General features: G+C 32.5%; 14 protein-coding genes and 1 long non-coding RNA gene across 33 annotated transcripts; 7 read left to right on the top strand and 8 right to left on the bottom strand.

The window, feature by feature from the left end:
• Window positions 1–1,817: 1,817 nt before the first annotated feature.
• On the bottom strand, window positions 1,818–12,045 carry LOC132744529 (exportin-2-like; the record flags this gene model as incomplete). The annotated part of the gene is made up of 4 exons (XM_060733277.1): window positions 11,893–12,045; window positions 7,981–8,073; window positions 6,978–7,123; window positions 1,818–1,919 (listed from the first exon to the last, which is right to left on the bottom strand). Coding segments are annotated over exons 2-4 (333 nt in total), but the record flags the coding sequence as incomplete, so codon positions are not given.
• Window positions 9,200–10,857, bottom strand: LOC132744511 (uncharacterized). Its single transcript, XM_060733241.1, has 3 exons — window positions 10,760–10,857; window positions 9,789–10,060; window positions 9,200–9,557 (listed from the first exon to the last, which is right to left on the bottom strand). Exons 2-3 carry the CDS (start codon window positions 9,952–9,954, stop codon window positions 9,373–9,375), a joined length of 351 nt encoding a protein of 116 aa, XP_060589224.1. The 5' UTR covers window positions 9,955–10,060; window positions 10,760–10,857; the 3' UTR covers window positions 9,200–9,372.
• A 6,508-nt stretch (window positions 12,046–18,553) lies between the features above and the next one.
• On the top strand, window positions 18,554–21,883 carry LOC132744516 (tartrate-resistant acid phosphatase type 5-like). The gene is made up of 5 exons (XM_060733245.1): window positions 18,554–18,711; window positions 19,173–19,241; window positions 19,940–20,178; window positions 20,444–20,568; window positions 21,652–21,883. Exons 2-5 carry the CDS (start codon window positions 19,193–19,195, stop codon window positions 21,851–21,853), a joined length of 615 nt encoding a protein of 204 aa, XP_060589228.1. The 5' UTR covers window positions 18,554–18,711; window positions 19,173–19,192; the 3' UTR covers window positions 21,854–21,883.
• Window positions 21,884–22,748: 865 nt separating this feature from the next.
• Window positions 22,749–24,147, top strand: LOC132744517 (uncharacterized). Its single transcript, XR_009627708.1, has 2 exons — window positions 22,749–22,854; window positions 23,586–24,147. It is a non-coding gene; the product is annotated as an uncharacterized LOC132744517 (long non-coding RNA).
• A 4,247-nt stretch (window positions 24,148–28,394) lies between these two features.
• On the top strand, window positions 28,395–35,828 carry LOC132744512 (tartrate-resistant acid phosphatase type 5-like). The gene is made up of 6 exons (XM_060733242.1): window positions 28,395–28,534; window positions 29,872–30,089; window positions 30,446–30,570; window positions 32,888–33,085; window positions 34,660–34,807; window positions 35,056–35,828. The coding sequence occupies exons 1-6, from the start codon at window positions 28,486–28,488 to the stop codon at window positions 35,290–35,292; spliced, it is 975 nt and encodes a 324-aa protein (XP_060589225.1). The 5' UTR covers window positions 28,395–28,485; the 3' UTR covers window positions 35,293–35,828.
• Window positions 35,829–39,137: 3,309 nt separating this feature from the next.
• Window positions 39,138–43,886, top strand: LOC132744513 (uncharacterized). The gene is made up of 4 exons (XM_060733243.1): window positions 39,138–39,281; window positions 40,114–40,365; window positions 42,714–42,838; window positions 43,110–43,886. Exons 2-4 carry the CDS (start codon window positions 40,124–40,126, stop codon window positions 43,769–43,771), a joined length of 1,029 nt encoding a protein of 342 aa, XP_060589226.1. The 5' UTR covers window positions 39,138–39,281; window positions 40,114–40,123; the 3' UTR covers window positions 43,772–43,886.
• Window positions 43,887–44,994: 1,108 nt separating this feature from the next.
• LOC132744518 (EF-hand calcium-binding domain-containing protein 7-like) lies at window positions 44,995–89,727 on the bottom strand. Of its 15 annotated transcripts, XM_060733247.1 has the most exons (24): window positions 89,570–89,727; window positions 87,593–87,744; window positions 85,809–85,874; window positions 85,096–85,241; window positions 84,384–84,470; window positions 83,879–83,932; window positions 80,657–80,765; window positions 79,510–80,043; window positions 78,305–78,370; window positions 74,860–75,117; window positions 72,094–72,135; window positions 69,938–70,153; window positions 68,387–68,425; window positions 67,085–67,147; window positions 63,447–63,544; window positions 61,592–61,727; window positions 61,041–61,138; window positions 59,454–59,617; window positions 58,421–58,554; window positions 57,729–57,877; window positions 52,793–52,927; window positions 52,401–52,490; window positions 51,925–52,032; window positions 44,995–47,701 (listed from the first exon to the last, which is right to left on the bottom strand). In XM_060733247.1, the coding sequence occupies exons 2-24, from the start codon at window positions 87,723–87,725 to the stop codon at window positions 47,627–47,629; spliced, it is 3,000 nt and encodes a 999-aa protein (XP_060589230.1). In that variant the 5' UTR covers window positions 87,726–87,744; window positions 89,570–89,727; the 3' UTR covers window positions 44,995–47,626. The 15 variants fall into 15 exon arrangements, with proteins under 15 accessions (XP_060589230.1, XP_060589232.1, XP_060589239.1 ...); XM_060733249.1 differs by lacking the exon at window positions 83,879–83,932; XM_060733256.1 differs by lacking the exon at window positions 79,510–80,043.
• A 4,353-nt stretch (window positions 89,728–94,080) lies between these two features.
• On the bottom strand, window positions 94,081–96,293 carry LOC132744519 (cholesterol 25-hydroxylase-like). Its single transcript, XM_060733263.1, has 3 exons — window positions 96,108–96,293; window positions 95,777–95,874; window positions 94,081–95,156 (listed from the first exon to the last, which is right to left on the bottom strand). Exons 2-3 carry the CDS (start codon window positions 95,799–95,801, stop codon window positions 94,249–94,251), a joined length of 933 nt encoding a protein of 310 aa, XP_060589246.1. The 5' UTR covers window positions 95,802–95,874; window positions 96,108–96,293; the 3' UTR covers window positions 94,081–94,248.
• Window positions 96,294–98,631: 2,338 nt separating this feature from the next.
• Window positions 98,632–119,236, bottom strand: LOC132744520 (ribonucleases P/MRP protein subunit POP1-like). Its single transcript, XM_060733264.1, has 8 exons — window positions 119,133–119,236; window positions 107,718–107,836; window positions 104,899–105,083; window positions 104,145–104,372; window positions 103,467–103,554; window positions 102,014–102,715; window positions 101,506–101,658; window positions 98,632–100,514 (listed from the first exon to the last, which is right to left on the bottom strand). Exons 1-8 carry the CDS (start codon window positions 119,189–119,191, stop codon window positions 99,334–99,336), a joined length of 2,715 nt encoding a protein of 904 aa, XP_060589247.1. The 5' UTR covers window positions 119,192–119,236; the 3' UTR covers window positions 98,632–99,333.
• LOC132744521 (2-iminobutanoate/2-iminopropanoate deaminase-like) lies at window positions 119,145–128,812 on the top strand. Its single transcript, XM_060733265.1, has 6 exons — window positions 119,145–119,285; window positions 120,915–121,020; window positions 122,737–122,791; window positions 125,894–125,962; window positions 127,770–127,825; window positions 128,417–128,812. The coding sequence occupies exons 1-6, from the start codon at window positions 119,212–119,214 to the stop codon at window positions 128,471–128,473; spliced, it is 417 nt and encodes a 138-aa protein (XP_060589248.1). The 5' UTR covers window positions 119,145–119,211; the 3' UTR covers window positions 128,474–128,812.
• Window positions 128,813–165,821: 37,009 nt separating this feature from the next.
• LOC132744522 (DNA-binding protein inhibitor ID-2-like) lies at window positions 165,822–167,782 on the bottom strand. The gene is made up of 3 exons (XM_060733267.1): window positions 167,372–167,782; window positions 167,030–167,125; window positions 165,822–166,512 (listed from the first exon to the last, which is right to left on the bottom strand). Exons 1-2 carry the CDS (start codon window positions 167,663–167,665, stop codon window positions 167,069–167,071), a joined length of 351 nt encoding a protein of 116 aa, XP_060589250.1. The 5' UTR covers window positions 167,666–167,782; the 3' UTR covers window positions 165,822–166,512; window positions 167,030–167,068.
• A 35,173-nt stretch (window positions 167,783–202,955) lies between these two features.
• On the bottom strand, window positions 202,956–247,527 carry LOC132744515 (TBC1 domain family member 2B-like). The gene is made up of 20 exons (XM_060733244.1): window positions 247,111–247,527; window positions 243,651–243,752; window positions 241,547–241,691; window positions 237,949–238,183; window positions 236,924–236,968; window positions 232,658–233,163; window positions 225,023–225,035; window positions 224,234–224,307; window positions 222,389–222,495; window positions 221,473–221,564; window positions 220,939–221,029; window positions 220,089–220,227; window positions 219,022–219,164; window positions 218,544–218,655; window positions 211,761–211,892; window positions 209,880–210,017; window positions 208,888–209,064; window positions 208,136–208,270; window positions 207,364–207,441; window positions 202,956–205,884 (listed from the first exon to the last, which is right to left on the bottom strand). The coding sequence occupies exons 1-20, from the start codon at window positions 247,416–247,418 to the stop codon at window positions 205,783–205,785; spliced, it is 2,874 nt and encodes a 957-aa protein (XP_060589227.1). The 5' UTR covers window positions 247,419–247,527; the 3' UTR covers window positions 202,956–205,782.
• On the top strand, window positions 247,479–257,793 carry LOC132744523 (translation initiation factor eIF-2B subunit beta-like). Of its 2 annotated transcripts, none has more exons than XM_060733268.1 (12): window positions 247,479–247,618; window positions 250,048–250,134; window positions 251,216–251,335; window positions 251,724–251,772; window positions 252,327–252,436; window positions 253,082–253,178; window positions 253,856–253,915; window positions 255,552–255,685; window positions 256,076–256,136; window positions 256,411–256,470; window positions 256,790–256,926; window positions 257,349–257,789. In XM_060733268.1, exons 1-12 carry the CDS (start codon window positions 247,542–247,544, stop codon window positions 257,419–257,421), a joined length of 1,065 nt encoding a protein of 354 aa, XP_060589251.1. In that variant the 5' UTR covers window positions 247,479–247,541; the 3' UTR covers window positions 257,422–257,789. The 2 variants fall into 2 exon arrangements, with proteins under 2 accessions (XP_060589251.1, XP_060589252.1); XM_060733269.1 differs by lacking the exon at window positions 247,479–247,618 and adding an exon at window positions 247,646–247,669 and having other exon boundaries at window positions 257,349–257,793.
• A 14,406-nt stretch (window positions 257,794–272,199) lies between these two features.
• On the bottom strand, window positions 272,200–275,996 carry LOC132744525 (zinc finger protein 367-like). Its single transcript, XM_060733274.1, has 4 exons — window positions 275,426–275,996; window positions 273,550–273,669; window positions 273,102–273,252; window positions 272,200–272,870 (listed from the first exon to the last, which is right to left on the bottom strand). Exons 1-4 carry the CDS (start codon window positions 275,712–275,714, stop codon window positions 272,318–272,320), a joined length of 1,113 nt encoding a protein of 370 aa, XP_060589257.1. The 5' UTR covers window positions 275,715–275,996; the 3' UTR covers window positions 272,200–272,317.
• Window positions 275,997–276,141: 145 nt separating this feature from the next.
• On the top strand, window positions 276,142–285,912 carry LOC132744524 (SERPINE1 mRNA-binding protein 1-like). 4 transcript variants are annotated; one of them, XM_060733270.1, is made up of 8 exons: window positions 276,142–276,476; window positions 276,853–276,973; window positions 278,443–278,649; window positions 279,645–279,719; window positions 281,280–281,315; window positions 283,675–283,752; window positions 284,418–284,649; window positions 285,041–285,912. In XM_060733270.1, exons 1-8 carry the CDS (start codon window positions 276,254–276,256, stop codon window positions 285,245–285,247), a joined length of 1,179 nt encoding a protein of 392 aa, XP_060589253.1. In that variant the 5' UTR covers window positions 276,142–276,253; the 3' UTR covers window positions 285,248–285,912. The 4 variants fall into 4 exon arrangements, with proteins under 4 accessions (XP_060589253.1, XP_060589254.1, XP_060589255.1 ...); XM_060733271.1 differs by having other exon boundaries at window positions 279,648–279,719; XM_060733272.1 differs by lacking the exon at window positions 281,280–281,315 and having other exon boundaries at window positions 276,144–276,476.
• The last annotated feature ends 2,446 nt before the right edge of the window (window positions 285,913–288,358 follow it).

Consider the following 288,358-nt stretch of genomic DNA (forward strand, 5'->3'; position numbering starts at 1 on the left):
ATTTTGCGCAACGTACTCTCAAAATGTTCTTTTATTTTTTGAATAATCCTGTTTACATCAAACTGTAGGCATAATGATACTTTGCAAAACAGGTCCCAGGGTTCTCGTTTAAATTAATAAAATGTATAACTATGACAAAAATCACTCACATTATAATTTTAAATTAATTTTTTTATATATTTTATTTTAGAATTGTTTCAAAGACAGAAATTGTGTGTGTACCGTATCTTTTGAAATAACAGTGTGTTCCGTATCATTTCAACATAACTTTATGAAAATATGCTAAAACATCATTGCATTCACTCGATACATTGGACATAGTAAATATATCAGATTTAACAAGTATTTTTCTATGAAATAGTGTCAAACTAGAAATGTGTCCATAGGACACGGATGCCCCCACACGCCACTGTTCTGTCAATCTTATGACTCTAGGTCAAATATTGTTTGGACTACATGTGCCACAAGTTGAAAACTCAAAATCAACAAAGGGCCATAATTCTGTTAAATTTGGTCGCAACAAAAATTCCTTCCTTTACTACCATCTACACATTAAGGTTGTTAATCCCTGGAAGTTTAAGCAAAATCTGCCATCTGGTTTAAGAGGAGTTGCGTTCACAAAATTTCTACATAGTATATAATGAAAAAATCAACAAAGGGCCATAATTCTGTTAAATTTGGTTGCAGCAAAAAATTCCTTCCTTTACTGCCATCTACACATTAAGGTTGTTCATCCCTGGAAGTTTAAGCAAAATCTGCCATCCGGTTTAAGAGGAGTTGCATTCACAAAATTTCTACATAGTATATAGTGAAAAAATCAACAAAGGGCCATAATTCCGTAAAATTTGGTCCCAGCAAAAATTCCTTCCTTTACTATCATCTACACCTTAAGGTTGTTCATCCCTGTAAGTTTAAGCAAAATCTACCATCCGGTTTAAGCGGAGTTGCGTTTCACAAAATTTCTACATAGTATATAGTGAAAAAATCAACAAAGGGCCATAATTCTGTTAAATTTGGTCGCAGCAAAAATTCCTTCCTTTACTACCATCTACACATTAAGGTTGTTCATCCCTGTAAGTTTAAGCAAAATCTGCCATCCGGTTTAAGAGGAGTTGCGTTCACAAAATTTCTACATAGTATATAGTGAAAAAATCAACAAAGGGCCATAATTCTCTTAAATTTGGTCGCAGCGAAAATTCCTTCCTTTACTACCATCTACACATTAAGGTTGTTCATCCCTGTAAGTTTAAGCAAAATCTGCCATCCGGTTTAAGAGGAGTTGCGTTCACAAGATTTCGGGACGTACGGACGGACGGACTGACGGACAAGTGCAACGCTATATGCTCCCACATTGTGGGGGCATAAAAACATATGACTTGCTAGAAATCGCCTGTTATGCCAAATGAGTGTGTACCGTTCCCCTCGGCCCAGGCTATGAAAAGAAAACTGTACTCGAATGTTCTCAAAAACTATTCAGGGGTTTTCAGAATTTTGATATACCGTGGATAACTGATATAATTACAGGTACTCTACGCCTTATCTGATCAAAATCGGTTGAGTAATAAATAAGTTATGAATAAAAAACATACCTGAATCGGGTGAAAAATCGGCGTGTTCCGTACCCGAAAGGTCACGTGGTATGGCCACATTGGTCATATAAAGCAAAAGTTTACGGACGGACGCCGGACGAAAAGCGATCACAAAAGCTCACCCTGTCACTTTGTGACAGGTGAGCTAAAAACAATTTATCTGGTTATATCTGGTTACTTTAAGAATTGTTATTTTTCTATTTTCCTGTTATAAACTAAATTCTTTACCTGTTTTTGAATTTGCTCTGGACTTTTCAACATCAGACCAACAATAAGTTGCTTCACAGTTTGTCTATCCTGGTCATGTATTTTATTTGGAACGTCATCAATCTAAAATATTCATAATTTCATACATAAAAATGTTATCAATATATAAATCAGTCTTCATATAATAGTTACCATGACAACAAAACAATGTTTCTCAGAAATGTGTTTTCATCAACCCTGGCAATACAGGTCAGACAGGACACACTTTTATCATCATAGAAACATTTTTTCTCACTAACCAGATAGAAAAATCTGTAAATGTTACTAAAAATAGCGGTGTTGGAAAATCTTATCTACAGCATGGGCTTATCTCACACTCAACGTGCAGCACTTCTAAAAACGTATTCCTACACATACGCGATTCACTCCTATTTTAACAAAAATGAAACGTCAAAAGGACAAAATGTATTAAAAATATGTGAGCTTATCTATTAAATTGTCCACGGAATCAAAATAGATTGATATTAACTTTCACACTGCAATGAGTCCTACTCTACCTAGGTCCGCCCTTTTCAACATCGATGTGTTACTAAAAGTAGCTTACTTTAAAATATCGCAAAATTCTTCAAAAAAATCGGATATTATGACACTTTGCCTGAAGAACATCCATGTTTTCTGTTATGATAACGATGCTTCTTGATGACGAATTTCATTTTGATATATTTTAATTGAATATCCGGCCAAAATAACCGAATAAGTAGAAAAATCTTTGCAAACGGTAAACGCTCTTAGGCAACCATTTAAGTATGGACTGAATTCCTTATAAACACTTATATAATGACACTTTCCGACTTTAATATTGATGTGTTTTATCATGATAACCTTGCTTTTTGATGAGGGTCTCATATGAATTTATTTTCATTGAATTGTTCACAAATAAACTTGGTTAGTAGAATTTTTTGCGGACGTACGTCAGGCGCCTAAGCCCCGCCCCGCTTTTCAAAACTAGGGCGTAGCAAGTAGATCTAGTTTCACTGATATTTATTGTGTCCAGGTGAGTGAGAAAAATAATCAATCATTGGGTATATAGAGGATAGGGAAATCCCAACCCTCGGGCAATTGGTTGCATCAGGAACTCGCCAAGACTCGTTCCCGATGGAACCGATCACCCTCGGGTTGGGATTTCCCTATCCTCTATCTAACCCAATGATAGATTCTATTAATCTTAATTTTCATCTATAATTCCCAAAAATTTGTTCATATATATGATATATTATACCTACAATTAAATATGAAGCCTAAAGATGTAGTCCAAGATAGGGGTACTCTGCAATAGTGTCTGAAACAAGTAGGACAGGACATACTTTTGTCATCAAAGAAACATAATGAAATCATTAAAACAAGGAAAAGGTTATGTTAAGGAGAACAACTTGTTTTGAAGACATATTTATTTCTCAGAAGTGTTTTATCTTCAAACTTGTATGAACAAGTAAGACAGGACACACTTTTGTCATCAAAGAAACATAATGAAACCATTAAAACAAGAAAAAGGTTATGTAAAGTGTAAACTTGTTTTGAAGACATATTTATTTCTCAGAAGTGTTTTATCTTCAAACTTGTATGAACAAGTAAGACAGGACACACTTTTGTCATCAAAGAATATAATGGAAATCATTAAACAAGAAAAAGGTTATATTAAGGGAAACAACTTGTTTTGAAGACATGTTATTTCTTCAGAAGTGTTTTATTTTCAAAACTTGTATAAACAAGTAAGACAGGACACACTTTTGTCATCAAAAAGAAACATAATGAAATCATTAAAACAAGAAAAAAAAGGTTATATTAAGGAGAACAACTTGTTTTGAAAACATGTTATTTCTCAGAAGTGTTTTTATCTTTCAAAACTTGTATGAACAAGTTAAGACAGGACACACTTTTGTCATCAAAGAAACATAATGAAATCATTAAAAACAAGAAAAAGGTTATGTAAAGTGTAAACTTGTTTTGAAGACATATTTATTTCTCAGAAGGGTTTTATCTTCAAACTTGTATGAACAAGTAAGACAGGACACACTTTTGTCATCAAAGAAACATAATGAAACCATTAAAACAAGAAAAAGGTTATGTAAAGTGTTAACTTGTTTTGAAGACATACTTATTTCTCAGAAGTGTTTTATCTTCAAACTTGTATAAACAAGTAGGACAGGACACACTTTTGTCATCAAATAAACATAAAAATCATTTTAAAAACAAGAAAAAGGGTTATATTAAGGAGAAAACAACTTGTTTTGAAAACATGTTATTTCTCAGAAGTGTTTTTTATTCTTCAAACTTGTATGAACAAGTTAAGACAGGACACACTTTTGTCATCAAAGAAACATAATGAAATCCATTAAAACAAGAAAAAAAGGTTATGTAAAGTGTAAACTTGTTTTTGAAGACATATTTATTTCTCAGAAGGGTTTTTATCTTCAAACTTGTATGAACAAGTAAGACAGGACACACTTTTGTCATCAAAGAAACATAATGAAACCATTTAAAAACAAGAAAAAGGTTATGTTAAAGTGTTAACTTGTTTTTGAAGACATACTTATTTCTCAGAAGGGTTTTATCTTTCAAAACTTGTATAAACAAGTTAGGACAGGACACACTTTTGTCATCAAAGAAACATTAATGAAATCATTAAAACAAGAAAAAAAATTGTGGAAAACAACTTGCTTTGAAGACATGTTATTTCTCAGAAGTGTTTTATCTTCAAACTTTGTATAAACAAGTAGGACAGGACACACTTTTGTCATCAAAGAAACATAATGAAATCATTAAAACAAGAAAAAAAAGGTTATATTAGGGAGAAACAACTTGTTTTGAAAACATGTTATTTCTCAGAAGTGTTTTATCTTCAAACTGTGTATGAACAAGTAAGACAGGACACACTTTTGTCATCAAAGAAACATAATGAAATCATTTTAAAACAAGAAAAAAGGTTATGTAAAGTGGAAACTTGTTTTTGAAGACATACTTATTTCTCAGAAGGGTTTTTATCTTTCAAACTTGTATAAACAAGTAGGACAGGACACACTTTTGTCATCAAAGAACATAATGAAATCATTAAAACAAGAAAAAAATTGTGGAATCAACTTGCTTTGAAGACATGTTATTTCTCAGAAGTGTTTTATCTTCAAACTTGTATGAACAAGTAAGACAGGACACACTTTTGTCATCAAAGAAACATTAATGAAAACATTAAAACAAGGAAAAGGTTATGTTAAGTGGAAACAACTTGTTTTGAAGACATATTTATTTCTCAGAAGGGTTTTATCTTCAAACTTGTATAAACAAGTAGGACAGGACACACTTTTGTCATCAAAGAAACATAATGAAATCATTAAAACAAGAAAAAGGTTATATTAAGGAGAACAACTTGTTTTGAAAACATGTTATTTCTCAGAAATGTTTTATCTTCAAACTTGTATGAACAAGTAAGACAGGACACACTTTTGTCATCAAAGAAACATAATGAAATCATTAAAACAAGAAAAAGGTTATATTAAGGGGAACAACTTGTTTTGAAAACATGTTATTTCTCAGAAGTGTTTTATCTTCAAACTTGTATAAACAAGTAAGACAGGACACACTTTTGTCATCAAAGAAACATTAATGAAATCATTAAAACAAGAAAAAGGTTATGTAAAGTGTAAACTTGTTTTGAAGACATATTTATTTCTCAGAAGGGTTTTATCTTCAAACTTGTATAAACAAGTAGGACAGGACACACTTTTGTCATCAAAGAAACATAATGAAATCATTAAAACAAGAAAAAAATTGTGGAAACAACTTGCTTTGAAGACATGTTATTTCTCAGAAGTGTTTTATCTTCAAACTTGTATGAACAAGTAAGACAGGACACACTTTTGTCATCAAAGAAACATTAATGAAACCATTAAAACAAGGAAAGGGTTATGTAAAGTGTTAACTTGTTTTGAAGACATACTTATTTCTCAGAAGTGTTTTATCTTCAAACTTGTATGAACAAGTAGGACAGGACACACTTTTGTCATCAAAGAAACATAATGAAATCATTAAAACAAGAAAAAGGTTATGTAAAGTGTAAACTTGTTTTGAAGACATATTTATTTCTCAGAAGGGTTTTATCTTCAAACTTGTATAAACAAGTAAGACAGGACACACTTTTGTCATCAAAGAAAAATAATGAAAACATTAAAACAAGAAAAAAATTGTGGAAACAACTTGCTTTGAAGACATGTTATTTCTCAGAAGTGTTTTATCTTCAAACTTGTATAAACAAGTAGGACAGGACACACTTTTGTCATCAAAGAAACATAATGAAATCATTAAAACAAGAAAAAGGTTATATTAAGGAGAACAACTTGTTTTGAAAACATGTTATTTCTCAGAAGTGTTTTATCTTCAAACTTGTATGAACAAGTAAGACAGGACACACTTTTGTCATCAAAGAAACATAATGAAACCATTAAAACAAGAAAAAGGTTATGTAAAGTGTAAACTTGTTTTGAAGACATACTTATTTCTCAGAAGGGTTTTATCTTCAAACTTATATAAACAAGTAGGACAGGACACACTTTTGTCATCAAAGAAACATAATGAAATCATTAAAACAAGGAAAGGGTTATGTAAAGTGTTAACTTGTTTTGAAGACATACTTATTTCTCAGAAGGGTTTTATCTTCAAACTTGTATAAACAAGTAAGACAGGACACACTTTTATCATCAAAGAAACATAATGAAATCATTAAAACAAGGAAAAGGTTATGTTAAGTGGAAACAACTTGTTTTGAAGACATATTTATTTCTCAGAAGTGTTTTATCTTCAAACTTGTATAAACAAGTAAGACAGGACACACTTTTGTCATCAAAGAAACATAATGAAATCATTAAAACAAGGAAAAGGTTATGTTGAGGGGAACAACTTGCTTTGAAAACATGTCATTTCTCTGATTTCCCATCCGCTCGCCAGGGGAGTTCCTATAATGCAACCTGTTTTTGAAACGAGCCTAGAAAATGATCACTTGAAACTGTGAATAAAGGGCAATGATAAAGAAAACTTTAAACTGCCAAATATACATATGACTGAATTTAAATATAAAATTGTGATCAAATCTTAATGACCATGATATTAATGGATGTTAAACAATGTACAAACCACTCTCCAATTACGCTTCACGTAATTTTTGAATGTTATAGCTGAGGAGACACGTATTGACTGTTCGGCATCGGCTTTATCTACCAAGTTCAGTAACAATAATGGATAATTCTGATTGCCTTCCACTGACTCAAGGAACTTCTCCGCTGTAAAACAGATAAAAATGATTTACATTTCAATAAACTCTCCAAATAAAGGAATTATGAATAATTCTGGCATGTAAATTTGTTTTGTATAGTTGGGTTTCGAGACAAACTGACAGTGTAAATTTTAAACAACTTCCTAGCTTTACTGATTGAAGTAGACTAAAGGTGCTCCTTCATGCATTATTTCATTTCTCATAAATTATTTATAAAGGAATCCACGGATGTGAGGGGGAAATCAAGTTAAAGTCAGCCAGCAACCTTAACCGCTCTGCCACCGAGGCCTAAAAATAAATGATGGTTTTCTTGAAATACTCAAGTTTGTTTGTGCTTGCATGTCTACATCTTGGTCTCGAAACTTAGACAATCTTCATGTGATTAAAAGCTAATAAAACTGTCAAACTTTTTTTCAGGTTTTAAGTCACACACACATTTCTAAATAAAGTACCATGAATGTCCCTCTTCACATTATTTCAGGCAGAAAATGGACATTTCAGGTGTATAAATTTCTCACATGAATATAAATCCATAGTTAATAGCAACAAGTCAGCCAAAGAACCCACCATGTGAAGCTTGAATTAGTCATCTTACTATTTCAAGGAACAGTAAACAAAAGTTTGAAAATTAAGAATTCTTTGTCACCTTAGTGCAATAATTGATTGATTCTTATTAAATTTATAAGAACTTATTCCTTTACAGTAGTGAGGTGACAAACTGTCATGTGATCAATCAGTAATTGCATAAAAAGATATGGTCACAACAAAAATGATTCTAAAAAGACTACCAAAAGACTAGTAACTGATAATATTCTGAAATAATATCATTGTATTTCTTACACAAACAGAAATATTGTATAATACCTGGTTTTCTGACAGCTGGATCAGGTGACAGGGTTTGCTGTAAGAAGTTGGACAGTGTTTGCAGATTTTCATCTGTGATCTCCATCTCTTTTCCTATGGACAAAAAAAAGTTATTTTATACATTTTGTCCAATTTCAGCATCTCACTCTGGTACTCCATTAAGATGTAAGTGCTGAAGTATACATGTTTGTTTGTGGAATAATATATGTTTAATTGCTGAGCTATATATAAGTATCCAGAAATTTTAACAGCCCTAACAAGAGCTGTTGGTAGGACAGCATGCTTGATTGATAGTAAAAGAGCTTTGATAATGTAAAATTTTCTAAGTTCAAAAAGGGCAAATTTTTGTTTCAAATCCATGTCATAGTTATAGGTCTTGGAGAGTGTCCTATTATGCTCTCAAAGAAGTGTATACAATTTCAACTTGTTTCAAAGCCAAATATCAGTGGACTTTGAAAATATTTGAGGTGGTACACAAACTATAACATAAAAGATTGGCCATTGTTCGTGTGACTAGGATAGCTCTACATATTCTTATCCAATAGTTGAGGTAAACACCAACAGCAACTAACAGTTTATTCATGTTTGTAATATAATTCTTGTTGTAGCGATTGCAAAGTTCTTGTGTAGTCACTTTTTTATTTGTGTTGTTTTTTTCTCTGTAATCTAATTATAGCTCAAATTATAATATAGAACAAAGGTTGCCATTAAGAATTTATGGAGTAGGCTGAAATATAATTTGAGGAGGCCAAAGCAGGAGACACTGAATTTTTTAGTGGGGTCTAGGGGCATGCCACCAAGAAAATTATCAAAGGTCAATAACTCAAAAATTAGGAAGTGCAGAGTATCAGTTCTTGTGCACTGCACTTCTTCTTAACGAGATCTATCATCCTATGAAGTTTCAATTCCATAGCTTTCATAGTTGAAGAGAAATGGCCCGGACAAAATTAAAGTATGAAAATTTACAAAGGGCAATAACTCAAAAATTAAGAAGTGCAGAGTACTGGTCCTTGTGCACTGCACTTTGGGTTATTGAAAGAAGCATGCATACCCAGGGAATTCCCGAGGATTTTTTTTAAGCGCTACATTTTTTTAATTAGATGGGGGTGGGTGCGGGAGGGGGCCTTGACCCCCATACCGCATGTCGAAACTTTTTGCCATTTTAGATGTCAATATACTGCTGTGGGCTGTTTTTAAACAAATATTGAAAGCTTTTCACTTGATAAACATTTTCTTAATTTTTATTTTTTACTTTTTCCATTTCCAACAATTCAAATAAATAAACAATTATATATTTAAACACAAGTTCACAACATGTGATCAACATTTATATGTATGTGTGTGTCCCATTTAAATGAGTATATTTCAGTTGTTTTTTCTTCATTAACATCATTAAAAGTGGGCCTGTCTTCTAGGTTTGTTGTCCTTCCATGCATTGACTGCCTTCTCAAAGTTGAAAGATTCTAATGGGGGTCCTTGAAGGGAGACGGCAAGAAGATAGTTTAGAACTTTAACAGAGAGACAATTCCTGTTTTCAGTCTTAACTCTCTTCAGGCAGCTGAATCCTTGCTCACAATCTGAAATTAATAAATGAAAGTAATCATTTATGTTAACCTCATGTCTTTTATTTATATTGTTTGTTTGCTGTGAATTTTTGAAAATTTAAAACTTCCAGCCTGTTTAAACTTAACTAAGTAAAAAAAATTATATTTGAAATGTTGAAAAACTTCTAGCAAAGTGTTACACATCTGCAACTGTCATTGGAATTTCATTAATGTTCAAGAATGAATGAATTTAATAATAATTACCTGCAGTAGAGGTTGGGAGGAGGAGACCCACAGCAGTAATTCTGTAAAGAGCTGAATGACTGGTAGAAAGGTTGCCAGTAATCCAGGTCATGGTCTGGTCGGCTGACTGATCAGTCCCCTCTAGACTGGCACGTACCTGGTGCCAGTGGCTGCGGCACTGCTCCATATCTACACCAAAGTGCCTGGCCAGCTCATGTATGTCCTGACAGACCAGTGCTAAGGGGTAGGACACTTCACAAAGCTGTCCATGAACAGGTTTGATTAAAGAGGGCCTGCAAAATTAATATATTTTTCATTTTGGGGATTCAGTGAACAGAAACATATTACAAGATATTTCTAATTAAAAAAGAAAATGACCAATTGGCTGTCACTAAGTGGGATTGTTGATGTAAAGTTTTTGTTGTTGTTTTCACTCAGTTGCAAGTTAATAATGAACAGTCGTAAATGTTTTCAATGTTAAAGTAACCATCAACCAAATTTATTTCTGAATATCTATGCAGTTTAATTCAAGTAAAATACGATTATCATTGATTTATATATTAAAAAGCAAAATGATCCTGAGACAGTTTAAACGACATTGCTCACAAAAAAAAACTCTTAAAATTGATAGTGAACTAGGCTTCCCTTATTCATGTTAGACATATTATTTTTTGAAATCTTAATACTACAGTATAGTACAACTAATTAGACTTGTCAAAGAGACACCGAGATAATTTTGGACGGGCGCTGTCGTAACGGTTTGACAGTAAGAAAAAAAGTCTGTAAAATGGGTCAAACCGTTCACGCCAAATTAATTAGGCTGTACTACAGTACTGCTTAGACGGAACGATCATAAGAAAGTGAAAAATGAAATTGAACATTACACTTATATCAAGACAATTAACCTATTCATCCCTAAATATCAAATTGTTATATCGCATGTCAATTAATGCCAATTATATTATCAAAACAATAAAAGTTATTACACCTACCTGAAACATGTAAATATCACACATGCCGCGGTTAAATTGCACCCATCTCAATACAAATAATTGACAACACCTGAAAGTGCACCAACAGTCGTCTGCAGACATCGTTGACAGGTGTCTGTGACGTCACACAGTCTAAAGGCAATCAGTGTATCGGGTAATTAACTACACAGGACATGTATATTGGCTTGTTTATTTGGCCAATTGGGGTTAACTTATAGACACAATAGAAAGGAATATCGGTCATTTTTTAAAGCGCTATGATAATTTTAAGCGCATCGGGATTTCTTGTTTTGAAATTTTAGCGCATCGGTGCCGATGCGCTAAAAGCGCCTGGGGAATTCCCTGATACCAAGTTAGAAGTCAATCCGACTTATAGTGACTGAGTTATGCTCTGGACAAGCTTTAGGGGACACCCACGCGGACAACGATGCCAACGCCGCAGACATCGCTGACGCTGCCAACAAAAGTAACCCCTTTTCAAGGCGACACAAAAAATTTTAATTGGCGAAAAAAATTTTGGGGGGGAGCCAAGGCAAATGAGCATTCTAATGAGATTGGCGCTATATCGAAGAGCGCTATATCGAGGCTCCAGTGTATGTATATTTGACTTTCATTATAATTTTGAAAAGTGACGTATGGCCAGCCAATACAGGGTGTCCTGGCTAGTCGTATGTGACTCACGTACGACTAGAACTTCTGGCTAGCGGTACGGGCCCGTATGGCATGCCTCTTCCTATTTTTTACGAAGTCCAGGACTGATCTGGTTTACATATTGACAGTTTATGCTTGGTATTAAAGCATAAGTGTTTTCCACATCATAGGCATCATTTCATTTCATATTAAAAATTAGAGCAGACTGAGAGTGAAGGAGTGGTGCATTTCATTTTGTAAACCTGTAGAATAGCTAAGCAACTGAAACATCTTGTCAAAAGAATTTACTAAAATATCGATAACGTGGCTTTTTACAGAATATTATCGTATGTTGTCCTCGTACTTAATTCATTCATGGGATCTAAATAACATTTCAAAATTTTGTTTCTACCCCACCCGGCCGTTAACATTTGGCTTTTTTTGCGCAGGAACAATTTAGTTACATTTTTTATAAAAGAAATGAATAGGAGTAATGATTTTACCAGTTTTCGTACTGCTACTAAACGTAAACTGTTGTCAAGTCAATCTATAACTTATTCAGTTCATAGAAATAAAAGAAAAAGCATGGACAAAATTTTAAATTTCACTGGTGGCGCACTATCAAACGGTGTTGTGTAAAGAAAACGTATCATGAGAAATACATCTACTATCGGACACCAATCAAAGTAACGGAAATATTTGTTTGCATTTACGTTGTAGAAATGCAATTATTTTCATTTACTTTTTTTAATTTATAATATGCCATAATAAAGATGTTCTAGCTAATTTGTTATTGTAACGCAAAACAAAATTAGAATATGAACATCCTTTAATTCAGGGACAGTAATACCATTACCAGGAACGTTTGTTATATTATATACAGATACATGTACACGAACATGTAATGACGAACATATATACAAAAGCAGCCGGATGTATATCGATATTTACACTGTAATATATATTCGGTCATTCATATATTCATATTTACACCCATAATTACACAGGGTCATAAAGACTTGCACAGCTATCAAAATTTTTATGTCTTGTTGGAATATTATAGCCATAATTTCATGAAATTTAACTGTATGCTCCTGGTTGACTTGTGTTGAATTCTCAATTTCGATTTCGATGCTCTGCTTTAATTAAGATGATGTTTTTGGTAAGTGAATTAATATACATGCAGACCTGGGGTAATCACTAATCGTAATCATTGATTTTTTAATTGATTACATGATTACACTGTAATCATCATGTAATTGATTACCTTGCTCAAAATTGATTACATTAATTGTAATTAATCAATTACAGCTTAAATTCAGTCTGTAATTATGATTACAATTTGATTGATGTTGATTACTTTCAGATTTTATATGAAACTATTGAAATTCAAATGATTTATTTCACATGTTACAGTTTAACTAAGGTAGTAAAATATCAAGTGAGACATTTTAAGACATCACTCACAATGAAGAAATAAGTTTTAATCCATACAGTTAACCAAATTCTAACTGAAAGATAGACATCATTGTTTGGCTGGTATTCTAACCAAACTGTCAAATCATTGGATTGAATTTCCTAAAGAAACATCTGGAAATGTGACAGCACAGTGCAAATTGTGCCCTAGGAAGATAAATGGATACACTATGTCACATTCAAATTTCATTACCCACATAAAGGTATGTTAAATTTTGTTTCACATATTTTGGTTTAACCATGTTTTAAAAAGTTTCAAACAATGTAGATAACTTCTTTACTTTGCATATTCTAGAGTTTATGTCGGATGCATATTACCATATTTTAATTATATGCAACAGTTATTTTGTAAGGTGATAGACAATGTGTCTATATTATAATGGATACTGTTGTACCATTGAAGTGTTTGTAAAGAAATTGATAATTTCTTTGTAAAGTCTATTGTCTCTTTGAATTCCCATACAAAAATTTATTGTTTTCACACCTGTTTTAACACCTGTATACAGCATACTGTACAACTGACACTTTTCAAAATTTCTGTTGCAGAGAGTTCATTATGAAACCTACACCAAGAAGACTGAGGACCATTCTTGCATCATCGGCCCCTGTAGAGCGTTTGTTTAGTGTTGCGGGTAAAATTTTCCGTCCTGATAGATGCAGTCTGACTGACAGATGGTTTCATGAACTTATGATGCTAAAGTGCAATGCTAAAATATGATAAAGTGATGTGACAGTAACTAAAAGTGTGTTAAAATGATGACTGTTGATGAGCTGGAAATCCTTTGTGTATATAATGTATATAATGTATATATTAAATAGCAAGAAGAAACTTTTGTTTATAGTTGTACATTGAATGTAATCAATTATCAATCAATTACTTTCTTAAAGTAATTGTAATTCAATTGATTACAGAGGCAAGTCTGAGTAATCAATTGTAATCAATTACAATAAAATCTGAAAGTAATTGTAATTAAATCAATTACTGATCAATGTAATCATCCCCAGGTCTGTATACATGTACACATTGTATATTAATTATTTCTTCGTTTTCATATTGTAATTAAGTAATGTAAATAATCTATATTCCTCTAAACAGCTATAAAATGTTATGAATGGTATATATAAAAATATTACAATTAAGGCAATTGTTTCAAGTTTATATTAACATTTGCGCAAAAGGAAAATATGTTTTATATATCAGATTTTCTCAAACCATTCCCATTAGCTTACACTACCTATTTTACGCTTATAATTGTATGGGTCAATATCTATAATAATAAATATATAGAGGATATTCAAGTTTTTTCTATAAATACATGATTTATTTTCATCGGGTGGTATGAAAATAAATATTTCATGAGTGGCGGTAGCCACGAGTGAAATATGGTAATTTTCATGCCACAAGATGCTTGAGTATTAAATTCAAAGCGTATTTTTATCCTGTAAGTAACTGCTCTACATCAAGTATGTTTACAGTCATTCCATTAAATATAAAAACACACACACACACACACAAAAAGACCAAAACAAACACAAAAAACACAAGAAACGGAGGTAAGAAAAATATCTCTTGAACTGAAAAACACGACCAAAACCAACGTTATATAACCAAATTTTTGTGCAAATGATAAGCGTACTACGCTTCATAATGATTTACACACTTATTGACTTATAAAATACGCTTAAACGTGCCGCGATTAAGCACAAAAACACACTGGCAGTAACAAAAGTTATCATAAGAACTCCAGGACATATTTTGAGTTATCGCAAGAACTCCGTAACATTTGAAAAATCGGGTATAAATTTATTAGCCTGGGCTTTATGTTTGCAACTCTCCATAATAATTAGGTAATTAAGTATAGCATCGAAGAAGATCACAAATGAAAAGGTCAATATGTACGAATTAGCAAGTAATTTGGTAATTTTTCTAAAAACTACCAGATTTTTTTTAAAAAAAGGCGACAAAATATGGACTAAAAGATTTTTTCTGAAACAAAATACAATATGTAGGGCAAGCTTAATTATCAAAGTTAAATTTAGCACCTCAAATTCCCCATTTAAAGTTAAAATTAACCATTTTTTAAGCGAGTTCTCCAAGTATATAGAAAAGTTTTCCACAGAAATCCGTAACGTTTTCCAGGAACTCCGTGACAGTTATCATAAGATCTCCAAACAAGTTATCATAAGAACTCCATCCTTCGTGTAACACTTCCTCCCCCATGAGAAAGTCCCTGCTGGAGTGGAAGATACAAAATCAACTGAAATGAATGTTTTTTATTGCAAAAGATGAAAATCGCGTGCATAAAGGTCAAACATACACTAAATAGGCAGACTACAAGAAAAAGAAAAAGTCGCATTGAAGGTTAATTTCATGGCCACTGCTGTACGAACACATCTGCATAATATTAATACTACCATTTTCATACTGATGTAAATGTCTCCATACATAACCTCCAATTCCTTCTCAACATTTCATTTTTTTAATTTACTTCCAAATAGAAAATTTCGTTTAGGGTCCCAAAACATTATTTTACTTGGGGACCATAAGCCTTTTCATGGAAAGTTTCATATTATAGTTTCCATGATAACACATCATATTGGCCCGCCCGCTTAGATCAATAGGTAGGAGCGTCGGTGTCTAAGTTCGATCCTTGGGCGGGCAATGTTTTCCATGCCGATTTGATAAGACATTTAGTCTAACATCATTTGTCCTCCACCTCTGATTCATGTAGGTAAGTTGGCAGCTACAAATCTTTTTCCGTTCCGTTCCGCTAAATATCATTATCTTAGGGGATATTTATACTTTGCGGAACGAAACGGAATCACAATAAATAGAGTTGAAGACATGGTTTGTACACAATGCTGACTGTAATAGTAATATTTCAGCTTTATTAGTGCATGTAATATCAATTTATATATGGCAAGCATGTTTTCAAATTTAATTTGTTTACGATGATTATTTATATTTTTTAGAATTTTATATAATACAAAATGAGTGTACTGGAAATGACGGCCATTCGATACATATCAAAGAGGTCCTGATATCGCTAAAAATATTTAGATTGTCAACTCATTTTTTTTTTTCATTCGTCAGTTTATATGAATAATAAATATTAAATTACTGCAACAAGTGCAAAAAATTTAAATATATAAATTTTATGGCGATAGGATTTCCTATTTTGACTAAGTCAAGAACATAGTTTTTAAAACAGGTTGCATGTAATAAATTCGTGTGTACCTGTAATATACCAGGATGAAAAAATCCATTGACAAGAAAAAATAAATCCTGTTCCGTTCCGTTCCGTAGAATATCATTATTCTATGGGATATTTATACTTTGCGGAACGAAACGGAACAACTGTTTGCAGTCCCGAAGATTTTATATAAATAATGTCCATTTAGAAGTGGGTTTTCAGATGGTTCAGTTCGAAAAAGCCCTTGATCGACTGTTCGCTAGGCAGTTTCAATATTTCATTATTTTTATTTGATATATTTACATATTAGTAAAAAAATTGCTGTGCCCCGTGTGGTGCCTCAATGTTTGTTCCGTTCCGATTCGTTCCGTTCCGCAAAGTATAAATAGCCCTCGGACCGTATATATTGCAGTTACCATTGCCGTGTATGACCATACTCAATAAAAACGAATCTGCAACAATTTCAATTAATTTTGCTGTTTTGGGCGCTTTTTGATAATTAAGGGTTCAATTTTACCTTCCTTTCTAGTCACACTGCAGATAACTTTTACTTCTTGTTAAATCTGCAATAGTTGAATCTTTAAAACAGACTAGAAAACTATAGAATTAAAAGCTGCAAGCTTCCAGATGGCAAAAGTATTTCGAAAAAATAAAACTTGAGCAATAAGATTTTCAGAAAAGTAAAAAGATCAAGTGTTAAAAAATTACAAAACATGCCAACTTTTAACAAGAGAAATTTGCTAATTTTCAATGTAAAACCCAGTAACTGGTTTATTTTTTCATGATGATGTTTTTCAGGTTATATACATGTATTGAACTGATATTTTGGCCATTTTATAAATTTGAACGCATATAATGCTTCAAACTTGATACAAGTAAGACCAGTGTATGATTTGAAACTTACAAATTTATGCCTTTATAATCATCGTGTTACTTAACCTTTTATAAATTTGAACGCATATAATGCTTCAAACTTATGATTTGAAACTTAAAAATTTATAGCCTTTATAATCATCATGTTACTTAACCTTTTATACATATAATACACAAAGAATTGCAATGTATAAATAATGCATCTATGTACAATTTCATGACAACTAATATGAATTCGTACATTACACATACAGAAATACAATACAATGTATCAGTTAACTTCTATGTACGTTTGCATGGGGCTAGATATTCGCATAAAACATATATACATGTATTACATATGTAGAACTTTAAATTAAACATTTATGTACCTTTACACGAGAATTGATTGTAACTGTTGACCAATATGGAAGGCATGGCTAAATTTCTAATATCATGTACATTATCGCTTGTAATCAACTTAGCAAATTTAAACATGCAAGTAAACCTCCAGTAATATTTCTTCAAAAATGTTGTTCGGAGTTCCTGATAAATAGGACATATTATTATAACAAAATGGAACTCGTCCTCTAATTGATTACATGCTACACAGGCTCTATAAATTGAAGGTACACTGTGGGGTTTTCTCCATCTACCCACCTCTATTTCTAGACGATGAGAAAACATTCTTAAACGTGACATAGCTATTCTATACTTTTTAATATCAACAATATCTAAATATCTACTAAAAACTGAAATCATTGAAAGTGTGGTAAGATAGTGCTTTTGAAGAATTTGTGATTCGGGCATTTAAATCCTGTTTCCATGTGTCTCTAACCCTCTGGTTAAATACATAATAAGTATATATAATTTTTATAGACATGCAAACTTTAAAAAAAAAATCGAAATTTGAACTGGGAGTCTCCAGAATAATTCAGTTCCGCGGTCAATAATAATTGATTTTAAGATAGTTTGTGTTGTCATTTATTTTTCTTTGTCGCTCAAGTTCTTGTTTTTTTGTAAATCATTTTCGCTCGAGGCTTTATCAACAGAAAAAGAATGTTTTTGTTTTGAACATATGCTTACATTGTATTTTATAAAGATAATCAGGCGAAAAGCTGTTTTAAATGTAAACATATGACTCAGAAATTTAAGTAGGTTATTAATATCGAGCTTTACAAATGACCTTTTAGTTTGTAAACAAAAACCCTTTATGTTCCAAAACAAAAAATGTATATATGGAAGGGAATCAAGTGTATGTTATGTGCAATTTTAATTTTCAGTTAAATTGATTCATGCTTACCAGGTTACAGACATATACTTTTATTTACAGCTTGTGAGAAGCTGTAAGGACTCAATAAATTTGATAAATCCATTTTAATATCATCCATTGACCTCGAGATCTATAAATATCATTTATAGTCACAATACATGTACATGTATAACTTTTGCTCATCCATTGTCATAAACAGATGCCTTTTATGTCGTCTGCTTAAATCTGACAATACAATTGTTCGGATATACATATGTTGATGATGTCGTTGAAAAATGATTGTTGTTTTCTATAGAAGTTGTGTAATCGATGTGACAGATTGTGTGTTTGTGTATATGTAAATTGTTGGACAAATTTAAATGAGATTTAACTTATAAGACATACATACTGTATTTCTCTACTGTTTCGTTGGTTTTTTTTTTAATGCTAACGCACAATGTAGAGTTTGCTATACATATTAGTATTGTCTTTTATATGGATGTAATCAATACACAATAATGCCAAATGGATAAAAATCAATCTTATATGTGAGTTTATATGGGCACGGACGCTATAACATTGACCGCCGATCTTAGACTAAAGAGTGTTTGCGTTTATCTTTTCGGAACTCACTTGTCTCCGAAAACTCTAATGTCACTTTTCAAATTTCCTTAATTTGTCAAATTTTGATGTAACAAAGTGCTGGAAATATTAAGAATAAAAAATGATGTTATTAATCAATAAAGAAGCATCTAAAATATCAGATTTCATTGCAATGAACAACATAAAAGGAGTATGTCACAGACGTTGAAATTCTTCGGAGTTCGTCGCTTAAATATTGTTTGTCATATAAATGACAAATGTTGGCATCGATTAAATTGTTGTGATGAGATTTAAAGATGATTATATATCTGTTTATACTTTGAAAACCAGCTGTTTATTCTGACAGAATTTTAGTTTTGGAACTACTTTCTGACAGTATTTTAGTTTAGGAACTATTCTCTTTCAGGAGCAGTCAGTATGTAAATCATGAATGGCGCCTTAGCAATATTATTCAGTTCGATTTTTATTTGGAAAGGCAAGTTGTTTATAATGATAAATGATGAAACGTTTTCATTTATTTGAAAGATCTTTACGGTATTCTTTATTTGTTATTAGTATTATAATAATTATATTTGTTTCCAAATCTGTTAGTATAATAATAATTATTGTCGATGATATAATTTTCTTTATATTTATTATTATTATTATTATTATTAATAATAATTTATTATTATTACTATTATTATTATAGAAAAGGCTAAAGCCGTCCATATGGCAAATACGCCGAAAATAACAGGGACGGCTTAAGCCGTCCCTATGGCAGTGAAAGGGTTAACATGGCAGTGAAAGGGTTAACACATTGTTATTTCTAATTTCGCTCAACATTTGTATGAAAAAAATACTGAAACCTTTTTTTATTAAACAATTTAATACTTTCATTTGATTCAAATGCTATATTAAAAAATACAGTTTAAAAGTACAAAATTTAAATCTGTTCATTTAAAATTATCATGCTGTAAAAGCTAAGTACAAAGTCAAAATCTGAGCCTAAGTTGTAATCTGCCAATTTAATGACAGCCTTTCTAATTTCACATTTCACATTTCTTTCAATAATTTCAGTCATAGATGAAATATTTATTTAAAGGTATTTGGATGAAATTTCCTATGTATACGAATGTGTTTTGTTTTTTATTGTTAGTTTTGTTGATGATCTCCTTTCATTATTTTCTGCAGCAACAAAAGGGTTGCCTTTTACAAATGACAAACAAGCACTTTCTTCCGACTCTGTCAGATTTCTGGTTCTAGCAGACTGGGGTGGATCTCCCTACCCTCCCTTTACAACCGGAGTTCAAGTTAGAGTGGCACACCAAATGGCACTTAAAGCGGAGAAAGAAAAAGTCAGTTTTGTGCTTGCTCTTGGTGATAACTTTTACATGAATGGTGTCGTTGGTTTTTACGACGAACGTTTTAAGGTTGTTGTTTCTTTTCCCTTTTTATTCATGTATAAAACAATATCTATTGTATATATGGTCTTACATGTAACTCTTTTCAAAGCAAAATATTGATATTTACTTTAGAGACACAGTTATGTAATTATTCTACATACAAGCAAAATTTTGGATTTTTTATTTTGATTTTTTTACTCAAATATTTTCTTAAACACAAAATCATATTTTGACAAATGCGTATACAGAATTTCGTGTACACGTGTTTAGTGTTTATAATCGGTGTTTACAGACGACATTTGAAGAGGTTTATCACCAGGAATCACTGAATATACCTTGGTACATAATTGCTGGAAATCATGATCATTATGGCACGGTTGAATCACAAATCCTATATTCCACAATATCAAACCGATGGTGAGACATTCATTTACATATACATGTATATTGTAATATATACAATCAGTCCAATAAAAACAAACGTTTTTCTTTAGCTTTCAACTTTTGTCTTTTTTTTTCTTTATTCCTTTTTTTATATGTATTGTAATGTCCCTTGCGGGGGTATGACATATGATATATGCATTCATTTGGAACATTATTACTCTGATAATTACACAGCAATGTTGGGTACATGTATGCTGCACTAAACTTACACTTTTGTATGAACATATTTGGCCTCACTCACATAACAAGTAAATTGCAGTAGTATTGTCACAAATATTCTGAGCATTATTTTTTGAAGTATATTGTTTTTTCATGAAGGAATAAGCAAAAATGTCTGTTATATAATTATACATGTAACTTGGTTATAAAGTAAATTGGTTTTTAGCTATAAAATATATTTTACCAGTATTATCATGTTTTTAAATGTCTCTTATAAATCTATCGATATTGGTCCAACATGTTTTTTAATATGATTGAACATTGTGATGTATTGTATATATGACATGCTTGGAATGAGACAATAAACTATTAAACTATATAAAAAAAATTTATTGTAAGGTGACTTTATATGAAAGTATGTAATTCTAACCTTCGTCACAGGTCTACTACATTTAACATTGTCACATTTCTATTTGTTTTACAATGGAAAAGTTGACTGGCTTAACTTGTGACGTCCATTTAACTTTTCTATTGATTGCCATTCTTATTAATTGGGACAAAACTGCTTTTTGATTACGTTGTACATGCAAAATTAACAATAAAGTTAGAAGTTGTTCTTGTCAATAGACGTTATCCGGAATTCGGCAAATTTGGTGTTTTCCCGTACCGTTATTGCTTCACGGTGCACTACCCGTAGCAATTAGATAAGTCAACCTGTTGCGCTTATTTTCGAATCTGTGACTGTAAAAGTTTGTTTGTACTGATAAGTTGGGAAAAAAACAAAATATTCTTAATATTCCGAAGTAAGTCTATTATTGTTTGGGGATGTAAATGATTTATGTTTTAGTTTATATGCTATTAAGTACTCATATACAACATATTTTACATGCTGCAAAGGAATTTTCCTGACTTTTACTACAAGGAATCTAAGACTTTACCGGGTGGAAAAGTTTTGGACATTTTATTTCTGGACACTTATATTCTCTGTGGACCTACATATAACACACCCTTTGGTCATCGTATACGTGCTCCTCTGTATTACTCGTGGGCAGAAAGTCAATGGGAGTGGATACAATCTAATCTAAAGGAGTCCAAGTGAGTTCTCGTCTTGTTTGTTTTATCAGGATAATATTTTAAAGACATTTTTCTTTGTTTTTCTATTCTTTTATCTGAGTTCCCGGCACACCGTGCCAGGGTGTACTGAAATAATCTACACAATACATGTCATATTTTTTTTAACTTATAAATTGAATTTACTTGACTAATGATTCATATAACTATTATTTTTTATAATCGTGTATAATTGTGCAATGTTGTTTATTACTTCTTGTCATGTCATTGTATATGTCGAACGCAAAGAGGATGTAAAGACGATAAGAACAAGTTATTTTCATAATAATAATAATAATAATAATAATAATAATAATAATAATAATAATTACACTATTTATAAAACAAAATTGCAAAAATGCAAATTTTGCAAATGGACGCTTCAAAACGGTATATTAACCTAGAAAATGTATGCATCAATACAAATTGTTACAAACGTTGGTAAAAAGGTACAGTAAAATTAAGAATAGTGCCTATAGCTGTGGTTAGTAACATTGTGTAAAATAAATGTAAATAATATGGTATGTTTTAAGCAATATAAATGAAATTTGGGCTCATATTTGTCGAGGTATTAATTCTTTTTAACGAGAAATTTGATTTACAATAATATTTTTCATGTAATTTTCCTGTTTTATGCTTCCGAGGGATCATTATTTAAGATTTTTTATTAGTCGAGTAAACGCAACTTTTATAAGAACGAAATACTAATTGGACCTAGAGTGGTGGTTTAGGAGATAGATTTTCCTTTTGACAATACTATATCCACTGACAATTATATACAACACGTGAACAATTATAATCAATATTCAATACTTTTCGAGATCTCGTAATTTTAGAGACCGATTACCTCCTGGTTGTTAGGAACACATATCATGATATTCTCTGGCTGGCAGCAACGGTCCTACAAAACTTCTCTATGAAAGACTCGAACCTCTTCTATATGAATACCGTGTAACGGCTTACCTGTCGGGACATGATCATAATTTACAGGTTTGTTATTGTTTTATAAACTGTAAATTTAGTGATTAATCTCCCAACAGCCAAACTTTCTAAGATTTCCAACGACACGTACAAATTTTTCATTTAAAGTGCATTATATGGTATAAACTACCAAGAGTTGCAGAACTTTCCCCTTTTTCAGTGGCATATAGGTAAAAGACTAAGAACATTTATTCTTATGAGTGAAATTGCCTACTCGAACATCGTAAGACGGATGTCATGGTCGCTATACTAGTGGTAGTTGAGTTGAAATGTTTATTAAATTTGTTTTAAATACACAAGAATAAATGATATGGATTAAATACATTGTAGCTTTTTTGGCATGAAAAAACTGAGTGTGTTGACATGCAAACTGCAGAATTTTCACACGCTGATAAAGGGTTTATCAAAATTTTAGATTCCACCCATAATTGTATGAAATGAAGGTGTATGTTTTTTTTTTAAAATGTCCTTTAGACCAGTCTTGTTTTATTTATACCAACATTAACCAATGTAATTCATGAAATGTATAATTTTTTTCTTTTTAGAATAATGATACATTGTACTAGCTCCCGAACAAAGGCCACTGTTACACATTCCTTGTGGTGGCCGTTGTTGGAAAGTGTGACTGTTTAACTGTTTTTTTTCTCTTTCTTTTCATTTTTTTCATTGGACACATTTTATAGATATTATATATTGACATAATATTTTTGAAAAATGTCTTAAAAAAACTTTAATTTCAGCATATACAGATGAAAAGTAATGGAGCAAAAATGGACTACTTTATAATAGGGAGTGGCAGTAATGTTGATTGGTATCTGGACAGCAAGATAGTACCGGATAATTCTCTTAAATTCTCTTTCGCTTATAGGAAAGACGTTGGAGGATTTGCGTTCCTAGAGGCATCTGATTTAAGTTTAAGAATTGTTTTTATCGATAGTGAAGGAAATGAAAAATACGAGTATAATATGCTACCGCGAACATTGCAAAATGATGATCAAGAAACATAATAATTATAATGTATAATATATCTGGCCAGGTTTGAAAACTAATTATTGTTCTGTGATTTTAATCGTATCTAAAAAAATCTATTTTCATACTTTATTGTTTTGTTATCAGATCTATCTATTATATAAGGAATCAGTCGCAATTTAACTTATTGGTACAACTAACAAACTTTCTACACATGATTTCTTCAATATAGAATCAAACACTATTTTTATAGTCAAATATCGGTTTCACTGCTTTTGACAAACTGGGTACAAATATGTTACTTTATATGTTATTAAAATTTGTTAAATCCAATATGTTTTCTTCTTATTACTATATGTTTGAGATATTTTGATATTGTTCAATGTCGTTATTGTTTTGCATACACCGTTGAACATGGAATAAAAATAGAACCTCATTGACTTTACAACGGAAGTTGAGTCTTATGAATTCCGGAATATCGAAAAGGATAAAAGCATTTTACTGTTAGTGCTGTTTTTATTTTTTAGTCGCTCAGTTGTTGTGTTTTTTTTTAAACTTGAAAGAAGGAGATTAACTTTTGCTTTCCTGGTCTGAAAAGAACCACTCACTTTCTATATGTCTTGGTGTATGGGCTACTGGATGATACTAATACATGTAAATTACATGCTGATTGCTTTATCCCAGTTATCTAAAACTTATCGTGCTATATATATTTGAATATAGAAAAAGAAAGTATATATTTTGCACGAAAATAGATCTTTAAGAGAGACAAGTGGATATTTAGACAATCGGAAGAATTTTGATGCATTTGGCACAGCAGTATGATATATATTAATACAAACTGTTCTTAGGAATCAATGATATGTATACACCCATGGAAACTCAGACGGTTTAATCTCTTGGGATTATGGCAATGGTAAACTGTTTTGAATCTTCTACACATTCACAGCCTTTTTAAAAATGCAATGTCCAGAATCGAGTTGTTGTGAGTTATTTGTATTTTTACTTAATGGCTGTGAGATCTGGGGATTTGGAATTAAGTAAATAATCGAAAAATTACAATTAAAGTTTCTAAACCATACCTTAAGTCTCAAAAGCTGTACACGGCGTAGCAACTCGTGTACAGCCATGAGAGCCGATATGTATAGCTATTAAAACACAAATTATATCACGTCTGTCAAAAATAATACAGCCAGTTCTATCAAGTTATGTTCCAAAATGTACAAATGTACTCACTTTTATTCAAGACCGCGTACCTAAAAAAGGTTATGGTCTTGCATGAAACACCTGATTATCAATATTATAATCAATTAAAAGCAGATCTCAGATACGACCGAGTAAATAAAGGAGGTAATTAGAAATATATCTTTCATAAAGACTTCGACAAATTCTAAATAAAAATCTATATTTATTATTCTTAAAACTTATTAATAATATAATAAAAATTTGTTGTATAAATATGCTACTCAACTTTTGCTTAGCACCATATGTTTGAGTGTAAATATTTTTTGGGATGGACGAATTTAAGCCTATAAATGAGTTTTTCAACGATTTTATGCTAGAGAAGAGGATGAACCCCCTCTGAAAATTTCAGAACATGCAGCGTGTTTTGCAAATTTGTTCAATTTTTTTTTTTTTTTTTTACAGTTTTAGACTTAATACCGTGTGTGTGACCCGACAGCTAGACAGCGCCTTCTCATACTCCCTATTTGGTTTCTGATCGTTCTAACGGGTATGACTACCCATTCTTGGACCAACATGGCTTCAAGCTCCTGGATGGTTCTTGGTTGCAGCTGACGAGCTGAAATTCTAACCTGCAGCTCATTCCACATGTGCTCTACTGTATTTAAGTCAGGTGAGCGAGCAGGCCAGTCCATGTGCTTAATATACTCCCTATCTAGGTAATCCTGGACCACCCTTGCCCTATGGGGGCGAGCATTATCGACCATTAGAATGAACGGATCGCCGTTTACTCCAGCATACAACCTAACCTGGTTAACTAAAATGTCGTCTTTGTCAATGTGCCTCTGTTTAGCACAACCAGGTCCGTTCGTACATCCCAGCTGATGCCACCACACACCATAACTAACCCACCTCCGTAGTGGTCATGCTCAGCAATATTTGCAGCCTGAAACCGTGCACCTCGTCTTCTCCAGACTCTAGCACACACATCTGTGAAGTCTAGGCAGAACCTGGACTCATCAGTGAACAGAACGTGTCTCTAGTGTTGCAAGGTCCACCGTGTATGTTCCATGGTTCATTCCAAACGGGCCTGGTGATGTCGATGCATCAAGGAGATACGTATGCAAGGTCTTGCCTTCATGCAGCCTTCTACGTACCGTCTGCGTTGAAACACCGACCTCCACAGCATTAGTAAGACCATTTCGAAGAGAAGTACAATGTATTAAGGTAACGAATGCCGTTATGTTTATCACTCGAAATTGAAACTCAAACTACAGTAACATGAATATTAATTAAAATACAACACAATAAGGTACAACAATATTACGTTTATTTATTAAAAGTATTAGCCACTATTTTAAAAACAAAACCTTCTATGCGACTGGCCATTGTACATTTGTTTGCTTAAATCTGCCCATTTACATGCTGATATGAAGATAATCCTGCGATTCAATGTGAAGAACACATGACTGGGCGCCAGGTTTTCTTCCTTTCAAGCAAGGTACATTAAACTATTCCTTTGTAATTATAGTACCTCGCTAGCCAGAATCGTCCGCGGTCTTGAAAATACTATGTTATGGTTTAATTGGTAAAAAATACTGAGCGCGTTCCTTAGAGCAATAAAATAACATTTTCTAGTGTTTATATTTGTTTACCAATGGGCAATAATTCCTATACTTAATGAAGTATCTCATGTGATAAGAATCGATTATTCTCCCTTTGTTGATGTATCAGTAAAAGTCCTCAGAATCTTGATACACATGAAAACTTAGCTTTTGAAAAAAGAGATCATGAAATGAAGGGATTTGTTGATAATATTGTTGAGTTTGAGCGAGACGTTTTAAAGCGTAATTCATGAGAAGTCATATCCATCCATCCAACCGTCCGTCCGTCTGTCTGTCTGTATGTATGGACCACCATCTAATGGTTTATTAGCTTTATCTTTCCATAATCTTAGAAAAAAAGAAGTGAAAATGGTTACTGGTTTATAAGGAAAATAACACAAAATGATCAAAGGAAAGAGCCATCATCCCAATGTTAGTCTGTACGTCAGCCCTGAGAAACTTAAATCTTCTCTGTCTTTTCCGTCAAACTTCGGATAAGGACGTCGAATATATATACGGAACAAAAACGGTATTTCTGTACAATTAAAACATGTAAACAAAAAGTAAACAAATGCTGTGAGTTTTTGACTTTAACATTTCTTTAATTTGTAGAAAAAACGACACAAATTTAATAATGTTATACTAGTAGATAGTTTAAACTTTCAAGTTTATTGTAATTTAATTGTAGGCCATTGGCCCAAATACACAATATAATAACAGAAAGATACATGTACGTCTGATTGTGTCACAAGTTATAAATTACAAAATCGTAGCATTTTATTGTATAACAAGGTAGAGAATAATATACGTTAATGTAAAACACATAATATCAAGTTCAGAAAATGAAAAACTATATAAAAACCCTGTTAATGCATAAAAAAACTTTTAAAAAACTAATTATCTTTATATTGAGTTAACCTTCTGACAATATTTAGGATTTTACGGAAGCGTATCTGGGCCTACAGTTGGTGAGATGTTTTGCGCTAAGTCGACTTATTTTTATTCGCATTGATAAAATGTTTTTGCATTTCTCAATAAAATTTACTGACAAAGATGAGAAGCTTTTAGGCATTGCAACTGAATTTTTCTCGATATGCTTGAAGCTTTTGTCTCTTAGACAAAAATCCTGTCGAAACTTTTTGATTTCACGACTTTGCTTAAATATTTAGTAAGACGCAAAGACGTTACTCGCATTGACAAATATCTCATGTAATTCAACAAAGTTTTTTTGCGATTATTAAAAACTTCTACATATTACGTATTAATCATAATGTCTTAATGGAATGTTTTATGTATTACGTATTAATCATAACGTTTTCATGAAATGTTTTTGGTCAAAACGAGAAGAGACAAGTTGACAAGACGGAAAACGTTTAGATAAGTGGAGGCCCTGATAAGCTTCCGTAGGATTTGGTTCTATATCATTGTATGTCAGTGAATATTTCAAAACTGATTCATTGCAATTTAAAACAGTTACTTAATTTTTCGGAAAATGTAAATAAAAAAAGCGTTCGTTATACTCATTATACAAAGATTACACCTTTTACACTATTTTCAATCCATATTAACTTCGCGATAATTATCGACGAGGTGTTCTGAATGCCATCAAAGCATAAATTCCGTTCAGACTAGTGAACATGTATACATATATACATATTGATTAGTTTTTTTTATACATTTGTATACCTTTTTGGACCACAGTGAAACAAGCTGCTTGTTTTTTTAGCAGCTGCTTTCATTGTTAGTGATATATTTGTTGAACATTCAGTGGACCAAATCTACAATACGGACAATGTATATATAAAGTGACATGATTGTTATGACAACCCTCTGTACAGATATGTTTTTTTGTAAGTAGGAATCTTTACAATTAGGCATATCGTTCATGGATGTTGTTACCCTCTTATACTTGATGTCGGCTTTGCTCGTGCAAGGTAAAGATTATAATATATAAAATTAGTTTAAAAGCACATTATCTCTCAGAAATCCTTTTTCTTTTTAATTCATAAGAAATATCAAACATGTGTTTAATAATTTTCAAATAATGAATTTTGAGCATAGAAGATAGCATTTCTGATACATAATGAAAATATCATAAAAAAATATTATTGATTTGTTGACTGACCAAATAATAAAGAAAATTTTAAATAATAATAAATTTATAAATTAACAATAGTATGTGCATTTTTAAGTTAGATTTTGTTTTATAAATACATTTAAATACTAAAATAATAACAGAAATGTGATATCATCTGTTATTAAAGACAAGACAAATATTTGGTAAAAAATCAGACGCACAAAGAAAGCCTGTCATGATTTACTCTATTTTAATAAAATAAAAGTTATTTCATAATAAACAAAACTTCATGAAATATGTCACGACCATAATTTTTAAATTATCAAACGATTGTGGTCTTTTAAACTAATATACAGATATTACAAATTCTATGAAAGCGTACATGTATATCAAAAAAATAACCGTAATTTCGACCAAACTGACATAGACTGGTTGAACAGAAATTTCTGCAATAAGGTTTTACAATTTCCATTACGCAATTTTTAAACAATTTAACGTTACCATTGTATAAATGATAGCGTATTGCTTAGAAAAAGTTAAATAAACATAACAAGTCATAAAACATTAAAAAATATATAAGAAAACGCTTAAGATATGTTTTAACATAATTATTTAACTTAATTGACTTTGTTTTAACATGATAGCGTATTTCTTTTTCTTAAAATTACAATAACTTATGAGAAAACTTATGTTTTTAATAACTTAACAATTATTTCTATAAGATGGCTATTTCTAAATAAATTGCAAAAATTTCTACAATATCTCATCCTTTAAACTGATTGACGATCATTTTTGGAGATTGTTTTGGTTTTTTTGTTGTTGTTTTTTTCAGAAAAGTAAGCAATGATTTCTTCAATAACACAGTTTTGCTCAAAATGATTTACCATTATCTCTTTCTAAGAAAGAAAAGAAATTAGAATTTAGAAATAAATTCCTTTAAAAAAACGTATACATGTACCAAAATCAGTCCATGCATTTAAAGTTTTATGAAATTTTAATTCATTAAAAATATTCATTTTGTTTTATTTTTAAGAAAGAAAGAAATAACCAAACCCATATGTACAAAACAGCAGCCAACAAAAAAAATAGCGAAGGCTAAGTTACTTTTATTAACAATCATGTCCGCATAATATCTTCAAATGTTGTCTATTGCCCATGTCATTAAAACCATCTAATTTATATATCAAACTATAGGTAAGAGTGTTCCTCTCGTGCGACCCAACTCCTTACAGTTTCTGGTTCTAGCAGACTGGGGCGGACAAAGCCACGCCCCATACACATCTCGGGTTCAAATGTATGTTGCAGAACAAATGGCTGCGACGGCAGATAAAAGAAATATAAGTTTTGTTATTTCCCTGGGAGACAACATTTACAGAGAGGGAGTGCATGGTTGGTTAAGCGACAGATTTGAGGTAAATTATTCATACTTATAGGGAACTTAAATGAAAACAACTCGTTACTATGTAGCTAATATAATATGACATATTTTATGTTTCCCGACAAAAGTCAAATATCGCGTTTGATTCTTCCAAAGTCACGTCGCGCTTCCTCCACTGAAATCTTTCATATTTGGTAGGTAGATACTTGGGACAGGTTTCTACCTTTGGATTTAGTTTTGGATTACTGGAACCAAGATTGGTAAGTCACATTTGAATGAAAATAAAAATAAAAAAAATTTGAAAAGATCGTGTTTTTTTCTATAGATTAATTGACTGTCTGCATAGACTAGAAAACACACAGACAAATAATTATTTCGAATATTTTGCAGACGACATTTGAGCAAGTTTATTACCAGGAATCGTTACAAGTACCATGGTATATAATTGCTGGGAATCACGATCATTGGGGTTCTATTAGGGCTCAAATAAATCGATCAAAACTGTCCTTCAAATGGTAAAAATTTAGAACATTGTATTATTTTCCAGTTAAATAAATCTTATATTTTGCCAAAAAGCAAATATTCAATTTACGCCATGTATAAAATGATACACATTAATTAAAATGTCATCTCATAAACAGTTTTATCCATGACAAAATTCTTTAGTCAGCAAAATATATTTTATTTGACCCTTACCCGTTTTTAGCCGGGTTGCGCATGCGCAAACCCTAGAGATAGTATGGTGATTAAAGGGCGGGGAAAATTTTTCGTAACAGTTTTCTCAGCAACTACTTATCACAGCCTCTTGATATTTAGCATACACCATTTACACATGGTCCCATACTGAGAGATTTGATTTCAGGTCTGTCGCTCACCCACTTCCTGTTTACCGACTTAGTTAAATTTTCAACATTAATGTTGAATGGTAGGAAATTTTCGTTAACATTTTTCTCGGCAACTACTTAATGTAGCCTCTTGATATTTGGTATACTGTATTAACACGTGGTCCCATACCGTAGGTCTGTCGCTCTTCCATCTCCTATTTACCGACTTAGTAAAATTCTCGACATTAATGGTCAATGATAGGAAATTTTCGTAACAGTTTCTCAGCAACTACATATCACAGCCTCTTGATATTTGGCATACAGCATTAACATGTGGTCCCATACCATGGGGTTTGATTTCAGGTCTGTTGCTTATCCGCTTCCTGTTTACCGACTTAGTTAAATTTTCAACATTTATGGTCAATGGTAAACATTTTTTGTAACATCACAGCCTCATGATATTTGGTATACAAATGCAACCCGGCCTTTTCTGTGTTGGTCCCATCTTTTATTCTTTTGTAGTATTGAAAATAACAACGAATATAAAATACTTTTCCGACAGGCAGATATGGCTATACTTTGTGACAAAGTACATGCTTTTTTATATTCTTTAAAATATTCTTTAAAATACAGATAAAATGTAGATCTTCAGTTTTACGCAAAGTATGTTTGCAATAAACTTTCTTGACTTTTTAGCTCACCTGTCACAAAGTGACAGGGTGAGCTTTTGTGATCGCTTTTCGTCCGGCGTCCGTCCGTCCGTCGTCCGTCGTCCGTTAACTTTTACTTTAAATGACATCTCCTCATAAACCGCTGAGCCAATTTCATCCAAACTTTACAGGAATGTTCCTTTGGTGGTCACCTTTAAAAATTGTTCAAAAAATTTAATTCCATGCAGAACTCTGGTTGCCATGGCAACCGATAGAAAAAACTTAAAATATCTTCTTAAAAAAAACCCAAAGAGGTAAAGCTTAGATATTTGGCATGAAACATCTTCTAGTGAGGTTCTAATTTGAAGTTTGTTCAAATAAAAGCCCTGGGGTCAAAACTGGCCCCGCCCCAGGGGTCATTGTTTTCCCTATATGCATATAGTAAAAACTTAAAAAATCTTCTTTTAAAGAACCCAGAGAGCTAGAGCTATGATATTTTGCATGAAACATCTTCTAATGGGTGTCTACCTAGTTTGTTCGAATAAAAGCCCTTGGGTCAAAATTGGCCCGGCCCCAGGGGGTCATTGATTTTCCCTATATGCATATAGTAAAAACGTATAAAATCTTCTTATAAAAAACCCAAAGAGCTAGAGCTAAGATATTTAGCATGAAACATGTTCTAATGGGTGTCTACCAAATTTGTTCAAATAAGAGCCCTTTGGTCAAAATTGGCCCTGCCCCGGGGGTCATTGATTTTATTTATGTGTATAGCAAAAACTTAAAAAATCTTCTTTGAAAAAACCCAAATAGCTAGAGTTAAGATATTAAGCATGAAACATCTTCCAGTTAGTGTCTTCAAAGTTTGTTCAAATAAAAGCCCTATAGTCAAAATTGGCCTTGCGCCGGGGGACATTGATTTTCCTAATATGTGTATAGCAAAAACTTAAAAATCTTCTTTGAAAAAAACCCAAATAGCTTGAGTTTAGATATTAAGCATGAAACATCTTCTAGTGAGTGTCTTCAAAGTTTGTTTAAAAAAAGCCCTGGGGGCAAAACTGGCCCCGCCCTATGGGTGTCATTGCTTTGAACTATAAGTGTATAGTTAAAACTTAAAAAATCTTCTTTTTTTTTTAAAAAAAAACTCAACGAGCTAGACCTTAGATGTTTAGCATGAAACATCTTGTAATGGGTGTCTATATACTCTGGGGGCCTATATACAGGTGAGCGACTTCAGGGCCATCATGGCCCTCTTGTTATTCATTGTTAATTATTTCTTAGTTTTCCATTTTGTTTTCACTTTTACAAACAAGATCAACACAAAAATTACTTTAATTACATGTACATTTCATTTTATCAAGGACATTCCCTCACGTTTACTATAAGAAGTCATGGATGTTGCCCGGCGGTAAAGTTTTGGATTTATTACTCCTCGATACCACAATCCTTTGCGGCAATACCATTGAAACCCCATACGGCAATCGTGTGCTCGGACCAGACAATGTGAATGCTGCCAACCTGCAATGGTCTTGGATAAAACATAGTCTAAAGAAATCCACGTAACCAATTTGCTTATTTTATAACATTACCGGTCGAGGATCTTTCCCGAACGGGAAGGTAGAGGATTTCTATTTTTTCACTTTCGAGAAAGAAAACGTCCCTTTTTCATATATCCCGGGGAATGGGTTACGGGATTGTCATAGTATATCCATTTTTTATGCAGATCGTTTGAACAAGATCTTAAAACAATACTACGTATACTCAACATCACTAATTCCGCGTCATCACTTATCTCACGGTAATGGCATATTTTCATGTGACCAGTGTTAAAATTGGTCAGAATTGACATATTTTATTCAAACACCTTAACAACAAAGTTTTTGTGCAAAATTATTTAAATCTATAGATTTTTATGTAAAACTGAACAACATTTTACAAACTTCTGCAAAAAACAACAATAGTCCATTAAATTTGTGCATACGTCTGAAACAATCATCATTTCTAAATGTTCTTGTTTGTTGAAAGAATAAATTTTGAGTTACAATGTAAAGATACTTTTAATATTTAAAATTATGCAAAATAACATAAATAAATTTTAACTGAAACATGAAAAAACTGAAATAAAACACCATTACCGCGAGTTAAATGATGACATACTGTTTTCAAAATGGCCGACACACGGTCTACATCTCACAAATTAAAACTTATTTTGATTGAATATATTGTTGCTTCCTTGTGTCATATAGCAGAAAAATGACTAAATGATACAGTTTATGACAGTTTTTGTAGTGTAAGTTTATTGTTTGTGTTCTTTACTGTTTTAAAGTGTTAAGTACCGTGAACTAAGAGGAGCACAGTATAATCTAAAATTTTAACGAGCGCAAATTTTAAAACACCATAAGTTTATGAAATACTGGACCTAAATTTGAAAGATATTGCGTAAGAGTTAAATTTTTCAGCACATTTGTAGCCCATACCTCAAGATATTCGAGAAAGATCCAGGACATAGGGAATCTTTTATTTGCTACGTGCGCACGCAATATCTACTACGTGGACACAGTCATGGTAGATTTTATATGTGCACGCGATAGCTATACATGCGCACGCAATAGAATAGGTGGTGGTGTTGGTAGTTTACACTTCAGATCATGACAGTAAGCCTCTTTGAATTTACCTCATCGTTTCTGTCAAACAGTTTAAAACAACTAGTTACTTTCCCTTTCGCAAAGAACTTATTACTTTTTTACAGCCAAAAAGCAGAGGTACAGTGCGAATGATTAATTACAACGAAAATGACCTGCGCCGTCCGGGAATCGAACTCAGGTCGCCTGGTTCACAATCCAACAGAATAACGTAATCCAACACCGACAGAATAACGTAACCACTCGATATATAGTGCGTGTGCACGCGATAAATAGTGCGTGCGCACGCAATATTCATCACGCGGCCAGACGATATGTTTTACGAGGTCATTTAATACTACATTGTATAATACTATAGCGTGCACACGGAATGCACATGTGTCAGTTCCTCACAGTGATATGATCGGCTTTGCATGATTAGGAGTTTTCCCTCTCCTTCCCCTGTTACGAAAGAGCTTCTAATTATATATTTGTATAAAATGTTATTTCAGAGCTGACTTTCTTCTGGTAGGGGGACACTACCCAGTCTATTCGGTCGGCGACAATGGGCCTACAAAATGCCTCTACTCGAGACTGGAGCATCTTCTTTACAAATACCACGTGACAGCTTATTTATCTGGACACGACCACAACTTACAGGTAGAATAAAAATCACCTTTACTTTAATTTTAACTTATGATTGCCAACAATAGTTCATAAAGAGATGATATTAATAAATTCAATTACAGTAAATAAAATGGCTTCTAATCTAAACATTAATTTATGCAAAACAATAAAAGGTCAATATGGTTTTCTGAGGATTAGATAGATATTAAATGGAGCACATACTAAAGTATATAAAGTTGAAGTTTTATTAAAAAGTTAAATCTAATAACTTTTCCTTGCAGCATATTCAAACGAAAAAAGGCGATCGGAAAATGGACTATTTCGTTATTGGAGGCGGGGCCTGGCCTGATGACTTACAGACTAATCTACAAACAGTTCCAGAAGAATCCTTGAAATTTTTTCTTGGCAAAGATGGTGGATTTGCATTAATAGATGTGACTGCTGAAAGAATGGAATTATCTTTTATAGACAGTAATGGAAATATTAGATACAACTATAATTTATATCCACGAAAATAATTCGTTTTGCTGTTTGCGGCACGTGCAAAATTCGGTAAACTCTGTCAGGTTCCGTGCAACAGGCAACTAGAAGTTCAAATTCTCTGTTACAAATATCACGGTGACGTACACATGATGTTTCGCAGATAAAACGGTATTTAGGGCGTCTTTATGTTTGTTGTTCGTTAAAAAATCCATTCTTTCGCAAGATGGAAGAATCATTCAGCGTTTTTCTCCATTTTTACTCTATCTGTTAGATCCACTGTGATTTAGGTAGGAAGGTCATGTGCAATACCACGTTTGGTTCAAATGCCACAGAACTTAAAAATATGAATTTTAAAGACTTTACATGCATGTGTGGTAATGTGCACGGATCCGTACCCGCTATACCTTAAAGCTGCATGTCCCAGATTGATTCATGCTAATTTTCATGATTTTTTTTTAAAATGTTTATAAAGAAAAATTTTGTGAAGTGAATTTACACATTGAAAATGCTAACAATTCACGTCAATTACCAAAAATAGGTTAAAATATAGCCCTAATGCGTTACCCACGTGACCCATAGAAATATGGTGATATTACTGTCATAAGTCAGGTCATGAAATTGCAGTTCCAGATACAGAAGGATTAGTTACGTAAAATCGTTTAATCTCTTTAGTTTTCTTTAAGACATGTGAGTAGTATTTTTCAAGTTGATTTTTGGCTCAACATCTGGAGGCATGGCGCGTTGTAAAGTGTGGGAGTGGATCCCTCATAACGAAGAGAAACAATTGCAAGGCATTGCCATGGATAGACAATGTTGCAACTAAGTGGTTGCTGGCATAACACATGCTTTTTTAATGTATAAACGATTAATGTGTTGGCCCAGGTTTTAGCGACCACTTATACTATTATCTGCTGACACTGGTAATAAACGCTTATTCTATCTATATCATTATCCTTGTAATAGCGACGCTTATTAAATCTATATTGTTGTCCTTGTTATAGCGACGCCCATAAAAGTCAGTATTATCTTGGTTATAATGGCGTTTATTTTATCTAAAGTATTGCCCTGGTAACAGCGATACTTTTTCAGTCTTTTTCAATCTTTATTGTTGCTCTTGTTATATAGTGACACCCTTTCTATTTATAAAATTACCCTGGTCATAGCGACGCTTATTCTATCTATATATAAAACTGTCCTGTTTTCTGACGTTTTTTCTGTCCTTGCTGACCAGGGTATAGCATCTATATTGCTGCCTTGGTTAAAGATAGTGTCGATGAAGAGTAACTTCCCTTAATAACGGATCGTTCTATACAGTTTGTTGGATCGAATTCAATCTAAGATCGATCTTCAGGTATGATATTAAGCCAGCAATAAGCTGAATAACCAAATGTTTCACATTAATTCTTGTTATTTTGGACGTTGTAAGTAATATAAGTCAGTGAATTTGTAACTACCTCTTATTATCAATGAATTCTTTACCATTTTCTAACATGATTACATTAAATTGTTATTCTTTATATACATGTGATAACAACTGATATTAACTGGATTGTCATGTTTTCTCTGTGTGTGTGTGTTTTTTTTTAAAGAAAAGTGTATTTCCAGTTCTTCTGTGACACAGAATAAAATCTATCTTTATGCCGAACGTAAATGACACGTTTAGTTAGTTATTTGCATGTTGCGATTGGTTCAGAAGCGGTCAAGCGAGTCAGCAGTCACTAAAAATCTTTTGCAGATTACATGTGATGTTTATTTAAAAAAAATGAATAAATAAATAAATAGCATTGTGACCAGTTTGAAGTATTCCCAAGAAAGCTTTGTAAAAAGTGTACACTGTCGGGGGATTTACAGCGTTGGCATAGAAACACTTCTCAATGCATATGATTTGAGTCCAAAATGCTTTCTTCCTGAAGCTTTGTACAATCAACTTGCAAGAGGTGGTCACATTTGTAGCCTTCATAGGGAAACAGGAATGGTGCAGCGCTTTTTAAGGTTTTTGTTTCATAAATAGACCTATACCTCCTGTTCTGATATGTGCCTTTTCTTTACCATTGTTTCAATAATGATACTGATTTAAGTAACGTTGTCTTCCGTCATAGAGTACCTGGAATGTTTTAATTTTACAAAGAAATTGCAGAGAATAATTATGGAAGTCACGTTATTTAATACCAGGATATAGAAGTAAATATACAATATTTTGACGGCATCCATTTGGTGCAATATTTTGTTACAGACAATATCAAGTCAACATTTGATATCTTTATTCTTTTTTTGATTTCTTGATGGAATCTTATCTTGAACCTGTTTAATCTCGGCAGGCTAATGTAAAGTTGTTTTTCTACCACCTTTGATTAATTTGGAATATGTTTACACTTGTTAATATTTCTCGTCTGCTGACATTTTGATTGGCGGTTCATTCGTCGTGTGCTCTCGTGCGCGCGTGAGTGTATCAGAAGTAGCAGACGAATCAACTTATCTGCTGCTGTTGGAATGGTTCTCGTGCATTTTCGGCGTCTTATATCACTATTAGTCTACACGGTGTATCGTTTTACCGAAAATAAAACTACTAAGAGATAAAAGTCCAATTTGTCAGAAGATATTAAGATCAAAATCTGTACGCGCAAACTGAACCTTTATTTCTTATCATCTGATAAAATGGACATTATCAAAAGTAATCTTTACCAATAGAACTTTACGGAATCCATTTGTCAAGCTTGAAAGAGGTTGAACAGACAATAACAAATAAAAGTATCTGTTACTTTACGTTCATCTATCACCAGCTATGTTTATTTATAATCTGTAAAATATTCTAGTTCTTAGACAGTATGATCACGGCTTAAAGTGCTTGCAGTTTTAATTGGGAATTATGGTACTTCATGTACTGATATGTTAGATATCTAAGTTGATCGACAATATCTTTTTGATAAATTGAAAACTTTATTGATCTTACATCTTACATGACAATTTTAATTGTTTTTGTTTCGCGCGTATTCAGTAATCCTTTCAGTTGCTCATTCTTAGTAAAATTCCCCATTCTTAGTAAAAAAGATAGATTTTGTGCATTGATAAAAACGATTGACCGTTTGAACAAGACAAAGAAATTTTGAAACATTGAAAAGTGTCTGTACATTTTGATGATGTTTTTTTTCAATACCCGGATTAAGGAAGAAAATATATATGGTGAAAAATCAGTATTAAATGACCAAATACTTTGAGTTAATCTTATTCTTCATCCACTTTACATTCCTAAACTAAATATTGAATTTTTTCAAAAGTCATAAACTTATTAGATATTGACCGTGTGCTTGAAATACCCTTCCCCTGCTTAACCTTCACCTTGCTATCTACAACAGTAGTTATCCATACCACCAGTGCCGCACTACCGTGTCGCCTGCTCATGATCTGTACTGGTCGCTATTCAGACAGTGCATATTTTGAATTTTTCACTAAATGTGGTGAATAGTTTTGTCCCGATTGAAGTCCATTTCAGCCTACACAATCATTAAAAACTTATACTTGGGTTGTTATCATGCATAAATGTGTCCTCACATATACATATATACTATAAGCTGATAGCTGTGTTTTTTCATGGGCTGTATATAACAATTATTATTATCCTCTTGTTGTTGTTCAGGGCTCCATGGAAGATCGATATTCAAATGTAAAATGAAGTATTTTGAATTATTAATAATAATAATAATAATAATAATAATAATAATAATAAATAATAGTAATGATAATAATAATTATTATAATAATAATAGTAATTATTATTATCATTATTATTATTATTATCATCATCATTTTTATTATTATTATTATTACTACTACCTTCATAGATTAACCTGTAAAGAAAAGATTTCGTCTTTTTTTTCACTGGATGATGATTAACATCAGTAATGGTGCTAGCTAATATAAAACACGCCCCCAAGACGCTCAAAACGTCTTCTTACCTGTTCTATAACATACATAGCAGTATTTCCAGGCTTGTTTGAACAACGTGCTTGTTTGATGTGATTTTAAGGTAAGTTTTGTATTTCTTTTTACAATCAGTTTAGTACAAAAATGTTTTAGAAGTTAAAGAAAGCTAGGCATTCTTTTATTTTGAATGAAGATCTTAAAAATGGATTTTGAGGATTCCACAATAAGATAAACACAACAATAAATCTTTCGTGATTTATTTTAAAACAAAATTTGTTTTCTGTAGTATATCTAAATTTTCAATATAGATTTAAATAATTTTTTAGAGTTTTATATTAACAAAATTTTATGCAATTTGTTTAACCGGAAGAATTTTGATCTTAAATCAAGTTTTATGCATAATTATACTGTACAACACAATTAATAGAATATTTGGTGCTGGCGAGGTAATAAGATGGACATTTTAATCTCTAAAATCTTAAATGAGGTTTCTATTTAACCAGATAGCGATTCACACTGATTTCAGTTACATCCAATTTTTTTATTAAAATAATAATTTACGTTTAAAAAAAACATTGAAGTATCTTTTATTAACACATTATACGTATATAGCCAACATGGATGTTTTTTCATGCATTAGGTATACAAATGGCACGAGCACAGTTAGATCAGGTGTTATACTAGAATAAAAAAGTTTGCAGCAAATACCATGTTTAATCTGTCTGTTTCATATTTATATTCCAATACTAACAAAAGGATGCCGTTATTTTATGGTATCTAATTATTATAATTATTCAAGTTTAAAAAGAAAAAGAAATTGTGATTGTTTTTGTGTTGTTACATATCTTTTCGATGTTTTAGGTTTACGTCATTTAACAATAAGTTAAAAAAAAAGTAAATACGTACATCGCAGTTTTTGCTTTCTTCATAAATAGATTTACGGATATGGAAAAAGAGAAAATACCGGATAATGAAGTGATTGACGAAGACAAAACAATAAAGCAGGAAAAAACAAATTCACGCCGTCTTCTTAGAACACCTAAATGTGCTCGATGTAGGAATCATGGGGTTGTCTCTTGTTTGAAAGGTCACAAGAGGTCATGTAGATGGCGAGACTGCACGTGCCCAAATTGTCTTTTGGTCGTAGAACGACAGAGAGTTATGGCGGCCCAGGTTGCACTGAGAAGGTGAGCTTTTTTTTTTTTATCTAAGATTGATCACAAAGAATAAGTTATATCATATGAAGACCTAATGGAGAAAAAACGTTGTAATGGTAACACATGTCTTGGCTTTCTATAAGATATTTAATGCATGAAAGAATTCATTTTAGCTTCCGCTGAAAGCGCTGACTGGTCAAAAAATGTTACCACTTTCTTCTATAAAAATATTCCTGAACCTCTTTAATATAAATTATATAACACAATTTGTCTGCCTACATTTCATTTCGCAAGACTGATATTTTAATGGCTACATATGCTTAGTGCTTTTAGGCTAATAGACATGTTTCGAGGTAGATTTCACCCATTACTATTAACAGTTAACAATTTCTCTTTTTAGGACATGGGAAACATGTTTAAATATATTTTTTAAATAATTGCTTTAGATGCTTGTTTTATGTAGGAAGTAACACTGAATGTGAAATTATTTGTCATAAAAGTGACAAAATGTAAACAAAATGATTCCCATTCAAAATACTTAATCAACGTAACTGAACTGATTGCTTAAAAACAACAGAATTAAAAGATGGTTCAGGACATTGTACAATATTCATATCTATTTGGAAACTATGCCAGGATACCAGAAATAAATAGAAATAAAACCATACCATAGTAACATGCACGTTAAGCACTCTACATTTCGGGCAAATTCTCGGAATTTAATAGTTTAAAGTTTACAAATGAATAAACCATAAAAAATGAACAAATATATTAAAAAAGCCATTACGATAAATAAGAAGGAAAACAAATTTGTTATTTCATTATCTTGAATAGAATAATCAAGTGATATGCTACCCCTATAAACCAAAAAAATGAAAATTGAATGTCTTATGGTCTTATGTGTCTTCAATATAATAATTTGTAAGTAAAATCCTAAAGCTTATACATGTAGTCTAATAAAGATTTTTTTTAATTTCATCTCAGTATGTCACTAAATTCACATTTCGTTATACCGAACAAACATTTGACTGGTTTAGTCTTGACGCATTGATGAATTTAGGAAAATAAATTTAGAAGTCTGATTTTTACACATTTGAATGAGTTATTTTTTTGTTTTTTTATATCCATAATTGAGCCGCGTCACGACTAAACCAACATAGTGGGTTTGCGACCAGCATGGATCCAGCCCAGCCTGCGCCTCCGCGCAGTCTGATCAGGATTCATGCTGTTCGCTATCAGTATCTCTATTTGTTATAGGGTTGGTAAGCGAACAGCAAGGATCCTGATCAGACTGCGCGGAGGCGCAGGCTGGTCTGGATCCATGCTGATCGCAAACCCATTATGTTGGTTTTGTCGTGACACGGCTCAATTATATAAAACTATACTGCCACAACTATATTGATTATTCTACAAATTGAGTATACAATGAAACATTCAGCGCTTTAAGTTTTTTTTTCTCTATACATGTATTCATTCACAAAACAAAGTTCCGAAATATTTAAAATCAACAGATTCTTCATCTATAACAGTACAAGTCATTTTTTCTCTCCTTTTAGTGCTAAATAAAAAAAAATAACAAAACACCAAGCAATTCCAATTACGATGTCATAAATGTTTCTAATGGTTCTAAGAACTTGCATTCAAGGCATCGTGTTCACTTTAAATAATCCGAATCAGGATGAAATGATCCTGATTTTATTTTCATTACTTTATGGAACTAGCATTGATCATATTTTCTCCTTAAACAAAAGGACAAAACAAAATGTCAAAAAGTGCTGATTTGCAAAGAAACAAACATTTTTTATTACATTGATAATATAAGAATAATCGGATCAAAATATAGATGAATTTTAAGATGAAGATCAATTGTTGGATCAACTGCTAAACGTTTATATCTTGTAAAGTAATATTTTTGCACCAAAATTTAAATTTTCAATTTACGTTTATGGATTAATATTGAAATAAAAATCTACGACAATAAAAAATGGAGAATTTTTTAGTTTTGGTCTTTAGTTAACTCGGGGCCGAGCTATAAAGTTTGAAGCATAATGCATTCTTGCAAATGGAATCATAGTATTCGATCGCAGTCGTTTGTTATAAGCAAAAATAGCATCAACTGTTAAACCCTTTAAAGCAAATCTTCACAAAAATGCAATTCTTTTAAACCTGGCATGGAAATCTAAGAAATTCTGATTTAAATCAAATTTTGCCCAGTTGGAAATGTGTGTCCGTGGTATATACTCCAAGCCGAACATAGTAAATTAAAATTTGATTAGCAAAGGTTCAAAACGCCTTTGTTGTTTGTGTGTTTTAAGCCAAATTATGTATCACATAATGAATAAATTTGTATTCGTTTTACGTTTAATTTTTCATTCCAGGCACCAAGCGTCTGAGAACGCCGAGTTAATGAAGGAGAAAGTGGAATTGGCGGCAAACATACTCAGTAACCGGAAGTCTATCCAACGTAGCGTTCGACAATTAAAGCACGGCACGGGACAGCACGGTTAGTATACATGTAACGTGATATTTTATTTCAAATAAGTTGTTTAATTAGCATTTAGATCAAGCATAACACACACAATCTTTTAGAATGCACTCGTTTCAACAGGATTACCTCACATAGACTCAAGGCCACGAGATAAAAAAACAATGGGTCTGATAGGAGCTAATGCTTATATTTTCAGAGAAGAAAACTAATATAATTCCACCATTACAAAAAAGTTTTTAGATACAACATCATGAATTATAAAATATTTTCTTTCTAAAAATTATAGCTGCTGGGGTCTCAAGCAAGCATATACAGAGGGCAAATTTGAAAAACGACATGTTGAGTGACAGATTGCGTAAACGGCGTTGTTTTGCAGACGAAGAACTAGATCGCACTATTCCGATTGCTTCCAGAGGATTTGAACGAGCGTCCTCTACTGGTAAATCTTTGCTAGACTTCCATACTGCTTCAGCCTGCATGAGCCGTGCTGTCCCTGTAACCGAACGTGTCCTCAATACAGCTCTACATCATACTATAAATCTCAGCCAAATTATACCTCGTGTTACATCAAGCTTGTGTGCTCCGGTTCAGTTACAAAGACAAAGACAGTGTACCCCTTCAACAGGAGATGACATGCGGGATATATATTTTAACAATAAATTCCACGCGCTTCAACATACCGGAACAAATGAGAATATGTTTCAAACACCACTTTTACTGATTCCGGGTCAAACAACGTGGACGGCGTTAAGTAAGAGTTCACAAAGTTTAAAACCAGTTAAGACTTATGCTACCTATACTCAAAGCAAGGACTCAGGTTCTTCATCAGAGAAAAAAATCTGTATATCGAAACAACATGAGATCAAACAGAAAAGTAAAATAAATGTGGACACTACTACCTCAAACCTTAAGTTTTCAATTTCATCAATCTTAGGTCTAAAAGAATGATGTAACAGAATAACCTATTCATATATTTTTACTGAAATCGTTTAATATAAGTATCAGAAAACAACATGATTTTATTCTGGTAGTTTGTGTATTAGATAACTTGTTAATACAATTAGTTTTTCAATTTCCCTTCTTGTTGTTTATTAGAACCCGTTTCTAAGGTACGTCGGCACAAATTTCCTGTAGGCTGTAGTGGAGTATATTATTAGTTTCTATGTCACATTGCTTGCGCTTTATCATTTTAATTTAAAAATAAGCAAGAGGTTTGGATTAAATTGATTATGAAGAAAGCAAGCAACAGGTCTGAAGACCTGTTGCTGGAACTAACCAATACCGGTTACATGGTCCTGGCCCCAGTAGAGTTCCAAGATTGAGAGTAAGACATCTTGATCACTAGACTAGAATGTATTTTGGTAGTATTGATGACTTGTAGTATTCTAGATGGAAAATTGTATCACAGATCTTCTACACACAAAACACAATTCTAATGCTGGTAGTCACACCATACTCAAAATCACTACAATTAACTACTTCTCTAACAAACCAGCTGTTGTGTAAATGGCTACTGTAGAACACTGAACTTCAACATTAAATCAACAAATATTCTAGAAAGATTACTAGTATATTAAAGTTGGATTAGCAAAGGATAAATTAATGTAACCATGGTTATACAATACAAACAACCTAGAAACAATGTGTGATCTGCAATCATTTTACACATTTACCTGTAATCTTCTGTGAGTTGTGTCTCTCATTACTCCACACAGTTTTGTTTATATTTGGAAGCTAATAAGAACCAACTGTAATAAGCTTTATTGTTTTATTGTATTTACTCTTACAAAATACATTAACTAATTCTACATGTCATATTCTAAACAATGAAAATGATCTGTTTATAATGTAGACATATTCCTCCAGTGATAATTATAACAACTTTAATGAGTTTCAGGCAGCTAAGCTTATACCAACATAAAGGTAAAAGGCACATAAATGCTGCCTTGTCAGTGAAAAAAGAAAGATTTTGAAATTTCAGAGATCTTGATATTCTGACTTTTTTTGATTAAATGATTATTTTTTGAAAAAAAGAAGAAGATTTTTTAAGTTCACTATACAAACAAACAAACACACACACACACAAACAAACAAACAAACGCACACACACACACACACACACACAGGTGAATCGCTATATGCCACCGCATCGCAGATGCTGCGGTGGCATAAAAAGAAAAAAGAGCATTTCTAAAAGAATATATTTGAGTAGTCAAATCCAAAAAGAATAAAAAGAACAAAGAAATTGAAAAAAAATGAAATACTACATGTATATGAAATGTTAAGTACATAAAGATTTTCTTCTTAATATAAATGCAAAGAAACAACAACCTATAATAAACTACTTACACTTATTATATTCTTTAAGTATAAATCGAAATCTTATTTAATTAATTACATAATTTTATTTTATTCAATTCTAGACAACATTTTGTTGAGCAGTGACAATAGTTTTTTTTTAAATCCTATCTTTTTACATTTTAACATATCAATGCATTCTGAAAGAAATATCGGCATAAATGAGCAAAAAAAATGTGAAGAAGAAATTGAGCAAAATGATTATTTTAATACATTGTAACTAAATTTTGAATCAACTGACTGTTTATATATTTTCAGACTAATTATAGTGTCAGATCTATACAACTTTACATTAACTTGTTGTGGAGTCTACAATTTTTTAGTATAAAGATTGAAATGAATGAGTGTAGGTTCAATACTGAATTCATTATTTATTAAATGAGTTGAATAAAATTAAACTATGAGAGTCACTGGCAAACATATTTTTTTCTCAACTAGCTCAATTAATTTTGTAATGAGACTACACAAAATATAACATTCTATTTATCACATATCAAACTACACAAAATATAATCACATATCCAAAATGAGAACAATTCATAATCATTTTTTCATTAATATGCTCATTGTTTAAGGCAAATATTTAAGATGTCTTACACTAAAGTTTGCACAACACAAATGATGTCACATCAAAATATTATGCATGGCCTTGCAATACCATTTTTTTAGAGTCACAAAAGTTGCATGAGTCATAAAAGTGGCACAGGTATGTGATAAATATGAAATATGCAATAAATTAGAAACATGATCAATGTACAAGACAAAACAAAATATCACAGACTCATAGAATAGATACACAACAAGATTAATAACCATCTTTATTAAATGATAAAACAATTTTATACATCTACATGAATCCTCCTCAATATAATTTCTTATCTTGCCATCACCTCATCCAATTATATAATGTATTTTATGCATGTAAAAGCCACATCAAAAGATTTAGTGCAATATAAGGCTATCTAAATTCTGTTCATTGAAAGGCCAATATAAAGGCATTATTTAAAAAAAACATGGCTTAACATTTATCTGAAAGTCAACACTAAAACACTCAAGTATTATTACAATACAAAAGTATAAAGTATTTTTCAATTACTTTAGTTTAAACACATTTATCAAAGCTTGATTGTAATGAAAGCTTTCAGCTAATATGAACTTAAATGAATTTTCATACAAATAATTATTTTTAACTTAGTATGAGAGTAATTCCATCTTATTTCAATATCACAATATGTACCTAGTTGTCAAACAGGATTTTTCATTTGTTTGGTTGGATTTTACGTCAGACACCAATGGACACCCCGAGTAGAACCACCGTCATTCCGTAAGCTAACTGATTAGCTTCCTTACATCAAAGAACCCAAAGTCCCTGTCGGGATTCAAACCCAAAACGGTGAAGGACAAGTGGTTTGAAGTCAACAACCTTAAGCACTTGGCCACATATGACCCAAAAGGGAATTGAGGTACATACCAGAACACATTTACAAATATCAATTGTCCAAAAACTAGAACAATTTATATATTGTATATATATGCTCTCCCACATGAATCATTCTTGCAAGAGTGAAACAACCGAACATTCATAGAATAACACAATTATCTGAAAAGGTATAAGAAACCCACACACAGTTCAATTGGGTAAAAAAAATTTCAGCACATATTGTCATAGTAACAGCTTGTTGATAATGAGAAAATCTAGTACATGTACAGATATCTATTTATATTCTATATAGGTCTATATTGATTGCTACCACTCTAAATTCTGTGCTATATGTATATTTTTTACAGTCAAAATTGTGCAGTCCTAGTCAAAAATAGAGATACAAGCTAGAAATGCAGAAAGGTTTATGGAAATACTGCCACATAGTATCATTATAAAACCTTAAAATCTTTATCATTTAAAACCAGTCTATGAGATGTTGGCAAGTTAAATTTGTAATATTTTGTAGCAGACAGGGTGTTTTGGTATAGGCCTACATCAAATGGTGTATTATAAAAATTCTGAAATATTATTTCCAGATTTGTTATGTCAAAGAAACCTCAGTGAAGTCTCTTCACTACAGGTGAAACATATTTAAATAAACTCAAGAATTACAATAATATCTGAATCTTATTTAACAACAACCTTATACAGGAATATTTTGTCATATATTAATGACACCTTTGTATTTACATGTTGTGGAATATCATAGTAATTTCAATATTTTCACTTTTTAAATTACAGTACAGATGTTGGTAAATAAAATAAATGGTAAAAAAAGGTTACAGATACACACAATGAAAATCTCTTGTGCCACTATACATATATTCTATTCTGTCATGGCTTTTATCAGAATTCCTGACTGTCATTTTCTGTTTCCTGTGACTTTTTTTTTTGTTTTCCCTGTGTTTTTATGTATATATCTACACTGGTTTATGTTATGGAAGTATGCAAGGTTAGTTAAATCATTTTAGGATATTTTCTGTACAAGCAACAGACCAATCACTGAGTTCGTTCTTTGGCAACAGATGGTGGGCAATCTGAAAAGACACAAAGAAAAACAAACTAGAATTATAATCTTATTAAGGCCATCATCCATAAAAACAGATAAATAGTTTTTAATCAAATAGGCCAGTCACAAGTTCATTGCTCTACTGTAAATTCATTCCTTAGAGAGAAAACATTTTTTCTTATTTTTTCTGAATTTCAACAGTTTTTTAGAGTATCAATTTAAATTATAACTTTTAAAACATTTATTAGAATACAGAAAATGATTTTCTTCTTTAATTCACACAGTAATTCATTTTGCAAACTCTTTGGCATATGAAATGTATAGGTGCCGGTAAACAACCTTCATATTCTATATATAACTTAAGGAACATAAAAACCAAACTACCAATACAATATAATAATTTTGACAATACATGACAAAATGCCAGTAAAACATAGCACATAACTTTTCTAAGTATTTGCTTGGAAAATAAGCTGACCAAAGGAGAATAATTCAGTGAAAAACAATTCTAGTAATGGGTCTTAGTCAGTGACCTACAAGTATGAAGTTTCATTGGTTGTTAAGACAACATTAGGCGTATAAACATTAATTTTAAAAATTCACAGCTATGGGTCTTGGAAAGTAACCTACAGCCATCATCCTGAATATATGATTTAAGCTTTAAATGGATAACTTCAGTTGTGAATAAGACATCCCGATACATGATAAAAGTGTTTATTAAATGCAAACACAAGTCAAAAACTAGTTCAGCAAAAAATTTAAATACTGCTAAATCTTTCTTTGGCTGTCATATACAGTATTTTGTTAAAATTAAGTTTACCAAATATTTATCTTCGCATTCTAAGTTTGGTGACAGCTTGTGTCATAAACATGTTTTTTGTTGTTTTTTTTTCAAATCAAAACAACATTGTACCAAGATGTTCACATGACTGCTTCATTTTCCAGTACACAGAGTTCATATAGGCATAAATTTTTTAATAACATGAATACAAAACTAGAAATGTGTCCATAGGACACGGATGCCCCCACACGCCACTGTTCTGTCAATCTTATGACTCTAGGTCAAATATTTTTTGGACTACATGTGCCACAAGTTGAAAACTAAAAATCGACAAAGGGCCATAATTCTGTTAAATTTGGTCGCAGCAAAAATTCCTTCCTTTACTACCATCTACACATTAAGGTTGTTAATCCCTGTAAGATTAAGCAAAATCTGCCATCCGGTTAAAGAGGAGTTGCGTTCACAAAATTTCTACATAGTATATAATGAAAAAATCAACAAAGGGCCATAATTCTGTTAAATTTGGTTGCAGCAAAAATTCCTTTCTTTACTACCATCTACACATTAAGGTTGTTCATCCCTAGAAGTTTAAGCAAAATCTGCCATCCGGTTTAAGAGAGTTGCATTCACAAAATTTCTACATAGTATATAGTGAAAAAATCAACAAAGGGCCATAATTCTGTAAAATTTGATCGCAGCGAAAATTCCTTCCTTTACTACCATCTACACCTGAAGGTTGTTCATCCCTGTAAGTTTAAGCAAAATCTGCCATCCGGTTTAAGAGGAGTTGTGTTCACAAAATTTCTACATAGTATATAGTGAAAAAATCAACAAAGGGCCATAATTCTGTTAAATTTGGTCGCAGCAAAAATTCCTTCCTTTACTACCATCTACACATTAAGGTTGTTCATCTCTGTAAGTTTAAGCAAAATCTGTCATCCGGTTTTAGAGGAGTTGCGTTCACAAAATTTCTACATAGTATCTAGTGAAAAAATCAACAAAGGGCCATAATTCTGTTAAATTTGGTCGCAGGAAAAATTCCTTCCTTTACTACCATCTACACATTAAGGTTGTTCATCCCTGTAAGTTTAAGCAAAATCTGCCATCCGGTTTAAGAGGAGTTGCGTTCACAAGATTTCGGGACGTACGGACGGACGGACGGACTGACGGACGGACAAGTGCAACGCTATATGCTCCCACATTGTGGGGGCATAAAAACTAACGTGGTGTAAAAACTAAATACAGTCAGTGAGGTTAACCTTAAGAAATGTACACCTCATAGAAACAAACAAAACTTGAAAACATTTCTATAGCCAGTTCAAGTATAAACATTACAAACATTTGCAAATGACCCATTATAAAATATAAGTATCCCTGCCCTTGATTGACACTGGCCCTGTTTAAGACATCTGTCAAGTATTTTGATAATATATCACAGATTTATAGAGAATAACATGCTACTGTCTTTTGATATCAATTTTATCAGGCGAGGCTGATATGGGCTAGAAAGGGCGAGGCTTGCCGAGCCCTTTCTGCCCATATCAGCCGAGCCTGATAAAATTGATATCAATAGACAGTAGCATGTTTTTCTATTTATCATGTAACACATAATAACTGTCAAAATAACAAAATAACCCACTTGTAAATAGCGAATTTCGTTAAAAAGGGGGTTTTTTGTTCAAAGAAATAATTCTTGAAAACAAATTCCTCCGCCCCTGAAATTTAGAATTTGAAATTGGCGGCCATTTTTTCTTTCGACTCTGATAAAAGATATGTTTCAGAATGTAGGCCTAATACGATAACATTCTTACCTGTAATTTAAACATCGATCCAAAATCCGCTTAGAATCACATAAACTAAACTTTACTGCAATTTTTGTCTTGAATTGTCAAATTCAAAAGTTCACGATAATTTCAATCAAAGAATAGTCAAATCGGCAATCAAACACAAGCTACACAAACATGCGTCTTATTTTTTAAACGAAACAATTTGTTCACTTATTAAATAATAATCCTGCGAAATAAAGTAAACATTTACAATTTCTCAAAGAAAATCGTCTAGCCTGTTTGTTATGATTACATGTATAGTATGACGTGAACATCGATGATGTCATTTGCAATATAAATTATGACGTCACTTCATTTAGTTGGTGCTAAAACTATTCGCTATCTAATTCATTCGTAATTGAAATCGAAATAATAAATAAATAGATTTCGCATATTGATTCAAGACTTGTAAGGGTATGAGATTACATTGTAAAATTCACATGCTGATGAAAATGAGAATATAAGCAATTGAAAAAAGTCCGTTAAAATGGGCGGGGCTAATTTTTGATATCAGGTTACTGACGTGATATCAAAAATAATTATCAGGCAAGTGTTATCGGGCAGTTACCATAGCAGTTGCATGATAAAAAAAGTTATCAAGCTAAGAGGTTAGTTCACAAACACAACTTGACCTTTGACCTCAAAGTCCAACATTGACTTTGAAGTTGCAGACATAGGTCTTGCACCTGGCACATCGTCTTAGATGAAGATATATGCCTTATAATTTAACAATCCATTAAGTAATAACAGTTACAAGACAAACAGGATTTAACCTTTGACCTCTAAAGTATGACCTTGGGTGGACATGAGTTTTGCAGAACACAATACACTGACAGTGGCTAAGACATATGTCCAACATTTCGAAAATACATTAAGTAATGACAGTAATTAGCTGGACAGGATTTGACATTTGACCTCCAAGTATGACCTTGACTTTGAAGGTGTGGACATGCATATTGCACACAACACATTGTTTACTTATGGTGATTGTGTGCACCAATTTCCTTTGAAATGCCATCATGCATGCAGGCATAATAAGCCATTATAGACAGGATACAAACTCCAGCTGCACAAGTTAATTTCCTTGTTGTGACCTTGACCTTTGAGCTAGAAATCTGGATCAACCTTGTGACACATTGTCCCTTCCTGGTGATCAAGTGTATCAGTTTAAAGTGAAATCCCTTTATGCATACAACCTTATGGACCAGATACAAGCTCTTACAGCACTTGAAACTATAATCACAAATTTATACAAAAAGTTCAGTATCTTGCTGTGACCTTGACTTTGAGCAAAATACCTGTTATTTTTGCATGTGACACATTGTTTACTTATAGTGGTCTTATCTGCCAATTCATTATGAAATTCCATGATGCATGGAGAAGTTTTTGCCCAGAAACAAACCCTAACAGCACTTCAGCATGTACGAAAAACACACTTAGTTCCATACCATGCTGTGACCTTGACCTCTGAGCATAAGACCCGTATTTGCACAATACACATCCTCTACTTATGATAATTATGTTTATTAAACCCTCCAATTTTATGATATGGTCATAAAAAGGGAACTTTTATTTTTTACATTTTCAGCTTTATTTACATTTAGCATTTTTTAAAATGATACTAGAAATATATGGTTAACTTACCGCCATACTTTGTGGCTCGAGTTCTACAGTATGATCTAGACTGGGTCTATTACTGACAACATTTTTACTTCTACTGCAGTTCACTTGTAAACTTACATTACTTCTAGACTGTAGAAACAAAAACATTAGGTAAGAAATAGACTGGTCATGTAGTGTAAAAATAAAATGAAAATGGAAAATAAATGCAGTAAATCATTATGCATCAATTTAAGGACATTTTACAGTAGGAAAACTAAATTCTATTTTTGGTGTTCTACAACAAGACATTATTCCAACATGAATAATGATTTTTATCATAATCAGTTGATGTTGTTTAATGCTGTGTACAACAAAAGCTATAGCCTTGAAAAAAATGTCATTTATTTTTCATCTTATTTTTATTTTTACAATGCTAATCAAGTAAGTATAGGACAAGTGCAAGTACATAAAAACATTATGGCGTAAAAACTGTGTATATAATAAAGATAAAGCCTTACTTTGTTATCTATAACAATGGTGGCCTTCAGATCAGTCTTATCTGTGTACATGTACAGATCTTTCATATTGCGTATCTTTGTTGGCTCCTCCTGTAACAGTATATTCAAGTTAATATATTATACACTGTACTGATAGCTAAGAGATTTAAATGAATTACAAAATGTTTGTTTTAAAATGAAGTTATCTAGCATTTAGACTTTTCTATTATATGGGACTGCCAGTGATAAATTAAAGATTTAAGAAAACAACTGTTGCTATTCTTCAAATATAAGGAACTTTATACTTCAAGTATGCTTTTTTTTTTTTGGAAATATAAGAAATATTGAAAAAAGTAAGTCATTGTCAACAGTTTACCCTTATATCTATTTATAATAAATCATTGTAAACTTACAGCTCTTTCAATAATATACTGGCAAATTTCTGAGACAAATTCCCTCTTGTCCAGTGACTCAATTCCTGTCACTTTAAAACTAGGTTTCTTTCTCCCTGACTCCTCTACATATACATCAATTCTATATGGACATGCCTGAAATACATCAAACAACATTCTTCTGTTATCATCATTATTGTAGAATTTATACACTTAATTAAAGTGATTCAATGTTTTAACATGCCCATGAATCAATTCAATAGCTTCCATACAAAATCATTTAGAAAATAAATCTTTCACTCAAAAAAAGAAAACAAAGAAATTAAACCAATATTTTTCTTATTAAAACTGATAAAGATATTAAGTTTTGTATGGAAAGCAATAACTATAAACGAGAGCTGTCAGTAGGACCACACAATTAACTCATCTCAACAACAACACAACAACACATCTTTTATTCACTCAAACATGCATACAACATGTAATATGAGGATAATGTCAAAATATTTAACGAGGCATTTATACAAATTGAGATCAGAATATAATTACTAAACAATATCAACATATCTATTACATATTATTAAATTATATGCATATTTTGCTTAGGAAACAATTTTTTTTTTTTAACTTATTAAGAAAATGCAAACCTGAATTTTACAACATTCAAATACTGCTTGAACAGAATGTAAGATATTTATTACTAGGAGAATGTAGCTATAAATGTGATATAATTTGTCATAAAAGTTGTAAAATTAATAAAAGTAATATTTTAACTTCCATACAAAATGCTTATTTACTATACTTGTATTTATTTCTAAAAAAGCAAATTTTGAAATGGAAGATGATTCATGAAATAAACCAGTGATTATTCGTTTAATACTATAAAAGTACAGCAAAAACTTATTCTTATGAGAAATAAAAAAAAAGTATATGTGAGGTATAAAGGACCTTTGCTGTATATAGTAAGAAAGTGGTAAGTGAATATCATTAAAACAAAACTATATCTCAGAACATTACAAAATAACAACTGACTTTAAAATGAAAACATAAATATTTGATTACATTCTTACATTTCTTATAATAATCATTAAGAATTTGCATAGTTTATAAAATGCAGGCGAATCTTTCATTGTAAAAAGTTGTTCTAATTTATACATATTAGGAAGTCTATAAAAATATGGTTTTATAAATTGTCTTCTTTCATTAGCAAATCTATTACATTCGAAAAGATAATGAAACTCATCACCCATTATATTTCTACAAAAAATGCACATTCTTTCATTGACAGGTATATTTGACCAATTTCCAGTTTCAACTGGTAATCTATGGTTTCTTGTTCTGAATTTGACATAATTAAAAATCATTGCATTTTGGGAGTACGAAAGATAAGGTTCTATTCCAAAAGATTTTTTAAAAATTTTGTAAAAAGAACTATTGCTCGATTCATTTATCTTTGAATACCATTCATTTAAGAAAAGATCTTTTAGCTTTTGTTTTACTGTTAATTTTAACCATTTGGTACCGGGAAAATCATGATCAATCCAAACATTGTTGATTCCGCATTTTATTAGTATTGATTTTAAATTATAAATCCACGGATAATTACGTTCAAAATCATTATCATTAATATCTACTGTATTTCTTAGCATATGACGATATACAAAGTATGATAATTTATTTGGTAGTAAACCATTTTCGTTCTGAAGGAGACGCGCCCAAAATGAAACTATTCTTTCTCCGATATCTACATACAATGGCATGCATCCCGTTTCACCGTATATGAAATAACTGGCCGTCGAACGTTTAAGTTTAAGGATATGTTTTAAAAATTTGAGTTGTACGCGTTCAATAATGTCAAGATTACCGTATCCCCAGATTTCAGAACCATAAAGTAATATTGGTTTAACAGTTTTATTAAAAAGTTCAATTTGTAAGTCAATTGGTAAATTTAATCTATTTGAATTTCTTATCAGGCTGTACATCGATCTTGTAGCTTGTTCTGCAATATGTGTCTTAGTTTTAGCGAAAGAACCACTTCTATTAAAAAATATGCCGAGGTATTTATATTCATTTACTATTTTGATTTGTTCATTTTTATAAGTGAAATGATAATTTCTTTGTCTCCCTTTTGAAAATACAACTATCTTGGTTTTAGAAATATTGACTGTAAGTTTCCAAATATTGCAATATCTTTCATATGTATTAAGCGCTTCTTTTAAGTCATTTGCTGTCTCGGCCATAATAACAGTGTCATCTGCATATAACAGAATAAAGATTTGTAAAAAATTGTAAAGCTCGTTTATATTCTGATCATTATGAAGCAAAATTCCACGTGTATTACTATTATTTTGAAAGAAATCTTTAAGATCATTCAAATACATCGAGAAGAGCAAGGGAGATAAATTTTCCCCTTGACGAACACCTATATTACATGAGAAAAAGTTAGATAGTTGACAATTTACCTTCACACATGATTTAATTCCTTTGTACATATTTTGTATAACCTGAAGACATTTACCTTGTATATTAGCATTAATTAATTTTTCCCATAGACCATTTCTCCACACAGTATCAAATGCCTGTTTTAAGTCAATAAAATGAGCAAAATAGTTTTTTTCCGGTATTATTTAAATATTGAATGATATGGTGCAGAATGAATATATTATCTGAGGTTGAAAAACCTTTTCTAAATCCTGCTTGTGTGTTATTAACAATATCATTTGACTCTACATAATCAGTGATTCTTTTATTTAATATGCTTGTGAAAACTTTGCCTAGGCAACTTAATAATGTAATTGGTCTATAATTTTCTGGTTTAACAGGATCACCCTTGTTTTTATAGATTGGATTGATGATTCCAACTGTCCAGTGTTCTGGGATTAAACCCGTATCAAGCACCAAGTTGAATAATTTGACATAAACATGTTTCATCAAAGAGAGAGAGGCCTTAATCTGTTCATTTACTATGTTATCATAACCACTCGCTTTGTTATTTTTTAGATTATTAACTGCTTTAACGACTTCATTGTTATCAATAGGCATATTGAGTAAGTTATTATTATTATTATTATTATTGTTATTATTATTATTATTATTATTATCATTATTATTATTATTATTATTATTATTATTATTATTATTATTATTATTATTATTATTGGTACCTACATTGCTTTCACCTGTACTATAGTTTACTCCTTTGAAATAATTGAATAAATCTGTTATATTTGCTTCAGTTTTATTTTCCTTTTTGCCTTTTAAAATTTTCCAGTATTTTCTAGAGTCATTGCCTTTTATTTTCCTTAACTTGTAAACATTAGAATATTTGTTTTTGTCATGGAATTTCTTCATTGTATTTTTGTATATATTTGCTTTTTTTCTAAGATTTTCTTTTGTTTCATTGTTTTTCCGAAGTTTATATAAGTATTTAGCAGTATGAAAATTTCTTCGAGCTTTCTTACATTTAGGTCCGAACCACGAGGGATTAGATTTATTGCTTTGTGTATCATTTGTATTATTATAATTTAATTTATAGCCAAAAGCTGTACGTGATGTATCGATGAAAAGAGTTGATATTTCGTTAACTAACATATTTAGATCATTTTGACCGATGTCGTCACTTAATATAATGTTATCAAGACTGCTGTTTAACATTTGTATTTTATTTTGAGCAATGATATTGATAAAGTTATCAGCCCTTTTTTGATCCCAAAGCTTCACAGTCGGAGACTCATAGCACTGTGTTTTGATTAGATTATTTAGCTTAAATGACAATTTCAGTTCAACCGAACTATGGACGTCTGAAAATAACGGGCAAAAATCACATACCTGTAGGGATGTGACATACTTGAATATTTTCGAGTTACAAATAAAATAATCAACTGTACTCAGTCCTTTACAAGTAACTTTTCCAGGCATGTCATTAGTTGTACGGCCATTTAGTATATATAAGTTATTAAGATTTAAAAAATCAATAAGCTTACTTCCATATGTATTCAAAGTTTTGTCGCAATTTACCCGCAACTTATGTACGTATAAAGAACTATCAAATCTGCTCATTTCTAATTCATATTCGTCGGCGATATCATCTAAATGCTGACTTTCGAAAAGTTCGGTATCAAGCGTTATATAATCTTTTAGACTTTTAGTTCGAGAATTGAAATCTCCAAACAAGCATATTGAATCATAATTTCTAGAGAATACGTTTAGTTCTTCTTGAATTTCTACATAAGGCTCATTTACAGCATAAATAGAATTATATGGTGGTATATAGACTACTGCGCATAGTATGTCTGTTTCTAGATTACATAATTCTTTCGAAATGGTAAACCATAGTGCCAATTTACTGTCTGATTCTTTTATGTTGATATAATTAGAGATATCATTTCTTACAAGCAGAGCAATTCCTCCACTTTTTTTATTCATGATAGACTTCCTATTTTTCATAATAACGTCAAAACCGGGAACGCTAACGTAACTCAAATCATCACATTTAGTTTCCTGTACTGCTACTAAACAATATTTATTAAATAAATTTAATAAATAAATGTCAGTGCTTGACAATAAATAGAATAGGATAGGATATAACAGAGGGGAAGATTTCAATCAAGATACATGAAATAGTTATGAGTCCTGGGTATTGACCAAGGAAATTTGTAAGTTCACAAAGAGACACAATTCATTTAAAATCTATTGAGAAATCCGCTGGGTGGAGAGACAGATATTTATATCACTAAGCCATCTCTCTCCTTATCCTACTGAATTTGTATCATGGCTCTGCCTTGCTTTGAATATTTCAGACAGTTTATTCAAATATGTTACAGGAATTTAAATCAAAATACATACATAGAGCTACCAATAGAATAGAGTCTTGTCAGACTGCTGACATTAAAGTGGCAAATACTAATTACTTTCTGCTCCAGCAAGTTAAAGTGTTAGAATCACAAACTAAACTGACCTCATCCATGATAAGAGCTTTGTTCATGCCCATACTGGTAAGTGTAATCCAGAGATCTTCAACATCACCCTGTGAATCTTCTGCTTCCATCTCATTTAACTCTATAAACCCTTGTTTTGTTATCTCACCATTCTCCAAAGCTGTCTTCTCTGAATAAATATAAATACAGTATATAAATGTTTCAGAACACTTGGGAACAAGTTTAAAACATGGATTTAGTCTGGAAGAATGAAATTCTTGTAGAATTCAAAATTAAAGTTTATAAATATAAAGCTAAATCTGTCATAAGATTATGGAAACAATATAATTTTGATGCTCAGAAAATTTTATAATTTTTTTTATCATTAGATATAGCTTGATAGTTTAAGAAATAAACTATAAATTGCTAAAAAAAACACACACACAACCCCCCACCCCCAACAACATTGAATTTACTAATCAAGTTTCATAAATGAGCTTAAAGTATGTCTTCTCTTTTTGCATATCTGCAGATATTATTAGTACCTTAAAAGGCAAGGCAGAGCATATGACACCCAATATCTGCACTTAAAAATCTTTCCAGATAATACAATACATTTGTGTATGGGACAAAACAACACATTTCATATGTCCACTATAACATCCATTTTTAATTAACTGGTATGTTTTATCACAAATTAAAGATGAAAACTGTTGAACTGTATCCTTTTTACCTTCAACAACTTCCCATTCATCCTCTCCTAGTTCCTCTCCACTTGTGCGTAAATTGAACCAATTAAATTCATCTTTACTCATAGTTCCATTATCATCAAGGTCACAAAGGTCAAATATCTCTTCAAGAGCTCTCCTGAAATAGTAGTTTGACACCTTATAAAAATATGTTTATTATAATGCTATTTTTTTTAATTTTCTGATAACAGGTACCTTACATTAATCTATATATCTGCTTGCAAGCTTATTAACAAAAAAAATCTTACATCATTTCATAAAAAGCTAATCCTAGCACCATATAACATCAAAAGTATCTTTGTTTCTTAAATGTGTTCAAATGAATTAAAATTTAAACTTGTGTACTTAAAAGCCATTTAAAATCTTTTACACATAAGTAAATCTTAATCTTATTTTCCACTTACATAAAAGCCTGAATATTTTACATGCAAAATCTTATCTACCTTAAATCTATTATAAAATACTACTAAAGGTTTGTACATTTTACATATAAAAACTTATATATCGAAAACCTTGAATATTTTTCACATTAAACCATATCAACCTAGAGTTTGAATATCTTCCACAAAAAAAAACTTGCATATAATCCATATAAAATGTTATATATCTAAAAGCTTGAATATTTCTTTATCACACACCCGTGCCGATTTTGCGACTCCGTAAATATGGTATTGCACGGCCGTGCATATATTTTGACGTGACGTCATTAGCGTTATACAAACATAGTGTAAAGACGCGCTAAATGTAAGCGTTATACTATAGGCGCATCAACGAAAAATGACTCTTATTTTCACTTTAAAGGTCTTTATTTTGGGTATGTGATAAATAGAATATTAAATTCGTGTAAGTTCATTACTGAATTTATTGCACTCGTTGAATAAAATAATATTATGCTCGCCAGAGGCTCGCATAATATAATTTTATTCAACTCGTGCAATAAATTCAGTATTGAACTTACACTCATTTAATATCCTCTATATATCAAACCCTTTTACAAATAGATGCTTGAACAATTACCTAAAAGCAGCAGTAATAACAACTTTATCATCTTTGGTTTTGACCAATTTTGATTCTTTCATTTTCTCTTGTAAGGCCTCAGATCTTGGCTTGAACCTGCATCCTGTGGTATAAGGTAACACCTGATACTCCCCAACACTGAGCTCACACTTTACACCATATGTCTGAAACAAATGGAGATAAATTTTGACCTTATATTCACAATTTTGACTGTTTTACATCAAGTGTACAGAGATCTGCCGAGGACGCGATTTTGCGCCATTGGCGCTAAAAAAATGAGAATGGCGCAGGAAAATCGGCAGCAAAGGGCCATGGGCGCATCTAAAATCTGTGCCAGACTTATAAGAAAACAAAACTGTCTGCTGGTTTATTTAGTCATCCAGTCAAAACTGGTACCAACAGCAACATGTTACCCATGCTCCTGTAATTACGCATATTCTTGAGTTTATCCATTCCTCTATAGCTTTTGTCAATGTTATCTACTTACTGCATTTCTTCTCATACTCCCTTTCCCACACAGATACTCATTTTTACTACCGTAAATTTAATCCAATAAAACAAACAAACAAATTATACAACTACTTAACATTTAAAATGATTATCGGTAACTGAAAAAAAAAGTGTTGCTATTTTAAGAAATGCTGTAAGTTACAGCATAATCTGACAGGTGTTCAACATGATCAACCCTAAGGTCACTCAAGTTCACGCAAGTTTTGGCTGATGAAGTGTAAAAAAAGATGTATATTTCGTCATCAGAATGTTTGACAGGGTGATTAACCAATCAGAGAAACATTGTGCATGACTTTTTTCATGATCAAAAGGTCTGTCGGCAAATGTCTTTGATGTATGCTGTCTACACAGAGGCATACAAGGGGCAATAAAATTCGTCAATATACAGTGGTAAGGGACATTTGGTGCAAAGTAGGAACAATTAAATGGATAATGCACAATATAAGACATTACAAGTAAGAACCAGCAATTATGTGAATAAATTTGCATATCAAATTTTTGAGCAGCCATTTAAAAAATATTTTAATTTTTGCCCGCAATTAATATTAGTTAGAAAGTTACCATGTAGGCATAATTTTTAATTATTGGTAAAGTACTGAATTATAAGTGAACCACTTGTCATAAAATATGATTTAAGTTTTATTACCGGGGAAATTCAATTATCTACAAACTTTTTAACAGTTATTTTGGTCAATGTTTACTTATTTTCCCAAGGCCCATACTTTGGTAAAAATGGCCCATCATTTTCAGACCAAGTGGGCCCAGGGCCCAGTACTTTCAAATTCTTGGCAGATCTCTGAGTGTACAAATCAACATGATTAAGATGTAGGAATATTTTTAAGTGGAATCTATTTCAGCTCTAATGGTAATCTTTTTCTATATATAATTACATATCATTTATTGTTTTTTTGCACTGTACAACCAGAGAATGAAGTATCATTTTAAGTTTCGTCTGGATTGTAATGAAACAATTTTTCTTCTTTAAGCTCATGTAACCATATTGCTCAATGCACAGAACAAAGATCAATCATACTTGGTTACACCAAAATCTGCCCAACATATAGTATCTCTCCTTACCCCTTTTGTATCCCTGTTTTCTGTACAAGTCACAAATTTACCCCTGCTGTCAAATATATAGAGTGCAGTATCTATTGGCTCTGTTCCAGGCAAATCCACTGAAAATATTAAATACATGTAGTGTCATATTTTTAAACTACGTCTTTTATAAATCATCATCATCACCAATCATCATTGTCATCAACAACCAATCATCATCAAAGACCTATCATCATCAACAACAGCATCATCACCACCACAACCACCACCATCATCATCATTATCATCAAAACAAAATCCAACATTATTTCAGATACTGTAAGCAGAGCTTTTGCTGATTCATCCATTGAATTGTTTTACTCACTTGCCATCTCACAGACTGGATCTTATTATCTTTAGATCCATTGAATATCAATATCCACTATGTAAATAGTCATTTGCAAAAAAAAAACCTCTTTGATTTTACATTAAATTGTAACATTTATCTCAATAATGACTTTTCACATGAACAATATCATCAAAATCAGTACACCATGATCTTTACTAAATATAAAACAATGAAATAATCTTACAGCAGGCAGGTTCTTGTATAGGATGTGCAGAGAGGTACACACTACTGTCCTCGGTCAGCTTCAAACTGTAAATATGACTTACTATCTCTTCCTCCTCATAGAAAAAACATCCTTTACTTGTATAATGCATCCAATCCTATATCAAATAAATCAATAACAGCAATGTTTGTGTGTAGGATTTGATATTACGTACAAGTAATTTAATGAAACAAGTATGTGAAAATGTTATGAATAACAGTCTCAGCAAGGCTTACAGGTTTTGTCCTGAACAAGTTTTATAAATGATTTCATCACATATGTCTTCTGCTTTTCCATAACATCAATATGTCTGTTTTTCATATATACATATTTTAGCATTGTTGAAGGCTGTTTTGTTACTGTGTGAGGCATCAGGTTTGTTTAAACCCCAAAACTTTTAAAATTGTTAGAATAGTTGTTGATTTACGTTTGATAATCACTGAACCTAAAAGAGAACAAGAGCTGTCGGTAGGACAGCAACGCTCGACTATTCTTAGTGCTTGATTGTAAAAAAAGATGCTTGATACAGTTACCTCCTCCTGTTTACAGGTTGAGGTCATGATGGTGAACAAGTGTGCAAAGTTTCAAAGCCATATGTCAATGGACTTTGAAAATATTTGAACTATTACAAAAACTTTAACATAAATTCTAAGTCAAACAAGAGCTGTCGGTAGGACAGCAACGCTCGACTATTCTAGTGCTTGATAGTAAAAAATAATGCTTGATACAGTTACCTACTCCTGTTTACAGGTTGGGGTCATGATGGTGAACAAGTGTGCAAAGTTTCAAAGCCATATGTCAATGGACTTTGAAAATATTTGAGGTATTACAAAAACTTTAACGTAAATTCTAAGTCGAAAAAGGGGCATAATTCTGTCAAAATGCTTGATAAAGTTACCTTCTCCTGTCTACAGGTTGGTGTCATGATGGTGAACAAGTGTGCAATGTTTCAAAACAATATGTCAATGGACTTTGAAAATATTTGAACTATTACAAAAACTTTAACGTAAATTCTAAGTCGAAAAAGGGGCATAATTCTGTCAAAATGCTTGATACAGATACCTCCTCCTGTCTACAGGTTGGGGTCATGATGGTGAACAAGTGTGCAAAGTTTCAAAGCCATATGTCAATGGACTTTGAAAATATTTAAGGTATTACAAAAACTTTAACATAAACTCTAAGTTGAAAAAGGGGCATAATTCTGTCAAAATGCTTGACAGAGTTACCTCCTCCTGTCTACAGGTTGAGGTCATGATGGTGAACAAATGTGCAAAGTTTCAAAGCCATATGTCAATGGACTTTGAAAATATTTGAACTATTACAAAAACTTTAACATAAGTGGTTACGCGGACGCCGACGCGGACGCTCGGGTGACTACAATAGCTCTACTTATTCTTATCGCATAGTCGAGCTAAAAAGGGGCATAATTCTGTCAAAATGCTTGATAGAGTTACCTCCTCCTGTCTACAGGTTGGGGTCATGATGGTGAACAAGTGTGCAAAGTTTCAAAGCCATATGTCAGTGGACTTTGATAATATTTGAGGTATTACAAAAACTTTAACGTAAATTCTAAGTTGAAAAAGGGGCATAATTCTGTCAAAATGCTTGATAGAGTTACCTCCTCCTGTCTACAGGTTAGGGTCATGATGGTTAACAAGTGTGCAAAGTTTCAAAGCCATATGTCAATGGACTTTGAAAATATTTGAACTATTACAAAAACTTTAACATAAGTGGTTACGCCGACGCTCGGGTGACTACAATAGCTCTACTTATTCTTATCGAATAGTCGAGCTAAAAACACAGGCTTAAAATAAACAGACAAATCTTATCAACATACTTGTAAAGATTTTGGATCTGGCATTTTGTCACGACTCTTTGTGGAAGGTGACTTTCCTTTACTTCCTTTAACCCTTGGTGATGGTCTTGGTACATCATCTAAAATATATAACAGTGTCATATAATTCTTTATACAGACATTATAAATACACCCATACTATAGCATCAGATTTAATTCATTCATATAACTGGGTTTTTATCAGCATTCAAAGTATATCAAGCTGTCTTTACATTGTTTTTGAAAAAAGTTTCATTCACTCTTTTTAGATCTCTACAAAGAAATAAAAAAAGACATTTATGCACATTTAGAAAGAAAACATTTATTAAAGAGAACGTTTTTTAAAATTTTTCCTTACGTATTTTCTATATACATTTTTTAACACTGCAATATTGAAATCCTTCTCTAAATATGTGCAGACTAAAGTACTTTTAACTTTTTTTTGCCAAATCATGCTATCAAAACAATAATATACAGAAAACATTTTTTTTTTCATTTCCTACATTTACATTATTATGTATCACATGTTAGAAACAACACATTTCACCTACCACCATGATCATACAAGTCATGCAAACATAACATGTTTGGTTTTAATGTTATAGTCATTGTTTTTTTCTTACAAAAGTATTGCATTATATCATTAATAAGCGATAATACACCCAACAATGGTGAGCAAATAAGCAACGATGTATTCCATCACCATAACTGTCTAACAGATGTTAAACATCATAAAAGTTAAGACAGTGATAGAAAGGAGATGAATTTATATCAGAACAGTCCCTAATAATCAGCAAATTACTTTGTCTTACTTATTACTTATATTTTTTAAATTCTACAGGGGAAAATTTTTAAAGTAAGCACCAGTAAATGAAGCAACTACTGTCCCAAATAAGAGAGAGAATGTTAACAAGTATTTCAGATTAACTACATTTCTGATTATACAAGCTATGATATAAAACATACAAATATTTGTAACATCAATATTGTCTTTCTAGAAATTAAAAACAACAACCCTGTCCTAGGGTAAATAAAAAATATGGGCAGTTTGAAAAATAAACAAGATTGCATTTGAGAAAAATGCTATGCCACCGCATTAATACAACACTAAATAGTAGTGTAGGAACAGATTTTCTTTGTTTCTATACAATTTTGAAGATTGTCATAATGCATAGATCCCTGACCTATCTAATTCTTATTATCAGATTAGTGGTTAAATCTGTTGTTAACTCAATAAAAGATCAGAGTAGCAATATATCAATGCACTTGAGTCTAGTGAATTTGGTGGTGAAGGTCATATTTTACACAGCCTAAATTTCATGACTACATCAAAGGACAACATAATAAGACACTTTGTCAAAATATAGGTCAGCTGAAATCAAAGTTCACTTAACATCTTAATCTGTACACATGGTTCAAATTTCGTAGCTGTACATCAAAGGACAAGAAAGTAGGTCACATCATCAAAATCTAGTTCACCTGATATCAAAGTTCAATTTTACAACTAAAACTGTGCACATGGTCAAAATTTCATTGCTGTACATCAAAGGACAAGAAAGTAGGTCACTGTCCCCTTGGGCAAGGCAAAATTTTGGACCCAAGGGTTTAATTCAAAACAATCTTGATACAGGTCCACCAAACAACATTTCAAGTCAAATATCTAAGCTGTAGCTTTCTCCTATTCAGAAAAGATTTGTTTTATTTTCTGTTTTTACTATGTGAACATAATGAGAATCACTGCCCCTGGGCAGGGCCAATTTTAACACTAGGGGCATAATTAAAACAACTTTAGTAGAGAACCCATATATTATAGAGCAAACATCAAAGCTCTATGCCTTGTACCTTCAGACAAAAATATTTCTTTTTTTTTTTACTATATGTACATAGTGAAAATCAATGACTCCTGGGGGTGGGGCCAATTTTGACCCCAGGGCTATAATGTGTACAATCTTGCTAAAGGTTCACTACATAACGTTTCATGCAAAATATCTTAACTCTAGCCTTTGTAAATTTAGAGAAGATGATTTTTTAAGTTTTTACTATATACATAATTATAAGGAAAACCTATGGCCCATGGGGCGGGGCTAATTTTGACACAAGAGGCAAAATTTGAACAACTTTGGTTGAGTACCTATAGATGATATCATTTAACAAATATTCAAGCTCTAAGCCTTGTACCTTCAGACAATAAGATTTTTTTATTTTTTACTATATGTATATATTGAAAATCAATGACCCCGGGGTAGGGGCAATTTTGACCCCAGGGCTATAATTTGAACAATCTTGCTAGAAGTTCACTTCACAATGTTTCATGCAAAATATCTAACCTCTAGCATTTGCTAGAAGAAATTTTTTTACTATAAAGTTTTTACAATATACATATAAGGAAAACCAATGACCCCCGGGGCAGGGCGGATTTTGACCCCAGGGCTATAATTTGAACAATCTGAGTAGAGGTCTACCAGACAATGCCTTATGCAAAATATCTAAGCTCTAGGCCTTTTGGGTCTTTACAAGAAGGTATTTTAAGTTTTTACTATATGTACATATAGTGAAAATCAATGATCCCCGGGGCGGGCCGATTTTGACCCAGGGCTATAATTTGAACAATTTGGTAAGGGTCTATCAGACAATGCCTTATGCAAAATATCTAAGCTCTAGGCCTTTTGGGTCTTTACAAGAAGGTATTTTAAGTTTTTACTATATGTACATATAGTGAAAATCAATGACCCCCGGGGCGGGGCCGATTTTGACCCCAGGGTTATAATTTGAATAATCTTGGTAGAGGTCTACCAGACAATGCCTTATGCAAAATATCTAAGCTCTAGGCCTTTTGGGTCTTTACAAGTAGTTATTTTAAGTTTTTACTATATGTACATATAGTGAAAATCAATGACCCCCGGGGCGGGGCCGATTTTGACCCCAGGGTTATAATTTGAACAATCTTGGTAGAGGTCTACCAGACAATGCCTTATGCAAAATATCTAAGCTCTAGGCCTTTTGGGTCTTTACAAGAAGATTTTTTAAATTTATTCTTATAATTCCTTTTGGTTGCCATGGCAACCAGATTTCTGCATGGAATGAAATTCTTTGAACAACTTTGGAAGCCCTTCACCCAAGGATCAATCCTGCCAAGTTTGGTTGAAATTGGACAAGTGGTTTTTCACAAGAAGATTTTTTAAGTTCACTATATAATCTATATAACACACACACACACAAACAAACACACACACAGGTGAATCGCTATATGCCACCGCATCGCAGATGCTGCGGTGGCATAAAAAGAAGATTGATAGAAATGTTAGTAGCCATCGATACCACACTCAAATTATAACCTATGAAGACACACATTCATTTAGAATATAATTATCAATCTTTGAGAATTTTGCATTCTTGATTAATTTGACCTACAAATAGCTATGAAACAGACCAAAATCAGGGACAAAATATTAAAATACCTATCTCTTAAAACTCTGACACATATTGTTGACCAAACAAATTTAGGTTTATTGTTAGTTGGCACAATAAAGATTCTGTTAAGAGCACAACATACAGTTTTTTCTCTCTGAATATATATATATAAATGTGCAGCAAGCCAGTAAATAACTAGCCAAAATAGCAAGCATTGTGGGTGAGTTTACCTTCGGACAAGCGGGACACAGATTTTCTCGGAGATGGGACTGGTGCACTGATTTCTTTGTCACCTGTAGGATGATATTATATAGGACCAGTCAAATGAAATAAGCTCGAGAATAAAACAATACAAAAAAATTCATCATTTATATAATAATCTAAATCAAGAATCACCTTTAACCTGTTAATGGCCATTTTAGAAAAATAGATATATCTAAAATCAAATTGAAACTAAAATGATTAAGACAATTTTTTGTGACATTAAGTTTGAATGCTTAACTTCAGAGAACATACGATAAGCATGTGAAATTAGCAACTGAAGAAAAATGACAAAATTTCCACAAATATAATATTGCACCTTTGTAATGTTTGTTTTCATTTAATAATCCTGGCATTTATATATATGTATAACACGGCTACTGCACAGATACTTGGAGTGTGGAGCTCCAAATGCCTTAAAATTCAAATACCGGTAAATTGTGCATAAATTTGTCAATCCCAGCCCATAAACTTCTACCAATAAAACCTAATTTAATCATGCTGCTTTGAAAAAAAGTCTATAATATTATACTTATAGACATTAAAAACAGTGTATATTAGCTTTTATTGACATATATGGTAGTTTTTTGTGAATATACAATTTATTAAAATTTTAAGGCTTCGTAGTATGTCAATTTATTGATTAACGTTTAACTTTCCCTCAAAGTAAGGAATTGTGCAGTATTATAAATTTTTTATAGAAACTTTAACACAATACTGGACTGTCAGAAGTCTCTTTTTATATTAATTAAATAAGTAAAGAAAGGGCAACAAAATATTAAATGTATGCAGTGATGCTGTGCAACAAGAACTCTGTAAAGGTGAAAGGTGAAGGTTAATCTACAAATACAGAAAAGGTCAGAGAATGGAAATTGAAAAACCATCTACGGACCTTTCAAAACATACATTTCCAAATGCTGCAAATCTTATTCAAAATTCACTGGAATTTTACAAGCATTATGACATACATTGTATTCGTTTTATAAAGGGTTATGGTCAGCGGAAAAAACAAATTTTGATATCATGGTTTGTTCTTAATGAAGCCGTATCAACAAACCTTAAAAATCTAATTCAGCTTTATATGATATTTGGCAATAGATTTAATAATAAAACTTATTAATTTTTAATCATCCATGGTAAACTATGAGGGTTAAGTAATACTTAATGCAGGTGTTATTTGCAGCTTTTCATGAATTCAGAGAAAATTGGCAGCCCTGTTTATAGCAATGCAGCATTTCAAAATGTACATTATTTATATCCATATGGGGTACCTGATCTAATGGATGCCTGAGAGCCTAAACCATTCTCATCTGTAAACCAAAAAACATGCATAATTTAGCAACACAAATCTCTGACATGTAAAGCATAAACTATTGTTACTGTCTATGTGCTACATTATAGTTACACAAAATAAAATACTGAACAAAAACACAAATTAATACAACATGCTCAGCTAAACTACATATATTATCAGATAAGAATATCTACATCTACATACTTGAAAAAATATTAATAAATCAAAAGTGTTTAAAGAACTATAAAAATTATATATAAAGTTCATTGTGCTAGGACTGAAATGGGGAAAAACTTCAAAATTGTGTAAAAATAACACCATGCATTAAACACCATTCTTGATTTATATGAGAATTTTATATAAACACAGTAAAACATGTTAACATTTCATCAATCAAAAAAGTGAATAGTAAATAAGTGTCAACATGACACAAACAGTATGCTGATTGTACATTAAAAAGCATGAACTTTAGAGAATCACTCCCAGTCAGTGTGTGTATACATGGGACATAACTAATAACTGCAATACATACCCAACAAATACATCATGTTAATTAATAATGAAAACTTGCAAAATTTAATACTGAGATATTAGCTGGCTAATGTATAGTATACATGTGGAGAAAATCTGAACAAAAATGAATGAAATGTCCGAATGTAAAATATTATCAGACAAGTTTGTATGCCCAAACTTCTTTTTTAAAATGATGATATTAAAAACACAAATGAAACAAATATTCTAGCCATTTCTTTTTTAGTCCATAATTTCTCCGTTATAAAACTAGAATTTACATTTCTATGTAAACTCTAATTTTATATTGAAACATATTAGAACAAATAAAACAAAAAGTGTACATTCTCTTTAGTATAAAACCAGGACAGAATAAAAACATTCTTTTCTAGGCAAGCAAAAAGCTCATCAGCTCTAGCTTAGCTCTTACTTCTTCCAGGTGTTTTAACATCTTTCTTGTCTTTTCTTGGAGCAACCTTGGGTGTAGATTCATAACTCTTGTGTGGTTTACTTTCCTTTAGGTTCTCCTCAGTGTCAGATTTCCTCTTTGGTTGTTCTTCTGCCGTCATATCATTAGCAATTGATTCAAATTCTTTTTCTAACAATCTTCTGCTATTCCGTCTAGATTTAAATATTTCATCCACAAAATCTAAGGTAGATAATTTGGTACTTTCTTCACTTTTATTTGACCTTGGCGATGACTTTGATGTTTCATTCTTAGTTTTTCTGGTATTTGAAATTTCCTCACCATTTCCATTTTGCTTACTAGATTTCAAAAGGTTTTCTACATCACCAGTTTTCTTAATTGTCCTCACTGCTTTACTAGAAACACCAGGATCTTCCTCTTTGACAGTATCTATGTTCTTTTTCTTTTCATTTCCATCTGTTTTCTTTCCATCTTCCTTAATGTTCTGTTCCTGTTTGTCACCTTCAGATAACTTTGCATCCACAATATCATTGTCTCTCTTAGCAGTGCTTGAAAGTGCATTACTATCTACCGACTTATTACTTGTATTACCTTTTACATCTCTCGCAGATTCCTTGACATCTTTCTCTTTCTTGTCATCAGACTTTGGTTTTTCTTCATCTTTAAGTTTTGCTTCTTCCTTGCTTTCTTTCTTAGGAGATTTAGCTGCAGTAGCATTAAGGTCTATCCTTGGTGTTGGCCTTCCTGTGCTTACAATATCAAAATCATCATCGAAGTCAATTTCCTCACCGACTGAACGAGCTGAATCTTCAACAAATAAGACATTTTGTTTGCAAATACAACATCAATACATACATGTAAGTTTTAAATAGATTGTTATCAAAATCAATATACATTATAATACATATGTAGCAACAATATGAAATGTAATCAAATTAAAACAACATTAAGCATGTATTGTTTGCCAAAAGTCTTAGAAAATTAACTAATCACGAAGATTTTTCTCTATGAATATTTCTTTTAATAATTAATATAACAAAAATACTAACAATCCTATTATTAAATTGTCAATTTATCAACCATGTTTAAATCAAATTACCTACCTTTCATAGTAGACACATTAAAAGAGAGTAAAATTAAGTAAGTAATTATCAAATTAAGAAATTAATTATAATTATTTCAACATAATTATCTATTATCTATCTAAAAATGCAATTAAGAAATAATAATTTTTCATCACATTCTTACATAAGAGTAAACAAAAAAGAACTTTAACCAAAACCCCTCAAATAATTTCTAAGCATCATGCATTTTAAAATAAAAGAAATTTTCTTCTTTTTCTTTTAAAGCTTTGGTAGGTAAAATAAAATTTGGCATCAAGATGGCAAAAAGCTGCAGAAACACACTGCCTCCAATAAAATATAAAGCAAACAATCACAAACACACATCATAATATAGAGTACACAATCCATGCTTATATATCTTTCTTATTCTTCTATATATTAACATCCTTTTTTTCTAGATGCTTTTTCATAACATATAACTATTGTTTATACAGATGAAATTTCGTGTATATATGGTTCTCTACACTAAGGAATAAAAAAATGAAAAAATTATACCATGACATAAACTTTATTCTATGCATCAAATGTTTTCAAGTAAACATTTTTCCAGTAAAAACAACAAAAAGAACCCTATAGAAATAAAACATTCCCAGTGCCCCATGTAAGTCCCAACAGCTAGGAATATACCAGACTACTGTGGAATTTATTGCAAGCTTCATTTACCAAACCATGATAACTAAAACAAATGCTTTTATTCATACATGTGAACTTTTTTTAATGATCAAGTGGGAGATTTTTCTTCAAAAAGAGGGAGATTTTAGAAATTGCAATAAACAAAGTTCTGACATCAAAAAGAGGGAGAATTCTTTAATTTGTGAAATTCCCCTTATTTTAAGAAAAATCTTTGAAAATATGGCGGCAGAAAGTGGGAGTCTCCCGCTTAAAGTGGGAGAGTTCACATGTATGTTAAAAAAAATTAATCACCCAACAGCACTTTAATGCTAGTTTTTGTCAATTTAATGCTAGTTTTTTGTCAAATTTACACTAGCAACAATGTACTTTAAAATTTACAGACAGCACTCCAATGTTATGTTTTAATTAACCTCAGTTAATAAGAGAACAGTTACCACTGATGCACATATTTCATATACCATACAAGCAAAGCAAATCAGTTCATGCAGGAAAAGTTCCAAAACACCATTGCAAGTAATACACCAAGGCTAATGTTAGATAAATTAAAGTCTGTGTTTTGCATATGCATAAATGAACCATCACTATGTATTTCAAGCAGGGAAATTTTAAAGATAATTAAATACAGTCAATACTAAAATGTATCATTATGAAATAACAACCTGTTTTAATTAACAGAATCTTTCCCATGACAAAAATACTATTATATCTATTATAATACTAGTATATTTTATAACAATTATCTGAACAGTTTTTTTAATGTAAAGTATTGCTTAAAATATTGCATATAACACTGCATTCAATTACATGAAATTCAAATTTAAAATGTGTTTTTAATAAAACAAAGTTGATCACATTTATTTTTACATTATTTAGTAATGCAGTTGTTGCTTATAACTCAATGTATGAAGACAAGATATAAACAACCTGTGTTTAAAGAAAGTGAACAGTTCCACCACATCACCCTAACCTATAACACGTGTATCCATATACCTAATGGTAAGTTTAACTTGAATGATATATGATTCTTCTCAGCTATAAATGTAACAATGCTTTGTTTTAACACTTTGACCAGGACAAAAAGTATAGCTAACAATTAACAATGGATAAGAGAAATGGTTATTAAGTCTGTACCTGCGTATTTGGCACAGTCCATTCAAATTTAAGAATTTTAATATTATAATACAGAATTTCAGATTGTGTAGTATAGAGGAGCCTAGTCAGACTGCAGTGACATACTCACTGGCCTGCCTCTATACTGGTGACAAAGTCTAACTGGTTCCAGCAGACTAAGGGTTAAAACTAACCACTGATCATATTTGGAAAATATTAAACACATTAAGTTATGAATCAGAAAAATTGCCATAAGTACCTAAATTTATCTATGGAGTTTGATTCTATAACCCTCTACTAAAACCTTTGCAATAAATAATATTACAGAATGTGATACAGTGTAACTTCTGAAATCCAAACACTCTGTACTACCCACAAAGTTTAGTATTTTTCACATTGTGTGGAATATAACAAATTTTCAAAAACAATTTACAACTTTAAACTCCACTTTGGGTCAATCTTGAACTCACAATAATTAGTTCTCTTCATGCATCATGTAATTTCCAGATTTCAAAAGTGAAAATTGCATTTGAATGACTAAAATTTTAAAAACTTTATGAAAGTATTGCCTGGTTCGGAATTTGGAAATCAATATTTCATTAATATAAAATATAATTGTCATATAAAAACATGAGATTTGGTTGAAATTGTCAAATTCTATAACTTTCTTGATTTCAGAATGTCTGGAATTTAGATGTAACACTGTTCTTTTGTTCTAAAATAATCAAAATATTGACCTGAAAACAGGGATATGTTAACAAAACAAGAGGGCCATGATGGCCCTGAGGTCGCTCACCTGTATATAGCCCCCCCCCCCCCCCCCAACGTTGCAGGGCCAATTTAACCCAAGGGCTTTTATTTGCACAAACTTGGTAGACACCCATAAGATGTTTCATGCTAAACATCTAAGCTCTAGCTCATTGGCCTTTTTAAAAGAGATTTTTTTCAAGTTTTTACTATACCCATATAGTTAAAAACAATGACACCCCTGGGGCCGGGCCAGTTTTGACCCCAGGGCTTTTATTTGAACAAACTTTGTAGACACTTACAAGAAGATGTTTCATGCTTAATATCTAAACTCTAGCTATTTGGGTTTTTTCAAAGAAGATTTTTTAAGTTTTTGCTATACACATATAAGGAAAATCAATGACCCCCGGGGCGGGGCCAATTTTGAGCCCAGGGCTTTTATTTGAACAAACTTTGTAGACACTCACTAGAAGATGTTTCATGCTTAATATCTAAACTCCAGCTATTTGGATTTTTTCAAAGAAGATTTTTTAAGTTTTTGCTATACACATATAAGGAAAATCTATGACCCCCGGGGCGGGGCCAATTTTGACCCCAGGGCTTTTATTTGAACAAACTTGGTAGACACCCATTAGAACATGTTTCATGCTAAATATCTTAGCCATAGCTCTTTGAGTTCTTTAATAGAAGATTTTTTAAGTTTTTACTATATGCATATTGGGAAAATCAATGACCCCCTGGGGCGGGGCCAATTTTGACCCCAGGGCTTTTATTTGAACAAACTTGGTAGACACTTATTAGAACATGTTTCATGCTAAATATGTTAGCTCTAACTCTTTTGGTTCTTTAAAAGAAGATTTTTTAAGTTTTTACTATATGCATATAGGGAAAATCAATGACCCCCTGGGGCGGGGCCAATTTTGACCCCAGGGCTTTTATTTGAACAAACTTGGTAGACATCTATTAGAACATGGTTGATGCTCAATATCTTAGCCATAGCTCTTTCAGTTCTTTAAAAGAAGATTTTTTAAGTTTTTACTATATGCATATAGGGAAAATCAATGACCCCCGGGGCGGGGCCAATTTTGACCTCAGGGCTTTTATTTGAACAAACTTGGTAGACACCCATTAGAACATGTGTCATGCTAAATATCTTAGCTCTAGTTCTTTGGGTTCTTTAAAAGAAGATTTTTTAAGTTTTTACTATATGCATTTAGGAAAATCAATGACCCCCCGGGGCGGGGCCAATTTTGACCCCAGGGCTTTTATTTGAACAAACTTGGTAGACACTCACTAGAAGATGTTTCATGCTAAATATCTTAGCTCTAGCTCTTTGGGTTATTTAAAAGAAGCTTTTTTAAGTTTTTACTATATGCATATAGGGAAAATCAATGACCCCCCGGGGCGGGGCCAATTTTGACCCCAGGGCTTTTATTTTGAACAAATTTGGTAGACACTCACTAGAAGATGTTTCATGCCAAATATCTAAGCTCTAGCTCTTATGGTTTTTTAAAAGAAGATATTTAAAGTTTTTTCTTTCGGTTGCCATGGCAACCAGAGTTCTGCATGGAATTAAATTCTTTGAACAATTTTTAAAGGTGACCACCAAAGGATCATTCCTGTGAAGTTTGGATGAAATTGGCTTAGTGGTTTATGAGGAGATGTCATTTAAAGTAAAAGTTTACGGACGGACGACGGACGACGGACGGACGACGGACGGACGGACGCCGGACGAAAAGCGATCACAAAAGCTCACCCTGTCACTTTGTGACAGGTGAGCTAAAAACAACAGCAAAGTACATTGTATTAAACATCCTGCGCATAATGTTAGTAACAAATTATCCCACATGTTAATGCTAAATTCATGCATAAATATTCCAAAGTGCACACACTTATTACCGCCAGTTTTAGGTGTCTCCAACTTTTCATGCTTGCTTGCTTTTGCCTTATCAGTACTAGAGTCCTTTGTTTTAGGTGAGTCCGGTAAAGGTGGCTTATCATGCCGCGCACTCAGTTCTCGTCTCGGTGTTTCTTTTGCACCAGAATCTTTCATTGTTTGTTCTCTAGGGGTTGCCTTCTTTACACCACTTTTAGGTAAAGAGTCAGATCTGGATCTTGGTGAAGCTTTAGGGCTATCTTTCTTTGGTGATTCTGGTGCTGAAGTTATTTACATGTAAATAACTTTTGTTCTAATGTACTTCAATATGTAAATGACCAATTATTTATAGTCTTGTAAACAATATAAAAATAGGAAATAAACCTGGTCAAATAAAGTTTAAATAATTGCTCAACAAGAAATAACAAAAACAAAAAAAACTATAAACAATCTCAATCAATATTAATAGAACATAATTTTTAAATTAAATGGAATATTTGGGACACATTTCAACTTGTGAACATAGACTACAATTCTGGTAAAATAATTCATTTCATGGTTCCTTTAAATGTGATCTATATTAATAGATTAAATAATAAATATAATCAACATTTGAGCCGTGTCACGACAAAACCAAGATAGTACGTTTGCTACCAGCATAGATCCAGACCAGCCTGCGCATCCACGCAGTCTGATCAGGATCTATGCTGTTCGCTATCAGTTTCTCCACTTGTAATAGAGTTGGTAAGCGAACAGCATGGATCCTAATCAGACTACGTGGATGCACAGGCTGGTCTGGATCCATGCTGGTCGCAAACACACAATGTTGGTTTTGTTGTGACACGGCTCATTTTTTTCCCATGTAATGATAATTCAAGTTTGTAAATTTTAATGTTAATTTTATAAGTAATCTATAATTTAACAAGAGGGCCATGATGGCCCTGGGGTCGCTCACCTGTACATAGGCCCCCAGGGCGGGGCCAGTTTAAACCAAAGGGCTTTTATTTGAACAAACTTGGAAGACACCCATTAGAAGATGTGTCATGCTAAATATCTTAGCTCTAGCTCTTTGGGTTCTTTAAAAGAAGATTTTTAAGTTTTTACTACATGTATATAGGGAAAATCAATGACCCCTGGGGCGGGGCCAATTTTGACCCCAGGGCTTTTATTTGAACAATCTTGGTAGACACTCATTAGAAGATGTTTCATGCTAAATATCTTAGCTCTAGCTCTTTGGGTTCTTTAAAAGAAGATTTTTTTAAGTTTTTACTATATGCAATATAGGGAAAATCAAAGACCCCCTGGGGCGGGGCCAATTTTGACCCCAGGGCTTTTATTTGAACAATCTTGGTAGACACCCATTAGAACATGTTTCATGCTAAATATCTTAGCTCTAGCTCTTTGGGTTCTTTAAAAGAGTTTTTTTTAAGTTTTTACTATATGCATATAGGGAAAATCAATGACCCCCTGGGGCCGGTCCAATTTTGACCCCAGAGCTTTTATTTGAACAAACTTGGTAGACACTGATTAGAAGATGTTTCATGCTAAATATCTTAGCTCTAGCTCTTTGGGTTCTTTAAGAGAATTTTTTTTAAGTTTTTACTATATGCATATAGGGAAAATCAATGACCCCCTGGGGCTGGGCCAATTTTGACCCTAGGGCTTTTATTTGAACAAACTTGGTAGACATCCATTAGAACATGTTTCATGCCAAATATCTAAGCTCTAGCTCTTTGGGTTTTTTAGAAGAAGATTTTTTTAAATTTTTACTATATGCATATAGGGAAAATCAATTACCCTGGGGCGGGGCCAATTTTGACCCCAGGGCTTTTATTTGAACAATCTTGATAGACAATTATTAGAAGATGTTTCATGCTTAATATCTTAGGTCTAGCTCTTTTGGTTCTTTAAAAGAAGATTTTTTAAAGTTTTTACTATATGCATATAGGGAAAATCAATGACCCCCTGGGGCGGGGCCAATTTTGACCCCAGGGCTTTTATTTGAACAATCTTGGTAGACACTCATTAGAACATGTTTCATGCTTAATATCTTAGGTCTAGCTCTTTGGGTTCTTTAAAAGATTTTTTTAAGTTTTTACTATATGCATATAGGGAAAATCAATGACCCCCTGGGGCGGGGCCAATTTTGACCCCAGGGCTTTTATTTGAACAAACTTGGTAGACACTCACTAGAAGATGTTTCATGCCAAATATCTAAGCTCTAGCTCTTTGGGTTTTCTAGAAGAAGATGTTTAAAGTTTTTTCTTTTGGTTGCCATGGCAACCAGAGTTCTGCATGGAATGGAATTCTTTGAACAACTTTGTTAAGGCTTCACACAAGGAACATCCCTGTGAAGTTTCATTATGATCTGCCTTATGGTTTCAGAGGAGATGTCGTTTGAAAAGTGTCAACGGACGACAGACGACGGACGAAGAGTGATCCTAATAGCTCACCCTGAGCATATGCTCAGGTGAGCTAAAAATCTTGTGTAAATAATAAACTGTATAGTATGTGATTATCGACACTGCATGTCCAGAATTTTTCATCATTAATTTGCAATGAAAAACAACATTTGCTATATTTCTTAAGTTTCAATTCTGTAATCAATTTATCATTATAAAATGAACTGGTATAAAGCTATAGCTAAGGTCATATTCTTAGAAAATCTAGAAACAGTAATATAATATTGTTTCCATAATCCTTTGGAAGATTGTTGAAAGAGTTGAAAAAAAAAGAATATCTCTTTTATTTAATACACAAAATAATGGTTCACAAACAAGACAAAAATTCCAGAACAAACTATTATTCTGCTATTTAAGTTGGAAATTTACTGCTATGTGTACATTTGTGCATGCACCATTCTCTCTTTCAAATTAAATAAACAAACATATTTCTTCCCTTTAGATATTTCGGGAATGTACTTTTTTAAATTTAGAGAATGATTTTGTTAATTTAAGGCATGGAAAGTATAGCTTTATACCTTTTAAAGAAAGTTTTTCTTTCTTTATCTGTAGTGCAAAAGAAAGATAAAGTGTCAAATTCAGTGCTGTCTATAGATTTATAAACATAAAACCACACTTGTGACATTTATGTAGCAACATCAAGCAAATGTCAATACACAGAAAAAAAACATCAAGAAAAAAACCCAATCATGTTAATGGTAATGACAAAAGTTTGTTTTATAACTCCAATTTACATTAAGTGGACAATCAACACTGGGCTTTGGCTTCCTTTCACAGTCACATTCACAGTCAATTATCTGCTACAGCAATTTCACCAAGGCATCAATAAAACAAGTTTTAACATTGATGCTAACTACCCTTCAACCAAGTGTACAAATGTCATTAACTAGTACACTTCTGTTACACAGTACAATATAATATCGATAATAATTGATCAATCTTATATTGTATAAGGGAATAAAATTCCCATCCAAATCACAGCACACATTCAAAACCAAAATCTTACTGTCATGATCTAGGTCATGTGACTTTAGTGATGTTGTATCATGTTCAATTTTACTCCTGTCAGCCTCTACAATATTGAAACACCTATTTATAACCTAACTGTAATAATTAGTAGGAATAATCAATGAAAACACTCAACAGTAACCTTGGCATTGTTGTCTACATCTTAGTACAAATTGATTACTATAACAGTCCTTTAAAAAACTGCAAAACATACTTTAATTTTTTCATTTAGCATCCTTTCTTAGACAAGCCTGTAACTCTGTCCCAACAAACTTGATACATGTACATGTGTAAGGAAGTACTAATGTAAAAAAATTTTGATTATGTATTGAAATTTTCTTGTCCAGTTAGTTCAATAGGTTGTTGGACTGTGTATATATTGTACTAAGGCTCCTTGACATATACAACATTTATACATTTGTGAATCAGGCTACCCCAGTTTTATTTCCGGACCGTGCAGGTCACTATTGTTGTGAATGAAAATTAAATCCTTTCTACAGTCATTTTCACTGTACCTCTGCCTTGGCATGTATAGAAGTTATCAGTTTCATGTGAAAGTGAAGGCAACTAGTACTGGTAAACTGCTTGACAGTCTGCCAGGAATGATGTGGTGACTGAACTGTGCTCTGGTAAATTCAATATGGCTTACTGCCATGATCTGGAGGGTAAAGGACCGACACAATCACCAACACAGAGTCAGTATACAGCATATAGATGTGACAGTTGGGTATGCTGTATACTATCATCTCTTATTTGAAAGTTACAAAATTTTTTAATTATACCAACTTTGATACATATGTACTGAAAATAACATTTTTTCTACCAGAAAATGATGCTGACAATGGTGTATTTCATACAGAAGAAGCAGTATAAAGCAGTAAATGCCAAGATGAAAGAGTGGAAGAAAATGGGAAATTGCTATATATATTCAAAAATAGCCAATAGGATTGCATTCATGATTTCACTCAAATCTGCTTGTTTATTCAGTTTAGATAACATGCACTCTGCTGGATATATATAGATCTTATACATTTGAGCTAAGCTTGAGACAAATTAAATAACCTTTAAACACCATTTTAAATTAGAGGTAAATACAAGACCCAAACCTCTGCAGTCAAACTTCCTGGAAAAATGGCAGTAGACAGAGAAATGCAAGGTAAGCACTGTGAGTCACATTTATGTTTGGCAGAAGCAAGATTATACCTCTTTCCTTTGCAGTCTTTTCCTCTTCTTTAAATGACATTAAAGATGTTTTTGAACCAATAACTTCCTTTTTGACAGACCCAACGGAAACTTTTGACCCTTCAGCAGCTTGTTTTAATGAGATTTGTGAACCTCTGTTGCTTTTTCTAGAACTTAATGAAACTTTTGACCCAAGGTCATTATCTGACCTCAAAGCAACCTTTGACCCACTTGTTTCCTCTTGTAATGTTCTAACTGAGATTTGAGATCCTGATATATTTTTCTTAGATTCAGATCTCAAAGAGGAAACAGACCCAGTTAAACTTTCCCCTTTCCTTGACCTTAAAGATGTTACTGACCCAAAGCTACTTTTGCCTTTACTCTCAGACTCTTGACCTTTTAACCCAGTTTCAGACTGATCTACAACCTGCTTTAATTCATTGGACTCATTTTCAATATTATCATCAATTTTTGTTTCATTATTTTCAGGGTTTAAACATTCTTCATTTTCAAGTGTTGATTTAGTTTGGGTGTTTAAACTTTCCAGTTGTGATGCTGTAAAAATTTTCAATACATTACTTAGATAGACCATAAGGTTTTTAGTTTGATTTCGTTTCAGTCATTTCATTTTTTTTTAATCAAGAATCAATAAATCTGAAAAAGCTACATTTCAATGCAATGAAAATAGCAAATGAATGAACTTATTTATAGACATTCTGCATTGAATCAAACTAAAAGTTTGATTACTTAAGTGAATACGCTATTAAGGTATTACTACATTTACAGAGTTTAAAACTTGTAACTGGAACTCACATTGCTGCAAACATCTAATTATGTTTAAATGAAAATAACATTGATAACTTAAAACTGATAAAGTTATTTTGTTTCTTTTTAACTGAAGTTTTATCAAATTTAAGGAGGAAATTGACGATAAACTTCACAAAACTGCTTCAATAACTGCACCTTCTTTTATAGTTTTGTATGAAAAACATACTTTTGTGTAATAAAATGAATGCCCAAAATGGAACTATATGACCTACAAATAATACAACATATAAAAGTATATTATAAAAAGATAAAATTAATCATGCAAAAAATAAATTTTGTAATAAAGTATTGACATTTACACATATAAAGAATTAAAGAATATACCATTTCTCTAGCATACCTGAATTATGCGATTTTTCAGCCCTTCTCTTTTTCCTTTCTTTCTTTTCCATAACTTTCATAGAAAACTTCTTTGAATCTTCCGTTGTCTTCATTATCATGTTGGTAAACTAAATAAAAAAACAACAATGAGGTGGTAAACTTAATGTAAACTAAATAACAAAACAACAATGTGGTGGTAAACTTAATGTAAACATACCATATAGCCTTCATTATATAATCTGTGCATAGATAAAGGTAAGTTGTTATATCAAGGTTACATTACCAGCTTAGTAAACTAACTAAATCTGGTAAACTAACTAACTAGAGTATAAATGTGATGGTAAACTACATCAATGTCATGGTACAAGAGTTGATCCAGATATTCATAGACTTTTCATATATTTTCTTCATTCATTGTTTGATTGTAAACAATACCTGTCCTTGTGAACAAACATATGCCTCATAAGCCATACTTAGGACAAAAACATGTTTTTCTTTAAAGTTAAAATTATGACCTTGACCTTTGACCTGCAAGCCTTGGTTTTGCATCAAACACAATTCAATGTGCCATATGTTTACTTATAATTATTTCAAAATCCAAACTTGAATGACAAAGTCATGAACCGGATACAACCATCTATTCACAAGTATATTATGATGTTGGATGTTCAAGTTAAACTATTAATTAAAGACCTGATTCTTGCACAAGACACATCTTCATGTCTAACCCATTTATGCTCTTAAAGTGATGTTATGCCCATCCAAGAGTATATAGTAAGTTAACAGATGAAAGTCAAAATAAGTTTTAACTTTGACATATTTATTATAATCTCATAATTTAATTTGCATAAATGATAAATAACTAAATAATAAATAAATAATGTGGCCCAAGTAAATTTCTGTAAATACCCATCGGAATTCAACTGTAACACTCAGTTTATAAAAAGAGTGGGTTTGTCTTTTTATATTAATGGCAGATTTATATTTTATCAAAATAATTTTCCAATATCAACTGTTTGTCAATCACAATATTAACAGTCAATCAAAAATGAGCATAATATCACTTTAAGTAATTTTGAAATCTTGCAGGAATGACAGGTTTGATGACTGGACCTGCTATTAAAAGATGATGATATTAATTTGATCATCTATCATACAGACTAGCATAGTGTCGCTGGTTGGTAAATTTAATTAAGTCGGTATGAAAATAGCAATTAAAGAATCCTACAGGTAAAAGTAACTGTTACAAGACAGATCAATTGTCATTGTAATAAAGAATAAAGTACACTACAGCCTCATTATAACGCTCATGTTGGGGTCCAATGTTTCAACACCCTCATTGCAAAATTACCGCATTACCCCACCCACCGCCTATACATATAACACTGACGATTTTTACTTACAGTTCAATGAATATCAACATTATCTTTTTCTAAAACAATTCAATGATGTAAACATATATTATATTCACTAATAATACTTATTATATTTAAAAGAAACAAAAAACTTTCGAAAGGAAAACATAAATCATAAATGTAGTGTAAACAGCTAGCCATTACAGTTCAGCTTTAGTTGTGTCCCCTAGTTAATCAAACGCCATTTACTTCCTGTCTAGGCCGTTCTATATACAGTGTAGGATTTTAAATAGATTTTTGGCTTTTGTAGGTTAGTTAATGCTGCGAGGTTTGCATGTCACAGTTATGATATGAATTTGAGATTTTGGAAACAATTTTATGTCTGACAGATCGACAGGTAAAACAACAAATGAGCGAATAAAGGCTAACCTACCTGTGCATATTTTTCACACCTTTTGCGTTCACAAATGTCCCAATTACATTTGTTCATTGTACTTGACTGTCAAATTGAACAAGTATTATAGTGGATATGGCGCACTATAAATCTAGATCTACATGAATTTTTTTTTTTTTTTTTGGGGAACCAATGTCTATGAGCGCTATACTGAGATTAGCGTTATAACAGAGAGCGATATATCGAGGCTACAGTGTATGTACAAGTAATACTTAAAGATGATGAACATTAAACTGCCATACAGTTATATAATAATATACAAATGTAGATGTATTTTCATATCAATGTTGTATACTTTTATGATTAAGTAATCAAAACAAATTTCTTATATATACAATGTAAATTTCATGCTGGAATGAACTAAAACTTTGCAATACAACATATAAAGAACAATCAGCTTCAAAAATAAAGTGCTCCCAATAAACATGTATTAATTTGTAGATCAAATAGTGACAAGTGTCTACAGATGTTTCAAATGCAAGTAAAAACGACAATATCATTACACAATCATGCCCTGACACCAAAATGTATCATCAACAAGGGATATAACTGCCCATTTCTTTAGAAGCATCATCTGCTACATGGCAGGAAAGCATGCAACCCTTCATATTTGATTTCCAACAACGTCTTAACATTCATTATAAACTATATATTTCATAAGATATACAGCCAAAACAATTCCCAGAAACCCATGCCAAAGATCTAAGAAAATAAAATTCATAAAAAGCAAACAAAAATGCCTATAAATAGACAAGCCCTGACAACTATTCTGAAAATAAATTATTAACTTTTCATGACTGGATTAAAACGTAGTGTAATTTGAGGATTTCAAAAAACTGTTACTTGAATGAGTACATCAAAAACAGTGCCTTAATTTAACACAATAATAATTCATGAATATGTCATATTAATTCTATCAGAATTTCCCTTTTTGTCAGCAAATTTTTTAAAAATAATAACATTTTAACATTTACGCCACATTGGTCACCATTCACAGAGGCCCCTGACTAAGACACAGATGTCCCATATTAACTACTTAGCCACAGAAGTCCCTATCTTAACCACTAAGACACAAAGGTTTCCATGTTACCTACTAAGAAACAGAGGTCCCCATGTTAACCACATAGTCACAGAGACCCAATTGTAATCAATCAGCCACAGAGGCCCAAATGAGAAAGTGAAATTGTTTTGCATTCTCAATATAGTGTTAATTGGCAAATGTCGTTTTTTAACAGTCTAAATAGGAAATGTCATAATATAAACCTTAATGTAATCTGATATAATATTATACTACAAGCAATTCTCCTGGCCCATTCTTACACCATTTAAAGATTTACATTCATAACTATATAAAACAAAACTGTAATGCACATGTGGTTGGAAATAAACAATCATGCTTGCATTCCTCTATTACATGTCCCCATGCAAATACCTGATCATAAAATATCTTATCTCTCCAAATCACTGGTCTTTTAGAGGGATATATCTTAAAATAGTAAAACAATGCAAACCTGATCAGTGTGGTTTATCTTATCATATAACGTGAAAGTTTGTAAACTGTCTGTATCAGTAATTATATTTGAAACTTATAAAGAATAATTGTCTGTTTTACAATGAATTCAATACAGTTCACAAAGTATCTCATATAAAAATAAAGCTGTTTTGTTTTAAAATTCCATGATAAAGTGTGATTCTTCATTCACTTTCTCAATTCAAAAGTTAAAAACAACAACAACAATATGATACAAACCTCAGACAAACAAATATCACATTTGTTCTTTTTTCTCCTGTAAAAATTCTTCCTTTTTATATATATCTAAATAAGAATTTTCAAAATATAGTAACAAAATGATTTTATATACAGTAGTAAACCGTGTTAAAGGGTTTTGATTGTTTCAAAATTTTTGTATAGAATGAGTGTATAACTGATGAATTACCTCCCCATAGTCAAGTCTTCCATCTTTATTCTCATCTACCTCATCAATCATTTTCTTCACATCATCTCTTGACATACTCTCCCCTTGCTACAATAAAACAGAAACATGATAAATATATGTTAATCCTTATCTCAAAAATAAAACATGAAATATCATATAACTGAAGTTTTCAAAGAGCAAATTACAACAATTCTGGAAACCCCTCCTACTTGGTATATTCTTACATCTGTTTTTAAATTTCCCTATAAATTTCATAATCTACAGTGACCCCTAAATATACACTTTCTTTTTCAGTCCCCTAAAATGTGCGTTTTTGTTGGGTTTTTTTACTGAAATTTGCTTAACTTGTGTTTGCCATGTGAAAACTAAACAGAAATTGTAAACAAATATAATTATGAGATTCATGTCAAAACTCATTTTTAATTTGAATATTTTTTATCAAAATGTGAAAATGGTAGACCAAAAGTAATGAAAAACATTTGTATATTAAAAACTTCAACTCAACTCATTTATTTATGAGATAAGCCACTGGTCATTGACAATGAACAATTCCAAAAAATTAATTGGTGTGTACACAATAAATACATTTGAGATAAGTATGATGTAAACATACTACATGTAAATTGTTATGCCCTTAACATATAAGTAAAATGTCAACAAAATATTGCAATTTAAAATTTATGAAGATTTTCTTCAAGTCTTCAATACATACAGCATTCATGATTTTATAGAGTTCATCTAGTGATATGTAGCCATCTCCGTTGATGTCAATTTTTCTAAAAGCTTTCATCAAATCATCTGCTGTAGTCACGGGTTCTTTACGACAAATGTCCACAAAATCATTGAATGACAACTCCTCTGAAATATTAATTAACAATAAACATTCATATACCCTGTAAACTTGCAATAACATTTTTTGTAGTTCTTTTTTCATTTTATAGAAAATAAATTCTCAACTTCCTTTTATATTGTGTATTACACAAATTGAAATATTTAATATATTTATGTACAGTAACTGATTTGTTTATAACTTATCTGCAAAGAATCTTATAATCATATATCTTATACAAAATGTAGAAATTAAAGCATTATTCCAATCGGAACTCTGACAATTATTTTTCATAATTATCTCCCAACTTAATGTATTGTTTATTCTCAAATCTGTATATTTTCTTAATTTAGGTGTACTTTCATGCAATATATTAAAATAAACTTAGTCAACAAATCCTAGCATTTACTTCATTACTACATGTGTATTTGTTTACATATTTAGTTTTTTTGTGTAAATTACACAAAAATGCTGTATCTGTTCTGTGTATTCTTACTATTGTGCCTGGGGATTTTATTGAAAGACTGATGAGAAGGGCTGAAAAGTATTGATTGGCATTATTCACATCTAGAGTACCAAACAGAAATTCAATTTACCTGTGTCTTTTGTCCAGTACTTGTTAAGAGCTGCCTTAGTTGGATTTCTTCCGGACTGTTGTAATACTGTAAATAAATGTTCAAAATAATTGAGCCGCGTCACGACAAAACCAACATAATGGGTTTGCGACCAGCATAGATCCAGACCAGCCTGCGCATACGCGAAGTCTGATCAGGATCCATGCTGTTCGCTTACCAACCCTATAACAAGTAGAGAAACTGATAGCAAACAGCCTGGATCCTGATCAGACTGCGTGGATGCGCAAGCTGGTCTGGATCTATGCTGGTCGCAAACCCACTATGTTGGTTTTGTCATGGCGTGGCTCAAATATTTGCAACAAAATATGATGTCATGTGATGTGATGAGCTTGTTTACTACAGAGTTACACAATAATAAAGTGGACTGGTATAGTTGTTTATTTATCCAAGAAACTACATATTTCAGGTGTATGGTCAGTTTAAAGCTGCATGCCAAAATATTTCAAGAAAATCAAACTTGAGACAAAATGTACAGTGATTTTTAGAAAAGTAAAAAGGTGCAAGATAAAAGTAATTATTTCCATGTAATGTGCGAGAAATTACTGATTTGCAGTATTTTTCACCGTATTTCTACTCTGTTACCAAATTTTCATAAAAATTAGCAGGAATGTGCCTTTAATATATCAAATTAGTAGACTAGACAATTTCAATAACATCCATAATAAATGTATCATAAAGTATACCATAAAACAAAAAAGAATAAGTTTTGTATAGTCATTTAGATTAGAAAGTTCAAACAAATTTATGTATTATTATAAAAAGTAAATGTTTAAAGTCATCCATATTAATCAAAAATTTGTTAATTATTCTTATTGACATTCTCAGAGCTCCAGATAGAGTGCGTATCAGCGTAAAATATGCATAGAAAATCTAAAATACGCATCACTTTCAAAATTCGTGAGGCAAAGTTACGCACGACAAAATGAAAATACTCTTGTATGTCAAAATTTAAGCGTGAAACAATAGAAGTGTAAACATTTGATTTTTAGAAAGAGGATGTTTTATACTCAATATTTTCGTACCCAGTCTACAGTTACGGACAATTTTCTCTCAGACCAATACTTTTTTTTTAAGGAAAGATAAAAAAATCTAGTTTATTTTTCTTTTAACATAATTTCATAAGGTACATGCCAACAGAAAATTATTGACTCCTAGAATATAAAATAATTTCAGGGCTTCCACTAGTTGAAGTTGGGAGTCATTAAATTACTCTTTTATTTTGGCTTGTGACTTCCAAAATCTAATACTTTTCCTTCTTTACCTATAAAATGTGACTTCCATTATCAGCGATTTTGAAGTCTTTGACTTCCAAATTTTGAAAATGGAAGCCCTGATAATTTTGCTGTGTATCCTTAACTTGAGTTCCAGTATACTCTAGAAGTCTGACTTTATAGAGCATGTTTTGTATTCTTTCACATTGAATCAGTATTTTATTTGTAAAAGTTTTTCTAAAAAAAAAGAAAATAAACAAACAAACAAACAAAAACAATAAGTTTAATTTGTTTATAAAAAATGCAAAATGCTTTTTTGACAGATTTTACCCCTTAAGTTTTTCAGAATTTGCATTATACCCCTCACTCTAGATTTTGAGGGGTAAAAACCACTCGGCCAAAAAAATTATCTGGAGCTCTGCATTCTTCTTTAAGATTATCATCATCATTTGAAGGAAACTAAAAACAAAAACACAGCAGTATATACATGTTAATTAAAATATTAACACAAATGTATGCTTATCAAGTACTAACCATTATTTAGCCTTTTCTTTGACTCTATTTTATCATTAATGTCATCATAGATGGACAAAAATGCAGCCTTACACTCCAGAAATATCTCACTACCAGTGTCACTTTGTCTGCTTGATCGTCTTGATGATGACATGGCTGCTTCACCTTAAATGCTGAAGAAAAATGAACTTCAATAAATCAATCATATAACAAATTATTATTAAATTTGGGGCACCTGCGGCTAAGTGGTAGGGTATTTGACTTCAAATCACTTGCCCCACCCCGCTGTGGTTCGAATCCCTACAGGAACATTGGAATATTTCATGTGAGGAGGCTATCCTGCTAGCTTACAGAACATCAATGGTTTTACTAAGGTGACCATTTGTGAATAAAATATGGCATTGAGGGTCACCTAAGGTCTTCCTCCAGCACTAAAGCCATATGACTTTTACAGAGTTTGTGAGAAGGTCCAGGAAAAGTCTGCTAAGTTTATCACAAGAAACTACACCAACAAGCCCCATGGGTGTGTCACACAAATGCTTTGATATCTGAAACTACCTTCACACCAGGACCGAAAGGAAGGCTGACAGACTGACAATGTTTTATATGGTGGTTGGGGGTCTGTAACCAACCCTGCCTTGCCAGGACTACTTGACGCCAGCCCAAGCAAATAAACCTACATGCAGTGAAAGCTAAGACTTTCAAAAATTGTGCCACAGATAACAATAACATTGCAAATCAGATAATAAATCACTAAATGCTTTAAAACTGTGTAGTGTAAAACTATAAGATATAACTAATCAATTTTTCCATGGACAATTGGAATAAATTGGGTGATATTTTAACACAAGCAAAGACAGTGGACAACTTCATATCTGCCGTATTCCACTTGGACTAACTCCTCTCTCTCATTGCTTATATTCTGAAAGGCACTGCCATCCAGATCCAGGCAGAAGCCATTGAATATGAACGGCGGCACGAAATACCCAAATATACCCAAATGTTGCCCAAATATACCCAAATATAGCAATATTTATTTTTGTTTGTATAAAATATAGATTATAATGAGAAATAAATAAATATTTATAAAATAATATGACTTAGCCTGCTATAACTTTCATTCATTCCGTTGAAATGGGCAGTTAAGATGTTGTAAGAAAATAAGTTGTGACATTTGCTTATCTACAATATCGCTTCTTTATGAATGCAATTTTAATTCAAGATATGATATTTGTTGTCTACACTTACATTTCTAAGGTGTAATTTTGTTGAAATTTCATATCATATAGAAGAAGAATGTCCGTAATATTAAAAAAATAGCTTTAATTGAGTACATATACTGTATCTCACAGGCGCTAGTCACACAATCAAATATTTTACATTAACGGTCTATATATGTATATAAAGATATATAATATATCTTATTATAGTATATAGCCCATATAAAACTTTAAAAAGTTTGTTTCAAGCACCTGTGCTGTATCTTGGTTCAAAACATAATGATAGGAAAATGTATATTTGGGTATGTTTGATTATATCTTAGTGAAAGTGTATTTTGTATTCATGATTAAAATAGCACTTTTTAGTATAAAACATTTATTTTTAGTATAATTGGACAATATTTGGGTATATTTAGGCAATATTTGGGTATATTTGGGCAATATTTGGGTATATTTGGGTATTTCGTGCTGCCCAATATGAAGCAGATAATTTAATAAACAAAGATGAATAGCCTTACGAATTTGCAAATGATTAGACGTTGCTATTGAGAGTGCTAATAACAGCAACCTCAGGCCTATTTATCGTACTTGTAATGCACATTTGTCGCTGATTATTTGATTTTATGGTAAAAATGTTATCAATTGTTTACATTTGTTTACAAACAACGCCTTTCCCCTCCCACTTTTGCTAATAAACGCTTGTTCGAAAACGTGTTTGAACTTGCAGACAGTAGAAAATTAATGTAAAAAGAATCTTAAATCGTTACAAGAAACTTACATCAAATGGGTTAAGTTAGCTTTGCAATTGCTTTCAGACTCTGTATTATGAATAAGTTGCAAAGTGCCTCACACCTGTCAAATTTTGGAAACTATGTACGCCATTTGTTAGCTACTGCACATGCGTAGATGTAGATTTTACGCTTCCGTTTTATTAAAGATCGCCAAGTGCCGTTACCGAATGCCCCGTTACCAAACCGTACATAATTTTGATTTAGGCCTTCGCCCTGGTAATGTCATGGTTAACAACATGAATCGAAGATTTTAACGCATTAAAACTATTTGTAATTGGTTTACAAAACTTAAAATTCAATTAAAATGCTATGAAATATATCGTTTAATCTATAAATGAAATAAATTGGGGGACCAAGGAGACCAAAAAAAAAAAGTTTTGTGCACGTAATCGGACAATATGTTATAAGTCAATAAGAATGCTTTTGTAGCTTGAACTCCATGCTGAAGTAAAAATGTTATTTTTTTTAATTTATTTTCAGAAATGTTTCACGGCATGCTCCTCATAAAATTTTTTAAGACAGTATCATTTAAGGACCACAATTGACCAGCACATGATCAATGCAACATTCTAGGCCCATCTTTCAGTGTTTGTACTGTATCAAGTTATACATATAATTCCAGACGTTTTTTGTGTCGTCTGGTATAGAGAAACGGCGACACAGAGGGATCACTTCACCGTCGTCTGTCACAAAACGTGTACAAAAAATATGAGTGCAATTTCATCCGAATAGACCAGAAATACTGATCAGTACCAAGTCTATATAGTTGTACATATCGCCGGCTTTTTCCAGTTCAATGAGTTAAGTAATAGAAAGAGCATCGAAACACGAGGCTATCTGATTTGTACGAGGGGGCGTAGCGCCCGAGTATTAATCAGATTGCCGAGTGTTTTGGTGTTGTTTCTCTTTTGTATCATAGTCAAGCATAAAAACTCTTTCCCCGTTGTCACAATTTGAAACCCCGGCAAAAAGGAACCAATGAACAAACATCTGAATATGATATTTTTGTCGCTTTCACTCTGTCTGCCGTCACAATATGTAAACCCCAGCAAAAATGAGCCAATCAATGGGCATGCTCTGCAGTGCGGGTAATAATACCTGCACTCCAGTTTACGCACTGTGCATGTATATGTATACGATTTAACTCTGACACATTTTTCAACAGAAAGGTCCCAAATTTATGATACAAGACCTTTTAATGATTTTTTAAGTTTGTCCGGACTACTTCTCTTATGCCACGTATGCACTTTCAGTGAAACTACATGATTGATCGGTACCTCAGTTACTTGCGCATATTTCACGGGTTTTCAATTTGAGTGAAATTTGGCTGAGTTACCTTAAATAAAAAAGGTAATTTGTACTGTTAATGATTTTTGTGTCGCCAGCCTCACAGAAGCTAAAACATGCTACAAAGAAGCCACAGCTTAATTATACGGATCACTTCTCCGTCGTCTGTCTGTCCGTCAAAAAAATTCGTCGGCAACTTCCTGTTCAATCATTTTCGTTAGAGTTATGGCCCTTTTTATTTTTTGTACGGACCACTTCTCATACTACTAATGCAATTTAAGTAATAATGTACAGAATTGATTGGTCCCTCAAGTACTTGCGCATATTACAAGGGTTTTCAGGTCGAATGGTTTTTATGGCCCTTGTTTATGATTTTTGTGTCGCCTACTTACTACACAGTAGCTGCAACATGCTTCAAAGTAACCGCGACACAGTGGTAACAAACGGGCCAATCGCCCCTTAATACTTCTGCTTAATTGACTATCATCAGGCGACAAATGTGATCTCTGATCGCACTTGTGCTTTGCACAGTGACTTTCAGCAAGAAATTCATACTAGTACTTGCTACACTGACAAACATAAACGGAAGTGTAGCATAACAGTGTGGGTGAACTTACATCGTAGAAAAAATTAAATAGAACACTAATATAACAAAAAAAACTATATTGTTAATAACACTTATATTTCTAACTTTATTTTATGACCATCTCTCACTAACACAATTTTCTGCACATTAATTGGGATATGTATCATCAAACTATTGTTATCAGTGTCGTCTGCTTCAAGGGCGTTGAATTGCTTTTGTTTACCAGGTTCTCTCTCCATTTCAACATCTTTTTTCGAATATGATTTTGTTATGTCAGATTCTTCTCTATATATGTTTGAATGTTTTAAATTGTTCTCAGCATAGGAGTCAAGATTGTCTGCACTTTTTGCATATTTTCCTAACAACGTTTGTTGTTGTGAAACACTAGATCTACTTGCAGAAGACGATTTATCAGACTTAAACATTTTCTTAATTGAATGGATAACACCGTGGCGTTTCTTATTCTTGGTACTTTCAGTACTGAAAGGTTGTCGCAAATCATTTGCCAAAAGCGAATTACTTTTCATCATAGCACGCCGCTTATGTTTTTCTATCTTTTGCATTTGATTAATAAAAGTATTTAATTTGACATTTTCTAATTCTAATATATTTTGATTTTTTATTTGTTCATTGTCTTTAAATTCATTTTCTTTTGGACATTCCTCGTTTTCTGTTTCATCTTTACCACTATCATCGTAAAATATATCCCACTTTGTCGGAGATCCAAGTTTCTTCACCAAGTCTTTCTCATTTATACGTTTGTTCCAGTTTTGTATTGTCTTGTCCGATTTAGGCATATATTTAAGTTCTGATTTTTTATCTAGTTCATACCAAATGATTTTTGCTAGAAGATTGTTAAAACATTCATTTTGTGTCCTATATGTAAAGTATATTGTACTGCACGTGTCGTTTATATGCGTTGGTCTACTGTATAACGAATTATTGAGAAAACAAACAAAATCTACTTCCACTCTGTCTTGGAAAATGATTTGCTCGGATATCCTTTTCAAAAACATCTCCATATTGTTCGGCCTCAGATAAAATCGTGTTGTACATCGTAAATCTCTTAGATTATTCCTACAGTATACAGCAACACTTGAGGCATACGCCTGTACTTTCTCCTTATCAACTTTCTCTATGCACTGGTTGAACGAAGACTTCGTAAGTTGAAAAGTTGCTTCGCCATAATATTTTATTTTCTCTGCTGCAAAACCAGCGATTGTGGTTACAACAGAGATGTCTAGCATTAGAACTTCCTCGCACGAAAATATAAGAGCGCCATTTTTCTTGTATGGGACACCGGAAGTTATGTCGTCATGACAGTGACGCCCAATAACAATACCGTGAATGACATCACTGAACGTCATCATATGGCGTTTAACCTTAATTACAATATTTTTTTTATACAACTTACGTCAGTGAGATCTCTATCTTGACACCTGCTAAACATACATTAAAACATATCTTTTAATAGTTATTATATAACTAACTGTACGATTCGTATTTTCTTAATTTTGTATTTTTTGATTGATTTTGGTTCAATAATAATGGGAGTGCTTATAACGAATACTCTAATTATCTTAATTTAGAATTAGAGAAGATATGTAGATGTACAGCATCACAAATAAGCTTCCAACAGGTAGCTCAATTATAATATTTCAAAAAAGTTCAATATTCATATACATGTACTTGCAAAAAGTGCGAATCGTTTCTTTTTTTAAAGGTTTATAAGTTATAAGTAATATTCCCTTCGAAGCCTTACTTAACTTCGTACTTAAATCATGCAGATGTGCATTGATAACAGCTCTGTTCAATAATGGAAGTTTTCATTAGAGGAACTTCACTGAGAAAAATCATTAAGACTTAGTGTGCAAAAATGACCCATTAATGAAGTGTTTAAACGCCTTTAACCTATATCAGACTGGGAATCGCACAAAATCTGACCTATCAACTTGTTAATTCTAAATATATTTTTTTATCATCTTTTGCACATTTTCCGTTTTAAGTGTTCCAGTTGATTTACATGTATGTAAAAAATGTGTTTTTAAATTCTTGGACCTCAGTCCTATGTCATTTTTCTTACTTAACTTCAAATCACTTGCCCCTCACCGCTGTGGGTTCGAATCCCGACAGGAACTTTGGATTCTTTCATGTGAGGAAGCTATCCAGGTAGCTTACGGAACGTCGGTGGTTCTACTCAGGTGCCCGTTCGTGCCTGAAATAATGCACGGACGGGCACCTGAGGTCTTCCTCCACCAGTAAAGCTGGAACGTCGCGATATGACCTATACTGCGTCGATGTGACGTAAAACTCGAAGCAAACAAATAAACAAACAAACAAAACTAAGTCTAAATGGCTTCAATGACTTAAATACTATCATATTTTACTACCGTCACAACTAATAAATTCTTCATTGAAGCATATAGAATCTAGGTATACTAGTTTCTGAAGCAGTATGTATATATCAAACGATTTAAAATTTATGTCAAAATTGTTCACATTTTTTATTTTTATATATCAGCTCCATAGCAACATTCAATATACGCTAATTATTGCTTAAGTTTCAAACTGAATATTGGACTCTTTGATCTTTATATTTGTACATGTACCTATAGAAAATCACGGTCTGTTTCAGTTGATTTATTATCCAAAATATACTATAAAACTAAAGTTGTATCATATTGTGCCTTGTTATATTTTTCCACAAGGGACACAAATAGATAAAGCAATATATTATCCCTGAAAGAACTTAATTTAGCAAGGATCATAGTATAATTATATGCAGATCTAACATTAATGTCGTCGGTGACAGTATAAATAAAGCAGCTTGTCTAAATAAGTAAATATAGGTTGGTAGTTTCCCTGGCCGCTTTGATGATGTGCAAAATGTTTCACTGAGCCACCGACCATACCGAACGGTACTATCCGATGTAATCCGAAAGGCATGTCATATCCAGTGTGGTTCTCTATCAGAATTCCTATAAAAATCGGAATGAATATCATCCGCGTGAATGGGTGGCTGTTAAAAACTTTCAGTGCAAAATTGGCAGATAATATCAAAGTTATTCTTTCAACAATCGTTAATTTATTTGTAACGTGATTATGAAGCACGCCATGCTCGTGGTGCTGTCTGTGGACGTTCTTGTACAAGAAGAAGTTCTTGTGGAGTGCGTAATGAATGATAAAAAACAATGCGTCGTATAAAATAAGGCTTGCAACAAGCTGGACGGCTATTGCCACGACTGACGGGGGTGCACTTGGTAATGCCCGTGTTGACTGTATGAACATTTTTTTCTTTTCAGTCCAGACGGACGGATCTACTCCGTGGTACTTTTTGACCGTTATTGTGTCCAACATCATCAATGGAGTATTATAGACGATCAGCATCTTAAATATCTCTACAAAAGTAACATGCTCATATTGCACGTGCGGATCGATTTTATAAATATCCAACTTTCTAATTTTGCTAATGAACCATGGGTAAACAGTGATTACCGCATAACAAAATGTAGCAAAAAATGTCTCAAAGTAAACTGAATTAAAGAGATAGGTTGAAAGTAAGTATGTATAACTGGAGTTGATGCAAGTCTGGATATGATCATAATACATTATAGCTGATACAGTAACGAAGACGAGAGAACACCGCGCAGCGACGACATACTGTTGTCCATGGTGGTAATTAGGAGGTTGTTTATCATTGCCTGAAATAAAGAAGATAATTATCAGTTACAGTACTAATATTTGAAATGTGATGCCTGAAGATGAGACTGTCATTATTTTAAGCCTTAATTTTATAGAGTTAAATAATCATACACATACATAAATGTACGCGGGTTTCCCCCCCCCCCCACAAAAACGCGGTATTATTCATGCCGGAAGTAAAGACATGTCTTTATTTTTTTTTACCACAAGTGAAGTTCAACTCGCATTACACCGTATTATTTGTACGTTTTTTCCTTATCTAATTGAAATGATCTGCTGTTATAGTAAATTCACCACTTCCTCGTTGATACAATGGGCTATAACAATCGTTTATACCTATTAGTATATCAATTTACAGATACAATGATCATTCATGATTGAACCAAAATAAATCCCTGAATAAATCGATACGATATCCCTAGCTTCCACATCCTAGACAATACAGAATACGTCAAGGTAAATCAATCAATACACTATCTGATGAAGGAAATAAAAGTTCCTTTTTAACTGCCATAAATTTATCAAAAGGTATCAACCATAAAAGTTGAACTATCTTTCGAGCCAGAAGGCCATTCATTCACTGAAAAAATAAAAAACAAAAACAACAAACATTTCTTACCTGAACTTTTAACAAATCTGTCCATGTTCCTCTTCCTTTTTTGTTTTATTTTCCGGTGTACTTGATAATTTAGATGACTGCTTCAAGGTTTTCAAATCCTTTAAAATAAATAAGAACGTTCAAAACGAATCATCTCCCAAACAATTGATCCCTCGTATATACATGTTTATTTATATACCTGTTTATGATTAGACTTATGTGGATACTAAATAAACTTATGCTAACCTTATGTTATACTATATATTTTAGCCTTAATGGCCGTAAGGTGAAATGATTTTCATCGCCAACAATCAGCTAAACAACAAAAAAATATTGTAATTTATTGAATTACCTTAAAACTTCAGGTCCATCTGCCTGCTCTGTAAACAAGTCATCGATTTAATGTATTTCAATATATCCGGTATAAAAATACTTTACGATCTTGTTAATCTTTACCAGACAGCGGTGAGTTCAATTGTCAGTACACATGTAATTTAACATTTCTTTATATACTAATTGAATTGCGTCAATTGTCAATTACGTAAGTTCTACTTTAAACTATCACAATGTAAAAACTTAATTAATCTCTTGCTCACAGCCGTATGGAATTTTGTTTCAGACATCAAGGAACACAAAAGAAATACTACATCTTGTTGTGAAATACCGATTTTTTTCACCCCCATCTTTTTCAATGAAGGAGTCATACATTTAGATTGGAACTATGAACTATTTTGGCATGTCCCAGCTTCATATGATACATCATTTTGGGTACGGAAATATGACCATGATCCATAAACAACATTAACCTATATGTCAAATCTCTATATTTTTTTACAGCGCGTTGTATTTTACTATCCAGTTTTTTTCCACCGAAACTGATACTTTTTTTTTTAAATTATATCTTGGTTTATGATTACAATTTATGATTTCTGAGTAGGCATAAACAAAATATGCATACAAAAAATGGTGATATGTTTTTTCCTGTGCACGATTGTACATGTATAATTTTACATGAACCAACAGTAAACGTACGACAATGCTATAATTTATTAAACTAGAGATTTATTACATTTAGAACTCAAATTAACAAATACCACAGACGCAATTCAAATTTCACAACTATTTTCATAGCAATAAAATTGCAGAATTTTTTTCAAACAAGATTATGAAGGCATTCTGACTAAACAAAATAACAAGAGCTGTCTGTAGGACAGCACGCTCGACTATTCTAAGTGCTTGATAGTAAAAGAGCCTTGATAATGTTAAATTTTTTAAGTTCACAAAAGGGCTAATTTTTTTTTTTATAAATTCATGTTATAGGCCTTAGAGAGAGTCTAATTATACAGTATTGGCTTGACTATTCGGAAGGTAATGTCACAAGGGTGTTTTATTGAGTATAATAATACTAATTACCTATGAATACATAAATTTGACAGAAAAGGTACAAAGGCTTTTTATTAAGATGTTTTATCAAGTAAATCACTGCTTTATTATTATTAATACATAAAATTGTCCCAAAAAAGGCACAAACCCTTCAGTAGTTATTGAGATAACAGCTTACAAGCAAAACTTTACCATAAATTTCTAAGTTGAAAAAGGGGAGAAAAATCAGCCTAAATGCAAGATAGAATTATGGATCTTTGTCAGTGACCTACAATTATGACCCTAAATGCATATGTGAAGTTTTAAATAAATTTCTTTAATAGTTATTGAGATATGTAAAACTTGCATGTAAACATTAACCAAGAGACTAAGTAGAAAAGGGGATATGAATCAGCCTCCAATTATGACCCTAAGTGCATGTGTAAAGTTTCAAGTAAATATCTTTGAAGACCTTTAACCAAAATTTCTAAGTTTCAAAGGGGCAAATAATTCTGCAAATATTGCAGGCAGAGTTATGCAATTTTGCAAACTGATGTACATTGTTACTATAAAAAAGTATTTTAAATTTCAATTGAATATCTCAAGCAATAATTCAGATATTTGACTTAACAAAAACACTTTAACCAAAATTTCTAAGTTCCAAAGGGGCATAATTCTGTCAATATTGTAGGCAGAGTTATCCAACTTGTCAATCTGATGAACCTTGTTACTATAAATAAGTATTGTAAGTTTCAATTGAATATCTCGAGCAATAATTGAGATATTTGAATTTACAAAAAACTTAAACCAAAATTTCTAAGTTAAAAAGGGGCATAATTCTGTCAATATTGTAGGCAGAGTTATCCAACTTGTCAATCTGATGTACCTTGTTACTATAAATAGGTATTGTAAGTTTCAATTGAATATATCAAGCAATAATTGAGATATTTGACTTTACAAAAAACTTTAACCAAAATTTCTAAGTTAAAAAGGGGCATAATTCTGTCAATATTGTAGGCAGAGTTATCCAACTTGTCAATCTGATGTACCTTGTTACTATAAATAAGTATTGTAAGTTTCAATTGAATATCTCAAGTAATAATTGAGATATTTGACTTTACAAAAAACTTTAACCAAAATTTCTAAGTTAAAAAGGGGCATAATTCTGTCAATATTTTAGGCAGAGTTATCCAACTTGTCAATCTGATGTACCTTGTTACTATAAATAAGTATTGTAAGTTTCAATTGAATATCTCAAGTAATAATTGAGATATTTGACTTTACAAAAAACTTTAACCAACGCAGACGCGGACGCCGGGGCGACTACAATAGCTCTCATATTCTTCGAATAGTCGAGCTAAAAAACGAGATCCTTCTTATATGAGGGATGGGAAGATTCTCACTTAATTCGAAGGTCTTGACCTTGGATAACGTCCTTACACAAAAGGTTTTTACCCTATGGCAGGATGTATCTTTTCAAGCTTGTCAATGCGAGTATGTTAAACAAATTAACATACGAGTGATTTATTCATATACTTGGTAACCATAACAATAAAGAAAATATCAGTGAAACACAAATATACATTCTTTCACTTGATATAAATGAATGAAGTCTGATATGAAGTTTCATGTTAGATCTGAAATTTGAAAGTCAAGAAAATGAGACACAACATTATGGGAGATAAATCATAACTGTAATGCTCAGACCATTATTTGATACTTTTGATGTTGATTTATCCCAAGACAACATCCTAACCAAACGAACTTTATAAATTGGTTCCAGCTAGAACGGCTGTTTATTCTTACTAGAATAAGTGAATTAACTCAGTTTTATTTCACATTTTGGAAGTACTTTATGTTATTAATTTGATCATACCTAGATAAATTTTAAGCGACAGGTATTTTTTTCAATTGAATACAACAAATTTCTCTCCATTTACAGTTGATGACATGAAAATATTACATGTAATAATTTTCATATTTATTGAAAAAGGCTATCAATTCATACAAATTAAAGGTATCCCCATAACAGTAAATAGTGACTGCAACAGTTTACCTTTTATCTTTCAATGGCCAATGTACATAAATTAAAATGCCACAGTGATTGCAAAACATTTATCTTTTTGTGTCTATTTGCTATTATATAACAAAAGCTTCAGGTTTCAATGATATATACATTATGATCAACATTTATAGCATTAAAATACATTAGGTAACTATGCTATGATAGAGAGTCTAGCAACCCGATATTGTAATGATGTATTTCCTCTAACTAGAACAACTGGTTCATTTTCTGATCCCTCACTGTTCCTAAGTAAAGTTATCAGTGCCAGAGTTGACACAAACCCTACCCCACCTCCATTCCCTGTTCCTAGAGAATAACCTCCAGAGTTCAGGTACCCTATTACATCTCTACAACCTGTCCTGACAGTCATCTCATCTTTCTCACTAGTCAGTTTCAATGTTCTGTCTACTTTCACTTTCTGTTTCAATCCTTTCTGTTTCAACTGTTTTTTCAAATCCTTTTTCTCCACAAGAACTGGATCTACATGTAGAGGCTCCATAGGTCCGCCATAGTTATTATTCTTATTAAGCAGTTCAATATCTTCTTTATTTGGAACACAAATGGTGGCAAACTGAACAGGAGACCCTTTCTGTATCATATCTAGTCTAACAGGAACTAAGGAATCTCCATGATCCTTCTCTAAAATATTCAACACTTCATTTTTCACATCAAGCTTCCCTTTCTGAGAAGATCTGTTTTTTGACACATGGCAAATATTTTGTAGCTTCCGGAGCAGTTTAACATTCCTTAAGACATAAAACTTTTCAATGTTCCTGCATTCTTTATCTGACTGCGAAGTTGTTTGGTCAAAGGCACCTTTCATATCAATCTTATTTACATCCTTGTTATTTACGTTCCCAGTATCATCATTTGTCTTTGAATGATCACTTCCTCCATTACCATCTTTTCCTTTCTTCCATTCTTTGACTAATAAATCCCAGGGACAGCTGAAAGGGGAAACAATTCCATACTTGGTGAAATTTGGTTTCTTTGATGCTGGAATTTTGTTGTATTTCTCAACTTTTTCCTTTTCAAGATCTTGCTGATACTGATCACCTGCCAAAGTATCAGGAAAATCATTTGGGAAATACAAGGACTTCTCCTCATAAGCATTACATTCCTGCTCCCTCAGCCCAGCACATCTTGTCCCTCTGAATACTAGAGCAATCCAAAATGCCATACCCCATCCCTTTGGCACAAGGAGATCAAAACCACTTCCTCTCCCTAGGTTAGGTGCGTGTCCTTTAGTGTTGGGAAGGGAAGTAACTCCTGGCCTCTGGATAACAATTACTGGAATCCTTGATTCTTCATCACCTAGTTCTAGAGGAAAACCTAGAATTTGATGGAAAGCAATATTTCTATGAATGAAAACATAACACTAGCAAAAAATTGTCAAACTCAATTCGCCATGACTTATTTTATTTTTCAGTTAGAGATTATTTTGGCTTATTTTTCAGGCAAGTTTACTTGCAAGATTATTTTCGAGTAATGGCTGTAATGAAGTCGCAAAGGTTTATTTTTAATGCATTTCATTGACATTGATAAAGGCTGTATTTGGGTAGCTGTTGTGATAGTATTCAAGGGTACAAAATAAATCTATAGATTTAACCAATCACAGAAATATGGTATATGTAGATGGTAAGTAGTTTTTTTAAAAATAAATATACATTCTCTTAGCACCCTTCAGAAAATCTTACAATGACCACAAGTTAACTTAATGAATCTGATATGTAATTCTGTTTGTACTATTATTTAACCTTTGCAATCAAACACATAGAATTTGCATGCTACAAACAGAAGTAAAATGGTCATTACTCACACTTTAATATCATGTTTTGGGTAAAATTATAGCTATAAACTTATTTTCAGTTAATTTAGACTGCTTATATTCACAACATGACTATTATTACGTTTTTAGGGTAAATACATAGATATTGAAAACTCATGGAAAGCATATATATGTTGATAAAACTTCAGATTTACTTGAATTATTTCATTTTATTTGTTTGTTTGATTGGGTTTTACGTTACACCGACACAGTATAGGTCATATGGCCACATTCCAGCTTTACTGGTAGAGAAAGACCTCAAGTGCCCTTCCTTGCATTATTTCAGGCACTAACGGGCACCTGAGTAGAACCACTGATGTTCTGTAAGCTAGCTGGATAGCTTCCTCACATGAAAGAATCCAAAGTCCCTGTCGGGATGGGAAACCACAGCGGTGAGGGCCAAGTGTTTTGAAGTCAACAACCTTAACCACTCGGCCACGGACGTCTCACTTACTGCAATCAAATATTTCAAAAGACCTTAATATAAAAGAATACCTGGAACAAGATTCTGTGATTTGAGTTCATGTATCCTGAAGTCAGGGAGTTTTGTGTTGGAGACCTCATTCCTGATATTCTCAATCCATAGTGGGGAGGTGGAGATATCTATAGTTAACTTTTCTTTGAATGAAGACAAGTCCTCACTTATCTCTGAAAAAGAAACAATAATCTATCTTACCTGTGTTTGGTATACACATAATAATAGTAAGCCCCTTTCCTGATTCTTGTCAGTAACCAATTTTGTAAAAAAGTTTTATGCATTCAGTCAATCATAAAAAGGACATTTTGTTAAACAAAAATTGAGAGTCATGCCATTTGAAAAAAAGCATTTTGTTCTTGTCAGAAAATGATGAAGTTAAAAAATAATCAAATTGCTAATACAATAAGTATTAATTAAATATACACAAATACAATATATTGACTTTGAACCCAGTGACCCCAAACTTAACACCACTAAAGGTATCTAAAATAAAACTGACGAACTAGAAATTGTTTAGATGCTTACTGTCTTCACTTGCCACCACTTTTGTTTTCTGTACAGGTCTGGTCAGTCGAGGATCCCTAGTTGTCATAGCAATAATACAATGGGGAGGTAACTCTGCTGGGGATTGACAAGCTTCCATACTTTCCATGAATTCTCGTTGGGTCACATGACCAATGGAATGTTTTGGGTTTCCATAGTAACTATTCCACCAAGATGGATTATCTTTTGCTGATACATTGACTGGTACTATATTTGCCTGTTGGAGGGTATCAACAAGAACAGCAGTTGATTGTGGACCAGTCAAACGAAACCTCAACAAAGATCCTGTTAAAGATTTCATTTTTACTTGGTTTTCTCCATCTTCTGCTAAAACATTTGATTTATACTTGTCACAAATGAAAGGCTCGTCTTTTTCTTCATTATCTTTTTTAGTGTCAGTGTTTAACTTTTCACTGTCTGACTTTTTGGAAAGTTTAGATTCCTTAAGGTTCAGACAACTTGATATTTCTTTCCATATCTGATCAAACATGCTCGGATGGCACCAAATCCAAAGTTGCCTTTGATTGGTTCCTTTGTCCTGACATTCATCACTGATTGGCTGACATGAGTTCCACATGAATGAGACTGGACCAATGGCTTGCCACGGATACTTGTCACATTGATACATGATTGTGTTTCCCTCTCTGGTACCAGCTAAACATGAAACAGCTGCAAATGTCTGACCTGAACCAGAACAAAAGATAACATTGTTCTACATGTACAAATAATTCATTTACATGACTTTGATCTTATGGTGTATTTAATAAAAGTCATCAACTGTTCCCTCTTGTAGATGAATCAACATAAGTATTTGATTCTTGTTTTCATATCCAATTCCAAAATGTATAAGAAATAATATGTGTTCGCTCTTTTTTTTTTTTTCATAATATGTTAATTATATAAGTATAACAAGCAAAATACAATTTGTAATGTACATGTACTACCATGTACTATTTTGTGAATAAAATATTGTTTAAACTAAATGTTCCCTCTCAGTCATGTGTTAAAATGCTTTCTATGAATATATGAGTTTCATTTAGATAAGATACAGACAAATGTGCATTTTTTCTTAAAACTATATATTACTTTTATTAAAGACACCACAAGACCAAAGTTGTCATTAGGACATGGCTGAAAGCCAAAATGACTGTCTCAAATACATTTTGAGCATCATAAAAACATAGAAAACACTTTTTTCTGTGATAAACCAAACATAATGCCTATAATTCAAAATGGATTTTCTCCGGAAAATTTTAATGACAATCAATGAAACCTCTTCTGTAGATGCTGTATTCGCATTACATTATGACAATGCTTTGCTGAGGACAATTAATTTGTGATTATGCAAGTAGCCAATACATTGATACAGTGATTCATTTAAATTACAGTTTTTTCAAAATAAGTGTGTAAAATGTTAAGTATAAGCATAATGTACCTATATCAGGAGTTGTTACATGTGTCAACCCCTGAATTATCTCATCTTGTGGTCCCTCTATTTCAATACAGCTCATGAATGACAGGTCCTGAAACAACATATGTGATATAGCGTTTGTATATGATAAAGTCATACAGACCAAAAATACAATTCAATAATAGATCACATTACATCTTACCTACAACTATCACTGAAGGTGATAAATCACCAATTCCATCCTCAAAACAAAAGCCATCACAAACCGGGGCCACATTTTACTTTTTCTTTATAACATTTTTTCTCCTTATGTCTTTCAAAGGTCAAGATTATATTTGAATTACCCAATATGAAAGTTTGATCTTGAATACTGTTTTGTCCAAGTACAAATCAAATTCATTATTAACTAAAACAAAGTTATCAGAAAACTCTTTAAAGGGCAAGGCCACATATGAATTATTTTACATGATTGTTTGAAGTTCTAAATTTTGTTATTGTTCAAGTATGAATCAATGAGCATAAAAATAACTGACATCATGTTAAAGGTTCATGAACATGATGATGTCCAAAATCCAACCTTAAAATAAATCTTAAAATATGCCGTAAATTTTTTTAAAAATATTGTCTATGAAAAGAATGAATTCACTCAAGATTAACTCGAGATTTTGAAATTGATTTTTTTTCTTGTGACTAGTGTATTACCTGAAGTAAACAATGTTTACTGGTTGCCCTGTAGCAAGCTCTCTCACTTTTCATTGTAGGTTTCCATGGCAACCTATATCCCCATTTATCAACCATATGGAACCTTTTGGCATGCCAGATATGGGTTTCAAGCCAGATATGTTTTCTTTGTCGTCTTGTATATTCAGCTAGTAAATTCTTTGGTCTCCTACGATGATATCTGCTAGGTTTCTTCACTTTTGTACCAGTCTAAATTTTATAACAAAGAACTATTTGAGCTGCGTCGCAATAAAACCAACATAATGGGTTTGCGACCAGCATGAATCCAGACCAGCCTCGCCACAGCACAGTCTGATCAGGATCCATGCTGTTCGTTATTAGTTTCTATACTTGTTATAGGGTTTGTAAGCGAACAGCATGGATCCTGATCTGGATCCATGCTGGTCGCAAACCCATTATGTTGGTTTTGTCATGGCGTGGCTCAAATTTTTGTACATATTGTTATTTAGAATAAACCTAACAAACATATACAATAGAAAATTTAAGAATGTGAAATCCAAGCACTCTTAAACCACACAGCTAAGACAAAAACTAGGAAAACAGTTGAAAATCATTTCAAGTGAAAATAAACTTGAAAAAAGAAGCATTATTTTTTTAATTATCACTAATTTCTATCATGACACTCACAGGTACACAGCTTCACTTAACAACTGAGTTTCTTATAAAATTATAAAATATTTTACTATCTGATAATAGTACTTTCTAATAGACTCACCAAATGGGCTGCCTGTGCTCTGATACTTTTAGGCAATCTTTTTACATTATGACTCATGGCACGTCTTCTCATGTGAGGAGGAATTTTCTGGGCGATGTTTTTACCTCCACCGACAATATCCACCTTACTACTGAGCACCTGTATCTCTTTCGCATGACTTTCAGCATAGCGTACAATATCTACCTCTGATAAATACAATTACTTGTAAGTCTCTAACATAAACAAAATACCACAAAATGATTTATGCTATAAATACATGTTTTGAATATTGTGTACAATTACACTGTTTAGAGAATTAAATCTTAAGGCATCTTGATCCACCAGCTTAGGCAAAAATAATTTTCATATCCACCAACCCAACCCATGAAAGTATGGGTCTGAAGAGACAAACAAATAGGGTGGCGTGAGAAATCATAATAACTGCATGCTAGGTTTACAATGTACAGCCTCATGGGTAAAAGATAAAAGCCTAAAAAGTAATGCTGATAGAATAATATACATGTACATGAACAATATACTCTAAGAGTATTACATACGCATGCTGATTTTGTGACTCTGCATAAACAGTATTGCACGGCTGTGCATATATTTTGACATGACGTCATTTGTGTTGTACAAACATAGTGTAAAGATGCACTTAATGTTAGTGTTACACTATAGGTGTATCAATAACAAAGTCATCGAAATTTAGCACTGGCCCAGTGGCCAGTGAAAATTAGTTTGGGCCAATGGAAATTTTAAGAAAATTTAGTTAAATATATAGTAGAATATATTCAATATCTATAATTCATTGACTGATAACAAAAGAGGATTATTTTCACTGAAAACAGTTCTTATGTTGGTTGTCTGATAAAAAAAGATTATATTAGTGTAGATTCATAACTTAATTTATTAAGCTTGTTGAATAAAATAGCATTATGCAATATAATTTTATACAAATCCTTAAGCATTCAATAAATTCAGTATTGAATCTACACTCATTTAATATCCTCTATTTATCATTTTCTATATCAATTTGATAATCTGCAAAAAAAAATTAAAAAGAAATAAGTTTCAAGGAAAAAAATATATATGTAAGGCCTAAAAAAAAAAAATGTTTTGTTAGGGTAACATGCTCTCAAGGAATAGGTAGGGTAGGTCGGATTTTTTTTTTTTTTTTTTTCACCAGTATATTGAAATTTAGATATGGAAATTTCTGACATCCCTCCCGGGTGGCACAAATACATCCCTTCTATGTTTTCAAAAGACATTTCAGGTGTAACAATCTTAAACTCTCAGCGTTCTTCTGGTGAAGATCACACGCCGTTTTACAAATATTGACGATGTGATCCACCATTTTGTAACTAAGAGCGGTGATAAAACCTGTACCGTACCCAGGGCTCATCCTGGGGGGAAATTTTAGGGAGAAGTGACTTCCTGGTGAAAAATCGGCAGAAGGGAAACATCCCAATGTTTATGCATTAACATGCATGGCTATACATCCTTTAACTAGAATAGAAACACAATCTATTTATCAGCTATTTATAAGCTTTCTCATATATTTTTGATAATCATGTGTAAGAAAACTATGATGAATAAATTAACTTTATATTTTTACTTTCCAGATAAAGTTACATTGGATAATGATTAATAAAATCTGTCTATCCTGTTCTGTTTACAGAAATTTCTTTTATGATCCTCTATGTTGTATTGTCATATTTATGTGCATATAATTATGCTTATAAAACAATTTTCAAATATCGAAGAATATGTAAAATATGTACTGCAAACATTTGTGCACATTATATTTGATCACTAAAATTATATACATTCATTTCTTATTGAAAAATTCGACTGAGAAATTATAGAAAATAAATTTCTAATTACCTCCCTTTATTTTCATGAAATGTTAAACTCGGTAATATCTTTATAAATAATGCTTTTTGAAATTTACAATATTAATAAATCTTAATCTGAGCGTCATATTTATGACATTAAAACAAATATGTATATATTGAAACAATAAGAACACTTCTTTCCTGACAAATTTTGTTGTTATATACATGAGCACATGATATAGGACGGATATGTCGCATGCCGATCATGATTCGTAGTTTTAGGATGTCGTGCCCACGTGCGTACAAGCTGTGTCAAATTTGGCATTTGTACAAAGATAACAATGCAAAACACTCTCACTGTCTACAACATACCAATCATAAGATTTTTGCGAATTGACTCAAAACAGTTTTGTGATAGCCGTGAAAAACCCATTGCACATCGCCTTTACTTCGGTTAAACACCGCGTGTATATCAATTAGGGAAGATTTGCACGTGTTTAGATGATCGGAAAAAATTGAATCTATAATTATCGCCAAATCCAGTATTAAACTCGCAAAATATACCTGTTTCGGGCCGATGCTCTCATTATTTACTGTTTAGAGTAGGCGGTCTATCGCTTTGCATACAGGTAGAGGGGTAGTATATAGCGATGCTCTGATTGGATAATGATAATTAGCAGTCGTCATATGGGCGGATACAATCACTGCTCTTTACATCGGCAAGTAATTACTCTTTGAGAATTAAGATTTTATCGGCGATGTTGACTTCTCTTTGATCAATTGGGAGAGCGAAATGGAAATATACTCAGCGAAATTTTCGCCTGAATTGCCCTTCACACTGCTCAGTGAGTACCTCAATAATACGGTATTTTCATGGATTTTTTTTTTTTTTTTTTGGACACGAAAAAAACGGTAGGGTCGGCGCATATTATTAGGTAGGGTCGGGTGACCCGAACAGAACAATTTTTTTTTTAGGCCTAAAAGAAAAAGAGATATTTATACCTCTTGGAGCAGCTGACAAAACATCTTCTACTTTACTCTTCTTATAAGGTCTCTGATAATCAGGACCTGTCTTTCTCTTACCACCAAATTGAGGAGGATTCATTTTAATTGGCCACACACTAAAATAAAAGAGTGCAAAAATGTAAAGAAAACTAAACAAACAATACAGTTATCTTTTATTTTATCTGGTTTTTGTTTCAAGTTGTACTTGTATTTATTAATGTCTATGATATAAATTTTATCTAATCATTCTTAAATTACAAAATGGATACATTTATTAAAGATTTATTTTCCAATTGAAATATGTTTCTGTACATGATTTGTAACTGTTTTCAAAATTTGAAATTATTATAATTCCATGACATTCAATGACCTTTAACTTTAATACTTGCATATTAGCTGTTTATGTCCATTTTATATACAAAACAAGAACATGTTTGTTAAACATAAATGCCCCCGGCTCAGATTCTTGTCAGTAACAATATTTCAAAAAATGTTTACCCATTCACTCAGCATTGCCAAAAAATTGTAAACACAAGTTATATAGCTTGACAGAGTCATGGCATTTTGTAATTGTGAAATATATAAGTTGCCAAGTCATTGCTATGACTTGTGAAGTGCTAAATATTCAACTTTATCAAATATATATATATATGTAAGAAATCTATACTTGACACCCCTGACCTTAACCCACTGACACCTATAGAATATCATGCAAGTTATCTTCCTACTAAATATGAAATACACCTGTCAATAAATAAAGTCTGTATGGGCAAACATGTTAAAATCTATTTTGAGCATTGATGACCTTGACCAAACTGACCCCTAACTCCATCCAAAGGAAGAATACCATGCAAGTTATCTTCCAACCAAATATGAAATAAATCTGTCAATAAATAAAGGCTGTATGGGCAAAAGTGTAAAAAAAACTATTTTTAGCACTGTTGACCTTGACCCAACTGACCCCTAACTCCATCCAAAGTAAGAATACCATGCAAGTTATCTTCCTACCAAATATGAAATATATCTGTCAATAAATAAAGGCTGTATGGGCAAAAGTGTAAAAATCTATTTTTAGCACTAGTGACCTTGACACACTGATCCCTAACTCAATCAAAAGGAAGAATACCATGAAGTTATCTTCCTATCAAATATGAAATGCACCTGTCAATAAATAAAGCCTGTATGGGCCAAAGTGTAAAAATCTATTTTATGCACAAGTGACCTTGACCCACTGATCCCTAGCCCAATCAAAAGGATGAATACCATGCAAGTTATCTTCCTACCAAATATGAAATATATCTATCAATAAATAAAGGCTGTATGAGCAAAAGTGTAAGAATCTATTTTTAGCACTGGTGACCTTGACCCAACTGACCACTAACTCCATCAAATTTTATGTTCCTATCAATTAAAAATGACATCTGTCTATAGAATATGGTTAATACACCTGTAACAAGAGCCACCGCCGGACGGGGGCAACGCTCGACTTTTTACTTTTTCTAAACGCAAACATAGAAAGGTTTGAACATATATTGATGTTTCCTTTTTATAAATTTAGTTGGTCTGTCTTGTCACATTAGTTTTGTTTATATATTTTGTATATATATGAATAGAAACATTAAGCATATTTCTAAAAATAGCAACAGTACGCAATTTCTAAAAATAGCAACAATGACGCAATTTCTAAAAATAGCAACAATGACGCAATTTCTAAAAATAGAAAAAATGACGCAATTTCTAAAAATAGAAAAAAATGACGCAATTTCTAAAAATAGAAACAATGACGCAATTTCTAAAAATAGAAAAAAAAATGACGCAATTTCTAAAAATAGAAACAATGACGCAATTTCTAAAAATAGAAAAAAATGACGCAATTACTAAAAATAGCAACAATGACGCAATTTCTAAAAATAGAAAAAAAATGACGCAATTTCTAAAAATAGAAAAAAATGACGCAATTACTAAAAATAGCAACAATGACGCAATTTCTAAAAATAGAAAAAATGACGCAATTTCTAAAAATATAACAAAAATGACGCAAATTCTAAAAATAGCAACAATGACGCAATTTCTAAAAATAGAAAAAACATGACGCAATTTCTAAAAATAGAAAAAATGACGCAATTTCTAAAAATAGAAAAACATGACGCAATTTCTAAAAATAGAAAAAAATGAAGCAATTTCTAAAAATAGAAAAAAATGACGCAATTTCTAAAAATAGAAAAACATGACGCAATTTCTGAAAATAGAAAAAAATGACGCAATTTCTAAAAATAGAAAAACATGACGCAATTTCTGAAAATAGAAAAAAATGACGCAATTTCTAAAAATAGAAAAACATGACGCAATTTCTAAAAATAGAAACAATGACGCAATTTCTAAAAATAGAAACAATGACGCAATTTCTAAAATAGAACAAAAATGACGAAATTTCTAAAAATAGAAAAAAATGACGCAATTTCTAAAAATAGAAAAACATGACGCAATTTCTGAAAATAGAAAAAAATGACGCAATTTCTAAAAAAAGAAAAACATGACGCAATTTCTAAAAATAGAAACAATGACGCAATTTCTAAAAATAGAAATAATGACACAATTTCTAAAAATAGAACAAAAATGACGCAATTTCTAAAAATAGCAACAATGACGCAATTTCTAAAAATAGAAAAAAAAAATGACGCAAATTCTAAAAATAGTAACAATGACGCAATTTCTAAAAATAGAAAAAATGACTGAATTTCTAAAAATAGAAAAACATGACGCAATTATATATACATGTATATATATATGTATATTTATATATATATATATATATATATATATATATATATATATATATATATATATTTATATATATATATATACCTGCATATATGTATATATATACACACACACATTTATATATATATTTATATATAATACATATACTATACATACACACACACCGATAAATGCACAATCTGAGAAAATTCAGTAATATAACCTTCAAGGTCAAGGTCATTAAAGAGCCCAAGCAAATTTGGGTTTGATAAACAACAAGGTCTGGTCCTTAAGAATGTTCTGTTATAATATGAAGTTTATCCCTTCAAAAATAGCAAAGTTACAGTCAGTTACTGCCAAAACAATGAAAATTTCAATAATTTGACCTTCAAAGGCAATGTCATTAATGAGTGAAGGTCAAGGTCTTTCGGTATATTTTTAACAGTTATCTTTGAAGATTATTATGTTCAAGTTTGAAGACAATCCATTCAAAAATAACAAAGTTACAGCCAATAATAGCCAAAAAAATGAAAATTTCAATAATTTGACCTTCAAAGTCAAGGTCATTGATGAGTGAATGTCAAGGTCTGACTGGTTATTTTTAAGGGATATCCTTGAAGATTATTATGTTCAAGTTTGAAGACAATCCATTCAAAAATAACAAAGTTTCAAACAGTGAAATTACCAGTTTTATATCACTGATATATTTCTATAAACCACCGAAAAGCATGTAATAAATTTATTTATCAACCACTGAATGACTGTAGTGTTTCAAATTTGATGTGTTTAACATGTTGACCTCAAGTTTTTGTTTACAAAATCTGCCTCGAAAGGTTGTTCCTTTTACCAGATTACAGGAAGGTACTTAAAATTGTCATGTACACAGGCCATTGACTTGGTAAAGTTCTATAAAAAATGTTTAAATTATCAACATTAAATAGATAAAAATGTAAACTGTAAAATGTAAAAATAAAGGTATGGGGCTGATTTTTCAGCTATTTTTGAAGTATTCACTTTACTGTTAGTATTTACTGATGTAGTGTTCAAACACAATGTTTTGAATACCTCACTTAGGACCTTGAAAACTTACTGGTACTGGTAGAATTTTTTTTTTAATCAAAGTTTGTTTAGGTGGATCAAAATTGAAAATGTACACAAAAATAAACAAGATATTGCAAAAAACACCCTGATTTAGTGTTAAGGTTATCTCTCAAGTTTTATATTGGTTATTTGTTAAGTTTTATTGGTTAAATCTGTACATGTACTTATGTTACCTTTTTATGGCAATCTTCTTCTAAACTAATACAGGTATTAAGCTATATCATTTTGTGAACAATTATTTACACCACAACAATATATTATGGTCTATGTTATGCTGATGTAAACACTGGTAAGTTGCACTTTTTTGAAAATCTGCATAATACAATAATTGGTGCATCACAACACTGGAAGTGGTTATTATTTTACTGATCAGAATTATAACTAGATATGAAATATGGAAATGAATTTATGTCTGAAAGTTACACTTTTTCAGTGGATAAAAACAAAAAAGTTCATTTAGAACAGAAGTTGTGTTTATTCTTTGTCGATAAAAACAGACTATTACCAGTGCTATAATGCAGGTTCCAAAACATGATCATTTTTTTACAACAAACAATTTACAGATAAAAAAATCAAAATATTTAAACAAAGACTGGTGTGTGATTTAATAAACCAATTTGTGTATCATATTCTAATTTGTGCATCATGCACTAATCTGGCGATATACTAGACTGGTTTAAACTGTTAAAAAGGTAGTCCTATATATATATGACTTTGCTTTGAAATATTTTTACTTCTTGATGGGCTTGACTATCATAAAATACAACTAGCCCCTAACGTCTAATATATTGGACTATTAACAAGAGGGCCATGAAGGCCCTGAGGTCGCTCACCTGTATATAGGCCCCCCAACCCCCACCCCCCCTCCAACGTTGCAGGGCCAATTTAACCCAAGGGCTTTTATTTGCACAAACTCGGTAGACACCCATAAGAAGATGTTTCATGCTAAACATCTAAGCTCTAGCTCATTGGGCTTTATTGAAAGAAGATTTTTTTAAAGTTTTTACTATACACATATAGTTAAAAACAATGACACCCCTGGGGCCGGGCCAGTTTTGACCCCAGGGCTTTTATTTGAACAAACTTTGTAGACACTTACTAAAAGATGTTTCATGCTTAATATCTAAACTCTAGCTATTTGGGTTTTTTCAAAGAAGATTTTTAAGTTTTTGCTATACACATAAAAAAAAAAATCAATGACCCCCGGGGCGGGGCCAATTTTGACCCCAGGTCTTTTATTTGATCAAACTTTGTAGACACTCACTAAAAGATGTTTCATGCTTAATATCTTAACTCTAGCTATTTGGGTTTTTTCAAAGAAGATTTTTTTAAGTTTTTGCTATACACATATAAGGAAAATCAATGACCCCCGGGGCGGTGCCAATTTTGACCCCAGGGCTTTTATTTGAACAAACTTGGTAGACACCTATTAGAACATGTTTGATGCTAAATATCTTAGCCATAGCTCTTTGAGTTCTTTAAAAGAAGATTTTTTAAGTTTTTACTATATGCATATAGGGAAAATCAATGACCCCCCGGGGCGGGGCCAATTTTGACCCCAGGGCTTTTATTTGAACAAACTTGGTAGACACCCATTAGAACATGTTTCATGCTAAATATCTTAGCTCTAGCTCTTTTGGTTCTTTAAAAGAAGATTTCTTAAGTTTTTACTATATGCATATAGGGAAAATCAATGACCCCCCGGGGCGGGGCCAATTTTGACCCCAGGGCTTTTATTTGAACAAACTTGGTAGACACCTATTAGAACATGTTTCATGCTAAAAATCTTAGCTCTAGCTCTTTTGGTTCTTTAAAAGAAGATTTTTTAAGTTTTTACTATATGCATATAGGGAAAATCAATGACCCCCGGGGCGGGGCCAATTTTGACCCCAAGGCTTTTATTTGAACAAACTTGGTAGACACTTTTTAGAACATGTTTCATGCTAAAGATCTTAGCTTTAACTCTTTTGGTTCTTTAAAAGAAGATTTTTTAAGTTTTTACTATATGCATATAGGGAAAATCAATGACCCCCTGGGGCGGGGCCAATTTTGACCCCAGGGCTTTCATTTGAACAAACTTGGTAGACACCTATTAAAACATGTTTGATGCTAAATATCTTAGCCATAGCTCTTTGAGTTCTTTAAAAGAAGACTTTTTAAGTTTTTACTATATGCATATAGGGAAAATCAATGACCCCCTGGGGCGGGGCCAATTTTGACCCCAGGGCTTTTATTTGAACAAACTTGGTAGACACCCATTAGAACATGTTTCATGCTAAATATCTTAGCTGTAGCTCTTTTGGTTCTTTAAAAGAAGATTTTTTAAGTTTTTACTATATGTATAAAGGGAAAATCAATGACCCCCCGGGGCGGGGCCAATTTTGACCCCAGGGCTTTTATTTGAACAAACTTGGTAGACACTCACTAGAAGATGTTTTATGCCAAATATCTAAGCTCTAGCTCTTACGTTTTTTTTAAAAGAAGATATTTAAAGTTTTTTCTTTCGGTTGCCATGGCAACCAGAGTTCTGCATGGAATTAAATTCTTTGAACAATTTTTAAAGGTGACCACCAAAGGAACATTCCTGTGAAGTTTGGATGAAATTGGCTTAGTGGTTTATGAGGAGATGTCATTTAAAATAAAAGTTTACGGACGGACGATGGACGGACGGACGGACGCCGGACGAAAAGCGATCACAAAAGCTCACCCTGTCACTTTGTGACAGGTCAGCTAAAAAGGTAGTGTCACTTTTTTGCTTTTGTAATTTCTTCTTGCTTATATTTTTTGTGATACTTGTAACTATAGTCTTATATAATATGTATAACCTGACAAAGGAATTTCATGAACATTTCAAATATTTATAAAAAAAAATTTATTAAAAAAAATCAACTGAAGAACTTTTCAAAAACATCTTTGTTGAGGAAAGAATATAAATATTAAATATTGATAAATTAGCTCCAGAACCAAATATGCTTATCTTTTCCCAGTCTCTGAAATAATTCCCAATCAAACTATAATTCCAGATATTAAAACTGACTAATTTGCTGGAGTTCATTCCAGTATGGTTTCCACACATTTCACTGTCAAATTTTAATGTATTTTTTATGCTTTGAAATTTTTGCACAATTCAAAATACTAGTTGAAAAGAGTGTGAAAAAGGTTTCAGAAGGTACCAAATATTTTTCCTAATTATGTAACTTTACAATGCTAAATTTCCCAAAATGGACATGGTACTTTTTCCCAAAATGGCTCGAAAAGGGTGATATAGCATTGAATGAGTATGTTTTTGGAAACTGTAACAAGATACCAAAAATAAACAGCTTTTGAGAAATAAAGATAATAGCATTTCTGAGGTATAATTGCCCTTAAAACAAGTTTTAGGCAAACGTCCACAAACATCAACTTCTGTAGTACTTGGTGAATTTGGCAGATTTCCTATGACAGTATATAGCAAAACAAAATTCAAATAATTGAATTTTGGTAATAGAATTATGAAAGCCGCTGACATTTTAAAATAATGTTTATTTATGCGACTTATTTTCTACATGTACATCTCTGACTTGACTCACAGGAGCTTGAAACATTTTATCAATAATTGGCATATATATATATATATATATATATATATATATAATATATATATATATATATATATTCAACAAGAGCCATGTTAGCATGGCCATCCCCCACCAAATGTGTTTGCTCATTGGAAGAATGTACATCTCGTAAAGAGGTCTTTTGGTAATGAAAACTGATGGCTGAAGTGATTACAGATTTGAAACCAATGTAAATACTGATGGCTGAAAATAACAAAGGGCAATAACTGCAAAATAATGCAGGGTAGGTTATCATTCTTGCGTGCTGCACTCCTCCTCAATGAGATCTATCCACCTATGAAGTTTCAAGTTGATACCTCTAACACATTTTGAGATAAGCTCCGGACAAAAAGTATAAAAATAACAAAGGGCAATAACTCAAAAATTATAAAGGGTAGAGTTATCATTCTTGCACACAGCATTCCTCCTCAATAAGATCTATCCACCTATGAAGTTTCATGTTGACATCTCAAAGACTTTTTGAGTTATGCTCCACTCAGGTGAAAAATTATGTATGAAAAATAACAAAGGGCAATAACTCAAAAATTATGAATGGTAGAGTTATCATTCTTGTGCACTGCACACCTCCTGAGTGAGATCTATCCACCCATGAAGTTTCATTTTGATATCTCAAAGGCTTATTGAGTTATGCTCCGGACAAAAATTAAGTTTGAAGAAAACAACAAAGGCCAATAACTGAAAAATTATACATGGTAGAGTTATCATTCTTGTGCACTGCACTCCTCCTCAACTCCTCAATGAGATCTATCCACCTATGAAGTTTCATGGTGATATCTCTAACACTTTTGTTTGTTTTTGTTTTTGTTTTTTTGGGGGGGGGGGGGGGGGGGGGGGGGTGTTTACATCACATCAACACAGTATGGGTCTTATCGCGATGTTCCAGCTTTACTGGTGGAGGAAGACCTCAGGTGCCCTTCCGTGCATTATTTCAGGCACGAACGGGCACCTGAGTAGAACCACCGACGTTCCGTAAGCTAGCTAGATAGCTTCCTCACATGAAAGAATCCAAAGTCCGTGTAGAGATTCGCACCCACAGCGGTGAGAGGCAAGTGGTTTGAAGTCAACGACCTTAACCACTCGGCCACGGACGCCCCTTACACTTTTTGAGATAAGCTCCGGACAAAAAGTATGAAAAATAACAAAGGGCAATAACTTGACATCTCAAAAACTTTTTGAGTTATGCTCCACTCAGGTGAAAAATTATGTATGAAAAATAACAAAGGGCAATAACTAAAAAATTATGAATAGTAGAGTTACCATTCTTGTGCACTGCACACCTCCTGAGTGAGCTCTATCCACCCATGATGTTTCATGTTGATATCTCAAAGGCTTTTTGAGTTAATTTTATTATGCTCTGGACAAAAATTAAGTTTGAAAAATAACAAAGGGCAATTACTGAAAAATTATACAGGGTAGAAGGGTAGAGTTATCATTCTTGTGCACTGCACTCCTCTTTAATATGATCTATCCACCTATAAAGTTTCAAGTTGATACCTCAAACACTTTTTGAGATATGCTCCGGACAAAAATGTCGGACAGAAGGATGGACGGAGACCATTTCTATATCCCCCGCCCCGAAAATGCTTAATTAAAATAATTTTCTGTGTTCATTGGTAGTTGATCTATCAGTCACTTATAACAACAATACATACATGTTTTTTTTATAATTAAGAAATTAAATTTAGTTCAACGGTAATATTTTAATGTCTATTACATTGAAATTTTGTGGGTTAAGTGTGCAATACCTGACCTCATATACCAGCTATAATCATTTGCAGAGTAAACAAAAGAACATCCAAAACGTCAGCATTTTCTGCTGAAATATTGTATATCATGTTAATTATAAACAAGAACTGTAAGAGGACAGTAAGGTCCGACTATTCGAAAAAGTTGTCACAAGGGTTTTTTATTGAGTATAATAATTCTTACCTATGAATACATAAATTTGACCGAAAATGTACAACAGCTTGTTATTAAGATGTTTTATCACGTAAATCACTGCTTTATTATTATGAATGCATAAAATTGTCCCAAAAAAGGCACAAACCCTTCAGTAGTTAAGGAGATAACAGGTTACAAGCAAAACTTTACCATGAATTTCTAAGTTGAAAAAGGGGAGAAAAATCAGCCTAAATGCAAGAAAGAATTATGGATCTTGGTCAGTGACCTACAATTATGACCCTAAATGCATATGTGAAGTTTTAAATAAATATCTTTAATAGTTATTGAGATATGTAAAACGTGCATGTAAACATTAACCAAGGGACTAAGTAGAAAAGGGGAGATAAATCAGCCTAAATGCAAGATTATGGAACTTGGTCAGTGACATATAATTATGACCCTTCATGCACATCAAAATCTCTGATAGTTATTGAGATATGTAAAACTTACAAGTAAACATTAACCAAGAGACTAAGTATAAAAGGGGGAGATAAATCAGCCTTAATACATGACATAGATATGAGTGCTGTTCAGTGATCATTATTTATGACCACAAATATGCATATGAAGTTTCAAGTTTGTATCTTTAATAGTTTCAGAGATATGCAAAACTTGCATGTTAAACTTAACCAAGAAAAGGAGATTTTTTACTACAAAAGGGAGCATAACTCCGTCAAAATACATGGCAGAGTAATGAATCTTGAGATGTGACCTTCAATTATGACCCTAAGTACATGTGCAAAGTTTCAAGTAAATATCTTTGAAGACCTTTAACCTTTAACCAAAATTTCTAAGTTAAAAATGGGCATAATTCTGTAAATATTGTAGGCAGAGTTATGCAACTTGTCAATCTGATGTACAATGTTACTATAAATAAGTATTGTAAATTTCAATTGAATATCTCAAGCAATAATTGAGATATTTGACTTTACAAAAAACTTTAACCAAAATTTCTAAGTTAAAAAGGGGCATAATTCTGTCAATATTTAGCCAGAGTTATCCAACTTGTCAATCTGATGTACCTTGTTACTATAAATAAGTATTGTAAGTTTCAATTGAATATCTCAAGCAATAATTGAGATATTTGACTTTACAAAAAACTTTAACCAATGCAGATGCGGACGCGACCTTTGACGCCGGGGCGACTACAATAGCTCTCATTTTCTTTGAATAGTCGAGCTAAAAATTAAAACACCCTAGCATTTAAATGAATTATATCACATCATGTACACATATCTGTCAGGACACATGGTACTGAAGTCAATATTATCAGAAATAAACAAACTAGTTTGTTAGTTCGGAGAAGAACCTAGTCCAACTAAATGTAATTGTACTGCGCGACTAGATATTGTGCTATTTTCGTGTCTGGGGAATATCTCGCCTCTACAAAACGAAAAGCAAGATTCTGCCCCAGAACGAAATATCTCAGAATCAAGCTTTGGCACGTCAATATATCTTGACTAGAGAGGAACCTACATATAGTTGATTGTGTCAAATTTTCAGGTCTCTATAGGTTTGAAATTATGAAATCTTTATGGACAAATTTAATGTTCAAAAAGTGTCCGGTTGATGGTCCCTGACCAGCATAAAACAAAATAAATTAATTTATAGTAGAGCGGTATATTTGCCGTTATTTCTTATTTGTTTATAGATTTCAGCTATTGATAGAATGTCAACTCCTTAGTCCAACTAATTGTACTGCGCGACGAGATATTGTGCTATTTTCGTGTCTGGGCAATATCTCGCCTCTAAAAGCGAGATTCTGCCCCAGAACGAAAATATCTCAGAATCAAGCTTTGGCACGTCAATATATTTTGACTAGTCAACTCCTGTGTTTTTTATTATTCTTGATTTTGTAGATTTTGTGAAGAAAACGAAATGACATACTAAAATTTTATAACTGAACATTTAGATAATAAATAATCTCTTTATAAACGTTACGAATAAAGAATTTTTTATTGCAAATAAGGTAAAAAGGAAAATATCTAACTACCTGCATGTGATTACATGGGCGCAGCCATTTTGTAAGTAAGCACAATAAGCAAGGGACATAATCCTATCCGGACCATAGAATGTCAAAAATGGCTGGAATTGTAAGGAAAATCGTTCAGACTGCAAAGGCACCGGGAGCTGTTGGACCATACAGGTATGTTTCTTTTTTGTTGCTGATGCAGATTACACATGTTCTTTCCGGTGACACTCTTTATATATTTTACATTTCGTGATATTTATGTTTTTTGTACTAAGTATTTTCGTACCACGGTAGTCTGTCAGACTATTTTCCCTTTTATTAGTTCTTTTCCCTGACGTCCTGCTACAAACCATTTCCTCCCATGTCTGTTCTCTCCCAAATTTGGAATATGCAGTTCCCCCCCCCCCCATTTTTTATTATTTATCTGTTTATTATTTTATTTTTGTTTGTGTTTTTATTTAGGCAGTGTCTAGTCGTACAGGCTCGTATTGGTAGCCAAAAGTTCTAGTCGTACCAGAGTCACGTATGACTCAAATGCACATACCACTTGCCTTTGTGCACTGTTGAGACTAGTCGTACTGCATTTTTTAAAGAATAAAACAATGATAAATACTGGGTGATTTTTCTGCTTTCATAACAGACTCCTATAAAATGACTCTTCCCAATTGAAATTTCTTTAAAATAATGCAGTTCCCAAAGATCTGAAATCACACCAGCTTTTTTACTTCCCAGATTAGCAATTGAAGTGATAATTTGTCCCAAAATCAAAAGGCTAAGGCCTCTTCCCAATTAAGTGAGAAAAATCACTGGTAGTGTATGCAAACTGGTGATTCTAATATCATGAAAACTTTAATTAATCAGTTACAGTAGTAACATCTAGATATTTTTCAAAACAATGAGTATTTTTATATGTACGATATACTTAGCTCTTACAAGATGTATCAATAGTACTAGGCCCCCTATGCCAATATTGTAAAAATTGATATCATCATGTACTTTTAGCTTCACAATACTTTTAAAGTGATTAACATTATCTACTTCTGTAGATAAAAATATGCTGACATACCAAGAATACTTACTAAGCGTTTCTTTTACACATGCTATCCATTTAGAATTAACAATATTCTAAAAGAACAAAGACAACATTGTTTACATATCTTATTTTCCTTAGCATTAATAATTTTACTCCAGAACTCAAAAAACTTGCAAGACTAAATTCAAAATAAACTTAAAAAATTACAACTGAAATTTATCTAAAATTTGAACTTGTTTGAATCCCCAAACATCACTTCCATAAAGAAAGATAGATACAACCATACAGTTAAGTAAATGCAGTTGCAAAGATATTGGTAGACAATTTATGGGACTTTTGGATCACAGAAAACATTTATGAAGGATAAACAATATCAACATGAAACTGTTGTAACAGTTAACCACCTTGAAATATTATTGCTGCAGAAATTATTATTGCTGCAGAAATATTTTGAAGTAATACAATGTTACAACCTTTAAAAAGAACAATTTGTGCTATTGCTGCAGTCAAAGTTCTAGTTTCTGTTCCCAGTCATTTTTGAAATTTTACTTTTTCGAAACTCTGTTCATTTTATACGCACTTGCGTATTAGCAGGTTATGCCACTGAATGGGGTTGTCTTACACAGGGAATGTAAGACAGATTTCTAGCACAGGTGTAAACAATTGATAATCCTATCTGATATACAAGAAATGTTCAGTGATGGTTAAAAATATAAGTTTTTGTAAGGTATATAACTTATGTAAATTTTTTGTATTATATTATGTTTCAGTCAAGCAGTTATTGCGGACAATACAATGTACATATCCGGACAGATTGGACTTGATGTTAATACTAAGGCTCTTGTAGAAGGGGGAGCTGTACCAGAAGCAGAACAGGTTGTTAGATCACATGCTACACTATTATATCATTAAATTGCTTTGTTAACGTTTATAATTGTTGGACCCTATGGGATGTTTCCCTTTTTAAAGGTGATAGCAACAAGAACCGGCTGAAGGTTTGACAATTAATGGCGCAATTCTGACAGGCTCACAGTTGTTTACTAAATTTCAAGGCATTTCTTTGTTTTTCTTTCTCCTTTTTGTATACAAGAATGTTTAGCCTTAAAAATATAAGTATTTAGAGTTGTAAATGTGACATACATGTACTTGTACAAATTTGTATCTATACAGTTTAGGAGTTATTTTAAAAAATCTGTTATAAGATTGCACTTATGATGTTATAAAAGGTCACAGCCAAATTAGTTAAGGTTAAAGGATAACAATTGAGATGTTTATGTGTATGCAACAAAATTGTGCACATATTTTGCACTGTGGATTTATTAAGTTAAACCTGCAATTAATTCAATTTAACCCATTACATGATATACACACCTTTTAACACTTTTTTCACCCCATTTGTCTCAAATGGTAAAAAAGTGCCTTATTTAGGCCCCCAACACTTGTTTTTGTTTGAGAAATGTTGTTTAAAAAAGTTAACACTTTTTCCGCCCGCCCCCCCCCCCCCCCAACCAAAACATACTTCAGGGGGTTGCCAGAAGGGGGATGTGCCCTCTTTCTGTTTGGGGGGTTTCAAGGGGGCGGCAGTCCCCCTCATTGCCAAGAAAATTTTGGACTCCAGAAAAATGACCCCAGATTGATCATAAGGTAACGTGTAACCAAAGCTGAAAAGCATTTGACTCTAGCTCAATCCATTGAGAAGCTGCAGCACTTTGAAATCAATTTTGATGGAAAAAATCAAGGCAAAATAGTGATTTTTGACAATTTTGTGATATCCCCTCGTTGCCATGAAAACTGGAAAGCCTGGGCATGTTGTTACAAAGGCAATGGTCCAGTCAACATTTGTGCCAAGTTTGATTAGTATTGAAGCAGTTTTTATACTTTTATAGCAATTTGAACTTGTAACTGAAAACAGCCATTTTTCACAAAATGCTCATGAAGTAATGGGTTAAACAAGTTTTGATGAAGAATGCTTTATGAGAGGCAACAATAGATGTTAGTCGGAACTTGGCAAATGTGGGGTTTTCTATGCTTATCCCCCGCTACAAACAAACTTTTACTGTTATAATCTTCATGGTGCACTACCGGTCACAATAGATTAGTCAACCTGTTGCACTTAATTTCAAAGCTGTAACTGTAAAAGTTTGTTTGGTACAAACAAACTTTTATTATCCTGCATCTGTCTATATCATCAGCTGGATAAAGCCTTGCCGGATAAACTTATCTATCTCCAGTCATTAAGTCACATGATGACGTCACATGTTTAGCAGCAAAACAAAACTACATATAGATGCTATTTTATCGGGGAAAAAGAAGAATGAAACCATTTAATTATTCTAAAAACATGATAAAAAGCAGGATAAATCAAATACATGGTTGATGTTGGGATGGAGAAGGTTTATCTCTATTTTCTATCAGTTCCCCCCGTATTAGCTGGGGGAAAAACTCTGATATTCTTAATTCCGGAGTAAGTGTATAATATACTATTAAATCATTAATCATTAAAACCTATACTGTTTCACACACTTTAATTATCAATTAAATTCCATGATTGTATATAATGATGAATTATTTCTAATTTATTTTTATCAAAAGGCTTTGAAGAACATGGGTGAGATTCTACAAGCTGCTGGGGTTACATATAAAAATGGTAATACAACATTCATTTAATCATGCATATTGTTATATCTGAATTAATATTGGAAACTGATGAAATTACTTAATTCCTTCAGCTTATTAATGCATTAATAAAATTTATAAAATTCACAAATTTTGCTTCTCTATAAATAACATAACATGCAGTTTCTTTTTTTCCATAAATTCACCCTAACTAGTAATGTTATGTTACGTCAATAAGGATGATTATGTCAAAAAGAAATTTTCTTTTCTTAGATGTACAGTTAATAGACTAAATTTATATGCCTTAAAAAAATTCTGTGTATATTGTTAAGCACCTTGTTGTCTGTCTGTCAGTTTTCATGTCGGGTCTTTATCTTTTGAACCAGTGGAAGGAAATTGTAACTTTTTGGTAGAAATGTTAACCATAATGAGTCGATGTGCAGGGTGCTGGTTTGACCTTCCTTAGGTTAAGGTTGCACTTAGTCATATTGTATGAATTTCAAAATTTCATGTCAACTCTGTATCTTTTGAAAGAAATATAAGTCATAATGAGGTGATGTGCAGAACACAGGTTTGGGTTTCCTGAGATCAAAATTGGCTAGGCCCTAGGGATAACTTGATTTATAGACTTGTTTAGGAAAACAAATTTAATACATCTTAATGAGACTTAATATGTGGGGAAAAAAACTACAATGCCCAGAGCTTAGATGTGGAATGAATGATACATCACTTTGTGGACAACAAAATAACTTGAAATAAATATGCACCTTGGGTCAATATTGGCCCTGCCTAGGGGTCACTTTGTTAAGATATATTTGTATGGGAAATCAGTCTTCTTTTGTGAAACTACAATGCCTAAGGCAAAGCTTTTTGAGATGTAGCATCTTCCCTAATTGAAATATTATTTTTGATCACTTAAACAAATATACATTTGTGTACAATTTCCCAGACTTTGCGGGGCTCTTTTATATTTGATAAACTGTTATCCATGTTTATTAGGTCACTAGGTGTCCTAAATCATATTTGACTAGAAAATTAAATACATATGAAGCTTAATAATAATGTGTTACATATATAAAGTGACATTATGTCCATCCACAGGTACTATAGTGAATGAACAGGTCAAAATAAGTTTACATTACAAAATACATTTTGTCATACTTCTTTTTAATTTTATAATTTACTTTCCATGAACGATAAATAAGTAAATTGGCCTAAAGGAAATTTCTATGAATATCCATAGGAATTTACCTGAAACAAAGAGTGGGGCAGTCTTTTCATATTTTAGGCAGGTTTATATTTAATCCTAATTAATTTCTGAAATCAACTGTTGGTCAATCATCATTATAACAGTCAATCTTATATTGTCATATTAACTCAACTTGACAATTAAAAAAAAAATAAGTATAATGTCACTTTAATATACATCAATAACATTTTTCTCTTGTCCTTTACCTGGTATTTATCTTAATTGGATTTATCCATCTTTCAAACTAGACAAAAACATTCATCATTTTAAGGTAAATTTTCAAAATAACACCTGACTGAAAAGTGAACAGTGATGGCTGATCTTGTTCTGCCCTGCTTGCATTTGATGACTGATCTTGTTCTGCCCTGTTTGCATGTGATGGCTGATCTTGTTCTGCCATGCTCACATGTGATTGCTGACATTGGTCTGCCCTGGTTGCATTTCATGGCTGATCTTTTTCAGCCCTGCTTACATGTGGTGGCTGACATTGGTCTGCCCTGGTTGCATTTGATGGCTGACCTTGGTCTGCCCTGCTGGCATTTGATGGCTGACCTTGATCTGCCCTGCTGGCATTTCATGGCTGATCTTGTTCAGCCCTGCTTATACATGTATGTGATGGCTGACCTTAGTCTACCCTGGTTGCATTTCATGACTGATCTTGGTCTGCCCTGGTTGCATTTCATGGCTGATCTTGTTCAGCCCGGTTTATATGTGGTGGCTGACCTTGATCTGCCCTGCTTGCATTTGATGGCTGACCTTGGTCTACCCTTCTTGCATTTCATGGCTGATCTTGTTCAGCCCGGTTTATATGTGGTGGCTGACCTTGGTCTGCCCTGCTTGCAATTCATGGCTGATCTTGTTCAGCCCGGTTTATATGTGATGGCTGATCTTGATCTGTCCTGCTTGCTTGTGATGGCTGATCTTGTTCAGCCCTGCTCATACATGTATGTGATGGCTGATTTTGGTCTACCCTGGTTGCATTTCATGGCTGATCTTGTTCAGCCCGGTTTATATGTGGTGGCTGACCTTGATCTGCCCTGCTTGCATTTGATGGCTGACCTTGGTCTACCCTTCTTGCATTTCATGGCTGATCTTGTTCAGCCTGGTTTATATGTGATGGCTGACCTTGGTCTGTCCTGCTTGCTTGTGATGGCTGATCTTGTTCAGCCCTGCTCATACATGTATGTGATGGCTGATTTTGGTCTACCCTGGTTGCATTTCATGGCTGATCTTGTTCAGCCTCGTTTATATGTGATGTCTGATCTTGGTCTACCCTGCTTGCATTTGATGGCTGATTTTGGTCTGCCCTGCCTGCATGTGATGGCTGACCTTGGTCTACTCTGCAAGCATGTGATGGCTGACCTTGGTCTACTCTGCAAGCATGTGATGGCTGACCTTGGTCTACTCTGCAAGCATGTGATGGCTGACCTTGGTCTACTCTGCAAGCATGTGATGGCTGACCTTGGTCTACTCTGCAAGCATGTGATGGCTGACCTTGATCTACTCTGCAAGCATGTGATGGCTGACCTTGATCTGCCCTGCTTGCTTGTGATGGCTGACCTTGGTCTACTCTGCAAGCATGTGATGGCTGACCTTGATCTACTCTGCAAGCATGTGATGGCTGACCTTGGTCTACTCTGCAAGCATGTGATGGCTGACCTTGATCTGCCCTGCTTGCTTGTGATGGCTGACCTTAGTCTGCCCTTCTTGCATTTGATGGCTGACCTTGGTCTGCCCTGCTCGCATGTGATTGCTGACCTTGGTCTGCTCTGCTGGCTTGTCTTGGCTGATCTTGGTTTGCCCTGCTTTCATGGGTATAATCTCTAGCTGGCTAGAGGTAAAACAGTACCGAAATAATTTCTTGGAATGATTTTCTTTTGGCAGTTGTGAAGTGTACAGTATTACTAGCAGACATAAAGGATTTCCATGCAGTCAATGATGTGTATGTTAAATGTAAGTACTTACTTCTTTGTTCCCAAAGTCTTCCCTGTCTATGATTTTAAGCTTATCTGAGCACATATATGCAGTTAACTGTTACAGGAAAAAGTGGCAATTAGTTTGTTTATGTGCTAAACTTTCCTAATACTGTCAATGTATGAATTCATGTTGATATTGAAAATTATAACAAGGTGGAGTAAAACTTTTTAAGAGATTTACCAAATATATCAATTTAATTGCTTTGCAAAAAACACTTAATTGTAATTTTCATATTTCACGAATTTCCCCAGCCTTTTCAAAGAAAAAAGGAGATATAGAAATAGGCTTTGTCTGTCCGTACGTCCGTCCATCTGTCCGCACTGCCAAATAGTGATAGGGGGCCATCTTACTGTAAACAGAACAAAAGAGAACAATAGAGTTCATTTCGTAACAATAGAGTAAGGGGTCATTGGCCCTCTATTAAACAATAGAAAATAACAAAAGAAAAGGCCCCTTATTTCATTTCGGCTGGACGTCCATCCGTCCGTCACACTTTAGTGTCCGGTCCATAACTTTGTCATTTATCAAAGGAATTTGAAATAACTCGGCACAAATGTTTGTTATAATAAGACAATGTGTCATACGCAACAACCAGATCCCTACCTCCAGGGTCAAGGGCGCACTTGCTCATTAAAGGTCAACATTGTCTATTTTAGGGTATATGTCGTGTCCGGTCCATAACTTTCTTATCTTTGAAGGGATTTTGTAAATACTTGACACAGTTGTTCACAATAATGTGCAACAACTGGTCACTTACCTCCAAGGTCAAGGTCACACTTGGAGGTCAAAGATTAACATAGTCTGTTATAGGATATATTTTGTGTCCGGTCCATAATTTTTTCATAGATCAAAGGATTTTGAAAATACTTGGCATAAATATACACAGTCACAATGATAAGATGATGTGTCATGCGCAACACCTGCACCCCTACCTCTAAGGCACCTTGTCACACCTAGAGTTCAAAGATTAACATAGTTTGTCATAGGGACTGCGGATATTTTGTCTCTGGTCTATAACTTCTTCATAGATCAAGGGATTTTGTAAATACTTGGCACAAATGTTCACAATAATGAGACGTTGTGTCATGTGCAATAACCAGTCGCCTACACTAAGGTCAAGGCAAAGATTAATATAGTCTGTTATAGGGTACATTATGAGTTTGGTCTTACAAGGTCACACTTACAATTAAAAGATATCATAGTCTGTGTTTTCGTATCCAGAGAATAACTTCAAAAGTATTAGAGATAAACTCTGTATAGGATAATTGTTCCCTGCCTTTTGGAAGAAAAAAGGGGGATGTAGAAATGGACTCAATCTGTTTGTCCCATCAAAGAATTTTGAAACAACTTAGCTAAATAGCTAAAATGTTCTGTTTTGGCATAATAAGACAGCCTGTCTTAAGCAACTGTTAGATGCCTTTGGACTAAAAGTCCTGATCCATACCACAATCTTTTGAAATAGCACATTTTTATGCTTCATTTAAAATTCCCTGAGGCAGGGAACATTGGTAACTCTGTTACAAATACTTGTAAGGATCAAAGGGACCCGGCACAGTGTTGGGATAGTGTAAAAAAGTAATTCTAGAAAAAAAATTATACTTTATATATAATATATAGTCTATATATTATATATACAATATATATTTTTTTTTTAAATTACTTTTTTACACTATCCCAACACTGTGCTGGGTCCCTGTGGTAAGGATGGCAATGTAGAATGCTATATCTTTCTTAAACATTAAACATATAATATATTTTTGACTACTAAATTTATTATTGACAGATTTCCCTGAAAACAAGCCAGCCAGGGCAGCTTATCAGGCCGCTGCTTTACCACTGGTAACTATAGCAACACATTTTATAATAATCAACTATAATAATAGACTGGCTTGTTACTCATCATAAATTTATGAAAAGTTACTGAATTAATGTTTGATATGTTAAGTTCTGACACCTGTTAAATATCACAGAACATGGTATAGTAAATGACATCCTCTGCAAAGCAACGCCATTTGGGTGACAAGGATTTTATTTGTTGCATAGAGATGTTTCTTTTTTATGCAGAAGGGGGTGAGGGGGTATTGTTGTTGCTTGTTATACTGAAATATATTACATATTACATTTGTAAGAGACACTTGTACTTGAAAGTTTCAAATGATAAATGTCTTTTAGACATTGTTATTAAAAACTTTATAATTTCTGAACTCTATACTATATCTCAGTACTAAAGAAATAAGAGAAATAACTGCACAGTTTTAACAGTCATTGGAGATTTGTGTGGATAATAAGAGCAATTGTTTTATAGTCTTGTTCATAGTCTCTATTGTTTTATGTTTTATTAACAGACCTTGAGGTGTGTTGATTTAATAGATATAAATTTTGTTATGGTCAGATTAATACATCATACAAATTATATTATCTGTATTTCAGGGTGCAAAGGTAGAAATTGAAGCAATTGCTGTGATTGGTAATATTGTGGATGTCTAAGTTTTCTATACAATCAGTTTGTAACTGAGTGCAGGTACGTATATTAATATACGTACCTGCTGAGTGGGACACATGAAAATATTTCTCTGTTATTTTAAACTGTGATTTCTAAATCTGCTCAATTAACAAAATGAATGAAATGTTAAGTTGATTATTGTATTATTAAATTAAGGTGTATGCTAAGGTTACATGATATGATATAAAAATTGTCCAATCTGTATGTTATTATATTACGTAAGGTAACTTAAATAACTTTTTTTGGTTATGAAGTGTATGTTATATTGTAAGTGCATGAATGATAATGATTATAAACAAAAATAAAACTGATAACAATAAGAATATTTACCTTGAATGTGCTAGTTTTTAGCTCACCTGTCACAAAGTGACATGATGAGCTTTTGTGATCGCTTTTCGTCAGTCGTTCTGTCGTCCATCTGTAAACTTTCTTTAAACAACATCTCCTCATAAACCACATCTCATAAACCGCTAAGCCAATTTCATCCAGTCTTCCCAGAATTTTCCTAGAGGATAAATATATGGCATGAAACATTGTCTAGACAGTGTCTACCAAGTTTGTTCAAATAAAATCCCTGGGGTCAAAATTGCCCCCGTCGGGGGTGGGGGAGGGGGGAGGGTCATTGATATTCCTTGTATGTAAATAGTAAAAACTTTAAAAAAAATCTTCTTTTAAAAAATCCAAATAGCTATTAAGCATGAAACATGTTCTAGTGTGTGTCTACCAAGTTTGTTCAAATAAAAGACCTGGGGCCCAGAGGTGTCATTGATTTTTCTTATATGTATATAGTAAAAACTTAAAAATCGTCCTTTAAAAAACCCAAATACATGTTGCTAGAGCTTAGATACATTGTATTTATTATTTATCATGAAACATCTTCTACTGAGTGTCTGCCAAAAGAACAAACGAAAACACTTTGGTCAAAATTATATTTGTATAAAAAAAACTTGGTGTATAGCATAGTAAACGTTTGTCCTTCTTAGCCATTGGATCAAAATAGTGTTATGCAATACAATCTTTCTTTAACACTGATTTGCTCCATATCATTTTAAGAATTTTTTTGAAGTACATTCATGATGACATGTCATAAATTTCCTATAAAAACACATACTCTGTAAAAAACACTTGAGAACATTGCATATCAGAATATTATTTATACATGTATATCTCCGCTGGCTCACTTGAAGTCTGTTTATTACATTTCTTTTTATATGCCTGAAAGAATTTCGGGCATATTATGTTATACCCCCTGGCGTCCGTCCGTTTGTCTGTCCATCCATCTGTCTGTCCGCACTCACAGGAGAGTAATTATGTGGCTAGAGGGACAATAGGTAACTTTTCTTTCTCTTTGATGTCATTCATTCCGTAATGCTTTTATGTGGCTATTTTCTTTTGTGTGGCTAAAAAGAACAATAGAGAGAACAATAGAGTAGCCACATAATTACTCTCCTGTTAGAACGTCCGTCCGTCCGTCTGTTAGCAATTTGGTTTCCGTAGCATAACTTAAGATCCATTTGGCCCTCAACATTCAAACTTCATAGGATGATTGCCCATATTGGGTAGAAGACCCTTATTGATTTTGGGGTCATAAGGTCAAAGGCCAAGGTCACTATCACCTTAAAACTGAAAACAGTTTCCTGAGCATAACTTAAGTTTCATTTGGCCCACAACATTCAAACTTCATAGGATGATTGTCCATATTAAGTAGAAGACCCCTATTGATTTTGGGGTCATAAGGTCAAAGGTCAAGGTCACTATCACCTTAAAACTGAAAACAGTTTCCGGAGCATAACTTAAGTTCCATTTGGCCCACAGTGTTCAAACTTCATAGGATGATTGTCCATATTGGGTAGAAGACCCCTATTGATTTTGGGGTCACAAGGTCAAAGGTCAAGGTCACTATTACCTTAAAACTGAAAACAGTTTCCGGAGCATAACTTAAGTTCCATGTGGCTTAAGTGTTCAAACTTCATGGGATGAATGTCCATATTGGGTAGGAGACCCCTATTGATTTTGGGGTCACAAGGTCAAAGGTCAAGGTCACTATTACCTTAAAACTGAAAACAGTTTTCGGAGCATAACTTAAATTCCATTTGGCCCACAATATTCAAACTTCATAGGATGATTGTCCATATTTGGGTAGGAGACCCCTAATGATTTTGTGGTCAAACAGTCAAAGGTCAAGGTCACTATTACTTTTAAAAACTGAAAACAGTTTCTGGGAGCATAACTTAAGGTCTATTTGGCCCACAATATTCAAACTTCATAGGATGATTGTCCATATTGGGTAGAATACCCCTATTGATTTTGGGGGTCACAAGGTCAAAGGTCAAGGATCGCTATTTACTTTAAAACTGAAAACAGTTTTCGGAGTATAACTTAATTTCTATTTGGCCCGCAATATTCAAACTTTATAGGAGGATTGCTTTTGGAAGGAGGTAATACTTTATTTAATTTATGTAATGTCTTACAAATGCTTCATCACTTCAAAAAAAACACTTTTGGGCATATAATGCTCCACCTAGCGGTGCTCTTGTTTATTAACGTCCCGTATAAGATAAGACATATTCATTATCTAATGGTATGGGCGTTTCGTTAGCCAAGAAATTTGGTTTCTTGTATTTAGCATTCTACTTTTGGTGTGCTATAAAACTATATATTTGTTACGCAAGACATAAAATTGCATTGTAAATCAAGAGGCGTACATGGTCTTATTTAAATGTCAGACTGCCGAAGACAATTGTCCTTAAGTGGTAAAAACTTCATAATTGAATCAATCCAGAAAAGTCAGTTAGTGACGTTAATTTAGTCTCAAAAGTTATAACGCATATCAAATCAAATCAAATCAAATTTTATTTATTGTCGGTATATATATATAACATTTTACAAAACATAAGCTATGTATAGCTTTTGACCGACATACATGCATATAAACATAAAACTCATAAAAGAAGCACATTATGATAATCTTTGAAAGACAAATGGTGAAACAAGTTAAACTAGAGGATGCTTTTGTAAAAAAGCGCATGTCTCCCCCACTGCTGAGAATAACTGTGAATGGAAACAGGAATGGGGAAATGGAGATAAAGATAATGTAAATACCCGGTAGTCACTTCAAATGAAGGCTGTCTATGGATGGTTTTCTATTGTTTAAGGTTGTATGAGAAGATGCTTCCTAAACTGTTGTTGTTTTTAACCAGATATTTCAATTTTGAAAATCCTGGTTATTCAATCAGCGTATGGCAGGCGGCGTCAAACGAAATTGCACTTTGATGGTCATATCATATATAGTTTCACAAATGAAATTAAATGAAATTGTGTCTGCTCCATAATTCTTCAAAACCTTTAAAGGATTTTGATGATACTTGAAACAAACGTTCATATTGTCAGATTTTTTTACACTATTGAAAGACAACTCAAATTACAATGTATGTAAAATCATGATAACTGTAGTTGTGTTGGGATGACTCCACTCGTTTTCACAATGAAGCCTCTCTGGTAGATACTTGAAACAAAAATTCACCACATCCAGAGAACGTGTAGAGTACATGTTTGTGTAGAGTACATGTTTCGTATGGGCTGGTTCCAAGGTCCAAGGTCTACTTGACACTTGAAGGTGTCATATCATATATAGTTTCACAAACGAAATTAAAGGAAATTGTGTCTGCTCCATAACTCTTCAACCCTTTGAAGGATTTTGATGATACTTGAAACAAACGTTCATATTGTCAGATTTTTTACACTATTGAAAGACAACTCAAAATTTCAATGTATGTCAAATCATGATAACTGTAGTGTGTTGGGATGACTCCACTCGTTTTCACAATCAAGCCTCTCTGGTAGATATGGTCAATAAGTGTGTTGTGTGCTGTGTAGCCTTGTTTATTATTTGTTTAAAGCTCGATGTCGTAACATAGTGTGGGTCCAATGGATGTTCTAAATATTGAATGAGGTCATGTTGAAGTCTCCTAGAACTATGCAGTTTTTCTGTTGGTGAATTTTCCAAGACAAGGGTAAGCTTTTGAAGGAACAAGTTAATCGGCAATGACGGAGGTTTATATACAAGGTTGATTAATAAGACCAATCATCCTATGAAGTTTGAGGGTTGTAGGTCAAAAGGAACTCTAGTTATCATCCGGAAAATGAGAAATTGACCAACGGTCACTGTGACCTTGACCTTTGACCTACTGACCCAAAAACAATAGGGATCATCTGCTCTATAAGACCAATCATCCTATGAAGTTTGAGGGCTGTAGGTCAAAAGGAACTCTAGTTATCATCCGGAACGAGAAATTGACCAACGGTCACTGTGACCTTGACCTTTGAACTACTGACCCCAAAAACAATAGGGATCATCTGCTCAATAAGACCAATCATCCTATGAAGTTTGAGAGCTGTAGGTCAAAAGGAACTCTAGTTATCGTGCGGAAACGAAGAATGGACTGACGGACGGACGGACTGACGGACGGACAGGGCAAAAACAATATGTCTCCCCCCGAGGTGGGGGAGACATAATTAATTGTAATACTATAATGTGGGATGTAGACACTACATGTAAAAGTTTTAAAGTTAAATAATATCACATACCTTTCGTATCAAATTTGGTCAATATTCTAGCATAGACAAATAATTATTTGCTATGACTATTTGCTAAACTGTCACAGTAACACACACCTTTTCAAATTAGTCACTTTCTTAATGTCAATCTTTTTTATTATTATTCATGACAAAAGGGCTAAAATGCATCAATATCTAGGATAGCAAAATTTTAAATTGAATAAAAAGACCTCTTTATCCTCTTTTAACATAAAAAAATTTACTAATCTTATAGAGGTCCGCTCGGTGCTGTTTTATGAAGCTTCTGACGGTTTTCTATTTGTCATTTTTGACTCAATCCCTAATTTGAGAATCAAAATATTTTATTAAAGAAATCTTTAAATTATAGAAATTGCATTTTAGCAAACAAGTAAGTATACAAGTATTTCTCGTGTAAATACAAGTGTTTTATAAATATAAATTATTCTTTTACACATGCGTTGATGGATCACAACATGTAATACAGGACATATACTCCAACACGCCATGTGAGCCCAGTACAATTATCATTATAATCGGTGACAATTCATGTTTTAACTAACTTCTTGTCGTCCCTTAACTTGTAATGTGAAACGATGTTATGGGCAGATCACTAATGCTTTCTTAACATTGTAACAATAAAGAATGTCATGTTTTGTACTTTAATAAACAGAAGACAAAAGCTAGTTCGGCAAATGTACTATTAAGAGTTGTAGAAAGATGATAGGTTTGTGTCCTGGTGTCCTTGTACAACCTCAGTGCAATATTCTTTTCAATAAACTGTTTCATATGTCTTTGTCAAATCGTATAAACATACAAATATTTACAACAGTTTGTATAACCAAACTTGGTTTGGTTACTTTTATAATGATGAAATATCACATTAAATTTTCTTGAAATGTTGCACTGATAAACAGATTAAAAAATTCTTGATTTGACATGTGCAAGAAAACTTGAAAGATGGTATTTGATCCACAATATTGATATTGATCGACATAACACATACATGTATTATGAACGTGTTCACATACATGTATTATGAACGTGTTACAGACTTTCTCCTGTTTGTTGAACCTCAGGCCTTTGCAAAATGGAGTTCAGAAATGAAATAAAAGTAATTCGAGCTAAAAAGAATGCAATATGATATCAACCATATCCAAGTAGTGGGTTTAAGGATATGCAGTCCTCCACGTGGTAAAATGGTACGTCAAAAAGAGAAAATGCGAAGCACTGATCTGTCAGAAAATGGTGATATTGACTAGAAGTTCAGACGGTAGAGCTGTGGAACGTTATTTAAAAAGTCCTCGCCAGGCTGCAGATTTTGTCAGCCTGTAATACATCATTTAAAGACTGAATATTCGGAATATTCATTTATTCATGCTCTTCAATTTTGGAGGAAATAAAAGAACTAAACAGTTTCCCGAAGCACTTGTGCTGGACATTACCAGTGTGGTTTCTCTCATCAGATAACACGGGCGGACTTTTTTACCCTTTTCCACACGCTTTGCACATGTAATAGAACACCATCCTGAAAACAATTTAAAATATGTTACTTTATTTTTAGGAATTTAAAAATCAATTACAACCTCGTCAACTCCGTTATTTTAAAGGAACAGAAATAAAATGCAGCATGCCTTCATTGACTGTTATATGTCAAATAAAAATGTTCAATACTTCCAGCCACCCAAGTCATGCTGCAATTTTCATGTATTTTGTCATGAGCAATGCTTCCGAAGAACATCACTTTTTCCGGATTTTTACACACCTTTCTGTTATATTGTTTTTACTTTTGATGAAAACAAAATCTAATTGTAAATATAATAGCTTATGAACTAAGATAAATTGTTTGTACAGTAGCGTATACTTAACTTAGAATTAAGGAATATATCGCATAATTCGCGACAAAGGCGACAGAAACATGTACCGATAATTATATATGCTATAAAAATAAATATATATTATAATAACTATAGATAAACATGCCTGAACTGTCCGTTGTTCAGTATTTCTATGGAATAAACGGGGCATTTGTTTTCACATTGACTAGGCTACGAACACAAGTTTCCTCCTGTGTTATGATAAAACAAGGCAGACACATACAGAAATATACAGTCTAATATGGTATTCCATCTTACATAATAATCAAAACTTAAGTAAGGTTTGTACAAAATACTTTTTAAGCAAAATTTAGAAATCGTGCGGTGTTAGTGGTGGGTCACTTGCAGCGCTATTTACGAGGATTGATCAAAAAGTTCTTGGCCCGATGTACTTCAGGTAGTCAGAGAACCCAACTAATGGTCTTTCTTTTCAATATAATCGCCCTCTACATCAATGCACTTTGCCCACCTGTGCTCCAACTTGTTTAACCCTTCAAAATAGAACTCTCTATTTTGGTCCTCAAAGAACTCATTGACCGCCTCCATGACACCTTCATTGCTTCCAAAACGTCTACCACGAAGCTTGGTTTTCAGTTTCGGAAACAGGAAGAAGTCAAAGGGGACCAAGTCCGGAGAATATAGAGGATGGGGAAGAATTTCAAAGCCGCAGTCAGTTGCAGTTGGGATGTGTGAGCTGGCGCATTGTCGTGCAGGAGCAGAACGCCTTGAGTCAGTTTGCGTCTCCTTTTACGCGCAATTTCTTGACGCAGACGTCTCAATTCGTCTGCATAGAATGTACCGTTTATGATACGACCTTGCTCAAGATGGTCAATCATGATCATCCCCTGACTATCCCAAAAAAAATGAAGCCATCATCTTCCCTGCTGATGGCACCCTCTTGAATTTCTTCGGAGGGAATGAGCCAGGGTGCTTCCACTGTATGCTGTTTTTTAGCATGGACCCATGTTTCATACTGAGTTACGATCTTGTAGATAAAATCAGGTTCATCCTCGTAGCGAGACAAAAGATATCTTGAAATGTCAAGCCTGGTCCGTTTCTGGTCATCAAGCAACTGTCTAGGGACCCATCTAGCGGAAACCTTTGACATGCCATAGACATCAGTTAGAATTGCCTGAACTGAACAAAAAGCTTATACCCACTTCCCTTGCAATGCTTTGCAGGTCTTGTATTCTGTTGCACATGACCAAATCGTGCACAGCTTCGGCAGTTTCATCGTTGGTGGCCTCTTTTGGCTGCTCAGGCCGCTCATTTCTCCAATGCTCTCCCTATCCCTCTTAAATTCAGCAGCCAATTTTTCCGCAGTGCTATCGGAAGGGGACTTCCTAAGTGTATCCATGAAGTCTTCATGGATTTTCTTGGAGGACATCCCTTTCTTACAGAGGTACTTAATGACGGCTCTGATTTCAACTTTCTCCATTTGGTGTAAATGACACACCCCTCTACCGATCAAAGTGTGTTTTATGTTACTAAATCTGTGTAAAACCGTGTGTAACTCGTCAGTAATCTTCAATAAGATATCGGTATCGACATATCGTTTGTAAATGTCAATGTAGTGGCTTGAAGTATATCGGGCCGAGAACTTTTTTTTGATCATACCCTTACAATCGTTTGTTGGCGAACCAGAAAATTGTTTAGAGGGGACAAACTCTTTTCTAATAGAAAATTCAAATATCTTGATTTCATCAAGGACATGCAAAATATAAAATACGAAGGTAATATGAAAATTACGATATATGAAAGTTGATAAATTACATAACAAATTCACAATTAACCTTGACTGATTAAAACAGCTGTACAGACCTTATAAAATATACATAAAATTCATTTAAAAAAACTGTCTTTGATAGTAAGATTCAACATGGAATATCGTTAATCCAATTGCAGCATGTTTGATGGCATGCTTGATAGCTCCTTTCTTACAGTCTATCAATAAATATGTGCCTTCACTTGATAGCTTTGTTATTGTTGTTGTAACTTTACCTTTATACAACAATCAGTTGAATGAAAATATTGTATCGCTGAACAAATAAGGTAGACTAAAATATGATATCAACAGTATATACTGTTTCAACACATACTTACCAATGCAAATTTTTATAAATACTATGACCTAAATAGAACATCTGAAATGAACCTTTGAAAGTGGACAGAACTCACCTTTGCTTTATTGTCAATTCTTTTTGGAAAAGTGTTGAATTTAAAAAGATGTACTCGTACATATTCCACAGTATCAGGTAAAGTTGATTCACCATGTTAAAAGTCTATTTTTACCTGTTTAAATCGTGTTTTCTGTTTTATATAGCACCAGGTCGTTTGGTTAAAATATAGAAAATTATCGTGGCGATGTAATTAAGCTGTCAAGAACGTAGTATGATCTTTAAGCCTTTGCATTATTGAAATGCATTTTTACCCAATTGGTATTCAAATGATATGAAACGAATTTATTTTCATCCTTGTTAATTTTGAACTGCAGGATCCCAGCAGAATCAAGCATTCTATCCAATTTATATGTTAAATGTTTCATATATTGTTTGCAATTCAATGTACCAGTAAAAATACAAAAATAAATAAATAAAATATTCTGGTATGATTAAGAAAGTGTTAAATGTTGTTCGATTCTGTGATAGATTAATGGGGAATAAATCTGGTAATGGTATTCTCTTATTTGTTTTGTAGTTATTTCCCTTGCATAACTATTATTTTTGTGTGTCAGTGCACGTCTAAATTGCATTCTATCATGTACTTCTGTGTGGTATAAAGTAAATAGAAAATACAAACGATATATTTATTGTGTTGTACACATTTCTTCAGAGAGATGTTGCACTTGTACAACCTGGTTCATCCATATGGTCATCATTTAACAGAACAGAACTAAGTAGCGGTATGTTGTTATTCTCATGCATTCTTATCTCTTTGTAAGGCCATAAAAACATCTGGTGTGAATTTTTAAACATTTCAGTACTGAGTGATTACAAAAACCTTTTATCTTTTGAATCAAACAAGTAAAATATTAGTACATAGATTTTATGAAATTTCAAACATCTGTATATGTTTTTTTGTTAAGTTGTAGTTATTTTTTACCCTCCCCCTTTACCAAAATAGACTAATCCATCTTTTCATCTGGACAAAACCATTTATGATTTTTAGGGGCAATTTCTAGATGTGTAGTGAATGAATATAGAACACTGCAGACCATGGTCGATGCCTAATCTTGGTCTGTTTTGGTTGGTCTGCTTTTGTTGCAGTGGTAAAAAAACACAATTTACCGACTGGCTAAGGGTTATATGTTTAACCCTTTAGGTTTTTATTACATACATTTCTATTAAATCAGTGGTTTTATTCTTTGAATGAAATATTTTTATTCTTTCTGAATATGTTGTATTTAAATAAAAGAACGTACAAACTGCGTATGGGAATCTGCCTTCCCTATTACGGGTCAAGTAAAGCTGGTCGTTTCTTATAAAAATAAAAGCCAGTTTTTTTAATGACACTTTATATACATGTATAGCATGTCCTCTTCTAGTGTGTCTGATAAAAAACATAACATATTTAATTCATGTGAAGTCAAAACATGTTTATTTTATATGTACAAAAACTGTGTAGCAATTATCAATATTTGCAAATATCAAATTTGAGCAAAGAATATCTTTAAGCATGACCATAAATAGTACACTTTGACCACAAGTCTAATATGGCGTAATATTGTATAAAATACAATTTGCTAATATCTATGTTCTTTTACATTCTTTCTTTATTTTGAACTGCTTAAATATAATATGAGCCGTGTCACGACAAAACCAACATAATGGGTTTGCGACCAGCATGGATCCAGACCAGCGTGCGCATCCGCGCAGTCTGATCAGGATCCATGCTGTTCGCTATCAGTTTCTTTACTTGTAATAGGATCTGTAAGCGAACACCATGGATCCTGATCAGACTGCGCGGATGCGCAGGCTGGTCTGGATCCATGCTGGTCGCAAACCCATTATGTTGGTTTTGTCGTGACACGGCTCATAAATGTTTGTCAAGGAAGATTTTTTTTCATCAGTTAATACAGGGTCAAATCTGATGAATGTCCAGCATTAAATGAAAGTTCTGAAAAAAAAACTAGATGTAATATTATATGTGAATGCTGACTATACAAAAAAGATAACATTTTCATGTGTATTTGATATAATATGCCACTTGGACATAAGAACTATAAAATGATTAGTTTGAGAATGGTCTACATATTTAAACATTTTACATACACATGTCATCTTTTAAGGATCAAATTGCCACATATTTACATACTATATTAACCCTGATACTATATTTACCCTGAAAATACTTAAATTTTGAAATGAACTTGTCCAATTTAAATTTTAAGGGATTTTAAAATGAAAAAAAAGAGCTACTGCTACTAATAATAGGGCTGGTCATTCAGCACAGACTGGTCTGGCTCTGTACTGGTGGTTAAGGTTAATCACTTTCAGTTGCATGGAGCAGGTTAATGGTTGAATACCAATATATCTCTTCTTTGCTTGCATTTACAGAATGGAAAATTCATTCTGGTTTATAAATGCATATTTGTTACAATAACAGTTACATTTGATTCTATATACATTTGCCGGAATCATACATCAGTGTGAAGGAGTGCCTTGGATACAGCAATGGCTGTTTCCTATAACATTATAAATGTTAGAGCTACTATTGAGCATCTTAATTCTGTCCATATTGATTTTCCTATAAAACGTTCTTTCCATATAATGACTTTATGGCGGAGAAATAATGCATGAGGCAATCTTCCCATTATATTGTCAAATAGACAGTGTTACATCGCGTGAGAGTATTTTATTTCTGTCGGGGATTTTTTAGAAAGATGTTTTGTTTTTGTCGTGTTTACGATTTAGGAAAGTCTCCAGTGAGTTTAGAATGATACACAGAGAGTCATATCAGGAGTTCCAAAGATTATTTTAGTATTCCTTAACTTGCTGAACATCTTAAATAACTTTGTTCAGATTCCTGTTTTGGAAATGCCCGTCATCATTTTAAGGATACCCACATGAAATTTAAGGTTATCCAACAGTATACAGCCTGCATGGTGAGACTATACGGTTGTGCAACCTAGCCTGACTCTATACCGGTGGCAAAGACCAATCACTCGGTTCCGACAGGTTAATTATATGGTTCATAAAACTTTACAGTCCAAATATGCAGTACGTCCAATATTATTTTATTAAAGTCTTATAACGATTTTCAGAATTATTGTTGACAGTTCATGTTCAAGAGATAAACGTAAAATTTTTATACACCGGTATGTAATTATTGTGTTTCACTTCACTTAAATGCTGTTTATAGATCATTTGCATTTGAAGTTCGTGAAAGTTTCCTTAATTCATTGTCTATAAATCTCTGTTTGAATGCAAAGTTAACACAATTAAGTCTGATATAATTACCAATACTTATTATATACATGTACATGTAATATAATGTATAAAATTTAAGAATAATATTTAAATTGAAAATATCCATGTCCGTAAGAAGTCGACATGATTTTTGATCACTTGAAAAATAAATAAATAAATAAAACTTTAGTACAAAGTCGCATTCTGCAATCCTGTGACTTTAGTGTTTTGGACTTTTGAGATTTTGGGAGGAATAACGGTGAAATTAATTAAATAATTATACATTGTTAACTTGCATAAATTATGATAAAAACCATCATTTTGATTAAAAGAAAATACCAGCTTACTGCATCATATATGTGCTTGTACTTATACAATAAAGATGACGTCATCGTCGTTTCCACTTTGTCATTGCACTTTAAATTACATTAAATATTTGCAATGAATTCCTTTGACGTATTAGCATGTAAGAACGATGTTGATTTAAAAAGTTCAAAGAACTTGCCGCCAGTATTTTATTTGACTTTTACACAATAAGTTAATACTCAACTTATTAACATTCTTCGACGTAAAATAAATACATACACTTTTTTACATTATACAGATACAAATGTTATCATAAAAAATATAAATAGATTCAAGGTCTTCTAATACAAAATTGGATAGATTTTACATCGCACATTCAGCTTGAAAATATTTGCCAGGTCAACAAGACTTTCGACTGAGGCATAAAAATATTTAAAAAAAATGATGGCACAAAGCAAAACAAAATGACTGACGTTATAGTTGGTAGCGCTGACGTCCAAAGACCAACTCGGTGTGTTAACGCAACATAACCTAAATAATTAGTTCCTGTGCTAGTGAGTGACATCGTGGGGTACACATTTATTTGAAACAAATCTAAGGAAGTTCTTTTTTATTAAAGGAAAACACTTCCATTTACCAAATCTGTGAACCATCTTAAAACCTTATATTTGAGATATTATCACACATCGATGTAATATATAAATTGATAATCTCATGTATGTATTAACATTTATGTATTTTATAGTTTGAATATGTTAAATTTGTATTGGTCCTTGTTGTGGGCCTCATGGCAGTTTGATATGTTGTTCAAATTAGTTCTGTGGTTAAATAAAGTCTTTATTATTGTTGTTATTTAGGATTGATAGTGTAAATAATTATACAAAGTCGTGCTACCATTGTAAGATAATAGAAGATGTTAGATTTTTATATTGAAAAAAAAAATCATAGCACAAGTATTTAAAAATAATATGTTAAAAAACGTTATTAAATTTGATATCAAGATGTTACTGTTTAAATTATCGAGTGTAAGTTGTCCTAGAATTATAGAACGTATCCTGGCAGTTTGTATCAAATTTATTGCTAAATAATTGATCAGAAATATCATTTTGTGTTTGTTTGTCAATATTTATCTAACACCCAACATTTTATTTGATGGTTCAAGTTCCCAAATGTCAAGTTCTGTAAAGTTCTATCTATTCTATAATGTGTTTTCTTGTTAAGTGCAGTTCTTGACGAGTATTGCTATTATTATTATTTATTGACAAGAAATTACATTTAATGGTTATCGCCGGTTGAAAACTGTTCATGTTGTTTTCGTCGCTGTAGTTTCTTTCATCTTTGTTGTTGCTTTTTATTTCTTTTTGTTTTAGATATGATCAAACATTTCGACATTAATTTTTGAACAATAATATATACGTGAACGAAATTATACACACGGTCAGACGCCATTTCGACTGCATGATTTAGTCTGTTTTTTTTTCGTAATCATATTGAAACTGTACATATTTATGTCAACCAGTCTCTGAAATGATATTACAAAAAGAAAACGTTGCTTTAAATCAAATTAAACAACAATAAAATGTTATTTTCGTCCGCCGGTGTCTAGATGTTTGCTTTGATTCGTCTCAGACTTCGGTAAAATAATTAATTTATTGCTGAATTATATGATGCATGTAACAACATTATATTGTATATATTTTCATGTAGATACGTCTATTATTCAATGCAAACCATTTCAAGTGTATTCATAAAATTTTGTTAACAAATTTTGGTACTATTGTAGGAATGAAGTCTATGTTTAATGAAAGTCTATCCACCCGTTTGAGCAGTTTTCGCAATCGAGTACGGACCCCGGACATGTCACCTGTCATGCCCTTAAAGGAGTTTGAAGCATAAAGTACCTCTGTGCAATTTCCATAGAGTATTAGCCAAATATATGAACTTTAAGCCAAAAGAAGGTCACTATATAGAGGTCAAAGAGCACCGTGATGTTTGACACTGTATTGTTTTGATGACATGTTAAGCCACAAAAAGCAGCTTTCATGCCCTTTAGAAGGACAAAGTGGTGATAATTGATATCAACTTTTAGCTAAAAATGGGTCACTGTACACGGGTCAAAGAGGGCCTTAATGTACAATAACCTGATATAATAATGAAAAAATTTAGCCCTGATAAGGACTGTTGCTGCCAAGCAAAGGACATGCCTTTCATTAGCGCTCACCCTAATGCATTTTCTCGTCGTTCCTGCCAACTCTTTACGGCTACTCGCCACGGCTTCAGTCTTCGGCAGCTGGTTCGTAGAATGCGAGAGCAGCTTAACTCCACATGCAATGTGGTTCATGTAGTAATTTTACTTCCAGGATCTACCCTCAATAAACAGAAATATCGCACGGATCTTAACCTGTCGGTGTGTCCTTGGTGAAGCGAAGTCTGACCAAGGGCCAAATCTTCCGCCGTCATATGCCTCTCAATGACCTACATGCACCGAGGGGTAAGAGAGGTGTATGTTTTTATGTATACATGCATGTCCATCTATATAAGTGTATCGGTCACGTGGTGTATTTTGTGCCCCGTGCTAAAAGCAGCGACGGTACATTTCCGGCTGATCCGATGTGCAAGTTTCCCTTCCTCAATTAGGAATTATTACAGAACTTCAGTGGCGTCTGCCAACTCAAATAAAGGCTATGACAGATATTTAGATGCCTAATAAGTGTGGGACATTGTTAGACCCAGTATTTCCACGCTACTTGCGGCTTACAATGCACGAGATTTTTCTTCATTATCCAACCTATTGTCTCAGAATTATTGATGGACCTCATAGAGATACAGGGAGTTCTAAAATCGAATGTATTAACTTAATAGAAAATTTCTCGGTTTGCAGGTGTTTTCAACCAATGAAAAATTCTGAATCCATTCTCTGCAGAGGAGTTGGCGCGCGACTTGCCACGTGCAGCGGAACTTCGTTATTGGTTGGAAGGACCGAAACAGACGTAAATTTTCGGTTTTAATTTCCCGTTGAAGAAAATGAGTTTGTTGCACAGGTGTGCTACCGCTGACCGCGCACGTGCTATGATGAGAAGGTCGAAATATGTCAAATTAATGTCGAAACCTTTCTTTGTTTTCGGAAAGCCTGCATAGATTTGAAACAAATGCTAATGGTAGTCGCAGAGTGCTTTGAATATGGTGATAGTTAGATAATGTTGTTGGATCAGTAGTTTTAGTATTTATGATAATTGAAAAGGAAATTTATAATGCGTGGATATCAGTAGATAAACACCCGTTAGTTATTACTCCCTTGATAATCATCAGTAAATTTTACAATATTAGTGTAACCTGAAAATTGAAGAAGCATCGCTTGTCAATTATGATCAGTATTGAGCTATCTCGAATCGCTTTTATTTCATTTTTTTGTTACTGCAGTAGGTTTTAATAAATTATGCATTATAAGTAGTTATATTACTATTATTTCGACTGATTCAGGAAAAGAGACTTATAGTTATATATCTCTATGGTGAATAGCTCTGCTTAGAGGTCCCTATGCTAAATAACGCCGCATCGCAAACATATATACATACATATATACCATAACGATAGACTAGTAACACGTGTTCTAAACACTGTTTCAATACTTTTTACTTAAATCAAATGGAAAAATAAAAATTAACAGTTGAAAAATTAAATATTGTTAAAAATGAACAGTAAATTTATCTCTTGTTATCAGAAAGATTACAGTACATACACAAATATATACATGTACACATAATATTCTAAAAGGAATACGTCGTTATAGAGAAACAGTATATTTTTTATCTATCTTAACAGAGATGTAGATGTTATCTATGTCTTTGAACGGACAGTAATATCTGATGATTGAAATGTTACGAATATATTTGAATTAAGAACAAAACAGAAATTCTACTGCCGTTTTGATTTGTTTAAACCCTTAACCAGCATGTACTTATAAAATGGATTTGCTCAATTTCCAGTTTCCAATTTAGAACATTCCATGCAAAGTAACGTATTTTTAATGAACAAAATACAAATAAAAATGAGCTACCAACAGTGCAGCGCCTGGTCAGACTGCACGATAATGCAGACTGGTGTGGCTCTATTCTGGCGGCTAAAATCGATCACTTTTTGTTCGAGCAGGTTGTACGTGAAACAGTACTGTACGTGAAACAGTACTGTACGTGAAACAGTACTGTACGTGATGATAAACAACGTAGTATGATACAATATACATGTATAATGTACATGTCGGTGCAGACAGTGAGATTACAACAAGAACAAAAGTTTTATGTAAAATATTCATATATTCTCTTGTTATCCATATTAAAAACAAAATTTCTGCTGCCAACGTTACTTTCTATAGAATAAATAGATTGACAGTCCGCGTGTTTCTTGTGAGTTAATAAGAATAGATGTATTTGTGTTTTTTTATTTATTTATTTATTTCATTTATCTATTTATCTTTTTTATTGTGAAATTAGACTTATTTATTAAATATACTTCATTTAAAACGTTCTGTTAAAGTTAAAAACATGATTTGTGAATTCAAATCAGTTAGATATATATTTTTCCAGGTGAATGCAGATTAGATCAAATTAATGATTACAATTGTTATTTACTGTTTATATTATGTTTCTGCTTGTGATATTTATTGTGAATTAGAATTCACTTTGTGTTTAATATTTTCTGTAGGTGGACATATCAGTCTTTTTATGAAAAGTATTATACCATGTATAAATTAAGTCAATTTCTAATTATATCAAAAATTGAACAAATTAGCTTGTTTTGAATTACCAAATTAAACGCCTCTGTTTCTCTGTTTCGAATTTGACCGTTCCGTTTGCTATTCCAATACTGTCGTCTGCCACTGTGGGATAGTTTTGTTCAACTGTATCATAGGAAATATGACAACATATGTATACAATATGTTACAATTGAGAAGGATCGATTCTCCCCTTAATGAACAAACATCAGCTTCATAAATTGTGTAAACTAGGCATCTGGAGAGCATGTGGCCGGTCCGAATATGGAAAATATTAATCAAATATTGAAAACAAAATATTAGCAATCGGTGAGAACTATTTCACGAGGGACTGCCGGCGTCAAACATCGGCATCTGTTCTCCGCTATGGTTTTCTCTCCCATTCGGAAGACCACGGTTCGATATCGAACATCCGGGGCTCTTCGGGTGCCATCTGCTGAACATCACGTTAAGTTTTATACCCAGTATCTGTAACTTCGTGTTGCTGCACGTTTTCTGTTGTTTTATTTTCTAAGAGATTGTTTAATAATTCCGTCTTAGTTGTTTTTTTTTAACTTTAAAGGCGAAAAGCATACTTTCTTGTGAACCGTCATATACTTGATACTTATAGGTGCAACTGTAAAAATAAATAAATTTGGTTGAAATTCATTTCTCCACCCGTACGTTCGTTCGTTCCCTTGCTCATTTGAAAATTACCAATTGTAACAGTATCTAAATTATTCTTCGAAGACTTCAAAGAAACTGTTATGATAAAATAAGATTTGGAATTAGTATACATGTACAAAGGTTATTTAGAGATAAGCTTTAAATTATGTGTAATTTAGATAATTGCTTAGAACACAGGAATTCTGTTCTAAAATCAATGTAATCAGCTTCTAGCCACGGCTGTAAGACGATAGATAATTGGTTTAAGATTTTCAGTCACGCCATTTTTCAATTCTGAAACAATGGAATAATTTAAAACTGTGGATACCACACATATGGTAGCACAAAAAAGAGGATTACATTTTTAAACATCTTCGATTTTCATAATAATTCTTTTGTCTCCACTGATCCAGCACGTGTCCACTGATTAAAACCATCCCGCCAATCTGCTGGCCAAATGTCCGCCATCATGAAAATGTATTCCCGTGATGCTTTGCTTGTGCGAGCGACACCTGCTGGCCAAATGTCTAAATTCCCGCTCGGTACTCAGAAGCAGCAGACGACAAATTAGACCGAAAAAAATTAATAATTTTAATTGTTCTCACTTCTGAACTTTGAAAATAATACTTAGCGAATAGGTGATAGAATAAGCGTACCGCCTTTGTTAAATATTTTATGCCATATATTGCAATGAGCGAAGGACTAAGCTGATTTTCATAACTAATATCGCGTATTGACGTACACGTTCAATATTGGCGAATCCCTCAGGAAAGTGCACCTGTTTAAACAAGGCCTGGTCTTCCTATCCAATAATTTGAAAATACAATAACATTATTTTTACTACCAATGATTTAATGATTTTTGTAATAATTAGTGTTTGTTAGGGAACAGAATGGCTCGATTTTGTAATGAATTTTTAAAATTAGTAAATATTTAAACTAACTGGTTAATAAAGAGATGATGCATATCCTAAACCATGTTTATTAACTTATAAACAAACTAAATTCATTGTTAGAATGATAGCAAAACAGTATTAGATTACCTGATTATATTGATAATTACCTCTTTAAGCTTCATTTTGAACGTTATTTTTTCCCTCTCAATGAAGGTAGAAGATTTAGAGAATAATTCATTTCGGTAATTTAGACATAATTACATGTATATGTTTTTATATTATTTTTTAAACAATGCAGTGGTTTCCGGTCTTGCAGTTTTTAAGTAATATGTTACAAGTTGTTAGGCTTGTTATGTCTAAGAATTGGATATTTTTTTCTCCTTTTGTAGATCGGGCAAACATTTGTTTGACAATGTCGTAATTGAATAAGAACACGTGAAATGCTTATTACTATAGAAAATAGCACTGAATGTGAAATAATTTTTGATAAAAGTAGAAAATTGCAAACAAAGTACTATTTTGACTTCCATACAAAATAGTAAATAACTATGTTCTTCTTTTTCTATGTCAAGTTGAGTTAAATTACGAATATATTTAAAAAAAAAATTGACTATTATAATGATGATATACCAATAATTGTTAATGAAAAACGTTTATGAAACAATAAAAAAACAGCCTAAATTATAAAAAGACTGCCCCACTCTTTCTTAAAATTGAACGTATTTATAGGAATTTCCATTGGTCATGCGGATTATTGATCAATTTGTCATAATATTAGCCGGGTCATGACAAAACCAACGTAATGGCTTTGAGACCAGCATGGATCCAGACCAGCCTGCGCATCCGCGCAGTCTGATCAGGATCCATGCTGTTCGCTTACTAACTCTATTACAAGTAGAGAAACTGATAGCGAACAGCATGGATCCTAACCAGACTGCGAGGATGCGCAGGCTGGTCTGGATCCATGCTGGTCGCAAACCCACTATGTTGGTTTTGTCGTGACACGGCTCATATAATATAAAATTGACACGAAATGTCGAGTTATTATTATTTCTTTTACCTGTTCACTGACCACTTACACTTGGATGAGCATAATGACACTTCAAAGAGCACCTAATTAAAAAAAAAAAAAAAAAAAAAAAAAAAAAAAAAAAACGCGACAGAAGCAAAAGATGGCCAGATGGCCAGTAACTTGTTTTTTGAAACTTTAGTATTGCACAAAAAAATATAAAGATAAAATTTTTGTAAAAAACATGTAGTAAGAATAATTTTTTTTTAGGATTTCGGGCGCTTTAAAGAAAAAAAGTCTAACAAGTCTTGCATTATTTAACATGATACGAAATGATATCATTTTCAAAGTGAACATATCGTAAGTCTGATTTGTACATATACAATATCATAATTATATATAGTGACGCAGAAAATCAGTTTGGTACTTGGTTCTCTTTTATTAATTTCATTTGGTGGCATAAATGATTCACAACAAAAAATAAGAGACCAAATTAACTCACACTCCTATGTCAACTAATGTTTCATGTACGGGCGCTTTAAAGCGGAGATACTGAGATATACTGTATGTATTTCAAAGAGGTCCTTATAGGAAAAAAAATCTTATAATAATCTTTTCATTCTAATTATACATTGCATGCTATTATGTTTTCGATTAATGTTAAGAAATTCCATCTAGGACAAAATATGAATCAACTTTTTATGTCCCAAATTTTATTTAGTCATATAGTTGTTAACATTGTCTCTACATTTCAAATTTAGAACATATCAAAAATATCCATGCTTGTTACTATGACAACTACAGAAATATATGATTGCTTCCGTCTTTTATCTTTCTGACTGTCCGTCTTTCTAGTTGTACGCCCTTCTGTCTTTATTTTCTTTTATATTTCCTATTCGTTTACAAAAATATGTTTACATGAAAGTTGAAAGAAGTAATTCTAAAGTAAGAAATAGCGAATATAATAATAATAATAATAATAATAATAATAATAATAATAAAGAAGATGATGAAATGATAAAAATAATGAAATAATGATAATAACAACAAAAACAATAGTTGAAATGCCATGTGAATAAAGTGCCTTCAAAGCTTGTAAGAATAGTACATCATGTTTTTTTTGCATCTTACTATTTTTACATATACTTTGTTTACTATATTGACAAATTTATTGTTGACTAATGCCAATATTAAATCATAAGGGTATATACCAAAAATGTGACTATGAGCTATAATGGCTTTGTCAATTGTGTATTGTTGTTGTTGTTCTTCTTCTTCTTCTTCTTCTTCTTCTTCTTCTTCGTCTGTGTATGATAGCTACAGATTTATTATGAGAATAAAACATCAGAATGCCACTGAGTTAACAAAATAATTAGAACTAAAAAGCTTACAGCATGTGTATGATTGTTTATGTATGTATTAATGCAGTTAAATAATTGATATGATATTCTGTTATCTTATACACCAGCTGGGACACTGCCACATCTGTCTGTCTTGCACATATTGCACTATAATATACATATAAAAAAATCGCAAATAGATTATATAAACATGTTGTTGTTAGTAATTATAAGGTTTCAGTTAATCTACTGTATCTTTATCTTTTCTCGTATCATTTTTTATTTCATGACTCTGGAAATAAAGGGAGACCCGATCAAAAACCCGTTCAATGAATTATCAGTTAAGTTTACTAAACGGCAAAAAGTTCCATTTTTTGTCTCTTTCGGGGTAAACAAGCTCAGAAAATACTATGATTAAGAAAATGACACATGGCTTAGAGGATGCTCGCATTATTCGACCGGATGCAAAATTTGTTGAGCCTTTTTTGCTAAAACTTTCCTCTATCTATAATGATAATATAGTGAATTTTAGTAAAATCAAATAGTTGGTATTGACTTGAAAAATTGGTTACATATGCACCTAGAAATGGTTCCGCTAGTAAAAATTCCAAAAATGACAATGTCAGTCACTACATGCCATTTGAGGCGTCATTTAAGCTGAATTTACACGGTGTCGATGTTAAAACATGACCCTCTTGCTTTCTTTACAATTTTATTTCAGACTTGCATTCTTCTTCAAGAAAACGCAGTCACAGGCATGAAATTTTTGCGTAAAAGAGACTGTATGTTCAGCTTAACAGCTTAAGAAATCAAATCGTATCAGTTAACGAAGGTCAGTCTACAAAATGTCACTTCTTCTTTTTATCATGCATTTTTGTAAAATGGTTTGTTGTTTCATATAACTAGTTGAAATTCGCCAAGTGAAGTAACTTTATCAGTCAGAATGTTCTATACCTAATTCACCCAATGGTTAACGTGGCCATATTTATTTCAACGTTTAGATAGCCATTACAGATGTCACATATTGCTTCCGTGTAGAATAAATGCAAGAGCACAAATTGTGACACGTGTGCTGATTTCTAGGAAATACAACATATGTATATTGGAGGCCATTAGACATAACTCAATTATTATATAAACGGACAACGCCCAAGTTTATTTCAAATGTGAAGAAAAAAATTGTGATTGTCGTGTAGTTGTCTTCGCAGAAAATAGTGCTTGTAACTTTACCATCGTTCCGAACATTATTTGAGCCGTGCCATGACAAAACTAACATAATGGGTTTGCGACCAGCATGGATCCAGACCAGCCTGCGCATCCGCGCAGTCTGATCAGGATCTATGCTGTTCGCTTACCAACCCTATTACAAGTAGAGAAACTGATAGCGAACAGCATGGATCCTGATCAGACTGCGCGGATGTGCAGGCTGGTCTGGATCCATGCTGGTCGCAAACGCACTACGTTGGTTTTGTCATGGCGCGGCTCATATGAGTAACAAATGCAATGATTCAGAACTTTTTCTAAACATATAGCTTTGTTTTATATAAATGTATAGGTTTAAGTATGATACATATTGTTGTCTAGAATTACCATTTTGAACATTCATTGCAATAATTTTCTAGCGATTAGGAAAACAACTTGATGCAGTATAATTTCAGGTTTATTGGTAAATAGAAGAATATAAGTTGATAAAATCAAGATATTTGGATTTTGCAACTTGAATAACAGTCTTATTTGGAGTTTTTTTTAACAATGTGCCGTGTCTTTTCTATCGAAGATTTGAGCAGTTATATCAAAGAGACAGCATTGCACCGCTTGCTTATCTCCATTTTCTCTCATACATTACGTGATCAAGTATGCATCTTAAGTGTTACTTTTGATATGTAGTTCCTAACTTAACCATATGTTCAATGTGTATCAACACCTTTCGAGGATCACAAACGCCGCTTTAAGTTAAACAGATAACACAGTAACACATTTTTCTATAGCTTAACGACTTTTCAAAACATTCCCGATTATTTGTAATTCTTATCACTTATTCAAAAACGCCGAAATGGTGAAATATTACGTTATTGCACTATTATTTATTTAATGACATCACATTGATGAGTGACTTACACCTCTACTTTGATTAGGTGTCTCCGAAATCAAATAACCTGAAGGGGTGTATCGATATAGTCACCTGAAAGGTGTAATACCACTAAAAGATTACTACACGAACAGGTGTAATACCGATAGATGTACCGCCGGTACATTATCATAGTTGTGACGGAAAATCATTAAACATTATTACTATTGTTATTTGTACTGCCGACAATGAATTTCACGATAAACAGATGAATGGATAAAACGCCGACCAACACTTGTAGACCCCGGATTTTTTTCAAGTTGCACATTGAACTAACACACCAAGCACTACCTTATTAGAATGTCCTGTTTGTACTGCTTTCAATGGGGTTTTTAAAATTTCTGCTGATTGTGACTTTTCGGGGTTTCCGTACTTCACTTCAGTGTTGTTATATTTTTCTGGTCCTTCGGGATCATTGATGCCAGCACTATTAAGTGTTGAGAATTGAGTACCGCTCAAGCCGGTGCTAGGGGGCGTAAGGGATGTTGCACGTATTCATTATTCCTCATGTACAGACGCGATCAAACCGAGTCTGCAATTCACTTATAATTTTGTTGTGATTAATGCTTCCGAGGGATCACTTTGTTTCCAGATTTTTATGCTTCACAACAGCAGGTATCAAGTGCTGTGTGGCAGCTGTAATAAGTTGCCCCGTACTTCACTTCAGTGTTGTTATATTTTTCTGGTCCTTGGGGATCATTGATGCCACTATTAAGTGTTGAGAATTGAGTCCCGCTCAAGCCGGTGCTAGGGGGCGTGAGGGATGTTGCACGTATTCATAATTCCTCATGTACAGACTCAATCAAATTAAGTCTGCAATTCTCTTGTAATTTTGTTGTGATTAGTGCTTCCGAGGGATCACTTTGTTTCCAGATTTCAAAATTAAATTAATTCCTGGCATCATTCTGATGGCTTACACAAATTATTATATTTTTTATACGAATTCATTTAAGTTCGATTGTGTTGGATGCTATAAGCTTACTGAAACACGTTGGAATCCGTTCCTCGGACCAGCCAGTACTAAGCAATGAGTGTAAGGTTTCTTGCTCATGGAAACAATTGGGTTTGAACTCACGCGGCCAGCAATCCTTAGATTACTAGTTCGACGCGTTAAACACTCGGCCATGTCGCCACTCATTATTATTGCTGTCTGATTTCTAATAGAAGGCATATTTAACAATTTCTTAGAAAAATCGCCATTGTTCACAGTCGTCCGAATTATACATTTAGTTTGAACAACGCTTCACATTGAAAACGAAAGCTAAAATTGTATTGTTTGTCTTTTTTTTTCTTTTAGAACCCCCACCCCACCCCCTGAAAAAAAATACAAATAAACAAGCAAAAACAAAACAAAAACACATTCTTTCTTTTAATTAAAAATAGTCACAAACGTGCATGGCTCCATGAATCTTTGAACAAACGCTTGCAACTATTTATAAAACAACGTTCTCTTTTTACAATTTTACATGTACAACGTATGTAGATATACGTGCATTTTAATTTGTTTCCAGTAAAAAAAACCCACCAAAATCAATTCCATATCCTATCCATTAAGTTCAACGGTTATATTTTGCAAATTTATCATTTTGTTTGCAATTTTGTGTTATTTTATGTGTAACGATTATGTTATACAATAAGACAGGGTATGTAGATCTATGTAAATTACAATATAAATATAATAACGCATACAGCCTAATAAAATATTCATATGTATGTTCTGTTCTGTTCTATAATCATTTTGAGATATTCGGTTTGTTTGAAATATTGTTATTTGTCATGTTTATTCGATTTTATTACGCATACAAAAAATCATAAAAGTAACATTTTTTATAATCTACAGCCATTCTTATAAAATAAGATAAAAAATATTGATCATATCCTAACATACTAACCAATCATTGTGATCGGCAGCGTGCATTTTCTCATTACAATATTGCTAGTTCGGAGATAAATCATTGCATTCCATTATACTGCCTTAAATGGTAAAATCCTAAATTAAGGCTTCGTGACTTGGCATTGATTGAGTTTTCCAAGTGTGGGGTATAGACCAACTTATCGATTTTAGTTTGATGAACGAGCCGCAATCACGCCGCTCTAATGGTTAAACCTTGTAATTCCGATACAGCTTTGCCATCTAACAAACCGAATACTATAACATTTCCCAGAAAGCAAATAACTATACTCGCTTAAAAGACGCTAAGTTTTTTCTCGGAAAAAGAACAAAAAAGATAGATTTTGATGTTTATGGAATCTTCAACACTTACAAATACCAATAGTTAAAGTATTTTGTAGGCGCTAAAACTGGAATCGCTGATGGCTCATTTAAATATCATAACATCTCGAATATTTGAATCTCTTACTCAATACTAGTAATAGAGAAGAAAAAAACATGTTTATAACGGAAGGCAACCATTCACCTATTTTATGTACCATTTGATTACTGAACAATTATAACGTTGAATAAAGAAATGATAAAACAATACCGGTAACAGAAAGATTACGTGAAACTAACAATCCTGCTTTGAAATTGAGTTTTTATGTATAAAGAAACTATATATTGTTACAAATTTCTGTTAAAAAATTGACATCAGTCTATTGCAGATGAGAATCTACAGTAAACCCATTCCACTAAAAGCTTCATGAATACGAATGGGGCGCATTGATTTCTGTTTGCTGAAATCGTCTGCTGAATAAGTCATACTTTCGCGCCTTTCACTGATTAGATTTCACACTGCTTCAGGCATTCCTATGGGAGACACACTGTTGTGGAAATTTCATTAAAACTTGGATTCCGAAATTCATCTACGAATATGGGGGAACATTGAAATAAAACTATGTTTGTTGTTCTCTAAAAGATACAACTCTCGCGAGATTTCATTTATACAGGCCGTCACGAGATTTCCTGTCATAATATGACAAAATCACAATGTTTATTGTTATGCGCACAATATTGTATTGTTTCAGTGTAGGCGGAAGTGCAATCATCATCTTCCGGTTTTGACAATGGACTTTTTTTTTCATCCATTTTCCTCGATTTTTATTGTATGATGAATATAACAGAATAGAAATAATGGCATATGCCATCAGACATGTCATATCTAGATGACAATAACTCTTAAATGTGAATTTCCGACTGAACAGTATGGTAAACCAAACGATTCATGGTCCTAAAAGGGTCCTTATATCCTTTCTCTCACATAGTATAACGTTTGGTCAAAGTAGGAGTCTTCAGGCAGTCCGCCAGTGACATTTCTTGGATAGTTCTAATGATATCATGTACTTATTGACCTTAAATAATTAAAATAATTTATAAATAACAACATGTTCGGCTGAATCAAAGATTAAGAATTGAATACTCATGACGAGTGTTTCATCAAATGGACATGTACAAAGATTAAATAATTATACAATAAGTTCGAACACAAGCAATCTTTTTTGGTAAGAACATGTTCTTCAGACCATTGCTAAATCAGTTTCTATGTTATTAGTGAAGAATTTCGACTTACATTAAAGACATATGTCAGACATGAATTATGTCGTCTGTTGCATTATTTCTTATATCAATTCATAGTTGTTCAAGACCTCAAACTTACGTAAGTCTTGAAGCTAAGAGGAACTTATCAAATACTTGTCATATACAATTATATGTTAATATTTCGCTAAAATATAGAGCTTCATATTTGTATACACGAAGATATTGTTGCCAACATTTAGGTCTGTTGAAAACCTCTCTTTGCCCTTTACAGAATGCAGATCTGAATTATTTCCTCCTATTTACTGTCGACCATACGGTTCTGGAAATGTCAAAATAATCAGCGCCCGAGCCAAACATGGTAATTAAATACAGTTACAAACGGTTCCCATGACGACATTATACATAATGGCATCATTAAGACAAGAAAATTCGATAGAGCGCTTCCTGTAATCAGTCTTATAATGAGGCATTATTTTACAGTATTTGTCGGCTGACATTTTCCCGCGGTAATGAAGGCAGTTTGCAACAGTCGTCTGCTTACCCTAATTTTGTCACGGTATCTCAGAATTAAGTAAAAGTTTTTTAAGATTTGAAAATTTTTATGTTAAAGTCAATATAATGATTGATTGATGAAAGCACTGTAAAATAGGGCCATCAACCTTTGTCTCGAAATGTTTATTTAATATAGCAAATTGTCAACTTTACATTGACAAAGTCAAGCATACTCTAAAAGCGCTAATGGTTATTTCAAGGTTTATTTCAAAGAAAACGATACAACATTCATAGTTCATATAAATCTCCATTGATTTTACAACTGTTGGTCAATAAACATTTACATTTGATATAAGTTGATATACCTTTATGTATACGATATTTACTGGCAATCATATAACTAAAAGCTTTCACCACAAAAAAAAACTTGATTCTTTTAATACTGTATATTGGCCTATGTAAATGTCAACTGGTTCTCTATACACATGATCTAAACATAAATTGCTGCAATCTGTCTTTGTTCAGATACAGTTGGTGTTGCCTATATACATGGTCCAAACATTAAACACAGCAACCAGCTTTTTGTTCAGAAAGGGTTGATATTGTTTATAGACATGTTTAAAACATGAAATGCAGCAACCTTCCTAAGTTAAGATACAGTTAATGTTGCCTTAACACATGATCCAAGTATTAAATGCAACAATCTGTCTTAGGTCAGATACTGTTGACATTGTGACCTTTTGTTTATACACATGTGCCATGTAATATGTCCTAGTTAGATACATCTGACATTATCTAAGTGCATCCTGTTATAAAAATGTTATACGGAACTGAAATAAAATTTCAAATGTTCCTCAATTTTTATACACTCTCTCGCAGATGATGCAATCTAATAAGAATTTTACTGTGCCTGCAATGTGCACTGTCATGAACAAATCACTGGCATGAAAACATGATATTGTATTTGTTTTCTGTTGAACTTTGATGTCACATGATATCACACGAGTTTGATATTAACATAAGAAGAAATAAGTCGAAGTTATTTAGAATTTCTCTCTAGGTAATGCCGAAGAAATTCGATTGACATAGAAGTTTGATTTATTTTGAAAACTTTGGTAGAATATCAAGAAAGTTTTGTCTATATATATAATTGCTCTTTCACCCATCCGTATATGCACGTTGCGGTCAGGCAGTTGCCCTGTGCCACTGTAACGTGTAAGACGGCAAGTTCGCAATTGTCTTACAGCTTTGGGTATGAATTAAGCTGCCGATGTTCGGACTGCCGAGGGGAGTGGTCACAGACGACGAGGAAGGGTACCGCATCGTCTTTTGTTGGCAATACCAGTACTTATCAGGGTTTCCTGACCTAAGGTTACTTACTGTATGTTCATGTGCTCACTGTAAAGTGATATAATTTTGGCTCAAAATCCATCATTAATTGTGATAAACGGTTCTTGTTGTCCAAGAATCGTACAAAAGCATTTACCAGTAACCGACGTTCATACCGTGTTTTATGTTACAGATAACCTAGTTTGTCATGTAACATCTCAATTGCTGAAATTACCATAAACCTTCATTCTTTTAACTCGAAACATCACTTCTTGAAATTAAATTTAAAACCGTTAAAACGGTCTAGAAATGCAAATGAAATCATTCTGTCATGTCTTGTAGCCTTCTACGACTCGCAAACACAATTTTCTCTCAGTTTCCCGTGGGATGTTTCAGAGTGATTGCTTTATCTCTGGGAAAGAGAAACCATATTATAAGAGATTAATTCTAGTCTAGTTTTATATGACAAATATTAGACTGCAGGTGCGTTATAGAATGGCTATTGATTCTGTGTTGATTCCGTGAGGAAATTATTTTTTCTTGTATATTATGTTTTCTCGAAACGAAGACTTTACACCCATAGTTGAAAATAAACTGTTTTCAAACACAAAGAAATGGAATGATACTCGGTACCAGAAGGCTCTATGAGTCAAACAAATATTTTTTTCAAATTTTTCTTTTTTAAAAAAATGTCTCACAGATAATCTTGGAAGTTTCTGAGGCAATTTATTTTATTAAAATTTTGTCACGTTATGTAAATTACAAATGATGACGTAATTATGACAACATAATCTTACAATTAGAAACATAATTTTTATAGAATATAGAAGTATAGAAATATGCTAATACAATATATGGGAAAAATGTATTAAAACGAATGATAATTATACTCGTTTTCATTATAATTCGTAAAAGATAACGTTGTTTTAAAAGAAATATTTAGGTTACATTTATGGTTTTAATGTTTATTTTAATATCATTAGCAATTTATCAATAAAGACCATTTTTATTGTTTAGAAATTTAATATGCATGTTATCAATTTCTCTGCCATCATGAAATAATAATAATAATAATAATAATAATAATAATAATACAACCATGGCAAGATTGCATGTATGCTTAAACTTATATGTGTTCTTTCTTTTCATTTTTTAGCGTCTTTTTATATGTTCTTGATATTTATTTATGTCAGTAAATGGTAATACAAAACACGTTGACTTTTTTGGATAAAAAAATCATTTGTTCTTTCGAAAATGATGTTATGACTAAATATTTTATTGCTAATGTCTAAGCAAAGGTATTGGAGACATCCCACTAGCGACGGTACATATTTGATGTTCACGTGTCCGTTAAAGGGAATTAAAAGTTTCACGTTTCGTTAACAGAAAAACTGTCGAAGCTAGTTTGAACTGAGAGTTTCGAATTAGTTTATTCTTTTCACTATCAAATTTACATTTCTTGTAATAACAAACAATATTGGACTCTATATAATAAATCGGCCATTGTCGGAAATGACATCTGACATCTGCCCACAGTCAGACGACAATAAATCACGTGACCCAAGAAATTTGCATATTGACACGCGTCAGAGTTCCAAGCAGACTCACAGTTAAGTGCGTTCTATGGAACTACTTCCCTTACAGGTTCCGGGTCCAAACGATTTTTTATCAAACCTAATGCGCTCGTTTCCGGTTGCGTCCATTTTAGCATGTATTTCCATTTTGGACACCTGCATAATATATTGTTTCTAGGAGAGTTAGCGTCTGTCGAAAAATAAAATATCTACAGATTTTTATCGGAAATGTCAGGGTTATAGCAGATATTGTGTATGGGTCTAAGATATGCAAATCTGAACATGTCGGGACCGTGAAGGTCTAATGTCAGGTACAATCATTTTTAAACCAGGTGGATTATGGGTTAAGAATGTACAAAAGTTATACGGGTTGATAAGTTATTACTAAAAAGATGGCAGACGACCACCATTCCGTCGAATAATACAAACAGGAGGCATGACTTCTTTCATCATGCTCTGCCCGGTTACCATTTTATTAGTGAAAATGTAAATTTTTATCTTGGAAATTTAATTATTCCGATACACCAATTAAAAGAACGAATGGAGAAGAAGAAATAGTGGAAAGAGAAAATGTACGGGGTATTCTTGTACACGTCTGTATAAAAAAAGATATTTCCGTGATGTTCGAAACATTTTTCAATATTTGAAATAGCAATTTAGCAGCTATTGAAAGTGTTTCCTTTGACAAATCTGGCCCTCTTCATAAAATAATAGGCACACCTCGGATGAAAGTGAAAAAAAAGCGACAAGCACACAAGCCTTGCTCAAATACCATATTTTGGATTTTTAAGTTAGAGTCAGGACATCTTAGAAATGTTGATGATGTTACATCTGTCTAAAGTTCCACAGCCTTTGGTGCCAAAGTGCCACACTTGCTCGTGTCAGAACGAAGTTTATAAATCAAAAGAGGTGTAAAACGTGACGCACGGGGTAAGTTAGACCATCAAATGGGTGGTAACTTTCGGCGATGCGTGCGGCCAGGTCAGGCCTGCGGTTCAATGTCAAAATGATGTCATCGGTTTAATATGATGCGATATTTATTCGTCAAAAACCCATGTAATCCGCCCACCTGCACTTTTCACCATTCTAAAATTTTTGTCATCCCCCAATTTTGTTACCGTCTGCAAAGCACGTGCCTTACAAAATTATCGAAAATAGTACCCTGTTGTGCAGGTGTCAAACTACACAGAAAAAAGTAGTACCAGGTCGTAACTTCAAAAACCAAAAGTCCTATCGCTTTCCACGCATAACGACTTTGTTCATTATCATAATCAAGACATCAATTTTTCATATCTCCTCTTTGCATAGCCGAGAAAATTGTCAACAAAGTCGATACTTTAAATTATCGTCAATAAAAAGTGTTTGTATACAGCCGATGTCAACTTCCAACGCCAGGTTAAACGTATGTTATCTCTATCGATACTAATCATTGATAGTGCTTTCGAAAACAATTAGACTGAAGCGATACGGTGTCATCGATTAACAAGAATCGATTTACCTGTATATTGTCCAGGTGCGGCTCTAGCCTTTGTTAATACCACACGTCTGTTATATTCCCTTCTTTCATTCAAATGACTGAAGTTGATTTTTTTTTTCTGTACTGTGACTTCTCATGAAAGTTACATGGTGTCAAAGAATATCTAGCATTTGCTTAAAACTGATATTCAAATCTAGTCGTTCTTTTGGTCCATAATTGCATATTGATGAAATAAAATGCGTATTCTCATTTTCCGTATTTTTTACTGTAAAAATTTTCACTGCAGTAAAACGAATTTTCCGTATTTTCACTGGTGTCTTGATGGACTACTTTCTTCTGAAATCAGCCAATACACAAAATTAAAGCGGAAGTCTTTTAAAGTGTAATTCTAAAAAGAGAAAAATTTATAGAATCAACAGAAAATTCAAGTTTTTTTTTTATAAGTACAGGATTTATTTTCATCTTGTGATATGAAAATTATCATAATTATTTCATTCGTACCGCCACTCATGAAATATTTATTTTCATACCACTCGATGAAAATGAATCATGTATTTATAGAAAAAAACAAACTTGAATAACCTCTATATATTGATAAATCTACTGCAAAATACTATTTAATAAGAATATAAAAGAGCCTGTAGAAGAAAAGTTTTATTCCTAAAAAATGCAGGTTTTTATTTTACAATTCTTATTTTATATGTACAGTTTTCATACACGAGGTACATTTGAAACAATTTCCACCATTTATTTCTGTACAATTTCGTGATGATACTTATAAAATTTAACAAATGAATCTTCAGTGTTTGCAACACGTGATATGCAAATAAAAATTATTACTTAATCCTAACTTATCAAAGCCTCGATTTAATGTCCAGAGCCCAACAAATCCATATCAAATGCATATCGTATCCCTTATAGCAACGATTTCATCTTTAGAGTCCAAGAAATCTATATCAAATGCATATTATATACACTCCATATGGTCTTAATCCAAATATACATATCAATTCCTTAAAGATCCGGTACCACAATTTCTGTATGGTTTTATATCATAAATATAATGCTCAAATGAAGAGTTATCAATATCGTAAGTTCCAAAAAGCATTATTTGTAAGATATTACCGAATCTACATTTCATGTTAATAAAGGGAGGTAATTAGAAATTTATTTTTAATTAAAGTCTAAGTCAAATTTTGCAATAAGAAATGATAGCATATATGTTAATGATTACATATAATGTGGACAAATATTTGCAGTACATATTTTACATATTCTTCGATGTTTGAAAATTGTTTTAGAAGATAAATAAAATTTCACTTCAATGTGGTAACACAGCTACAGAAACTTAAATCAGACTTACCAATAAACGAAACGAATGTATGTTTATTATTATTATTATTATTATTATTATTATTATTATTATTATTATTATTATTATTATTATTATCATCATCATCATCATCATCATTATCATCATCATCATCATCATCATCATCATCATCATCAATTTATTAGTCATCGTCATCATCATCATCATCATCATCATCAATTTATTAGTACGTATGTTGTGAGGAGAAAGGACATAATGTTTAAGGGGTGTGAACTACGAGAATCGTCTCATGAGAGAATGCCGAACTTAAATTCATTTTCTCTCTTTGCAAGTAAATTGTCTCTTTTTCTGGGTTAGTTCTATTACTGATATTTAAGATTAAACATAAATGCAGTAAATATAACGAACCTATACGTACTCGTAATTAAAGTAAGCAAATTAACATAACATAACAAACAAGACGTTACGTCATTTGATATTACAGTAAACGTCAGTTTTATTCTGAAGAAGACTTTATGTCGAAAGCCTAGATTTCATTGAACAGATTGAATTTAATGAACCTGGTTTGGAGTAATGTGATGTCTGGGAAAGAGTTTCATAAGAGATTTAGGACCCGTTTTCTTGCCATTATTTAGAGAAAAAATATGATAAGATAAGTTAAAAAAACAGTCTAAGAGAGATGGCTCTTTTAGATAAGTTATTTTATTCATACAAAGATACATAAAAAACATGCTATATTTAGTTCAACGAAAGCGTATTACATGTATAACCTTTCTGAAAAATTGTAGTGAAATATTTACGAACATTTCCCCCTCGATAACCCCCACCCCCGAGTCCAAAAATATTAATAGACACCTGTCCCCATCATCCTCGGCGTGCAGTTTATTAAAGAAGGCGTTGAAGGTAAAGGAGAGGGTCATTGTCAAATGTCTATTGTTAATTTCATCTGGCCGCAAATACCCAATGATTCATTTTTGGACTGGAGGCAAATATTGCGGATTCACTGTGAAACGGTGGAATGAATTTCATATACATGTATGTACCATGAGTGAGGCTGGCCTTTTCTGACAAAGTTCTATACAATATGATCTTGATATTTGTACACCCCAAAATTAACAATGGAAAGTTCCGAGACAATCCGTGCAAAAACGGGAAATGGCTTAAATAAACGAGATATCACAGATGTTTTGTTTAAGTTGGGTTTTTGTTATTGTTGTTTTTAATGAAAAATTTAAAGCACGTATTATACATGTGCCGTCGTATTGAAGGAATGACACTAAAAATGTTATCTGGTCAGGTGCGTATTATTCCATCTTAAAAATGGTATTCTTTGCAATTTCATGATAAATACATAATCGCATTATAGAATTGTAGTAAGTATTATTACACATACAATAGATTGAAAATTAACAAAAATCTGAGATTTTTTGGTTTTACAAGAGCCCTCCCATAATTTGATCGACCATGAATGGTAGGTCCCACCTGTTGAGACTTAAAGGGATTACTGGATTTCTAATCTTAGATAAGTACAATAACAAACCGGGCCAAATAAAGATGACAAATAAAGCTGTCAATATTTATAAGGGTTTACATGTATACAGTTATTAGGACATCTTTATTTGAATGTCTAATTATGTGTTATGTCATGGGAATTTAAATTACCGTGCACCTGGGTCAATATAAAATTTCTAGTTGAACAAATTAGTGTTCTTTTCAAGTTAGGCTGCTATTTTTACACCTGAAAATATGGCATGTTCATTCAAAAAGCTTAAATTTGTTACCGGGGGTTATTCTGTACATTCCACTAGAAAACATAGATTATAACAGAACAGAATAGAGCAGACACTGTAATTGTACATGAAATATACATGTCACTTGGTCATGATTAAGTACACACAGAACAGATCTCTTCATAAACAAGGAAGTAATCGTGTGGTCCATGTTCAATCTGAGACATAATATAATTAAACTAAAATAATATAAATTTAAAGATGCAATACAGAAAATTTTTTCAAATCTTCACTGTACAAGTAAATATTTAGCATGCTGCTATATACGTAAACATGCTATAACCCCTAACCCCTCTGGACGGAACCATTCATCCGTATGTACTGACAGAATATCGAACAGTGCAGACCATGATCAGATGCGGTTATTTTTATTTCATCCTTTTTACGTTGCCAATATTCACGGGTGAACAAATTGACAATTGACAAATATGAAGTTTAAGTATCAAATATTAAGGGTTAAATATGAACGGAATGGTCGGGTATACTTTACGGTATGTAATTCAGGAAGATTTGTAATGATGCTACCCGGATTTTTTTTAACAATGACACAGGACTAATGTTGGTCCGTAAACGATTTGATAAAGTGTTACTTTTTCCGTCATGTGGTATGTACTCTGGAAAAAGAGAAGCGCTTAGACAATGCTTTAACAACATGTGTTCTGTATAGCGTTCGTTCAGTGGCCCACTTTTTATATATTATCACACGCAATATACAAATGGAATGAAAGCTGTCGCAGACTAATACTTATTACTAATTCATCACACTTTACCAAAGGAAACAATGCTAACAAAATCAATCACTCGTTAATAGTATCGATTTTGATGCGAATGTTGCCTTCTGCTGCAACAGCAGAACATGTGCCTAGTGACCACCTGTCATGCGCAATGGTCAGCTTGAGTACGCGCTGCCAGGAATATGTTTCTGTTTTATCACGTGTCAGAAATTGACCAATGCATCTTTGGCATATGTCTGGTTTTCCTCACAGATGTTCAGCATGGTGGTATCCTTGATAATCTTGGCACCCTTGACACTTACGACGTGAACAATGACATCGGGGCTAAATCCTGTACAGTTTTATAGGCTTGTGAAATAATAGACAAAATATACTAGTCTTGAAGCATTTTTTTACTTTTTTAAATATATTTTAAAATGAGCAGGAAATTATGTGATTGTTCAGAAAAACGCTACATGTGCAGTATAATTTATATGGTATGAAGGTGGCATTTCGATTTTTTGCAAGGGAGGCTACTCTTCATACCTTGCCAAAATTTTATAGAAAATGTTGGTCGTCAAAATGTCCGTTTTTTACTTTTTGTTAAATCATTTAATGACATTTATAAACCTGAACTTCATGGGTCGGGGGCTTTTGTTGTCTTTGAGTTTCCATACATTATACTTCCCTCCCCGCCTCATCTATCTTTTCTTTTCTTTTTTTTAAATAATAAATTAAAAATTCGTAGGTAGGAGTAATTAAAATTGCGTTCTTATTTAATACTTTTCACCGACAATACTACCTTGTTATAATAATATTTTCAGTTTACATTTATTTGTTCCGCATGTGGTACTATAGCGCCGTCCAAAAACATGAAAAAATAGCCAATACCGGATATAAATGATGATTCAAAAACAATGTTGCACTGTTGTCAACAAAATCCAGATGTTAACAATTAATTTTGAAAGTGGACTCTTGTTTCAGCGTTACTCATACAAAGTAATGTTAAATGCCCATTATGACCCTGAACTGCTTTAGATTTTATTTCTTAAAAGTTTTTCATATTTTTGTGTCCTGTTACAGTTTCAGAAACGTTACTCATTGACCATGCACTTGAAACATCTGCTTCTTTTGCTCTTAATCAGTATAGTTATAGTGATATAAGTGTTTGACTATTTTTCAAATTTTCATCTTGATATTCCACATAATTGAGCCGCGTCACGACAAAACCAAAATGGTGGGTTTGCGACCAGCATGGATCCAGACCAGCCTGTGCATCCGCGCAGTCTGATCAGGATCCATGCTGTTTTTTAACAAACCCTATTACAAATAGAGAAACTGATAGCGAACAGCATGGATCCTGATCAGACTGCGCGGATGCGCAGGCTGGTCTGGATCCATGCTGGTCGCAAACGCACTATGTTGGTTTTGTCGTGACGCGGCTCATATTGATTTGAGCAGTTACAAATTGGAAGCTGGACAAGTTATCGATCTAAGAATCTTCATTTACTATAAGAAATCAAGTAATAAGCTTGCTATAATCGGGCATGGCCACAAGGTTATACAACTTTTCATGAGTCCTGCCTTGAATCTTAGGATATTTATTCGTTAGTATAAATGATTCGTCTGTATCTGACCAATCAAATACCCCAGATCTAAGTTTTGGGTTGAGATAATTTGGCTTATTACATCTACCACTGATGTGGATTTATACTCGTTTAATATTGTTGATTAATATAGTTAAAACTTATAACTTTAACAGCTGTTATATTTCAGCATTTGTTATGACGGATACCAGTGAAATCTCCCTCGTACATAATTATCATCAAAATGGACTGATTTACCATCAAAGCAATAATATAATCGAAGTAATTTTAATTACTTGATAGATTCGTTGATGTGTTATTCTTTCCTCAACCATATCTACTTTTCTCCCCAAATTATAGATGTAGTAAATGATTTCATAGTATAGTGTTTAGATATTTTGGCAATACATGGATATTAAGGGACCTGTATTTTGCTATAAAATTGGAAGAATCATTTAGTAAAAGTTTAAAAATTTAGTTGACGTTTGTACAAACTGTTAATCTATTATCGGTTGTATCTATATTCTAATATTGGAACGAATTTAAGTTGGAAATCTGTAAAACAAGCTAGGCTTATGGGTGGATTATCAGGATAGAACAAAAAACATGTAATTTTCTATTTTTTATTATAAAGAACTGTAAAAAAGATTAACAAAACAATAAACTTTAGAACAAAATAACGTGCACTATATATCAACTAGGCTGCTAATTAACAGTGTCTAATGTTAAACACCTTCTAGCATCTATTTAGGGGACTCCAAACGGACCTGCGCCGAGTCCTAGCATGTAACTCATTTCACTAAATTAACTTTCCATTAAAACCGGAATGTATTTCATGATTGCTAATGTTTTGAGATAAAACGTAACATTTTATTCCTGTTGTTTCGATTATGATATAATTTGTCCTTAATTGTCTGGTTATAATTCTGTTAGCTGGATTAATTAGCATCACTGGCATAGATATACTACATTCCTTGGTGAATCAACGAACAAGTTATAACTCCCATGTAACGTTTCAATCTATAGTACAATAGCGTAACGTATATTACAGAGTTTGTTGGTAACGTATTAACAACAGATATATAGCTTTAATAAAGCTAAGTCCCTGAAAAGAGTGTCCATGGATTTACATAAACGTAACTCTCAAAGTTGTAAACACCATGATATCTTCGTCACAGAAGTTGTACCAAAAAGGCAGCATCTTGTAATCTCCGTAACATTAAACTCCACGTTACTGTAGACCCTTGGAGAAGAACCAAGTTGAAAGGCCCTTTTCTGGTGAGGATCACTTTACAACATCCTGAAATAACAAATGGTAAAAAAAAATAAGTAAAATATTTCGTGAATATGATATTTCAATATATTATTTATTTATTGTTGTTCTCCACCAATATTTATTGGGAATGACATTTTATCTATACAAAATGTTAATTTATTAACGCAATAAAACGTTCGTAATCGATAACCACCTGATGGGCATCAAATTAGTGTCAGTATATATTTACTGTCAGGTACTCGAGTTACAAACCGTACCTAATCAGGGATGACAGAGTGTACTGCTATACAAAAGAAAGATGATTTTCGACGTGATAAAAGTGTACATTACAATTAAGAACACCTGTATGAAATACATAAACGCTACACAGGTTCTTTGCAGACGCACTGGCGCCGTGATGGAATGAAAAATATTTACAATCAGATACCTATGGTTTCTTGAAAATAAATCGAAAACGCCTAGTCAGATTTTAATTTTATACAATATTCTCTTTCACAAAATTTTAGATGAAGCGATATCATGATATTTTATCAAGACTTACCAAAATTTAAAAACTCTTGAGCGGAGTCTTGGCATGTGTTTATTTGGATACTGGTCTCTCTATCTCGCAGTCGGAGTCTTCCATACTGACAATATTCTGAAGAAAATAAATGATAAAAATATTAAATAAGATGAATAATGAATTTTAATAAAAGAATATACATTTGTATAGTTAATTTCCTTCTCTGAAATTCTTAATTAGAAGTAAATCATAAAAATAAATGTGCTTAATAATTAATTAATTCAATTATGTACTATTTCAAAGCTGATTTATTCTATAAAAATCCAAATGACAGTAAGCATTGATCTGAAAGTAAAAAAAAAAGTAGAGTTCGAAACTTACCTCAGTCTGGTTTTGCGCCACCTTTTCCATCAATGGTTCTCTTGGCGTTGAATTAAAGACAACAGGTTGGAAATCTAGTGATAGTTCCAAGTCGTAGATGTAGTCAATTACATGCTGGAGAAGCTGGGTCTTGGAGATTTTCTTGTCGTCGGGAATACTGGGTACGAGCTCCTTTAACTTCATAAAGCAAGCAGCCATCTCCCCGTCGTCCAGCTTTGGCTTATTAATCCTGAACATATCTCCCTTCAAACCGATTTCTGTGTTTCTGGTAAGTCCTTGTGTAACAGCCTTCATTTTTATTAAGTTGTTAACTGGTTAATATCCAAGTGAAATAGAATATATAATATTTTTCTCGTTAGAGCAAGTGTATCTCTGAACAGTCTAGCTAGTTCTGATACTACAACAAGAGCGTGTGAATATTTTATAGGAAACAGATAGTAAATATCGGAGTGAGCGAAGCTCCGCCTACTAGCGCGATCGTGAGTGGTTATCAACTAATGTCTGACACCTATCTGAAAATGTCGCCCAATCAGATTGGAGTAAAGTTAATTTTGATTTGTCGCTTACCCCACCTATCAATAATTCAATTAAATCCTTATCGCGGTAATTATCGATTATGTCATGAACCATTGGCATGTTTAGTGAAATACAGAATAAGCGTGGTTTCAATGTCTGTCACCTTTCACTTATTTTGACATGCTTGCTTTCCTGTTATGTTCAATAACGCAATATAGAAATAACATTATAATAATATATATTCCATACATTAAATCAACAGACAAATTGTTTTAAAGGCTATTTGTCCGATTTTTTTATTCCTTAAGCTGTTGTTTTCCTGTGATTGTTAAAAAAATGAACATTTTATGCTTGTTACATATAAGAAATACTTTTTAAGAAACATGTTTAACAATGGTCGGTTAAAAGTCTTTTTTTCTTCATTTTGTTGTTTTTCCTTTTTTATGGCCACACAAATCAAAAGCATTATCGTGTGTTATATTTAACAACATATTTTTCTCATACATATTTAGTTTTATGCATAATATATCAAGTCTGTATAAGTATAGGGCATTCCGAACACCTGCATACTAAAGAAACAACTACTTCATAATTCCTATACAAAATCCTCAGCTGAGCCTCAGACAGTACGGCGCCGAGATTTGTGACGTCACCCATTCATTAAAACATATACTCTGTCTAACTGGGCGCCTTACGGGCGGTCGCTACAGTTACCGACCTGTCAATCAAATACTACTTCAAAGACGCCGCGCTCAAGCACTTGATAAATTGCATTAAAATTCGTCACCTCTCGCCTATTGATACTTCACACTTTATACACCTGTGTAACAGTATAATTCATTTTAAGTTTTGTGAACATGTTTTACGATGTAGTCGGCGCCGACCGTCTTATAAGATTAACTTAAGTAAATACATGTCTTGGGAACGATTTCCTTATATTGGTATGCGCATTCCTGTACACAAGTTAAATGTCCTGTCATTGAATGTGCAATGCACCATTAACAAACAACTCTGACAGTTTGATGACAAATTTTCTTCCGCTGAATAAGGACACTTAGTCAATCACCAACTTTAAAATCATCGTTATGCTAATTGTAGCCTTAACAAAACAAAAACAAAATGTTCACAAAAGGGGAAATTAAGATATTAATTTATGATAATTATATTGAAAATGAGCAATGATTGTATTATGATATGTAAAATGTTCTGTTCACATGGTTCAGGAGAAAGTGACGGCCAGTAAGTGAGCGAATTCATTCCCACCCCCGACAGCTACGCCCACAACTCTAACATCATTACAAAAAGTGACTAACGAAAAGTTGCTACTGTCTCAAAATGGTTGCAAGAGGAATTTATTTATTTGATTGTTAAATAAATAGTATGAAACTGAAAAATGACGTGTTGCAATTATGGGCAGTTTCGAAATACCACCTGTTTTTATTTTGTACAGACAAGTACCTACTCAACGATATTTTGAATAATTATTCCTGTTGTCTAATACAAAAGGAAAAGAAAGGCGTTCATTATTTATTCGAAACTTAAATAAATTCCTACAGGTGTTAGAAATACACACTCCTTTTGGAAATTAGATAAGTCTATAAATTAAGCATTAACAGTAGTGTTTAAGGATAATATGGACGCGTTTGAAAAATGAAGATTAAAGTATTTATCAACTAATCGTCGTATTTTAGGATTTTTTTTTAATGTTTATGAGATGTTGGTTGTTTTTTTTTTATTTGATAGAATATCTCCGGTTTTTGGCGCGCTGTTAGTATTTTTTCTGACGGAAAGACAAACAATGAAAATAAAGTCCGACGTTGTATTTAATTGATTTTTATCTCAACTTTTAATTCTTTATTTCTATATTTTTGCAATGTGAAGAAGGACACAAATGTACGAATACCCAAAATATAGTTTTGCTTTTTTGTGTGTGACTTTGCTATTTATATCTTCAGTTATAGGGTGAGGACGTTGCCGCTCCTCAACCACGTGCGGGTCGTGCAGCTGATTCGCGTTTTACATTTTTTTTTATTTTTGAAAAACATTTTTGCGCCAATTAGATGTTATAATCATGTACTTTTCTATATCAGGTGACAGATGATAGTTTGTAACGTGCGCTTTGATTTTTGTTCTTCCTTCAGCAATACTTCCGGTTCAATACCCCGAGCATTAGTTCAACCCGATATGGGCCTTAACATCTTACATCATTATTATTACATCTATGTTCAGAAAAATAAAAAGTAACAAGTGGGAATGTTAGCACAATACAATATATATTTAATGCGATACGTTTTAAGCAAAAACTCCAGTTACGGGTATGTTACCGCGCCAGGAATGGAAAGCATCTGTGCTTGCAAAAATAGGGGGTAAGGGACAAAGGCAAAGGGGGGACAGCTGAGCCACACATGTTACAGATGGGACTGGTGTAACGAACACAGATTGTATATTGATCATAAAGCCTGGTGCCATACGCCTTAATACGTTGGGGTTATTGGATGAAATTGGTCAACATATGGGGGATTGCGTGCCATATTGCCCAGGAAGAATATTTTGGCTGACAATTTTAAAATGACAGGTTTATGTCAGTGTTTGAACCAAACTCAAAACCCGGATTGTTACTCATTTCAAAAGAAGAAAAAATGCTACAACCTTCTGAAAGACAGTGTTTATATTCCCATGAAACATTTTTCTTTCAGATTAGGATAGAAAGGTAAACGTATTGCTATCATTTGTTTAGGTGGTCCAAATTAATTCTGTTTGGACAAGGTATTTACTTACCAAATCCTGGAAAAGCTTGAAAGACAAATACTAATGTCTATTGCACTTCGCCGTGGGCAAATAATAATTAACATTGTAAACATAATGGTCAGTGCAGGTGCACAATTTGACCAGTCCAGTGGAGCGGTCCGTGAGAGTTTTCCCACGGCATTTTGTCGACGTTTTATTCGTTTTTGTCACTTATTATTAGGCCGATAAAACATTTGTTTCCTGATCACGAATGAAATCTTTGATACATGTATATGAACCTAAATATTTGTAAAGTTCTTACGACAATGTTGCCCAGACCATTGCCAGGGTGAAATAAGTCTTATAAGCCCATGATGACATGATATAGATAACAAATAGTGTACATGTTAATGTGCTACAAGTCGTTCATTTGTACCTTTAATCTACTGGATAATTTATAGAAATGATCCGTAAGGTTGTGTATAACAGTAAAAAAAATATTTTTGATTTATCATCACAATTACATACGTATAAAACAATTTAACAATCTAATATAACGTGAATCTTGGTAAATTAAATACGCCATCTCTTATCAAAATATATCTATAATATTATTTAGAGAATAAACCATAATTAATTGAATAATTATGTTACTGTAGTTCTAAAAGAAAGCCCAAATGTTATGAATATGAGTTTTCTGCTGAAAGCCATTTTCTTGTTGAAACTCGGAGAAAGAGAAAGCGTTATGACACTTAAATGTGCATACTATTTAAAGTATAATAAAAATTTTAAAAAAGATAGAAATTCGTTGATACAGATAGTGTATTCTTAGCCTTATCGTGATTCTGCTGACTTTCATCTCCGATCTTAGACCATTTAATAGTTTGACAAATACCAAAACAAGTAATTAAAAACAATTATTATGGAAACGGAATTTAATTTATGATTTTATCAGACTGGAAATCAGATGGCGTAATATCTGATTATACAGGTACCTATAATTGTTTGCCTGCGGAAAAAGGAAAGTAATTATCAATTTGAAAATGCATTGGCGCTATATTTACAGATCTTAAGAAAGATTTGTGCAAATGTTTTGACATGACAGTATATATTTATGTCCAAATTTAATCAATAAACACAATCAAATTACAAGAGAAAATTTTATGACCATAAGAACGGCCAATTTTGTCGGCACACCTGTGGAATTTGACCAGCGATTGTTATCGACAGCGTTCTTATTGTCTGGTCTGAACAAGAATATTAATGTCAATAAATGTCAGTTTTCTAATTAATATCCTTATTTTAATAAATGCGAGTTACTACTGTAGCGTGACGGTCAATCGGATTGCCTAATGTTACTTATCTTTGTACTCTGTTTTTATCAGTGAAAAAGAAAGAAAAATATTATATTAAATGAAAAAGGGTTTAAAGTCTTCTGTTGTGTGATTTATTTCTGATCATTTGTTACTGTGATATACCACGTGCAAATAGTTAATTAACATTACAGACTACTTTGGTCAAACAGTCGGAAGAATGATCGAACCTCGCACTACTGTGATGATTAATTAACCTTCTTTTTGAAATGCCTTCCACTACCCCCAACTACCGGGACAAGTCATGACCATAAATGGTCAAATATAACTCCTGAAACAAATGTCGTCTGCCGAGTAAGGTCGAAATCCTTTAACGACTATAGGAAACATTTGTTTACCCTACAGATAACGAACTGAAGTGTTTCGATTCATTATACCCCAAAATTTCAAGAATTTATTGTCATTAGAGACAGAAATTCCCATGATTAATATTTTCCGTCTGTTTACCACCATCTGGGACACTTATATCAATAACAAAGAACAATTAAACATACCACTTATGTCATTGAAAATTTCACAATTGTTAGTGTGTTGTACTGTCATGATTTAGTAAGATTTCTCCAAATATACTTCTGTAACAAGGGCCGTGCACTTGAAGATGTACCGAGATACTTAAGACTCGTTTATTTCACACTGTTAACCGCTTTAGATAATCATTATATCAAATAACAGATGTTGAAAAGAAAACTGACCAAAGTCATCTTGCTATATCAACGATCGAAAGTGACTGATGTCATTTCCTCTTCAGTGTGAAATTTTCGTTAAGTTAAACATTCAACTATGACCTTATATACATTATTGTCTATATTTGCCGATGAAATAAAAATAAACTCGTATCAACCGGAGAGAAAAAAAGAAGACTTCATAAAGGCTGTTGAAAAAGGGCGCACTACATGCAGAGGGAATGCCTTACGGTGTTACAATAATATTATTGATAATTTATTGGCATGCATTTTGGCGCATTTTTGCTGGAAATAATTGTGGGCATGGCTCAGCTGCACCTCATATCATGCCGGTATCTGTCTTAGATTTGACTGCCAGTATATCTCTCTTCGGACAAAGAGAATATAGCTCGCACGTGCTTCACGTGTTATGTATAACCGACAGCTGTACCTCTCATTAGGGACTGACTGAGTATAGTTGTTCCCAATTGATCAGATATAATGAGCACATATGCAGGTGACGTTGTCCTATAAGAAAATGCACGCGTATTCCATAACTTTTCCTTGCGCGGGAATTCCACATCTTGTTTTCAGATTTCTCAATCCCTGTATTGTTATTGAACAGCACATGTTATCATAAAGGATTTTTTCTTATCTTCAAAACCGCCATCTGACAAAAAAAAAAAGGAACAACAAAACATGTATCGGAATTTTCCTTTGTGACTCGTTCTTTAAGATGATTGAAATTAACAATTGTAAAATCGATTTACCCTGTAAAACATATGTTGTATTCCTAAATTTTATGACTTTACCAATCGGTGTTGTTCATTTAATTTTAGTATAAAAACAATTTCCAAAAACAGCAGACGGCATTACCAGACGACAAAATTGAGCGCGAGCTCAGACCAGATTTTGGGTACATCTGTCTGGTACGTCTGTGGAGGAATTACGAAGGGCAAGCAGTATAGTTGGGTAGCAGACGGATAGGTAGGTGGCAGACGGATAGGCCCTGAAAACAGCTGGACGGAAACAGGTGATGGGTGGGGTGATAAGTCACTGTCAGAGATTTCAAAATCTGTTCTGACCTCGAGTACTTCCAATTTTACTGCCGCATTGTACTAAAATATTAATAGCACGAAGGTTAAACGCCAGCCGTGGACATATGTTCTTGCTTTTCAATATTCTTAAAACATAAACGAAAAGAAAGTAATTTCTATTTGGCGGATGTTACCCTTAAACTTTGAAATAACAAGGAAGGGAATAAGTTCATAATAAACTTCCTTTTAATTTTTCAAAGACTTCCATTAAACTCTATTTAAATGTAAAATTTTACGTCGAGGACAAAATTTTACGCGTATTCATAACATCCAATTATATTGCAGCAAATTTTATCACCCGTTTACATCTGCAACACACGGTCGTTATCTATGTCCGTAACGACTATCTTACTATAACAATATCGTTATCATCTCCATCTAAACAATCTGAGATTATCTTAAAGCTACAGGTGGATGTTATCGGACCCCTGCATACTTAAAATTATGTCCGTGTTATAATAAGCGATTTATTCTGTTTAACTTCGTTGATTTTCATCAATAATGAATAAGGAGGAAGAAAAGTCAGTCGTACGATAATAAAGAGATAGCGAATTTGTTAAAAGAAACAATCGATGAAAGGACCGTTTTTTTTGTCGTGCTAAAATAACATAAAACAAAAAAATCGCATTTTTGTGCTATTCTTAGCCTGATTGAGTGAATAGCTTTACAACATTTTCAATATTTGGTCATTTTTCACTATTTGAATAATAATTCTGGAAATAAAACGGAGAACACGAATGATCTGAAATCTTGCTTACAAGTTATTTAAGTCCCTTTAAATGCTATTGACCCTTATTTTGCTGACGACTACAAAATCATCCCATGCGATCAGTGCAGAACTAGACCAGCCGGTACAAACCATGATGAGCCCGCGTCCTCGCGTCAGTTCGAATTCCTTTGGCCAATAAGAAATCAGATAATTAATATTATCATATTATTATTATATGATAATAATCGGGTGATTTCGCTCACATTACTTTCTCATGTAAAACATTTTGAACACCTCGCCGATTATCATGAATCATCTCGGAAATTCCGTTAGAAATGTCTTCAGTGTATGAGAGTATGTTAGAGAGTGGCGTTAGCATAAGTCGGGAGATATGCCGAGCAAGGTATTTTACCTTAAATAATTTGAAAAATTGTAGCTTTCAAAAACGCTCATTGAAAGCAAGGTCCTTCAAATAGAAAGACCCTGCTGAAAGAAATGAAAATGTCATAACATGAGAATTTTTACCAAATTAGTATCAATAAATTTGAACCAAAGCACCATGTGTCATCACGTAACATTTTCAGACAATTTACGAGAGAATTTTTTTTTTTTGATATATATCACTGTATAAGAGACTACTGCATTGAGTCGTTGAATAGTTCTTAAAACAAATTGTATAATTGTGTTGAAATAAAAATATGATTAAAAATCGTGATTTTTTTTGTAATAAAAAAAATCATAAAAAAGTAAATATACTCTGAGAAACGATAAAGACAATTTTGCTTGAAGACCAACATTTTTTAGGTAGGAAGGGAGTCCCCGTGGGACAAAGATATGGGGCTGCGGCATGGAATTTCATAGAGTGAATTTCATTTCCCTACAGAAACTTCTATTCCATGTAGAGTACAAATTATACGGAAAACGAAACGCAATGTATAATGTAGCTAAAGACACTGTTTACGTGAAATAACGTCTATACCAATGTTTTATCTTAAAATGTATTGAGACTAACAAGTCTTTTGTTACTAAATGCAGATCTGAAACTGATTGCATTATACATGTTTTTACATAATAAGTGTACGCTAGACTTAATAACTCAGTCGGTCTTGTAGATTCGATTCCGGGCTGGCTAACTAAAATTACTAGTATTTCGACCGAGACTTTAAATCGAGGTCCTGTGTATAAGTGCTTAAATACTAAGTTTTGGCAAATCGGGACATCTTTCTGTATCCTGCACTATCCGTGGCAACTGGCGAGTATTAGTATTAATGAATTCGAACATTAAGTGCAAACAGCGTAAGTACTTGTCATGTTTGTGTGGAGGCTGATATACGATATACAAGTAAAATAAGTCACTTTAGTACACAATATGTACAGACATTTGACTTGTATTTTATTTATTTTTTTCGAAATATTATTAGATTTTAATCACTTTTGGACTGGCAACTGCACGAATGTAGATGAAAGTTATTTTATCATAGAAATTTGGTAAACATCCAGGACAACAAAACTGAAAGTTACAGAGACTGTATCTGGCGACAGACGACATTATATGATGTATATTTTTGTTTTGAAAACAGAAGATGCAGACTAGTGTAAGCGCCAATCGTCAGATGAGTACATCTGGATGCAGGGTGGAACAATTGAAACGAAAGTGTATTTAGGTGCAAGTCTTGAATGATGTTGACAAATGGTATATTTGTGGCGAGACCGCAGTACTCTAGGCGTGCAAGATGCCATATATGGAAAAGGTTAAATTGTCGCTTTTAAATGACATATTCAACAGGAATTACTGAATGAAGTCAATGTAGTTTCAGAGTAAACAAAGTCTCTTATTTTCCCCAAAATATCTATATTTTATTTTCATTTATTACTGTTTTCTTCTAGCAGATTATCACAATCTAACATCATAGAAGAAGAAGGTGAGGAGGAAAATAAGAAATACAAGAAGTAGAATCATTTTCACATGCTTAACCAGTTACCTTGCTGCAAACAATATTATTTTTGATTTTTATGAAGAATATCAGTGTTACAAAACATACATTAAGCAAGATTGTCAAGAAGTTCTTTCACGCTCATTTTATTCAAATAAATACTACGAGGGAAGTTCAATAAGTCGGCAGAACTTGATATTATTTCATACAGTTTAAGATTTTCTTCTTTCATTTTGTTTAGTGTAAACCTTTGTTAGTTCAATGATAACAGCCGTTCAGTCAATATGTACATTTTTATCTTACGTTTTGTTTGAAAACCAAAAATAGAAAGTCAGAATATTGAGTTCAGAGCAGTCATAAAATTACACACTAAGACACTAAGGAGGGGATAAATGAGAAGAATATACTATGCCAATCTCATTAAACCATAGAAAAATAAACAAAAGGGAAAGTTGGTGTCCCTTTACATTCTAATGCCCCTGAGCACAAGCCCAGAAGTGCATAAGCGGCCATTCGGGAGTTTAAGTTTGAGCAGGTAAATCACATGCCATGTCCCCAAGTGGTTTCTGTTTCGAAATTTGAAATGCCAATAACAGATGCTTGGTTTTGGAACAACGGCATGTATGCTGGAAATAAGACCAAATGCATTGAAGTAAAATGCGACCATCGTTAAACCCCGACTTCAACGAACGTATTGAACTCCCCTATATGTTGTGCCATTTAAACGATGGCGAGTGAACAACACTTTTTCCATTCCTATTTTTTAAAACAAATAACATACGCACACGGTACTTAAATGTCATTTAATGTAAAAGTTGTCATTGATAATTAGATGACGTTTGACATTGTCTCCATTTTCCACGAACTGTATTGACAAGGTATATGTACAGGAGAAAACAACAAATCTAAACATGCATTTACATTGAAACAAATCAGTTTTGTGAACAAACTTGAACAACTTAACAACAACATACTTCGTGACATAAAAAGAAGCCAGAAAGAGAATTTATGAAGATATCGTAGTTAAGGACTGATTTTTTTGACGTGAAGAATTATGCCATGGTAATAAATTTTATAGAAACCAGAAATCTTAGTTAAAAAACTGTTAAAGAACTGGCAATGCACATTCTTGAGTGTAAATCTGTTTCTAAAAAGAATGAATGATATGCACTAATTTTCTGTTTCTTATCGTTTTATATTATCTAAACTGTCTTCCTCTTTCATGTTTTTAGCTTAAAACCCTTTTCCTTTATGGTTTTCATTAGAAAATATCGAAGCTCGGCGCCAGAAACTCCTGGCTCAAAACAGACTACATCTGTGAATCGTATAATACATATAGCTAACATACGGTAATAGATAAAATGATAAAACATAAGTTTGATGCCACCTGCGCACGTTTTAGTTGGCGCCAAGCAGTCTGTGCAACGTCTGAAGAACTGTAAAAAGTCAAATGGAAGCCGAATGTTGAACATGTCCCGCCAGGTGAGACCTATGTGAAATAACGTTTTCGTCTCAAATTATTGGCAGCCCTTGTACCGTGAGTAATGTTTTACACCATATGACCATATTTATCTAACTTTTTCAACTTTATGTTTCAAACACACGTGTGCTTTGGTATTTCCTTTTATATTTTATTTTATTTATGACCAGGCCAAAAACAGCGTACAATTACGGTATGTTGTTTGACTCGCTCCTTCAAAGAAAAGGGATACAAAGTTGTTATTTTTTATTTTCATATATTGTTGGGTTTTTTTCCGGTGAATAAAAAAAGAACACATTCGTACAGGAATATTTTGAATGTAGATGTACGTTTTGACAATAACGTGCTAGTTTGAGTATACATGCAAAGACAGAGAAACCATATCCGGCGAGGTGTTTCTTATGTCATCAACAACCATACACGTCTCGAAAATTGTTACCAAGCAATGTCGTGCACGAGTTAATTAGTCTTCATAAAATGACAATGCACTCTTCTTTCCGTTTATCACTCAAATATTGAAACAGTTAATAGAGATAAGAAATAAAATAAAATAAAAAAAAATTAAAAAACTTTTGATAGTATACATTTTTAATGACGTCACCATAGATTTTAAAATCGTGACCTTTTATATTTTAAAGAAATACGCAATTGTTTTATTGCATTTTGTTTTTCAAAAAAGCTAGGCCATTTGACAAAATATGTTTACAAATATAAAAGTATATGTACTTAGAACCACTGTAACAAAATGATGGTATATAAGTGCTCAATCTACATATGCAAAACATATATAAACTTATCTTGACTGGAAATAAATACGAATAAAAATTTATTAGACAGTCGATCCCTGACAAGGTCATTTCATACCGGATAGGAAACAAACAATATACAGAAATTATGTTTTTTCCCTCTATTTCTTAAAAAAACCTAAATTTCCAGTTTCTGATATAGATAAAATAGGGCGGTTTCAATATATAGAGACACCTGTGCCGGATTACTTTCGGCGCCTGAACGTCTACTTCATGGCTGTAGCAAATTCTGTAAGGCTTCACAAACCTAACAAGTTTCGGCTATGAAGGAATCGACCAGGTGATACATTATCGGTTTACCAGTAAAACAATCAAGTGTTATTGTTCATTAGCTTCTTTTTGAAATTTTCATATTCCAGGAAATAGTATGGCATGTTGTGTTTTTTTGTTTCTTTTTAGTGTATTGATGTAAGCTATACAAGTCAATAAAGAAAATGTAAGTATTTTGTTTGAAGTCTCACGTGAAAGTGATAGTTTTGACTGAGTAACATATCTGCTAGAAATGGGAATGGTTTAAACATAGGCACTTTATCTGGGTTTGAACTACGTTAATGGCACACTTGATTGTATTAAATTTATATCGAATACAGCGATGAAATATTTTAAAATTTAGCACACAATAAATTGTAACATTAGCTTTTTTAAAAAGTGCAGTATAGATCACAACCATTTTAAGAAAAAAATAAAACAAAACAGAACATGACTCTTTTTACATATTGGCAGCACAAGAGTATGCAATATATAAAACATGTCTATAGTCATACATTTACTAACATGGCATCTGAGCAACATCAAAAGTAATGTCAATATTTATATTGTATTGTTCAGACAGATTGTAAATACAGATATAGATCTGTGATGACATTTTGTTACAACCTAAAACCTTGTCTAATGCCCTTCATGGTTTCTTAACACATTTTGTTAAATAATGCACTTTTAGACCGGGGTCAAATATCCTAGGGGAGAGGACAATTGCCCAAATACCAAATATCACTTGGACCTCACTTTTAAATCATATTTATAGGTACATTTATAATTGAATCGACTTATCTCTCCACGAATAAGTTTACCATGCTCAATGGCCCGTGCTTTTCTTCTAAACCGTGCTCGACAGATGGAACTTAAAGGTTTCCGTACTTTTTTTAAGATATACTATGCTCATCTTTCTGTGAAAAAATTTAATCACAGAAATTTGTTGAAATCTATGAAATTCTTACTGAATATGTCTAACTTGAATAAAAGTATGAATAAAATGTGTATGGGAAGCAGCATTCCCTGATACTGGGCAAGTAAAGTTGGTCTTTTCTTAAAAAAACTGCCAGTTTTTTTAATGACACTATATATTCATATTGTGACCACCTATAGTTTGTAGAATTTTTAACATAATATATCTACTTTGTATGAAGTCAAAACCTTTTTATTTTATGTTAAAAAGAGTCTGTGTAGCAATTATCAATATTTTCGAATATCAAATTTGAGCATAGTATATCTTTAAGTAAGTTAGTAAAATTCTAGTTAAACTTATCTCATTCTATAAATGTGTAATTTATAGTTCTGATATTATAACAATAAATGCATAATCTTTATTGCAATGGGTCATTATGAAATTCTGGCAAAAGTAATCCATTTAATGTGTTATGGATGTCTTTTTTGACATTTGACACGTGACAGTTATGTATACTTATATAGTATACCTATAATAAAACGTATATTATATTAGTATATTCATATCATACTAAGATTTGATATAGTGGTCTTGTAAGGTCATTCTAAAAATATACATCTTTATACGATTTCTGTCGTGCTAATTTTTAGACTATCGTTAATTGGCTCGTAACTGTTGCATTAAAAGCAATAAGACCGTAAGTGCCATGGTTTATTTAGCTAAAAATAATATAATAGTGGGCAAAAGCTCAACCATGAAATTTGTAGTTGGGACAAGAAATTTGCAAATTATGCAAATGTCATGAACGAGCATTTAAAGAGTTTTTGTATCTGTGTGGACGGGGGGGGGGGGGTTGTTCTTCCTCCCTTTTTAGGTATTATTATATACATAACAAGATGCTTATTTTATAAAAGGTGGCGTCACGTGTACACCATACATTGACTTAACCTTGACACGACTACTGTGTACAGACAGGGTAATAAATGTTAATGACTACGATATGTCCAGATTACTTGTTTGATTGACATTCATGTTGTCGTCATGTGACACGTCATTATGTTTACACTCATTTCATCTTTTGTAATGCCGCACATTTCATTTCCTAACAGTGACTGTGCAAAGCAAGCAGGACATTATTTTTTATAACCCATGTTGTTTTTTTAGTAAAGGGAATACACAGACTTCCTATAATTCTCTCGTTGCATCCTATATGAACACTTGTATAAATTAAAGGTATTTCATAAGTTTTCACAAAATTGTATAAACGTTTTTATGATGACATCACCTATTATTTTATTGATATGAGTTCATGATACTATAAGGACAAATTATAGCCAAATGTATAAGAAGAAGAACATTTAGTTGTCACTTAAACTACAAGTTTCTCGTGGTTTACATACAAATGTATATACAAGCATACATATAAGGAATAAAAAAAATAAACATATGACTACAATGAGCATCTGCAAGGAAGTAATATTCAACATCACCTGCGTAGATGAGTAAAAATCTATTCAAATCATAAACAAAGCATCCAAATAAATCATTAAAGCTGTTTTACAGTTGCAATTTCCCTTTTTGTAACGAAATGCGTTTACATCCTTTCGCATTTCATTATTTTCATTACAAAATCTGTATTTTTGTTCTGTTCAACAAAGCTCTTTTGAAACTTAGTGTAAAGCTATGTTAGTAGACGCTTCAAAATGTATACTCTATACAAGTACTACCACAGTGTTTTATTTTCTGAGAAAAAAATAAGCAAAGAAAAGCAACAAATCACTTTATGCACCTGATCTTAAATCATACACATAAAACGTTCGATAACAAATTATTCCAATGCTTTTAAAACAGTGATTTCAGTCGTATGACAAAATTTCACAAACATCATTCAACTGAGATAATAATGTACGGCTCTGAAGTTTGGGGAATTTACAAAATTGCAGAAGTTGATAAACTACATTACAAATTTTGCAAATATGTGTTAGGGGTCCGTCCTTCTACATCAAATGCAGCCGTTTTGGGAGAATTAGGCAGATTTCCATTAGCATTACAATGTAAACAAAGATCATTAAAATATTTCATTAATATACTGAATAAGCAGAATTCTTTGATGTACAGTGTTATGATAGATCAATTTACTTTGCATGAAAGAAATGATATAAATACTACACGTTCATATGTATGGTGTAAATCTATAAAAACTATGTTAGATAATCTTGGATATGGATTTTTGTATAATAATTTGAACGTAAACTTGTTCTCAATAGATAGCTTAACTCAAAGACTTAAAGATCAATATGTCCAGGAATGGAATGACTTAATATGTAACCAACCTAAATTGAATTATTATAAATTATTCAAAACAGAGTTCAAATTTGAAAAATACATTGTTGATATTGTTAAAGATACACACAGAATACAGTTGACTAAATTTAGATTAAGTGCTCATTGTCTAGAAATAGAAGTTAGTAGATTTAATAATATACCTAGGTCGGAACGTAAATGTAAGATGTGTAATCAAAATGTTTGTGAATCAGAATATCATTTTTTACTTTGTTGTCCAAAGTACAACGAACTACGCATAAAATACAATATTTGATCAACTTGGCCTAGTATAAATAAATTTGTCTCAGTTATGTCTAGCCAAAACACCAATGCATTGAGAAGAGTGTCAAAATTTTTGTATGACAGTTTTAGACTAAGAGAAGAAAGTTTAAACATTTTAGCTGCTTCATAGTAAAATCTTTGTATTTCAAAAGAATATAGATATAATACCACTATTATCATAATCAAGAATTTTTGTTCAGTTCGCACATAACTCATTAACTTGTGATTTTGTATTGTATGAATTGCAAAATTGTAAAGATATTGTCTTGATCTTTATTTGTATGTATGTTTGTATATATATGGCCAAAGGTTTTTGTACTGATTTGCCAATAAAGTTTGAACTTTGAATAATAATAATAATAATAATAATAATAATAATAATAATAATAATAATAATAATAATAATAATAATAATAATAATAATAATAATAATAATAATAATTACAATAATAATAATAATAATAATAATAATAATAATAAGAAGAAGAAGAAGAAGAAGAAGAAAAAGAATTGCTAATATTCTGTCATTTTCAGAGAGCCCAAATATAGTTTTATTCCTGACATGAGTTTAAAATCGTATTTATACGTATAAATGAATTGAACTAGTTAATCGTACAGATTAAGATTTATCTACCTCTAATAACGTATAAATTTAAATTTGCATCGTTTGCAAAATACGGAAAGTATATTATGCATTCTTTGCATGCCCATCTTTGCTACATGATAGAAAACATAATCGCTGTTCCAACACTAATGAACTTACCAGCTGTTCTGAGACACGTGCTTTGTTTACGTTTGGCAATGAACACAAACGAATAAATTCTTTTTATTCAACATACCATTTTCTGACGGACACTAAGGCAGGTGTATGTACGGCACAAACATGCTGATTATTCATATAAATATATCTATATATATATATAGTACAAGTCATCTGTACTGCACGTGTGACTTTACTTTCTATACATGTATTTTAACCAATGATAAAAATATTTGCGCGATGTTTGAGTCATAAGACCACAGAATTCTGATCTACATTGATATATGATCAGCGTCATTTATATACATGTGTAGATGTCCTTGTGTTTAAGTTAGTAAATAACTACAATAGTAAATAACTACAATCATTAATTGTGTCCACTTAAAAGAAAGAGTTCATTAGTACATCGTATATGATATTATAATAAGCATTTTTACTACTAGGATATAACTATAATTATTCATATTAATTATCATTATTTTTCATTTAATTAATACATTAAATAATTGTCATTATACTTCGTATCATGACGAAGGACAAAACCCCACACGTCAAAACCCAACAGAGTGGACAAAACCCCACACCTTTTTTATAAAGTGGACATACTTTTATAGGTGTGGGGTTTTGTCCACTCTATGAAAGTCATGTGTGGTGTTTAGTTCATTCTATATTTTAATATTATCATATGATAAACGTTCTAAGATTGGTTCTGTGAGCCCTTGTTCGTTTTTTTATATACTAAAGTGATTTGTCGGATACGAATCTGGAACTTAAACTTTAACTTGAACTAGAACATTACTTTTGCACTCGTCAGATGGCGTACATCGGGAATTAAGTTCACACCATCAGATAATTTATATATTAAACTTCGGAAACTTTGATAAATCATTTCCTACTTTAAATCTGACGTTAGAGATTACTCAAATTTTTGGAGACAGGACTCTTTCCCACCATATACGGATAAAAAATCCCTAAAATACCACTTACCGGATACACAATCGATGTCTGTACAAAACCCAGACTACCGGGCGACAGTCTTAAGACGTAGCGAGTACAGTTATGTTTACTTCAATCAAAATCTATTTAAATCTGAGCAATCAAGTGTGTGACAATAATAAAGTTAAATGCCTGAAAAGATACAATTCAAAAATTGTGGTTTTCTCACAGATAAGAAAACACAATTGCCACTCTACAAGGTGTTCAAAATGATAATACTGATAATCATGATAATGGGTAGGTTGCAAAAAGAGTTATGTTACCTTGTAATTGTGTGTCGAACGGGCGCAGACACACAGGCGGGTAGGTTTGTCGCACGAGGGACCACGAGGAATGTTTGCCGTTAATAGATGAACCTAAATGACGACTTAATTGGTTTATTGGATACAGCTGACTTAGTTAGGAAACAAACAAAATATTGCTGACTTGAATTATTGGTTTTGTAGAACATGAGATTGAAGCACTATATATAGTGAACTTTACCGCAATGAAAATTGATACATATTTGGACCAAATGTACTTTATCGGTGTTGTTGCGACGTAAAACCCAATCTAAATTAAAATAAAATAAGATAAAATAAATGGACTTTACCAATTAATCCATTTCTCATACTGAGTATCAAATAATGCAGAACAAATGTTAAAAAACAGAACAGAACAGAACTTTTTTATTTCCGTAACTTATACAACACACCATCTCGTTACCATATACATGTTAAAATATAAGTAGCTAATCACATGATTTGGTTTAAAATAAATTTGAGAATAATGTCAAGGGAAAGCAAGCGTCTAGTGATGTTGCCACAGGAAGTAGCCTGCACAATTTAGACCAGACCTACGTGTCTCTGTATCCACCAATCAGCTTGCAGAAACGTTTCTAGGAAGTGCACTAGCAATAAAAATGCAACAACAAGAGTTAAGTGTATACTTGATGACTGGCGTCAAGTAGGAAGAAATAAGTCACGTGTAGACATGTTGTCACCATCAGCAACAACAACATCCTGAAACTGAAGCATGCTGTTGATAGTGTTGCCAAATATGGTTTAGGTAAAGAGTTCCGTTCACTTAAAATATGTCCTCCATTCTAAAAAATGCCCTTCATTCAAATTAAAACAACAATCTGCCAGAACGAAATTCATGAAAGATCGTTTGATAAAATGCGGTTAATGTAGAAGTATGCACTGCTGAAAATGAACGGATGAATACAAAAATTAAAGTCGGTCATGTGCTGGTTAAACAAATCTCTTATATAATAAGCTACAAAGTAGGTTTACTTGATGCTTGTTTCATATCGCGTCTCTACCATCAAAGATCAAGTTGTTGGTGCGTTTGTCCCCCCTTCTCTCATGATAGTTATTAGTTTTCCCTTTTATAAATACCTAAAAATGATGTTGTATGACAATGTTATGTGTCGCTTTACAAAGATATACCACTGTTTTTTATGTTAGTCATGTAATACTTAATAATGATAAATTCTGTTCTAAAATCAGTTTCATTTAAAAAGTATGTCTTTAAGAAATAGTTTACAATAGTCTTCTTGAATGAGAAAAACTGTCCGAATGTTGTAAATTCATGCTGGTCATTAAATATAACACACGACATAAGGTAATGAAGGGGAAAAAAGGAGTAAGTATCATTTATACACAGTCTTAGGACATTTGTTTCTAAATTTAACATAAATACGATAGACTAAAATTAATTGAAATATTCAAAGATATTAGAAAAATTTCAAAATTACAGACATGCCTGTACATGACTTTGATATTAAATAAGCCGAACCAAATGTATTCATAATCATTCGTGAGTCTCATTAAATATAAACAGGCATAAAATGAAGTAATGATTAGACTAAATAATGTTGAGACGTCATTATCATGCTAATAAATTAACTGATAATAACTAATTGAACCTATACTCATTAATGATTATATATAGATAAGCTTTATACTACAACAATGGTCATTGGTTAGTCAGCATAAATGAAATTAAGTCTGACCGCTCGAATTAATGCTGACTTTAACAAACATTACCTGTTGAGAGGTTGAAATTATGTTTTCAGTCTTTACAAAGTAAGCGTATGATGCGCTGTTATTTAATGACAAGTAAGTAACTATCAAATAAATTAAATGTATCAAAGAATTTGTAAAATAGAACAAGATAAGTAGACAAAATAAAATTACAACCACGAAAAGTTGTCAGTTACTGAAAATGGAAAACTTATTCTTAAATGTTCGGGTCTCTTATAAATATGAACGTATAATTATAAAAATTGTAGAATAATAAAAAAAACAACAACAACAAAAAAACAAAAAACAAACAAAAACAAAAAACATTTCAGTGTTTCAAAGTACGCTATAATAAAATGCACCATTTCAAGGTTATTGTTTGATAAGTTCAATGTCGTTTTATTGGGTTAAATTGATAACTTTATACATGGACGCGTCTGTGAAAATCAGAGTTTAATCTCATTCGTAGAACATCATAGTGAGTTCGTGCGATTATAATTTATTATAATATATCTATTCTTTTATTCTAACACTTTTTTTTATAAACGTATACTGTAACATATCATCATTCTACTTTTTTAAAAAAAGTTTTACATCGTAAATGAGATTTTAAACGGAACTTCCTTAAAAACGAGAAGTGTTTTAATTGGTTCTAACTTCTTATTATATTTTAGTTTTAAATTTCTTGGAATTCCCATGTAGGTGTAATTCTCATATGACTTGTGAGAACTTTGATAAAAAAAATTATTTTGAAATATGTAAGTAAATAAAACGTGTCTTGAATGGTTGTGGTGTGTGGTAGTCGGGATCATCTGGTTGTCGGGTTTTGTTTGGTCTTGATGGGCGCCTCTCGGCACTTTTATGTAAAGCTAGTTGTGCGGGTCAGGGCTCGTATCGCTCTTGTATGTAATTGTTCTGGTGTGGCACTTGCTATAGTCGTTCTTTAGAAGATGTCCGCTTTACATGTATCATTATCATGTTGAATTTACAGTAACACAATATGGGATTTTTTAGCTATCTTTTAGAATGTAAATAATTATGTTAATTAGTCATTGGTAGTTACCATGACTTTGTTTCATGCAAAACGTTTTAAATCTTAGTCAGAGTGTAAGATTATATTTTTTACTTTTGTTCAGGGAAATTAAACAGTAAGAGGAAGATTATACTATTACAAAGGTCACGGAACATATTCACATCTTAAATAATGGTGCTTGCAAATGTCTATAGCCAGGAATAAAAAAAATGCCAGGAATGAAACTCTCAAAAAGTTAGAGATTTTATTATGTAGCGTATTACTTTTCTATTGTGTGAATAACTCCTGAATAAGAAGTGATTTACAATGAATATGTGAAAATATATGTCTATAAGTAACAAAATTCTTTATTTCCAATGGTTGTAAATAGTTTCTTGCCAGCTCAAGATAGAACATGACCTTTGCTTATGTTCTAAATTAATATTCTAATACAGATTTATACAAATATTTTAATAATAAAATGTACATTTCATTACTAAATCCTGCTAAATAATTTTTTTCTACACTTTTTCATTAAGAGAAAAACTAAGGACTAAAGAGTCAGTGATACTAAATTAGATACTGCCTAACAGTGATTTGACATGAAAAAAGGTGCAATTGAGTTTTGATGTAACTTGTTTCATCAATGGTATAATTTAGGAACAATTTAATACGAGACTTTGTTTAAGGACTTCAATGAAGAAATTGCTGTGGGAGAAGACCTTTAGCTATAGAAAAAGAACAAATAGCATTTTTAGAATACAACAGCATGTCCCATTCGGACATGTGTCGACAATTTAATAAATAGGAAAACTTTCTCACATTAAATTTCAAATGGACAATTCACTCTGCGCTATCTCAGGCCATAAGGTACGGAACACCTGCAAACAGACCCGAAGGTTTATTCAACACGTGCTCCAGCGTCCACAACATGTCAAAGGTCAAGACCTGCCATCGGCCATCTTGTGACGGCTCGGTCTAATGTATTGATCGGTTATTATCATCGTCTTGCAAATCAAAACATGCCCGTCAAATTTTTATACGCACATTTCTGTCAGTAAAATTTATGAATAAGTGTAATCAATCTCTTTCAACATTTTAACAGATCAAATTATGTCTTTAGGTAATCGTCCAAATTCACCCCATGAATTTGCCATTCATGGTGTTCAATTTCAGAGAGATTGACATTTTTATAGTCAAAACTGAACATGACAGGCCTAAAACTTTTCAGATTTGCGTTTGGATTATTAAACTCATTAAACGAAATATAAATATTCTACACGTGAACACTTGTTTTTTTTTTATAACATTAATATTACACAGCAAATGATGTCCAGAAACCAGCACTACTTATACTTAAAATGTAGGATTTTCTTTATTGCCTGTCTGAAATCGAATAAACATGTGTTCAATAAAAGAAATGAAACAGAAATAATGACAAAACAACTTGTTTGTCACCACATAATTTTGGACACCTGACAGGTGAGGGAGAGTGGCTACACTAGATTTTTATCACGGAAGTTTGAATTTATGTTCAGTAAAAAAACTGTCATGTCCGGGCTAAAGACAGTAAATCATTGTATAAACTAATAGATAACACACCGATATAATAGTGTTACTATACCTTCTGGTCATACTGTTTTTTCCAGTTAAATTGATTTTGAATCTTTAGCAAATTAATTACCTAGTAAATGTTATTAATTACCATAACCCTATGTTAGCCCATAGCGCCGCATTCCAATAAAAACATCACCGATGGTTAAAATATAACATTCTATGTCTTGGCTATATAATAATACATATGTATGTTGTTTTCTAAACATTCAATAGTGAAATATAGAAATATAACAGAAAGTAAATCAATGTGTTTGATTAATGTTACCCAGCATGAAGTTCTGTAAAACTAAAAAAACATTTTTGACAACAAACCGATTGAAGTATTATAGGCACTTATTCTTGGGTCAATACTCCTCTTTCCCTTTCTGTATGTTTTAATGACCAAATAGAAACATGATAAGGAGAAATCTGGGTATTAACAAACTCCCATTTAAAATCATTAATTTAACACTAACCCTGCTTAAAATGATTTATTTTCCCCTCTTCTATCAAAATTAATCTCGTTCCAAAGTTCTTGAATCTTTGATTTCTCCCCGGGGTCCCCGACTCAAAACCCATTCCGATACTTTTGAGCCTTCACATATCTCTACAGTCTTCGATCTTAACGAACGAATCGCACAGGTGTAGTGTCTTCATTCACGCGGAGTTACTCATTTGTAACAAGACATTCTTGTAGCGTATACATAACGTAAAGATTTAAACTGTCGAAACAGCTGTATACTACCTTTACGAACGCTCAGGTGTCCTCCAGACAGTTTGGCGACACGTAGATTATTAGTCGGATTGCACTTCAAAAATATACATAAAATATACGCACAACGCTTGATAAGTAAAACAGGTTTATAAATATATCACATTTTATATCGCTCGTACATCGAAAAATGTCTTGGCGTGGGACTTTTTCATAACGAGGATGAGGTGGCATTTTGTGTTATTTATTTGAATTTGTTAGTAACTCAAACATCTTGAAATAAAGTTTTTGTGTCTAGGTAAAAAAATAAATGCAATTTTACATGCACGTTATTACGTTACATTGCAGCTATTATGTGCATTTATTAGCAAATGAAAACATTGTGGTGTTTATCAATCTTTTAGTATTTATTTATTTGTTTACTTCCGTGAGAAATATGAACATCTGTTTCTTTTATCATATCACACGTTATGTTGTAATAAAAAACGGACTTGCACGGATTCTCCAATATAAAGATTATGTAAAGTTACTCAAATCAACTGTAGAAGTTGGAATCGTAACGTCTGACAATTTAAAGAAGAAGATATGATTTTTTATAAAAATAATAATTTTTGCAATATTTCAAGACAGATAATTAAGAAAGGCGATGCATGCTTACAAAGAGATTGTAACTGAGCTATGCATGGACATATCCGTATGTCTTTTGCTGAAAGATTATGCCCGAGAGGTGCTTTGGATTTCATTTCGCAAAAGCTTTGTGTGTCGGTGTCCTGATGTAGTTTCTAGGAAGCTACTCATTAACAAATTACGTTACCATTTTTTGCTTCTCTTGCTTTTTTGGCATTTAGTAAAATATACTAATTTAGTATTTTGTATTTTATTATTTATGTCAAAATAGTACTTTGTGTATATTCTGCTACTTTTGAGTCAAATACATTCACACTCAGTGCTACATTCCTGAGGTGATAAGCATCTATCTAAAACCATTATTTTAGCTTCATAAAACTCATGTTTAAATAAAAAATATTTATGTTTCTGAGCTTGAAGCGGGCAAGTTTTAAGTACCTTAGGTTTATCTTTTCTTTTTTGGGGTTCCAAATCCTGTCCGTTATAGGTACTAGTCTGGAGTACCTTGCTTATTTGCTTTGTCTTTATACGCCGCTTTTATCACAACCATGGCTTCTTCAAATGTACTCGTATTTATTGCGATGATGTCTATATAACTGTTTGGAAAGGAAGCAAAATATTTGTGAATTCTTTCTAGATTGACTGCTCAAAATTAAGAGCTCTTCTTAAAAAAGGAAAGTTCATTCTGTAAAATAAAAAGATTTAAAATTTTCATAGATCGTCAGATTTAACTATTAGCTCATAACCTGCAAGTCCTCCAATACAAGCTTCTTCAATATTAAACAACACCTTTGGTGGAACCAGTGTCTTTCTATTTGGAACAGGGTGTTCAACAACGAAATTCTAATTCACTCAATGTCAGAAATAAAGGGTGTCACATATTTTTTCTTGGTTAGGAACGAGAACCTAATCTTTTCCATGTTAGTTTTTACGATAGATATATGCAACAGAATAGGTATCTGGTTGTTCTTTAGTTCGTTGAGTCTGGACGTAACTTTAAATGGAATCTGTACTATTTCAATATGATAAACATGGCGATCAGCTTACAGTATTTCTCTTTTTATTCTAGTATATTTTGTTAGAGTTATTGTACAACAGTATACTATTATAATATTATTCACCAAAGTAGCAGAACATTGTACAAACTGCGAGTTCTTACAACATCAACAAATGGTTCTTTCATGGTTCTTCTTGTATCCCTTACAAAATGACCGTAAAAAATACTTGATGACATATAGAAGTCACTCAAAGCGAACTAGATTTCACGACATGGAGGCACCGTTTAACTGGGTAAATAAAATATCTTATACACAAGCTATATTAACTATTGAGACAGATGCCAGCTTCTACTGCAGTTTTCTAATTCTGCTTCGTACCGACAATCAAATGCATTAAACAGGTATTTCAAGAAAAGCTAATGCGACTTTTAACTAATTTTATATGAACAATCTTTAAATTTTCTACAGGGAATAAATTTATGATGTTAGATTTATGCACAGTGATCCCTTTGATAGAAAATTATCGTATAGCTAGAAGTTATCTATAATAAAAGGAAGATATAATTAGATTGGGCAGAATCAGGAGGAAACCTACTCAATATCAGACTTAAAACAATCTTACAGATATTCTGTCTTAGTCTCACCCCATCAAAGCTTACTTCTACTATAGCTATTATCATGATGATCACGTTTACAAATTTTAGAAAATAGGCGTATATTTGTAGAAAGAATGTACTTGAAAAACCATTGTATTTAAGATTTGAAGATTTCAAATGTCGGATGACGCCATCTAAGATTGAAACTGAATTGCTCCACTTAGCGTGCCAAAAAACTATAAAAAAAACAATAGATTGTCCTTAAGAATAGCTATTGAGGGATATGTTTTGTTTTAGTTTTCTTTAAAAGTTAAAAGACCAAAATGTACAGTGTTATGATAGATCAATTTACTTTGTATGAAAGAAATGATATAAATACTACACGTTCATATGTATGGTGTAAATCTATAAAAACTATGTTAGATAATCTTGGATATGGATTTTTGTATAATAATTTGAACGTAAACTTGTTCTCAATAGATAGCTTAACTCAAAGACTTAAAGATCAATATGTCCAGGAATGGAATGACTTAATATGTAACCAACCTAAATTGAATTATTATAAATTATTCAAAACAGAGTTCAAATTTGAAAAATACATTGTTGATATTGTTAAAGAAACACACAGAAAACAGTTGACTAAATTTAGATTAAGTGCTCATTGTCTAGAAATAGAAGTTGGTAGATTTAATAATATACCTAGGTCGGAACGTAAATGTAAGATGTGTAATCAAAATGTTTGTGAATCAGAATATCATTTTTTACTTTGTTGTCCAAAGTACAACGAACTACGCATAAAATACAATATTAGATCAACTTGGCCTAGTATAAATAAATTTGTCTCAGTTATGTCTAGCCAAAATACCAATACATTGAGAAGATTGTCAAAATTTTTGTATGACAGTTTTAGACTAAGAGAAGAAAGTTTAAATATTTTAGCTGCTTCATAGTAAAATCTTTGTATTTCAAAAGAATATAGATATAATACCACTATTATTATAATCAAAAATTTTTGTTCAGTACGCATGTAACTCATTAACTTGTGATTTTGTATTTTGTATTGAATGAATTATAAAATTGTAAAGATATTGTCTTGATCTTTATTTGTATGTATGTTTGTATATATATGGCCAAAGGTTTTTGTACTGATTTGCCAATAAACTTTGAAACTTTGAAACTATCACTTATCTTCCTCATTATATAATGAGACTGTTAGAAATGTATTTTGTCGCATAAAGGTCTGGTGACTGTTTGTTGTTCAACTTTTATGATGATTTTTCAAGCTTCAACATCTTTGTAACAAAACAAAACACAATGCATTGTCGTTTTAAATACAATTATAGCATTTCATACATATTTCTATAAAACAAACACCTTTTTTAATAAAGAGGGTACATGCTATTTTATTTATACATTTTTCTCATAGGAAAGAAAAAAAAATAGAGAGGATGTGAAATAAAACTATGAAAATTATCATCAAATCAATTTCATCTTTATTAATCGTCGCAAAGGACATTTCCGTAATTGATAAAAAAAGAAGTTGTATATAATTTGCTTGTCATTGTAATAAACAGTTAACAATAAACAATAAACCTTTAATTATTTAATTCAGTAATATATTTATAACATTTGGCAAGCTCTCTATTCACCTATAGTTTTACAACCAACATTATATTCCTTATTTCTGTTAAAAGGGAAGGCCATTTGAAATCCTATTTCACGCAGTCTGGCCAGGCATGTAATAAACAACGTTAATTTTTCAATTTTTTAGTCAGGCAAGTTTATTACAGCAATGAAGCGGACTAATATTAAAGTACAAGAATGGTAGGTAATATTGAATACTATAAAATAAGTGATTACAGCATGTACAGACAGCCGACCAAAATATATCACCTGAGAAACGGCCCAGAGTACAAGAAAAATGTCTGCTAAATAATTTCTATCAGGAAAAGACGTTTAATTATTATCTGCCATACCTATGACATGCTAGGGACATCTGCTGACAACCTTGTTATTAACGCTAAGTATGTAAAATATATCAGTGCCAAAATACCGTGATGAATATTCCGCCAAATTGCACGTGCCCGCCTCCTTGTCATGCAATTGAGAGATATGATAACAATGCGTTTGATGTATTGTTTCTTACATAGATATCATATAGGTTTTCTCTCTGAGGACGTGATTTAATGACTGATTGGCGGCGCCCTTTGATGTTTTATGTTAACAGCACAGGTGGATATTGAACCCAATAATATCGATCAGTTAAACTAATTGTTGGAATGCAACCTCAAGTCGATAACATACCGATTAGTGGTAATTATGATACCATACATGCATACATGCATGCATGCAATAATTATGTAGTTGTATACTTAAAACATCGATGTATTATTTATTTACTTCATGCTTAGATCTGTTAAAAGCATTTGATTTTTTAAGATTGCAAAATATCATTTGTTTAAAAATATATTAGACTGTTTTATAATTATATTATATAATAGTGTATGGAGTCAAATTTGTAAATCATTTTAGTGTGTATATAATAGTGTCTCAATAAATTTAGTCGACTAACTATTTGACAAGTCATCGTTTTCTTTTTTTTAAATTTAATAATATTTTTTTGTATATATACATATAGATCAATTCTTTTACAACAATATACAAAAGGGTTTGGCCATTTTTTTGCAACATTATCGTGGGCCATGCCTGTAAATGTTAAATATCAGTTTCATAAACTATAGATAATTTTAAATAAAACTTTTCACCACGATCATTACATAAATGAACATGAAATGTCTTTATAAGCACATTTGTCATAAACTAAAACTGAAAAAGTAAAGCAACAACTTAACTTAAGAACACCAGTTAAATTTAAATTTTAAATTTAAGACTAATCAGAACAATTTAACATTACAAAATCATCTTCATACATTGCTCGCCATCATGTCCCTTTTCATTAAATATGTTGATGAATATTGGAATTGTCAGTGTGCGAAGATTTGAGCGATTTGGTAACTGATCTTGTTGTAACACCTGGTCTAGGAGAAGACACCTTGGTAACTGACCCGACAGGTATTATCAGCTGATTTAAGTTGATTACCGTTCAGATAACACTATCAGGCGAGAGTCTGATCAGGAATAAATGGAAAATTTGAGAATTACAAATCAAAGGCCTGGAACACGTGGTTTAAGATAGCGCACATATTCAGTGACCACTGTTATGAAATATTACTTTCACTTAATTGTGTGAGGGCATACTCGGCTATGGGTCAATGACAATAAACTTCTATTGAACCTCGCACCTGCAAAATTGAAGGTTTTTGATTGCAATATGATAGTAGAAATTAAAAGGAAACAAAAAAGTCATTTGTAGAATTGTGAAGACAGAAGCATGACATTGTACACCACGTTGACATGTGAGAGAAATCAACAGAATGGGTCATGTAAACCCTAACCAACAACAAAGCGGACGTATTTCCGGAAAACCAAAGACCTGCTGTTTGGAAAATCAATTGTTCGAAACACATGTTGATCAAAAGTAAATGCCATTTTTACTACATGTGGCATGTAACATGTAAAACATCCACAGAAGTAATAACTGAAAACAGAAAATATTGTTGTAGCAACGTTGGTATCAAATGAATCTTAATCACTAACTGCACACGATGCCTTTAAGGTTTAAGCTAATGATTATGAAATATATACGAAAACGAAATTGAGCTAGAAGATCCGGGTTATGTTAAAAGCAATGGTAAAATGTCTGTGACTGCGTGGCTAATGTCATTTGAGTCTTTCGTTACATCACGATGGGCAAATTCTATTATTGCCATTGTTGATCGGTGTTTTCACAGCAAGCAGGTAACATAGGTCTACAAGGACTGATACATATGGAATATCCTCTTCAAATGTAGAATTAACTTTAACCTTATTAAATAACGCCTTAAAACCCAGTTATATTAGATGTAGCAAGTTGTTACTATTACCGATTATAATATTTTTGACTTTGACGAAAAGAGTTTTTGACAATATGACAAAATTATTGGCAAAATGGACCAATGTATAAGAATGAAATATTTACAAATCAAAGTTCATTCAGTAGATAAGATATATAATGCATTGAGTAGAAATACAAGCACCGACTTTGTGCTTAGAGAGATGAAGAAATTATTGTACAAATAGAAAAAAAAGGTGTTGTTGTAATTGTAAATATGTCATCAAGAACCTGTCAAGCTTTGTTTCCAAAAAAACATTTATTTTAATTGGATACTTCATAAAGAAGACACACATTATTGCCATTTTGTTTTCTTCTGATATATTTTATTATGTCAATTATACCACATTAACATTTGTAAAAAATACATCAAGTTATGTTTTACAGTCATGATAGAGTGTGTTGTGACGAGCTATTACCAAAATGACAACGTATAAAACGCCATTTCACTGTCATTTTGCAGGGCCATTAACTTCACATTGATTACCGGCAAGCAACTTGAACAGGTGTAAACAGCTTGATTTAAAACACAGCCTACAACAATCAGTTCAATAAAACTTACAAATTCCGTCACATTAGCATCAATTTTCCAGCATGGACTCTGGACAGGTGTTGTATTTCATCTAATATGTTATTTATAACTGCGTATATACCATCTGATTCACCATTCAATCGTTCAATCTCCCCACTCCATAAAATATATTATAATCTCAACATTCAGAAAACATAGCTTCAGAATTTTATCAACAAAATATATAAGAAGTCTAAATACTTTTTCAAAGATAATGATTATTGTAATCATTCTTGTTTTGTTTTCCTTTCTTCAAATTTTGTTATAATTGTATTTGGTTTTATGTTATCAAAAGCCTTGCAGATGCTCTGTGATATAGTTTATTTATGAATTATTTGAATGCTATATACTAGTTAAGCTTTTAATTGTGTTATACAAATAATTAAGAGTCTTATGCAATGACATAATAAACAACAAACCCTTTTTAACCTGGTTTATAAGAATTTATTTAAGTTCGATTGTGTAGGAAACTGTAAGCTTTTTTTTAACTTTGCATTTATGCCTTTAAATACGCTTTAATACATTTTCAAATTCAATGTTAAATAAAATTTCGTAATATTATATTTATTTTTATTATCAGACTAAACAAACGTCCTCAATGTAAAGGATAGGCTGACCTAGCCGATGACTGAGTATTATTTAGCTCTAATCATCCTATATCAACTGTCATCAAATCAGACCTTTCCCAACATGTGTATGACCGTCCCTGAAGTAAAATTACATTTTGCTCTTATCCCTGTCATTCCAGGGTTAAATCAATCTTGCAACACGTCAACGCTTCCTCTAACTGTTACAACTTCAAGTTGTCTTCTTTTAAACCTCCAAAGGAATTTTCAGCATATGTATCAATACTTGAAATATCTTCCTTGTCATAGATTTCCTGTTCGGCAGCTTGATGATGTCCGCGTTCACCTAAAATAAAAAGTGTTTCATGTATAAGTATTTATGTCGATGATTGATGTAGTATTAGTTACCTGTTGAATCGAGTCTCCACGCGGAACGTGTGAGCCGTGATAGTTTGTGTTTACATTAACTATCAATGTGAGAGGCGAGACGCCGAAATGTCTACTATACACCTGTACGGCGAGCTACGCAAAAACACACGTGGATTGTTGCGGTGGGAAATAAACTTACCTTTCTAAAGAGAAAACTTGACATTAAATAAACTATCAGCATGATGCAGAAATAGTATGGCTGTAATCGGGAGATTACAAGTGCCATAAGATATTTATTTAGCAATAAGATTTTGGAAGTTATATAACATTTAACTGATACATTTGATAACGCTTATATTTTGATTGTCAAATGAAAAATGTTTGAGAAGATTATAAGAAAGAATAATTACTTAAAGAAAAAAATTAGTGACTGAAAATAGGTAACATTTGAATATTTTAAAACAGAAAATTGTTTAGAAATAGTTGTAGAAAGGTGTTTAAAGTTTTTCTTTTATTTTTCAAATAGGCCGAAACTGATACATAGTAGTGATGCATTATTTTTCCTTTTTATTTTCACTAAAATCTAAATTATTTCACTTATTGGCTTAGCTAAATGGCAATTTTTTTAAGATTGTCCAACTCATTATGGGGAACAAATGTCCGTTTACCATACAAACAGATGACTGCACGTGTTGCCTTAAGATATGTGGCTTTTCTAGTCGTACAGTTGGTTTTTTTCTTTGCCCTTTCAGCGCGATTGCAGGAAACAAAATGTTGTTCCTTTTTTTGTGTATTTCTGTCAAATTTCGTATGGTTCAACAGTTCAAACGAGCAGTTAATTTGTCGCCTTTACTTTAGTAATGGTTAAGCCACATTTATTTCTCTGATTACAATCGATAGCTCTTGTATAGAGGAGGTAATAATGCGTACCATATCTGACAACAAGGTTACGCTTCGTGGCAAACTAGACTTGCTTTTGGTATTGAAATAAAATCTTAAAGAATTTCCATAAGAAATAAAATGTATTAAAAACTTTCAATCATATTATAATTTATTATGCAACAATGCTTTGTTGCTTTAACTTTGCAAACATATAATGTTATAGCAAAAATTGTCAATGCAAGATGTTTAGCTATTCCATGATTTTTGAATTTTCATTTAGACTGAACAGTGGTCTTTGGACTGTCCTGCAACATTTAATCTCGTTTTCTTGTTTTGGCTTACTGCTATCCCGTGCAATGTTTTTGTTCTTTTTTGGTCTTCATAATAGTTTTCAAATGTGCTGCATTAAGTTATCTTTCGGAAATCTATGTGAAAACTTCACACAAAAAACAACCTTTATTAATTTTTGAAATATAAAAAATGATTATACCAGGGGTTTTCAAAAAGAATTTGAAAGACCCTGATTATACTCATAGGGATGTGTAAAGCCGTAGGGTGTTATTTTACAAAAATAATTTCGAATTCTTAAAATTCAGAATGACAACTTTAAGATTGTTTCTGGCCTTGGTGCAGCTTAAATGCAATGGTTATATGGTGGTCCAAAACATTTTTATCCTTATATAAAACTTTTAATTCTTCTTCATTTTACCTTTATTTAATGTTTTATCCTTACATTTACCTTTTATTCTTCTTCATTTTACCCTTTTCCTGTTCGAAACACTTTTTGTGCAAAGTAGGAAGGTACGAACGCTGTCCTGGCGTTGACATATCCCTAGTTCTTGACGGTGTTTACTATGCGACTGAGCGAGTCTATGTTTGTGGTTTACGGTAGATTTACTTAGATTAGTTTTAATACGCGGGTGACGATTGACATGAATGCGGTACAATATCTACAGCTGATTATTGCGGTTAACAATATTTGTACATTTTATGAATAAATTGTGTTTATTCAACATGGTATATAAGTATGGAGGCGCCGTACTGTCTGGGTAGTTTGGATATATTGGTATTGCAGGTGGGCAAATAAAAGCTGGGTATTACTGGCAGCTATTGTCGCGTGATTGTACCCCAGACCACCTGTGTATATATCAGAATTGGTAAAACGATGAAAATGTTTGTAAAACAAAAATTTTTCACAGTTTTAATTATTTGATCCATGCGTTTTTTTTCTGATTGTTTTTTCTTCTTCTTCTTTTTTTTTCAGTCTGAAAAGAAAAGATTTTAATGGGAACAACACGAAACGTGTTTATTTCTCAAATGGTCACCAGTAAGTGTTTATAAAGTTAAACGGTATTGACATTCGACCTTTGTGCGTCTGTCCGTCTGTGCAGGGGAACATTGTTTTTAACCAACTTAAAAGATCATGTTTTTTTTTAAAGGAAAAATGTAAATGATCAATATTATCGTACTTTAATTGAGTAACGACCAATTCAAGTACTTCTTAACTATGAAGGTTAGACGTGGTTATGTTAAAGTCAAATAATACTGAATGAAATGTAGATATAATTTTCTGTTGTCATTCAAAGATCATTTCAGTACATGAAAAGTCATGTAAAAATATGTTTACCTTCAATGAAAAGACGAACAACTAAATGATAATAGCATATTGATCAGGTTTGAGTGTGCAGGTGTCCGTTGAAAAAACAGGAATGATTTCTCATTACTTTCAATTACCTATTACTAAATGGTATTTGATTAAGTAAAAACATGACTTTATAGATGGGTAAGTTGATCATTATATCGATGATTACTTTGACTATGTACACACCTGTGATCGTGCTTAGCTGAGTGACACTGATTAGTGAATATGTCACCTGTAGATTGGTGACATCAGTTAACCCAGGTGTGCTACTACCATCGGCTATTTTATTCAATATTTAGATGCTGTTAAACAGTGGGTAGGAAAATAAAACCACAGGCTCCGTTTAGAATGATTTTCAGTAATGTTATTTTTTTTATTACTTTTGTCTTTTAAAAAAATTTAAACAGAAAGATGACAGGAGTGGGAATTTGCAGCGTTTTTGCAGAAGTTTTTTTTATAAGAAATAACGATGCTAGATCATCAACACTATAAAAACAAGAGTATAAGCATAATTATGGCTTTTGTTTCTGATGTTGTATTTTCACATCATTATAGATGTTACTGTATTGTATTTTTAAAAAACAGAAAGTAAGTCAACGCCATTACAAAATATTATAAAGGTAATAAAGGTGATTCATTTAGGAGAAAAATGATTTTCTCAAAAGAAAAAAAAAAGAAGAAAAAAAAACATGAGAAGGGGCATATTCTGCAAACCAAAGATTTTTTAAATTATGGCCTTCTTTCTGTATATTTTGCTTATTTAGAATCCAGGACATCCCCCGCCCGGACAATATCATCATTGACCATTTGTCCCTCCCTCCACTCCGGTGGAAATATACCCCCCCCCCCCCCCGATTTGAAAATGTATGTCAAATGCAGTTTTTAAAAGCTAATGTTTAAATGAAAATATAACAATAAATGCATTATCATTGAAGTAAATGCTTATAACTTTGTCTTAAACATAAGCCGTCATTTGTTATGCATGTAGCAAATGTCCAAAATGTCCAAACTGCGGTGGGGAAATATTTATACAGCGTATACAGGTTCAAAGAAATTAAAAGTATCAAATCAAGTCATGCTTGTATTTACCACTGAAATTTGCAACATTTTTATATGGCCTTGATGAATCACCTTCATTGTTTTTGTATTTCACTATTTACCATATAATCACGAATATTTCTAACGTCTGCTAGTATTATAATGGTAAAGAAAAACACGTTTAAAGGGAAGCAATTACGATATAATCAAGTTTTAGTCACGGAGAGTTGTCTTCCAGCAATGATTTTTTTAGCAGCATGGTAATCGGATAACGCGTTATATTTTTGACTTGCTTCAGGGTACAAATAAATGTTCTAAAACCCCAGCATTTTCGTTCATTTCATTGAAGCCCAAGAAAAAAAGACGCATGTACAGAAAATGACCCCAGACATTGACGCTACGTAAACAAAAATAATTCAAGTAATTTTTATATTTTTCTTTTATTTTTCATGAAGTACTGGTGGTTGAATCGAGAAACCTGTCATAAAAACAAAACACATTTTTGTATAATTAACAATCTTCAATGCAGAAAACCTTGTTATTCGTGCGCGATTCTGTTAGTTATATACAGCACAGTATATAAAGCTAGTAGGCAAGAAATTAATTTGCATTATTATAATAAGGAACGTACATATCTTCCTTGCCCCCCCCCACCCCTTCATGTCAACCTTCGAGCTTTCTGACCGTATTAAGGAAATAATCAGTGGTGATCACATTTCACTATTTAGAAGCCGTAGAGAACGGACAAATCAGAATCTGTTTTACTCCACTTACGACCCCTATTCAACTACCATATTCACAGAGCTATATTTATATCTGTTATAAAAATCTCTGTCATTTTGTACGGAGTATCGAAAGGAAAAGAAGATCTAGATAATTCATTAAAATGATTAAAATATTATCTTTGTTACGTTGAAATTTATTAGTAAACCAAATTGAAATGAATATGTTGATATAAAATATATCTAATAGTTTTTATGACCATTATCTAATTTTGTGGCATACTATGTATAAGTTGTTTATCTATCTTCCCATTGGTACATACACGTCGTCAGATTTGAAGAACTTGGGACGCCGAGGGGGTGTGGTCCTACAGAGTAGGTAAAGACGATGAGTAAAGTGTGCAATGGTGACATGCCCGGCGTCCGTACTCAACAGCGCAAGCTGCATTTAATGCCTTAATGGGCGGATGTACCCTCATTAAACATATACTTCAGTCAATCAATGCCATTTATATAAATTATCTCCTAGTTTGTATCTGGTTAGCCTGCCAGCCAGACATGGTCCGTTCTTTTACTAATGAGAACCGAAATAGTCTAGATTTCGTATCTCTTTTCAAGGAATTGTTTTTGTTCTCACAGTATCTTTTACTTGTAGACCTGTATTTGTTTAAGTTAGCCTATATTTGTTGATATTTGACATCTTACTTCGCGGTTTTGAATAAAACTAATAATAAACAATTTATTAGAAAAGAGGACTTTAAAAATCAAGAAGATGCTGGATTAATTATCAGATGTACTCAACAAATCTGTAGCTCACGTCAGCCATATTCCAAAATAAACTGAACTATTGTGTAGTTCTGTTATGTACAAAATCTAGAAAAATAGGAACATCTTGCCATGCACCAATAAAGTGTGAAATTGAGCTCAACGGATAAACTAAAATACGCCTCAATGTTATACATTCCTTGCAACATTATTAGAAATGCTTGAATGAATATGCAAGTCTGAAATATACAAAAAAAATCAAGTAAAATCGGGTATATTATTTGATATGCTATGGGATAAGATTACCATGCTAAAAAAACATATAGTTAATAAACCAATCTTCATAGCCCACATCCTTAAAGCTATTATCTTCACTACTACTGGGTTAAAGACATTAAAATTAATAATGAAAGAAATTTAAAACGTCTTCATATACTCTAAATTTCTGGAATAATTCAAGTGTTGGCAAGACTGAGAGGCGTATTTAATGACAGAGGCATGACAGGGTGCTAGTGATATAACCGAGAATCAACACTGTCAATGTAACAAAGCAAACAAACACGAATAATACATGTATGTGTGACTGAAAAATGGGCAGCCTGATCGGTTCTCAACTGTTTACAGCTAGAGGATATAATTAAACACAGTCAACCTCACTGTACCATCTTGCACAAACTTTTATTTCCAATATACACATCATCTCTTCATTATTTTAAAAACAATAAATTGTTACCATAACATATCTCAAGTTTTAACAAGGAATCTTTTAACTAAGATAAACTATTGCACAGTTGTATTCATGTGTTCTTATCATAATTGACTTGTCATTAATGACACAAAGAGCATGATATAAAGTGATTTCACGCTTGGTTAAATTCAGCTAGATAGATCAAAATCAATCATATGTAATCTTATTTGATAATATGGCTGCAATTTTATAAAGTTTTGCTTTAACCATGGCAGAGACTTGAAATACAGCTCTATTAAATATCGCTTTGTGACCAGGGTGAGATAACACAGAGGTGGTAAATAGTATTCAGAAATGGTTTGTTGAAATGTATGACTTTATATAATAATGAAATAAATTTAGATGAAATAATATCTTAAGATATAAAGATGTACATTAATGATCTACTAAAACGTTACGATAAAATAACACATAAACTCAACTCAACAACAATACGCATTAAAAACTTTACAAATTTTTGGTGTGTTTATCATGCAATAGGGACATTGCTCCAGTTTATACAACAACAACAACATCATTATATAACAGAAGAGACAGGAGATCATGTATATCTTAACTAAATGCTGTACAAGGTAACAATATACTAAGTATAACACAATAAGTCATAGGTAGCAAAACACAAATAATATTTGTACCAAACCATCAGAAAATAAAACTTTGATATTGCAAAATAATCATCAAAATAATATACAAGAGGGCCATGATGGCCCTGAGTCACTCACCAGAAACAACTGCTTTTCAGTAAAAGAAAAAAAGACTACCTAAGAATACAACAGATAAAGTTTGGTGATCATCCATCCATTAGTTCTGTACAAGAAGATGTCTAACGTTTTTTTCTATTTTTAGCTCTAGAGACCCCTAAAAGGGGCCAATCAAGTTTAAAATGAGCAAACTTGATACAAGACTACCTAAGAATGCTACAGACAAATTTTGGTGATCATCCATCATTTAATTTAGTAGAAGAAGAGGTTTAAAGGTTTTTCTATTTTTAGCTCTGTTGACCCCTAAAAGGGGCCAACTGAAATGGCATGAGCAAATTTAAGTGTGACGGTCACAAGGATGCTACAGACCAATTTTAGGTAAATCTGCCCATCAGTTTCAGAGAAGATGACTGTTGACGCATGATGATGGATGCCGGAGTATCCCCCTTTGATACCAATAGCTCACACTAATAAAAAGTCATGGTTAACTTTCTTCCTTTACAAAAATTTATGATCAATATACTACAGACTTATAAAACAAGAGAACCATGATAGTCCACATCGCTAACCCGAGAAAGGTCATTTATTCTTCAATGCACAAGTAGATTATTTTATGACACTGGAGCCGGTCATTTTCATACAATTTTAGTAGATGAACACCAGGCATGCCAAATATAAAGGTCTAGATTAGCTAGTTCTGCACAAGAAAGTTGTGTTACATAATAGATACCTAAGCTCTAAGCATTGTTGTTTATTAAGTACTACATTTCTATTTTTAGCTCCTGTGACCAACTTGTGCATCACTTGAACCATTCATGAAAATGTTGAAGATATCCAAGTAAGGATATTTCCAATGAATTTTGATCAAAATATACCATTTAGTTAAAGATATACTATTTAAAGAAATTGTGGATAAAATGGACATCATGTTGTCACCTTTTGGCACTCTGTGCACAGGTAAGCTAAAAATTCTCATATATTGTACATTTATTGTAAACATAAACATGTAAAAAAGGTCTCATTATGATATAACTTTGTGATATTTCATGAAACAGATTTTATAAATGAAAACATGAGTGAAATAGTGGATGCATATTAATTATAACAGGATTTTTTTTAAATCAAAACAATTCATATGGAAAGTTGAAAAGGAAGTTGAAGGAAGATGTAAGGCAACTTTCTGTGAATTATTAAAGGCAAGAGATGGCACTATGGTAAAATCACCTATCTTAATGTTTCCTCACATGAATATTTCAAGTATCTAGCACCAATAGTTAATGTTCCTACAACTATGACCTTAACCATTTCGCTTCAACAGCTTCCTGTAGTATAAATGTAGGTCATGATGACATGCAATAGATAATGAAATTATATTAATCAAAACTGAAGCATAGTCATGCACCCTTATTTAGAAAAAAAAAAACAACCAAAGTTTTGAATGTTTGTTATTTTGTAAAATAGATATGAGAGACAGTATTTCTGATTTGCAAATATCATATCACAGGCCATGTAACTTTGGGATAAATCAAAACATCAAAATCGTCATTTAAATGGAATTTAAGGATGAACTATGATATAAAAACATTATTATTGATACACTATATCACAGTAACACACCTATCAGTTCTAACATATACTCCCATAAAGTAATCATATACATAAAATGATAACTATACATGTAAATAACAGGATCATCACACACTGATATAATTTTCTTTTAGTACACTGACATACGATTGAATTTTTTATATATTGTTGTAAATTGTTATCTGGGCATGAAGTTAATCTATGTACAAATAAAGCTTACAGAACACAATAAATAACAAATACTTTACTTTACTGGCATCCAGAGGTCAGAAATACATGCATATACAATAAGTATTAGCACCGTTTGAAACATTGAGTATTAAGATATGTTTTATTAAACTCAAAATCATCATCATTATCTCAACCTGCATACATTATCATGTAATCACACATGCTTATACAACATCACAGCATAATCAAAGGTCATGATGAATTATTAGAGGTCAAAGTTTAGTTGTCCAGTTCATCATCACTGTAATAATCATGTGTCCGACTATTTTCCCTTTCTTCTCGTACACCACGTCGTAACTTGTCTAGTTCTGCTAACTCACCCTATAATATAACCAAATATAATTTCATTTTTCTGTATTCTATAAATAGCTTTCCTATATTCTATAAATAGTTTTCCTGTATAGCATAAACTTTGCTGAATTTTGTATTTTTCTTGCATATCAGACAGGATTATCTAGAAATATCCATCTTACACCTTCATGCTTTAAACAATGTTGTTCCTACACACCTTCTATTGATAAATTGCTGTTTTGAATGAGTTGTAAATTCATACTTGAGAAAAAAGAGCTAAAATAAAATATATGTTATCATAATATTTTTTCAGAAATGTTATTATATATGTAATATGCAAACACAAGACTTGTGTCAAGGAATTATCATGTTAAAATGATAAATGAATATTTACTGGCAAGGAATATCTAGCTCTTTGGTTTGGTAACTGGCAGAAACAGTTACCCTTAAGCTAGATAAACCAGTTTGTCCCAGCAGCCAGTTAGGATTCTTATATTATCATCTAATGACAAGTCCTTGTTTTATCATATCACTTAATCATTTCATTTAATTACAAACATTACATTACATGATTATCATTAAAATGTGTTATGGATCAATGTTAATTTCTTGCTCTCCACTGGTCTTACTGGTAGATTCAGTTGCTGCCAGTAGGGTAAAAGTAAACAATTAGCTGCTAAAGTTGTGTAAAGGTAATACATTAGCTGTTAAAGTTGTGTAAAGGTAATACATTAGCTGTTAAAGTTGTGTAAAGGTAATATATTAGCTGTTAAAGTTGTAAAAAGGTAATACATTAGCTGTTAAAGTTGTGTAAAGGTAATACATTACCTGTTAAAGTTGTGTAAAGGTAATACATTACCTGTTAAAGTTGTGTAAAGGTAATACATTACCTGCTTAAGTTGTGTAAAGGTTAACCATCACCTGCTAAAGTTGTGTAAAGGTTAACCATCACCTGCTAAAGTTGTGTAAAGGTAAACCATAATCTGCTAAAGTTGTGTAAAGGTAAACCATTACCTGGTATAGTTGTGTAAAAGTAAACAATTACCTGCTAAAGTTGTGTAAAGCTAATATATTGTCTGCTAAATTTGTGTAAAGGTAAATCATCACCTGCTTAAGTTGTGTAAAGGTTAACCATCACCTGCTTAAGTTGTGTAAAGGTTAACCATCACCTGCTTAAGTTGTGTAATGGTAAACTATCACCTGCTTAAGTTGTGTAAAGGTAAATCATTACCTGGTAAAGTTGTGTAAAGGTAAATCATTACCTGCTAAAGTTGTGTAAAGGTTAACCATCACCTGCTAAAGTTGTGTAAAGGTTATCCATCACCTGCTTAAGTTGTGTAAAGGTAAATCATCACCTGCTAAAGTTGTGTAAAGGTTAACCATCACCTGCTTAAGTTGTGGAAAGGTAAACCATCACCTGCTTAAGTTGTGGAAAGGTAAACCATCACCTGCTAAAGTTGTGTAAAGGTAAATCATTACCTGGTAAAGTTGAAAACAGAAGTATCTTACCTTGATGATTTGTAAATGATATTGTCGTCTGCTTGCCAATAGTCTCATAGGGAAAGGATTTATCCAATTGAAAGCAAACTGAAATAAAGTAAACAATGATAGGAAAGTTTATAAATATTTTTTTAGAAAAAATGCTATAATTTGAACATAAACATGGTTGAATAATGTTTACACTTATTTAGGAATCAATTTCAACAATAAACAAAACACTACAATTCAGCCTGTCTCTGTTGGTCAGTTATAATTGGCAGCTTTTTCAAGATGTCAACAAAAATATTAGTGTTCAATAAATGATCAAATGAGAGCTGTTGGTACAGTACGCTCAACTATTCTCAGTGCTTGATAGTAAAACAAGAGACCAGATAATGCAGGATTTTCTAAGTTCAAAAAGGGCCATTTTCTGTCAAAATCCATGTTTGAGTTATGGGCCTTGGCCAGTGACCTCCTATTGTACTCTCAAATAAGTGTATCAAGTTAAACACAGTTCCTTCAGTAGTTTTGGAGATACCAATGCATGCAAAAAGTTAACCAAGTGTGACCTCGACACCAAAACCTAGGAGAGTACAATAACTCAATTTATGCCTCAAACAGTCGTGCAAGAAAAACATCACAAATGCAATAAAAACATATATACTTTGTATCTCCTAAAGTATTCCAAGGAGGATATGTGTTCTAAGTTGTCTAACATGTTTAAACTTACAGTGTCTCATAAAATCTTTGACTCTAAGGACAGTAAAATAATAATTAGATACATTCAGTTTAAATATTATACCGAAGAAATTTGTTTGACGTTTGTCATTTTCTCTCCAATGGTTCTCAAGTATCTGTTAAGCTGCAGCCCATCCTCTTGCTCCAGAATTTCTTGTTCTGCCTTCTTCAAGAAAGCAATGGCAAATCTGAACAACACCTGCATTACAAAATATTCTAGAATTGTTATAAAGTACAATCAACATCATACAAAAATAAATATCAGTCTTACTTTTAAAGAAAGAAAATCAAACTCTTCGTTCTATACAAAGGCAAGACAGAGAAAGTTTCATATTAGCTTTAAGCTTTCTACTCAATTGTGGATGTAATTTATGTATTGAAATTTTGATTGAAAACATGATATAAAAAAGCAATAAATATTGTTTCAACCGAAACCAAAGGCAAAACATTTGTTTGTGTCAGTCATTCTAAATAACATGGCTATCTATTTAATGTTATAGTAAACTTCTGTAACTCTTAGAAATGTCCACAGCAAATACACTTAAATATACCATTATAGTTCTATAAATGATATTTTGGTATGTTCTAATGTAACTGGTTCATTATGTTTAAAATCTGGTCAATCAATAATTTCTGGTTTCAAAGTTAAAATATTACAAGTATTTAAACATTGGTTATATGGACAAATCAGATTATATATATTTGTAGGGCAGCCTGGCTCTATACTGCTGGCAATATATAATCAACAACACTGGTAAATTGGAGGTTATCATGTAACTTTAGTAAATGTAAAATTAACAACATGCATACCCTTACCTTACTGCCTTCATAAAGGAATGTATCCCATATACGTAGAAACATTTCTGTAGGTACATTGTCTACAAACACTGTGAGGAACCAGTTAAATGTAAATAATGATAAATCTACTTGGTTACTTTCAAGTTTAGAATGCACGGCTGGTAATTTGTGCTGTACCAAATCCTTTAATACTCTCTGAAAAAAAGTACATTTTTATTAGATCAATTAACTAAACAGTTATAACATTATACAATGAAAAAAAAAAGAAAAAAAACAACAACAACAACAAAAACACATTATGTTTAAAGGTATGAAATAAATATGTGTTATTCAAAATGTCTTTAGTACAGATTTGCTTGAATTTACTTATATTGTTTGTGTATTATCTTATACTCAATTACAATAACATCAATAATAATTATTATTTCCACTCTATATCTGAATTCTATGGATTATATATTTTTTTTCCATTCCATTTCCATGAAATTAGGTTATATTGTTTAATTACATATCTTGTTTTATGATAAACTTTGAAAGTTCAACATCAGAAATCTGCAAAATTAATATGGTTATTAACAAAGTTTAACTTTAAAATATGACAAATTTTCTTTTCAGACAAATTTTATTTTTGAAATGTAACAAAATTTTATTATTCAAATTATTACAACTAAAACAGTTATTATAAAGATCACCTATATTCACTGCCTAGAAACATTGTTGCAGCATATTTTGATGTTTGTTTGTTTGATTGGGTTTTACGTAACATCGACACAGTATAGGTCATATGGCAATGTTTAGCTTTACTGGTAAAGGAAGACCTCAGGTGCCCTTCCGTGCATTATCTCAGACACAAACGAGCACCTGAGAAGAACCTCTATCGTTTCATAAGCTAGCTGCATAGCTTTTTTTATATGTCAGGATTCAAACCCGCAGCGGTTAGGGGCAAGTGGGTCGAAGTCAACGACCTTGACGACTAGGCCACGTACGCCCAACATTTTGATGTTACTAACCTGATCAGCCTGAGCTGCCATCAAAGTAGAGCTGAAATATTCTGCTGGTAGAATATAATCAACAATGGCAACAAGACACCAGAACGCATCTTCCTCATTGAGAAACAACAAGGCAATAGCTGCTAACCTGTTCAATCCCTGAAAATATATTACTGCATATCAGACTGGATATACTAGTATTAGATTTTTTTTGGGCAAGGGCTGAACAATGCTATCTTTGTCGGATTTATGACAAAGACAGTATGAAAGAAAAAGTCAGAATTCCATTTAAATCCTTAGCATCAAGCAGGACAGTGACTGGAAGCATTGCTTATTTCTTTATATGATGTTGCTGGAAATAAAACCTTCGTAAATCAAAGAAAGTTTTCTACCAATGCACATTTAAATAAAGATGCTATGATCAACAGTGTTATTGGTAATCCATACCTTACATTCATATCGGCCATCCATACCATAGATTCATATTGGCCATCCATACTATACATTCATATTGGCCATCCATACCATAGATTCATATTGGCCATCCATAACATACATTCATATTGGCCATCCATACCATACATTCATATTGGCCATATATACCATACATTCATATTGGCCATCCATACCATACATTCATATTGGCAATCAATACCATACATTCATATTGGCCATCCATACCACACATTCATATTGGCCATCCATATGGGCAATCCATACCACATAATCATATTGGCCATCCATACCATACAATCATATTGACCATCCAAAACATACATTCATATTAGCGATCCATACCTTATATTCATATTGGCAATCAATACCATACATTCATATTGGCAATCAATACCATACATTCATATTGGCCATCCATACCATACATTCATATGGGCCATCCATACCATATATTCATATGGGCCATCCATACCATACAATCATATTGGCCATCCATAACATACATTCATATTAGCAATCAATAACATACATTCATATTGGCAATCAATACCATACATTCATATTGGCAGTCCATACCATCCATTCATATTGGCCATCCATACCATACATTCATATTGGCTATATATACCATACATTCATACATGCCATCCATTCATATTGGCCATCCATACCATACATTCATATTGGCAATCAATACCATATATTCATATTGGTCATCCATACCATACAGTCAAATTGGCAATCAATACCATACATTCATATTGGCCATCCATACCATACAATCATATTGGCCATCCATAACATAGTTTTATATAGGCAATCAATACCATACATTCATATTGGCCATCCATTCATATTGGCAATCAATAACATACATTCATATTAGCCATTCATACCATACATTCATATTGGCCATCCATACCAAACATTCATATTGGCTATATATACACCATACATTCATACATGCCATCCATACCATACATTCATATTGGCAATCCATACCATACATTCATATTGGCCATCCATTCATATTGGCAATCAATACCATATATTCATATTGGTCATCCATACCATACATTCATATTGGCAATCAATACCATACATTCATATTGGTCATCCATACCATACAGTCAAATTGGCAATCAATACCATACATTCATATTGGCCATCCATACCATAGATTCATATTGGCCATCCATACCATACAATCATATTGGCCATCCATACCATACATTCATATTGGTGATTCATACCATACATTTTTAAAGGTTATCCTTACCATACTTTCAAATTGGTCACCATATTGGCTATCAATAACATGCAATTATTATGGTCACCCATTCCATACCTCCATACTGTACAGCACCATGAACTTAATGTTAGTTTGACTAAAATCCAAAATATCAATAAAATCTTTTAATTAAAACAATCTTGATTTTATCTTACCTGACAATAACCAATCAATCTATTGTGTTCACTGAAAGCTAGTAATATTCTCCTCAGTTTAAGTATACCCTCAGACTCTATTGACTCGTAATGTTTATTATTTGGAAGTGTTCTCAGGAGATCTAGTTCTATCTGAAATTACAACATTTCTATACTTGAATATACATTAAAAACATATTCTTTGTATTATTTCACTGGTAACATAAATAAACAAAACTTTATTCCAAAATATTTAGACATATACCACAGATTTAAAGCTATTTACCACATTTTCTGACAATTTAAAAACTGTAAAAAAATGAAAATGTAAAGTACTGTATTTAAATGAAGGATGAACAAAACATTAGACTCCCTGACAATAAATTCAATGTGACATTTATCATTACAGCCATGGTCCATCCAACAAATGAAGTCATATTAAGTAATTAAAATGTCTTTTCTAAACAATCCAACAACTGTAGTCATCATATGAAATTGAAATCTGTTCAAACTAAATGTATTAAGATGTACACATTTCCAGTATAAACCTTGACCTTTTAATTTCTGACTAAGACCAAGCAAGTCAATAAAGGAAAAGAAAGTTGGTCAAAGATTAATTTTGCTATCATAAATGGATTTAAAAAAACAACATACATATTTCTTTTAGCCCGATAAAAGCATGAATCACTCTTGGCCTATCTTTCTTGAATTAAACAATATTGGTGTCATATGAGGAACAATATTGGTGTCATATGAAGAACAATATTGGTGTCATATGAAGAACAATATTGGTGTCATATGAGGAACAATACTGGTGTCATATGAGGAACAATATTTGTGTCATATGAGGAACAATATTGGTGTCATATGAGGAACAATATTGGTGTCATATGAGGAACAATATTTGTGTCATATGAGGAACAATATTGGTGTCATATGAGGAACAATATTGGTGTCATATGAGGAACAATATTGGTGTCATATGAGGAACAATATTGGTGTCATATGAGGAAAAATATTGGTGTCATATGAGGAACAATATTGGTGTCATATGAGGAACAACATTGGTGTCATATGAGGAACAATATTTGTGTCATATGAAGAACAATATTGGTGTCATATCAGGAAATATGGTAGTAACCCTAGTAAAACTCAAACCAACAATCCCTGGGTTGAGTGGCAGATATCCACTAGGCTAATGCTCCACTTGCTTTATATATATATATATAGATGGACAAAGCAATGCAATACAGCAATTATGTTATGCTTCACATGTCAACCAAAATAGGAAGAGTCCAAATCTTGATCAAAAGAAGTTTTATAAAAGGACATTAATAATAGAGTCTAGTGTGTTATGTTATTTTTTCTTGAAACCAAAGCAAAGAAAATAATAATAAAAATAAATAAAAAACTCTAAAAACAATGAGACACTCATCATTTAATCTAAATTCTAGTGGTAATGACATCAGCCCTCAGCCACCAGTATTGCTAAAACTATACTTGCAACATTTGACTTACAAAAATTATTGCTTTACTAGAAATGTGTCCATAGGACACGGGTGCCCCCAACGCGCCACTGTTCTGTCAATCTTATGACTCTAGGTCAAATATTTTTTGAAAACTAAAAATCTTTTACTAAGTAAAGGGCGAGAACTTTACAAATACTGAATAAATCTACAAGCAAACCCCATGGTGCATAAGTACACATGCTGACCAACATTCTTGTAAACTTTCAGGCCTACAAGTGAAATACTTTTTGAGCTATGCATGAACAAGTTGAAAATTGCAAATTTATACTACTGTAAGTCAAGGGCAATAACTCTAACAAAACTGAAAAAAATCCACATGCAAAGTCCCAGGTTCATAGCTTCAGAGTGATGAGAATCATTATTCCTGTAATTTAGTAATGTTGATCATTATTCCTGTAAAGTTGGTATATTCTAACTCAAGCACTCAAGGAACAAATAACAACATAATGAAACCGTTTTTACTAAGTCAAGGGAAATAACTCTACAAATACTGGATAAATCCACAAGCGAAACCCCAGGTGCAAAACTTAATATGCTGAGCAACCTCCCCGTAAGGTTTAATGACTCCATGTCAAATCCTTTTTGAGTAACATGCAACACAAGTTGAAAATTGCAAAAATTTTCTAAGTCAAGGGCAATAACTCTAAAAATACTAAATAAATCCAGACGAAAATACCAAGGTGCACAATTACACATGCTGATCAACATTCCTGTAAAGTTTCATGACTCTAGGTCAAATCCTTTTTTAGTTACATGCGACACAAGTTGAAAATTGCAAAATTTTACTAAGTCAAGGGCAATAACTTTGAAAATACTAAAATATCCAGATGAAAATACCCAGTTGCACAACTACACATGCTGATCAACATTCCTGTAAAGTTCATGACTCTAGGTCAAATCCTTTTTGAGTTACATGCGACACAAGTTGAAAATTGCAAAATTTTACTAAGTCAAGGGCAATAACTCTAAAAATACTAAAAATATCCAGATGAAAATACCCAGGTGCACAACTACACATGCTGATCAACATTCCTGTAAAGTTTCATGACTCTAGGTCAAATACTTTTTGAGTTACATGCGACACAAGTTGAAAATTGCAAAATTTTACTAAGTCAAGGGCAATAACTCTAAAAATTCTAAAAATATCCAAATAAAAACACCCAGGTGCACAACTACACATGCTGATCAACATTCCTGTAAAGTTTCATGACTCTAGGTCAAATACTTTTTGAGTTACGTCGACACAAAAGAGAACGGACGGACGGAAGGATGTACGACGGACAAGGGTAAATCTAAATGCCCGCCACTAAAGTGGGGGCACAAAAATCAAACATGCATTTGTTGTTAATAAAACTCAATAATCATAACAAATGACTATTGCATTGCAAAACTCAATTATAGAATAGAGAATACATGGTTGATGTCGGGATGGAGAAGGTATATCCGGTGAGCGAGAAAGTGTATCTTGGCAAGCTTTAGCTTTTCATCATGTGTTTAGAATAATTAAATGGTTTCATTCTTACTTTTCCCCGATAAAATAGCATCTATATGTAGTTTTGTTTTGCTGCTTAACGGTTGACGTCATCATGTGATGTAATGACTGGAGATAGATAAGTTTACCCGGCAAGGATTTATCCAGCTGATGATATAGCCAGTAGCAGGATAAATATCAGAACATTACAAATATTTAGTCAGTGACCTATTTACTCACTTGAAAACAAATTAAAAACATTGTGTTTCTAAATTTGATTTACATGTGCATGTTTATACACTGGAAATGCTTACATGCCTAACACATGTGCTATTAAAAACTCACACAAATACCTATAAACCAGTGCTTACATATTGCAAAATGACCTTCAAAAGTAATGTCATGAACTTAAGTGAATATGGTATAAAAATAAATGGTCAATAAACAGGAAAGGTTCAATATTCATCAACTACAAATAAAAACCCATTTATCTATGAAAGATTTGGCCTCAGAAATCATATTTCCTCTATAATTTATAGAATGTTACATTAGTTCAGTTTTGAGCAGGCATCTAGGTAACTATCAACCTTCCACAGGCTAGCCAAATAAAAGGATGTAATGTCCAGAGCAGAATTCAAGCAAATGTTTCTAATTGAGTAGCCATACTACATGTATTTGTCAAAGCTTTATTGTCCTAACATCTATCTTTGCTAATCTGTGCAGTCTGGACAGGCTTTATAATGTTGGTAGCTCAAATTTAGTATTTTCAATACTTTGATACTAAAATCCTTTAATTTTGAATAGGCTGTTTTAATTCAAAACTTTTCTGGACAATATTTAGTCTTATTTTAGAGTACAACTAATAAAAGTCCAAAGACAACAAAACTAACACAACTAAACCAAATCTCCAAAAGCAAGTTTCCTATGACTAAAACACAGATGCTAGTAAAGTAACACTTGTAGTACCAATACCAACACATAACACAAACATTAATATGGAAAGAAAAAAAAATGATAGAATACAAAAGATATCTTACCCATCTAACCCTGGACAACAAATATTATCATGAACCGATTATGTGTATATATATGGCTATATATCTGCTTTAATATGATATATACATGTACATGTTTAATTTACAAGTAAAAGCTATACACATGTCTATTATATAAGCTAAATAAAGTACACATACCAAGATAAGCAAAGATTATCTTTTTATATGCAAAACTGTTATAAAGTTATTACATAACACATGTGAAATTTGAAATCAATTTTATCTGTTAACCACACTCATACAGTCAATCATATGGCTACCCTCCAGCTACACTGGTTGTTAACCCATTACCTCATGAGCATTTTGTGAACAAGGGTGCCATAGTCACAAAATACGCCCGTTTACGAAAAAGCTTTAGATGGAGATGGGGGCATTATGGATAAGTGTTATCTAGCAAGCAAGTTTTTATTCTTGGCACTGTGTTGTTAAATGAACCTTAAAACAAATCAATAGGGAAGATATGCACAGAATGTGTGACCTTGACCTTGGTTGCAGGGACCTGAATTTTTATGCATGGCACTCAGCCTCACAATGATGAACATTTGTTGCCAAATTATATTGAAATCCCTCTATGCATGTAGAAGTTTTGCTCCAGACAAGTGTTTTTCTATGAGCTCTAACTGTGACCTTCACCTTTGACCTAGAGACTTGGTTTATGTGCAGGGCACTACGTCTCATGGTGGTGAACAATTCTATAAAAGTAACATTAAAATTCCTCCATGCATGTAGAAAATATGCTCCGGACAACATCTGGATATTTAATCATCTCCAGTGACCTTGACCTTGCAAATATTAACCTAAATTAAATGTGTAACACCTGTAGTCATGATAGTTACCATTTGTGCTACAATCCATCAATAAATGATGACTCAATGGTCCCTATAACCATCTTCAAATTTTTATCTGAACTTTGACCTCTAAGTGTAACCTTGACTTTGGTCGCAGGGATCTGAATTTTGCATGCGACACTCAGCCTCACAATGGTGAACATTTGTGCCAAGTTATATTGAAAACCCCCTATGAATGTAGAAGTTTTGCTCCGGACAAGCGTTTTTCAATGAGCTCTAAGTGTGACCTTGACCTTTGACCTGGAGACCTGGATCATGCATGGAGCAATACATATCATGGTGGTGAACATTTCCATAAAGTATTATCAAAATTCTTCCATACATGTATGAGATATGCTCCAGACAAAATCTGGATATTTCACCATCTTAGTGACCTTGACCTTGCATATATTGACCTAAAGTACATGTGTCACAGCCGTAGTCATTATAATGACCATTTGTGTTACAATCCCTCAATAAATGATGATTAAATCATCCCTATACACATCTTCATATTTTTATCTTTTTTTAAACGGGCGTATAAAAAGTACATGTAATTTAATAACTAAAAAATTCTGATTTAAGATTTTATTCTAGGGAAATACATTTCATTACAATTCTTAATCTTTGAATGAGCTGAACTGATATTTACTTGAAAATTAAAATATAATTAAATTTCTATGAGAAAGTATTTACATTTGATAAGGTAATTACTGTATGATCTTTATGAACAAATACCAAGTCTACAGAACACCATAGTTATCACAGTTAAGAATCTTGACCAATGAATGAACATGTGTAAATAAATGTTACATTCTTTACAACATACTCAAGTCCAAGAAAGAGGATTATTTCATGCCCTTTGATTAAATTCTATTTTTAGATCAAGGGGAGTAATTGTGTAAGTCATTTATGAACAAAGTAATAACTTTGTTGTCTCCCTTTGATTAAATTCTATTTACAAAATCTGGATATTTCATCATCTTTAGTGACCTTGACCTTGTATATATTGACCTAAATTATATGTATCACAGCCATAGTCTTGATAATGACCATTTGTGTTACAATCCCTCAATTAATGATGACTAAATGGTCCATATATACACATCTTCATATTTTTATCTGAACTTTGACCTCTATGTGTGACCTTGACCTTGGCCGCAAGGACCTGAATCTTGCACGCGACACTCCGCCTCACAATGGTGAACATTTGTGCAAGTAATATTGAAATCCCTCTATACATGTGGAAGTTTTGCTCCAGACAAGCATTTTTCAATGAGCTCTAAGTGTGACCTTGACCTTTGACCTAGAGACCTGGTTCATGTGCGCGACACTGCTCCTCATAGTGGTGAACATTTATATGAAGTTTCATTAAAATCCCTCCATACATGTAGGAGATATGCTCCGGACAAAATTGGACGCCGCCCGCCCGCCCGCCCGCCCGCCAGGGCGTTCCCATAATACGTCCCGTTTTTCAAACGGGCGTATAAAAATGGCTGTTTTCATTGAAAAGTCTCCTGTTACAAGTTCAAAGTGATGAAAATACTTGAAATTACCCAAAATCGAGTTTTTCCATGTTAAAACATGGCCTTACACATAATTTAGAAGAAAATTTGTTGTTTTGTAGAATTTTATATTTTTTTCATTAAAGACCTTGGTGCCCCTATGTGCATTATTTGAACAGGTGCCCCTATGACTTTGTGTATTATTTGAAACATCAGCTAGGTGCTGAGTAGAACCACTGACCCTGATGTAAAGTGTCCTTGCATGAAATAATCCACCAAAGTTCATCTTGGATCATATATGACCATTTCTTTTTAAGCTTCTGGTTAACAAATCATAAACAGTAAAAAAGATTTCATTCTAAATAACTTTAAAATTCAAGAAAATAAAATTAAATATTTTGTTGATAAATTACACACCTGTTTTATAGAGGGGTCAGAGCCTTTAGCGGAAGCTTTTTGTTGTTGTAAGTCCTGGTAATAGTTGGCACCTTTCATCTCCCTTAAATCACTAATGTGGATATTCACACACCTACAATAGTTCAATAATTACTTATTTCATGTTGACTCCATAGAAATCAACTACAAATACATGTAATGAAATATCAAAACAGGCATATAGGGTTAATTTCCTTTTAGTAGTTCAACTGTAAATTTACATTTTAGTAGCTTTTTAGAAGGAAAGACTATTAAAAGATTGTCCACTCCTTTGCCATCTCCATTTTCAACCGACAATAATTTGCTTCAATAGTATATTGGTACAACCTTTTTTAATCATTCACTCTTTTACTTTGCTTTATGCAATGCAAAAGCCTAATCAAGAATGGTTTGCTATCGTTTTCATTGAAACATCCACAATAATATTAAAAATATTTAGAAATTATTAACAGGTGCATACCCTTTCCATACTTCCTCCCTAAACTCATGTGGAACACCTTGTCTAATTAATGTCTTCAACTCGTTACCTTTCTGTAGTTTACCACCACGTCCAACAAGATAATTCTCCCATTTCACTCTTAAAGAGGCATCATGATCAGCTTCCTGGAAAACATCATATGAGCCGCATCACGACAAAACCAACATAGTGCGTATGCGATCAGCATTGATCCAGACCAGCCTGCGCATCCGCGCAGTCTGATCAGGATCCATGCTGTTCGCTTACCAACTGTATTACAAGAAGAGAAACTGATAGCGAACTGCATGGGTCTGGATCCATGCTGGTCGCAAACGCACTATGTTGGTTTTGTCATGACGCGGCTCAATTATATTCAGTTAAAGTGACATTATACGCATTTTTTCTTTCTTTGTCAAGTTTGGGTGAGTTAGATATATATTTCAAAAGTTTGACTGGCCAATAATTTATAATTAGATATGTATATACCTACTCTTTTTATCAACTGAGCATAGGCATAACAGTCAGAGGGATATTTATACAGATTGCCATGTGCCACATAAGTTATTGTATATTCATTAAAAGTAGAATATGAAACTGGGAGCAAATAAGGCAAAATGTAAACTTATACATCTCAACATTTACACTTGGATGGCCTTAATGTCAATTTAAATTCTCAATGAACATAATAAATATAAATGACTGATATCCTTTTTAACCTTTGCAATGCTGAATGTTTGCCACAGACTTTTCATGCATTGAATTGGATCTGTCCGTAATTATTGTAAGAAATTTCAACATCTATATTAAACAACCAACAGTACAGAGTCTGGTAAGACAGCAAGAAAGTATAACCTAGCAGAAGGCTTGTCAATTATATCATCAGCATTCAGTGTGTTTAAAAAATGTCTGGGAAACAAATAATTATACAAAACATTCCACTTTGGACAATTAGTTTTTAAATGTATTTGCCACTCAGTCATTTGTTTACCAGAGATCACAAATACACTATATTTGACCTTGCACAACTCAACCTTTGACCTAGCTAAAGTTTATGACCCTGAATTACTGACCTTGACTTTGGTATGCAACTCTTCAGATTGTTTTTCAAGCACAGCAGCTTTGCTAACTAAAGGATCAAATTCCTCATCATCATCTGTCTGTTCTGTATAATGTTTCTTTGAGAAACCATACTTGTCATACACTGTACCACTGAAATGTAAAGTCTTCATCTAGGCCCAGGTCTATATCCACATGTATGGTAACTATAATTTTCATTGCTGAGAAAATAACTAAAAAATTGTTTTGTTTATTTGACCTGTACAATGACTGGCAGACTGAAACAAGGAATCCAGAATTATATAAAAATCATTTATCATTATAAATTACTACTTTACTAACAGTATTAAAATATCAAAGAAATGTAGCATTTTCAGTCTCTTTATTGAAGAGCTTGAAGATTGTGTTGAAACTTCTATCTGGTCTTACCATACTTGTGTCAGGATTTAACATGGTGTTGACCATAGATAAAATTCAAACCCCATGATTTATTGGTTTAACTTCAGACTAATTACTAATTAGCCACAACAGTACTAGATGCATATTATTTCACATTAATTTTTATACCTACTATCTAATCACAGGGTATCTTAGGTCATATGGTTAAAGTCATTGACTTATTTCACTTGCCCCTCACTGCTGTTGATTCAAATTTCACAAGGCCACTTTTGAAATTCTTTCATCTGAGGAAGTTATCTTGTTAGCATTTATAAATTTGGTGGTTCTATTCATGGGCACCTAAGGTCTTAATCTACCACTTAAGCTGAAAAAATTGCTATATGTGTTATATGTGACTAAGAATTCTAAAACATATAACTACATACAATGAATATTTCATTAACTTTTACTTCAAAGAAGCCATACCTTCCAGTAAGACGCAGCTCAATATCATCATCATCCGTCTCGAGGGCATCTGTTAACAACTGATTCACCACTTCCTGGCCTTCTTCACCCTCTGAATAACAACAACAACAGCCATTAGCACAAAATATACCTGTTACAAATACTCAGTCTCATGATAGACAGCATTAAATTAAAATTGCTCAGTTCAAGATGACTAAGTGGTAATTCTCACTTTTTTTACTGACTTTGGACCTCTGCATGTGTCACTGACCTTGGCTACGGGAGCCTTTATATTTTGTGCACATCACAAACCTTTCTTAAGTTCAAAAAGGGCCATAATTCTATCAAATATTAGGCCTTGGACAGTGACCTCCTTTCATGCTCTCAAATAATTGTGTGAAGTTTCAGTCCATTCCTATCAGCAGTTTTGGAAGACCAACTTGAAGAGCTAAAAATACTTGTCTTCAGACATATTTCTCAAATCTGTTGCTATTCATGTCGATTTTATCTTAAAATTTACATATAAATATCTAGAATTATAAGTATGTAACCTACCTCTAACTGGTCCCTGTTCTTTCTTCTGCTTCAGCAACACATAATACTTGCTCTTTATCTGGTAATACTTTGCCTGCATTTTGGCAAAATCCCTGCATAGAAATGTAAATAAATGTCACATAAGTTTTATACCACTGCAAGTTTGTAAAGTCAATATCATTGAATAATCTTGAAATATTTCACTTACAGGCCACACCAATTTGAAAGTCTTTCTTTGTTCTTTGTATTTTTTTTAAAAACCACAATTTAACCCAGTTTAAATTCAGTAAATAAGGCAGGGAAAGTTCATAAAATAATTTCTTAAAAAAAATTTTTATTTTCTACTTTAGGAATTAAAACATATAAAGGGTTTCGGGAACTAAGTTTTTTAGGGGGATTACCCAGATACGTGTAACCCCATGGGAAATTAAGTTTTCCAAAAAAAGTAAAACCCCAAAAAAAAAAACTTTTTGTTTGGGGGGTTTTTTCCCCAAAATTTTTCGAGCCCCCGTCGCCTGCACTTTTTTCCTCACATTTTTTAACTTTAGCATGACTTTATAGGGCTCAGATTTAAATTAAATATTTTTCTGAAATTTCTGAAAAAATTCGGGGTTTTGCTTTTTTAAAATATACAATTTTAGGGGGAATAGCATTCACATTTCTGAACTGTTCACGATTTAGGGGAGATGTGTAGCTAGATAGCTCAGTGTTACTATGCTTTATACAAATAAACTTTTCGTATTCGTATTCGTATTCGTTTCGAGGGTCCCTGGATCGGATCCCAGTCAGGCATCACATTTTTGATACCTTGTGACAAACATATAACATTTAAATATTCTTTACACTAAACTATCCAGGTGAGCTACCAAATTATATGATATTTTCAAGACTGCTTTTACGTTCACCATCAAGAAGACAACAAGAAAACAACACTCACATCATGAGGTTTTTCTCTTTAGCAAGGTCATCTTTCCTGAGATCATTTAGCTCTAGTATCTCCTTGGTAAGGAACTTATGCTGAAGCTCATAACCTTGACATATGTCCTAAAATACAACAATATATGTCCTAAAATACAACATTGACATATCACATATCACCTGTAGTCAAACAAAAGATTATGTGTCCTGCAAAAACAAGAGATTATGCGTCCTGAAATAAAGCAATGACATTTCAGTTTAAGTGTAACAAGAAATTTTGTGTCCTAAAATAAAGCAATGACATTTCAACTGAAGTGTAACAAGAAATTTTGTGTCCTCAAATAAAGCAATGACATTTCATCTGAAGTGTAACAAGATATTTTGTGTCCTCAGATAAAGCAATGACATTTTAGCTGAAGTGCAACAAGAGATATTGTGTCCTGAAATAAAGCAATGACTTTTCAGCTGAAGTATAACAAGAGATTTTGTGTCCTCAAATAAAGCTATGACATTTCAGCTGAAGTGTAACAAGAGATTTTGTGTCCTCAAATAAAACTATGACATTTCAGCTGAAGTATAACAAGAGATTTTGTGTCCTCAAATAAAGCTATGACATTTCAGCTGAAGTGTAACAAGAGATTTTGTGTCCTAAAATAAAACTATGACATTTCAGCTGAAGTGTAACAAGAGATTTTGTGTCCTCAAATAAAACTATGACATTTCAGCTGAAGTATAACAAGAGATTTTGTGTCCTCAAATAAAACTATGACATTTCAGCTGAAGTATAACAAGAGATTTTGTGTCCTCAAATAAAACTATGGACATTTTCAGCTGAAGTGTAACAAGAGATTTTGTGCTCCTCAAATAAAAATGACATTCAGCTTGAATTAACAAGAGATTTTGTGTTCCTCAAATAAACTATGACATTTTTCGCTGAAGTATAAAAGAGATTTTGTGTCCTCAAGAGAAAACTGATTGAACATTTCAGCTGGAATATAACAAGAGATTTTGTTCCCTCAGATAAAACTATACATTTCAAGCTGAAGATAACAAGAGATTTTGTGTCCCAGATAAAACTATGACATTCAGCTGAATAAAAGAGATTTTGTGTCCTCAAATAAAACTATGACATTTCAGCTGAAGTGTAACAAGAGATTTTGTGTCCTCAAAAATAAAACTATGACAACATTTCAGCTGAAAGCTTGCAGATTTGTGTCCCCAAGATAAAGCTATTGTCATTTCAGCCCGAAGTGTAAACAAGAGATTTTGTGTGGCCTCAAATAAAACTATGACATTTCAGCTGAAGTGTAACAAGAGATTTTGTGTCCTCAAATAAAACTATGACATTTCAGCTGAAGTGTCACAAGAGATTTTGTGTCCTGAAATAAAGTAATGATAATTCAGCTAAAGTGTAACAGGAGATTTTGTGTCCTGAAATAAAGCAATGTCATTTCATCTAAAGTGTAACAGGAGATTATGTGCCCTCAAATATAACAATGACATACCACACAAAGTACAAGAGATTATAAGTCATGAAAAACAACAACAACAACAAATAATGTGTCCTGAAAAAACAACAATGACATATCTTCTGAAATATAACATCACAGTTACTTTAACTTGAGATCTAAAACCTAGTTGCCAGTTTTATCTTACATCATCACATGATTAGAAGCCATTTTTAAATTTTGAGAATTTATGTGGAAAAGTAAACAACAAATCATTCATTATTGAACTTGGTAAATATTTTCCACATACAAAACTCTTTATCTCTTTAATTTTGTAAAACAAAAAAAAACAAAATTAACCATTTTTTAATGAAATTTTAAATTTTTTTAAAAAGTTTATTTAAAATTTTTTTTACCTTGTATCTTTCCCAAATTTTTCGTAATCTGCCCCGATCAGATGTAATGGAGGTCGGGAGAAAATTTTTAAAGACTGTATAACGCCCGGTTGATCAAAACTGCTTTGGGTTTTATTTTTCATCCCCCGGCCCCCTTTTGATTTTATGGGAGACTAGGATTTCTTTGGCTTTTTAGTAAAATTGAATTTTCCCGACTAGTTTTTAAATCTGCTTTCTGTTTTCCTTTTTAAAAAAAAAATATCTAAAGGATTATGGGCTTTAAAAAAAGAAAAAGGGGGAAGGGGGGCCACACAAAAATTTGGGGCACTTTTTAATTTTTTTAGAGTTTCATAATACGTTTTAATTTTTTCAAAATTTATTGGGTTAAAATTCAAAGAAAATTTTTTAAATTTTTAATTTTTGAAATCAGTATTAAAGAGGTACCGCTAATCGGTTTTTACTGTGTCCCCGGCCTTTTTCCCCCTTTTTTTTTTACTTTTAATTTTTGCGAAAAAACGGTTTTTTTGGTTTTATTACAAGGTAGATTTGTTTTAAACCAAAACTTTAAAAAAACAATAAAAATAATAAAAAATATTTTTGGTAAAAACTTTAAAAAAAATTTCATTTCTCTGTCTACGCAAAAACAAAAATTTTGCAAAAAGCTTGTAAAACCAAAAAAAAGGATCTTTCCCGGTTTTTTCCTTTGTTTTTAATTAGACTTTTGTTGTTTGGCTTTATTTTGTTTTGCTGAACCGGGCAATTTTTTTAATTTTTTCCATTTTTGGTAGCCCTCCCCTTTCCCAAACAAACCCTCCCTTCTTGTCTGTAAAAATAACAGGGTCATTAAATGAAAATTTTTGGAAAAAATGTGAAATAAGGTAAATTGGGTAGCCCCCAAAAAAATTTCATCTTGAAAAAAACCTCTTTTTAAAAAATATTTTTTTGGGATGACAATTTAAAATTTTTTATTAATTTACCAAAACCCCAAAATTTGAAAAAATTTACCTTGACTGCAAATTTCCCTGGTAACCTCATCAAGGTTACCTGTAAAAAATGATATGATTTCTCTTTTTAAATTTCCCCCAAAATACAAACTTTTCCTTTTAACCCAAAACAATTTTGGGGTTCATTTTAAAAAATTTAAAAAATTAATTGGGGTTTTTTTAATGACAGTTTTTTTACTGGATGGGAATTAAACTATCTATAACTGCTATTTATGCTGATTTAAATACATTTTTGGTCATATTTAGAGGTCGGTCAACCTAGTAACAATCTTTCCTGGAAAACTAATCAGTAGTTACCAAATTCTCGCCAGTGACTCATTACTTATCATATATAATTTCTATATCAACAGTAAGAGATAAAATTATTAACCATTAGACTCAGTGTCTGAGATCAGTTGTCATGTAGAAAGTTTGCCTTTCCCGAGGATCAAACCAACAACACTCCGGTTATATATTTGAGCCGCGCCATGACAAAACCAACATACTGCATTTGCAACCAGCATGGATCCAGACCAGCCTGCGCATCCACGCAGTCTGATCAGGATCCATGCTGTTCGTTATCAGTTTCTCTACTTGTTATAGGGTTTGTAAGCAAACAGCATGGATCCTGATCAGAATGGGGCCCAAAATCAGGCTGGTCTGGATCCATTTCTGGTCCCAAAGGGCCCGTATGTTGGTTTTGTTCCCTTACGCTGGGTCATTTGATCTTCAAATTTTAGCCAAGAGGTGGGCCTAAATTTTTTAATCAGAAACCCAGAAAAGGAAATTTAAAAGTCTTCTAATTTTTAATTGGTGCAATTCAACAAGTTAAAACCAGTTTAAGAGAGGTAACCAAGCACTTTATCAAGGCAGCCTATAAGGGACAGTGTTTTGTCTATAGGTCATTCAACAGAATATTTTTCACACTAGAATAGGCCTACAAAGGCTTAAATAAAGTAAAGACAAGTAGAGATCAGATTGCTGAAATGTCCAAGAATGCTGTATGGTTTCATATCCATCTATAAACCATGAAATACTGATAAAGACAGGTTCAGTAACCTACATATTATCATATGAAGTAGTTTAGTGAAGGAAAAAGCCATTTACAAATTTCTGCCACCATACAGACATATACTATAAAATGTGTCATGAATGCTGTATAGCAGTAGTGAACAATGTGCTTTACAAGTCTCACAGATTAATCATACTTTGCTTGGATGACTCAAGCATATATTGATGCTGAGATGATACATTTTACAATAACACATGAATAGATATTGTCTTTCCAGCACATTATATCATCCAGTAAATGGTTTTACAAATATAAATAATACAAATAAAATTAATACACATTTTTTAAAAAGAAATCTAATGCAATCAAAATTCACAAAATTAGAATATTTCACTGTTCATTGGGATGCCACTCTTAACATAATGATAATTTATCTAACTTGAAACATAACCTGTAATTTTGATGTACATCACAAAAAAAAACAACTCAAAAATAATAAATATAAAACTTATTATAACCTTTTTCTTCCCCGACATAAATCCACCTGAGAAAAGACGTGATTTTCTCATATTGATCCTTATTCTAGTTTTACATACAGTTTCATCACATATAAACTAGCATTATATCAGTTCATGAAATTATTTCATGAAAAAAAATACAGTTACACATAATTTCCTAAATTTAGAACCTTTGACACTATTATGTAATATTTGGTTTCCTGTTTCTGTAGTTCACTTTCCATTTCTACATAGAGAATCTGTATCCTGTTTCAATATTGATTACAGAAATTATCATTAAAGTACATTGTACATGCACTGTAAAATAAAATATATATATGTGGCATCTTTGTCAGCAATTATTAAATTTATTTGGTAAGAAAAACATAATAATTAATTTAATGTATATATTAATTATTGACGAGTTAAACTGAAACAAAATGAAATAAATTGAAATCAATATTCACACAATTGAACAGTAAAGAGGGGACCAATATTATGCTTATCAGTAAAACTGAACCTAATGAAAGATTCACTATTCTAATTAATTCTACATGTTTGCCTGAACATGCTTATTTCAGCATGATGGAGATGAAAGTTAATAATTTATTTATAAAGTATCCATTTAATTGAAAGGTAAATCACTAAGCTAGCACTTCTAATACAAATGTTGAATAAAATGGCATTATTTTCACAAATATTATCCAATCAACTTGGTTTTTTAAAATCAGCAATCCACAAGGTGTAACATTTTCTATATTATTTAACTTCCTGCGGTAGTAACATGATGTGTTAAATATTCTCCTATCTGTCAAATTACCGTCAGCACATAATAAACAGTTTCCACTGTTTACTTTGATAAAAACGTTATCTTATTATAAATTAATTTTATGCAAAAATAAAACTCAACAAGGCCAAATTTTGTAAGTTATCAAATACATGTATACAATAAAGTCACAACAATGATTTCATATAACACATATTGATTATGGAGCCAGGCCAGTTTTCATGTAATATATATATACATAGATACATAGATAGTTTACATTTATCCTATTTAATAAAACTTGACTGTAAAACAAGTCCTTGCAATTTCAAGTCTGTTTCCTGGAACTAAGCAGTATTGGTGTCACATGACTCATCTGATATAAGGAAACATGGTTCCGACCCTAGTTGGGACTTGCACCCACAATCTCTGGTAATGAAGCCAGATGTACAACATTTCTTTATAAACTGTTAGCATATAGATAGCAATATCCTGTAAAATTAACACAGAATACTCAGAATAGTTCCAAAGTTAAAGCAAGTTATGTTAATCTATTATACCACTGCCACTGGCTAAGACAGCCTGCATGCCACTTGGTCAGCAGGGTATTTACGAAGTTTACACTGACATACTCTGGACCCAAATCAAGTGCAAAATATTACAATGAACAGTAACTCCAAAATTATGGGGGGAAAAAGCTAAGGTTCTTAAGCAATGTGCAATCCACCATGTCATTTTATCTTCAATTTTACCTTGTTGAAAGGACACAAAATTGTATGAAATTTTACCAAAAATGATGACTTTGACCTTATGCCTGTACAGCGACAAAATTGGTTTTCCACATAATCTTGTTCAAGTGAACTTTTGAGCAAAGTTTGAGGAATATTGTTTTCAAGGGGTATTAATATAGAAGACATAAAATTGTCTGACATTTGACCTTCAATAATGACAATGACCTTGAACTCACATATGGATGGCATTGTTTAGGTGGACATTAGAGTCAAGTTTAAAGAAAATACTTTCAAGAGGTATAGGCTTTACATAGAGCAGACGAAAAAATTTACAGGCTGACCAACCAACTGACCTGATGATAGGACAAAGGTTATTGAAAAATGGACCTTAGTAAAACTGTTTACCATAGTCACAATTGACAGAAATGTCATAAACATATCTGCATATTTTATTCAATAACTAGAGTGTCTTTCCTGGCAAAAATTCTCTATTGTGTCATTATTTGCAGTTCTTTTAGGGTTTCTTTTATGTTTTGACTGTATACAAATCAGTTACTTTAAAGCATGACCTGTTTGCTGACAGCATGCTGTTGGACAGTTAAATAAATGCAAAGAAGAAAAGGGGACCTAATTCTGCAGGTACTTAGTCCTTGATATATAGTCAACATAAATTTCAAATCATACAAAAGTATGGTTCTTTAAGAAAAAGGCCAATATTCTAGGTAAAACAAGAGGGCCATGATGACCCTAATATTGCTCATCTGAATATAAATACACTTAATGAAAATGCACAAGAAGTAATATTGTAAACTATAAATGAAATCAGATACATAATCTAAACCTTATGCTCTTATCACAAAGTTCATATTTGTATCTGAAATAGTGCATGTGTTAAAACATTACTGGTTGCTATGTCTAAGGGAAAACAATAGTTCTTAAGAAGTCACTGGTTGCTATACAAAATAAATGGTTTCCTTGTAAGTCAGTGCCTGCTATGAAATTCAATGACATATTTACTCATTGCTATGGCAAGTTAATGTTTGTTATGGAAGTCACTGGTTGCTATGTAAAAAGCCAATGTTTGCTATGTAAGTCACTGGTTGCTATGAATATTTACAGTTTGCTAAAAGCAATGGCTCTCACAGCAAACAGTTGCTATGGAAGTCATCAGTTGCTATGGAAAGTCAAATGTTGCTATGGAAAGTCAATGGTTGCTATGAGAGTTACAAATTGCTATTTGAAGTCAATGTTTGCTATGGAAGTCAATGGTTGCCGCAGAAAGTCACCAGTTGCTATGGAAGTCTATAGTAGCTATGGAAATTCAGGATTTGCTATAGAAGTCAACAGTTGCTATTGAAAGTCAATGGTTACAATGTCAAGTCACTGGATGCAATGGAAAGTCATTGGGTGCTAAAGTAGTCTATGGTTGCTATGGAAAGTCAATGTTTTCTATGTAAGTCACTGGTTGCTATGCAAGTCTGTGGTTGCTATGGAAAGTCACTGGTTGCCATGGAAGTCACTAGTTTCTATGGAAAGTCAATAATTGCAAAAGTCACTGTTTTTTTTGGAAAGTTAGAGTTTGCTATGGAAATCAATGGTTGATATTGAAAGTCAGTGGTTGCAGTTTTGGTCAATGGTTGCTATGGAAAGCTAATGGTTGCCAGGGAAAGGCACTGGTTGCTATGGAAGGTCACTGGTTGCTTAAGAGGTCTATGGTAGGTAGCTGGTCGCAATGGAAGTCACTGGTTGCTATGGAAGTCAGTGGTTGCTATGGAAAGTCATTGGTTGCTATGGGTAATCAATGGATGCTTTGGGAGTCAATGGTTACTATGGAAAGTCATTGGTTGCTGAGAAGTCACATACATGTATTAGGAAAATCTATGTTCCCCTAGGGCTATGCCTTGAATTATTTTTGTTGAGGTCCATCAGACTAAATATCTGAGATACAGCCCTTGCAGTTTTTTAAGAAGAAAATTTGAAGTATTTACTATATAAAAAAAAGCCATGACTCCCTGAGGAGGGGCCAATTTTAGACCCAAGGGCAATTTGAACAATTTTTGTACAAGTCCACCAGACAATTTTTGATACCAAGCTTGTATTGTTTAATAGAAAAAAGATTTTTTTTTTGTCTGTTATTTTTCTTTTATTCTTCTCATTCAGCTGAACAATGTACATATGTGAGAAACAATTATTTAATATGTACTCCCTGACACAATGATAATGTATATCAACATATATATATTAAACTTACCTTTGTAGTATTATCACTGTTATCACCAATTGTTAATATTTAAGTTAGATAATTGCTCATGTAATTCAAAACTTAAGAGATGATTATGTCAATGTACATGTACATTATGGTTTATATATCAAGATTGTTTAAAGACAAAGAAATTAAATGATTAAAGACATAAGAAAGGCAAAGCATATAAACTGCTTTAAAAGAGTCATGGCAATAAAAGACTTGATGAAAAGTCAAGAACAACCATATCAGTTTAGTTATTAATTTTGTTGTTGTTGGGTTTTATGTCGCATACACAGTAGAGGTCATATGGCCACTCTTCAGCTTTTCTGGCAGAGGAAGACCTCATGTGCCACTCCATGCATTATTTCAGGCATGACCAGGTAACAGACCACTGATGTTCTATCAGCTAGCTGGATGTATTAATGATATATACATTATGGTTAATTATTTTTCATTAACCATACAGCGGTTAATAATTTCCATGACTGTATAATGATTAATAATTATTTTCTGATAGAATAAGGCAGCAGCTGACTTTAGACTGTCCACCATAAAATATTGAAATATTTCCAACAGAAATAGATTCTTTGAAGAACAGACAATATTTAGTTGGCTTATGGAAGGTCAGATAGTGTTACAAAGGTAACCAGCATGGGTTACAAATAATTCTAGCAAGGAAATTTCTTCACTGATTAAGCTGGAAAATTGCCATATGACTGTAACAGAGTTCATGTGACTAAACACTCAGGTTGTAAGGTATTGATTGATTGATTTTCTTTAGACCTGGCTTTCAAGGATAACCTACGAAAGTGCAAGCACTTATTTCCAGTAGGATCCTTACCTCAACAGACTCAAGAGACAGCTATGAGATACAAGGGAGTCCGGAAACCAGTCCCTAGCTCTTATTGAATAGATCCCTTGGTTCTTTTACATGCCCAGTGTAAAGCACTGATACATGCAAGGATTACCTGGGTTTCTTACCAGTAAACCTCTAGGTAAATGGGAAACACTGAAAGTGTCTCTGAAAAATCCCAAGGGTGTCCCTTTAATTATGGTGAGTCTTCAATTTAATGTGAAAGTGTCCAGCACCAAAACAACATTAGCAAGAAAAAGATAGAGCCACTCATGAACCCACAGATGAACAATGATGAATAATATCCCTTGTCTAAAATGGAACAAGTTATATTTGTTTTAAACTTATTTCATTCAATGCAAAAAAGGATAAAACTGTAAGCAACCTAATGCTTATAAAAGACTTTTCCCAATGAATAGTATGTATTAGTACAAGAAAAGGCGAGTAATTTTGTCATTTGTGGATGAAAAAGGCTGTTGTGTTTTATTTAACAGCATCACAGAATAAGATGATACCGAGTCATGTTAGATACTTAAGTATAAATTAAGTATTTTAAAGAAAATACTAAGAGTTCAGATAGAAAGAAAAAGTGAGATACTAAAAAAAAAATGACCTTAAATAAACCTTAATGAAAGTTGATAATTACTGGTTAGTCAAAGTGATTCAATTTTTTTTATATATTTGTGAACTGCAAAAAGTATTTTTTATTATTTATGTCTGACTAAATGCTGTGTTACCATAAAGAATAGTATTTAATTTATCACTACAGTATTTGTATACAGTTTTTCAACTGAGGTCTTATGTTTTGAGGGCAGTTGGAGAAAAATTGAAGAGCAGTTTCCCTTTGTCCGAAAACAAAAAAAAGATGAAGGTATGATATTCTTGGTAAATTGTCTTTGGCTAACTCCTCAAGACATTTGTGCAAAATCTTTTTCTTTTCTTTTCTTCTTCCATAGCAGGAATATTTTTCAAAGTATTTGAATGTTAGGGAAGATATTCTGTTTCAATAGTAATAATGGTTGTAACTAATAATTACAAGGCTACACAAGGGACACATATAAATAACAAGCACAATCTGTTTCAATCACAACAATGCTCACACACTGAAAACCAGAAAATAGAGCACATACTCCAAAGGTGTAATACTGAAAAGATATCAGCCTAAAAGCACTCCACTGAAACAGAAGCACTATGGCCATTAAAAGGAACTTCAAAGGACTGTATCATTCATTGCTGACTGTGTAGATTAGCAAACAAGTCCATTACATAAATACAGAATCTGTAGGGTAAATAATTATGATTTTAGTTTAATTATACCCAAATCTTTAATTATTATAATAACTATAAAATACTATTACCTGTGGCAGGAGTCTATGAGCTGGCCCTGGTTCAGATATTTGTCTTCTTCCAAATCTCATCTTCTTCAAAGTTGTGAATAACTTTCCTGATTTACCAGGGTCAAGGTCATTTTGTGCCTGATTTCTATTATTAGAAGTGTAAGGCTTCCATGTCTCATTTGAATCACTATTACTTGTTCTGCTATTTCCTTTCACACCTTCTTCAGAAATAACATCATTTTTATCTATCACAGTCCAACTTCCTGTATTCCTTGATACATTTCTGTTAGTTCTGGCAGTTAGGGTTTGTTCCATATCCTTTTCATCACTTTCAGTGGAAAGTTGTGAACCAGTCCTGGGTTTTTCATCATTGTCAAGCAGAAGACAGTTTACTTGCTCTGAGCTACCAACAGAGTTAATACTTGCAGTTGATGTACTTAAAATGTCACTGTCACTGCGGACTTTCAGGTCACAATAAAATATACTGTCACTGAACTCTTTTTGATGACCGTCCCTTGAAAATTTCCCTGAAATTTAAATAAATATAAACATGATAAAAAATTTAATTTATTTTTACACTAGAATAACTTATAAATATGAGACAAAGAGTAAAGTGATGGTGACAGCATTTTCTATGCAAGGTCAAAATAAAAATAACTAGAACTGCCACTGTCTTGGCGTGAATACCCCCCATACCACTTTGTCAGAATCAACAGTGGCCATTTAGAGCTCAAGGACAACCTCCCTGCCAAATCTGATGTTAGTAAGCCAGTGCATTTCTAAGTTATGTATTCTACATGCTTCAAATGTGAAAATGTCAAAATCAATACACTGAGGACCTTAAGCATTTGAGCAGACAAGCTTATTGTAGTAAAAAAACCCTGTGACCTTGACCTTTGACACAGTCACCTAATAATCAATAGGGGTCATCTTCTAGTCATAAACAACCTCAATACCAAATATGAAGACTGTTGACCAAAGCCTTCTGAAGCAATTGAGCCAACAAGCTTTGTTAGGTCAAGGTCCCTGTCACCTTTGACCCAGTGACCTAAAATCAATAGGGGTAATCTAATAATCATAAACAACCTCAATATCAAAAATGAAAACTGGGTCAGAGGATTCTTAAGTTAATGGGCGGACAAGCTTTTTTTTTAGTGAAGGCCCATGTGACCTTGACCTTTGACTTCAAAATCAATAGGGGTCATCTAATAATCATGAATTACCTCCATGCCATATATGAAGACAGTGGGTTAAAGGAATATTAAGTTATTAGGCGGACAACTTTATTAGTCAAGGCCTGTCTGACCTTGACCTTTGACCCTGTGACCTCAAAATCAATAGGGGTCATCTACTCATCAAGACTTACCTCCATACAAAATATGAAGACTGTGGGTCAAAGGAATCTTAAGTTATAAAGCAGACAAGCTTTTTTCATTCAAGGCCTGTCTGACACGGTAACCTTAAAATGAATAGGGGTCATCTTCTCATAGTGACTAACCTCCATGCCAAATATGAAGAGTGGGTCAAAGGAATCTTAAGTTATTGGGCGGACAGGCTTTTTTCAGTCAAGACCCCTGTGACCTTCATCTTTGACCCAGTGACCTCAAAGTCGTAGGGATCATCTACTCATTGTGACTAACCACCATGCCAAATATGAAGACTATGGATCAAAGGAATCTTAAGTTATTGGGCGGACAGGCTTTTTTCAGTAAAGACCCCTGTGACCTTGACCTTTGACCCAGTGACCTCAAAATCAATAGGGGTCATCTACTTATCATGACTAACCTCCATGCCAAATATGAAGACTGTGGGTCAAAGGAATCTTAAGTTATAAGGCAGACAAGCTTTTTTCAGTAAAGGTCCCTGTGACCTTGACCTTTGACCCAGTGACCTCAAAATCAATAGGGGTCATCTACTCATCATGACTAACCTCCATGCCAAATATGAAGACTGTGGGTCAAAGGGATCTTAAGTTATTGGGCGGACAAGCTTTTTTCAGTCAAGGTCCCTGTGACCTTGACCTTTGACCCAGTGACCTCAAAATCTATAAGGGTCATCTACTCATCATGACTAACCTCCATGCCAAATATGATGACTCTGGGCTAAAGGGATCTTAAGTTACTGGGTGGACAAGCTTTTTCTAGTCAAGGCCCCTGTGACCTTGACCTTTGACCCAGTGACCTCAAAATCAATAAGGGTCATCTACTTACCATGACTAACCTCCATGCCAAATATGAAGACTGTGGGTCAAAGGAATCTTAAGTTAATGGCGGACAAGGGAAAACAGACGGACGGCCGGATGGCCGGACGGACAACCTGATTCCAGTATACCCCCCTTACAACTTTGTTGTGTGGGGGTATAAAAATATTCTCTAAATAATTATATTTTTTGGCATGAACATTAGTTACTTTAATAAAACTTTATCAAATAATACAAACATAAGTTGAAGAATATTTAATCTTTTACAAAAGGAGCATTAAAGTGTTGAACTACAGATAAAGGTAAATTTATATTATTTGCATAGACTATTACATTTCAAAATTGTAGGCTGTAAAAGTTAATCATATTTGCATAAATCTAAAGGTATTTGCTGATACCTTCCTATAAGCTTTTATTGTAGCACTTCTCATGTATTGACAGCGAAAAGTTTACTAACAATTAGTCATATAGATGTTTATTTTGGATTGCTCATTATGACAAGTATTATAAAGAGGCTATTAAGACTATTAATCATGAGGGTGGATGCAGTGGTCCAGTGTTATATAAATCTAGAAAACCCAAATTTGGTCCAATTTCTACTTCTAATCAAAATTATTATTAATCTTTTAGATGACAAGGTTCTGTGTATTTGCAATCCACATCAATTCAAGTTTTCAATCCATGTTTATAAGCCTCATCATCAAAGAACTGCCTTTGATCATTAATTTTACACAGTAAACATTGTGTAGTATGACAAAGACATGCAATACAAATAAATAATAACACAAAAATTACACACTGTCATGAAATAGTTACAATGTCAATGACTTTAAGCAATTAAAGAAATCAATGTAAACTCTTGCACAATCCTCCACAAAAAATCATAACTCACATGATGGAAATCAACAAAACATATAACAATATAAAATCGTAACAAAAGCAGTAGGGTTTTAGATAAAATCTATTGGACATGTTTTGTTTGAATAAATCTCAGCATTATATAGACTTACTCAAGACCTTTATATAGACTTACTCCAGACCTTTGTATAGATTTACTCTGAAACTGAGAATAATTTGGATTTTCCCAGCTAATCAGGGAGGTACAAACAAATTTTTACAGTTATTACTACGTTAAAAAGTGAAACAACTTGACTAATCTATTGTGAACAGTAGTGCACCATGAAGCTTAGAATAAAGGTAAAAGTTTGTTTGTACTAGCAGATTAGCATGGAGAAAGAAACATTTGCTTAGTTCGGGATAAAATCCATCTAAAATCTATTACTGGTATTATCCTCTTTCCCTCTACAAATTGATATAGAAGTAATCAGGTTATGTTTTAAAGATCCTATACAGTATTTACTGTCAGTTACTATTACAAACTTACGTATGTGTATAATACATTCAATCCTCAATGATTGATATGGTTCAATATTACAAAAGGAAAACAAGTGAAAGTATATTAAAATAATAAAAGAATATATTGTAGAATAATCAACAAGAAAAAGGCATTCAAGATTTGCCATGAGTCAGAATTAAGTTGAAGATTACAGTGTTACGTCGAGGAGTATACACAAAAGAGATACTTTTTTTGGGAATAGGTTTTAAGTCACAGAGATTTTCAAGCTTAACTTGTGGAAATAACATCTCTTTGTGCAATATTTATTGTGCAAGATTGCACCTAAGTGAAACCATCAATATACTGTAAGCCAGCTGGAAAGCTTTCTTACATGTCTGAATTCAACATTTTCAGTGGGATTCAAACCTATAGCGGTAAATCACAAGTGGATGTCATCAACATTAAACAGCTGATAACGGTCCAGTGACATTTACACTATCCAACCCCTTGTAAAGACTCTGTCCTGCATATCAATGACATGATATAGCATGGACAGACATAGAGTAACAAGTTATATTTCCCTTGCTGTGGCCCATACCTTAGGCTGTAGGTCTGGTGGGCAAGAGTACAACTCACTTTTGCATTAAAGACACACCACTTTGAACTATGCTAATAAAGACAGTGAGCTAAGATAAAAAAAATATACATAAAAAGTGACAGAAATAATATGAGTACATCATAAAAGCTTTACCAACTGTTTCTGCTTTTTTAATCTTTTTCTTTTTCCTTGGCTTTGCTAATTATGTACAAGAAAGCAGCACTTTTATTGCATAATTCAAAATATCAACAAATCATCAATTGAAATCATATACCTAAATTAGAAGCAGTATTTGTTATACCTTTCATATGTTACAAAATATTGTTCATGAAAAAGTTAATCATCTTCTTCAAATAACATATCAATAAAAATTTATCTAGAAAAGTCCTGTAATAGGTCCTGTAATGGAATAAAAGTGTTTTTAAATTTTTTTTACAGTGAAATGCTTATAAAAACTGCATGAAAATATTGAATTACTGTTTTTTTATTTGCTAGAAAAAATGTTCCCATTATAACAATTATAGTCTGTGCTTTAAATTTTCTTAATTTGTAAAATATTTGAACATATTCCATTTTGTTTCTCAACATTCTCCACACCTTTTTAATATATTCCCTTGTTTACCAGCATAGTCCTTTGTTTCTCAGCATATTCCCATGTTTATAAAAATATTTCAATATTTATCAACATATTTATCATGGAATTTCCCATGTATATCAACATATTTAGTTTGAACAGGTTAATCAGGATATTATCTTGGGAATTATATTTGTATTTCAACATTGTCATGATACTAAATCTCTTCTGCACAACTCTTGTTTTGTTTTGTTTGTTTCATTTTACGGCTTTTCCCAACAGTATTTCAGTCATATAGGCAGGTAGTTTCCTAACCATCGTTCCTGAAGAGTTACACCAGCACAACTCTTGTAACATATAAAAGTCTTTGGACATACATCAATAATGGTATCAAATAGTAACTTGTTAGTACAGCAGTGTATTTCACTTATAGTAAAACACATGCATCTATTTCTCAAACATACATTATGACTATAATTATAATACCAGTACCTTAAAATGTTATATAAATTGCACATAAGGTTCAATAGCAAATTTACATGTACTACTAACTGAAATTATAAGACAGTTTTTTCCATTACACATTACTCTTAAAACTAGTTACCTGGAAATTTGATGCCAGACATTTTCTGTTGAAACTCTGCCTTCAAATTATTTAAAGCCCACATGGCAGGTCTGCTGGTTGCTGGTGGTAGTGAGTTCAGGCTACTATTGCTACTGTGGGTGTCGGAGTCCGGAACACGAATCTCTGGCAAGTCACTAGCATTAATTGAAGGTTGACTACCAAGTTCTGATGTGCCAGTAGTTTTGGATAACAATCCTCCAGCATTACTGACTCGCTAAAGTAGATAAAACTGATTAAGTCAAAAACTAGAACAAGAGGGCAATGATGGCCCTGAATAACTCACCTCAGAAGATGGTTCAAATAAACAAGATTGCATTATTAAGACATTGGTAGAAACATCAATTTAACCCATTACTTCATATGCACGCCTTTTAACGCCTTTTTCACCCCCCCCCTTTTTTGTTGTCTCAAATGATGAAAAAATGCCTTATTTAGGCCCTAAACACTTGTTTTTGTTTGAGAAATGTTGTTAGAAACAGTGACCTCTTTTTCGGCGCGGCCCCCCAACCAAAAGATACATTAGGGGGTTGCCAGAAGGGGGATGTGCCCCCTTCTGTTTGGGGGGGTTTGAAGGGGGGCGGAGTCCCCCTCATCGCCAAGAAAATTTTGGACTTGTGAGAGGCTGTAAATGACCCCAGATTGATCATAAGGTAACGTGTAACCAACGCTGAAAAGCATTTGACTCTATCTCAATCCATTGAGAAATTGCAGCACTTTGAAATCAATTTTGATGGAAAAAATCAACGCAAAATAGTGATTTTTGGCAATTTTGAGATGTCCCCTCGTTGCCATGGTAACAGAAAATTTAAGCCTGAGCATGTTGTTGCAAGGGCAATGGTCCAGTCAACATTTGTGCCAAGTTTGATTAGTGTTGAAGCAGTTTTTATAGTATTATAGCAATTTGAACTTGTAACGGGAGACTTTACAATGAAAACAGCCATTTTTCACAAAATGCTCATGAAGTAATGGGTTAATGAAAAAAATCAAAAAATCTACAAAACAACAATTTTTCTTCAAATTTATATGACAGGCCATGTTTAAACATGAAAAAACGGGATTTAGGGTAATTTCAAGTATTTTCATCATTTTCTGTTAACCCATTACTTCATATACACGCCTTTTAACGCCTTTTTCACCCCCCCTTTTTTTGTTGTCTCAAATGATGAAAAAATGCCTTATTTAGGCCCCAAACACTTGTTTTTGTTTGAGAAATGTTGTTAGAAAAAGTGACCTCTTTTTCGGCGCGGCCCCCCAACCAAAAGATACATCAGGGGGTTGCCAGAAGGGGGATGTGCCCCCTTCTGTTTGGGGGGATTGAAGGGGGCGGAGTCCCCCTCATCGCCAAGAAAATTTTGGACTTGTGAGAGGCTGTAAATAACCCCAGATTGATCATAAGGTAACGTGTAACCAACGCTGAAAAGCATTTGACTCTATCTCAATCCATTGAGAAATTGCAGCACTTTGAAATCAATTTTGATGGAAAAAATCAACGCAAAATAGTGATTTTTGGCAATTTTGAGATGTCCCCTCGTTGCCATGGTAACAGAAAATTTAAGCCTGAGCATGTTGTTGCAAGGGCAATGGTCCAGTCAACATTTGTGCCAAGTTTGATTAGTGTTGAAGCAGTTTTTATAGTATTATAGCAATTTGAACTTGTAACGGGAGACTTTTCAATGGAAACAGCCATTTTTCACAAAATGCTCATGAAGTAATGGGTTAATGAAAAAAAATCAAAAAATCTACAAAACAACAATTTTTCTTCAAATTTATATGACAGGCCATGTTTAAACATGAAAAAACGGGATTTAGGGTAATTTCAAGTATTTTCATCATTTTCTGTTAACCCATTACTTCATATACACGCCTTTTAACGCCTTTTTCACCCCCCCTTTTTTTGTTGTCTCAAATGATGAAAAAATGCCTTATTTAGGCCCCAAACACTTGTTTTTGTTTGAGAAATGTTGTTAAAAAAAGTGACCTCTTTTTCGGCGCGGCCCCCCAACCAAAAGATACATCAGGGGGTTGCCAGAAGGGGGATGTGCCCCCTTCTGTTTGGGGGGGATTGAAGGGGGCGGAGTCCCCCTCATCGCCAAGAAAATTTTGGACTTGTGAGAGGCTGTAAATAACCCCAGATTGATCATAAGGTAACGTGTAACCAACGCTGAAAAGCATTTGACTCTATCTCAATCCATTGAGAAATTGCAGCACTTTGAAATCAATTTTGATGGAAAAAATCAACGCAAAATAGTGATTTTTGGCAATTTTGAGATGTCCCCTCGTTGCCATGGTAACAGAAAATTTAAGCCTGAGCATGTTGTTGCAAGGGCAATGGTCCAGTCAACATTTGTGCCAAGTTTGATTAGTGTTGAAGCAGTTTTTATAGTATTATAGCAATTTGAACTTGTAACGGGAGACTTTTCAATGAAAACAGCCATTTTTCACAAAATGCTCATGAAGTAATGGGTTAAAAAATTTTAGTGTGCAGAGGTTGGTGTATTATATAAAAGAATATATTTGTTGAATTAATATCTATTCATATTATTATTACAAAATGGACTCTACACAAAGTATATTTACACTGAACAAAACGTTTAAATGGTGACTGGAATTTTTAAAAGATTTTATTTCTAGCTCTTGCGGCAATTTGATCAGCAGACCGGAACCATCTAAGCAACTTTTTATAGAGGCCAATCCAACGACCATTTATGTATAAATTCATCAAAATCGACCCAAGAAGAAATGTTGTTTAAAGTACTTTCCTTTTTAGCTATGGCAGCCATTTTGTTCAGCAGAAGAACCATTTGGGCAATTTTTATAGAAAACCATTCAAGGTTTATTCCTGTATAGTTTCATCAAAATTTACATGACAGTTAAGGAGATGTGGTTTAAAGGTTTTTTTTCTTCTTTTTTTTAAACTCTCGCAGCCATTTTATTCAGTACACTGGTACAATTTTAGAAACTTTAGTAAAGGACTGCCTAATGATCATTTACCAAAATCTATGGGCAGTCAACAACAAAATGTCACACATAAATTATATGACACTTTTTTTTGCCTGACACCTGTGTAATTACAACAGCTCACCTTGAGCACATTGTGATCAGGTGAGCTAAAAAGCTAGTTTATACAATATGCATTACCTTATAATTCTATGCATGTACGAATATATAAAATGAAAAGTTTCATGTCCGCAATTTTTGCTATACAAGAAGCAGGATATGTATAAGTGACCTCACACTTACTTCGAGCATGCCATATGGTAGCAAACTTGCAAAAAATCAAATGCATTAAAACAGGCTGTCATACTTACACTCATGTATTTCAGCATGGTAAGTTTACTAAGTTGATGTTATTTTGAAATCTACAAAAATGTGCCAGCATTATTTGACTGTAAATTATATTCAAATATGAAACATGTGACAGTTGCATTTTCAAAATTATCTTCCAAAAGGCCTACCTTTTACCACAAGATATTAACATGATAAGTTTTACAATGCTGGAAGCAATTATTAACTCATCAAAATGGTGATTTTTAAATGTAAACAGTTGACTGAGAGCAGAGCTGACTGAAATACTTGCCTTGTTTGACCATTGTCCAACTCTATCATGTGACACATTGACACGAGATAAGTTAAATTCTCTCCTCTTATTCTGTAAAGCCTGTAACCAGTACATCATGTTGTGACGGTTCCCTGCATCCAACAAAATCTCCTTACCATCAGATCTATAACATAACCAGTCAATATTCATTTCAATTTAAACATAATAATACAGTTTTCATTTTTTTATCTACATGTATATTAAATTAAGTGTTACTTTTACACGTTTTATCAGGGAGGAGGGTAAGCTAAAGTGTATAAAGCTATATGGTTGCTGTAAAAAGTATTTTTCATATGAATACTTCAAAAATGCTAGTATGAAAAAAATATATGGAAGTATATATGGAAGTATATAATAATATTGTCAGATGAATGAATGGTATGTGCATGAAATCTTTGTTAAACAGTTAAAATCCAACTTACAGACTAACAGCATTATATTTTGTATCGGAACATTTTATTCTGTTTATGTACAATATTCATGTATGTTATATGACAAGAGACATTTTTATATATGATTCTATATCACAATTCTTCCTATAATCCACTATAAGATAAATAGAAACAGTATAATTTTACTGTTGATAAATTTCTATCTAATATTTCATAAGATCTTTAAACCCTTTAATATACTTCTATGACTTTGGAGATTAAAAAAAAAGAATTAACTTGTTACTGTATATAATAAGAGTTATGAACGTAAATTTCTTTTTTCATTTTGCCCCTCCATGATAATATTTTTTTACTTAATTTCAAATGCTAAATTCTTACTTATTTTCAAATGTGTAATCTTTAAATTCTTGATAAAAACTGTTCAAATATGTTATATTATTTTTCTTATTATTCTTTCATGCAATAAAACCATTAATAAGTATAAAACAAATAAAAGTCAACATTATAATTATGTAAAAAATCCTCTTATAGCTTGTTCATAGAGTCCGGAGATAATCCCTTTTATCAGGACAAAGTGAAATAAAATGTTATCAGAAATTCTTAATCCATTGGTTTATATAAAAATTTCTTTTTGAGGTATTTTCATTTTTAACTTTGGTAACTCATCAATAGAATTTGATGAAACTGAAGTATTGTTTGTTTTGCATAGAACTTCTTTTATATTCTTGGAAGTAGTTTCATAAATTACTCATAGATGAATAAAACTTTGAAGATTTCATCATGCAGATAAAACAGGACTTTAATTACATCCTTCAAAACTGAAAATAATAGCTTATGAAAGGAAGCTGCCCATTTAAAAGTTGCAGATAACAATGTCAAGTTATCATACATGTATTATACAATAATTTCCTGCTTTATCAAAGCTGATCTACTTCATCTGTAAATAAATAACATTATCTTAAATTCAATAAGAGCCCAAAAACATGTTTGCTTTTGTTTTTTTACAACATGTAGTCCTTTATTTTGCTTTAAATACTCAATTTTCATTGCGTTTAAATCTTGTTTTTTTGTGGAAAAATATAACCATGGTTAATCAATCACATCAAACTATGTATATAAAAATATGCCTAATTTTTGGTCTGAAATACAATAATTCAACTCTTGTAAATATTACAGTTAAAAACTGTTTACTAGCTTGGGGAGAGAATATGTAAGCAACAAGAAGCTTAGATGGTACAGCCATGGTACAGTATTTTAAGGTATTCAGGTTTAAGTTCCAGTTATGCTAATTCACTGTCAGATTAAACATATTTATTCAACACAAGTTAACAATATTCATACAGTGCAATACATGTTTAAATTGGGCAGAAAGCTATTTAAGCTTATGAGTGTCCTCTCTCAATACACACATAATAAATGTACCCATCATAACTCAGTATGTATGAAGAACCCTAGATTCACAAGTTTGGGTTTGGCATGACATTAGCGATAAAAGTTTAACATTTCATTGAAGGCAATGAGGTAGAACACTTGTTTTATAAAGCAGACAGAATATGTTAGTCTAAAAAGTTCAAACTAAGAGAAATTATATAAAAGGGTGACTGTCAGTTCTCTTCAAGATCATAATGTATTATTGTTGATTTGATGGAGTGCATTCAAAGTTACAAAAATACAGGTAATGAAGAAATTACTTTATTTGGAAAAGTCCTTGTTTATCCCTGTTTCCAGCATCAAAGTAAAAGGAAGCTGTTCCTATATTGATCTCTCCAAGAGGAACCAAATCTTGCGGTTCTCTAAAATAAAAAACACAAATATTAAAATAATGACATCCTAATTAATCTTCTAAATGTTAGCTCAAACATTAACTAATCTATGCAATAGTATAAAGTGAAGCTAGCTTGCACATCAATGCAATCTGTTGTGATTCTACATGTATGTTTTTTTTGGTAGTGTTTGACATTGCACCAACACTGTAACGGTCTTATGGCAACTTTTGAGCTTTTGTGGCGGAGGAATACATCAGGTCATCCATGCATTATTTCAGGCACAAACAGGCAGCTGAATAGAAACCACTGATGTTCCGTAAGCTAGCAGGATCTAAGCCTCCTCACATGAAATAATCCAATGTCCCTGATAGGATTCGAACCCACAGCAGTGAGGTGCAAGTGGTTTGAAGTCAATGACCTTAACCACTCAGCCAACAACTCTATCTGGTAGTCATCTCAACTTGTTCAATATTATCAATAATTCACTACTTGCAAATTGTAAGCAAGGCATTATTTAGATTTATAATTTTTTACATTAGGTTTTATCATTTTTTGTTATTTTTATAAATGTAACAAAATTTGAAAAGTTCATAAGGATCTTACACTGGCTACCAGTACAGGCCAGAATATCTAGCTCGAGAGTGTAATACAGGTTTTTCTAGCACCAGTGTAGACAATAGATAATCCTGTCTGATATGTTAGAAAATCCTAAGATTCATTTAATATGCCCTAGTCCAAAATATTAAAGAAATACACATGTTGCTTTACCAACTAAATGTAAAGTTATATTTTGTTCTTGTTTGTTTTCGTGAAGAATACTTTTTAGAATGGTTTTCTTTCAGGATTTTTTCTTTAAAAAAAGTCAAAGAAATTTACTTCACACTTGAAATACAAAATGAGGGCCAATTTCAAAGGGCTGATAATCCTGAAATTCACTGCACATTTATTCCCCTTTGATATAAGCAGCAACTAAAAATGACCTGTTTGATCAAAATTAGCACCTCAATAATGTATTGATAAAAAAACACTCAAAAACTACTACAAAGGTCATGGCTTTTATGTTATAATTAGTTATCTTAGATTCTTATTAATATCAGTGAAACCTAACCCAGACACATTAGATCTCCGTACTTAATATATATATTTCTTAGTACAGAAAGTTTTCTTAATTATGAGGATGATTATCGCATGTAAGGTTGTCCAACTAAGGTATATTAAAACCTGTACAAAATATGATAAAATTATAAAATTATATTTGTTCTCTCCACTATAGCTGTTATCAGGAACTCAGAAAATGAGTGTTTTTTTTTTTATCTAATATTAGTAATAACAGGGTGCAAACAAACTTCTGTTGTTATATCTTCATGTTGCTTTACTGTTTGTAAAAGTTTGTTTGTACCCCGAATGAGAGAGAAACCAACATTTGCTGACTTTCGATGTATTATAAGTTATTATTTACAATAAGAAACATGATGTATTATAAGTTATTATTTACAATAAGAAACATGAGTTCTTGATTATGAAATCATAATTGAGATTCTGGGACATGTGCCTCCTCAAACATTTGCCCTCTTTTTTTGTTGTGGCAGACATAATTTTGTCCCCTCATATGCATTTGCCCTCCTAAAATAACGAAGGGTGGTCATTTGCCCCCATGTTTAAAATTTTTAAGCACAGCTATAGACTACACATGTATATTTAAAAAGAAATCAAATAAAAAACAATTGAAAAATATATAGAATTCTGTAACTATCAATAAAATTTTTTAAGTTTCAATTCGAGTTGGGTGCCATTATTTTTAATGTAACTCAAGGATAAACACCATGGTATTCCTTTAACAGAACAATCGCAACTTTTTGGCTTAAAAATAATCACCAAGGAGTTCAGATTTGTCTACTTTCATATTATCTTTGCAATTTGTTCCATTTATTTTTACTGTTTTCTTTTAAGGTTTTGCCTAGTATATGAACATAATAATAAATAAATTAGCGGTTTCAACAGTGATCTTAAACGTATGTCAGTTCAATTTTACTCATAATCATTAACCTTTAATGTTTATAATATCATTATGCATGAATTAAGATTGTAAAATAATACTTAAAATGTTATTTAAACAGTAAAAGAATGGTAAATTGATAAAAGAAACTAGGAAATTATACCATCAAGCTTTACTTTGTGTTTGCTCAAAATTCATTCTATATTTTTTACAGTAAATTTAACACATAGGGCAAAATTTAATGTCAGCCCTTCAAAATTTTAGGGGTCAAATGTCCGCCCTTCAAAAAGATGAAAGGGCAAATGCCCCCCTTGACATCAAAGGGGGGGGGGGGCAAATGCACAGAGGATAACTGTCAGAGGGGGCATCGAGGTTTTTCCATGTCTGAATTATCACACAACTTTAGTACTTTATGTACTATCCTGTACATTACAATGCTTTTTTAAACAATTTAAAATCAAATCTACCAGGATTGTTTTTAAATGAATTGGTATTTAAATTTAATAGTATTCACATACATATTTTCACAAATCATCTTGTAAACCAATATGAACATTTCCTGTTTTAACATTATAAAAGTGCCAAAACGTCTCACTGAAACGGACCGGAACAATCTTGTGGACAATTTCTGCACTTATGCCGATTGGGTTCAGCCTGAAATGTTATGTGTGCTCAACATCACTAATTCCGCGTCATCACTTATCTCGCAGTAATGGCATATTTTCATGTGACCAGTGTTAAAATTGGTCAGACTTGACATATTTCATTCAAACACCTTAACAACAAAGTTTTTGTGCAAAATAGTTTAAATCTATATATTTTTACGTAAAACTGAACAACATTTTACAAACTTCTGCAAAAAAACAACAATAGTCCATTAAATTTGTGCATACGTCTGAAACAATCATCAATTTCTAAATGTTCTTGTTTGTTGAAAAAATAAATTTTGATATACAATGTAAAGATACTTTTAATATTTAAAATTATGCAAAATAACATAAAATTTTTTTAACTGAAACATGAAACAACTGAAATAAAACACCTTTACCGCGAGTTAAATGATGACATACTATTTTCAAAATGGCTGACACACGGTCTTCATCTGACAAATTAAAACTAATTTTGATTGAATATATTGCTGTTTCCTTGTGTCATATAGCAGAAAAATATAACTAAATGATACAGTTTATGGCACTTTTTGTAGTGTAAGTTTATTGTTTGTGTTCTTTACTGTTTTAAAGTGTTAAGTACCGTGAACTAAGAGGAGCACAGTATACTGTATGCAATTGACTTAGGATCAAATACATATATATTTTTTTTAGAAATCATCACTGTACAATGAACAACTTGATGCCAATTTTTTTATTTTTGAACAAAATAACTAATTACCTGTATATATACAACTTGCAATTTTCATCACCAAACTGAAACCATCTTAACCTCGTTGTTTTCAGGTTACCTATTCCTCTAGCACGTTGATGCAGCCATCCACATAATCTCTCTTCCGGGTTTTTGGATTCTTTCGTTTCATTATCCTTCGTATTTTCTTCATTATCATTGCTACACGATGTGCTATCACTAGTCTTGCTGTCTATTTCAACCGTATTTTCTTCTTGTTGAGTGATGTCAACATCATCTTTTAGCTCTAGTTGTTCAATTCTGTCTGTTATTTCAAGATTATCTCCTCCCTCCTCCATTATTGTTTACATCTTCAGAAAGCTAAATTCACGACAGACAAATATAACGCACCGCTTTTTCTAAGGGAAATCACTCTAAAGTAAAAAATTGACAAACAGTTGCGTGAGAAAAAATTGAAGAAAATGCCTGCTGACACAGATAAGAGGGACCAAGACCTTTATGAAAGGATTGAGACATTCATAGATGATTTAAAACAAGGGTGATAATTTACCTCCAATTGATAAAGGACTTAAAGTTAACATATGGAAAGGTGGGTGGGGTAAAACTCAATACCCAATGGCATAGGAACTTGGTTTCAAGTCAGTTGTTATGGCAGCTGTTGTTATAACTGATATTGGTGATTTGCCATATATCTGATTATCCTAAGCCATCGGGTAGCTCAATAGGGAGAGTGTTGGGCTGTGATTCGGGCGACCCTTGTTCGATTCCTGGATAGTGCAGGTCACTTTCCTTGTAATTGATGATCATTGATCATGAAATCTTTTCTACGGTCATTGCCCCTATACCCCTGGTCTAGCATGTAAAGAAGTTTGAGTTCCTTGCGAAAGTGGAGCATCTTCTATGGAATAAGGCTAAGCCTATGAATGGGGAAGTCAGTAAAAAAAATTGTTCATTAAAGGTGTCATTCTGTATATCATGCACTGCTTCCCTTTTTCACTTGGAACGCTCGAAGATAAACATAAATCCAAAAAGTTGCGATTGTTTTGTTATTGGAATACCCAGCTTAGTATTGTTGTATCACATTGAAAATGGTGGCGCCATACTAGAACTGACTCTGAAAATATCATTGTTGGTATAGAATTCTATATTATAGGGCTAGCAAATTCTTTGAGCCATTTTTTCGTGGCGAAAATTGGCTGTCTGTATTTTATTTTCAAATCAAGCAATGGTTTGGCATGAGATATTTAGAAAACATAAACTATATCCAACTTTATTTTGGTAGCTACATTTTTATCAAATTAACAATCTTGCATATATAATTTACAGTCAGTAATCATAAAAGTTAGAGGTCAGTAATTATATAACATTTGCCAAAAGTTAGGCATCAAGGTTCCCTTTAAAGCATGACAATAAGGTCAATCTTATTTTTTTTTTCAAGAATACTCTGTAAAGCTTCAAATGTCAAATAAATTCCTTCTCAATTTTATGTTTTTGGAGCCATAATTAGGTTAGATTTTATTGACAATAATCCCCCCTCCCCAAAAAAAACCAACTCATAATTTCTTTGATCTGTTTATCAACAACAATTAAATTTACTGGTCAAGTCGCCAACTGCAGTACATAATTTGTCGCTATTTCATACACAACTGCTGATTTGATTAGCGATAATCTTGAGATGCCGCTAGTTATTGTTTCATATTGAATATTATGTGCATATTCTACAATCTGCCAGGTATTTTCACACCAATTAGTGTCATAAACATATAAAACATACCATTAGGTCAATGTATTAGACTGTGTTACTGTTCATGTCAATATTTCATTCAGAAGGGAAGTTACAAATATAAACCAGTCAATGACCCACAAGAAAGTAGACTGTGTCGCTGTGTTTTGAAAAAGTGATAAAACGGAAGTCATAGATGGAAAACCAAATTTGTACTTTTCCATTCTTAAAATAGAAAATGCTAAATTTAGACTGGAGATTCCAAAAGTCATACTTTTCGTAAGTTTGAGCCAATCGTGATTTTCATGAGCCATTTTAATTATTTTGGAGCCAATTTTCTTTCAAATATACACATGTAATCTAAAGTCGGGCAAGCCATAGCCCTAGCCCTCTTTCCGGTCCTGGCCTTTGACTTCCCTGTATTACTTGTTAAGTGCTTGACAGCTTGCCCAGGAACGATGTGGTGGCTGAACTGCTCTGGTAAATTCAATGTTGGTTACTGCCAAGATCTAGAGTAAAAACTTCCAACACCACCACTCTGATTACCCCCTAAATACATTAAAGATTGCCTTTTGATATTTTTAATTCTTGGAAAAGCAACATAAACAATGACAAGCAAATACGACAAGTAAACTTGTAGAGTCATACAGCAGGTTCTGTCTCTTATATGTATATGCATTATTTTCATCACCGTGACTTCCCATAAATTTATGACCAAAAAAATGTCTAGTATAAACGATGCATAGAAAAGCCCGGAAAAAAGTAAAAACACTTCAAAATATTAAGAGGATATTTTTTTGTTTGAGTGAAATATGGACGTTGAGTGAAAATATGTGGCATTTTATCATGTTGAGTGAAAAGTATATCATATTTCACGAAAAATGAAAAAATAACCTTTTTATTTAAGAAATTGTTTTGTTTCAATAAAAGTTAATGAACTTTTAGATATTGAATTTATTTAACAAATACATAAATTGTATGTATTGTTGATATCTGTTGTGCATTTGGGTGCAAGAGGTAAAGAATTGTGCATTCATTTTACGGGTATATTGATGCAGGCATCTGATCTACTATTATATTAACCATTATTGTTCATGTACACACTAAGTATAAACAGAATTCAGCAATGTCACTATTTGTTCTGTAAAACCTAAGAATTTGAGTTTAAATGTTTTCAATGTTCTGATCTAAATGTTTTGCAATTATCAGATTTATGTAAAGATGTATATATTGTTTTTTTGCAGTACAATACAAGGTTCATTCAATGTTGCATATAAGACAGTGTCTCTGATGGTGAGAATTATATCACAGACAAAATGGATGAATGCAAAGTAAGTAGTCATCATTATTTGGAAGATAGCAATATGTTAGCATGATAGTGATCAGTACTTAAATGATTTGAGCCGCATCACGACAAAACCGCACAGTCTGATCAGGATCCATGCTGTTCGCTTAGAAACCCTATTACAAGTAAAGAAAATGATAGCGAACAGCATGGATCCTGATCAGACTGTGCAGGTGCGCTGGCTGGTCTGGATCCATGCTGGTCGCAAACGCATTACGTTGGTTTTGTCATGGCGCGGCTCAAATATTCATATTGTCCTTAAGTTCTAATGAATCATTATAAAAATGAATTGCATATGCCTGTTGATATTTAATGATATGTCATAATATTGCCATGGCTATTTTATTTAAGTGCATTTAGTTACAACATTGTTACACATATCACTTTAAGTATAATTATGATTATACTATTTCATTAAGTTTATTTTTGTACTAAAATGCCATCACATTTCCACTATCCAGTGTTAAGATTATCTCTATATTATGATATCAATATTAAAAGTAAAAATAAATATTAAAAAATAGCTTTTATTAAATGTAATATTTTTAGCTCACCTGTCACAAAGTGACAGGGTGAGCTTTTGTGATCGCTTTTCGTCCGCCGTCCGTCGTCCGTCCGTCCGTAAACTTTTACTTTAAATGACATCTCCTCATAAACCACTAAGCCAATTTCATCCAAACTTCACAGGAATGTTCCTTTGGTGGTCGTAGTAAAAACTTAAAAATCTTCTTTTAAAAAACCCAATGAGCTAGAGCTTAGATGTTTAGCATGAAATATCTTCTTATGGATGTCTACCAAGTTTGTTCAAATAAAAGCCCTTGGGTGAAAATTGGCCCTGCCGGAGGGGGAGGGGGTGAGATCATTGTTTTTCATTACATGTGTGTAGTAAAAACTTAACATTGTGAAACATCTTCTAATGAGTGTCTTCCAAGTTTGTTCAAATAAAAGCCCTGGGGTTTAAACTGGCCCCGCTCCTGGGGCCTATATACAGGTGAGCGACCTCAGGGCCATCATGGCCCTCTTGTTTGTTGTTCTTATCTTACATAGATAAATAAATTATTTTGTAGAGAACTGATGGATATAGTAAAGACAGAGGGACAGAAAATGATGGCTGCCCAACCGTCTGAGTCTGCCATAGGTAACATGGTGCGTAGAGTACTCAAAATCATCAGGGAGGAATATGCTAGGTTTGTCAATTTCTTTTAAGATTTCTTACATTTTATATCATACCTGAGTTTATATTGAAAAGCCAATCTAAAGACAATTTTTGTTTACTATTATATGAAGCTCAGTTGTTAGTTCTTTATCAGTTATACTAGAGGGTACAATTGTTCAGAATCACTCTATAATGGATTTTTAGTTTGCCCCTCTCCAAGTCTTTCTTCCAGTCAATCCTTTACATTTATTGGGATTTGCAAAAATGAATCCCCAAGATGAAGTATTTTACCAGTTCTTCTTATCTTCCATAGGTGGTACAGTAGCATTAATCTTTGCATTGCATAAGAAAGTTAGATATATATGTAGGATTATCTTGCAGCTTTATCACTTACTGTAAATGAAATAATTCTGTTTCAGTGGTCTAAAGGGCAAATCTGAAGAAGGTGATCCACAAGAATCTTTACATGTAACTATCTTAATTCTTACTTATCTGTTTTATTTATTTGTACTCCAAATATTGTTAAAGGTTTTCCTTGGTATAAGATGTTATTTCTGTTTTGAGCTGAATGTAGATTGTCACATAATTACACAACACATCTGAAATACATGTGTTACAAAAGGTGGCACCATGGCAGAGTGATTAACATATCAGTTTAGGATCAATATCCATGTAGGTTATCACCCATCAGGCCATTGTTTCCTTGAGCAAGAAACTTTACCCTCCTTTCTTAGTACTAGAAGTTGGCTCCAGGAACAAGATTGGAAAGTGTGACTATAAGCTTAAAGCTCCCTACACAATCAAACTAAAATAAATTCTGTACAAGCTAAATATTACAATTTATCCATACAGTATGATCAGATTAGTATTTTGAAAAAAGATATTTAGCCCTCGAGTCAAGATCAGTTACTGTCTTGTTGAAAGTTATTGATTAAAACTATTTATTGAGATATGAAGAATCCTTGTATATTAATGTTTATAAGTATGCATATTAAAACTAAGTTACATATTTTTATTTGTAGAAATTATTAACAGCGGAGGGTCAGATTGATGACTTTACATTACCTGTGCGAGACCTTAAAGCCACTGTCATAGAGGCAACCACAGAACTCAAAACTGAACTTGAAACGAGGTTAGTCAGGAATATGTCATACACTTTTCTCAAAATAGAGTGACATTATTTAAATTAAATTAAGAATTTGGAACCATGTTAGGTGAATGTAACTGTATAAATATGAAGATTTTGTTGTTGTTATTGTTGGTTTATATTTAATGTCAAAGACATGCATGTTTATTAGTAAGTAAGTAAGTAAGTAACAACTTTATTTAATGAGGCTAACACTTTCAGTTTCCCGATATTCCATGCGGGCTTTAAACAAACAAACCCAAAACTTATGTAATAAAAAGGAATTCAAACATGATCTAGTGTTATGCATTGTAAACAACCAAATTTGCATATTGATGAATTTGAATGTTGGAATTTAAATAGAATAATTGTTAAACAATAAATGTATGTTGGCTTTATGATACATCAATTTTTTAGGGCTGCCAAGTATGAGAAATTATTTTTAATACAGAAACATTCACATTCTCACAATTAACAGTTCAAAAGTGACAAATTGATTGACATCAAATATTGAAAATATATGTTGGCTATAGATTACAGTAAAATGTTTCAAGTGAGCTTTGAAAAGGATATGTACTTTTCTGGCTCTTCCTAGCATTTTCTGTTTACATTATTGTTTTAAATAATGTATATTGTATTACATTGTTTCAGTGGTGATAATATTGCTACACAATCTCTTGAACACATCCATTCTAATGAAGTTATAATGACTGCAGGAAAATCTAAAACTGTTGAATCATTTTTAAAGGTATGAAATTACTTAATTGATTTATTGATTGATGCAGCTTTTCTCTGTAGTGCTGTGTGTTAATTAATTAATCTTGTTTTGTTATTGATTCAAGTCTATGATGCACAATTCTACCACCATTGCTTAATTTATCTTTTTCTTTTCTTTAACTCTTACCATGATTAATAAAAAAAAGAATTGTCCACCTTTCAATTTGAACAACACTATTCACCTTTTTGGGCAGAAATTTAAAAATATGTACTGACTAAAAAGTGAAAAGTGCTGGCCTAGATAGAATAAGTTGTTGCAAGAAGACTAATGGATAACTTTTTTTAACACATGTTTGTGAGGATATTTTATTCTTGTAGCACCTATATATCATGTTAGTATTGTAAATTTATGTGTACTATTAGTTCTTATTAGTTTAGGATTAATAACTTAAAGTACAAAGTGATGTTAGAAAAGCTGAGATACATCAACAGTACTTACTTCTATATCACTGCATTTATAAACTCCATGCAGTGCAATATTATTTGACATTGCACATGTAATAAAAAATTATTTTCTAAGTTTATCCCCAAATGATGATTTATTTTTGACAGATATTATACCTTATCAGTTTATGTGTTAACTTGTTTACCTGTATATAGAATGGAAGAGTTTTCTAGAACTATTTTATTATGAATGTATATTTTCAGGATGCTGCTCGTAAAAGAAAATTTCAGGTCATTGTTGTGGAATGTGCTCCATTTTATCATGTAGGTAGACAAATGTTACTATTTGGAATTATTTGGTTCGAGTATTATTGATAAACTTTTATGGTCTAGGATGAAAATGACTTTGTTCAACTTTTACTATAGATTTCTTCATGAGTTATAACATACAATTTTAACACAATTGATTTTCTTTCCCATTCAAATAAAGAAAGTTACCCGGTACTTTATAATGAATCACAATTATGAAGATAGGAACATAATGTAATAGCATTTGCCATTGTATTGCCAAAAATATCTCAAAATGTTTAGGTATAGCACTGTGTTTTGATTCTACTAAGTTATATGTGTATTTCATTTGATTTTACTGTTTGGTAGTTACATAAAACATTATGTACAAGCAGTAACAACTTTTGTGTCACAAAATTACAATTTCTTAAAATTCTCTTAAATCAGTGCTGGAAGATGTATAATCTCTTAGGAACCTCAGTGGCAGAGTGGTTAGAGTTGTTTACTTTGAATCTTTAGCCTCTTTGATGTGGCTTCATTTCTAACTAATGACTTTTTAGCTCGACTATTCGATAAGAATAAGTAGAGCTATTGCAGTCACCCGAGCGTCGGCGTCGGCGTAACCACTTATGTTAAAGTTTTTGTAATAGTTCAAATATTTTCAAAGTCCATTGACATATGGCTTTGAAACTTTGCACACTTGTTCACCATCATGACCCCAACCTGTAGACAGGAGGAGGTAACTCTATCAAGCATTTCGACAGAATTATGCCCCTTTTTCGACTTAGAATTTTCGTTAAAGTTTTTGTAATAGTTCAAATATTTTCAAAGTCCATTGACATATGGTTTTGAAACTTTGCACACTTGTTCACCATCATGACCCCAACCTGTAGACAGGAGAAGGTAACTCTATCAAGCATTTTGACAGAATTATGCCCCTTTTTTGACTTAGAATTTACGTTAAAGTTTTTGTAATAGTTCAAATATTTTCAAAGTCCATTGACATATGGCTTTGAAACTTTGCACACTTGTTCACCATCATGACCCCAACCTGTAGACAGGAGGAGGTAACTCTATCAAGCATTTTGACAGAATTATGCCCTTTTTCGACTTAGAATTTACGTTAAAGTTTTTGTAATAGTTCAAATATTTTCAAAGTCCATTGACATATAGTTTTGAAACTTTGCACACTTGTTCACCATCATGACCCCAACCTGTAGACAGGAGGAGGTAACTCTATCAAGCATTTCGACAGAATTATGCCCCTTTTTCGACTTAGAATTTACGTTAAAGTTTTTGTAATAGTTCAAATATTTTCAAAGTCCATAGACATATGGCTTTGAAACTTTGCACACTTGTTCACCATCATGACCCCAACCTGTAAACAGGAGGAGGAAACTGTATCAAGCATTTTTTTTACTATCAAGCACTAAGAATAGTCGAGCGTTGCTGTCCTACTGACAGCTCTTGTTTCACGTTAGGAAGTTATCAAGCAAGCATGTAGAAGGCTGACAGTTCAACTCTGTTGTCCGCTTGTTTCTGTAATGCTGGGAATATGTTATGTTCTGCATGAACATATGTTGTAACCACAAGAAACAATGTGTTCTGTAAAGCATGAGAAATTGTCTAGAACACATTTATTACACACAAATATTTGATGTTTATATTACAGGGTCAAGAGTTAGCAGTTAGCCTAGCCAAGTCAGGAATAGAGACTACTGTAATTAATGATTCAGCTGTATTTGCAATAATGTCTCGAGTCAACAAAGTTATCATAGGAACTCATACAGTAATGGCCAATGGAGGGTAAGGTTATTTTATATCTTGAAATGGAACTCATATATTTTCCAATATCATATATTATAATGTTGATGTTGATAAATGCCGGTAAAATTAGCATTATTTGCAAAGCTGGAAATTTGACTTAAGTTTTGTTTTCCCTTTGTTTTGGCTATAAGTACTTGCTCTTACTATACTACTGTGCTGTCATATTTTCCTGGTCTTTCTAAATACATTCATTATTTAGGTTGAATACTGCTTATGTTGTGACTACCATAGTGTGAGACATGTTGCAGTTTTCATGACATACATGATTGGCATTAAAAAAAGTTATTAATTAAAATTGTTGAATTGTCATTTTGATATTTATTGAAAAAAATTAAATAAAATGTTAACTCTTTTTATTATTGTTTTTAGGTTGAAGGCAATAAATGGAAGTCATGCTATAGCTCTGGCTGCTAAACATTATTCTGTACCGGTAAGTGTTTTCTTATACTGAATTTGTTGATTACTGAAATGGAATCATCTTACCTTAAATACAACTGGATAATAAATATGACATAATTCTTTCCTCAGAATATAAAAATGTAACTGTGTATTTTATACTTTAATCAAAAGTATATCTCTTTAAAAGCAATGTTTTAACATTACGGCATCTGTTCATTGTATTCATATGTCAGATAAGATATTGGATCTTATGCAAATTAGAATTTGTAAAAACACTGTGTTTGATTTCATGTGTATTGTTTCAGCTGGTTGTTTGTGCTGCTGTTTTCAAGTTGTCTCCAGAGTTTCTATGTTCAGAAGATCAGGTATGTATTTTCTTAATTGCTGCCAAAATGTAAGAAAAAATATGCTCCTTTTACCTATTGTAAAGAAATCTGAATGATGTGTTATCATTTAATACTCATATGTTGCTAAGTGATAGAGTTGCCTGCCACTGAAACAAAGGATTTAGGGTCTTGAGTACTATAGGGGTTGTAACCATGTTATTTATTTATTAACTAATTCTACTGATAAGTTTAAAAAACTTGTTTTACAATATAACTCACACGAAATATGTTTAATCTTACAGCTGTAAAAGTTTATTGTCTTAACCTAGATAAAGTTGAAATAAATTTTCTATTCCAGGAAGCATTTAACAAGTTTGAGAGCCCAGAACATGTAATGAAATTTTCTGAGGGTAAAATTCTCTCACAAGTTCAAATACATAACCCCGTATTTGATTATGTGCCTCCAGAACTTGTAACTCTCTACATATTTAACATGTAAGTATTTTATACATGTCCTCTGAGTTTTCATAATTTTGTTAAGAGACTTATGTGATATTTATATAGGGAGAGCTGTTATACTTGCCCTGCGGTTGGCGTCGCTGTCAAACTTTGGTTTTTCGTGCATGTTGTTTCTTCAAAACTACTGAAGAGAATGAGTTGAATATAACAGAACATGGTGGGCACAGGTCCTCTACCTCTGAGTTACCTTTTTCAGAATTATGTCCCTTTTTTTACAGTCGAGCACTGAGAATAGTCGAGCATGCTATCTTATTGACAGCTCCTGTTGTGTATTCCACTTCATTTGACAGTAGTGTGTATATGTTTCTAAATATGAAATGAGTTTTATAATAATAAAGTAAACATGTATTGTCACTTTGTATGTGTGTATACTAAACATAAAATGTTTGTATTTACAGTGGAGGTACAGCACCGTCTTATGTTTATCGACTCCTCAGTGAGTTCTATCATCCTGATGATCATAGCTTATAACATTGTGACGTTCTAGTGCCACAGAGGAAATGGAGGAATTGTTTTGAATCATGTTAGACTCATGATTATCTCAAGCTTTTTGTGGATAAAAATAATGAGTGTGTTATTAGAAAAAAAAAAAGTTATCAATGCTAGCATTTCATAGTCCTGCCTGCAACATATGGACCTTGCATTTTTCCCCCAGAAAAAACAGAGGTTTCTAGAACAATGGAAGATATCATGCTTATATCATTTTACTGTTCACTTATATTTTATGTAGAGGGCAGGCAATTTTTTGAATATAGGCAAATATACAGGCAAATATTTAATTTAAAAGTGACTTTTTTTATGTTGCAAAAAGTGCTTTATAGAAAAAATGATGATTAAAATCAAAGAAAAGTATATTTTTGGTTCTTTTTCATAATTTTTGTCTTGTTTGTAAAAAATACATAGGAAGAGATACTTGTTTTTCAATATAAGAAATACTGTACACATAAAGTTATATATTCACCTCCTTTGTTCAACGATTAGAGCTGTCATCAATAGAAATGACAGTGATGTATCATCAATATTTTTCTGTTGATCAATAATCGATATACACGTGGAAAAATCTGATTGAAAACTAATTAAATAAATGTTAAAAAATTATGCAATTCACCCAAAACATACAGAAGCAGGTTTCCATATCTAAAGCTACTACTGCTGTTATGTAATTTAATGGCAGTGATTAGAGAAAAAAATCATGCATTGGGCATTTTACAACAAAAAGACACATTATAATTGTATGAACACAATATGAATATGTATTTTACTGAAATGATTTAAACAGGTATGAAAATGAATTATAGACAAGACATACCAGTAATAAGTTATTATTGATGTATCAGTGTATTGCTAATATTTGTCATCTGATATTAACATATTGTTGATATACCTTGCACCGAATCAATGACAGTTGTAGTATAAGGTGAGAGCTATAGCTGTACATAATGTTCTTGTAGTTTTTATGCTGTAAAACAAAGGATGAACTGACCATACAAGTAAATGCTAAAATCTTATTTCCTGCTATATGCAGACCTGGGGTAATCACTAATCGTAATCATCGATTTTTTAATTGATTACATGATTACACTGTAATCATCATGTAATTGATTACCTTGCTCAAAATTGATTACATTAATTGTAATTAATCAATTACAGCTTAAATTCAGTCTGTAATTATGATTACAATTTGATTGATGTTGATTACTTTCAGATTTTACATGAAACTATTGAAATTCAAATGATTTATTTCACATGTTACAGTTTAACTAAGGTAGTAAAATATCAAGTGAGACATTTTAAGACATCACTCACAATGAAGAAATAAGTTTTAATCCATACAGTTAACCAAATTCTAACTGAAAGATAGACATCATTGTTTGGCTGGTATTCTAACCAAAATGTCAATCATTGGATTTATGATGTCTTTGAATTTCCTAAAGAAACATCTGGAAATGTGACAGCACAGTGCAAATTGTGCCCTTAGAAGATAAATGGAAACATTAAGTCACATTCAAAGTTCATTACCCACATAAAGGTATGTTAAATTTTGTTTCACATATTTTGGTTAAACCATTTTTAAAAAGTTTCAAACACTATAGATAACTTTTTTACTTTGTATATTCTAGAGTTTATGTCAGATGCATATTACCATATTTTAATTATATGCAACAGTTATTTTGTAAGGTGATAGACAATGTGTCTATATTATAATGGATACTGTTGTACCATTGAAGTGTTTGTAAAAAAAATGATAATTTCTTTGTAAAGTCTATTGTCTCTTTGAATTCCCATATAAAAATTTATTGTTTTCACACCTGTTTTAACACCTGTATACAGCATACTGTACAATTGACACTTTTCAAAATTTCTGTTGCAGAGAGTTCATTATGAAACCTACACCCACGAGACTGAGGACCATTCCTGCATCATTGGCTCCCGTTAGAGCGTTTGTTTAGTGTTGCGGGTAAAATTTTCCGTCCTGATAGATGCAGTCTGACTGACAGAGGGTTTCATGAACTTATGATGCTAAAGTGCAATGCTAAAATATGATAAAGTGATGTGACAGTAACTAAAAGTGTGTTAAAATGATGACTGTTGATAAGCTGGAAATCCTTTGTGTATATAATGTATATAATGTATATATTAAATAGCATTGAGAAACTTTTGTTTATAGTTATACATGGAATGTAATCAATTATCAATCAATTACTTTCTTAAAGTAATTGTAATTTAATTGATTACAGAGGCAAGTCTGAGTAATCAATTGTAATCAATTACAATAAAATCTGAAAGTAATTGTAATTAAATCAATTACTGATCAATGTAATCATCCCCAGGTCTGGCTATATGACACAAAGAAACAACTTATTCAATCAAAACCACATTTAATGGGTCAGAGTCGGTCATTTTTGAAACAATCCTCATGACTCTTGAGGTAAATGGTGCTGCACCCTTGTTTTTCAAGTTTTTAATAAAGAGCTAAATGTTACAGCTTTTGTTGAATTTTCAAGCTATCACATTTTCTCCCTACAAACGAGATACATCAGAAATTGATACTTGATAAAGGCATACATTATTTAAACAGACTTTTAGGTCAAGAAATTAGCATAATGAGGTTATATTTTTGTAACAATTTTCTCAGCAACTACTTATTACACCCTCTTGATATTTGGCATACAGCATAGACATGAGGTCCCATACCGTGAGATTTGATTTCAGGTCTGTCGCACATCCACTTCCTGTTTACCAACTTAGTTTAATTTTCAACAATAATGATCAATGGTAGGAAATTTTTGTAACAATTTTCTCAGCAACTACTTATCACAGCCTCTTGATATTTGGTATACAGCATTGACACGTGGTCCCATACTGTGGGTTTCGATTTCAGGTCTGTTGCTTATTTACTTCCTGTTTACCAACTTAGTTAAATTTTTCAACATGATGGTCATAGGAAGGAAATTTTCGTAACCGTTTTCTCAGCAACTTCTTATCACAGCCTCTTGATATTTGGCATACAGCATTAACATGTGGTCCCATACTGTTGGATTCGATTTCAGGTCTGTTGCTCATCCACTTTCTGTTTACCGACTTAGTTAAATTTTTCGACATTAATGGCCAATGGTATACAAAATTTTAATGCAACCCAGTCTTTTCTTTCTTTTGACACATTTTATTACTGTTCAACAAGCATGCCTCCAGATTCATGCTAATTTAATTCATTAAAAAATTTTAAAATGTATATTAAAGTAAAATCTTGTGAAGTGAACAAGGAGATTTATTTACACATTGAAGCAAATGGCATACACAATCTATCAAAATATCCAAAAAGAGATCAAAATATGGAAAAATAGCCATTACTGTGTTTGAACTCAATAAAAATATTGTGATAAATACTGCAAAATCAGTTATTAATCACACATATGTAAATTATTACTTGAATCTTTTTACCTTTCGTAAATCTTAGTGAAAGTTTGATTTCATTGAAATATTTTTCCTTATCTGGAGACGTGCTGTTAAGCACATAAACCGTTACAATATGACCAGCTTATTAAGTTATTACCTCAAATCACAGGAATTTATCTTTTTTACTTTTTTAAACTATCAATATATCACAGAGAGTTACAGAAAACTAACTAGCTGGTAAAAACACTCAGCTTATACATGTACTGATTTGGTTCCAGCTCACATCATAGAAAACTGATTTTAATAAAAGTATGAAGCATATAAATTGCTTGAATAAGTTCATTTAAATTTTAACTGAGTGAGTGGAAAACAGATGGTGAAAAAAAGGCTCTCCAGCATTTTTAGTTTTATTATGTACCATGCAACATTAGGTTTTCAGTTTTGCTAAATTTTTAATTTTCTCCCACCCTCCATATGTTAAACTTGTATCATAAAAAAACATACTGTGTAACACAGCCGCATGGATCAACAATTGTATGCACTTTAAATTTCCCATTAGGGAAAAAAAACTTGGAATAGATCTGTATTTAAAATACAAACGTATATTGATCCATGTTCAATGATGAATTCTGATACTCTGTTTTCAGCTTCACTTACGCTTACAAACTTGCTTATATTTTATGGCTATCATCAATGGAAACTATGTCTTCACTTGCATAATTCAAATTTTTGTAGATACAACATCATAAACTTACATTTTTGTTTTCTTTAAACAAATTTCAATTTCATTTTATAATAGCGTCCCAAAATACAATAACATCATTATCATCATTGTCTTTTTCATCATAGTTTTCCTGTTAGAGAGTCTAGGATGTATATTTTCTTAGGTGAAAATTCTCTCACAATGATAGTCCCATATGTAGAGTGTAACATAGGGTAGAGTGTAACACTATACATGTATTTTTATTGGCTGTATTTTATTAGCTCACCTGAGCATATGCTCAGGGTGAGCTATTAGGATCACTCTTCGTCCGTCGTCTGTCGTCCGTCGTCCGTTGTCCGTTCACACTTTTCAAACGACATCTCCTCTGAAACCATAAGGCAGATCATAATGAAACTTCACAGGGATGTTCCTTGTGTGAAGCCTTAACAAAGTTGTTCAAAGAATTCCATTCCATGCAGAACTCTGGTTGCCATGGCAACCAAAAGAAAAAAACTTTAAACATCTTCTTCTAGATAACCCAAAGAGCTAGAGCTAAGATATTTGGCATGAAACATCTTCTAGTGAGTGTCTACCAAGATTGTTCAAATAAAAGCCCTGGGTTCAAAATTGGCCCCGCCCCAGGGGGTCATTGATTTTCCCTATAGGCATATAGTAAAAAATTTAAAAGTCTTCTTTTAAAGAACCCAAAGAGCTAGACCTAAGATATTAAGCATGAAACATCTTCTAATGGGGTCAAAATTGGCCCCGCCCCAGGGGGTCATTGATTTTCCTTATATGCATATAGTAAAAACTTAAAAAAATCTTCTTCTAAAAAACCCAAAGAGCTAGAGCTTAGATATTTGGCATAAAACATGTTCTAATGGATGTCTACCATGTTTGTTCAAATAAAAGCCCTTGGGTCAAAATTGGCCCCGCCCCAGGGGGTCATTGATTTTCCCTATATGCATATATTAAAAACTTTAAAAAATCTTCTTTTAAAGAACCCAAAGAGCTAGACCTAAGATATTAAGCATGAAACATCTTCTAATAAGTGTCTACCAAGATTGTTCAAATAAAAGCCCTGGAGTCAAAATTGGCCCCGCCCCAGGGGGTCATTGATTTTCCTTATATGCATATAGTAAAAACTTTAAAAAATCTTCTACAAAACCCAAAGAGCTAGAGCTTAGATATTTGGCATTAAACATGTTCTAATGGATGTCTACCAAGTTTGTTCAAATAAAAGCCCTGGGGTCAAAATTGGCCCCGCCCCAGGGGGTCATTGATTTTCCCTATATGCATATAGTAAAAACTTTAAAAAATCTTCTATTAAAGAACCCAAAGAGCTAGACCTAAGATATTAAGCATGAAACATCTTCTAATAAGTGTCTACCAAGATTGTTCAAATAAAAGCCCTGGGGTCAAAATTGGCCCCGCCCCAGGGGGTCATTGATTTTCCCTATATGCATATAGTAAAAACTTTAAAAAATCTTCTTCTACAAAACCCAAAGAGCTAGAGCTTAGATATTTGGCATTAAACATGTTCTAATGGATGTCTACCAAGTTTGTTCAAATAAAAGCCCTGGGGTCAAAATTGGCCCCGCCCCAGGGGGTCATTGATTTTCCCTATATGCATATAGTAAAAACTTTAAAAAATCTTCTTCTACAAAACCCAAAGAGCTAGAGCTTAGATATTCGGCATTAAACATGTTCTAATAGATGTCTACCAAGTTTGTTCAAATAAAAGCTCTGGGGTCAAAATTGGCCCCGCCCCAGGGGGTCATTGATTTTCCCTATATGCATATAGTAAAAACTTTAAAAAATCTTCTATTAAAGAACCCAAAGAGCTAGACCTAAGATATTAAGCATGAAACATCTTCTAATAAGTGTCTACCAAGATTGTTCAAATAAAAGCCCTGGGGTCAAAATTGGCCCCGCCCCAGGGGGTCATTGATTTTCCCTATATGCATATAGTAAAAACTTTAAAAAATCTTCTTCTAAAAATCCAAAGAGCTAGAGCTTAGATATTCGGTGTAAAACATGTTCTAATGGATGTCTACCAAGTTGTTCAAATAAAAGCCCTGGGGTCAAAATTGGCCCCGCCCCAGGGTTCATTGATTTTCCCTATATGCATGTAGTAAAAACTTAAAAAAAATTCTTTTAAAGAACCGAAAGAGCTAGAGCTAAGATATTTAGCATAAAACATGTTCTAATGGGTGTCTACAAAATTTGTTCAAATAAAAGCCCTGGGGTCAAAATTGGCCCCGTCCCAGGGGTCATTGATTTTCCCTATATACATAGAGTAAAAAGTTAAAAATCTTCTATTAAAGAACCCAAAGAGCTAGAGCTGAGATATTTAGCATGAAACATGTTCTAATGGATGTCTACCAAGTTTGTTCAAATAAAAGCCCTTGGGTTAAAATTGGCCCTGCCAGGGGGAGGGGGGGGGTCAAAAGTCATTGTTATTCATAATTTGTGTATAGTAAAATCTTAACATCATGAAATATCTTTTAATGGGTGTCTTCCAAGTTTGTTCAAATAAAAGCTCTTTGGTTTAAACTGGCCCGGCCCTGAGGGCCTTTGTTCAGGTGAGCGACCCCAGGGCCATCATGGCCCTCTTGTTAGGAATGTGATTTTTCTACACAATTTAATTCCTCCATACTGATGAGGGATTTATTAAACCAGCATTTTATATACATGTACTACTTATTTTTTTTTTACTGTGGATTTGAACAGAGTAGGTATACAGAAAAAAATAATTAAAAGTAAAAGTCCATTTATGATGTGACAACTGGGAACCTTTTGTGACAATACTTGAATATCCCCTTAAACATTAATTTTTAGAGAAACTTCCTCTCAAAATGCATCTGATTGCATAAGAAACACATAAAATTATGCATTTCTTTTAAAGACATGCATTGTTTTGGCATATTTAAGACTTTCCAGACGTGTGTTGTATACTATTTATTTTACATGGTCATTACATGAATTGTCCTCTATATTGTTAACTACAAACTGAGTTCAGTGTGTAAACTAGGTATCAGTATGTTACATTTTATAAAAAGTTGATTTGTGAGTAACAGTAAAAATATCATTCCGAGGAAAATAATCTTGCCTCCCGAAGCATTGGCCAACTCCAATTGGCTTATGGGAAATTTACATTACAAAAAAAGTTAGGGGTAGTAAAACAAGATAACAAACTGATCAGATAGAAGAAAATATTGCTCAGCTCGGAAGGCTCCAGAATATTAGTTTTTTGTGACTAATTGGCCCTATGGAAGATCCCATTAGTGTTTTAGAAAAATCCACCAGTTGTCATAATGATGGCCCCAGTAGCGTCTAACTAGAATTAACTCCCCTGCCATCACATTAGCCACTGCTTAGGGAGATGCAATTCATTGTATGAGACAAGGTTGAAACACAATACCAACCAGATTCTGCTGAACTTGTACTGATATAACAAGCTGCATCAATGGTGTCAATGGTAGTCTATCAGCCAATGAGCGCAAAAGGTTATCTGGTAGATGAAATTGTGAAAAGTATTGTTCTTAAAAAACATGGACAGCAGTCTATCAAAGACCTAGCATTGTTTAAAATCAAGGGCACATTTGCCGTAAATACTTTGCACCTTTAGAAGAATCCAATTTGGGAAGCAAGATGAGTGCCCTTTGCCGTAAATACTTTGCACCTTTAGAAGAATCCAATTTGGGAAGCAAAGATGAACTCTCTTAAGTGGCAATGGAAAGAGTTCAAGTAAGTAAAACTCACTAATAATTTGCTTTTGTTGAGCCTAGTTAATGTAAAAATGTTTTGCCCCTTATATAAGATGGAAAAATGTCCACCTTTTTGTGAAAGTAGAAAGTGGTTTAGCAAAGATATTGCCTTGTTTTCACTGTTTAATGACATCTATTCCACTTATTATCAAGAAAACAATTCAATATATTGCCTTGCTTCCACTGTGAAATTATGCAATTTGCTCTTTTGATGATATCCATTTGTAAATTAATCTTCCTGGACAGAATTTCATAATTTTGAGGTCTCCTTGGCTTGTACAACAGTGACTCCAATGGTTTCATTATCGGATTTTGGCAAGTTAAATTACAAAGTCTCATCATATAAGTCTTTTAGCTAAAATGAGCTCCATATGTGAAACAAAGGAGGAAATATCTACAAAACAAAACAATACGAAAGTTTTTTGTACAACTTTTATTGATTTTGGAAAAAAAACTTTTTTTTTTTAAGAAAAGGTTAAAAATTTGCATAAGTCTGGAATGTAAAATATCTATGATGAAAAATGAAAACAACACTCCACTCTCAAACATGTGTAAGTTACAACATTTACAAGAGATGAAAATCTCAATAGCACTACAAATAAATAAAATATAAATAAAGAAACATCCAACACAATTTCTCATCTTTACTTTTACACATGAGTCTGACTATAAATGAAAGTTTCAATCTATGCTAATTTAGTAATAAGAATGACTTCGCTTTTAACAAGTATACATATGTATGACTGTAGACAAAGGGCATATATTTATCAGCTTAAACTGCATAAAAAGTAAAAAAAAAATGTTTTACTATGTTAATAGAATGATATCATGTTAATATCTAGCTTTCAATATAATTAGGCCTGTTATCAAAACATTTACTCTTTCACTTATTCTTATAATAAAGGCATACATCTAGTATCATGCTAACCTTGTATATTTAATTCTGAAATGGTCAAATATTAACTGTATAGATTTTGAAATCAGATCATTAATATTAACCCTTAGCCTGTTGGTGGTGTCAGATCTGATCAGGGTCTGCCATTGGTCGCTTTTCAGTCAGCACATAATTAATTTTGAAAATTTCCCTAAAAATAATTAATGGTTTAGTCAAAGATTGACAGATGGACAAGTCCATTTAAAATATTTAGTACTGTTGACAGAAAAGAGCTTGAACCTGGTAAGGATGTATAGTTGTGTAGACTGGACTTACTTTAAACTTGTTAATTGACTTTAATTAATGTACTCAAAGTACTAATTAGGTTGAAAAATGCTAACTCTATAAAATTTATCTGCTAAAATTATATTTGTAATAAAATCTGTACACTTGTGTTATGTGCTTCAAAGTAGTACATAAACAGTTAGTTTATTAATTTGTTTTTCTTCAATTTGTTCAAAATTGAGTGGCAGTGTGTCATGAGGGAACTATGAACTTAATAATATGAAGGTACAAAAAATGATAAAAAATATGAAGGTTTATATAATATTTGGCTTGATTTGAACACAATTTCATTAGAAATGCAAAATATTACAGAAAAATCAATCTATACATTGAATGGTAAACTAATGTGAAATCATGAACTTCACAGGCATTTCATTTGTTCAAACATTTTATAACATGTATCTTTCTGTCTATAACTTTAATCACAAGAATGTTTTTAAAAGATATTTAAACCCAAATAAATTTCTTTCAATGCTAGTACTGTCAAAAATAACAGAAATATATCAGGGAGTCATTTTTATATGTATAAGTAAGACTGTAAGTGTATACGACTTAATAATCATGATATAAATTAAAATCTTACTGAATAAATAATAAATCTTTAATAAATATGTTTATACAGATTAATTTTATATCTACAATTATATGATATCTACAATATAGCACAAGCATCGTGCTTGCAGGTTACTGTTGTAACAAATCACTAACATGAAACAAATGTTTTTTAACACATTTGAATAAAACTTTGAATAAAATTTACATACAATGGTTTAAATTAATAAATATACAAAACACAAATAAATACATGTAGAACAAATCAAAAACAATAGAATGAGCATGATAGATTAGCAGGAAAAAGAAAGAGTTATTTCTGCCTTAAGAGTGAAAAACATTCACAATAAATACAGTTTACATGTGACATTAAAAATTTTTAAAACAATTCATTAAACTGTATAAAGCTATATATCTGCTGTTTTTAGTTTACAAAACTTTTGTTTAACTTTTGACAAAGAGTTATTCCAAAAAACCTGTATGAAAGTAATATGTTTCTTTTATTTTTTTGCTTAAAAGCAAATAGATAAATGGTACTTGAAAAATAAATCTTTACACCTGTCCTGACAATTTACTTTCGTATTTTCACCTTGGAAAGAAAACTATTGTGAAGTGGTATTTAATATGTATAGATTTTGATATATCAAGTGTTATAAAAGTGCTAGATCTAGAGTGATTTAATATGTACAGTTAGAGGGTCACACACACACTATAATTAACTATCATGGCAGTACACACTGGTTGTTATTTTAAGACTTTTATGTGTTATGTTGTTCAGTCACATACTAGCATTATAGTTTAGTTTAAACTTACATATATATAAGCTTGTCTGTGATGAAATATCATAACTTATTTTAACCACTCCCTGAATCCCCTTCCTGGAACTAACCAGTACTGGTGTCAAAACTGGAACCATGGTTGTGCCCTCAGGAGGGCTTGAAGCTATCATCTCTTGGTTTAGAGGCAGACACCTTAACCACTAGACTGATGCAACCTTTTCTGGCACTGATTACATATATATCCTGCTACATTACAAAAAATGTACAAGTTTTATACTAGTTCATTTTAATTTCACAGACATAAAATGGTCACTGTTTGAAAATCTCTACTTTTGATGTTTGTCCAAATAATGATCCAAAAATCATATAATATTGTAAATGACTTGCATAAATTTAATCAATTATCAATTTAGTGGTGTCCACAATCATCATCATCAATATCTTATTATGTGGAACATATAATACATCAGTAATGAAAACTGAACAACAATACAGCATATAATCATCTTTTACTTTTAAAAAAAATTGTTCTCTTTTTGGCAGTGAACAAATATGTTAAAAATGAATGAAAATTGGAGTGAGAGTTAAATGTAAAATATAAAAAAACACCTTTTATTTTATTCAACTTTTCTCTTTTTGTTCCAGTAAAAAAAAAGTAAAAAAAATAATTCTTTTATGTAAATCTAAAACATTTTTCAGCAGATCTTACTTTTTACACACTTTTAAACACTTATTTTCAACAGATTAAATTATACACAGCCTAAGTAGACTCACGGCCCTTAATTGACAATTAAGGTCTGTGGTATATTTAATTAAAGTGCTTGTCTAGAAGTGCACTTGCATTGCTATTTAAAGGTCTTTTTCTCTTCTTTCCTTATAACAAAACAGATTAATAAATATCAAAATACATATATACAACAACAGAAACAACAAAGGTAAAATGATACATAAATGTTTGGGTATCAAGGCAACAAAATTCTGAAATTCAGCAACTTGTGATCCCGAAAGCTTATCTTGGAAAACACACCTTAACAAACTGTAGATAATGTCATATACCATGATACTGCATGCTTTACATTATTTATCAATAGGGAAACAAGATCATTGAATTAAAGTATTATGTTTACTTTGTATAGAATATACCTTAAACCCTTTTGTAATAGTTTCTTACACTTTTAAATTGACCAATGAAAAACTAGACATCAACCATTTAACTCTACTTGATTTATTCAATTTTAATGTTTTTTTACTTCTGATTGGCTTATTAACATTTGGAAATAACTAGTTTAAAAATATGGCAAATCTAACAGTGGTACAGAGACAGTCATTTGATAAGCATTCAAAATATTGTCCTTTTGATCAACTTAAATAAGACAGTGTCCCTTTGCATAGAATGAAACAATGCCCCTTTGCCTAGCATCAAATAGTCCCTTTGCATAGATGGTGACAATATTTCATTGCCTAGCATTAAGGGTAACATTAAAATGGTAACAAAATGTTTACTATACAATAGTTATTCTTAAATGGACGGACATAATATCAAATACAACAGAATTTTTCAAAGCAATAAATGATTGACATGAAACATTTTACCAAAATCAACACTGACTTTAAAACCAGAAACATTAGAAGTAAATAATTTATCTACAATTCTACTATTGACCTAACCTGTAACATATTATTTGAGCACATTTGATTATTACATTAATGAACATGTTTATTTACAGTTTAGTGTTCTAATCACTGTGTGATTTTGATGGGATTTTTACATTTATTTGAGACTGTAACTATTTTAAGCACCATGCCTCCAGATTCAAGTTTTTTTTTACATTAAAATTTCAAAATTGTTTTTAAAAGGAGGAATATTTACGAGTGAACACCAATAAAATTATTAATGCTAGCATAAGGCACTTGCAGTCCATATAAACTTAAGAAAAAATGACATGAAATACAAAAAGTAACCCTAACTCTGTAAATACATGTACTGGGGTAGAAAGATGGTGCTAATAATAAGAATTTTTTCATTCTAATTAAAAATTGTAATATTTCAATATCTGTATTTCATAACTGGTTAACAAATTTACATTTTTGTTGATTTTAACTTTTTACACTCATCTGGTGGCATGTCATATCAACACATAACTTAAGAAATTTTAGAACAGCAGTGGGAGTCCTATAAAAATGTGACAACAGCAATTTGAACAAATAATTTGCACCTTTTGAAATAATGACATCATGATTGTTGTGTTGGAAGTACACCACTAAATTGTACTTACCAGGTAATGAATTCACATGTATGAACAAATCTCATTTTGATATTAATTATTAAAGCATTTGAACACATTTAGAAATTGTAGCAAAACGTAAATATCATAAAATGTATTAGAATCACTATGGCAACCATTGCATAGAATAAAATGCATATTCTGAACACAGTAAAAATAATTTAAAAAAAAATGCTTCATGAAAATATTGAAAGTTGATATTCTAGAATTCAAAAAGCAATGAAAAAAAATGAAGTGAACAAAGATAAATGATTTTGCTGGAGTTGAAATGATAAAAATGTGTATATCTCTTACAAAACAGAAATCTTTCCTTATTTCTTTAATTAAAAAAAACATCAAAAACAGAAAATCTCTGATTAAAAATGCTAGTGACTCAGACTCTTTGGCTTATTCATAATTTATTTAAAATAAAAAACAAGTTTTTTAACATGATATTAAAGTATTGATATTTTTTATTAAATGTATGTAATTGATTGTACAATGCACATGTAATGTACATGTATTTGTGTGTCCATTAGTTTCTATTAGTCAAATATTTAACTTTTTAAATTCCATACAGAATGCTCAATTTCAAATTCTTTCTCAAGGTCAAAATATTGAAACCTACTTATAACATGCAGAGCATAATTTTAGAAGTTACCATCATTCACCAGGGTGTATAGATGTAGAGATTCAGAGTCAACTCGTCCCCTAGTCAACTCGTCCTCTGGTCAACTCGTCACCTTTTTGGTCAACTCGTCCCTTGGACAACTCGTCCCCTGGTCAACTCGTCCCCAACTCGTCCCCTATATTTTATTATTATTTGTTTTTCATATATTTCATAAATTATTATAGACTGTTAAAATTATATATTATAAAATTTCTGAATTAGAAATATTTTGACGCTTTTTGTATGCGAATATTTTTTGTTTTTTTTTGTTGTTATTTAAATATATTTTTGACACGTGCCTTTGGTTATTAAAGTAAACACAGTAATTTGTAATTTGATAATAGGATTAAAGACATATTTGCCTCTGTGGTTGGATAAGTATTTATATATTTAAAGAACGCGTGTCTTTAATTTGAAATTATACAAATCGCGGGAAAATCGTGCCAAAGGTTGTTAAAAAAATTTATTTTCAAAATGCCCTATTTGTTTTTGATGGTGTATGGTCAAATATATGAAAATGTTGAATTAAATACAATGAAAACATTCAGTATGTTGACTTGTATTATACAAGAAATTCTGGAACTCGGTCTTATACAGCTCCCCTTTAAGATCAATATTTAACGATTTATGTATGGAAATTTAATATGAATCTTTTATAATAATTACTAATTATTTTGGCAATTGAATATTTGGTAATTACTTTATGTTTTCAATCAGTTAATATCCACAGCAAATATTATTGTACGGATTTTTTATTTAAAAAAAATAATGAAAAGAAAAAATAAATGTGATTTTTGGAATAAATCTTATATTTATCAGGGCAACTTTTATATTGACAATTTCACAACAAACAATTATCATGTTTTTAAATTGACACGATCCTTCAATAATGAGATCAATACGCACCGACATAAAGTTTTTAGCACTTCTAATTTCTGTTAATCTGTCGTCAGTCTTTAATCCATTCAGGGAGGTGGTAAAAATCAAAGAGTTGGACCTAATTTTAGTTTTAATTATCATTAAAACTTCGATTAATTAAACTTTAATTGAATGTTTGCAAACTTACCTGTCTTTGTAGTTTGACATCAAAGCTATGCACGTGCGCTTAGATAAAGATCATTAAAAGTTTAACGTAAAAAAAGACGTTAATATAATAATATTTCGATATCAATCAAATTCATTATTAATTTTACATAAAAGAACTATTTAAAGACATTGATTTACAACATAATAGTGACGAACAGATCGAAAGTAGGGGACGAGTTGACCATATTAGGGACGAGTTGACTCTTTGAGGACGAGTTGACCAGAAGTAGGGGACGAGTTGACCAAAAAGGTGACGAGTTGACCAGAGGACGAGTTGACCAGGGGACGAGTTGACCGGATTGCGATGTAGATCTATTATCCCAGGTTCAGTGCAACTCTGGCATACCAAATTTCATGGACTTGTATAACCTGTCACAACAGTCTTGCAACAAACTCTTCCATATATTTGTGAAACAAATACACTAATTTAAGAACTTCCCTGAGCAAGCTCAAGAAGTGCAAGAGCTGATACCCATTTGTCTGTTGCTTCCTTCTTGAATGGTCGGTGACCCATGGACGACCTGCTCACAAATTTCGATGGAGTAGGCCCTGTTGAAATACTTGATTTGTCACTTGTAATTGCACATATATTATTTGATACAGAGGATGACACTGACGGTAATAAAGATGTGGTTGATGATGCAACTGACGGTAACGCTGACGCCGATGACGAATTTGATGTTGATGATGTGGACACAGACGCGAACGCTGAAAGTGAAGGTGGTGGCGTAACATTTAATGATGTTGATGTGAGTGGAGAACGTGGAGTGACAATCATCGGTGAATATGTGGTTTCTGTTGTATGTGAGCGAGGAACTGTAAGTGAGCGGGTGGGGTAATCTGATGATGTTCTTGGTGTAACGTCTATGTGGTGCACTTGAACAACTGGTGTAGCTGGAGGCAAAATTGATGATTCGCGCTTCAACTTTTTTTCCGGCTGAGTTGGGGCCACCGCAATTTCATCTTTCTGCATACAGTGTCTACAAAATTAAGAGTTTAATTAGATCTAAATCTATTGTTTTGCTGTTTGTTGTTTATCAGAAGACATTGCCATATAATTCATTAATACTGAAATTTCAGCTGGGAAGCCCAAGCGAGTAACATTTTTATTTTATAATGCTCAGAACTGCTTTAGATCAAAACCGGAGCGAAATAATCTAAGAATATGAGCGGGGAACTAGATTTACAATATTAATGTAGCGGTTGTCTACCTTGTTAACCATTCTGTGACTGACTGATTTGCAGACGACTTTATAATGCCAAGTCTATCACGTAGCTGTTCCTGTGTAGAAATGCGCCGTAAACTCGCGTATGGGTGTTCCGTGCAGTGTCTGTTGGCATGTGTGAATCGGCTCGGACATCCTGAAGAAAAAGAAAAGCATTTCTCATATTAATCTAGTATATTTATACCATCTATTATTTATATCATCATCATTATTATTATTTTTATTAACTACGCATGATTATGAAACATTCTAAAATGATTAAATTGTCAACATATAAACTATCAGCGGAATTGACGGGAAAGCAACCAAGCGCAAAAAAAGTTATCAAAACAGTAAAAATGTGAGCGATTAATCATTTAACCATTTATTTTTTAAAATTCAAGAACGGCCATAACCCCAAACCAGAAAATTTTAGAAGAAAAACTACACTTACCTTCAATGGAACAGGCAAACGGTTTTTCTCCAGTATGAAGACGTTGGTGCGTTTTTAACTGTCCACTCTGACAAAATGACTTGCCGCATCCCGGGAAATCACATAAATACGGCCTTTCTCCTACAAAATATAACCACCACGTAATTACCAATAACGTTACCGTCGTTAACCACGCAGTATAACACTGAATAATTCGTAAAATGCGCGCTTTCTTAAGCTTAGATTCGTAACAAAGGATACCAATTAATACATAAACAATTAATTTCTAAGAAAGTGATACATTTAAAAGTGATATAATTTCTCCATCAAAATATATCTACACGTACATATTTAAAAATAACTTAACAAACACTGGCCCGTATACTGTGGCAAGGTGATTTCGCACGGACGTTTAAACTACAATTACATGCTTTTAAGATATGTTTTATACATATACATTCTTGTTACATTATTTCATAGATACATAATATTTACAAACAAATGACTGGTACAACATTCATTATTTAAGGCATTATATATCTGACTCGTGTATTCAAATATTTGTATCGTAGGAGATTTACCACGTTTTTTCATTCAATGCCCAGATACTTAAAACACGGTGGATATATTTAAATAAAATCCGGGCAAGCCCTTACACGCTTAATCGTATAACGGTGGTTGGGTTTTTAAGTATTTCATATGCAAATTACTCCAACATGGCTACCTATGGATTGTTGCTAGGCACGCTTAACATGACCCATTTAAATGGGCGATGTTAATGGTTTAACAATAAATTGTCTATAGCATGAGTCAATATTCAATAGATCGATTTAAACGCAGTCATCAGTGACTTTAAACAAGACTCGACGAGCAGTTAAAGAGATCGTGTAAGCTGATAATAAAATTAAAATGGGAGTAAATACAGACTTCCCTTTGTCTAAGGTTTAACAAAAGCCTTAAAGGGGATTTTCGATAACCTCTGCTCTTATTTAACCGTTAAACCTGATGGCGGGGAAACAAAAGGTTCAAACAAACGGGCAAAATGCGCTCAATGAAATCCTTGCAATAATATAGATCTGTGTATATAAGAGCATTTAGTATTGACTGTATCAATAAATTCAAGATGATAAAAAAGTTCAAAGTCCAACCGGTACATTTTCCCAAATCCAATAATATGATTCATAAAGGTTTTAAATAAATCGCACTGGACACGTCATTATATATATTAGTGAATATATCTACCTTAATTTCGTTTGAAGTAGACATACTACACTACCTATACCTATATTACATATATATGCACCATTTATAAACTATACTATATATATTTTGTTCATAAAATTGTGTTTACGAAACCATCTGTTATTCAAGCGAAACAAGGAAGTTTTGCTCTTTCGGCAAAACATAAAAATTCAAGTATATCCGTATTGTATTTAACAGAGAATCATCAATATCATATTATTTAAAAATAAATATAACTCAATTTTAAACTCAATATACATCAAACAATTAAGTTAAACCAGTGTGATTTAGAACAGATTCCGTTAAGTATCAACAATTAAGCCTAAATGTAGAAGTATATTACTGGGACCATATATATCACTTGCATATATATTCTACGAGGGAATCATTTTTTTTTCAAGTTTCATGTCGTTAAAATGTTATGTCCGAAGTCAGTCGTACTTAATAAATCGTTACAAAGGACTTCTTTAACAGTATATAACCCTACTCGTTCCGTCTTGTACTCTCATATATTATTTAGATTCGAACAGATGTCATGGAATCATGAATCATCATTCTGACGAAAGAAATTCCAAACATGTGTTTCATTTTTCTTCTTAACGTCTGTACATAACTTATTAAATATATTTTTCTCTGACAGATTTAAAGTTGTTACCTGTGTGAGTACGCATATGAGCCTGTAAGGATTTTTCCCTCGGGAAAACCCGTGAACACACCCTGCATCTAATTCCATTTACTGATAAAGCACCCTCCAAAATAAGAGATGAAATTTTCTCCGCCCTTGGTCGGCCACGTTTATTGTGATCAGTTTTAATAACTCCAGTCGTTTCACCTTCCAAAGAATCAGCTTCTTGAGAACTTGTTGATGACGATCGTGGGCTAAATGCCACCCTAGAAAGCCCCTCGGTCCAATTCCAAGGGTACATAGTCTGTGTGTAATACATGTGATCTGCCTAGCACACTATCCTTTAATTGAATACACAACGGCGTGATAATATTTACATCGGCGATATATACACTTCAAGCCTATACATGTACACGTTACTATAAATAGTTAATGGAACTCCGTTGAAAATTATTGGTTTATAAATAGACGTGTGACTGTACTACGCATATATTATTTTGCAGAAATGCAAATGTTTTATCTATCATTTGAATAACAAGTTTATTCGTTCAGTGAGATCATAATTTTATTTTTGCATATTTTATTCATTAAAACATAATTTCTTTCGCTAAAGATAAAACAAAGTATACTAATTTTATGAAGGTCACGGGCATTTCCCGCCAGATACCCGTATATGGGCATAGATTATAAGTTCGGAATACCTCGGCACATATGAATTTCAGCGACAAAATCCGTTGTAGTCCGAGTGTCAAGTCACGTGTTGATTCCCCGGATCATACCATTGCTAAAGACTCCATATTGGTGAACTAAAATTGTAAGGCCGTAAATCCGTTGCCATCCTCAAAAAGAAGAGGAACAATGGATAGTTTATACGGCATAAACGTTAAAAACAAATTTGAACTTTTTATAGACGAGGATGTTGATCCTTTAGAAATACTTGCTCAGCAAGAATCTGCGAAAAAAGAGCAAGACAAGAAAAAGAAGGATGACAAGACTAAGAAAAACAAGAATGCCAAAAAGTCAGTGCTAAAGACAGAGAATAAGAACAAACCGGTGGAGGAGATTAAACCTGTAAAGGAAGGTAAGGAATTTAGTTCACTTTGGTTGCATGTATAACTTAATGATAAAATAAAGAAACTTGCCAAAATTAAATGAGACAAAAGTTACATGCACGTGTTTTACATTTTACATCATTTGATGCATGTTTCACATGTTATATGAAAATTCGGGTTGTAAAATTGTAATACTGATCAAATGGCTTTTGTTTTTACGGGGCTTTTTATTCTACATTTCGAATGACGCTTGTAAAATGAATACAAATGTGTTCAACTTAAGATGTCTCCATGGTATCAAAATTCTTCATGAGATTCACATTTCAAAACAAACAGTGATAACATTTGAATATTTTAATGACAAATTGGTAGATTAACCTTTATAACGTGACGATGATCTTGCAGAGAAAGTTAATGCTCCTCGTCAACAATCGGAAAGGCCAAGAACTGGTCGACAGAACCGAGATAACAGAGAAGACAACAGACCTCCAAGAAGAAGGGATGAAAATTTCAACCCTGAAAATAGGTACGAATTCATGTATCAGATACTGCCATATATTGCATATATGCTGCATTATCTACTGCAGCTCACATCTCTGTATACTTGCTTGCAGTCCCCACATGAATGTAGAGGTGTCGTTGATAAGGATTTTTGTATCAATATATCGGTAATGAATTATCGACGACACGGCGACATATCGATTGCCAGGCTAAATTTTAGCTTTCAAGTCTTTTTAAATGTTTCCTAAGGACACTGACAAAGCAGTTATATTTAGACAAATGCAAAAAAGATAAACTATGAAAACTGAACAATTTGTTTCTTTTTTATCATATAGCTATAAATGAAAACTAATGACTAGTAACTATAAAGTTTAAAGCCCTTTCCATTTTACTTTAATTGTTGTTGCTATTACGTAGTTACTGATGATGCTAAATCCCGTCCTTGCCGTTCCAATTAAGCCGGGTTTAATTGGCAAATTATAGTGTTTAGAACCTGATTTATTATTAAAGTTTAACACTTTGTAATCATAATTTTTACAAAGAAACACTGACAAATTTTTCTTGGCATTTTCCCTTTTTAAAATCTGAATTGAGGGGTCTTACCATCCACCTAGCAGACGTGCGAGATTACAACGAAATTAGGCAACATTCGTTAGAGACACTGGGAGGTAACTGGCATTGATTTCCGTTTTCATTTTAGAAAAAAAATGTTCCTGGCTTCCATAACTTTATATGTCACTTTTATTTTGACGTTTCTGACAGTAAACATGTCTATCAGTTCTATAAAACCTGTTTGCTGAAGTCTCTTTAGCTAGAAATATATGTGCATTTGATATCCGATATTTAAAAAATAGAATCGATATCGAATCGGATAACAAAGATCGTTGATACACCGATATCGATTGAATCGATGACACCCCTACATGAATGACAGTGTACAAGAAATACAAAAGAATTAGTTAATGTGTAAAAAAACAGAATCATGAGTTAGATGTTTAAAGAAAATTGGAGAACAGTGAAAGGTTAATTATCATGATGCAGCATATATTGTTTCTGTCGTATATAATTTTTTCACTTGTCATTCCATACCTCCCCTATATCATCCTGTTATTTTTAACACAGTTGAGGTAAAAAATAAAGCCCCAATTTTTTTTACCACAGTTGTTGAATGACAATTGATATAGGCAAGTAGCAGCCCTTGACAAGAAATTGCGACATTTTATTACGAGTCTGTCTAGAGGTATCTTGCCATAGATCCAATTGTTTCGACAGGAATGTCCGGTCTTGTCAGTTGCTGTTTTTCTGTTTGCATATGATGTAGTAGTGAATATATATTACTGTTGGCATGTCCTTTGTGTATACAGATAAAGACTTTAAGATGTCCCTTCATATATTATATATTTTGTTATTCTAAAAATCTTTACTTTTTGTAAGAATTTTAAATTTTTTAATCATTATCAAAGATGATTAATTTGAAGGCTCTTTTGTTAACAGAGACCGGTCAGATAGACCAAGTGGCGGTTTCAGCACGGAGAGGTCTGAAGGTGGTGGATTTGGTGGACAAAGGGGTGAAGGAGGATTTAATCGTGGGCGTGGTAGAGGAGGAAGAATGGGACGTGGGGCTGGTAGAGGTGACCGTGGTGGTCGAGGCGGATTTGGTGGAAAACGGGAATTTGAGCGACATAGTGGCAGTGACAGAACGTAGGTGTCTTGTTTTGAAGAAGCAGTATTAAAAAGATCTCTGCATTCAGCCTAGTTTATGTTGGTGGTTTTACCAGTTTGTCTACATGATTGTGGCTTCAATTGTATAGTAGGCAATCAGACTTCTATAAATAAGTCTTGGTTCATTTCAGTAATGTTCATCAGAATGTATCATTTTGCGCTTGAAATTGGAAAAAAATGTTTTCATGCCATTATATTTTTAAGATTATTTATAATATTTGTAGGATGCTGTAATTAACTTAATAAGCTGATGAAATCTTTGTCCAAGTGCCAAGACCTATTTGAAATATTGTATACATGTATAACTGAGAAACTCATTTAATGTGAAGGGATCGAAAATGCCAGTCATCCGCACGTATTTACCAGTAGACATCAATGCAGAACCAGTATAAAATTGTATGCTCGTCCAGTAGGACGAGCAATAATTTGCCGATGTAATAGAAAGCTAGAATTCTCAAAATCAGTTTGTTTACATTTAACGATGGAAAACCCGAAACAAAGCTTGTGTTTTAGGTTATTTATAATTTGCACACTTTATAAAGCTCTAAAAGCATTGTTAATTGGATACAGGTGTGACTGGAATGTGCCTGACAATGCTCTATAAACTGCGCGATTTATATATAACCTAAAACACAAGCTTTGTTTCCGGTTTTGGTTTTATTTATGTAAACAAACTGATTATGAGAAGTTTAAGTGGTGTCTTGCATCGGGGAGGTTCTATTGCATGGGCAAAGTTTATCTCAAAAATGACGGATGAATAGCAAAGCATGCCGGACAAGTAGAAATTTGAAGCCTCATCCTGTGGGACGAGTGGCTCTGAAAAGAATTTTCAATCCCTGATGTCCTTCCACCAGGAAAGCTTGTGGGTTTTTTTCAGCTGGCTTTAAAAGTGCTAGTATTACTCTGAACCTAAAGAAACAGATTAAATTATAAGGCTATTAAAATTTTGTTGGTTTCTATTATGTTTGCTACAGCAGTGGTGTAAAGGCTACAGAAAAAAGGGAAGGCTCTGGCTCACACAACTGGGGTACTGTAAAGGATGATATTGAGTAAGTTTATAGTAAAAAGTTTTCTCTACCTTATAGGTAATGGCTTTACCAGTTATGAAACCTCTTGCCTTGGCTATCTTATCAAATTTTTATACATTACTAACATGCTGTTGACATCTCTTATAAGGTTTATATTTTACTGTAAGGTTGAAAGCCTTTCAAGCTTTGGTGCAAGGCCCGTTATGAAATTGTTTTTGCAGAGTTGTATAGAATTAAACATTCAGAGGAGAAAGTTTTGTATCTGTTTACTATTTTACAATTTTATTACTTTTTTCTGTGACTACAAAAGACTATAATCGTTGTTTCAGTAATGATTAAGTCAGTGTTAAAAATTTTAAGAGTTTCAGAAGATGAATGATAATAATAATTACAAGTGATATTTTAATAGATCGGTATGTAACAGAACTTTTGATAGAAAAAGTTTTGATTTGTTTGCTTCCGTACATGTTTATCAACATTGTTTGCAACTGGAATGCTTTCCATGATGTTTAAACATCACTGAAAACTTTTCAGTTACAAATAATATGTAGGGCTGGGAACGAATAAGGAATTCGATGTTCGAATATTCGTTTTCCATATTCGAATATATTCGAATATTCGTTTTTACAACATTTGTTCCAATATTTCTCTTTGACGTATACGTATCCGAAATTGATTGCATCGAATACTATACTACTTTAAAATGCTTGGAATAATCGTCGATTAAAAAGACCTTTATTGCTATGTCGAAGTTTTTTTAATTCATATATTGTAAATCGAGATATATGTTTACTTTTGAAATAAATTCATAATTTGATAGCCTTTTGTTCAGTAAACCCGACCGCTGTCTTATTAACGGGAGGTAACTCACGTGACTTGACTGACAGTAATATGAATCATCGTAGCCATTTATCCCCAAAGACACATAATGATATTGAAACTTAACTTGTATTAAATATTTTTATTTATAATTTTAGATAAAGTTTAAAATATTCTTAAGATAAGTTTAGCTATAACGAGGTAAATATCACACGGAGTTTAATGTCTACGGAATAAATATATTCTGACAGAATTTAGACACTTCATATGCTTTCATAACGCGCCGAATAATGCGTGCCAATTTATTCTTATTCACAAAATTTAAGACAATTATTGATTAATCGGAAAGATTTTAACACAGAAAACAATAAATTAGATAATTAAAATCGGAAAAATTTACATTATAAACTGTTCAACAGGTAAATTGCAAACTGTGAAACGGGTGCCCTTTTGATCAACTATACCCCAAAGTTTTCACAGTTAATTGGCGATAATTGTTGACACGCGTCATACAAACATTTGAACACCTCGTGAAGGAAAGGGCAAAGGTTTAATTTACGATCTGAATTGAAATTTGAAAGTAATGACAAAAAATGAAACATTTCTCCTTTTTTTTCGAATATTCGTATTCGTTTTTCAATGTTCGAATATTCAGTAGTGTTTCGAATATTCGAATATAATTCCCGGCCCTAATAATATGTAATTGGTCTTGAGATTTGTTGAAGTGTTTCCTGGTTGAGTGTAGTGCTGTCTTTTTTACAGCCTGCCTCCAAAGGTGGACTACTGGAGGGATCCCAAGTAGGTGATCTCATTCATAGGAGCCTGATTTTCTTTTAGAAAACAAGGGCCTGTCCACTGAAATTTTTCTCTTTTAAGATATTCCTTGCTTTATGTATTTTGTTGTGAAATTTAATTAATTTATTTTGCACAGTGCTATAGCTTGGTTTTCCGTATATTGTCTGTTGGCTTTTTGAAATGGTTTTAGAATGTTCTTTTTGTTTCTATGGGTAAATTAATGATTAATGAAATTAATGAGGGAATAATAGTAAGAAACCTCATTGTCAATAAGCCATGAAATCAACAGACCATTGAGTTCATTGGAGAAGATTTTTAAATGTACATGTTTTCTGACCTAGCTTAAGCGCTGTGTTTTTGAGGAATTCAAAGACAAACAAAATACATTGCATTATAGTATGCAGATATTAGGAAAAAGCTTTTTCTGTTTAAATAGAAAGCACATTTTACTTGTTTAAAGCTGTCAAGATTATTGAAAGTACTACTATTCTTAGAAGCTGCTGCGTTTTCTAAAAGGTCTAGCTCCTCTGAAAAGTCATGCTAAACATTGTACATAGTAGCTGTATTTAAGTCATGCATCATCTTGTCTGTCTTTCCATCTATTTTGGATATGTTTAATATACAGCAAGCATTTTATAAATCAAGAAACAAACAAAATGAATACCTTAATGTACTAAAAGCAGATGATTTTTGTTCTGAAATTTTATTGTTACAACTGTTAATATTACTGATAAGCGCACAAGATAGGTTCTTTGATGGTTAGTCAATGTCCTTCCACACCTTTCCAAGATGGACTTGTCCTTACCTGTCTGTCAGTTTATTTCTAATGCCTGATTAAAAAGCTATCCAAGTAGCGACTTCATAACGTCCGAGTAAAATGTTTGGTAGATTCATTAAGCTGCCAGTTTATGTCAAAAATAATGCTCAGTACCTAGGTAAAGCTGGCACTAATAAATCCAACATTCTCTTACTATTTGATCCTGTTAACATTGATACTGCTTAAACCAGTCCAACTAGTACTTGTGTATTTTTATATACAGTTTAACTTGCCCATGCGACCACGTGTATTAAGCGACTTTTGTCTTAAACGACCACTTTAAATTCCCCCCGATCATTTTCTCTCTATATCTTTAATGTATTAAGCGACTTTTGCTCAACGCGACCAGCGACCGCTTATTAGTCATCTAATTGACATCAATCTTTTCATTAAACGACCACTTTTACCTGTCAAGTAATTGTGTTTTTAGAGAACGCCACCTCGTTATGTCACAAGTGTCAGCAATCAAAACACAACAATAAACGTGTGAAAAACTCTATTTCCCATACCGTTTTAGCGTATGCAAATGAAGTTAAGTATACGCGTGACGTGTATTATCCAATAATATCGGATAAACAATGCAACGCTCCGCCCATACTGAGATGGTGTATACTCTTCGCTTGTTGACATTTAGACTGCATTGAATTGACCTTGAACTTGATCAGCCATTAAATTAATCGTAACAAATAGATGTAGTTTGTTTATTTCAAATGAAAAAATGCACAACAGAAAACATCTTCACTAATAGGGTTTTCGTGTTGGAGACAAGGAAAAACAACGGAGAAGTTAAAAAATTCTGGAAAAAATGTCAAACATGTACGTAATGGATCAAAACTGATTTTGTCAATAAATATCAGAACGTTATTTTTACATTTGCATCAGTTTAGATTATCGGAGCGTACTTATTATTCAACATTTATATAAAAATGAAGTTGAAAAACAATCCCATCGAATAAAAAAGATGTCATTTATAAATTTTGACTTTTATATCATGCTGACTGTCTTAAGAGACCGTTTCATTAAGCGACCGTTTTTGGTCTTTCCCTTGCCCGGTCGCTTAATACACGTTTGACTGTATATATAGTGAATAGTCTCAGACAGGCCTTGATTTTCATCTGTGTTCAGTTACTGCATGTTTTTACTGTAACAGTTGCATGCTGAATGTTAAACTATTCAGTAATTATTCACTTGAATGTCAAAGTAACATTTTTGCTAGGGTATACATATATCAATAGTAAGATTTCAGTTGATCAGCAGTCTATAACAAAGTGCTTCTACTATGTCATGTAACTTCTTTAAAAACATTACATCTCAATTTGAAATAAAGAAAAACATTGACCTTCAGTCAGTAAAAATTCAGTTACTAATTTCTATATATTATTTTCACTACAGTGTTTTGGAAATAGATATTAAGAAAATGATTGTAATAACAAAAGTCTCAAGTACATGATACTAATTTGTATATATTTTCCTTATCACTGCAATACATAAGCATTCTTGTTTATTTAACTATTGTGTCTTTAAAGTTACTTATTGCTGTTTCAGGGAGCAGATGAAAGATGTAACGGAAGAACCACAGGAATGGACCCCACAGGCAGAAGACACAGAAAACAAGGACCCCAAGTAAGTTTACAAGTTTTTGATGACTTTATATAAATATAAAGGTTATTTTTTATATGTGTATATTAATGTGCAAGTTAAGAATTTTAATATCCTTCAATTTGTTCTAAATATTTTCCATATGCATTTAAAATGATGTAAAAAAATGTCTGTGTACTAAATTATATTTCTTATACAAATAGTCTTTTGAAAATAGTTTGCCTCAAGCTCCTTAAATTCTGAAATTATACTATCAATATATATATGAATAAAAGTATTCCATTTGAAAGTACATAAAAGATTTGCCTGTACATAAAATATTTAAATGGATTCAGATAGCACATAATTGCCAACATGTTTAGGATGAATTTAGAAATAAAAATTCTGGATAGTGGAAAAAAGTGGTCCATCAGGCATTCTTGTTTGTAAAATGTTGCAGACATTATAGTTGTACAGTATTCAGTATATCCAATAGGCATAGAACATCACTGAGACATACTGTCTATGAAACTAAAGATGGCTTGTAATGATGAGCAGTATGGTTCTTGTAAAGTATCTTACTGGAGAACCGAAAATATTCCTCAACAAGCACAGTATGTAATTGATGTGTAGTAATTTTTTAACAAAAATGAACAATGTAAATAAAATGATTTTCGATGATGTAATTTACTGTATTTTTCAATTTTCAGCGAGAGCACTGAATCTGCCCCAGCTGAGGAACCCGAGGATGAAGGACCCAAACAGCTTACTTTAGAGGAATGGAAAAAAATGGAAGATGCCAAACGTATGAAATCCCAATTTAAACTTAGAAAGGCTAATGAAGGTGTTGACACATCACAATGGAAGAGTGCTCGTGTTTATCGTAAGAGTGAAGGTGACGAGGAGAGCGAAGAGGAAGAATCCGAGGAAGAGGAAGAAGATGTAAGTTTCATAATACTTGTAAAATATCCTTAATGGAAATGATAGTCAAGCTAGTTTCTTTATAATAATTCTGTCTGGATGTTTATATAAAAGGTGTACATGAGTGGGCAAACGTGTTATATAGACTAAACTAAACAATGAAACATCATTATTTAAACTGACATATTTTACTCTGTTTTATAAGTTATTGATATGTCTTCTTACCCATCTCATTGTGAAGTTTTATCAAGGAGTTACATTCATTAAATTTCATAGCATGTCAATTATAAAGTACAGTATTTTCCTTCCTGGTTAATAGTTAACTTTAGTAGAGTAATTTTCCTTGTAATGATTTTATGTTTTATGTGAACAATAGTTCGTTATTGTGTATAGAAATATCACATTCTTTCAGGAGGATGAAATGAGACAAAAGAAGCTGGTCAATGAAATAAGGATCACATTTAATGATTCACCAAGGAGAGGTCGTGGTGGACGCCGACCTAGAGGAGCACGCGGTGGAAGATCTGGAGGTGGCAGAGGTGACCGAAGGTCTGCCAATGCTGCACCAAAGTTTGATGATGAGAATGACTTCCCATCATTGATAAAATCTGCCGCATAAATAACACATGCCCTTTAAAGGGCTAAACCTATAACAGACTTGCGTTTTGATATCTCTCGTCTTTGAATCATGGTTAAATTATGTTCATTCTTGTAATTCCCATTACACAAACACATACATTGAAATGACTTTTCATCTGCATTATTTTATAGGGAGCGGACACTTTGTGATTAATTTTTGTGTGATAGAGGAGCGTTGGTGTATAAAAGATCTCTTGAGTGGTCAGTTTAATAGAGAATAAATGTTAGAAGGATTCCTTTGTCTTTATAAAGGTCTCTATGAGATTTAAATAGCTTCAGGCAGCTGGATGTTTGGTAAACTATCACAGTGTGAATAGACAGGAGAAAACTTAGATTTTTTGTTAAGTGATAAATTTGAAAGCATTGAATGATGCTGTTCATTTAGAAAAAAAAAACATACTAAAATTCCTAGGCGGCATAACTAGTGCTAATTGTTTTATGCTGTGCTTGTGTATATTTGTTGACAAATCCTTATTTATAAATACCTCTAGGCTGCTGAAGGAATATGCATGATTCCAGGGTACTCTGAATCCTGGGGCAGGGTGGTTCATTATTTGTGTATTAACCATTGTCAACCATGTGCGAGATATTCAGCGCAAATAATTTTGTTATTTAATAAATACAGATAAAACTTACAAAAATTTATATTTACTTTTTGTTATCTTTTATCAGGAAAATGAAAACTTGATGCCAGTACATCGCCCATTCCCTTGGCAAGATGCTTAACTGCAGCATTAATTTTACCAAAGTCGTTCTTACCTTTCAATGAAATCAGAAAGGGGATTTTGTAATGCAGTTGTTTAGCGGGAGCCATCTGTTTGTCTAAAACCGCCTCCATGGTCGAGGGGTTAGTCCATGACTTCTAATCCAGTTACCTCTTGGGCGTGGGTTCTATCCCCGGGAGATGCTTTGGTAGTTTAGCACAGAGGAAGGTAGTCTAGTACTGGTGTAACTCTCCAGGAACGATGGTTAGGTAACTACCCGCCTATAAGACTGAAATACTGTTGAGAAAAGGCGTAAAAATAAACAAAACTGAAGAGATTGAAAATAACCCTCCGATTCTACAAGACCCTGTCATATTCAATAACATATCCAAAATTTAGCCTAGGTAAACTGGGTATATGAAAGAGCATGACCTTTACTTGAAACATATACATAGTTACTATAAAAGGAGTAAAAAAAAAATCCTTTCTTGAATGGCAAGATTAATGACCATCAATGAAAATTTAATTTTCAAGTTGTAGTTAACTGACCTTCGGCTGCAAAGTTCTCTCATATTTTGCCAACGAACAAGTTTCATTTTTGTGCCCCCTTTATACTTCTATAGGGGGCATTTAGATTTACCTTGTCCTTCTGTCTGTTCTTATTTTGAGTCGCACATACCTTGAGGAGTATTTAACCTAGTCTTGGAAACTTAAACAGGAATGTTGTGTAGTTGTGCACCAGTCCTGGATATTTGCTTGCGAATGAAACTAGAGGAATGTTGTGAAGTTGTGCACCTGGCGATTTATTCTGTTTTGACCTAGGGTCATGAAACTTTGCCGGAATGTTGATCAGCATAACGGTGATTTATTCTGTTTTGTCAGAGATATTGCCCTTGACTTTGTAAAAATTTGCAATTTTCAATTTGTGTAAAGTATTTAACCTAGAGCCGTGGAGCTCAACAGAATGTTCGTCAGCATGTGTATTGTGCATTGTGGATTTATCTAGTATTTCTAGAGTGATTGCCCTTGACTTAGTAAAAACTGTTGTGTTCCTCGAGTGCTTGAGTTAGAATCAACCAACATTACAGGAATAATCAACATCACTGAAGCTGTGCACCTGGGGTTTTGCATGTGGATTTTTCAGTTTTGTTAAGAGTTATTACCCCTGACTTAGTAAAAATTTGCAATTTTCAACTTGTACATGCATAGCTCAAAAAGTATTTGACCTGTAGGCCAGAACGTTGGTCAGCATTTGTTCTTGTGCACCTTTGGGTTTGCTTGTGGATTTATTCAGTATTTGTAAAGTTCTTGCCCTGATTTTTAGTTTCAACTTGTGGCACAAAATATATTTGACCTTGAGTCATAAGATTAACAAAAAAGTGGAGTGTGGGGCACCCATGTCCTAGTTGTTTTAAAATCAGTTGATGCATGACAAAAGTTACAGTCCGGACACGAATGTGTGTACCTAATTAATTGCGATGTAATGTGAAACTACAAAATAGTAGTGTGACCTTTGAGGTAGGGACATGGTTCTTGGACACCACACATTGTCTTAATGTGGACATTTGTGCCAAGTCATTTCAAAATCCCTCAATGTATGACATTTACAGTCCGGACACGAATGTATGTACCTATTTACTCCAATTGCAATAATGTGAAACTTCAAAATGATAGTGTGACCTTGACGTTTGAGGTAAGGACATGGCTCTTGGACGCATCACATCGTCTTGATGTGGTAGACATTTGTGCCAAGTTATTTCAAAAGACAAAGTTACAGTCCGACACAAATGAAGTGGAGACAGAGTCCGACAGACAGACGGTGCGATTTTAATAAGCCTCCCTTTTGGGGGCATAAAAAGTTATTTTTCAGATGAACATTGGAGTGAATTGTAACATAATTGCTCCAATAAAAGGATATAATTGAAAAACTAAGCAATATACAGTTATGGTTCTTTTACACAGCACTTTTCCAAGTCTCTATTACTGTGTTTAGTTTCAAAGAGATATCGTTGGTGTATTTCAAATTATACTTAAGGCAAACATAATGGGAGATTTTAAAAAAATCATGCATAGTAAAGTTTCCTTATAACTGCATTCCCTTCACCAGCCTTAAAACTGCATTATTTTTCAACAGTCTTTGTCACTGTGTGAAGTTTATTTAAATTCCTTCAATACTTTTTAGGTTATCCTGCAGACAAGAGTGTAACTGAGACTTAAAGACAGATTGAGGAATGAGTTCTAATGAAATGGCATTTGTTAAGATTTCCCTAAATTGTTCTATTAGCCACTCCAAAGAGAGAAAATAAGAATATGTCAAATTTGAGTTGAATGTGTCATACCTTTGGGGAGATGAAGAACGGAAACTGAAAATTTCATATTTTCAAATT

Source organism: Ruditapes philippinarum, unplaced genomic scaffold, assembly GCF_026571515.1.
Source record: "Ruditapes philippinarum isolate M1 unplaced genomic scaffold, ASM2657151v2 ctg2054_1_1_1_1, whole genome shotgun sequence".
Taxonomy (NCBI): Eukaryota; Metazoa; Mollusca; class Bivalvia; order Venerida; family Veneridae; genus Ruditapes; species Ruditapes philippinarum.

What these genes read in the sequence shown, in the direction of transcription:
- LOC132744518 (XM_060733247.1), bottom strand. Translation starts at nt 87,725, where the DNA reads ATGTCATCATCAAGACGATCAAGCAGACAAAGTGACACTGGTAGTGAG. An exon ending in TCAGGCATCCATTAGATCAG is followed by an intron (nt 67,148 to 68,386) that starts GTACCCCATATG and finishes ATCATCCTACAG; the next exon opens with GTGACAAAGAAATCAGTGCA. An exon ending in AGTATATTATTGAAAGAGCT is followed by an intron (nt 52,491 to 52,792) that starts GTAAGTTTACAA and finishes ATACTGTTACAG; the next exon opens with GAGGAGCCAACAAAGATACG.
- LOC132744525 (XM_060733274.1), bottom strand. Translation starts at nt 275,714, where the DNA reads ATGTATTACACACAGACTATGTACCCTTGGAATTGGACCGAGGGGCTT. An exon ending in TCATATGCGTACTCACACAG is followed by an intron (nt 273,670 to 275,425) that starts GTAACAACTTTA and finishes TATATTTTGTAG; the next exon opens with GAGAAAGGCCGTATTTATGT. An exon ending in GTTTGCCTGTTCCATTGAAG is followed by an intron (nt 273,253 to 273,549) that starts GTAAGTGTAGTT and finishes CTTTTTCTTCAG; the next exon opens with GATGTCCGAGCCGATTCACA.
- LOC132744519 (XM_060733263.1), bottom strand. Translation starts at nt 95,801, where the DNA reads ATGGACAGATTTGTTAAAAGTTCAG. An exon ending in CAGATTTGTTAAAAGTTCAG is followed by an intron (nt 95,157 to 95,776) that starts GTAAGAAATGTT and finishes TCTTTATTTCAG; the next exon opens with GCAATGATAAACAACCTCCT.
- LOC132744516 (XM_060733245.1), top strand. Translation starts at nt 19,193, where the DNA reads ATGAATGGCGCCTTAGCAATATTATTCAGTTCGATTTTTATTTGGAAA. An exon ending in TTTACGACGAACGTTTTAAG is followed by an intron (nt 20,179 to 20,443) that starts GTTGTTGTTTCT and finishes CGGTGTTTACAG; the next exon opens with ACGACATTTGAAGAGGTTTA. An exon ending in TCCACAATATCAAACCGATG is followed by an intron (nt 20,569 to 21,651) that starts GTGAGACATTCA and finishes CATGCTGCAAAG; the next exon opens with GAATTTTCCTGACTTTTACT.
- LOC132744521 (XM_060733265.1), top strand. Translation starts at nt 119,212, where the DNA reads ATGTCAAAAATGGCTGGAATTGTAAGGAAAATCGTTCAGACTGCAAAG. An exon ending in GGAGCTGTTGGACCATACAG is followed by an intron (nt 119,286 to 120,914) that starts GTATGTTTCTTT and finishes ATTATGTTTCAG; the next exon opens with TCAAGCAGTTATTGCGGACA. An exon ending in TGGGGTTACATATAAAAATG is followed by an intron (nt 122,792 to 125,893) that starts GTAATACAACAT and finishes TTCTTTTGGCAG; the next exon opens with TTGTGAAGTGTACAGTATTA.
- LOC132744522 (XM_060733267.1), bottom strand. Translation starts at nt 167,665, where the DNA reads ATGAAGGCTGTTACACAAGGACTTACCAGAAACACAGAAATCGGTTTG. An exon ending in TGGCGCAAAACCAGACTGAG is followed by an intron (nt 167,126 to 167,371) that starts GTAAGTTTCGAA and finishes TATTTTCTTCAG; the next exon opens with AATATTGTCAGTATGGAAGA.
- LOC132744512 (XM_060733242.1), top strand. Translation starts at nt 28,486, where the DNA reads ATGGATGTTGTTACCCTCTTATACTTGATGTCGGCTTTGCTCGTGCAA. An exon ending in TCAAAACTGTCCTTCAAATG is followed by an intron (nt 30,571 to 32,887) that starts GTAAAAATTTAG and finishes CATTTTATCAAG; the next exon opens with GACATTCCCTCACGTTTACT. An exon ending in GACACGACCACAACTTACAG is followed by an intron (nt 34,808 to 35,055) that starts GTAGAATAAAAA and finishes TTTTCCTTGCAG; the next exon opens with CATATTCAAACGAAAAAAGG.
- LOC132744523 (XM_060733268.1), top strand. Translation starts at nt 247,542, where the DNA reads ATGCCTGCTGACACAGATAAGAGGGACCAAGACCTTTATGAAAGGATT. An exon ending in ATCAGGGAGGAATATGCTAG is followed by an intron (nt 251,336 to 251,723) that starts GTTTGTCAATTT and finishes ATTCTGTTTCAG; the next exon opens with TGGTCTAAAGGGCAAATCTG. An exon ending in AAAACTGAACTTGAAACGAG is followed by an intron (nt 252,437 to 253,081) that starts GTTAGTCAGGAA and finishes ACATTGTTTCAG; the next exon opens with TGGTGATAATATTGCTACAC.
- LOC132744520 (XM_060733264.1), bottom strand. Translation starts at nt 119,191, where the DNA reads ATGTCCCTTGCTTATTGTGCTTACTTACAAAATGGCTGCGCCCATGTA. An exon ending in TTTGTCAGCTGCTCCAAGAG is followed by an intron (nt 105,084 to 107,717) that starts GTATAAATATCT and finishes TGTATTTATCAG; the next exon opens with AGGTAGATATTGTACGCTAT. An exon ending in GAGCACAGGCAGCCCATTTG is followed by an intron (nt 104,373 to 104,898) that starts GTGAGTCTATTA and finishes TATAAAATTTAG; the next exon opens with ACTGGTACAAAAGTGAAGAA.
- LOC132744513 (XM_060733243.1), top strand. Translation starts at nt 40,124, where the DNA reads ATGGAAAAAGAGAAAATACCGGATAATGAAGTGATTGACGAAGACAAA. An exon ending in GCCCAGGTTGCACTGAGAAG is followed by an intron (nt 40,366 to 42,713) that starts GTGAGCTTTTTT and finishes TTTTCATTCCAG; the next exon opens with GCACCAAGCGTCTGAGAACG. An exon ending in GCACGGCACGGGACAGCACG is followed by an intron (nt 42,839 to 43,109) that starts GTTAGTATACAT and finishes TAAAAATTATAG; the next exon opens with CTGCTGGGGTCTCAAGCAAG.
- LOC132744511 (XM_060733241.1), bottom strand. Translation starts at nt 9,954, where the DNA reads ATGGAGCAGTGCCGCAGCCACTGGCACCAGGTACGTGCCAGTCTAGAG. An exon ending in CCTCCCAACCTCTACTGCAG is followed by an intron (nt 9,558 to 9,788) that starts GTAATTATTATT and finishes TATTAATTTCAG; the next exon opens with ATTGTGAGCAAGGATTCAGC.
- LOC132744524 (XM_060733270.1), top strand. Translation starts at nt 276,254, where the DNA reads ATGGATAGTTTATACGGCATAAACGTTAAAAACAAATTTGAACTTTTT. An exon ending in AATTTCAACCCTGAAAATAG is followed by an intron (nt 276,974 to 278,442) that starts GTACGAATTCAT and finishes TTTTGTTAACAG; the next exon opens with AGACCGGTCAGATAGACCAA. An exon ending in ACTGTAAAGGATGATATTGA is followed by an intron (nt 279,720 to 281,279) that starts GTAAGTTTATAG and finishes TCTTTTTTACAG; the next exon opens with CCTGCCTCCAAAGGTGGACT.
- LOC132744515 (XM_060733244.1), bottom strand. Translation starts at nt 247,418, where the DNA reads ATGGAGGAGGGAGGAGATAATCTTGAAATAACAGACAGAATTGAACAA. An exon ending in AAATTTGGGAAAGATACAAG is followed by an intron (nt 222,496 to 224,233) that starts GTAAAAAAAATT and finishes GTTGTATTTTAG; the next exon opens with GACATATGTCAAGGTTATGA. An exon ending in GAGCTGCGTCTTACTGGAAG is followed by an intron (nt 220,228 to 220,938) that starts GTATGGCTTCTT and finishes TTTACATTTCAG; the next exon opens with TGGTACAGTGTATGACAAGT.